The 288,358-nt window shown below is 39.4% G+C and overlaps 4 protein-coding genes, 1 non-coding gene and 1 pseudogene across 38 annotated transcripts, besides 5 other annotated features; all 6 read right to left on the bottom strand.

Moving 5' to 3' along the window:
* Positions 1 to 64,020: 64,020 nt before the first annotated feature.
* Positions 64,021 to 124,767, bottom strand: SLC9A4 (solute carrier family 9 member A4). 2 transcript variants are annotated; one of them, NM_001011552.4, is made up of 12 exons: positions 123,978 to 124,767; positions 118,691 to 119,154; positions 94,286 to 94,545; positions 92,522 to 92,739; positions 89,712 to 89,914; positions 89,060 to 89,146; positions 85,720 to 85,790; positions 83,742 to 83,903; positions 78,038 to 78,134; positions 72,838 to 72,969; positions 71,647 to 71,734; positions 64,021 to 65,663 (listed from the first exon to the last, which is right to left on the bottom strand). In NM_001011552.4, exons 1-12 carry the CDS (start codon positions 124,231 to 124,233, stop codon positions 65,305 to 65,307), a joined length of 2,397 nt encoding a protein of 798 aa, NP_001011552.2. In that variant the 5' UTR covers positions 124,234 to 124,767; the 3' UTR covers positions 64,021 to 65,304. The 2 variants fall into 2 exon arrangements, with proteins under 2 accessions (NP_001011552.2, XP_011509460.1); XM_011511158.2 differs by having other exon boundaries at positions 92,609 to 92,739.
* Positions 145,428 to 179,372, bottom strand: IL18RAP (interleukin 18 receptor accessory protein). Of its 13 annotated transcripts, XM_024453199.2 has the most exons (15): positions 179,344 to 179,372; positions 179,053 to 179,203; positions 178,196 to 178,432; positions 176,258 to 176,400; positions 175,446 to 175,554; positions 174,646 to 174,815; positions 173,858 to 174,182; positions 173,579 to 173,762; positions 160,631 to 160,781; positions 156,616 to 156,681; positions 154,670 to 154,793; positions 152,653 to 152,804; positions 150,786 to 150,923; positions 146,972 to 147,145; positions 145,428 to 146,227 (listed from the first exon to the last, which is right to left on the bottom strand). In XM_024453199.2, the coding sequence occupies exons 6-15, from the start codon at positions 174,713 to 174,715 to the stop codon at positions 145,812 to 145,814; spliced, it is 1,800 nt and encodes a 599-aa protein (XP_024308967.1). In that variant the 5' UTR covers positions 174,716 to 174,815; positions 175,446 to 175,554; positions 176,258 to 176,400; positions 178,196 to 178,432; positions 179,053 to 179,203; positions 179,344 to 179,372; the 3' UTR covers positions 145,428 to 145,811. The 13 variants fall into 13 exon arrangements, 12 of the variants coding, with proteins under 12 accessions (XP_024308967.1, XP_024308965.1, XP_024308966.1 ...); XM_024453197.2 differs by having other exon boundaries at positions 175,446 to 176,400; XM_024453198.2 differs by lacking the exon at positions 176,258 to 176,400.
* Positions 165,627 to 165,704, bottom strand: MIR4772 (microRNA 4772). The gene has a single exon (NR_039930.1). It is a non-coding gene; the product is annotated as a microRNA 4772 (primary transcript).
* SDR42E1P5 (short chain dehydrogenase/reductase family 42E, member 1 pseudogene 5) lies at positions 185,882 to 186,833 on the bottom strand (annotated as a pseudogene).
* On the bottom strand, positions 199,217 to 242,197 carry IL18R1 (interleukin 18 receptor 1). Of its 16 annotated transcripts, NM_001371421.1 has the most exons (13): positions 241,855 to 242,197; positions 241,593 to 241,710; positions 235,275 to 235,360; positions 229,925 to 230,168; positions 225,875 to 226,040; positions 224,000 to 224,056; positions 221,930 to 222,086; positions 216,311 to 216,373; positions 212,995 to 213,115; positions 210,993 to 211,132; positions 207,776 to 207,937; positions 203,366 to 203,524; positions 199,218 to 201,462 (listed from the first exon to the last, which is right to left on the bottom strand). In NM_001371421.1, the coding sequence occupies exons 6-13, from the start codon at positions 224,000 to 224,002 to the stop codon at positions 201,107 to 201,109; spliced, it is 1,161 nt and encodes a 386-aa protein (NP_001358350.1). In that variant the 5' UTR covers positions 224,003 to 224,056; positions 225,875 to 226,040; positions 229,925 to 230,168; positions 235,275 to 235,360; positions 241,593 to 241,710; positions 241,855 to 242,197; the 3' UTR covers positions 199,218 to 201,106. The 16 variants fall into 16 exon arrangements, 15 of the variants coding, with proteins under 15 accessions (XP_024308970.1, XP_047302123.1, NP_003846.1 ...); XM_024453202.2 differs by lacking the exon at positions 224,000 to 224,056 and having other exon boundaries at positions 199,217 to 201,462; XM_047446167.1 differs by lacking the exon at positions 224,000 to 224,056 and having other exon boundaries at positions 199,217 to 201,462; positions 207,776 to 207,934.
* Positions 210,675 to 210,814: an enhancer, noted in NCBI's record as "active region_16307". NCBI's record gives its function as "activates an Ori minimal core promoter by ATAC-STARR-seq in GM12878 lymphoblastoid cells {active_cell/tissue: GM12878}" and the evidence as "EXISTENCE:reporter gene assay evidence [ECO:0000049][PMID:35858748]".
* Positions 230,199 to 230,248: an enhancer, noted in NCBI's record as "active region_16306". NCBI's record gives its function as "activates an Ori minimal core promoter by ATAC-STARR-seq in GM12878 lymphoblastoid cells {active_cell/tissue: GM12878}" and the evidence as "EXISTENCE:reporter gene assay evidence [ECO:0000049][PMID:35858748]".
* Positions 241,927 to 242,428: an enhancer, noted in NCBI's record as "H3K4me1 hESC enhancer chr2:102972025-102972526 (GRCh37/hg19 assembly coordinates)". NCBI's record gives its function as "activates a minimal SCP1, AML or CMV promoter by ChIP-STARR-seq in naive H9 embryonic stem cells {active_cell/tissue: H9 hESC(naive)}" and the evidence as "EXISTENCE:reporter gene assay evidence [ECO:0000049][PMID:30033119]".
* Positions 242,143 to 242,202: a silencer, noted in NCBI's record as "silent region_11831". NCBI's record gives its function as "represses an Ori minimal core promoter by ATAC-STARR-seq in GM12878 lymphoblastoid cells {active_cell/tissue: GM12878}" and the evidence as "EXISTENCE:reporter gene assay evidence [ECO:0000049][PMID:35858748]".
* Positions 242,223 to 242,332: a silencer, noted in NCBI's record as "silent region_11830". NCBI's record gives its function as "represses an Ori minimal core promoter by ATAC-STARR-seq in GM12878 lymphoblastoid cells {active_cell/tissue: GM12878}" and the evidence as "EXISTENCE:reporter gene assay evidence [ECO:0000049][PMID:35858748]".
* On the bottom strand, positions 245,637 to 286,430 carry IL1RL1 (interleukin 1 receptor like 1). 6 transcript variants are annotated; one of them, XM_006712839.4, is made up of 11 exons: positions 260,656 to 260,736; positions 259,668 to 259,877; positions 258,946 to 259,156; positions 257,721 to 257,895; positions 257,165 to 257,327; positions 255,699 to 255,770; positions 254,816 to 254,957; positions 254,578 to 254,723; positions 249,902 to 250,048; positions 248,747 to 248,914; positions 245,637 to 246,457 (listed from the first exon to the last, which is right to left on the bottom strand). In XM_006712839.4, exons 2-11 carry the CDS (start codon positions 259,726 to 259,728, stop codon positions 246,072 to 246,074), a joined length of 1,671 nt encoding a protein of 556 aa, XP_006712902.1. In that variant the 5' UTR covers positions 259,729 to 259,877; positions 260,656 to 260,736; the 3' UTR covers positions 245,637 to 246,071. The 6 variants fall into 6 exon arrangements, 5 of the variants coding, with proteins under 5 accessions (XP_006712902.1, NP_057316.3, XP_011510453.1 ...); NM_016232.5 differs by lacking the exon at positions 260,656 to 260,736 and adding an exon at positions 286,370 to 286,430 and having other exon boundaries at positions 245,956 to 246,457; NR_104167.2 differs by lacking the exons at positions 245,637 to 246,457; positions 248,747 to 248,914; positions 249,902 to 250,048 and adding an exon at positions 256,636 to 256,805 and having other exon boundaries at positions 251,893 to 254,723.
* Positions 286,431 to 288,358: the final 1,928 nt, after the last annotated feature.

The following is a 288,358-nucleotide window of genomic DNA, read 5'->3' as shown; positions in this document are numbered from 1 at the left end:
GGCGCTCCCCTGACTAATGGCACAATAGCAGCACTCATGGGACTCCAGGTTTCCTTGAACTGGATGGCTCCTGCCTGGGCTCTATACCTGGCAGAACAGCAGACCATGGGGAGCGCCGTCTACTTACTCAGCATAGGTATTGGTATTTGGTACAGTCCAAATACAAATGAAGCAAATACTTTGCTTTTTGCTAGCTGGTTACTAAATTGAAATGAAAGTATTTTTACTTAGGCTCAAGTCTTTATTTTTTCTTTCTTTCTTTTTCTTTTTTGAGACAGAGTCTCACTCTGTCACCCAGGCTGGAGTGCAGTGGTGCAATCTCAGCTCACTGCAACCTCTGCCACTGGCATTCAAGCAATTCTCCTACCTCAACCTCCCAAGTAGCTGGGATTACAGGTGACTGCCACTGCGCCCAGCTAATTTTTGTATTTTTAGTAGAGATGGGGTTTCACCATCTTTGCCAGGCTGGTCTTGAACTCCTGACCTCGTGATCCACCTACCTACCTTGGCCTCCCAAGTGCTGGGATTACAGGCATGAGCCACTGCGCCTGGCCATCTTTATTTTTTCTAGTCTTGGAAGCCAGAGATCAACAAATGTTAGTTCTCATGACCCTGTCCTGTATTTGAAATCTTGAACACCATTTGTGTATTGTGTGTGTCCCTCCCAATGTATGTCATGGTGTAACATTTTTTGTTAAAAAATGTCCAGTCTTACTGAGAGCTGATATGACTGTTCTCTAGTTGCATTCACTCTAATGGTTCTTTTAAAATTTAGATTCACTTTGCTTATTACCATAGATGAATTCCTGGGAATTTGATAAACCAATTATCAGATCATCTTCATGCACTGGAAGGAGTCACTATTTAAAGGTTTTGCAATTTAGAGGAATATTATAATGAACTTCTATATAATCGTGGCAGCATTTGTGGTTGCAAGGAGAAGGAATGCATTGATTATCTTAAAGAGGAACTGAATGCATTGGAAAAGTATCCGGGGCTCAGAGCACACCAGCTTATTATGTTCCAAACTAGACCAGGGCCACAGAGCTCTAGAGCACTGTGCTGCAAGGACCACAGACAGCATCACACTGTAGCCTCCACACACTCATGTAGCAGCCATCACACACTTACACAGCAGCTGCCACTGCAGCAACTGTGACTCCAACTTGTGCCATCGCCCTTGGGTCACTCTTTAAAGAATCAGTGTCCACAAGAGGGTCATATTGTCCAAGGGTAAGCCACATTGCATCCACTGTCTTGCTGGACTCTACCTCCTACCCACTAACACACAATGCAGCCATCCTTGAAAGATGATCCCATAGCAGTGGGAAGTGTGAGAGGGAGCTGAGCAAGGGGGATGAATGCCAGGAGCTGAAAATTGACAAATATCAACTGCAACTGCATTCATAATTGATGAATTCCAAATTGATATAAGATGGAGAAGGCCAGGCATGGTGGCTCACACCTGTAATCCCAGCACTTTGGGAGGCTGAGGCAGAGAGATCACTTGAGGTTCGGAGTTCGAGACCAGCCTGGCCAACATGAACCCCGTCTCTACCAAAAATATAAAAAATTAGCCAGGTGTGGTGGAGCATGCCTGTCATCCCAGCTACTTGGGAGGCTGAGGCGAGAGACTCACTTGAACTGGGAGGAGGAGGTTGCAGTGAGCCGAGATCGTGCCACTGCACTCCAGCCTGAGCAACAAAGAGAAACACTATCTGGAGAAAAAAAAAAAAGATGGAGATATTGTTTCTTTTACCTATAAAACTGGAAAAATTTAAAACCTTCAGTTACTAACCATGTTGTTACTAAGGATGCTGGACAGCATTCTCTTATTCTGTGGCTAGACAGAAAATTGATCTAATGTATTTAGGGGGCAATTTGGCAATTTCTATTAAACGTAAAACTGGGGAATCTATTTGAGCCCAGGATTGACTTTCTAGGACTCCATGTACAGCTATACCAATACACATGTGCAAAATAGATTTTCAGGGATGAGCTGGGCTTCATCATTTATAAAACAAAAGGTGAGAAACAAAATAAGTGTGTTCATCAACAGGGACATTGTCAAGTAAGTTATGGCCAGGATTTATGTTCTGTGAGGAATGATCAAATATTTTGTTTTGTTTAGCAAATTCTATAAAATTCTTGAACATCAAATCAGGGAATAATTTTGACTTTGAATGTATAGGGAGTCAATTTTATTACAGATGCAAAATTTTGGGATTCAGATTTTTAAAACTGTCTTTAGAATACGTATTGAGTTGGATGTGAGGAAAGAGAAAATTAAGTCCTAAATCTTGATTTTGTATTTAAGTAACTACATTGAGAAAATGCAAAGTTTAACTGCTTCATACTAAAATTAACAGAATAAGTTATTAGATGATCTAAGTAGCTATATTTTTCTTCCTAATGTTAACAATTAACCATGATAGGAGCAATTCGTCTACAAAGGGGAAGGAAATTAAATGGCTTTGATAATACATTTTCTAAGTATCCACATGTAGTTTGAAAATGTTTTACTAAATAGTTTAGTTAGATAAACAGTCATCTAATATTAATGTCTAATATTAGATAATTAGATAATTAATATTAGTAAATATAAATAATATTAACTAATTATTAAATAGTTAAATCATTTACAAATATTCATGAGCTTTGAGATATTGATTATTATACAGCCAAGTCAAAAGCATTCAAAGTAAAAACGTAAAAATTTTTGCAGTGTCATTTTTGTCCTTTTTTAAATCAATAATTAATGCTTTAAAATGCATTTGGAATATCTTGCTAGGTTCTCATAATCCATTATATTGGTTAGAAGCTCTATTTTAAGATATTAACTATATATATAATTTAAGGTATTAAATTATGTCAGTGACCCATCATTTATATGGCACCAAAAAAACAAAAGTAAACAAGCTAAAACACTAGTGTTCCACAAATTGTTTGTAGGTAAGCAGTAATGACCTGACAAAATAGTCAATTTCCGTGCACTTTTAAATAGAACTTCCACCAGCCCTCAACTCTCCCAAAAGTGCTTTCTCATCAAGTGTTTTAATTTTTGAGTGTGGGTGAATTTTTTTTTACCCTAGGTACTTAAACTCACTAAGCTGTAGCTCTGATCTGGGCTGGTCCCTGCATGGTGTCGTATATGTTCAACAGGGATATATGTATGCACAGATGCAGGGATCTGCATTTTGATACGAAGCTTTCATCCTTGGTTGCAGATTTAGCAAATATAATTACAAGTGCCCACTGAAATTTGAATCGTAGATAAACCATGAATAATTGTTTACTGTAAGTATGTCTCCTTTGTTTGTCTGAAATTCAAATTTAACTGGGCTCCTCCTCAAGAGGAGCAGTTTCAGGAAAAGCCTCATGAAACTTCACATCATGATATTGTTAAGGACGTTGTTTATTGTACTGCATAGTTTCTCTTTTCACAAAGAACACAAGCATGTTTTTCTTTTTTCTGGTCTAATACCAGGAAGAGTTGGTTGTCTTCCGTGAAATTTATTTGTTTTTATCTTAGTGAAGGAGTTCTTGACCAGGCTACTCTGCAGTGTGGCTTTTAGTATATGTGGTCCTTACGTGTGTAAGCATGCACATAGGTACCATGGTTATGCATATTCTTAACCTCTTTACTGGCTGCATTTTATGGCCCCATCTTTGGTTTCCTTCCTTCTACTTTATTATTGTTATCTTCTTGGGTTTTGTATCATTTTTAGCACTCTTCAAAAGTTTTGGGGACAGGGTGTGTAAAGAAAAATAAACAGACTAAACCTGGAGTCTTATAAAAATAGTTGGATAATTTGATATGGAACTCTTTGTTTTGAATTCCATCTAACATGGACTGATGGCTAAAGGTTCATTTATTGCTATTTGGAGGCCTACAACACAGGCCCACCGTGAAAGTGGTCACAGGACCAAAGCCCCAAAGATGGCAATGAAGTGAGGATCCAGTGTGTTTTTATTCTTCATTCAGAGGAGATGATGGTTTAATGATTTAACTGGCATGTTATATACTCCTTTCTTTCTTACCACCTCTAAAATCATCATTGTTTTGTTCAGGTAACATTTGTATCAATAGGACATTTCTATTCAAATACATACCTCACCTGCTTTTTTTTTCTTTAAACTCTAAGTTATCAGTTGTATGCCGATAAGCAGTTTTCTACCTTCTGATTAGATGGGGAAGTAGGCTCACAGTCCATATGGGATGTTGTATATATAGTCCCATCTGAAGCTTGAGTTAATTAGGCAGAAAGTTAACTGATTCAGTCGGTGCAAAGGTCTCGAAACTGGAACACCCAGTTTAGTGATAGAGTCTCAAAGTTAACTCTTAGCTGGCTGGTCCCCTATATTATCAGTGCTTATTATTTGGTGGCAATATTCCTGTTTTTACTTCTTTCATAGGATCAAGTATTCTTGCACTTAATTTCTTAAGTAGTTATCAAAGTCTGCCTCTTTTATTGTCTCTTCCCCCGAAATTTTACACCAAGTACTAGGAGTATGAGAGGAGACAGGGAACTGGAGAGATAGGTACCAGCTCAATGGCTCCATGTATCAGTACGCAAACAATAAGTATGAATAAAAATAAAAAGCAAGAACAGTTTTTAAAAACCTACCCTAAAGCACCATGATTTTTTCTTTTAAAATGGAGTGCAGTTTTTTTAGATATCTTAATTAGAACACCTTGAGTAATTTATTAAAAAAAAATCAATTCACCTTGGCCAGGTACAGTGGCTCACACCTGTAACTCCAGCACTTTGGGAGGCCCAGGCAGGAGGATTGCTTGAGACCAGGAATTGAAGACCAGCCTGAGCAACATGGCAAAACTCAGGCTCTACAAAAAGTGAAAATCAATGCACGGTATGAAATATTTAAGTTTTTAATGATGACAAGCTAGTAAAATTATTTAAAAGAGCAAATTGAAGCTTGGGCCCCTGGCATATGACCATGGGGAGAAAGAATCATACAAGCTGTTAAGAAAAATGCTGAGCTGGCCTACTTGCTGGGAAGACCAATGGTGCTATTGCTCTCTCCATATGCTGTGAACACATTCGCATTTCATATCATTTTCTCTTCAGTTCTGAGACTGGGCACAGTTCGCATTTCAACCTCAACTTGACTGTCATTGAAATAACTCCTTTCTTTCAGGAGTTTCTCTCTGCACTTCCTGGTTTCATCAACAGAGGTCACTGTGGCACTACTACTACTAACAGCCTATCCAGCCAGCAAAACAATAAAGAAAAATTCATTCATTCAGTCAATAACCATTTACTGAATGTTATCAGACACTACTGCCAGGCATTGGGGATAAGAAAGTGTATAAAGGAGGCAGTCTAGGCATCAATGAAAAGGAGTATAAAACAAGGATAGAGTTAAACATGCTAAAACAATAAATACGGATCAGATTGTTGGCAAAAGTATCTAAATATCCTATTTAGATTTGGCATGCTGATATGCACAAATAGAATTTAGCAGCATTTATGTAAAGTATCAAGCATGAACTATTTTTCTCCCCTAAATCTGATTAACTTGCATCATTTGAATCTATTCTATATTTCTAGATATTTTGCAGGCATTTCTTCAAACAAACAAATAGACAAGAACATCCTCATGAATCTTTTCCTTTGAGAAATAAACTAATATGTGTTATCATTCATCTTTCATCATTGCAACTACCTGCAGCAGGTAGTAGTCAAACCCTATCCATTATCTTCCCCTAGAGCAGTGAGTGTTTCTCAACCTAGCTTAGGAGGTCTTTTACAAATCCCCATGCCTAGGCTTTATGCCAGGCCGATTACATCAGAGTCCTGAAGGAAGTGGGGGTACAGGTAGCCATCAATATCTTCTAAAGCTCCCACAAGAGTCCAATATGCAGCTAAGATACAGCGCCATTGCTCTAGCATGTCTTCAGCTGTGGTCATCAACTTAGGCTCCAAAACTGATATTTTATGAATGATTGGAAAGTGCCTGACAAATAAAAGGTCATTTTGCTCTTTAAAAAAATTGCATGGACTGAAAGCAGGGCTGCTACTGCAGTTGGATTTGAGGAAATGGTGTAGTTGCAGGAGCTTGTACCCTTTTGAAGGCTGCCAACAATTATCTGTGGGTCATGTGAAATGAGTTTTATGTCAACAGAGTTGAAGCTGTTTTCTCTGAGTGGTTAACTACTTTTGCCTGGTTAAATAAGCAAACAAAAGTGAAATAGGGAAAAGAGCAGAGTTTGATTAGCCTTGTGTTCACCTGAGATAAGTGGCCTCCCTTTCTCTTAGGTTTAGTCTAGAACAGAAACTACCTCTCCGGCCTCCCCGGCCCTGGATTGTAATTGATAGCAGGTGCTGATTGATACAGGGACATTAATATCCACCATATTCACTGGTTCTCATCACAACGAGTATAGGTCCATGATTTGAGTTTTACAACTTCCTTCTTAAATGAAATGGCTACTCTTTTAATTGACATGAGCTTTAAGCTAGGTAAACAGTAGCTGCATGATGAGAATTGGTATAATTTAAAATATTCTTATAAAAACTTAGTTTATTGAAATCTGGTGATTATTTTTAATGACCCAAAATTGCTAAATTAGTTGACTACATTATGGACAAAGTATATAAAAAAGATAATTTACCTAAAAGAAAATAAAAATGTATAAGCAAGATGAAAATTGTTCATTTATAGTGAAAGGTTGCAAATGAAAGCAAAAATAAATGTTATTTCCTCTACTAAATTATTTTAAAAAGTATATCATGGTGCCTAATATTGGGAAATATAAAAATGAAACTAGTAAATCTACCCATTGCTGAGAAGCACATAAACTGGCAGATAATGTTTGAAAAATAATTTGACAACAGTTATAAGAGCTTTAAAACATTCAAACTCTAAGTAATAGCAACCTAGCACTATTAATATAATACTCAGTGTTGTTAATATTAATATTATAGGCTATAAGAGGAAAACATATTTTAAAAAATTATAGGACAATTTGTAAGTCAAGAAAAATTCCAGAGTGTAATATCCTTTTTAAAAATTAAAATCAGAAAATAGAACAAGAACATAGATTTATTTGAATATACATTATTTTCCAAATACTTTTGAATTCAATTATTTGGAACATAATTGAATCTAAATGTCTCACAATACATTATGCAATTATATCTACATATAAGATATTATTCAGGTATGTTGAATATGCCAAAAATATTAGTTTAATAATTTAAAATTATCAGTGAAGCAACATAGAAAAGGTTTATGCCATACATGTGATCAAGAATGAGTCCATTCAAAGCTCAGGAATAAAATCATGAGTTCCTTAAGACCTCAGGAAAGATAAAAAAAAAAAAAGTCAAGCAACGTGCAATCTTTGCTATAATAGAGGTTTATCTAATTATTGTGTGACGTAAGGTGGAGAGACAATATTGGGTATTTAGTCAGCTTTTGAAGTGAAGGAGGAACCACCTGAAACAAAATTTGGGAGGACAATATCAGCAGGCAGATATTTGTGTACAGTTGGTTAACCAGCTATAGAAAGCAGACTAATCAAAGAGAGAAATATGTGTTTGCAGAAGGCATGCTGGGGAAGTGAAAATAAATTATTTTGTTGATAAAATTATACACTCTTATCCAGCAATTCATCCATTCGTTCAATCCATCAGTCAGGATCTACTCAGCAGCTACTTTGACTACACACTTCTGGGTGTGCAATTTAGTGGCGAATAAGATCCTGTCTCTGTACTCAAGGGGCTCAAAATCCAAAGCATAAGACAGAAAAGGAGTTAAGTGTTGAATTGACGAAAGTGCTATGCAGAGAATTCATATGGGGTGGTGATGCTCCCAAACATTCATTATTGGATTTCATGACAATAGTAACCTATGAAGTAGAAATTCTGTGTTGGGACCCTTTAAATTAGTTTGGTGAGGGAGTAACAATCATGACATCAACACCCAAACCAAAAATGCACTCCTGAAATAAATTTTCCAACAGAAGAATAAGGACTAGCAGGAGGAGGAAATCACAACTTTACCAAAGAAGCGGAAACCATAGTTTTTCACTCATCAGACTTTGTTCTCCTCCAATTTTTGTCCTTTAAGATTCTGCCTGGACTTTGAGATTTAGTATAAAATCCACCTTCCCTATTCAAGATAAGACATTTCATTTAATGAAGAAATATGTGCTTGGTACCTACTACGTGTTAAGCACACTGTTAGGGCCTGGGGACACAGACGATTCTTGCTCTCTGTCCTCAAAGAGCATTGACTGTAGAGGAGGTGGCCAAAAACTATGTGATCAAAGCTGATAGTCTTGTACTTCAAAACCAAATTGGGCAATCAAGGCCAGCTTCCTGAGAGAGGTGTGATTTGAGTAAGGTTTTGAGGCGTGAATAAGAGTTCAAAAGTTAAAAGAAAGGTGTGTGGAGTGGTAAAAAAAAATTCAAAAGGAAAAGCACAATGATAACAAAGATCTCATTATTCATTATGCTGTTATACTGGATGTCATGCATTTTACATACATTAATCAAATCTTAACATCGAATCTTAGCCTTATGAAGTAGGTGTGACTCCTGTCATCATCATATGTATTTTATAGTGAACTGAGGCACAAAACTGTTCAAAATGTGGCTCTGGAGGCTAATTTTTATCACTGGAAGCTAACAAGAATATTGACCTCTCCTGGTGTTGGGCTCCTCTCTCAAACTACAGCTCATTCTATTGGCTGTGCTGTGTTGTGTTATTTTCTGTTCATGGATGTATTTTATCTCTCAACTGTACTGGAAATTTCCAGAGAGCCCCACACTGTGCTTCTTCTATGATGCATGCTGCTTTACAGATGTGCTGAGGCTTTGTGTTACCAGCCACTTCAAGAGGAAAAGTCTGGTTTTAGCAAATCAGCAATTAAAAACCAAAAAAAAAACACAACCCTTTGCAAGACATAATCCTGGTCTCTTTCAAATGTTAGAGATGAGTCTGAATACATTTATTTTTTCTTAATTATTTCATCATGTGTGCAACATACATTAAAGTCTCAAGAATATTCTTAAAATCTTTTAGGTGATTTATTGCTAGTAATAAGTTGCCTATATTTAATCCATAATTTGTTGGGCAATGTATTGCTTTTATCTTCCCAAAACTATCTCTTCCAATCTGGAATAGGTCTTTTGAGTTTTTTAAGAAGAGAAGGCCAGGCTGGTTTTGCTCTTACCTACGTGTTTGCAATGTCTCTGGAGTGAGGTGCCAGCACTTCATGATCTCCACGGCACCACCTGGTTCTACTGGTCGGTCTCCGTGGTTTTACCTCTAGGGAATTTTCAACTTTCCAGATATACAGATTCTAACCTATTTATTCTACCTCCTATGAAACCTTCTATAACACTTTAATCATACCATTGCTTTTTTAGATGTGCCTTTTTTTGTGTGAAGTGTGATAATCAAATCCACATGACAGTTTCAGATGGATCATTTTCTTAAGGGTATAAAGCTTATTCTGGGAGCATTGAAGCCTCAGCAAGGGAGAATTTGTTTCCCATGTGATTAGCACCTGCCCAAAGGACATAAATCATAACCAGGGATTAAATTAGACACCAAGGAAACAAGCACAACAGGGCTTAGCTCCTCGGGGAGGAAGCAGGGCAGGCAAGGGGAGAAACAGAGGCTGGGTCACGCAGCGCAGGTCCGGCCCAGAAAAAGAGCCTTTACACTAGAATTGGTTACAGAGTGCTGCAGTCTAAATGAAACACTCTGGTTTACCCAAGATCAAACACTTGATGTAGTTCTCAAAAATGTAGATTCCTGGGCTCCAGCACAGATCAACTAGATCACTTGAAGGAGAAAGGCGGAAGGGTGTATAGACATCTGAGCTTTTAAATTCCCCAGGTGATCCTTTTTAATTTTTTTTAATTTTTATTTTTTGTGGTTACATAGTGTATATATTTGTGGGTTACATGAGATATTTTGATACAGATGTGCAATGTGTCATAATCATATCAAGGTTAATGGAGTAGCTATCACCTCCAGCACTTATCCTTTGTGTTACAAACAATCCAGCTATACTTATTTATTTATGTATTTATTTATGTATTTATTTTGAAACAGAATCTCATTCCGTCACCCGGGTTGGAGTGCAGTGGCATGATCTCGGCTCACTGTAGCCTCCACCTCCCAGGTTCAAGTGATACTGCTGCTTCAGCCTCCTGAATAGCTAGGATTACAGGCATGTGCCACTACACCCAGCTAATTTTTGCATTTCTAGTAGAGATGGGATTTCGCCACGTTGGCCAGGCTGGTCTCGAACTCCTGGACTCAAGTGAACCGCCTGCCTCGGCCTCCCAAAGTATTGGAATTACAGGCATGAGCCACTGCGCCCGGCCCTTTTTAGCTTTTTTAAATGTACAATTTAATTATTACTGATTAAAGTCACCCTGTTGTGCTATCAAATACTCGATCGTATTCTTTCCATTGTTTTTGTATCCATTAACCATCGCTACTTCCCCCTCTCCCTCACTATCCTTCCCAGACTCTGGTAACCATCATTCTACTCTCTCCCCAGGTGAGTGATTCTTCTACCCACAATGAAGGTTGAGAATCATTAAGATAAAATGTTAGTGTAACAAGTAAGTATTATTTTAAGTGTGATTACCCTTAATCCCGAGAAAATATTTCATATGTCCAAATGTCCAGAAAAAAACTTTTTAAATCTTTCTACTTGTCCAATTGCTTCAATTGAAAGCCTCGAAAAAAAAGCAATTTAAAATCATGTGGCAAATCTAAGATGGCATAATCTCATATTTCTTTCAACTTTGGTTAAAGATACATTCTAGACTGTTGAGAGAATGCTTTCTAGTGTTTAGTTTGGACTTAAAGTAACCACTCTGAGTTAGTTCAAGTTCAGCCAAAATACTAGTTTAGACCAATTTTTGTTTTAGTTTGAATTTGTATGCTAATCTGTGCATTTCCTTTTAGGAAGGCTGTCCTTAGTATGAGAGGGAAGTCCCTCTTTCCCCAAAAAACCCTTTTAAGCCACTTTCCTGCCTGAAATTCACTTTTCTCAAACTTGGCTCAGATGCTGGTGTTCTGAGACATCTAACATACCAAAATGGAACGTGCTTGTTCTGAATTTTCCTACGAACATATTTTGATAAGCGGAGGTTGGTGTTGAGGCCTGGAGGTGGGCAGGGGCAAGCAGAGGAACAACAGGCCAGATCCTTTCGATGACCTTGGCCACTTCGTTATTTCCGCAGGACCAGCTCTGATGTTTTACCACTGCATTTCCCCAAACGAAAGAGAATAGCCATTTGAAGATAATGGCTGGGCACTCCCAAAATCGTAGCTGCTGGAGCTAAAGAAATCACTCACTCAAAACCTAGCTGTTTGTCTAAAAGGAACAGAGGCAAAGTTGTTGCAATGTACCCAGATAATAGATCAAACCAGGGAAAAATGATTAGTCCATAAAAGGCTTTTGGCCCTGACTGTATTTGCTATAGAGAAAAGAAAGGAGTTCTATTTCAGCTACCCTGTACCTCCTTCCTGAGCTAATTAAGGGTCACTCCGGGATCTTCAGAGTTTTCTTTGGTGGCTTCAGAGGAGAAAGATAGGAGGTGGCTTTGAACAAACAGGAACCTCACCCAGAAAGTCAATCTCATATTTCAACCTCAGTTCTTTTGCCAGCTAAAGCACCCGCATAGAGCTGGGAGTGGTCCATTGTGCCAGGGAATTCACCCTTAGGGAAAGACAAAACCTCAACAAGCAAAGACTAACAAAAGAATCTCAGAAACAAGGAGTCACACTGGCTTTCAGGGAGAAACACGCTCTGACTCCTCATTCCTTATCATTGAAGATAATAAGACCAAACATCAGGAGCTGGATCCAAAGGTGGACGGGTACAGTGTGTACTTAGGGATAAAACTTGGCCTTCCCCAGTTGTAGCCAGGGGTCGTCTGTAGTCTCTTGAAAAGCTTCTGATGACTTCCGAAGCCTTCCCTGCCTCTCTCCTAGCTTCCCTGTCTCTCTCCAACCTCACAGTGCTCATCCATCTGGCAACTCTTTTCATGGTCTTTGGGTGTCACCTAGTGATTCTGTCCTGCCACCCCCAGGCCTGAAGGCATCTTCGAGGAGGTTTGAAAAAAAGCCAAATGGAAAGGCAAACAAGCAGAAAGCTTAGCAAAGAGATTAGTTCACATTAAATAATGTGTGTTTTGCAGGGCTGCCTTGTGCATGGGAAAGCATTGTGGAGGTTTACTTTGGTTTTTAAAAGTTAATCATAAATGTATTATTATTATTATCTAGCAAATTTTAACAATCACCTTTAAAAGGGCCTTTGGCTAATGTTCTATCTACTTTACAAACAGGAAAACTCCTCTTAACACCTCAAACCGATATTTTAAGGTTAATATACATACGTTTAGGTTAAAACCTCCATAATTAAAAAAAAAACTCTTAAAATTTTGATGAATCAAACTTATAATTATTCAGAAATTTGAATTATCTTAAGCTTTTCATTGATATTTTTAATTTTACTAAGATGTCTACTTAAAAATCATGAGTCTTTCAATTGCTTAAAAATATACTTCAAATTGGAATTATGAGGCCAATCTGTTGTTTCTATCAAGTTAAAATTTTGAGTTATACATATATATGTAAAGAATCATGCACAGATTTCTTATTTCAAAGATATTAATACCATACATTTGATTCTCTCAAATATTTTCTATATTTAGTTTTAAGTCTTTCTGCCATTGAAAGATATTTTCCCATTAAGTAAACAATTATTGCATTCTACACCACTTGATGATTATTGTCCTGTGCAGTTTTAGGGGACAGCTTCTCAACTTGGCAAGTGTCTTAATAACCAGAGATTTCAGGCAGGACATGACTGATGTTTGGTTTGAGTCAAATGGGCTATATCGCACCTATTTGTGTTGGCTAAGTCAATTACTCCAATACTCATAGGAGGTCATCAGGTAGTCCAATCTCAGAATTAATTATACAATGACTAATTACATGGGAAAGACCTCCAGAAGTTATACAATAACCCAGAGGGTTAATTAGATTTTGCATTCCTTTGGTTCTTAAGATACATTTTTTTTTTCCATTTAACTCTAAAGAACTGTGGATCTGATATAATCCTCTACTCTGTTTCAAATATGTCATCTCTCTCACTGATATTAAATTATATCTGCTTAAATGTTGACTCTCCTCTTATGGCTTTATCTGAGTACTGGATCGCAGTTTTCACAGTCCTTCTGCTAACATTACCATTACATTGAGAATATGCTGCAAGGCCACCTAGACAGCTATCTGGGCCTGATTCATCCGAACATACGTGGGCAATAAGCTAGAGAAGTCCGTTGCTATAAGCTGAGCAAGTTCTCCATGCTACTTCAACTGGTCATTTCAGCCCTCATTCTTCCCCTGATATCCTTGCCATTGTTATTTTCCACAAGCCTTGTTATTGCCAGAAATGAATGCAGGGGACCATGTTAATCCGGAGCTCAAGAAACAGAAGAGCCACTTGTGAGGCTTCCCAGGGAGGATTTGCCACATTCTGAAGGGCCTGGTATATAATGGCAAGTGTTCCTTGGGGACAAGAATTTGCTGCCTGTACAACTCTACAGAGAAGTAGAGTTTGGAAGATGCCCAACAATAAGGCAGAACTGGAAGGTAACATGAGTTCCAGGTGCTGGAACTATAAAATGAAAGTGAACACTATCAATCAACCAACCAACAAAAATCCTAGCAAAAAATAAATAAAAATAAAACACTGGACATAATAGGAAGTGTCATATTATTTAAAAAAAAAACAACACAATTCAACTGTTATGTACAGGAGGAAATGACCCATTTTGACTAGAAGAATTAGGGACCAGCTTCATGAAAGAGATAGAAAAGTTATAGTAAACTTTGAGGTATAAATTAAATTTAGGTTGCTATAGCTAAGGGAAAGGTCACAACTTGAGCTCTGTGATGACAGATATATCCCACTGTTATGCCTCCTGCTGTATAAAATGCATATATATATAAACAGCCCTTCAGTGATCTGTGGGGCAGTATCAGGCAGTTTAACATTTATGTGATTAAAGTCACAGAAGAACAAGAAGAGAAAAAAAAATGCAGAAGAATATTTGAAGGAATAGCTAAAATTTTTCTTCAATTTGGGTAAAAACATCGAGATACAAATCCAAGAATCTCAGTGAAACTCAAGCAGGATAAAACAACAAGAGAAAGATAAGTGAACACACCATAGTAAACTGCTGAAAATTAATGGTAAAGATAAATTCTTAAGAGGAGGCAGAAAAAAAGACATTAAGTAGAGAGGAAAGCGTAAAATTATGGCTGAATTCTCATCAGAAACAATGGCAATCAGAAAACAGTTGAATTATGTTTTCAAAGTGCTGAAAAAAAGATGGCCAATCAAAAATTCTATGTCCAGTGAATGTATGAATTAATAGCACAAAAGATAGGAGAAGGGGTAAAATGAATTATACTGTTAAAACATACTGGTGTGTGTGTGTATGTGTATGTGTGTTCTTGTAATATTATATCAAGTCGAATTCCAAATTATGTTGGATTAACATTCAAGTAGAATTGAAGTTAATTCAAGTAGACTAAGATAAGGATACATATCATGATTCTCAGTGTAATCCCTTAAAAATAGGGAAATCCAATACAGGAGATAATATGCAGTGCTCAAATGTGCTCAAAAGTATGCAGCCCTAAAGAAGGCAAAAAGGGAAAAACAAAACAACATATCCATGAGACCAATAAAACATACACTTAAACTCATCCATAATTACATTAACAGTATATCAACTATACCCTTCCATTAAAAGCCAGAGATAATCACACAGGGCAAAAAGGAAAGAACCAACTATATGATATTCATGATTAATTTAAATATAAAGACAGAGAAAGTTTAAAAGTACAAGGATAAGTAAAAAGATATATGATGTCATCAGTAAGCATAAGAAAATTGCTTTAGCTATATTAATGTCAGAGAAAGTAGACTTCACGACAAAGAACATTAATAGAGATAACAATGGATATTTTATAATGATAAAAGGGTCAGTTCTTCAAGAAAACATAATAATCTGAAACGTGTATGTATTTAATAACAGACCTACAAAATAAATGAATAAAATTGGCAGAAATAAATAGAAAAATCTCTAATCATAATTTAAAATGTTAACATCCTTCAGTAATTGATAGAACAAGAAGACAAAAAAGATATAAAAAATTTGAACAACAATATCCAACATGAACTAATTGATATTTATAGAAGGAAACACCCAATAAATGCAAAATATGCATTATTTTCAAGTGAACATGGACATTGCACCAAGATTGATCATCTGATAAACCATTAAAAGAGCCTCAATAAATTATAAAATATTGAAATATTTAGAGTATGTTCTATGAAGTTAACAAAATTAAATAGAAATTAATGACAAAATATCTAGAAAATCTCTAAATATTTCAAAATAAAGTAACACATTCCTTAAAAAGATATAGTTCAAAGGAAAAATAACAAAGAAAATAGACAACATTTTGAACTGCATGATAATGGAAAATTTGTGGGATGTGGGTAAAACAGTCCTTAGAGGAAAATTAAGCGCTTGTATTAGAAAAGAAGACTAAAAGGTCTAAACTTTCATCTTAAGTTCTCAAATAGAAGCACAACTTAACCTTAAATTAAGGAAGGAAATAGTGGGAATAAAAGAAGAAATGAACTAAAAGAGAAAACATTCCAACAATAGGCAAAGTCAACAAAGCAAAAATTGGTTTTTTGAAGAGATTAATACAATTGAGAAACCCTTAGCAAGATTAATCAAGAAAAGAAAATGAAAGTGGAAGTGACATCATCAATGTAGCAGAACAGGAACTCCTAACTTTTCTTCCACCCACAGATACACCAAATACAAATCTATTCATGAATCAGTTCCCTCCAAGAGGAAGTCATAGACCAATTCAGAGACTCCTACCCACTAGGCAATTGAGAAAACATCCATATCAAATAGGTAGGAAAAGCCAAGGAAAACTTGGGTATGGACCCCACCCAGGCACTGCAGCATATAATTGGAAAAGGAATCCCGGTGGGGAAGAGGGTCTAGACCTCACGTGTAGGACCCTAACCCTATCCCATGGGTTGACTCTTAATTCACTAATTAAATTACTGGAGCACAGATTAGACAAAAGTGTTGTCTCTTTAAACCATAAGAAAAAAGTGGTGGTTTTATACAGATGTACAAACATTTCCAGTGAGTTTCTCCCTCTGGGAGTATGCAGAGAAGGTGCTTAAAGAAACACAGCTCTCTGCTTCTTTCTCCAAGGGGCTTAGAGAACACTCATCCAGTGTTTTTTGTTTTTTTGTTTTTGGTTTTTTCAGGCATAACTCACTTTTTTTTTTTAATTATACTTTAAGTTCTGGGGTACATGTGCACAACGTGCAGGTTTGTTACATATGTATAAATGTGCCATGTTGGTGTGTTGCACCCATTAACTCATCATTTACATTAGGTCAGGACATAGGCATGGGCAAGGACTTCATGACTAAAACACTGAAAGCAATGGCAACAAAAGCCATAATTGATAAATGGGATCTAATTAAACTAAAGAGCTTCTGCATAGCAAAAGAAACTACCATCAGAGTGAACAGGCAACCTACAGAATGGGAGAACATTTTTTTCAATCTACTCATCTGACAAAGGGCTAATATCCAGAATCTACAAAGAACTTAAACAAATTTACAAGAAAAAAAACAACCCCATCAAAAAGTGGGCAAAGGATATGAACAGACACTTCTCAAAAGAAGACATTTATGAAGACAACAGACACATGAAAAAATGCTCATCATCACTGGCCATCAGAGAAACGCAAATCAAAACCGCAATGAGATACCACGCCACACCAGTTAGAATGGCCATCATTAAAAAGTCAGGAAACAACAGGTCCTGGAGAGGATGTGGAGAAATAGGAACGCTTTTACACTGTTGGTGGGACTGTAAACCATTTCAACCATTGTGAAAGACAGTGGGGTGATTCCCCAAGGATCTAGAACTAGAAATACCATTTGACCTGGCGATCCCATTACTGGGTATATACCCAAAGGATTATAAATCATACTACTATAAAGACACATGCACACGTATGTTTATTGCGGTGCTATTCACAATAGCAAAGACTTGGAACCAACCCAAATGTCCATCAATGACAGACTGGATTAAGAAAATGTGGCATATATACACCATGGAATACTATGCAGCCACAAAAAAGTATGAGTTCATGTCCTCTGTAGGGACATGGATGAAGCTGGAAATCATCATTTTCAGCAAACTATCGCAAGGACAGAAAACCAAACACCGCATGTTCTCACTCATAGGTGGGAATTGAACAATGAGAACACTTGGACACAGGGTGGGGAACATCACACACTGGGGCCTGTTGTGTGGTTGGGGGAGTGGGGAGGGATAGCATTAGGAGAAATACCAGTGTTTTAAAACTAGGCTACTAACTTGCATTGGAGGGTTAAAGAGACAGTTAATTATTAACCCACCAACAGTCTGGGAGGAGTTTGCACTCACACCATACACCCTAACTCTTACAATGCCTATCCAAAGGACTGAATCCTAAGTCTCCTAGCTCTAGGAGGAAAAGGGAGTGACATACACATTTTTCTGCACCTCCAAGGACTTCATCCCTCTGGAGCAGTGCAGAGAAAGGGCTTAAAAAATGCAACTACCTTTTTAACGCCAGAAGTTTAGGACACATATTAAGAGCCCCAGTATTTAAAGCTACCCGCCACCTCCCAAAGGACTCCATTTTAAATATAGTAGCTTTGGGAACAAAAGGGACTAGGCATATGTGAGCCTCCCTTGATCACTGAGCAAAGAGGTGGCCTTAAACAGTTGTCCAAACATTTCCAGGAACTACATCCCCTTGGAAAGGTGCCAAAAAGGGATAAGAACATGCAGCTCTCACTTTCTCTCCAAAAGGGGCTTGAGACACACACACCCCCAGTGGCTATTTGATAGCCTGGTTTCTAATTAACTTGCATGAGGGAGCTAATGGGTCAAAAAACAATAGCGCTTCATTAGCCAGAGCCAGGGCTTGGCACTTCATTAGACCCACCCAAGCTTGTCCGAGAGACAAATCCAGGGCTATCCATTCTTTCTGGAAAGAACTGGGTCATGCACCAAGCACCACAACTTTCATAACTACCACCTAAGGGACTCTCTTCTTAACCTAGCTCTGAAAGTCAAAGGGCTTTTGCAATCCTGAGTGACCCATGGCCGTAGAAAATAATCAGGCAGACACATAACAGGCCTGCAGCCAGCAGCTATTCCTCCAGAATCAGAAGGTGCAGCCTGAATATGAGTATAGGGATTTGCCAAGATCCTCTCTTCAGCTTAGTGCAGAGAGAGTGGAAGACAACACCTGCATGTAGCACCACGATGAAGATAGCAAGAACTAGAACATACCTCAAACACCCCAAACTTTCTAGCTACATCTAAGAAGCCAGGCTCCTATCACACTAATATTGGTGTACTGCCAAGACATGGCACATTCTAAGTTCCAGGGGCACCTTAAAATCCCTGGTAAGACAAATTAGTGAAAACCTTCTGCCACACAAGGCCAGTGTGGGAGAGCTATAGAGAAAGTTGTCTTACCTAATGTGCAGAAACCAGCATAGAGGGTAAAAGAAAATGGAGAAACAGGAAAATATATTCCAAATAAAGAACAAATACCCTGACTTGATCATTACACATTTTATGCATGTAAAAAAGTCACATGTACCCTCATAAATATATAACATTTTATATGTCAATTTAAAGGAAAGAACAAAATAAATCTGCAGAAACCCAAATGAAGTGAAGTTTTGTGATTTACCCACCAGTGAATTCAATATGATAGTCATCAACGTGCTCATAGAGGTCAAGACAGCAATACAAGAACCAGCTGAGAACTTCAACAAAGAGTTGGAAAGTATTTTAAAAAGTGCCAAATGTAAATCATAGATCTGAAGAATGCTAACACTGAATTGAAAAATCCGCTAGAGTAATTCAACAAGAGAATAGATCAGGCAGAGAAAAGGATCAGTGGACTTGACGACAGATCACTAGAAAGCATTCAATCTGAGAAGCAAAAAGAATTTTAAAAGTAAAGATAGCTTAAGAGACTTAAGGGACACTGTCAGCAGAACAACATATGCATTATTGGTACACTGAAGGAGGAGAAAAGAAAGAAAGGAGCAGAAAACACATTAAAAAAATAGCAGAAAGCTTTCTAAATTTGGAGAGGAAATTAGAAAGACATATCCAGGAAGTACAGGAGATACTAAACAGAATAAATCCAAAGACACTTAGAACATGATGCATCATAGTCAAATCGTCAAAAGTTAGAGACAAAGAGTGTTGAAAGCAGCAAGACAAAAGTGATTCATCCCAAATACAGGAACCCCCACATGACTATCAATGAACTTCTCGCAGAAAGCTTGCAAGTCAGAAGGGAGCAGAATGATATATTCAAAACCCTGAAAAAATTGCCAACCCAGAGTATTAAACTCACCAATTCTCTCTTTCAAAAATGCAGGAGTAATAAAGGCTTTCTCAGACAGAAAAAAAGCTGAGAGAATTTATCACCACTATATCTGCATTACAAAAAATGTTAAAAGTACTTTAAGCTGAAGGAAGAAGACACTGATTTGTATCATAAAAACATATGAAAGTATAAAATGCACTGGTAAAAGTAAGTACACTGTCAAATTCAAACAGTCTAATAGTGTAATGGCAGTGGATAAAACATATATATTTACAGTATAAAGGTGAAAGGCAAAACTATTAAAAACAATGAAAGCTACAATAATTTCCTAAGAGATCTTTATCATAAAAATATATAAAGTGTAACATCAAAAACAAAACATGGGAAGGGGAAGAGTAAAAGTGGAGAGTTTGTATATGTGATCAAAATTAAGCTATTATCAGCTTAAATTTACCTGTCATAAATATAAGATGTTTTTTAAGCCTAAGAGTAAACACAAAACAACAGCCTGTAACAGATACACAAAAGATGAAAAGAAAAAAATCATACCATTGTAGAAAGCCATAAAACCACAAGGAAGAAAGTAAGACAAGAAAGGAACAAAAAATCTACAAAACAAACAGAAAACAATTAACAAAATGGCAGCAGCAAGTTCTTACTTATCAATAACCTTAATTCTAAATGAATTTAATTCTCCAATTAAATGACATAGAGTGGGTGAATAGATTTAAACTACAACACCACCCAACTATATTCTGCCTACCGGAGACTCATCTTACCTATAAGGACACACACAGACTGAAAATAAAGGGATGGAAAAAGAAATTCCATCCAAATGGAAACCAAAAGAGAGCAAGAGTAACTATTTTTATATCAGATAAAATAGACTTTGAGTAAAAAAGAAAAACTATAAAAAAGAGGCAAAGAAGGTCATTTTATAATGACAGAGTCAATTTAGCAGAGGGATATACCAATTGTAAATACATATGCACTCAATATGAGGGCAACTAAATAAATAAAACAAATATTAATAGATCTAAAGAGAGAGATTGACAACAATAATATAGTAGTAGAAGACTTCAAATCTTGTTTTCCTCAATGGACAGATAGTCCAGACAGAAAAGCAACAAAGAAATGTTGAAGTTAAACTAGACTCTAGACCAAATTGGCCTGACATTTGCTGAACTTTTCATCCAACAGCTGCAGAATACATATTCTTCCCAACAGCACACAGAACATTCTCCAGGATTGACCCATATGTTAGGTCATAAAACAAATCTTGACAAATTTTTAAAAGTCAAAATTCTGTTAAATATTTTTTGTGATGACAATGGAATAAAACTAAAAATAAATAACAAGAGGAACTTTGAAAACTCTAAAAATGCACAGAAATAAAATAGCATGCTCCTTAGTGATCAATGGGTAAATGAAGAAATTAAGAAGCAAATTTTAAAATGTCTTGAAACAAATGAAAATGAAAACACAACATATCCAAACCTATGAGATAAAGCAACAGCATTACTAAGAAGGAATTTTATAGCAATAAATGCTTACATCAAAAAAGTGGAACAACTTCAGGCCAGGCACAGTGGCTCACACCTCTAATCCCAACAGTTTGGGGGACCAAGACAAGCAGATCATTTGAGGTCGGGAGTTTGAGACCAGCCTGGCCAACATGGTGAAACCCCCAATCTACTAAAAATAGAAAAATTGGCCAGGTGTGGTGATGTGCACCTGTAATCCCAGCTACTTGGGAGGCTGAGGCAGGAGAATCTCTTGAACCTGGGAGGCAGAGGTTGCAATGAGCTGAGATCGTACCACTGCACTCCAGCCTGGGCAACACAGTGAGATGTCGTCTCAAAAAAAAAGCAGGACAACTTCAAATAAACAATATAAAAATGGAGCTCAAGGCACTAGAAAAGCAGGAAAAAAAAAGAATAAAAATTAATTAATAGAAGGGAATAAAGATCAGAACAGAAACAAATGAAAATGAGACTAAAAAATAGAAAATATTAACAAAGGTTGGTTTTGACAAGATAGACAAAAATAAAAATACCATTAGCTAGGTTAAGAAAAAAAGGGAAAATAAAATAATAAAATCAGATTAAAATAAAATAAATTTAAATAATTAAAATAAAATTTAAATAATTAAAATAATTTTAATCAGATTAAAATAAAATAATTTATAAAAATAACAAAAACAAAAGTTGGTTTTTGATAAGATAAGCAAAAATAAAAATACCATTAACTAGATTAAGAAAATAAAGGGAAAATAAATAATTAAATCAGATTAAAATAAAATTTAAATAATTAAAATAATTTTAATCAGATTAAAATAAAACAACATATAAAATAAAATAATAAAATAAATACAATCAGAGATGAAAAAGGAAACATTACAACTGATTCCACAAAAATACAAAGGATCACGAGAGTCTATTATGAACAGCTATATGTCAACAAATCAGAAAACTTGGAAGAAATGGACAAGTTCTTGCATACATACAACCTACTAAGACTGAACCATGAAGAAATAGAAAACTTAAACAGATGAATAATGAGTAAGGTTATTGAATCAGTAATGAAATATTTCCCAACAAATAGAAGTCCAAGACTGGATGGCTTCACTGTTGAATTATACCAAACTTTTAAAGAAGAACTAATACTGATTCTTCTGTAATAATTTCAGACAATTAAAGAGGATTCTTTAAAACTCATTCTATGAGGCCAGTATACCCTGACACCAAAATTAGACAAAAACACAATAAAAAGAGAAAACTACAGACCAATATCCCTAATAAACATACATGCAAAAGTCCTCAACAAAATACTAGGAAACCAAATTCAATAGAACATCAGAAAGATTATATACCATGATTAAGTCGGATTTATCCCAGAGATGTAAGGATGGTTCAACAAATACAATTCAATAAACATGATACATCATATAAACAGAATTAAGGACAAAAACCATATAATCATCTTAATAAATGCAGAGAAAGCATTTGATAAAATTCAATATTCTTTCATGATAGAAACTCTCAACAAATTAAGTATCAAAGCAATATATCTCAAAACAATAATGGCCTTATATGACAAACCTACAGCTAACATGACAATATTTTCATACTGAATGGGAAAAAGTTGAAAAACTTTCCACTAATATCTAAAACAAGATAGGAATGCCCACTTTTACCACTTTTATTCAATGTCATCCTGGGAGTCTACTGCAAAATCTTATATGTAGCAAAACCTAATGACTCCACTAAAAAAACTTAGAACTGATAAATGAATTCAGTAAAGACACAGGATATAAAATCAACATGCAAAACCAGTGGCACTTCTCTATGCCAATAGCTAACAATCTGAAAAAGAAATCCCATTTATGATAGCTAAAAAATAATAAAATCCTGGAAATAAATTTTACCAAATAGGTTAAAGACCTCTACAATGAAAACTATAAAACACTTATAAAAATTATCAAAAAGAGCAAAAAATGCAAAGATATCCCATGTTCATGGATTAGAAGAATATTTTTATAATATCCATAGGGATCTACTGATTCAATGCAATTGTTATAAAAATACCAAAGACATTCTTCACAGAAACAGAGAAAAAAACCTTAAGATTTATATGGAACCACAAAAGACTCCAAATGACCAAAGCAATTTTGAGCAGAAAAGCAAAGTTGGAAATATCACTTTACCTGACTTCAAAATATACTACAAAGCTATAGTAACCAAAACCGCATAGTACTGGCATAAAAACATACACACAGACCAATGGAACAGAATAGATAACCCAGAAATAAATTCACATATTTATAGCCAACTGATTTCAACCAAGGCATCAGGAATGTAAAGTGGGGAAAGGACAGTCTCTTCAATAAATAGTGATGGGAAAACTGGATATACACATAAAGAAGAACAAAACTAGACCCATATCTCTCACCATATAAAAAAATCAATTCAAAATGGACTTAAGACTTAAATGTAAGGCTGAAACCTATGAAGCTTCTAGAAAAGAACATAGGAGAAATACTTCAGAATATTGATTTGGGCAAAGAATTTTTGGATAATACCTCAAAGGCATAGGAAATGAAAGCAAAAATAGGCAAACAGGATTATATCAAACTAAAAACCTTCTGCACAGCAAAGGAAAAAACAGAATGAAGAGACAATCTAAATGGGAGAAAATATTTTCAAATTATCCACCTAAAAGTGATTAACCTCCAGAATACATAAGAAACTCAAACAACCCAACAACAAAAAAGCAAAAAATTCTAATTAAAAATGGGCAAATAATCTGAATAGATACAAATGTCCAGTATGTATATGAAAAAATACTGAGCTTCACTAATTATCAGAGAAATGTGAATCAAAATCACATTGAGATATAAAAATAACAAATGCTGGCAATGATTTAGACAAAAAGGGACTCATACACTATTGGTGGGAATGTAAATTAGTACTGCCATTATGAAAAGAAATGATAAATGTTTGAGATGATGGATTTGCTACTGAACCTGACCTGATCCCTTTACGCCACACATATCAAAACATCCCTATGTATCCCATGAATATGTACAATTATTATTTGTCAGTTAAAAATAAAATTTAAAATACCTAAAAATAGAAATACCATGTAATTTAGCAATCCACTACTTGGAACATATCCAAAGGAAAGGAAATCAGTATGTCAAAGCAATATCTCCATTCTCATGTTTATTGCAACACTATTCACAATAGTCAAGATACAGAATCAACTTAAGTGTTCATCAATGGATAAACAGATAAAGAAAATGCGGTATAGGTACATAATAGAATACTATTTAGCCATAAAAAAGAAATCCTATTATTTGGGGCAACATAAATGAGCCTGGAAGACATTATGTTAAGTGAACCTAGGCACAGAAAGACAAATACTACCTGTTTTTACTCATATGTGGGAGCTAAAAATGTAAATCACATACAAGTAGAGAGTAAAATAATGGTTACCAGATACTGGGAAGTGTAGTGGGGAGGGGGAAATAAGGAGAGGTTGGTTAATGGGTACAAGATTACAGTTAGATAGGAGAAACAAGCTCAGTTTTCTATAGCACAGCAAGGTGACTGTGGTTAACCATAGTTGTTGTATATTTCAAAATAGTGAAAAGAGGTTTTTGAATGTTCTCAACACAAAGAAATGCTAAATGTTTGAGTTGATGGATATGCTAATTACCCTAATTTGATTATTACACATTGTATACAAATATCCATAAATATGTACAATTACTACATTTCAACTAAAATTGAAATGAAAGACGAAACACAATTATTACATACTAGAGATTGTAAAGGACATAAAAGTATAATAAGATGGTATTATGAACAGCCTCATGCCAATAAATTTGCCAACTTAGACAAAATAGAAAAAGGTATTGAAATACGCAAATCACTAAAAGTGATTTCAGAAGAAATAGTCAAATGGCTTAATATCTGCTAGAGAAATTGAGTTTATTGTTTAAAAACCTTACCACAAATAAACTATAAGTTTAGATGGTTTTACACACAAGTCCTATCAAATATTTAATGAGGAGATAACACCAAACCTATGTGAACTCTTTGAAAAGATACAGGGAAATACATCACATCTCATTTTATGAAGCCAGTATAAGCTTAGTATCAAAACATGTTAAGGGCATTACCAAGCAGAGATAATGGTAGACCAATATTATTCATGAACAAAGATACATCAATCTTCAACAAAAATATTAGCGATAGGATCCAGGAATATATTAAAAACTACTACATGATGATCAAGTTGGGTTTATCTCAGGAATGAAAGGGTAGTTCAACATTTTAAAATTAATAAAAAAGTTAATTTGTTTACTACATTAACAAAATAAAAAATAAAAATGATTTGATTACTGTATTAGATTCTGATAAAGCATTTGATGTAATATACAATCCATTAATGTAAAAATTCTTAAATTAGAAATAGAAGAGAACTTACTCTGATAACAGGTGTCTATTAATCCCCCTCCACAGTTAACTTAATGCTTACTGGTTAATTAATGATGAATTTTCGGGGGAGAGGGAGGAGCCAAGATGGCCGAATAGGAACAGCTCCGGTCTACAGCTCCCAGCGTGAGTGACGCAGAAGACAGGTGATTTCTGCATTTCCATCTGAGGTACCGGGTTCATCTCACTAGGGAGTGCCAGACAGTGGGCGCAGGCCAGTGTGTGTGCGCACCGTGCGCGAGCCGAAGCAGGGCGAGCATTGCCTCACCTGGGAAGCGCAAGGGGTCAGGGAGTTCCCTTTCCGAGTCAAAGAAAGGGGTGACGGACGCACCTGGAAAATCGGGTCACTCCCACCCGAATATTGCGCTTTTCAGACCGGCTTAAGAAACGGCGCACCACGAGACTATATCCCACACCTGGCTCAGAGGGTCCTACGCCCACGGAATCTCGCTGATTGCTAGCACAGCAGTCTGAGATCAAACTGCAAGGCGGCAACGAGGCTGGGGGAGGGGCGCCCGCCATTGCCCAGGCTTGCTTAGGTAAACAAAGCAGCCGGGAAGCTCGAACTGGGTGGAGCCCACCACAGCTCAAGGAGGCCTGCCTGCCTCTGTAGGCTCCACCTCTGGGGGCAGGGCACAGACAAACAAAAAGACAGCAGTAACCTCTGCAGACTTAAGTGTCCCTGTCTGACAGCTTTGAAGAGAGCAGTGGTTCTCCCAGCACGCAGCTGGAGATCTGAGAACGGGCAGACTGCCTCCTCAAGTGGGTCCCTGACCCCTGACCCCCGAGCAGCCTAACTGGGAGGCACCCCCCAGCAGGGGCACACTGACACCTCACACGGCAGGGTATTCCAACAGACCTGCAGCTGAGGGTCCTGTCTGTTAGAAGGAAAACTAACAACCAGAAAGGACATCTACACCAAAAACCCATCTGTACATCACCATCATCAAAGACCAAAAGTAGATAAAACCACAAAGATGGGGAAAAAACAGAACAGAAAAACTGGAAACTCTAAAACGCAGAGCGCCTCTCCTCCTCCAAAGGAACGCCGTTCCTCACCAGCAACAGAACAAAGCTGGATGGAGAATGATTTTGACGAGCTGAGAGAAGAAGGCTTCAGACGATCAAATTACTCTGAGCTACGGGAGGACATTCAAACCAAAGGCAAAGAAGTTGAAAACTTTGAAAAAAATTTAGAAGAATGTATAACTAGAATAACCAATACAGAGAAGTGCTTAAAGGAGCTGATGGAGCTGAAAACCAAGGCTCGAGAACTACGTGAAGAATGCAGAAGCCTCAGGAGCCGATGCGATCAACTGGAAGAAAGGGTATCAGCAATGGAAGATGAAATGAATGAAATGAAGCGAGAAGGGAAGTTTAGAGAAAAAAGAATAAAAAGAAATGAGCAAAGCCTCCAAGAAATATGGGACTATGTGAAAAGACCAAATCTACGTCTGATTGGTGTACCTGAAAGTGATGTGGAGAATGGAACCAAGTTGGAAAACACTCTGCAGGATATTATCCAGGAGAACTTCCCCAATCTAGCAAGGCAGACCAACGTTCAGATTCAGGAAATACAGAGAACTCCACAAAGATACTCCTCGAGAAGAGCAACTCCAAGACACATAATTGTCAGATTCACCAAAGTTGAAATGAAGGAAAAAATGTTAAGGGCAGCCAGAGAGAAAGGTCGGGTTACCCTCAAAGGAAAGCCCATCAGACTAACAGCGGATCTCTCGGCAGAAACCCTACAAGCCAGAAGAGAGTGGGGGCCAATATTCAACATTCTTAAAGAAAAGAATTTTCAACCCAGAATTTCATATCCAGCCAAACTAAGCTTCATAAGTGAAGGAGAAATAAAATACTTTATAGACAAGCAAATGCTGAGAGATTTTGTCACCACCAGGCCTGCCCTAAAAGAGCTCCTGAAGGAAGCCCTAAACATGGAAAGGAACAACCGGTACCAGCCGCTGCAAAATCATGCCAAAATGTAAAGACCATCGAGACTAGGAAGAAACTGCATCAACTAATGAGCAAAATCACCAGCTAACATCATAATGACAGGATCAAATTCACACATAACAATATTAACTTTAAATATAAATGGACTAAATTCTGCAATTAAAAGACACAGACTGGCAAGTTGGATAAAGAGTCAAGACCCATCAGTGTGCTGTATTCAGGAAACCCATCTCACGTGCAGAGACACACATAGGCTCAAAATAAAAGGATGGAGGAAGATCTACCAAGCCAATGGAAAACAAAAAAAGGCAGGGGTTGCAATCCTAGTCTCTGATAAAACAGACTTTAAACCAACAAAGATCAAAAGAGACAAAGAAGGCCATTACATAATGGTAAAGGGATCAATTCAACAAGAGGAGCTAACTATCCTAAATATTTATGCACCCAATACAGGAGCACTCAGATTCATAAAGCAAGTCCTGAGTGACCTACAAAGAGACTTAGACTCCCACACATTAATAATGGGAGACTTTAACACCCCACTGTCAACATTAGACAGATCAACGAGACAGAAAGTCAACAAGGATACCCAGGAATTGAACTCAGCTCTGCACCAAGCAGACCTAATAGACATCTACAGAACTCTCCACCCCAAATCAACAGAATATACATTTTTTTCAGCACCACACCACACCTATTCCAAAATTGACCACATAGTTGGAAGTAAAGCTCTCCTCAGCAAATGTAAAAGAACAGAAATTATAACAAACTATCTCTCAGACCACAGTGCAATCAAACTAGAACTCAGGATTAAGAATCTCACTCAAAGCCACTCAACTACATGGAAACTGAACAACCTGCTCCTGAATGACTACTGGGTACATAACGAAATGAAGGCAGAAATAAAGATGTTCTTTGAAACCAACGAGAACAAAGACACCACATACCAGAATCTCTGGGACGCATTCAAAGCAGTGTGTAGAGGGAAATTTATAGCACTAAATGCCTACAAGAGAAAGCAGGAAAGATCCAAAATTGACACCCTAACATCACAATTAAAAGAACTAGAAAAGCAAGAGCAAACACATTCAAAAGCTAACAGAAGGCAAGAAATAACTAAAATCAGAGCAGAACTGAAGGAAATAGAGACACAAAAAACCCTTCAAAAAATCAATGAATCCAGGAGCTGGTTTTTTGAAAGGATCAACAAAATTGATAGACCGCTAGCAAGACTAATAAAGAAAAAAAGAGAGAAGAATCAAATAGACACAATAAAAAATGATAAAGGGGATATCACCACCGATCCCACAGAAATACAAACTACCATCAGAGAATACTACAAACACCTCTACGCAAATAAACTAGAAAATCTAGAAGAAATGGATACATTCCTCGACACATACACTCTCCCAAGACTAAACCAGGAAGAAGTTGAATCTCTGAATAGACCAATAACAGGCTCTGAAATTGTGGCAATAATCAATAGTTTACCAACCAAAAAGAGTCCAGGACCAGATGGATTCACAGCCGAATTCTACCAGAGGTACAAGGAGGAACTGGTACCATTCCTTCTGAAACTATTCCAATCAATAGAAAAAGAGGGAATCCTCCCTAACTCATTTTATGAGGCCAGCATCATTCTGATACCAAAGCCGGGCAGAGACACAACCAAAAAAGAGAATTTTAGACCAATATCCTTGATGAACATTGATGCAAAAATCCTCAATAAAATACTGGCAAACCGAATCCAGCAGCACATCAAAAAGCTTATCCACCATGATCAAGTGGGCTTCATCCCTGGGATGCAAGGCTGGTTCAATATACGCAAATCAATAAATGTAATCCAGCATATAAACAGAGCCAAAGACAAAAACCACATGATTATCTCAATAGATGCAGAAAAAGCCTTTGACAAAATTCAACAACCCTTCATGCTAAAAACTCTCAATAAATTAGGTATTGATGGGACGTATTTCAAAATAATAAGAGCTATCTATGACAAACCCACAGCCAATATCATTCTGAATGGGCAAAAACTGGAAGCATTCCCTTTGAAAACTGGCACAAGACAGGGATGCCCTCTCTCACCGCTCCTATTCAACATAGTGTTGGAAGTTCTGGCCAGGGCAATCAGGCAGGAGAAGGAAATAAAGGGTATTCAATTAGGAAAAGAGGAAGTCAAATTGTCCCTGTTTGCAGACGACATGATTGTTTATCTAGAAAACCCCATCGTCTCAGCCCAAAATCTCCTTAAGCTGATAAGCAACTTCAGCAAAGTCTCAGGATACAAAATCAATGTACAAAAATCACAAGCATTCTTATACACCAACAACAGACAAACAGAGTGCCAAATCATGAGTGAACTCCCATTCACAATTGCTTCAAAGAGAATAAAATACCTAGGAATCCAACTTACAAGGGATGTGAAGGACCTCTTCAAGGAGAACTACAAACCACTGCTCAAGGAAATAAAAGAGGACACAAACAAATGGAAGAACATTCCATGCTCATGGGTAGGAAGAATCAATATCGTGAAAATGGCCATACTGCCCAAGGTAATTTACAGATTCAATGCCATCCCCATCAAGCTACCAATGGCTTTCTTCACAGAATTGGAAAAAACTACTTTAAAGTTCATATGGAACCAAAAAAGAGCCCGCATCGCCAAGTCAATCCTAAGCCAAAAGAACAAAGCTGGAGGCATCACACTACCTGACTTCAAACTATACTACAAGGCTACAGTAACCAAAACAGCATGGTACTGGTACCAAAACAGAGATATAGATCAATGGAACAGAACAGAGCTCTCAGAAATAATGCCACATATCTACAACTATCTGATCTTTGACAAACCTGAGAAAAACAAGCAATGGGGAAAGGATTCCCTATTTAATAAATGGTGCTGGGAAAACTGGCTAGCCATATGTAGAAAGCTGAAACTGGATCCCTTCCTTACACCTTATACAAAAATCAATTCAAGATGGATTAAAGATTTAAACGTTAGACCTAAAACCATAAAAACCCTAGAAGAAAACCTAGGCATTACCATTCAGGACATAGGCGTGGGCAAGGACTTCATGTCCAAAACACCAAAAGCAATGGCAACAAAAGCCAAAATTGACAAATGGGATCTAATTAAACTAAAGAGCTTCTGCACAGTGAAAGAAACTACCATCAGAGTGAACAGGCAACCTACAACATGGGAGAAAATTTTCGCATCCTACTCATCTGACAAAGGGCTAATATCCAGAATCTACAATGAACTCAAACAAATTTACAAGAAAAAAACAAACAACCCCATCAAAAAGTGGGCGAAGGACATGAACAGACACTTCTCAAAAGAAGACATTTATGCAGCCAAAAAACACATGAAGAAATGCTCATCATCACTGGCCATCAGAGAAATGCAGATCAAAACCACTATGAGATATCATCTCACACCAGTTAGAATGGCAATCATTAAAAAGTCAGGAAACAACAGGTGCTGGAGAGGATGTGGAGAAATAGGAACACTTTTACACTGTTGGTGGGACTGTAAACTAGTTCAACCATTGTGGAAGTCAGTGTGGCGATTCCTCAGGGATCTAGAACTAGGAATACCATTTGACCCAGCCATCCCATTACTGGGTATATACCCAAAGGACTATAAATCATGCTGCTATAAAGACACATGCACACGTATGTTTATTGCGGCACTATTCACAATAGCAAAGACTTGGAACCAACCCAAATGTCCAACAATGATAGACTGGATTAAGAAAATGTGGCACATATACACCATGGAATACTATGCAGCCATAAAAAATGATGAGTTCATGTCCTTTGTAGGGACATGGATGAAATTGGAAACCATCATTCTCAGTAAACTATCGCAAGAACAAAAAACCAAACACCGCATATTCTCACTCATAGGTGGGAATTGAACAATGAGATCACTTGGACACAGGAAGGGGAATATCACACTCTGGGGACTGTGGTGGGGTCGGGGGAGGGGGGAGGGATAGCATTGGGAGATATACCTAATGCTAGATGACACGTTAGTGGGTGCAGCGCACCAGCATGGCACATGTATACATATGTAACTAACCTGCACAATGTGCACATGTACCCTAAAACTTAGAGTATAATAAAAAAAAAAAATTAAAAAAAAAAAATGATGAATTTTCCCCCTCTCTACATCTTTTCAACGTTGTGTTAGAGATGCTAGTTAGTACAATAAAGCAGGAAAAAAGAATACAAACTACCAATATTGGAAAGATACAAAGTTATGTTTATTTGAAGATGATATGATTGTACACATAGAAAATGTTGATAGATCCACATAAAACATACTACATTTAATAAGTGAATTTAGCAAGGCCACAGGATACAAGGTTAATTTGAAATTTAATTGTAACTGCATATACCAGCAACAAATAATTGAAAAATAAAATCAAAATGCAGTAATTTAAAAGCACATAGCATAGCCTAAAAATATTAAAATGCTGAGTGATAAAGTTAGTGAAAGATGTACACAAAATCTACATTAAAGAATATAAGACATTAATTACTAAGTTAAATACCCCAATAATGGGGAAATATACTGTGTTCATTAATTGGAAGACTCATTGTTTGTAAGATGCAATTTCCCCCCACCAAAATGGGATTCACCACAGATTCACAACAATACTAATCAAGACTCTAGTGGATATTTTTTATGGAAACTACATGCTTATGTTGAAATTCATATGGAAATGCAAAAGGCCAGAGACAGTCATAATTATCTTTAAAAAAAAAAAAACAAGTTTGAGGACTTACATTTCTGGATATAAAGATTTGCTATAAAGATACAGAAATCAAGACCATGATATTGACAATAAGGATAGACAATAATTTAATGCAGCAGAAGAGAGGGTTTTGGTATAGACTCATATATATATAGTTAGTGGTTTTTGACATAGTCACCAAGAACTACCTACTCTATGTTGACTAGGTCAGTGTGGAATCTGTAAGGCTGGACTTAGAAATTCAAAGCTACTGAGCTGTGGCAGCCCCAGCCAAACTGAGGATACTGGACAATTGGAGGTGTGAAAATATATGTTACTGGCAAAGAATAATATCTTTACACGGTATGGATGGAGGGTAAGGAGCCAAGAAAATCCTGGGTTTTTAGAGTTGGTTGAACATAAGGCTCCTACCCACCTCCGTGGACCACATCTTTCATGGGAAGTGGTTCTATAATTCCCCTGGACACAAGAAATTACTTCCGTTCCACTTTAGATTGGAGAACACTTTTTTAAAAAATGACAGTGTACCAATGATCAGCATGATTAAAGGCTAAAGGAAGTTTGAAAAACGGTCATATTTTGTTTGGAAATAATTATAGCGAATAACATTTGTTGAGCAATTACTACAGACAAGCATGTCCTACATGCTTTTTAAGCACTATAAATTCCCCAGCAATGGTATGACCATCATTACCATTTTAGAGATGAGAAAACGAAGGTCATTTGCCCAATGTCGTAAAACTGATTAAGGTAAGAAAGATTGGATATAAAAACCCAGGTAGAGGCCGGGTGCAGTGGCTCACACCTGTAATCCCAGGACTTTGGGAGGCTGAGGCGGGTGGATCACCTGAGGTCGGGAGTTTGACACCGGACTGACCAACACGGAGCAACCCTGTCTGTACTAAAAATACAAAATTAGCCGGGCATGATGGCTCATGCCTGTTATCCCAGCTACTCGGGAGGCTGATGCAAGAGAATCGCTTGAACCCGGGAGGCAGAGGTTGCAGTGAGCAAAGATCACGCCATCGCACTCCAGCCTGGGCAACAAGAGTGAAACTCCGTCTCAAAAAAATAAAAATAAAAATAAAAAAATCCAGGTAGTCAGACTTCATAGCCCCACTCTTAAAGACTAGTCTATATTTTCCTCTCCAAAAGCAAACATTTTCACACCTCTTCTTGGCATTTATTTCTCCATGTTTGATCTTTGTGATTCTAGTTACATTTCCTTAAGATAAGCTCATGCAGCCTTATGGAGAGTATACATGTACTTGAGGAAGGGCTCACAAAATTCTGTTCAAATCTGCTCTGCTAATTTATACTTTACAGAGGGTGTATGTAATTGGACTATTTGCAATATAATGAGGTACAATCTCTCTAAACATCACATTAATATCATTAATATTAAACGCAATTCTCACTTTCTTTCCGTCCTCCTTTAACAAACACTTTCCCAGTTGTACTCAACCTTCATGCTTTCTTTGTTCCCACAGTCTGTGCAGAGATGGATTGCTACATTTTCTGAGTGTAATTTCTGAGTCATATTTATCTTTATCATTTCTCAGTTTCTTTGTCCTCTTTTGTATGATATATTGAAGTTTCAGAGAAACTCTTGCTCATGTCCTTATCTTACACCAAACTAGGCACTCTCTCAGAAAACATAAAAAACTCTTATATTTAGCCAACATTGATGGAGTGAGAACTTGAAATGTGTAACTCCTTTATCTAAGCATATTTAAGGTAAAATTGAAAATTATTTTGCTACATACCACATAATGCTAGCGTCTGCTATGTGTTATGTATAATACTAGCCTTTAAAGGAGCAAAGATGAGTAAGACTTGGTAATTACTCTCAAGCAGCTAATGATTTGGTGGCAGACTTGCTAATGGATGCTTGTATGTTCCATGGATTTAGAGAAATGCTAGAGAAGGAAACTCAGCCAGAGGAAAAAGGGCACTGACTGAGGCCCTGGAAGTGCAGGAACCATATCTCCATATATGATGGTTTAATGAATTGGTCATTTGTAAAAGCAATAAATAGCAGCGGAATGTCTACCATGTGGCAGACATTGTTTTAGGGTCTCTAAGTATAATTTTTAAAAAATCAGGACAATTTATGAAGCAGATACAATTATTACTGTCCCCATTTTATAGATAAGGAGACTGAAGCACGGAGAAGCAGAGTAACTTGCTCAGCATCACCCAGCAGGTAAAAGGTGAAACCATGCTTTAAATACAAACATTACAACGGCAGAATATGCATTTTTAACACCAAAATCACATGTCTCCACTAACTGGGTAGTCTCAGGCAAGTTATCAAAAGTCATGCAACAGTACTTATTTTACTTCAAAATAATGGCTACTTTTGATTGAGTGCTACCATATTTCAAGCACTTTTTTAGACCCTAGAGAAAACAATAGTAAACATTGTAACTGTTGGTGTGCAAAATGGTAAGCCACATGTCAAGAAGCTAACTAGATGCTGCTTTTTAATTTTGAATCCATTCAATATATATCTACTAAATATTTTTTATGGTTTAGAAAATGGCTAGGGTAGGGCAGGCAGAAATGGCTGTGAACATGATACTCCTAGTTCTCCTGAAGCTTACTTGTTAACAGAAAAATTAACAAATTATACATAGATAAATAAACAAATAGACTAAGGTTACCTATCATGGTACATTCTGCTTTTTTACAACTATCATCATATTGTAATTTTTTTAACATTGCAAAGATGTTATAGATCCCTTTTATAGATAGATATAGATAGATAGATAAACATATTTTGAAAATCCTTTTGACATTGGAGCAAATTCCCATGTGATATGGTTTTGCTGTGTCCCCACCCAACTCTCATCTTGAATTGTAGTTCCCATAATCCCCACATGTCCTGGGAGGGACCCAGTGGGAGGTAATTGAATCATGAGGTGGTTGCCTTCATGCTGTTCTCATGATAATGAGTGATTTCTCATGAGATCTGATGGTTTCGTAAGGGGCTTTCCCTACCCTTTGCTTATACTTCTTCTTGCTGCCACTAGGTGAAGAGGGACATGTTTACTTCCCCTTCCACCATGACTGTAAGTTTCCTGAGGCCTCCCTAGCCCTGAGGAACTGTGAGTCAAAAATTAAACCTCTTTTCTTTATAAATTACCCAGTCTCAGGTATGTCTTTATTAGCAGTGTGAAAACAGAGTAATACCCCATGCTGTTATATATACCTTACTATGTCATAGAGAGAACTCAATCTGTACCTCCTTCAGCAGTAATACAGGCGGACTTGATCTCCCCTCATCAGCTACACTAGCATGGGATTTGAGTTCAGAGAGTGCAAGGGGAGGAAGTTGGTTCTGTAGAATTTCTATCTGCTGGTAAGAGTGGTGGTTAGGTGCCTGTCTTTTGGGGGTTGTAAAGTCAAGGCAGTGATATAAAAGTGGCATCAGTGCTAACAGTGGTGATATTGTAGTAGAGTTCCTGGCATCTAGGGCCTGCTGTCTGTGATGGCAGCAGAAAGAACAGCAGTAGCGGTTTCTGTAACAGGCCATCTCTGCGGCAATTGCAGACATTTTTTCTGGACATTTAACCCCAAGCTCACATTTCTGCTTCTTTCCCAATGATACTATGAGCTACTGAATATCAAATAATAACTTCCCTATAAACTAGATAGTGAATTCTGTTGTTAGCACCTGAGATCCTTATGTTATTCAGTAATTGTTACCAGGGGTGGGTGCAAGGAGCAGGTCCTCATTGAAATAAGAAGGTGATATTGCCTATCTGGCCTGGTTGAAAACAGAAAAAAAAAAAAAAACAATTAGGATTGGAAGAGAGGATTCTGGTGGCCAGTTCATGTAATGCTGAAATAATTTCTTAAATTATCATCATAATATAGAATTAAGTGTCATTAGGGATAAGGTTTTGAAGGAGATAGTGTATGCTGCCTTAGGACAGTGGGAAGGGCATGAGGAACATAGCACTATGGTGGCTGCTCCTAATTGTGCTGACAGTGTCAAGAAAGACAAGTCCCAATACTTCAGATTTTTCTCCGAATGCAATATAGCCACAGAATCAGAGAAGTTTCTATGATTCTCCTAAGAGAATGTTTGGGAACTACAGACCTATAGAACTAATGTAGCTGAAAATCACACTCCTTGATCATATGAGTCGCTTAATTAAAATACAGGTTGAATTCCCAGCTCACAAAATCTCTTATGTGCGTCCATAGTCACTACCTAGGAAAGAATGAGATGCAGTGCATTTGAGTGGGTACATTAAGGAATATTTGAGTCACTCAAAGTACCCCAAATTTTAAAACTCCACTGACCCTCCCAGACAGAAGAAGCATTCCTTTGACCCTGCATGATGAATGCCTGCCTTATTGAAGACCTTAAATTGACCTCAGTAGGGAAGCTACTTTGCAGTGTAAAGTCACCCCTCTCACTACAGGTCCTTATCACATCCCGGCATGCCCCAGGACCAATTTCAGGAGGAAAAGATTTACTCTCTAAAATAACTGTAAGATATTCTCTAGTTTATATTGATCAAGCAAGGGAAGTATTTGTGGCAATGAATTAACAGGGCTCCAGAGCAGAGAGAAATAAATACAATTTTAGATCAAGATGACTTTGATACCAATGCACTTACCAGACATTTCAGATTTAATGTACATTTTTGGGTGGTAGGAAACACTCTATTTGCTTATTTTGTTGGCTGAAACCTGAACTCAGTGGTAGTCTATGCTAAATGAAGTACAGAGGCCAGAAACTCATTGGTAACATATAAGAGGATTCCAAAGACATGAAAAATGTAGTGAACGTATCTGCATTATGTTTTTCTCCATCATAGCTCTGTCCCTCAAAGAAGACTCTGACGTTCCTCTTTTCACCATGATAAGGGGAACACCAGCATCTGTGAAAATACTGTAATGTTTTTTTCCCATGGGCCATTGAGTGCATTTGGGAGATACCGCTATTGAGATGGGCTCCCAAATTTCAGTGGAAGATAGACTCTTGATATGGCAGAGACCAAGTAGCAGTATTCTGTTAACTATAGACAAGGTAGCTGTTGCCTCTGTGATCATCAAGTTGATTCGTGTGATTAGGAGAATGGTCTTATCTTCAGGGATCTTCAGCAGTCATTGATTGATCACCAGGTTTCCAGAACTGAAATAGCTAGGAAACTTAATAATATCCTTCTCAATCCCCTGAAACTCTGGGACTGTAGCCAGAGGTCTGACTTAAACCACCACAGTAGATTCATGACCATTCACCATTTCTCAGATTTAAGTCAGTTACAAACCCTGTGCCTCTTGAATAACGGGGACCCCAGGTCCTCTTGAGCATCTTATAATAACATTAAAATGACATGCAGTAAGCTTCCTACCCAATATTTCCCAGAGTTATTGCAGATATTTTACATATAATTGTGTCCAAGGAAAAGAAAAAAATCCAGGTGCTTGGGGAATATTGGACACTGGTTCAAGGTAACTTCATTTCTACAAATCTAACATTTCATTGTGGAGCGTGAGTCTAAATAGGGGTTTATAGATGAAGCAAAACAGGGAATTTGTGCCTACTTTTAACTATTGGTGACTCACTGAATCTATGAATCCATTTGTGGTTAATGTTTTAGATGTTGAATGTATAATCAAAACCTAGCAATTGGCTCCCTGACTCATCTAATGGGGACCATTATTTCATAAAGACCAAGTAGAACTCTCTGGAGCTTCTCTTACTAAACAAAATAGGAAGCCAAAGGTATTACCACATTCCTAGGGGAATCACACAAGTCGGTGCTACTTTCAGAGATTTCAGAGATGCAAGAAAGGTGATTTCTATGACCTCCCCACTTGACTGTCTGTTTAGGCTGTGCAGAAGACTTCTGGAGGTGGTGAGGGCTGCGGTCCCCCAGTAATACCCCCTTAGGACTGAGACACAGCTATCAGGAATGCTGCCTGCTAAAGGTTTGAGGCCTAGTCCCTCCTCAGAAATGCCCTTAGCTGAAGAGAGTGGCCTGGCCCAAAGTTAAGACCCTTCCCCAGGGCAGCCTACATCTAATGATGAGTCCTCATTAAGAGTTAAAGGCTTGACTTCTTTGCCTGAGTTCAGGTCATCTCTGAAGGGTCCCCACACCATCAGAGCTCCCTGGAGATTTGGCAACGACTTTTGTTGCCATTCTATCACAGTTAACTCTCTCCCTCTGCCCAATCCCCATCACTCACAGGTGTTCCTGGGCATGCTCCCTGTAAAAATCCCTGCAAACAATCTGCTGCTCAGAGTCTATTTCCCAAGGAACCAGACCCAAGTCAATTGGTGCCCACATTGGCCATAGGAATCAAATTCAAAATGAGATTTTGCAGCTAGGTCACCTACAAATTGGCCATGAGGACCCTATATCTGATGGTAGGTAGAATATATAGCCTGTGGTATGCTGTTATTGTGTAGTTATTAAATTTTCATATACTGGTCATATACTGGGATTGAATGCCAGCGGGAGGAGATACACATGCAGGTGAAATAACTAAGGTGTTTGAGAGGCTTGGGGAAGTACAAATTATATGGAAAACGGAATTGGATGGCTGCTGCTGAATACCATGAATGCACTAGGAAAAGGTAGTGAAATGCTGATGGTGATTAATTACCAGTTTAATCCTAGATGTGAAGCCAGAGGCCTCCTTGAAAGTACATAAAGAGACTCACATCCTGCAGCTGGAGAGCAGAGAAAACCAAAGACTGGCCCTAGAAGTTAATAACACAAGCGGCAGACTCCGCAAAGTTAGTAGAACAAGCAAAGACAAATTAATTATCTTACAGTTCTAGAAATCCAAAGTCTGAAATGGGTTTTACTGGGTCAAAATCAAGGTGCCAGCAGGGCTGCAATCCTTCTGGAGGCTCTAAGGGAGAGTCATTCCTTGCCTTTTCCAGCTTCTAGAGGTTATTTGTATTCCTTGGCTTATGGCTCCTTCCTCCATCTTCAAAGCCAGCAGAGTAGCATCTTCAAATCTCTCTCTGACTTTGACCCTCTGTGTGCATGTCTCAACTCTTTATGACTCACCCTCTTGCCCTGCTCTATAAGAACCCTTGTGATTGCACTGGGCCTGCTTGGTTAATCCAGGATAATCTCCCTATGTTAAGATATTTTACTTGATTACATTTACAAAGTTCTTTTTGCCATATAAAGTAACATATTCACAGGTTTTAGAGATTGGAATGTGGATTTTTTGTTCTGCTTTGTTTTTGAGACGGAGTCTTGCTCTGTTGCCAGGCTGGAGTGCAATGGTGCAATCTCAGCTCACTGCAACCTCCGCCTCCTGGGTGCAAGCGATTCTCCTTCCTCAGCCTCCTGAGTAGCTGAGATTACAGGCACCTGCCACCACACCTGGCTAATTTTTTGTATTTTTAGTACAGATGGAGTTTCATCATGTTGGCCAGGCTGGTCTAGAACTCCTGACCTCAAGTGATCCACCAGCCTTGGCCTCCCAATGCCCAGCCTGGAATGTGGACATTTTTTTAAAGGGCACTACTCTGTCCATTACACCACCTAAATAAACAACAATTCCTTGCCAGTTTTCCAAACTGGTCAGATTTCAGAACAAGAACCGACTGACTGAAGCAGAGGCCAGATCCCCAAAATCACAGATCCTATAACCGTAAAACAAGTATATATGGTATGATTACCTACTCCTTCCCTAAAAGGATCTATAGCTTTTTATTCAGGGAGCCATCAACTAGGAAAAGGCGAGTACCCAGACATTTCAGGGGCTGTTGGACACAGGGTTGACTTGACATTAATACCAGAGATCTAAAGGATCATCGTGAACCAACTGTTAAAGTGAAAGTAAGCAGGAACGAGGTCTAGCTGACTATGGGTTCATTTGCCACAAAGACCCACCCAATGGTCATTTTCCTGAACCCTAAATATATAATTGAAGTAGACTTATTTAGAGATTGACAGAGCCCCACATTTTTTTCTTGTCTCTTAGGGTAAGAGCTGGTAAAGATGACAAAGTCAAGTTGAAGCCTCTAACATGTCTCTTCTGTGGCCAAGATATTAAATTACATGACAGAGATTAGTTCCACCTTCAAAGACTTAGATAAAATAGTGGGTTCAATGCCAACAATATTCCCATTTAATTCACCAGTCTGGTTCCGCCTAGAAGCAGATGGATCCTACAGGCTGGTAGTGGACTATTGCAAATTAAAAGAAATAGTTGCTCCAATTGCAGCTGCTATCTATATGTGGTATTATCTTTGCTAGACCTGATAACATGGACGCAGGTATATCCTATGCTATGTTATGCAGCCATTCATCTGTTTAATGCATTTATTTTCATCCCTATCAAGACATAGAAACAAAAACAGTTCGCATTCTCACAGAACAGACAGTAATATGCATATTGGGTCTTTCCCCAGGGCTATATTAATGATCCATTTCTCTGAAGTTACCTAGTCCTTATAAAGTTTACACATCAGATCATAGCAATACCATAAGAAGTGACCTGAATGTACAAGGAGTATCAAGTGTTTTGGAGGCCTTAATAAGACACATGCACAGAAGGAGTTTGGAGATAAACAATACAAACATTTAGGGACCTGCCACATTAGTGAACTTTTCATGCCCCAAATATGAGGCCTACTGAGACCACTCCTTCTAAAATAAAGGTCAGAATGTTGTGTCTTGCACTTCTCATTGCTAAGAGGCAAGCACAAGTTCTGGTAGATTTCTTTGGGTTCTAGAGGTGGCATATTTCACACTTGGGAATATTTCTGTAGTTCACTTATCAAGTAACACAGAAGACTGTCAATTTAAAAAAAATTATAGATACACAATAGTTGTACATTTTTATGGGGCATGTGATATTTTGATATAGTCATATAATGTATAATGATCCATTTAGGCCAATCAGGCTATCTATCACCTCAAATATTTATCTTTTCTTTGTGTTGGGAACATTTTAGATTCACCCCTCTGGTTATTTTGAAATATACAATACATTCATGTTAACTATAGTCACCTTGCTATGCTACCAAACACTAGATCTTATTCCTTCTAGCTACCTGTAGTTTTTGCACCCGCTAACCGACTGGGACTCCTCAGAAAAGATCTCTGCAGCAGCTCCAGGCAATATTTCAAGTAGTCCCGCTACTTCAGCCATATAACAAACCCTATGTCATTCAAGATATTTGTAGTAGGAAAAGAAACTATAAGGAGTTTATGGCAAGCTTGTGTAGAAGACTCACAAAATCAATGTCTAAAATTCTGGAGTAAGGCCATGCCAAAAATAGCAAAAGATTACTTGTTTTAAAAACAGCTGTTGGCATGCTACTGGGATTCTATAGCATATGACATGGGACATCAAGTGATCATGCTTCCAAATTGCCTCTCATGATCTGAGTCTGTTAGACTTCCCCCTCATTGAGCCGTAAGTTTAGTCAGGCCAACCAACAAACAATAATATCAAATTTGTATTTCTGGGATCAGGCATGAGCAGGGCCAAAGAGCACAGGTGACCTGCACAACCAGGTGGCCTGGACCCTGTTCCACCAGGACCCTGCTCTACAGTCTAGGGGTGGAAAAGACTTCCCATCTTCACTAGCCCAAGGGTCTTTTGTTACTCCTTGTTGACATTCCTAACTTTGTCTTCATCTTTCTGAGTAGATTCTTCACTAAATAATTATTAATTATCATTACATAGGGTTGCATGGTTTTCTGACGGAACTCTGAAACTATGGGAAAGAATAAATTGCTTCAGATTTGTGACCTACAGAAACCTAACTGGTTAGGATAATCGTTATATTTTCATTGAATGGATCACATTTTCTCTAAGACATGTGTGTCTTGCTAAGGCATCAATATTTCTTGCTGTTCCCTGGTAACCTAAGCCTGTCAGCAAGTCATGGAATAGTATGTCCTATGGGATGATAAAATAAAGCCCTAGTAGTCAAATTTACAGAACAGAACTCAAGTGGATACAGCCTAAAACAAAATGGCAAAAGTGCAGTTGAGCCTTGAACAACATAGGTTTGAACTGTGTGTCTACTTAACATGTAATATTTTTTCAGTAAATATATTGGAAAACTTGTTGGAGATTTGCAAGGATTTTTAAAAACTTACAGATGAACTGCATAGCCTAGAAATGTTGAAAGAATAAGGCAAAGTTAGGTATGTGGTAAATTCATTAAATATAGATACTAGTCTATTTCATCATTTTCTACCATAAAATATACATGAATCTACTATAAAAAGTTAAAGTGTATCAAAACTTATGCATACAAACACAAACTATACATGGTGCCACTTGCAGTTTAGAGAAATGCAAACAAATGTAAAGATGCAGTATGAAATAATAACTGCATAAAATCAACTGTAGTACAAAATGCACTATTATAATAATTTCATAGTCACCTCCTGTTGCTATTACAGTGAGCTCAAATATTGCGAGTATCTGCTTAAAATGCAATGTGATGCTGATCATGTCCATGTGAGCAGTTCACTTCTCCAGTAAATTGGGTATCAGGTTCTCTCATGCTTCTCTTTTATTTTTCATTGTGTTTAGTGGGATATTGTAAACCTTTAATAACACCATGGGACCCATATGAAGTGCCACCAGTGATGCTGGAAGTCCTCCCACGAAGCAGAGAAAAGTCATGACATTACAAGAAAAAACTGAATTGCTTGATACCTAGCATGAATGGAGGTCTGCATCTGCGGTTGACCGTCATTTCAGGCAGATGGTTCATCTTGCAGACAAACGATGAGGTCAATAAATATAGTATAGAACTATAAATGTATTTTATTTTCCTTACAATCTTTAAACATTTTCTTTAACTTCCTTTATTGTAAGAATATATTGTGTAATACATACAACATGCAAAATATATGTTAATTGACTGTTAATGTTATAGGTAAGGCTTCCAGTCAACAGTAGGCCATTAGTGAAGATTTTGGAAGTCAAAAGTTATACACAGATTTTTTTACTCCACAGGGGTTTGGAGGATTCAGTGCCCCTGACCCCCACATTGTTCAAGAATTAATGGAATTAGTACGACCTCTTCTAAATTAAAAAAAGCTACTGTTGGTGTTCCCTGCTTATTGAAATAGAGGGAGAAACACATTTTCTAGTTCAATAGCTGCCTGCTAAGTGCCAGGAGTTATATTAATTTATTCTAGTAAATTTACCAAATCTGGAAAAAACTGGTCAGATTCTCCATGAAAAAAAATCTTTAATACAGAAATTTGTGTGCAGAAAGTTTATTTGAGAATGATGTTAGCAACACTTATGAAGCTCTAAGGGAAAGGATTTAGAGCAAAGAAAGAAGTTATGCTGTAATATACTGCAACATAGTCTCAACTCATTTCACAGAATATTCTGAATCAGAACCATTCAGAAATGCCTGAAATGAGGCAGGAAGAATGGCCCTTTTTGTCTTCCTATGGATAAGTTACCGGTTCTAGTCTGCTCCCATGAAGGAGGAGAAAACTTCGCAATGCAATTCCCTTCACCTGAGGGCAATCTCTGGGGAAGACTTAGCTGTTGACAGGCAATGCTTTTGGAAGCTGGGAGAGTGGATATCAAAATCCTGAAAGAGAACCTGGGTGGTTCACCACAGGGTCCAGTATAGTCCATCCTTTACACCACTTGACTCCACTTATTTTGTAAAAGTTGACACTATCTGGGAACAGCTCTGAAGGAAACATACAAGAGGAAGAATAATGGGACAAACTGTGGTCCTCACATCTGCAGCTGGTCTTGGGGATGCAATGAACCACACTCATTTCCCTCCTGTATTAAGCCTTCTAGATTCCTCTCATCATCATCCATCACTTCTGTTTATCTAGGTGGTTTTTCTGGTGGGTAGTTTAGACCCATATCCCTGAGGGCTTTGAGTCACTGCTCACTTTGCCCTTCAAAGGCTGTGGCTGCTGCTTGTGTTCATTTACCACAAAATTGGCTAAGAAAGTAGCAAGAGAAGTCCCACTGGATCATCTGGGGGACAGCCATATTCTTCCCTGTCTCCGTTGTGTAAGAACATCTTCACCATCAGTCAATTACCCCTACCCAGATGGTGAGTCCTTTTCTTATGTGCTGCTTTTCAACTTAACATAGTCCCAACTTTTCTACCTTTCTCTTGACCCTGGATGGATGACCATTATGGGCTGTATCAGTGAGGTCCTTGTCCTTTGGCTTCTGATTGTGTTCATCTTGTAGGAGGTAGACAGGAGCAAGAGGAAGATGAAATTTTCATATTTATTACCCCAGCTACCTGACTATTGGGCTGGGTAGTACTGTGGATAGAGATATGGAAGGCCACAGATCCTTTTGAACAGCCTTCTCCTGCAGCTCCTAGAGTCTCATACCCAGATTCATAATTTGGCCAGATCTAGCTATATTTTATCCTCCTTGATAGAATACTACTCTTAGAACCCACTCCTACACATAGTCTCCAGACACATCTCAATACAAATTAGCAGAGTTCTGAAACTATTTTAGTATAGGTTATTTTGTATGGAATCATGCCTTGAACCACTCACTCCAGCATGTGCTGGACCTGACTCTACGGTTTTAGAGGCATCCAGGGGAGATGAAGTAAGCCTGGCAGAGAATAATTTTCTTCTTGAGAAGCAGCTATCACAGTAAAGTTACTGAAATATTTGTATACAAAGAAAACCTTGTTCCTTCTAATGAGAAGAAAACAAGGACTACTTTTGGCAAGGAATGACCAGAAGCTCTGCAGTGTCAGAGTCTGCAGAATCATCTTTGTCTGCCTAGATATTGCCATCCCAGGTCTCAGGTTTTTACATTTGTCTTTTTCTGAGCATAAGTAACTTGGCAGGGTTGAGTGTCTAATTGGAGGTGCAACTCTACAACCATTATAATCAAGCCCAGGGCTTCATCATCATACTTGCCCAGGAGATTGGAGTCAATATATGCTGCATTTGGAGATGTTCCTCTGATATTTTTTACCTAGTTTTCCACAAGACTGCCAAATTTGAGTGAGGTGGAGAAAACTTCAATTAACTAAGGCCATAAGACAAGTGGCTTCTCTTCTTGGCCTTTATGTTACCACAGATTCACTGATGCTTAAAATATTGTAAAAGACCTGAAGCCTTTTGAAGCCTGTGTCAAGTGCCAGTAGAGAAGTCACAGTAGAAACCTCTAAGTGTTTGGCATTAAGCCATGGAAGTAATTTTTTCTTCTAGGTTTTCTTTTGACATGTAGCTGTGTTTCTTTGGAGACTGTCTGATTATGGAATATCAGGTGCCCCTGCTATCTGAGTTGCCCATTATAAACGGGGTGTTATCTGAACCATCAAGCCAAATGACACCCAGCTATCAAATAGAGGTGTCATGTAGACCAGGCACGGTGGCTCACGCCTGTAATCCCAGCACTTCTGGAGGCTGAGGCAGGTAAATCACAAGGTCAGGAGTTCAAGACCAGCCTGGCCAAGATGGTGAAACCCCATCTCTACTAAAAATACAAAAATTAGGCAGGCATGGCGGTGGGTCCATGTAATCCCAGCTATTTGGGAGGCTGAGGCAGAGAATTGCTTGGACCGGGGAGGTGGAGGTTGCAGTGAGCCAAGATTGTGCCACAGCACTCCAGCCTGGGCGACAGAGCGAGACTCCATCTCAAAAAAAAAAAAAGTGTCTCATATAGTGTATAAGTTTCCAATTACTGCTTACCAAATTACCACAAATATAGTGGCTTAGAACAACACTAATTTATTATCTCACATTTTCTGAAGTCAGAATCCTGGCATGACGTGGCTAGGTTCTCTACTCAGAGTGTCACGGGACTGATATCCTGGCATTAGATGGGTTGGGTTCTTGTCTGGAGGCCTTGGGGGAAAATTTCCTTCCAAGCACATTCTTTTTGGCAAAGTTCAGTACTTTGCATTTGCAGAACAGGGGTTTGTGTTTGTTAGCTGTCAGCCAGGGGCCATTCTCAGCTTCTAGATGCCACCATATTTCTTGCAACATGACCTCTATCTTCAAGCCAGCAATGAAGAATTCCTCTGTAGTTGAAGGCCTCTAATGCTTTATATCTCTCTTGCTTCCCTTTTGTGACCAGCCTGAGAAAATTTTCTGCTTTTAAGGGATCATGTGATTAGATAAGCCCCATCCAGATAATCTTCCCTTCTTAAAGTCAGCTGTGCCATAAAACATAACTTAGTCACAGAAGTAAAATCTGTCATACTCAGAGCCCCAGGGGTTATGCAGGGTGTGTATACCCACTGGAAATCTTAGGGGCTGTATTACTTTCCATTTGCTGCAGTAAAATACTACCACACAGTGGCTTGAAACAACACAAATTTATTCTGTTACAGTTCTTGAGATGAAAGTCTGAAATAAATCTTATTAAGCTAAAATTAAGGTGTTATCAGGGCTGGTTTATTCTAGAGGTTTCTAGGACTCTAGAGAAGTTTCCTCATTTCCAACTCGCACAGGTCTCTGGCATTCCATAGCTCATGGCCGTATCACTCCAGACTCTTCCTTCATCTCACCACCTTCTCTGCCTCCTGACCCTGCTGCCTCCCCTTATAAAGTCACCTGTGGTTACATATGGCCCACCTGGGTAATCCAGAAGAATCTCCACATCCATGGTCTTCAAGCTAATAATAACTGCAAGGCCTTTTTGCCAAATATATTCACTGGTTCCTTAAGATTATCATGTGGATGTATTTTGGGGGTCATAATTCAACCTACCTACCAGAGGAGCTATTTTAGAATTTTACTTACCACATATAGGATTGGGTTTGAAGAAGTCCTTTATTTAAAAGATGAAATGCATGAACATGTGACACACACTCCCAATATCTATTTCTTGCTCATTCTATGGATTGGACCTCATGAAAAGTTCCCTATGGCCAGTTGAGCCCACCTTACAAGTAGCTCTGCATGAGCTCTGGTATGTATGCTGGCATGATTGGGGAAAGAACTACTTCAACCTGACAATCACAAAGGGTGATGGCCCTGTATTTACAACAGAGGAAGGAAATTTTACCAATGGCTAGAACTGTGATTTACATGTCTGTTCCCCTATGTGTAGAAGGGGAGATTACTCAATGAATTCAGCTGCAAACATGGCTCACTACCCATTTTTTGTTGGTCAGATAGTTGAGGTCATGGAAGGAATAGGAGCATGGAAGACTGGAGACTTGGAAGATTAGTGACAAGCAGGTATAGAAAAAGGAATATAGGTGGATCTGGCAGACTGGGAGAACATTTGAATCTCATGTTAATAGTCGGCGAAAGTCTACCTCTACAGAAGCTCTTAGTAATATGATGCAGAAGAATTCAGGATATTAGTCATTCCTCTTTTTTGCCATTAGTTGGTGATTTCATGAGAAAAATGTCATGAAAGCAGGAACAGAAGCTATGTATAATCTCATTATGATAAATTTTTCTTCCTCAAAACTGACTTTTCCCCAGTGCTGGTGTTTAACTTTTTCAGGACATGATGTAACCAACTGGAAGAACCCAACTCCAGACTATCAGCCAGTTCATTACATTGAATCTCTTTTACTACAGAAGAAACAATGATTTTCTCTCACTAGAATAGGAACTTACTCTATTTCTCCATGTGGATCTGAGTTATTGCCAAGTGTCCTTTTATTTCAGCCTGAGAGACTCCTATTAACATTTCTTGTATGGCAGGTTTACTAATGATGAATTTTTCCAGTTTTGTTTATCTGAGAATGTCTTATTTTCTCCTTCATTTCTCAAGGATAATTTTGATGGCTATAGAATTCTTGCTTGATAGTGTTTCTTTTGGCGTTTTCTTTTTTTAGATGGTGTTTCGCTCTTGTTGCCCAGGCTGGAGTGCAATGGCACAATCTCGGGTCACTGCAACCTCCTGGGTTCAAGCGATTCCCCTGCCTCAGCCTCCTGAGTAGCTGGAATTACAGGCGTGCGCCACCACGCCAAGCTAATTTTGTATTTTTAGTAGAGATGGTGTTTCTCCATGTTGGTCAGGCTGGTCTCAAACTCCTGACCTCAGGTGATCCGCCTGCCTGGACCTCCCAAACTGCTGGGATTACAGGTGTAAGCCACCGCACCCAGCCTCTTTTGACACTTTAAATATGTCATCTTACTGCCTTCTGGACTCTGGTTTCTGATGGGAAATCATCTGTTAATCTTACCAAGGCTCCCATGTCTACAATGGGTCATTTTTTCCCTGTTGTTTCTAAGATTCTCAGTCTTTGTCTTTCAACAGTTTGACTCTGATGTGTCTAGGTGTGGATCTTTTTTAATTTGTCCAACTTTGAGTTATTTGAGCTTATTTAATATGTAGTTTAATGTTTTCACCAGAATTTGGAAGCTCTCAGCCATTATTTATTCATATTATTTTTCTCTCTCCTTTCCTCGGTTTCCCATTATGCATATATTGGTATGTGTCCCACAGGTGTCTGAGGGTTTGTTTATTTTTCTTCATCTTTTCTTACTGTTAAAGAGATTGGAAAACTCTGGTGACTTATCTGCATGTTTGTTGTTTCATCTGAAAGCTCAAATCTGCTGCTCACCCTCTCTAGTGCATTTTTTATTTCATTTATTATACTTTTCAGCTTCAGAATTTCTATTTTGTTCTTATTTTAAAATAACCTCTGTTGCTTTATTGACATTTTGTGTTCAATGGAATAACATAACCATACTTTATTTAATTCTTTAGGCTTAGTTTTCTTTACTTTTTGAGCATATTTCTAACAGCTGATTTAAAGTCTTTGTCTAATAAGACTTTAGACGAAGTCTTAGTAAGCATTGCTGCTGACATGCTGCTCACAAAGCATTGCTGCCCACAAAGAAACATATTTTATAGCAAAAGAAGTAATGCAATACACTGAAATGGACAGAATTCACTGATTTTACCATATACCCCACCACTCAGAAGTAAATAGTGGAATAGTTAACTGAAGGCTCAGTTATGAATGAAGCCAGCTGGGAGGAACTGCCTTGTGAGTTTGGATTACAGTCCTAACAGGATGTGATGTGTAGGCTGAACTAATCACTAATATGTGATTCCATGTTTATTGTAACCCAAATACATAGGTCCAGGAATAAAGGATAGAAGCAAAATTGGCTCTTGTCACTATCATAGCCAATGAAAATATTTTGCACTTACTATTAATATACTTTAAAATATTTTTTCTTTCTGATCTCATGGCTCTGGCTATTTTTGACTCGTTAATCTTTGTTCAAGTTCAATTTAAGGATGAAACTGGGTCGCATGAGAACCAGTGACATTGTTTGATAGGAATGATTACTTGTGGCTCTTTTGTATTATGGAAGAAGGATTGTACAGTATTGATGTTGAGTGGTTGGCAGAGGGAGGGTTGGCACCATTTTTCATTTTTATGGCAGCTCACTGTCCTTTGAATATTTCCATATTTGGGATATATGGTGATTATGGAGGTGCTGTGCTTAGATACCATTTTAAGAAAACTTGTTATGGGGAAAATGGATCATTGACTGCCTCCAGCTGCTATACCTTGGGATCTAGCTTGGTGTTCACACCAGGCCATACTTACTCTGAGCTGCTCTCAGCCAATGAGTGAGCACTGGAAGGCTATTTTAAACAGCCGCTGCTGTTCAATGATGAATTTATTTAAGTGGCATCTTAGGCTCAGGAATTTTCCCCAACACACACACACACACACACACACACACACACACACACACACCAGCTTGGTTTAAACTTTCTCAGAACTGTGCTGCTATCTGAGTTTATCCTGGCCCAAACCTTTCTTTCCTCTCTCCCTTCATAGGTGTGAGTCCTGCATTATGGTCTGAATTTTCTCCCTGTCTACACTCATTACCCATTTATCCTTCAGAATGTTTCTCCCAATAAATCTCATGCATGCCTAATTTCATCTGGGAATCTTCTCTTGGAGACCCTAGACTAGCATATGAAAATTCCAGGAGAGCTGTTTTCCCAATAAAATAGGCAAAACACAATTTTGACTACTAGAATGTGGGCATATAACCTAAGTTCCAACAAGCAGGCATAGCTGACTAAGACTGTTTCAGATGGGAGCAGTTTGGGCAAGAGACTCGTCAAGGTGATAATAGTAGCAGACTGTCTGGTTTTTTGAGTTTGCAAAATCAACTGTTTGAGTCAGAAGTGGCATGGTAAGTGGAATGGCAAGGAAGAGTAGTAATTGCAGCAAGGTCAATTTTCTTCCATTTTACGCTTGGTGACATCATAGTGGTAGCAGCAATGGCAATTTCTTCATCAAGTGTTAGTTCATTGCCTGGTTTTATACATTTTTCCTGAAAACTTAATTTCCAGTATAATTTGACAGTTCTCTCAAAAGCCTCCATAAACTCTTCAACATCTATTAGTAAATTCCTTTTTCTGATTAAACTAGAAAAATTGTATTTGTTATTTGCAATTAAGAGCCTTGGCTACTAAGACAGTATTCGTAATTTTCTCAACGAATGAGTTTAACGTAAGAAGTTCCTTTCCTGGTGGTAATTTTTACAAACATACTTTTCCATTCCAATAGGGATCACAAGTCAACAATTTTTGACATATACCCTGGCTTCAAGGATGGATCTTCAACTGTTTGACTACTATTGCTGTTTGATTCCTATTACATATTAAAATATTATACTATTGAAAATATTTTCACTTGATAACCTTGATGAGTTTACCATGAACTAATGTCAGTCAGTTTGTAGCCGTGTAGCCTCAGAAACCAGAGTTAGCATATTGAGAAAGAACAAATATCTTAGAAGCAGATGACTTATGAATTGATGACTTAAAACATAAGGTGTTAGTTTAAAATGAGGACTGTCATGGGCATCCAAATACACAACGTCTCCATGACAGTGGCTCATCTCCCTATGATAAGGTCCAATATGGTGGGTTATTGGTCAGTCCATTTCCTTTTTTATTCATCCTTATACTAAGGGTAACTTATGGAGTCCCAGTTTTATGGGGGGAAAGAACTGTTAACGCATGATGAATTGAGACTATAAGGCCATTAAAAATAAGTTAGATTCACCTGATTTGTCAAATATCTTCCAGATGACAGCTGCTTTCATTGCTCTTCTTACATCTCTGGATGTACACTTTTTGTTGTTGTTGTTGTTGTTGTTTTTTGAGATGGAGTCTCGCTCTGTCGCCCAGGCTGGAGTGCGGTGGCGCCATCTCGGCTCACTGCAAGCTCCGCCTCCCAGGTTCACGCCATTCTCCTGCCTCAGCCTCCCGAGTAGCTGGGACTACAGGTGCCCGCCACCACGCCCGGCTAATTTTTTATATTTTTAGTAGAGACGGAGTTTCACTGTGCTAGCCAGGACGGTCTCGATCTCATGACCTTGTGATCCGCCCACCTCGGCCTCCCAAAGTGCTGGGATTACAGGCGTGAACCACCGCGCCCGGCCTGGATGCACACTTTTATTTAGGTTGTGGCCCAAGTATTTTGCATTTTTTGATCAACAATGCTTTTTAGAAGCTTACAAAATGTGTAATTTCATAGTTTCAGTAATTTTCAATGGGAAAATACCTCAAATACCATATTTTCATAGTTAAGTATTAAATGCACCACGAATTGATTTTTATGTATAATGAAAGGTGGCAATCCAATTTTTTTCCCAATGGATAGCCAGTTGTCTCATCATTTCTTGATTAATCCCCAGAGATGTGCAGTCTATTCAATTATCAAAAAGTATGTTTCCATATATGTGTGAGTCTATTTATGGAGTCTTTTCTCTATGGTCTTTGTATCTATCCTTTCCCAATACTATGCTGTCTTAATTACTGTAGATTTATTAAAAGACTTGAGATCTGATTTAATTAGTCTCCCAAATCTTCTTCTTCTGAAGTGCCTTGTCTATTTTTGAGACTTTGCAATTTTACATAAATTTAAAACTTATCTTCACAAGTATCATATTAAACCTGTGGATATTTCTATTGAAATTTCATTAAATATGTAAGCCCACTTAGGGAAACTAATAGGTTATTTATACTAACTAGATATATTAATTAATATCTTTATTATATTGAGTCTTCATATCCATCTTCTGTCTTCAATTGAGTCTTCATTAATACCTTCCAAAAAAGTTGTATAATTTTCTCTAAAATGACTGGTATACCATTTCCTAGTGGAAAAAAGTTCAATAATACCAAGAAATGGTATAAATGTAAAAGAAGGACACTAATACCCTTTCCCTATATTACTTGGCATTATCTTCTGAATTTTACTATTCAGATACTCTATGATTCAGCAATTGTTTTTTTGGGAACTTTTCTTAGAGAACATTGGATTTTCAAAAATAGAATAGACAAATTCTAGTATATTCTCACAATGAAATTTTATGCAACGGTAAAATATGAAGCAACTCTAAAGCTAACTGCAACAATAGAGATGAATCTTAGAAACAGTATATACTGAACAAATGTCAGTTTCAAAATATTACATATGGCATAATGCCATTTTTCTAAAGTCTGAAAATGAACAAAATGGAACAATGTGTCCTATAGGAAGGAACACATCTATATAAAACCATAAACATAGAATAATAAATGTGAGATTTAGAGTGTTGGTGATGCATGAAAATGTGATATTTGAGGTATTTTCCCGTTGAAAATTACTTAAACTATGAAATTACACATGTTAACTTCTAAAAGAAAGAAAAATGAGATAGAGAAAGAACATATTCATTGACATAGGAATTGTTCTAGTCCTTCAACTAGGTTGTAGGCTCATGTGTGTTTATTTTAGTGTCTTGATCAGTAATATACACATGGTTCCATATATTATTCTTATGTATCAAATGTTATATACTACAAAAAGAACAATTTTTTATTACTTCAATCTTCAAAATTTTGTTAATTCTCTGGTCAATCTTAGTTAATCTTTATGAAATGTGCTAACAGATTTTTGTTTTAACTTGATCTTCAAAATATTATTATTATTTTTAGTGACAAATATTGCAATATTTACATATAAATTTATGTATTGTCTGAAAATTCACCTCAAAATAATTTGTTGAATGTGGTAGCAAGTATGGGTATGGCTGAAATTAAGATTGGCCATGAGTTAATATTTATTGAAGCTAGGGATGGATATAGAGGTACTCATTATCATCATCTTGTTACTTTTGTATAAGTCAAAATTTCCCATATTAGAAAGTGTTTCTTTAAACCCAACAACCACAAAAGAAATAATAACCATAGAAAAAACATAGATCAATTGAAGCTAAGTAATGCAGATGGGAGCTTTTGTGACCATGAGAGGACAACTGTACACAGGCAGGCAGATCACCAGCTCCATGTGCATTGACAGATCACCAGCCCCACATGCTCTTAGATCACCAGCTCCATGTATACTCATGCAGATAGCTGGATCTATGAGTACTCAGATAGGTCACCAGCCTACATGCTTTTGTTGAAACTTACAGGAAATAGCACCACCCCAGAAAATTCCACTTCTTCTGGCGAAGGGGATAAGCTTCATCCAGACTATTGCCTACTGTTGAATTTTGCATCTCATTCAAATGTTTTCTCCTGTGCATTCAGGCAGAACACCAAGCTAGTGGCATTGATTCCATTTAAGTGTCCATTGTGGGTTGCCTTATTATGTTATTTGTGTTTTGTCTTGAAAGATATAAAAGACAATCAGGACAACATTGATTAAGTTTTGTCAATACTGTCAACAATAGCTCCCTCTCACTAGGAACTGTGGGGCAAATTGTCCATGTCTATCTTCCTTTCCTATTCCACACCTAATCCCAACAGGGCCATGAGGTACACATAGAACTCTCATTCAAGGAAGATCTCAGAGTTCTGTGAGCAAGTTACACAAAGAAAATATTGTTAGTGCCTTCATTTCTCTCTCCCTCTGCCTCTCTCTCTTTCTCTTTCTCTCTTATACACACACACACAGTCACACACACACAGACGTCCTAGAGACATAGAGGGAAGGGCAGCAATTTTTTAAAAATTAGTGTTCAGTAGATTCCTTGCCTGGGGTTTTACATAAATTTTATTTTTTAACATCAGAGGTAACATTATTGTCACCATTTTATACATCAATAAAATAAATAAAGATGCAAAGAGCTATGGTAACTTGTCTAAGGTCCCATAGTCTAATGAGTTCTATTACCAATACATCAAAACAAACAATCTGAACAACAAAAAAGAAAAACTTTTCAGTTGATTTTAGACAGCTTTGCAAAAGCCGGGCATATCTTAGAAGCAAACATAAATACATAATACAATTCATGTGGTAAAAATGATATTTAAATAGACAACTTAAACGAACTGAATCCCACGGCATTTGTTGATACAGTTAGTAATAATTAAATGAAGGCCATTGATGATCTTATTCTTAAGAAATAGTTGGATCAGTATATTAAGTGGATTCCTTAAGGGTCAAATGTATTGAAAGCACAAAGGAGTCAAATTTGAATGAGATGCAAAATTGAGCACTAGGCAATAATCCAGATGAGGCTCACCCCTCTGCCAGAGGAACTGGCCCTTTCTGGGTGGTAGTATTTCCCCACAGTTTTTACAAAAGTAAAATTTAAGTTCACAACATTAAGGTATCAAAAGATTTCACTTTCTCTGATTTCTAGACTAACTTAAATCTGCTCCAAACACTGCCATTTTAGTCTTTCATTTTATATGAATTATTTTGTTGTCTTTCAGCCAATTATAACTCTGAAAATTATAGAAAACTGTTGGCATTGGAAGTAATTCTTGTTCATAGACATACAAATGGTTCTATCAGGTGGAGAGACAATTTTTGATTTCCCCTCCCATCATGCAAAAAGCTTGTTTTGCATCTATTTGTAAGTTAATTTTAGCATTCCCAATTGTCTATAAATGGTATTTTGAATTTGCCTTCAAACTGCTTGAAACATCATATTGGTTTTCTCAATTAATGAGTTGAATATAATCTTTGACAAGTGTTCATCTTCTATTTGAGAGTCATGATTTTATCTTTTTTAAAAAATATATTTTCACAGGATCTAGACAGTCTGACTCCATAGCCCACACGTGCCAAAGATTCTTTGCTTGACCAAACATTAGGCAGAGGCTGAACCTTCTCCAAGGCCCGTTTGTGTACTTCCTTATAAAATCTGTTTTAGAAAAGAACCCTTCTAAGTCAGTTTAGCAAGAAACACCACCCCCAGCCCCATCATGTCTGATTACCCTCAATATCTCATTGGGGTCTTTTCCTCCACCATCCCCCAGGTGATGACTGATTACCCTGGCCTGTCTTCAGCAAGAGTACTGTTAGGTTGGTTTGGCCAGAATCCCCCTTACCCCTGATGTTTCCTCTTAGTAATTTCCCATTCAATTACTCCCACTCTGCCAGTGCTGTAATCAGAGTGGACTCAATCTCTGTTTCTCACTGCAAAATCTCATTACAGTGGTCTCTATATCTATCTTGATTCTCCCAAATGAAGTCTTCCTTACTGTGCCTTAACAAGTGTAATTGAATAATTTTTTCTTTAACACACCTTTAACTACAAAACTATCTAAAACCATCAATATGGTAATACTAACATTTACTGTGCACTAAACTATGTGTCAAACACTCTGCTAATGCTTGGAAGGGTTAAGCAAATTGTCTGAGTAAGGTTTTACAAAACGGCAAAACAGCATTCAAATTCAGGTCTGTTTTACTCCTGTACTCCAGCTCTTAACCACTTGTATTTCCTCTTTAAGTTCTTTCATAGGCACAAAAATGTTTCTGGTTGCTCAAGACAGAAAGAGGGCTCCATACTCCAGAGTTTATAAACTCTTGACCTCATCCAAGTCTCACAACCACTTCATGAGTTAGATGGAGTAGATGTCGTTATCCCCAGTTCAGTGACATGGAACCGACTTCTTTGGTCAATATCACACAACTGCTAAGTAATAGAGCTAATACTCCACCCCACATCTGCTGATTCAGAAATATTGCCTTGTTGAAGGAAGAGGCTATAGGGTTGTCCCCAGACAGGTGAGGCTAATGCCTATTGGAAAGACATCTACTGCAAGGTAAACTACATTTACTGTAATCCTGGAGATAGTTCAGAAGTCTGGAAGAACTGACCCTGTAGTGCTAAACCAAGGTTTAACCATTGCTCTAAGGTATTTAGATCTTAGGACTAAACAGGACACATTAATGAAGCAACATTTTCCCAGAGCTTTCTTTATGTCTGGCATCCAAAGCATTTATAGTCTTATAGAGAACACTGGACAGGACTCTAAGCCTTGCAAATAATTTATCAAATGTAAAATTATCTTCCTGTGTATGGAAGTTTCCTGAGCCTCCCTTAAATACCAAAAAGGCTTAGTGTTGTGATTTAATCACGATAGTACCTTTTCTCCTCCAATAAATTCACCCTACTTCCTCAAGTCATTATGAAACTAAACCTCTTGTGAGGTACCCCAAAATGTCTTATTTTCTGTTCATTCTGCCTGGAAGAATTTAATTGCCAAATTCACCATAGATGTAGTTTACTTTTCAAATTTTCATTTTCATTCTTATAATATTTGTCCAAATGTTTTGTTTTGTTTTTTTTTTTACCAGAGAGCTGCCTGAAACTGCATGTGTTGTGGAGTGAAAGTGCAGACATTCCAGCTGTATTGTCTAAAATCAGAACTTGAAATTCAGCTCCAGGGATGTGGGTGGGGTAGGGCAAGCATTGTTTGCTAAACCCTGTGTTGGGCTGGTCTGTACTGCCCGGCTCTGTGTGACTTTCCATGGGCGTGTCCTTGGGTGAGGACCTGTCCTTTTGTCCTCTCCTTTTAAGAATATCCTTTTTTGGAGGACAAAACATTTATCCTCCTTTCTGACTGGTTGTTTTTTTAACTTCATTTAGAACTTTAGTGATATCCTCCCACCACCCGCCCTCCCCGAAACCTCATCTACACGACCCCTTTTAAAGATGGCACAGTTAGATAATAGAGCTGCCTCCTGAACCAGGTCCAGGACAAGCACAAACTCAAAACAAGGGCCGCCTTCACGGGTGAAAGAGTACACCAGTGAAACCCAGGGTCGGAGTTTCACTCACTCTTAGTTACCCAGAAAAATTGCTGTAAGAAAACAAAATAAATGAAACACTATGGGTCCTTCTTTCCTTTTAGACTGGCTCAGGGCCATGGTGCTAGGCGACCCCTTATTTTAAAAGTTTCTAACTGGCCCAATTTCTAGTATTTTCACTAGTTCAAAGATAAAATCCAATGAAAAAAAATATTGAATAAAAATAATTTAATTCAAGCATAACTCATAGCCTCACTTCACTATATTTGTCCAAAGACGCAGACTCCTGAATGAATGATTTGGTCACACCCTCTGTGAGCATGAATTAGCACTTCAGCATCAGGTAAAATGGAAAGGAACCTTGGAGCTGTGGCAGCAGCAGTCAAACAAGACCTAAATTTTACCTGGTTTGGTAAAGTAACCTTTAAAATTCAAATGATGGTGGCAAAAAGCATATTCTTTTTTTCAGTGTATTCTCTACAACAGTTATGAGGGTAACTACAGCTTAGTGGATAGAGTTAGTGACATTGGAGTCAGACTGCTCTAAATGATACTGCCATTTACTAGCTGTATGTCCTTTGTGATAACTTAACTGAGACTCAGTTTCCTCTTCTGTACAGTGGGGAGAAAAAACATAATAACTACTCTATAAGATTGCTATCAGAATTAAATTTTTAAAGTGTATATATAGAGTACTTAGTAAAATGAGCATATAGTATATGTTCAATTACTGACAAAGTACTTGCCAAGAATATAAGTTCTTTTGCAAATATTATATGAATGCTTCAATAGTTGAAGTCGGCCGGGCGCGGTGGCTCACGCCTGTAATCCCAGCACTTCGGGAGGCCGAGACGGGCGGATCACAAGATCAGGAGATCGAGACCATCCTGGCTAACACGGTGAAACCCCGTCTCTACTAAAAATACAAAAAATTAGCCGGGCATGGTGGCAGGCTCCTGTAGTCCCAGCTACTCGGCAGGCTGAGGCAGGAGAATGGCGTGAACCCGGGAGGCAGAGCTTGCAGTGAGCCAAGATCGCACCACCGCACTCCAGCCTGGGCGACAGAGCAAGACTCCGTCTCACAAAAAAAAAAAAAAAAAAGTTGAAGTCATTCTTCTTATCCCCTCCCATTTTCTTCAGTGGAAATGTTGGTTTATGTGTCCATTCTAAGTAAACAACATAGTTCATGTTTCAACGTTGCCAAGAACTGTGGATATTGTCTGGTCAGGGACTCATTTGGAAACCATGAAAAAGTTCTTTGGAAACAACATATAATTGAAATTCAAAAAGAAACTCAATTAAAATCAGACCAGAACATTTTATAAGTCCTCAAAAACAAAAACATAATGGCTCAAATTAGCAATCTTGCTTATCATCTAATTTTTACATCATTCATTAAGTTTATAAAAACAAATTTTCAAAACGACAACAGTTTCCACTGTATTTACATGTCCACTTTAAAGCAAAGTTCTTTTTTGGCAAGATGGAGCGTCTGTTTTTTCCTATTGGATCTTTCCCAAGCAAGAAAGAATTTTGTGCAGATCTGAGTCACTTATTAAATTCCCAATTCTGCTCAAGGAGGAAATTTAGGTCAGTGGTTATGAGCCAAGACAGACCTGGTGTCTAAGGTCTTCCTTAAAATTAGGGAGACCTTGGATCTGTTACTTAATCTCTCTAAACTCATTTCCCTTCATTTCAGATGTACTGAAACTAGTATGTAAAGCATTTTAATAGTGTCTGGCACATAGTAAGCACTCTAAAAATGTTGGCTATCACTTCTCTATTCAAGATTGATTTCTTAGAACACAGAGGATATACCTTGATTTTAGGACCACCTATTTCAATTTGAGATCTGTATTACTAAGGAAATAGTTTTGGTTCAGTCCACAACATGGTTTTTAGTTAATTTGTTGAATAAACCCCAACTTGAGGAAGACTAGGCAATGGAAATTGTGTTTCTAGCCTGCCACACTTACTTGGGTACCCCTGGCTTGGAAGCTCATTAGAGCCTCAGAAAGAAAAAGAATTTATTAAATCAATTATTGCGCACAGATGAAAGGGCACATCACTTGCTAATTACAGCAGTGGCTAGCACTGATGCAGGCATCTCTTTTATTCTCCTTAGCTTATGGCCCCATTAGCAATTAACGGTGACTGATGTCCTGAAAGGAAGTGTTCTGTCTGCCCTGCTGGGTTTTCTCAGGAGGAATTAGAAATGAGATACTTGACAGAGTTTAGCCAGAAAAATAAAATAAAAAAAATTTAAAACTACAAGAAACCACCTGTTTTATTTGTGGATAAAATATACTTGCAAAAACCTTAAACAGCCTCAACACACTCATTGACTTCATTTATTAAGAATATTTTACTTTGCCTAATTTTGGAACATTATGAAATGTACCAGAAACTATTTTGTTCCATACTAAAAGTGCTTAAACACTTATCTCTTTAGTTAATATTCACAAGTTAACAGAATCACTTTTTTGGAGGGAAGGTCTCTTATAGAAATGAAATTCCAAACTGAGGAATTAAACTCCATTGAGTTTTTTCTCAACAAAAGAGGTTTCCCTTTTCCTCATTGTGTGCCCATCACAGTATACAGAAGCAATGCCATGGTCATTCTGGGAGTGAATCAAGATTAGAACCATACACCAGGGTATCTATACGAAAAGCAAGCAAGCAAACAAATAAAAAAGCAATATTGCTGATATTTGAGGTAATGACCTAAAAAAAAACAATCAAGACGAAGTTGTGTTTTAGTTGAAAGATGTGACTCCATATTCAGGCCCCATCTTTGGTCTGCTCTTGACTGATGGATGCTGAGTAGAGATGTGTCCAGGTAGAGCTGGGATCAAGGTGGTGATGTTCTCTATTTCTGTCACGTCTTCTCCCTAGCTCCCTCAAATATCCTCTCTTCTGCCAATCTAGCTACCTTTCAGAAGTCTCAGTATCAATTATTTATACCTCTTCACATAATTAAAACAATCTATGTCCTCTTTCATAAGCACATGTACTTTAGCCTAATTATAGCTAATAGTGATCAAACTCTTCTATTAAAAAAAACTAAGCTTAGAATTTTACATGTATTATTTCATTTAATCCTCACAATCATTCTATGAGGTAGATAAAATTATTACCCTATTTTATCCATTGATAAATTTCAGCTTAAGTATGATAATTAACTTCCCCAAAGTCTCACAGCTACAAGCGGTCTGATTTCATAGCCTGGGCTTTGAAATAACTATATTACTGAAAATCTAAATGATCATAGTGGCAGGCTTCTTGACAGGTGAGGCCGTATTCACGGGGCTTCTCTGCAAGCTGAAATCAACATTCCAGGCTGAAGACTTGAATTCTGCCTTAGTAGTCACCTCTTATACAGGAAAAGTAATTTTATCATGAAATTTGGGTAGTAATTCCAGCTCTGCCTCCCATGACCCTTCAACTTTTTCAGAGAAGCACAGTAGAGAGCCTTTGTGAGAGAAAGAAAAGAATAAAGGAAACGAAATGTAGTAAAGTGTCCAGAATCTCATTCTTTACTTTGTCATAGCGGATTCCCTTATAGGCCAATGTTTCTGTTCTAGCAGGTAGGTTAAAGACAGGAGAGGTGCCCATGGCATCATGTCAGACTTGAGGAGGATGAATAAGAACACTTATCATATCCCAAACACCAGAAATGTGTGGACAATCTTTAAAGTGGAAGGCTACTATATAGGAAAAATAAAAGGAAATGATATTTTACTCAACTTCAGAAATTCACTGAAACCCAAGACCCTTCAGGCTAATAATACAACTAGGTTTTAGAAAGTTAAAGACAAACAAAACAAAACAAAAACTCTCAGAGGAAAATTAGGATTGTGTGTGTTGTGCATATTTTTTTTTAGATTGAAAATAAAAGGACAAATTCTTTGGGTCCATTGGCAGAGAATGTTTGACTGCTTAGTGTACCAGAAGCCAGGCTCAAAATAGGAAACTTAATGCAATTTAATTTCCTTTCAGAGGGAAGTAGGGAAGAAGCACCAGGTGTCCTTGACACTCAAGAGAATATCCCCTCTGCTGCACTACTGGATGCCTCCTGGAAAAACTCATCATGTGAAATTGATAATCAGAGCATTCCTGGGCTAGCTGCTGTACACTCAACCAATCTCCAAAGTGCACTGTCCTTCCAGAGAGTATGGAGGGAAGATCAGATCACACTGCATTTTCAGACAATAGTGGATGATGAAATACAGAGGCCATTTTGGCCGTGCGCTCTCCATGTCTGACAGAGCCAGCAGCATCACAGCATCAAGGGGGCCCTCAACTTGCCACAAGTTTTAGGAAGTAGCTTCAGGGCCTCTTTCCAGGCTTGAACAGCCATGTCTGTCTGTCTAGATGAACAAATGCCCTTGGGGAAAACAACTCCGTTATGACCTCTACCAACTAAAAGGTAAAGTTCTACTCTACTAAGTCATACCACGCCTCACCTTAATGGCACCAGCATCTCAGAGTAAAACAGGATAGTTTAGATAGAGTCCACTGATTCTTAGACCTTGCTGGCTGCTCCGGGAAGGGCCCTTTGCAATGGATTTCTGTTGTTGTATGGATAGAGTCCAGTAAGGGATGTGGGGACGCTTCAGGTCTGAAGAGTTCATTTTCTTAATGGCACTGGAAAGGTTAATTCTGATGACTTCTCTCCGCTGCTATATCTCCATCTATAGTTCAAGGATAATGGCCCACTGCCTTTCTTTCATGGGACACAGTTTTTTTCTGTTGTTGTTTGTTGCTTGTTTCTTTAAACAAAGAGAACAAAATCTGGCTGGGTGCAGTGGCTCACGCCTCTAATCCCAGTACTTTGGGAGGCCAAGGTAGGCGGATCACTTGAGGTCAGGAGTTGGAGACGAGCCGGGCCAATACGGTGAAACCCCGTCTCTACTAAAAATACCAAAATTAGCCGGGTGTGGTGGTATGCACCTGTAGTCCCAGCTACTTGGGAGGTTGAGGCAGGAGAATTGCTGGAACCTGGGAGGCAGGGGTTGCAGTGAGCAGAGATCATGCCACTGCACTCCGGCCTGGGTGACATAAAACAAACAAACAACAACAACAAAAACAAAACAAAGCAAACAAACAAAAAAAATGAGGACAAAACCAAAGATTCCTGAGTTTTATGTGTGCTTCTGTCCCTTTAGGCTGATTGCTGTTATTTGATAGTGCATAATTTTTATTAAAATCAAGATATTTAGACAATTTAGAAGCAGCTTTATATTTCAGGTTCGGAAGGAGAAAGACAAATGGGCTTCTTTGATGGCATTTCTACCACTGCAGCAGGAAAATGAGTTCAAGTCATTAAAAAAAAGATACATTCAGGAGAAAACACGTGTCTTTAGTCAGTAACTAGCACCCATGGGTTATACTAGAGGACAAGCAAGCATCCTTCAAGGAAAAACAAACTCTGAGTTGGCATCAGAGACCATCTCAAGATCTCATTTTTATCATCTACAAAATAAAAATGCCTGACAGCACCTTTTCTAATGTCCATTACAGCTCTAAAATGCTACTGTCAGTTTAACATTTACAATCTACCATGCGTGAGGCACTATGATAACCGATAACAGAAAAAGATGAAAAAAAGCCAAAAAATACAAAATAGGTAAAGGGGTGAGATAAAAAACACAACAGATAAATGGATAAAATTTAAAATGAACAAACTGTCCTCCCTGTCCTTCAGCCCACTGACCACCAGAACAGACCTATGTGTGCATGCATAGACATAATTCACAGATAAGGTACATAGCATACCCGAAGGGGTGTGGGGGCACCAAGGGAGAAGGTAAAGGCTGGTCTAGGGAGCAGGATGCCCTTGGTCATGGCCTTTAATGACATATAAGATTAAATCAGCTGAGGATGGTACAGATGCCAGTGATGGCAAAAGGGTATTTGGTTAGTTGCATATCGTAGGTTAGTTATTTGGCCCAATAAATGTTTGTTAACCTACTGGTGGCCAGAAGAAGAAAGGGAAGTTGGAAGAGAAGACAAAAAGCGAGGAAAGATAAAGTGATCTAGTAAAATTGAAGAGCTGGAATTTGAGATTCAAGGTCAAATTTGGGGAGATGGGGATGGAAAATGAAATCGAAAAATAGTTTTAATGATCACCATTCTAACTGGTGTGAGATGGTATCTCATTGTGGTTTTGATTTGCATTTCTCTGATGGCCAGTGATGATGAGCATTTTTTCATGTGTTTTTTGGCTGCATAAATGTCTTCTTTTGAGAAGTGTCTGTTCATGTCCTTCGTCCACTTGTTGATGGGGTTGTTTGTTTTTTTCTTGTAAATTTGTTTGAGTTCATTGTAGATTCTGGATATTAGCCCTTTGTCAGATGAGTAGGTTGCGAAAATTTTCTCCCATTTTGTAGGCTGCCTGTTCACTCTGATGGTAGTGTCTTTTGCTGTGCAGAAGCTCTTTAGTTTAATTAGATCCCATTTGTCAATTTTGTCTTTTATTGCCATTGCTTTTGATATTTTAGACATGAAGTCCTTGCCCATGCCTAAGTCCTGAATGGTAATGCCTAGGTTTTCTTCTAGGGTTTTTATGGTTTTAGGCAATCATTAAAAAGTCAGGAAACAACAGGTGCTGGAGAGGATGTGGAGAAACAGGAACACTTTTACACTGTTGGTGGGACTGTAAACTAGTTCAACCATTGTGGAAGTCAGTGTGGCGGTTCCTCAGGGATCTAGAACTAGAAATACCATTTGACCCAGCCATCCCATTACTAGGTATATACCCAAAGGACTATAAATCATGCTGCTATAAAGACACATGCACACGTATGTTTATTGCGGCATTATTCACAATAGCAAAGACTTGGAACCAACCCAAATGTCCAACAATGATAGACTGGATTAAGAAAATGTGGCACATATACACCATGGAATACCATGCAGCCATAAAAAATGATGAGTTCATGTCCTTTGTAGGGACATGGATGAAATTGGAAATCATCATTCTCAGTAAACTATCCCAAGAACAAAAAACCAAACACCGCATATTCTCACTCATAGGTGGGAATTGAACAATGAGATCACATGGACACAGGAAGGGGAACATCACACTCTGGGGACTGTTGTGGGGTGGGGGGAGGGGGGAGGGATAGCATTGGGAGATACACCTAATGCTAGATGACGAGTTAGCGGGTGCAGCACACCAGCATGGCACATGTATACATATGTAACTAACCTGCACAATGTGCACATGTACCCTAAAACTTAAAGTATAATAATAATAATAATAATAATAAAAGAAAAATAGTTTTATACCCTAGGGTAAAATGTCACACCCTACAAATGCACCCCTTATAAATACTTGTTGTTAACATCATTGCTATTAAACTCTGTTTATGGCTGTTTTGTTTCTAATATTCATTTTTAAAATAAATATTTCAATTATGAAATAGACCGTAAACCCATTGTTCACAGATTAATCCTATAGTATGCATCACATCTATCATTGCTACTGATTAAATAAAGCAAATTCATAACAAATTTTATCTCTGATAGAACATAATTATTGCATATTGAATATGAAATCAAAATCAAATTAGTTTCAGTTTGGAGGGAGGACAATCCGACTGTGAACTCACCATGCAACCTTGGACTACATGTCCTTGTCTGTAAACACAAGGGGCTGAGTCAGGTGACTTCAAAGTCTCTTCTAGTTCTATTTGATTATAAGTTGCATATGCATATCGGCAATGTGAATTACTGATTAATCACGCTTGTATTTCAATATATGGCTTGGATCCAATGCTTTTGATAGAAAGTTCTTAGGAATTCTTAGTGACTAATTCCTGGGGTGATCAACTTCTCTCACTCACAGGGAATTCATCTAAAGGTACCCCACAATAAGTACATGGCAGAGCCTGCAAGTTTGCTCCCAGTCCTTGGAAAAAATCTTCCTGCTGCTTATAGATCCATGTTTAATAGCTTCAACACAGCAAACTCAATAGCTCTCTTCTGAATTCCAGAAATCCTCCTTTCACAGTTATAGGAAGACAGACTCTTGAGAAACACCAAAACAATCTTGTGGACAATAACACTATTTTTTTTGGAGCAAAGGACTATGGGACCTGTGATGGTCCCTGCCGTGTCCATGGTCAGCTGTCCACCTCGACCGAACCTCAACCAAAGAGGCCTTGCCCTCACTCTCCCCTCCAGACTCACCCTCCTCATCCACTGCATGAAACAGAGGTTTGGGTCTTAAGGCCACCCTCCTTACTCCACCCAAGTACTCTTCTTGGCTTGTGTTTCTTTGATAACCAAAGCTGAATGCCTTCCTTCCTCTGTGTAGGCTCTTCATTGGTATTATTTCTTGTGCCTCTTGCTTCTGAAGTGACCCTATCCGAGAGCATGCGCTGAACGTGATGGATGGGGATCCTGGATCACTGCTGTCATCATCTAGGAAAACATCATGGCAAGAAGGGGAAAGAACAAGACTTAAGATCAGAGTTAAGACTTAATATCCACATGGCAGGAACTCAGAGTGAAGCAAAGCTCTTCCTGAGGTTTCAGCTCTACACTCAACTTTCTTATCAGCACAATTTTTCCTTCTCAAGGACACTGCCCCAAGCAGATGGGAGGACAGAAGCTATAAGTGCAGTGTCATAAATAAATAGAAATGCATGCAAAATGCTGTATCAAGCCAGTCTCCCCAGGTAAGTAAGGTAGTGTCTTTTTACAGAATCAGATCAGTTGGCCATAGACATAAACCATGGGACACAAAGATGCTTGGTCTTGTCCAAAGCCAATGCTACACACAGGTTATGTGGTGCAGCCATCTGAAAGTGGTTGCTTTTATCTTGGTTTGCTTTTTAATCAGTGGTTACCAGAAAGCATTACATCTGAGTTCCAATCTTTGATATAGAAAAAGTCAATCCTGGAGAAAGGGGGATAGAAGGGAGCCACAGCAGAGACCAGGGCGTGACCGGATGCCCTCCTTTCAGAGGACTAAGCAGGTGACAGACTGTGAATGGCACTTGATGGGAACTTCCCTTTCCTGATAATTTACTATATGCCTGTCACTGTGCTAATCCTTTTAAATATATCATGCCATTGAATCCTCATAGCGGCCCTTTCGGGTGAGTAAAGTTATGAATCTCACAGGTAAAGTGGCTGAGGTTTCACGAACTTAAGCAATACTCAATATCATAAGCTGGTGAATATGGGACCAGAGTTTGAGCAGAGCCTATCCAGCTTCAAATCCACTTCTTACCATCAGGTCTCCTTGCTGTCTCCTTGGTGTATCCACGTGTAAGAGGGAGGGCTACCTCATGAGAGGGGAGCCAGCAGCTGTCTATGCAATGTCCCCTCTTGGATTCTCTTCCAGACCCCTAACCGATGCCTGGGACATTGTCTTGTCCCCACTTCAATGTGCACACATCTTCAAAGGAATATTTCTCACATATATCATTTACTCTCACTTCTTCAAAGTCTTAGCCTTATAAATTTATTTTCCCTTTAAAAATTCTCCTAAGAATTTAGGTATTTTCTAGAAAAAATTAGCTGGGCGTGGTGGTGGGCACCTGTAGTCCCAGCTACTCGGGAGGCTGAGGCAGGAGAATGACGTGAACCTGGGAGGCAGAGCTTGCAGTGAGCCGAGATCACGCCACTGCACTCCAGATTTGGCGACAGAGCAAGACTCCGTCTCAAAAAAAAAAAAAAAAAAGAATTTAGGTATTTTATATTTAAATCTGAAAGCCATGTTCTTTCTCTCATTCTCCCTCCTAAAAAAACAAAACAAAAACTCCATATCTAGAATGAATATGCCCAAAGATTTACACTTGAAAAAATGTATTTAGAATGTGGGACACCTGAAAATCTTAAAATATCCTGTTCAATAATGTTTTTCTAAAATGTGACCAAATTATACTAAGAAGCTAACTTGGAAATTGGCCAAAGGAGACCAACTTCTTTCAATAAAGAAAACATTAATTAATATATCTATATATCTGTCCATTTTTTTTCCCTGACTCTCCTTTAACATGTTCTCTACAACAAGGCCTGGGACCAGTTCCTCTGGATCCTTGGTGCTTGAAGCACTAGCTAAGGAAACAATGGCCTGGAGGCTTCTGCCCCCAAACCCTGTTCTTTCACTCCAACCTTTCCTGTTGAGTGCTCCATCAGTGGACAGACCCTGGTCACTGTTTTGGTTTCCTGATCACCCTCTGGGTTATTTTACAGTGGACTCCAAGCTCTAGGAAGAGGCATGGGTATGTGACTTGCAAAGTTTCACTCGGCTGAGAGCTGCCCAAAATTGAAGGAATAAGTTGGCTGGAAAGCAGAAGGCAGAAAAAGGAAGAGTGAGGACTGTGTTTTGTCCTTTTCGCATAACTCTCCTCCACATGGGCACCCAGGTAGTGCAGTTCCAGGCAGAGCAGTGGATACTTTGGCAACAAAATCTGAGTATGTGTTCTTTTACCTCCCACCTGACCAAAAGCCTTAACTTCTGGACATGGGCACCCTGGCATGAAAGGAGAAATAAGGAAGGTGCTTCTGCTCAGCGCAGGGCGGGCCCCAACACACAGAGGATGAACTACCTGATGCAGGATACACTGTTCAGACACCCAGACTCGGAGTGCAACACTCCCCACCTCCACATTTTTTAAACTTGTGGTAAAATATACGTAACATAAAATTGACCATTTTAACCATTTTTTTCATCTAACTATAAATAAGTGTACAGTTCATTGCATGAAGTGCATTCACATTGTCGTGTTACCATTGCCACCATTCATCTCCAGAGCTTTTTCATCTGCCTTGATGCACATGGATTCTAAGCAGCCTCAGGTCATATAAGAGGTTTCCAGTCAAGACCTCTCTAGTTATAACACCAAGTGAGCCCTAAAGGCAAAAGAGCCCTGGAAAAGCATGTGAAGTCCCCCAAACCAGCATGGAGCTCCAAGACATCCAGAACAAGAAAAGTCCTGACCCTGGAGGGCAAGGGGAGAGCTAGGAAGGGAAGCATTCTCCAAGTTTCAGGTGGGTTAGCCAGGGACTGCTTGCCTGCAGAACATGACTCTCCACTGTCTCCCCTAGATCCCCTCCAGCCATTCTCCTGGTGCAGAAAGACTTTGGGTTTGGAGAGAAGGATTCCAATGATCAATTGTGCTTGATTACACATTGAGGACTATCTCAGCCTTATCCTGATCACTATTATAATCCTTTTTAAATGTATCATGGTTTATTATTTTTCATAAATCGTAACCACAGAAATGACAAATTATTCACAGTAGAGTTAATTCCAAGCAAGCCAGAAATGAGTCTGCATAAATAGGCATAAGTTTCCATGACAAATAAGAACAAGTATTTAAAATCCTGCAGACATATGACCCATAACATATTGCAGAGCACTGATTTCCCATCTTTAAAACTTATTAAAGAAAACTGCTAACATAAGTGCTATTTCATTACTTTTCCCTCAGATTTCTAGTTTAACCACTGTCTTTGTTCACCTGGATGAAACTTAGAACCAGTCGAGTATATTTGAAAGAAAAGAAATCATTGGGACTAACAGTTCATTCCAAGTCTGAAGTAATTCATGTAGAACTGACATGGTGAAGTGTTGTCTTTCTTTCCAAGAACATCTGTATTTACCCATGTCAAGGCTTCTTTAAGTCCCTAAGTAGTAATAGTAATAATGACTAATATTTCTTGCACATCTACTTGGTTCCAGACTCTGCTCTAGCAGCTTTATGTACCTGTTCATATGCGTATCCTGCATGTATGAGACTGGCTTCACATCAGGACAATACAATTGCATATGGAGGGAACCAATATCATCCTCTTTATAGACCGGAAATGACAGTGTGGAGAAGTAGAATTTTATTTTTCCTTCATATATATCCTGTCTATTTCTTCCTGGCATTTTATGGCTTTGACTGAAAGTGTGACTGAGATATCCTTTAGTGAGGACATCCATTAAAAGGTTAGGATCCTGTGACCTATTTATCAGTCTAGTGAATAATATATGTATGTTTCCAAATGTTAAACAACTCTCAAATTCTGGAATAAACCCCACTTTGCAAGGTGTATTGTACTTTAGTGTTTTGCTGTATTTTGTTTATAATGCTTATTTAAGATTTGTTCAAATGAATCTGCTCCGTGGTCATCTCCTGCTACCATAGGCATGCAGTATTGATGCTCATCTCTTAAGAAATAACTGTCGTCCAGGCATGGTGGCTCACACCTATAATCCTAGCATGTTAGGAGGCGAGGCAGGAGGATCCCTTGTGCCCGGGAGTTAGAGATCAGCCTGGGCAACATAGGGAGACCCTGTCCCTTTTTAAGATTTTTTTCTAAAAAAATTTAAATTAAAAAAAAAAAAGAAAGAACTGTGACACTTTCTTGTTTTCTCACTCAAATAACAAAAATAGTGCCAGGTTATTTGTACCAGGAAGATGGTTTAAAAAAATTAAACTATCGACCAGACTCGGTGGCTCACGCCTGTAATCCCAGCACTTTGGGAGGCTGAGTCAGGGGGATCACCTGAGGTCAGGAGTTCAAGACTAGCCTGGCCAACATGGTGAAACCCCGTCTCCACTGAAAATACAAAAATTGGCCGGGTGTGGTGGCACATGCCTGTAATTCCAGCTACTCGGGAGGCTGAGCCAGGAGAATCGCTTGAACTCAAGAGGCAGAGGTTACAGTGAGCCAAGATCGCTCCACTGCATTCCAGCCGGGGTGACAGAGAGAGACTCATCTCAAAAAAATAAAAAAATCGTTGGCAACATATAGGAGATAAAATGGATGATATCCTTGTTATATAGGGTTCTTCAAATTCATCTCAAGAAAATCAACAACCAAATAGAAAAAAACAAAACAAAAAACGAGCAAAGGCAGGAACAGAAAACTTCACCCCAAGAAATATCATTGTTTCCAAAATGTGAAAGATGTTCAACTTCACTAAAAATCAAAGAGATTCATATGAAAATTAAATCTGACATATAAATTTTATGCTACGATATCACAGATTACTCAAAAGTTTGACAACATCCCAGTGGTATTAGGAAAAGATCATTCTTACAGACTGTTGTTGTGAGGGCAAATTAGTGATATAATCTTTTGTGATGGTGTTTTGACAATATATGTAAAAATTTAAATCTATATGAATTTGACCTCAAAATTTTACTTCTAGGAAAATATACTAAGGGAGTAATTGCTTATTTGTTAAAATACCAATCACAAGTGGTCCAGAGCCCTTAATATGTATCATTGTTTATATTTATTAAAAGTTGATAATACCTTAAGTATTTATTAATTAGGAATTAGCTTAATAAGCTTTGGTACATGCATATAATTATTATTAACTCATTAAAAATGAGTATTAGATCCACATCTATTGACATGGAAACCTAGGTACAACATTTGTTCAGTGAACTAGGCAATTTATAAAGATTGCAAAACAATGACTATACTTTGCTTTTATGTATCATATGATGCAATGTTTTTGTGATTTTTTTGTGGAGGGAGGTGTCAGTATGGGTAGTGTGGGATCAGGCAGGTATAGGAAGAATTCTAGAAGGGTGCTCACCAAAACATTCTATGGTGATCATACCTTGGCATTAGGGTTGCAAATGCTTTTAACTTTTTTTATGCTTTTCTCTACTGAATGATTTTGACTTTGTATCAAGTATGTTTTTAAATCAGAAAAAAAGTTTCATTTTGAGGTAATTACATATACTCCTTAAAGGTTAAATACTAAAATCCTTTATGTTTAGTTTACGTGAATTTCCAACATGATTTTAACACTTAAAAATTAGGAAAATAAAAATAGATAACACGGCATATTACATATATTATGTCACCTTTTGCTAATAGCAAATCATTTTATACACATATAAAAATAGTAACTGCTTTTATTAGAATAATAAAGTTTCAATAATTCTAAGAATTCCACTTAATAATTAAATATTAAATGGAAAACATTTAATCAGTAAATCTGGTGAAATCATTTTAGTGAAATTAAACCAGCTTTGGAGAACTCTGCTCATATTTAAATAGTGGGTGAATATTAGAACTTCAATGAAACACTCCTTTCACATTTCTTCAAGATGAGATCAAATTATGACCCTTGGTCTCTATCTGGCCTACTTCCTCTTTGTGTATGGCATGTCAACTACAAATGGTTAGTACATTTTTAAGGGGCTGAAAAAAATTAAAAGAAGATAATATTTCATGAAAAGTAAAAATTATACGAAATTCAAATTTCAGTGTTCATAAACAAAGTTCCGAGTTTCAACTATAAAAGAAGTTGTTTTCTTCTTTTTCTTATCATGTAAGTAACCTACATAATGTTCTTAATGTTGCCTCTTGGCCCACACCCCCAGATATTTACCACCTGACTCTACAGAAAAGCAGCAGAGCAGCCAGGTGGGCAGCTTACCTGAGAACCCAGCAGCCCTTGTGTCTCTTCCTGCAGACTGAGGATTCCCGTAGGGGTAGGAGAGGTAGCGGATATTCTTGGTGCCAGCCTGTGGGTAGCAAGTAGAAAGAAAAAGCAGAATAAGCTGTCTCAATTAAGAGCTTCACATGGCAAATAAAGGGCCAGACACTGTGGCTCACGCCTGTAATCCCAGCACTTTGGGAGGCAGAAGAGGGCGGATCACCTGAGGTCAGGGGTTCAAGACCAGCCTGGCCAACATGGTGAAACCCCGTCTCTACTAAAAATACAAAAATTAGCAGGGCGTGGAGACGGGCACCTGTAATCCCAGCTACTCAGGAGGCTGAGGCAGGAGAATCGCATGAACCCGGGAGACAGAGGTTTCAGTGAGCTGAGATCGCGCCACTCACTGCACTCCAGTCTGGGTGACAGAGCGAGACTCTGTCTCAAAACTAATATAATAAAATAAGGGGAAGAACACAGACCTGTTCTGTGGCATCTTGTTTGGATTACTGGCTTTTAGTTTTTTTGTTTTGAGAAAGCAGAACACGCCAGTCTCCAACATGTATTTCCTTCCCCTCTCATGATAAAATAGACCATTAGCAACCTTTCAAAGTTACTCTCGTATCCCCACTGAGGTTAGGCTTGAGATTAAGGTCTGCTTCTCACCCAGCCTCCATTCAAATTGCCAGTAAGACTGGTTTGTTATGGCCTCCAATGGGAAGAGTGCAGGAACACAGTGGCTGATGTGAAGGTGACCCAGGAGTCTTGGTAACAACCAATCCCTTCCTATACCTTCTTGGGAGAGAAGTAAGCATCCTGGGATCAGAGGGTCTGGTCCAGACCCAGACCCCATGGTGACCAGGTACTGACCATGAGGACTGAAGGGCATGGTCAGTACCTGGTCACCATAAGGTCTGTGTCTGGACTCATAGCACACCAAGTGTGTGGCAGTCCCTGACCCACTGTGGAGGGAAGCACCCTATGGGCAGATGCCTTGGGGCCCTGAACCCAGAGAAAAAGGTTGCTCTGGTGTCCTGCACTCTTGCTTTAGTATCTCTCAGGTAACAAGGTGGGGTTTTGTTTGTTTAAGCATCGATGGTCATGCATGTGAGATCCTGTACAGGAACAGGCTCAGCAGATGACAAACACTTGCACACTGAAGGAATGTCCCAGTCCCCAGCCCCAATGTACCGGCTTTCCCCAGGGCAGGCTGTGACCTTTCCTCATGCTCTCCCTTAAGGTGTTCTGGCGGCGGATCAGAATCTCTTTAGCCTGCTTCTCACTTGTTTGGGGTTTGAGGTTGTATTTGTTGTAGGACAGGGTCTGCAGAGAAAATGGAATGTCAAATACGTAAGGACTCCTCCATACAACTTTCAGCCAAGGAAGCCATGGAAACATCAGGAACCTAAGACCAGGAGAACAGGTGAGCACCTTGGAGGTCAGCTAAGCATTTGCCTTGATTACGAATGAACAAGCCTCAGCGCCAAGAAGAAAAGTCTATGACCCCAGGTCACTGCTTTCAGGGCGGAGCTGTGGCTAGAGCCTCTGCCTTCTGCTCTAACCCTTACAGAGGTCTTTCTCTTAGTTACCCACAGACTTGGCCTGCCCCTTACATACACTTTCCTTTCCAGGTCATGTTTTTGATGCCAGGCCAGTGAATTTAATAAGAAAGGAAAATATCTAAACTACTTTGGGAATTTCCATAAGGCTCTTGGTTTTTAATTTTGCCAATTAAGGATACCTACACACGCAAGCACACAAACACACACACACACACACACACACACACAATTCCTATCACCATTATCATCAATTCAGGAAGAAAGTCTCTTAACCAAAGTCACAGGAAGAACATAATTTGAGATTTAAAAAAAACAGTCCTTCAAACTGAATCAATTTAGCTTTATGAGAATGTCTTCCTTGTCCTTTACCCCAGACCAGTGGAAACTTGTCATGGACCCTAGGCCAACATTAGTCAGTCCTCAGACAGATGTTTGCAAAATGCTTAACTGAAATTTCTTCTCCCTCCTGGTGCTCACTAAAGGTCCACCAGCAAATGCTCAGTTTGCCAGGGGTCAGTAGGTGACACACTGTATGCACTGATAAACCACAAAGTCCTGGAGGATGATAGGATTGGGACAGCAGGGGCTCTCCCTCCCAAGTGACGGATGCTGTAATAGGGATAGTCAGTTTCACTTCAATAGAGAAAATGTTCTATGTGCCAGGTGCTGTGGAAGGCACAGGATTACATAAGTGAGTAAATTAGAATTACAGTCTTCAAAAGGCTTACAGTTTCCTGGAGAAGTCAAATCAATAGGGATAAGATGCTATGCGTGCAGCTAAGTGATAAGATTCTGGGATCATCGGGGGTCATAGAGTACAGGCAAAAGGCACTTCATCCAGTCTTGGATGGGAAAGGTTCAGTGTACTGAGATGAGTCTTGAAAGATGAGTGAGTGTTATCCTGGGAATAAATTCCAGGAAGAGAAAACACATGAGCTAAGACATCAGCTGGTAACCACCTTAGAGGTGAGAGAACAGTCAGAGGATGTGCTGGAAAAGAGCCAGGAATGAGTCTGTTACCATAAAAGAATGGGGTGCTTCATTCAAAGTGTGTGAGAGGTGAGACTGGAGGGGCATGGAGGGGCTGCGGCCAGGCCACAGGCAGCCTGCCAAGGAGTAGAGGCTCCATTTTCCAGGTCATGTGCTTTTTAGGAGGGTGCACACACTCCAAAAAGTGCCACAAGATGCCCCACAGGGTGAGAAAGAAAATACTGATACTTCTATTTCTATTGATTTTTATCCAAACAAATACAAAACAGATTAAGCTCTATTAGTACTTAATGTATGAATTTATAATGGGCCCTCACTGAGTCCATACATGAGACGGTCAAGTCAACAAGGGATTGACAATGGCATCCTCATCGGTTTCATCGGCTTGCAGTTCATTGTTTGTGTTTCAGTATATGTGCATCCAGTTAAGTAGATTTATGGTTTCCATTAGCTATTAACTAAAGTAACCCTCACAAAATAGATAATTGTATAAAAATAGTGTTGTAAAGAAGGTGTAAACTGGACTGCCAAGGTGGCTCACACTGGTAATCCTAGCACTTCAGGAGGCCAAGACAAGTGGATCACTGAGCCCAGGAGTTTGAGACCAACCTGAGTAATATGACTAAACCCTATCTCTACAAAAAATACAAAAAAAAAAAAATGCTGGGTGTGGTGGTGTGAACCTGCGGTCCTAGCTACTCAGGAAGCTGAGGTGGGAGAGTCGCTTGAGTCTAGGAGGTCAAAGCCCCAGTGAGCCATGATCATGCCACCGCACTCTAGCCTGGGTGACAGAGTGAGACTGACAACTGTCTCCAAGGGAAAAGAAAAGAAGGCATAAACTGAAGGCCAAGGGAACAGTGAGGGAGGGGTAAATCCAACTTTCTCCTTCTCCCAATGGAAGCTCTTTATCATCCACTTTTGGCAAATTAACAGATCTGACAAGAATTTGCCCCAAGAAGTTGAATTTTGAAGACATTTTGAAATATGAATTCTTGTCTATCATTAGTAATGATACACCTCAACCTATGTGCATTTTATACATTGAAATATTAAAAAATGGTAACATGACACTGTCGTGAAAAATAACACAAGAATTAAGAATATAGAGACAAACTTTTACAATTGTTTATCAGTTTTAAAATCATGCAAAACTGAATTCAGTGTGTGTGTGTGTGTGCATGTTTGTATACATACAATGTATTGCTAGTAGGATTTCCTACACCTAGACTTGGGAGGAGGCTGCACTTTATAAGGAACACTTGGACATTTGGCTTCCATTTCACCTCCCATAACCTCCCATGACCCACGTGCTTCTCTATTTTGCCTATCTGCAGGGAGCATAGAAGGCTCTATGCATATAATGTCCATGCAAGTGTCTTCGCTCCTCTCCCTCCATTTCTGTGTTATAGTGGAGCTTGCATTTCCCACTGGACCTTGAGCCTTAAAGGAGAATGAACTTTGTCTTTTTCAGTGCAGTGTTCCTGATGCCCGGTGCATTCTAGATGTGTATTAACTATTTGCTAAAGGAAACTGAAATTGCTCTTTTCCTTTGAAAGTATGTAGAAATTCTGAGAGTGATCTGATTATCCAGGCTACTCGGGAATCACCCATCAATCTGTGACCTATCCTGGAGGTCTGGGCTGAAGCCAGTTTCTTCTCTTGTAAGATTAGTAACAGTGTTTCTCAATCTCCATCCCCACTGTGTTTCAGAGAGCTTCTTCTGTGGTTGTCCTACCGGGAACCTCCAGAGGTGAGTCCCTTAAGTTTTCCACCCATGAAGATTCTGTCCTGGGTGTACTGAGTCGAAGGACTTCAAACAGAATTGGCTGGAGTCCTCCTAGGAGCAACAGACCCAGCAGGGCCAGCTCAGTTTCGGATCAACTGTGCATTAGGGTCGCCCAGAGTCAAACTCTGCATTCATCCTGGTCCTGCTCTGAGGTAAATCCCGACGCCCAAGATGGCCTCTTTCAAGATGTGAACAATGAGAAATGCCCTGGCTACCAGGCCTGCATCTATCACCCAGGCTAGAGAGTGCAGGATGGCTAATGTACACCCTTTGTGACATTCCTCAAAAATGTAGATTGTCTGCTAGAAACAGAGTAAATGTATAATTGTCCTGAGTTGCATTTTCAGGTAGACTTTTCCTTCAAGAGATCAAGAGGACCATGGTGGAAGAGAGAATTCTTATGACCTTTGTAAAGCTGAGTAAGGAAAGGAAGACGGGAAGGGGTAGGACTGGTGAGTTTGACTTACGGAGTAAGCAAAGCAGAGTCAAAAAGCCACCTCATAGGCTTGTAACTGCCCTCTGTTTATCAATTGTGTTCTCCCCATTTGGCTCCCAAGGTCATCAGCAATAAACTTATTAAATGGAAAGAGGCCTTTGTGCTTTAATTCGAGGGCAATGAGGAAGGGAGGTGCTGTATGGCTTAGAAAGTAGAACACTGGAAAGCAGAATGAGTAGGATACTTACTAAAAAAGACCAAAGGATGCTATCTTGGAAACTGCATCCAAGGAAGAAAAGAAAGGATGAGCAGTTGACCTTATTTGAGACTGGATTAGAGTCCTAGGATCTCCATCTCCGTTTCTAGACCTTTCCCTAAACTTGGCCTTCATCCACATAGGGAAAAGGCTGAGTACCAGGTACCCTATGGGTTCTGGCTCTCACTAAGCTAGCCACATTTTTCAAACCAGGAAGTTGTTATCTATTATTTATCTAAGGCAGGATGTGATAGTCTTACTGAAACAGTTTCACTTGGAATGATTTGAAAGCCATGGAATTTACTCTAAGCGCACTACCATTAGTGCTGACCTGTATTCCTCCAGCTGGTGCAGAGCCTTTCACTGACACATTCCTCTTAATCATTGACCTTTGAGTTGAAACAGGAGACCAGAAAACAATCACTTTCATTGGATTATATAAGTCCAGAGTCATGAAAAGAGCACTGGGTGGGTGGGTAGAAAACCTGTGTTCTTAACCTGGATTTGTTTTGTAACCTTGAACAAGTCAGATAACCAACTCCACTGACCTCAGCATCTTCTCTTTGAAAATGGGGAGCTTTGCCTAGGTGATTTTGTTTTAGTTTCATTAAGACTATGATCAACGACACAGTCACAAAACCAAAGGCCCTCAAAATGAATTCATTTCCAATCACACCCAAGTATTAGGATTAAAATGGATGATCAAATCCTCAAACTTGAAAAAACTTGTCATTATATGACTTCGTTAGATGACTAATTAAATGGAATATTATTTAACTAAGTCAAAGTTTCAGAAAGATTCATCCAGTGTCCTCAGAAATCTTCTTAGTATGCACTTTGGACCAGGTCCCAAGGACTAGTAGAGATTTCATACCTAGTTCCAAAATTGAGAAATAAGATGTCTCCTTTTATTCAGGCATTTATTCATTATAAATTAGAGTTTCAATATTGTAACCTAAACTATCTCAACTTTCTCATCTTTACTATAGTCAATACAATTGGGACAACTGCACTGTGATCAGCATCCTGGTGCCATCTTTGTTCTGTGGTGTGGTGTGTGTGCTTCTCTACAGAGACCTGCTAGTTCTGGACAGCACCAGGCTGCAGGGCTAGGGCAGCCTGCCCCCTAGAGACGGTAACTAGATTTGCATTTCTTTTTATGTCACAGGTACCAATTTTGCAGCAGAAACATGACAATTAACTTTCTATTCTCCAAACTAAGCAGAGAGAAAATATTCAGCAAGTTACCACCTTACAGAGGGTGACGTGAACATCAGGAGACTTGAACATCAACAGACTCCCCCTTCAGAGACTGTTTTCAAGGACAGAAAATGGGGACAACACAGGTGGCTCATACACACCCTTTGCCGAACTTGGTACATGTTGGATGTCAGAATGTCCCTTATGGACTCCACATCTTCAGGGGAAAGTCTTTTGATTCCTTGTATCCTCTGGGCCCTGGAATCATTATTGGAGAAGAGACAAACATTATTCTTTCATTTGGCAAGAGGTGCCACAAAACTATCAGTGGGCCTTGCTCTGTACTGAGGGGAATCCTAAGTTCCAGAATCCTACATATAATTTTTCCTATTGTTCTAGTAAGTTGGTTTGATGTCAAAACACATGTCTTGACTTCAGGTTTTGAAAATACTGTTCCCTTGGCTATAGCTTATATATGGTAATTATTCCAACCCATTTTTTTAAAAAGGTCTAAAGTGGTAACAAGTTATTTTTTTCCTCCAAATCTGTTATAGACTGAAATGTTTGTACAACACAATAAAAATCAATTGTTAGAAAATGATACCATACCATGCAATCCAAATATTTTACCGTTAAATGCAACAGAAAAAAAATGATTCATTCAAAGACAAACTCTTTGCTAGTTTTGTACTTACCTATCTCATTGAGGACAGGTGACAAGCAATTCACAGATTAATACCATCTACACACCACATTTTGATTAGCATTTATCTAATAGAATATTAGTTTCATGAGTACATTTATATTGGAATTGTATCTGTAGGGATTTTATCTTTGGTTAAGAAATAATTGAAGAAACCAGAATCACATTTTACAAGGGCAATTAGACCATTTATACCATGAAAGCCAGCCCAGCTCTAAGATATTATACACTGTGACCCCTTCCCACCTCTGAAAGGGATTAAAAAACGGGTTATGCCTGTGCCCAGGTTAGTAGTCAATGCACAATTGTCCTCTGGGGATTATAAAGTCCTGACATTGCTGGGGGAAGAATGATCATGTGACAAATGTATTTGATTACAATCTAGTGGCAGTAATTTTAAAAAACTTTGTATTACATGAATAATATATATTCCATGTGGAACATAAGAACAAAAAGGAGAGAACTAAAAATAATTAACTCCCTTTTTAATACTATCACCTTCCTTAACATCTTGATATAAACCTTAATGGGTTTGTTTGTTTGTTTGTTTGTTTCTAGCCTCAGCTCTTTTGAATTTTGAACGCATAAGGGCACTGAAGCCTTTGATATCTGCTTGCATATGCTCTTAAGATAATTGGCCACAGACATGAGTATTTATTAGTTTTAATACAGGCCACCTTTTAAGTATTTTTCAAAACATTAGTAGCAATACAGCCATAAATAGTGAAGACATTTTAAAAGTAATGTACATTTGATAAAAGATATTAAAGGACTTGGATACTGAATATCACAGCAAGCCTGGATTTTGTTTAGCAATGCTATCTGTAGACTGACTAATGTCCTCTCTATAAACTGATCGAAATCAGTTTCCATATCGTAAAGCTGCAAATGCCACCTCTATTGATATACAGTTACCACCCTTGGTGATCTAAACATTATTATCAGGGCATTTAAACCTAACTGTTTAAATGTCCTTCACATAACATTTATTCTGATTTAGATATGCCCACACACTTCCACAATCTGAACACATTCCTTTAATGTGGTGAATGTGATGTACTGCTAAGCAGAAACAACAGCTAGTCAAATAGTTCCATTTATGTGTTCATTATGAAACAACCTAATAGGGAAAACCATTGATAAAGGAAATGGTAAAGTTACACTTGATATAGCAGTAGCTGTAACTTGGCACTCTTCCCAGTTTATAACTGACCACTTTGGGGGGGACGAACTTAGTTAAAATCCATTCAAGCTCTGGCTGGAATGGGTGCTCCAGGTATCCCAAAGGCATTTCCCTTCATGGAGCCACACTGAGAAGCCGCAGCTATGGAATTATATCAGCTATCATTCTACAGCTACAGAATTGATTCCCTTGGGCAAGGTGATACCTGGAGTTTTCTTCATGCCACTTCATTAGCAAAATCGTCCCTGAAATACTCACAGCACAAACACAGGAGATACAGCTTTAGAAAAACTGAATGAGTGATCATTTCTATATCAAGTCAACTTATAAACCAAAAGACTCTTGTCACTGGACCATTCATTCATTATCCATAAAGGAGATCTTCATCACCTTAAATAAAAGTTCTGCAATAATTTCAATCAAACTGGAAAAATCTGAACCTACGTATATTGAATATAACGTTCATCTTTCCCATAACTCTTCTTACTTATCTTTTATATTGATACATAGTAGTTGTACATAGTTTTGGGGTGTATGTGATAATTTGATACATTCATATAATTAAATTAGGGTAATTGGGATATCCATCACCTTACATTTTTGTCTTTTCTTTATGTTAGAAACATTCAAATCATTCTCTTCTAGCTATTTTGAAATGTACAATTAGTGTTAACTATAGTTACCCTACAGTCCTATCAACCACCAGAGCTTATTTCTTCTCTCCAAGTGTATATTTGTTCTCATCAATCAACCTCTCTTCAGTCTGCCCTCATTCTTTTTCTCTTTTGGTCAGTTGCTATAATAATGTAAAAAGAAGCTTCAATTCTACTATAACATCTAGTAGAATACACATATCATAGGATGAAGTTCCAAGATATCAAATATGACTTGGGAATTTATTTAGAAGAACACATCTTTTTTTAAGCAGCTAAGATGTGAAGTCTGTAGGAAAAGTGGGCTCAGAAGACAAGAAGACTTGCCTGCGGTGCACACAGTGGAACCCACCAGCAGCCCTGTGTGCAGCTGCTTAGCATGTTTTTACAGAGGTCACCAAGATGAACAACATTTGGAATGAGTGATGAGTGGCTGAGATGATGCTGCTCCTCAAAATACAGTGTTCCATTGTGGAAGTGAAAAATGGCATCAGAACCTGCATCCTAGTCTTCTGTGTGAGAATGTGGAAATGTGAATTTATACCTGTCAATGTGCAATCCATTAGAAAATTCTTAGACTACAATGAAGTTACTTTAGGCCTCTTTTGAAAAAATGACACATTAAAATTATCTGGGAGTTTTAAAATGCATTTTGAAGTTGCATGGTTGTTACGTTTGTTATGCCTATAAATATATAAATATTTTATATTTTAATATCACTTTAATTAAAAAATGTGTAAGGCTTCAACACTTTTAATCAGCTTGGGTCTCTATCTCTGATAATTTCTAACAGCTTACCACTCACTGGTGAGATGAGCTGCTTCATATTTGAGATAGTAATCAAAGTGCATATTCTACTTATTCACAGGATTGCTTTGAGTTTCAAATAAGATAATGTATGTAAAAGCAATGGGATTCCAAAAAATCAACATCATCCAAACTGTGCAAATAGACAACCATAGTGGCAGTGTTCTCCTGAAGGTCATAGAATTTGAAAATCTAAACCTTTTGTAGAACAATTGCTTGAACTTCTAAAGAAAAAAATACCTGTGCATTTTGTTGTTATCATCTCATACAGAATAATAAAAAGCGAGCTGAGTACACACTTCTTTTTCCTATTATTGTATGAAGGTTTGTTTGGTAAGAAATTAGCTGCTTTGATCTCAGGAGAGGAATTCCTTTTTGCTTGACGTCCTACAGATTTCTGATGAGATCAAATAAAGGCAATTTAAATACTAAATATGTATTAAATATCAACTTTAAAAAATCTCTCCCACCCCAGTTAACTAACTGCTTGGGGTGTACGAGGAAAAAAAAATTATCTCGTACCTATAAGGCTGTCTCACTAATCTTAAATTCATTTCTAAAGAAATAATTGACTTAACCGGCAGGCCCCCACTCCAAATAAAACTGGTTTAAAGATTGCCTTGAGATCAGAAATTAAGGCAAATGCTTATGACTGATGCAATGTAATACAAAAATTCAAAATATGCTTTGCCACCCGGCAGACTGATTCTCATTTAGATAAGCACCCATACCTTCCGAAACCAAGGGCTCACATAAGTGAAATGGTCTAAACTGCATTAATCAGCATTCATCCTTCAGTGAGCAGGTCAAAGGCAAGGAGCCCAGGTGAGGTGCACCTCTCATAGACTTGCGTAGCTCTCTATTCTTTATGATTATGTTTGTGTGGCCTTTTTTGTTAACGTCATGACCCTACCAGAGTATGGTGTCCATGAGGGCAAGGCCTGTGTCTGCTTCAAGGTGGCTGGCACATAGGAGGTGTCTTAACAGACAGGATTGGATCAAAGGTGTCAAATGCAAGGGGGTTGCAAAAAACTCAGTAACTAAGGTAAGTCAGATTTAAATGCAATATTTATAGATATAAAGGTCAATGCAAAAAATTACTGATGAATATAATATCAACATTTTAAATAATAGAGGATCGATATGCCTGATGTTTCCTTTGCCTGGGGCTCCACCATGATGCAGCAGAGCACTGCCAGTATATATCTGTCAACACTTTTCCATTTTAATATCAGAAGTTTCCTTAAAGCCATGTGATGAGCAGCATCAAAACAAACCGACAACCCCTCCACCACCCTCAAAGAAAAGTCACTAAGAAATAAGGCAGAAAGCTTTGTATTATACTGAGATATCCTCAGGGATTATCTCAGTATAATACAAAGCTTTCTGCCTTATTTCTTAGTGACTTTTAGTTAGGATTCTTCTCAGGCCATGTAAGAAATGCAAGGGTGTTTCTGATTTATTAGCAGGCAAGGGATGAAGGTGTTATCTCAGAAATAACACTCAGGCAATAGAGACAAATTTATTGCTACCTATTCTTAGCTCTTCTTCCAACTTCCTTTTTAAATGTGAAGACATAATTGAAGCATATGATCAAGTGTTTTTACCTGCTGAAGACAACAGGATGGAGGGGGCCCATGTTCCTTATCCTAAATATATGTTGTGATTAATTTTCCCAATAAATCAGTTGTTGGAGAAAAACTGGGCATCTTTGGGAAATTAATGAGTTCTTTTGACATTGAAGGGGCTCTCATTAAATGTCAGAGTTAAAACAGCTTTAAGAAGTATTTAGCCAGCTCTTGGGACAAGTGGCTACCAGAGGCTCTACCACGTTGCATAGAAAATCGTCTTGTAATGATGGGTTTATATTCCAGTATCACCCCTCCCTATGTCCTGCTTCCACAACTCCCTGTTCCCCAGGAATCCAGGCAACTCCCTGCTTCTACTCCAAGCTGGTCTCACATAGACTCAAGACAAATTTCACAATCTCATGTAGACCTTCGCCTTAGATGCAATTACAAACACAACTTTCTCTTTACATAGACCACCAATGACCACACCTCTTGCTCTCATCACTCCTTCCCAAATCCAAGTTATCATCTCAGAAAGTTAACTCATCTCTCATGTAAAAGAGGAAGAGAAATGGCTTATGGGAAGAAACATAATGGTAGGAAGGACAGAATCACATGCACGGGGGTCATGTCAAGAGGAAAATGAGACAGTCTTGTAAAATATGCTGCAATTCTACACATTCGCTTGCCCTTCCCTCCCAAAGAAAGATGTCATACAACTCTAAGGAAGCAACATTTGCTAGAAAGTAATTTTCAGAAACTAGGTAAAATATGTGAGCTTGGGCCAAGCCATAAAAATGCCAAGACTTAGATTACATATTTTAAAAATAATTTCTTCTTTATATTTCTGCCTCTTTACTCCTCGTATACCTTTAAATGAGGCAATGAGTCAGCGCCCCTTGGAATTCTGACAGTGAAAGTTTAGAACAAAGAACAGATATGACTCACTGATGGGGTATGGAGAAAGCTGTAGAGCTCAGTATCCCAGTCTCCACCATCTCGATGGCTTGCTTCATTTCCAGCTTCTTGTACAAAGAAACAATGCTTGATTTGGGTAGGTTCTTTCTGATGAGGATTTTCCGTAAGTATCTATGATCAAACTTCTTAAACCTAAAAATGAAAACCAACATTTTGGAAATCTTGAACGTCTGTATGTGTTACATTAAGTATGCATTTCTCTTGAAACAAACTACTTACTACTTAACTTTATTCTGAAGAAACATCAGGACAGTGCCTGGAATTCATAGCATTTGAACACATTTTTTAAAAAAATTCATAGCATTTATGCATTTTTTAAAATAAAAAAAAAGAATGGCCTACTGGCCTGAATACATTGAAAATCAGCTAAACAAAAGGAAGGGACAAGCTGCAATCAGGGCAAAAAGTGTGCATAAGTGAGGCGCGGGGGAGGCCCAGCCCAGCTCAGCTCCAATTGTAAGAGAAGAAATGAGGGGGCTGAAGCTTTTGAATAAGTGTTCCATTCTAATAGCGCATAACAGCGGCAGCTGCACTTACAGTAATACTGGCCTATTCAACCAGAACCCAATAAGTTTAAATGGCCCGGTAGTTACAGTAGTTTTGCCCCATTATGCTGCAGATCATTTTGAATCCTACCAATTAAGGGGAAGAAAAAAACCCTACGTATGTCCCAATAGCCTGAATGATGGAGATTCTGAATAGGCGAGACTGATGGCCGCTGACTATTGTAAGGAACCTCTGGCCAGCCCATTCGACTGAGCTGCGCTATGCATATGGTGCCTTCAGAGTCAGCCATTTGTTTGGAGTTGGAATTTTCAACACTTTCAATCATTTTACATTCAAAGAGTAGTTTGCCCGCCTGCTTTATTTTCCAGAGGGGCACATAGCTTTCCGGGCTGCTGGTTTATTATCTGGCAATTGGTTTCCTGGTCTGTGAGGTGCTAAGCCCCTCCAGGGTTAGGGGCTGGCTTCCTGAGCTTTGCTGTCCCAGCTCGGCTCAGACCAGGCCTCCTCTTATTCCAACTGGGTCGATCTTCTGTCTTCTAGTTTTCTGCCCTCATGAGAAGCCGCGGTTCCTGTGTATTCTCAGCCCACGGTAATCACCTCCCCAACCATAACACCCTCCCTGACTTTCTTCTCACTGAGCTCGCCTTGACCTTGCCCTGTTCAACTCCAGAGGCTGCCCTCATTCTTCCCATACTGGATGCTTTGTGTCTCCTGACGTGCTGGGTCCTCCCCTCTGCGCCCTCCACACCCTGACTCGCTCGTGCTTCGCTGCCAGCCTCTCTGACCACTTCTTCTCAATCTCCTTCCGCACTTTCTTTTCCTTGCCTGCGCCACGAGAGTGAGAGCTTCTCAGAGCCCCATCCTCAGTGAGCTTCCAGCTACTCACTGACAACTCTAGCCGCAACCTCCCTCCTGAACTGGAAACTAAGTCCAGTAAAACAATACATTCTGAAAGGTGAGATATGGTGAAGAAGAGGGATTTGGGCATTTTAAAAAAGAATTACTATATTTGAGAATCTTAAAGATCTTCCACCATGGCCTCCCCAACAATGGAGGAATCCCTTGCCAGGATTCCTAAGGAGGCACCAAGCTCCCTTTCTAAACTCCTTTTCTAAGCTGGCCATTCCGTGGTAGAGCTGATCTTATCATTGGGAACCTTGTCCTTGTTTTTAACTTAAATATTACTTTTCTAATTTCTACCCACTAGCTGTACCAGTTCTCTCTGAAACAACCTACACCAAGTCAACTGCGTCTTCCACCTGACAATTCTTCATTTTCCAGGCTTAGCATGCCCTGGAATTTCAACCACTTCCTGTAGGGGATGGCTCAGGAGCACTTTATCTTCTTGGTCTCCATTCCCTGAATTCTCTCTGATTTTATGCCCAGCTTCCAATGGAACCTTTAGAAGTTTGTCAGGGAGTGAAACCCTCAGCCTCCTTACTTGTCTCTCACTTGGTAGTGACTCCAGTGCCCACACACATCTTCGATTCCAGCCTTTAAGTGATCCATCAGCTGCCAAACAAACACAAGAAAATGATTGCTGGAGAAACGCGAACTCTGAAAGACACACAGGACAACTAAGACACTTTAAAAAACAAAGGAGCCTTTAATTTTCTGGAGCCTATCTGACTTTCTATCACTGTGTTCATGTAATAAAATATTTGGTGCCTTTCATAGTAATTTCATAGTAATTTCAACTTTGGTTTAAAGACTCTGTAGATAAGTTTCTTCATAATTCACATAATACGTAATGAAAACAGGGCACCTGGCATTTGCTTTGGATAATACTTTTCTAGAATGATCTAGGAAATTTCTCATTACTGAAATCACTCGGAGGATAATTAATAATAATAAAATATATCATATTTAAGATATTATTAAATAATTGTAATAACTTACTTTTAATTTCATTGCAGAAGAAAAGAACACACTGTTATCCAATCATATAATTTCTGAAAATATAATTCTGTTAATATTCTACTATAACATAGAATAACAAAGTATCTCTCATTTTAATATGCTCGTTTGATCTGAGTAATTACATATGACCACTTAAGCAAATTATATTGCATTTGTTTTAACCCAAATTGTTTATGGAAATTTAGGAAAAAGTGCAATCTTCAAAATAATTATGAAATTAGTCTCCAAATATTTTAAATTTGAAATTATTGAAGTCTATACTGGCTTCTGAATTTTGTTTTGAAAAATAGTTTGAAATATTAAATTAATTATTAAATAATTAATTCACTACCTTCTACCAAAAATTATAACTTTTTTGAGGAAAAGAAAAATAAATGAGAGAAGAGTGAAATATCCAAGTTCCATGGACTTAGGTGGATTATGCAATATGTCGAAATAATAAATCATAGGAGATAAAGATAGATGTTAAGTTGTTACATGTTTTAAAACAGTCACTACTTATCCTTATCTGTTAATTATTTTCAAATGGCCTTGAAAATTTTTCATTAGGATTTCCTGGAATTTAAATAACCAAATTTCCTAGGTCACTTTGACCATGAACTTTAGGGTAGATTTTGGAAGACTTCATCATTCATCAGTTTCTCTAGTATTAAAATGGTGAATTCTCAGGGATAGAGGAAACCTAAAATTTTTCAAGTTCAACTATCTCCTCAAAGCTTGAATCTCATGTGCAGCAACTATGCCACATGTTCCCAATCACTGGTTAGACACATCCACTTCAGCTTCGGGTGTGCCAATCAGGAAATGATTGTCAGAATGCTCTTTCATTAACTGAGTTGAAGTCTCCACCTATAACCCTTCAGACATTAGTTCTCATTTCTATTCCTTGGAGCTGTACACAGTGGTATCCCTTCAATGTTGTGCTGAACTTGAACAAACAAATAGAAACCATGCCCAGTGTCATATTCATCTTTGCCTGACTGGGATGTTTTCACTAAAATCTGCCACTCGGCCATGTTTGCAAAAGAAGTAATACCCTTTGCCCCTCCTATATTCAAAAAGGGCAGAGGACCCCATATTTCATTGGAACGGTGATTTTAGAAACAAACAGGACAATTTTGAATGTTAGTCACTGTGATAGTATTTTGAGGTATCAATTTAGACAGGCAAGTCCCCGGTTATTCAATCAAACAGTACTCTAGATGTTGCTGTAAATGTATTTTATAGATCTGATTAAAGTCCATAATCAGTTGTCTTAAGGGAGATGACCCCAGATAATCTGGGTGGGACTGATTCAGTTGAAATGTCTTAAGAACAGGCCTGAGGCTTCCCTGATGAAGAAAAAATCCTACTTGTAGACAGCAGCTTTGGCTCATGCCTGAGGGTTCCAGCCTGCTCTTCTGGATGGCCTGTCCCCTGGATTTTGGGCTTTCCTAGCCAGCCCTAACACTAGTGAAAAACAATTCCTTACAACAAATCTCTTCCTATATCTATATCTATATCTATATCTATATCTATATCTGTATCTGTATCTGTATCTGTATCTGTATCTGTATCTGTATCCGTATCCGTATCTGTATCTATATCTATATCTATCTATATCTATATCCATCCATCCTACTGGCTCTGCTTCTCTGTTGAACCCTGATGGAAACATCACCAGCTTGGACAAAAAAGGAGGACAAAATGAAAGAAAGATGTCGGACCCTCACAATTCTATAAGCAAGAAATAGACTGATAAAATTACTCAGCTGCAAATTTATGCTACCTTTATAAAAAAAAAAAAAGGAAGTATGATTCAGAGGGTGAAATTGAGAACCCAGAGGGTGGAACAAAGAGTTGCAAGAGATTAGGGGATTCCCAGCCCTTGGAACCAAATAGAGCTTGCCCAGGAAACATTGAAGTTTGCTTAGTATCGATGACTCCTTTTTTTCTTCCATTATCTCCATAGTTTTTTGAAAGGCAACAGTTACAACTGTTATTCAATGAGTGTCCTACCATATATTTTAAGAGCAGATAACTTGTTTCCTGAGTTTTGCAAATTCATAGATGAAGAGAAACTGAGCCTCAGAATAGATTATACCCAGAGCCTCACTGAGCCCTGCTCTAGATGATGGAGATATTGAGATTTGGGATTTTTGAACTGATAAGATTCAGATGATATTTTGGATTTTGAATTGATGATGCAGTGTATTGAGACTTTTGGGGTATTGGGATAGAAGGAAGATATTTTGCATGTGGAACAGATATGAATCTTTGGGAGACAGACGGCAGACTGTGGTAGGGAGAACAATGACCTTGCAAAGATATCCATGTCTTAATCCCCAGAACTTGTGAATATGGTAGTTTAGTTTAAAGGAGGATTAAGTGGCAGATGGACTTAAGGTTGCTAATCAGCTGACCTTAAGCTGGAGACAGTCTCCTGAACTATCCACGTGGCTGCAGTGGGATCATAAAGCTCCTTCAGTGTGGAAGAGGGAGGCAGAAGGATCATTGTTGGAGGGATGCAGCCTTTGCAGGCTCTGAAGATGGAAGGGGCCATGGGCCAAGGAACACAGGCAGCCTCTGGAAGCTGTGGGAGGTGAGGAAACAGATTCTCCCCAGGGCCTCCAGAAAGGAGCGCAGCCCTGCAACAACTGGATTTTGAACTTCCGACCTCCAGAACTATAAGACAATAGATCTGCATTGTTTTAAGCACTAAGTTTGTGGCAATTTCCTACAGCAGCCATAGGAAACTTATACAGTCACTCTTGGCAGAGTGGGGAAGGAAAGAGGAAGTCTAGTGACACGTGCACATGTCTCATGGTGACAAAGGGGAAATGTCTTGTTAATTTATTAATTGTGACTATGAGATAACTTACACGAATATGAAGCTCTTCATTGATGGATTCTTTTTTATTGGTTTTTTTAACATCCAGGTACCTGACCAGAGGGCCAACTGTGATTCCCTAGATCAGAAATAACAAAACAAAGGGTTTTGTTGTAATGAAGACTGTCACTAGAGAGAGCAAATTTATTAACAAAACTATTAGAATGTCCAATCTATATGTTTTTGTACTAGCTATTACAGAGTAAATGCTGCAATGTTCATTTCAGTTTTCCATTCCTTTAAGTACTGCAATAAAAATAGATATCATGCCTGTATGTTAATATAGGAATTTGGTTTCACCCATTAAAATAATCTTTCATTAGTTCATTAAGAGCTAACTCCAACTAAAACAAAAACTTGTGCTACGTAGTACTAATTGGAATCTCATTTTCAGAAATATGGAGTGACTATTAGTCACCTGTTACTCAGGAATCTTTTGATAAATATGCTGTATTGATTAAAAGGCAATACATTTTAGAAGTTAAAGGATGGTCACAAACATGATCTAGAAATCTCCGGAAATTTAGTTTGGGTATTGAGCACAGATCTGAAAATCAGATAAAATGCCTTTATTTGTATTTTACTAATTTACTACATTGTCCTGAAATAACCTATTTATTTAAATATAAGGGAAATCTACTTACCTGAATAAATACAGTAAAGTATATAACTACTAGAGTAGCAGTGACAAACATTTTCTTCCTAGGAAAAAGAGACAGAGGAAGCAAAAATGCAAGTGAAAAACTTCCAGCTCCTCGAACACCACTGTAGAAAATGATGCACTGGTCCTTGATGGAGAAGGGGAAAGTCCGAAACTGGTTACTGATATAGAAGAGAGCAAATACGCCTAGAAAGGGGGAAACGTGTATTAGAGCAGAGGATCATGAACGAGCAGAGATACAGAGCTAGTGAACTGAGGTTGTGTGCGCGTGCCCTGCAAACAATGCAGCCTAATTCCATCATACACCCATGATTGTCTATCCCAGGTAGAGTATCTTTTATGGCTTCTCACTTTGATAGTTGTGAGACAGTAGCACTTCAAGTGGGAATCTTCGCTACAGTTTATTGGCATGTGTTGTGTGTATGTGCCTGCATTTATGTGTTTAAATTAATAAAATCTTGATTTTGTTAATGTAAGGTATATATTTTCTAATCTATATTCATAATTTTTGTCCCACCTTTCAAAACTAGTCAAAGCAAGGATATTGTTGAGTGGGTGGGGGGATAAATGCATTCTTATCATCTCATATTCTCATTGGGTATCCAAAGGAGGTCTGTAATTTAAAAATGAGAGGGGTCCTCTTAGAGACCGTGGTCTCTACAATCAAATCCCTTACTGTTGGCTTGTCCCTCTTGAGGTTCAATGCAAGCAAAGAAGGAAGTTGGCAAGGGTTGGGGGGTGAGTGGGCGCTTCTTACTCTCAGTGAGCTTCTCAAACAGAAGGTTTAGGGTGGAAGAGCTTGCTTGAAACATAGAGGAGTTTTCTACCACATTGGTTTTCATCCCCAAGCGGCTCACATAACCTAGGTACCACCAATGCAGTGGTGCCTGCTAGGAAAGGTCCTCACTAAAGCTCTGATGAATCAAAGAAGAGTTTCACTTCGTAGAATAAAACTCTCCACATCCTCATGTGCGTCTCGTCACACAGACTTGCCAGCAAGCATTCTTTGATAATAGGCACATGGATAGTGCAAAAGATAAGTGAATTTACTTTTTAAAATATTGTTGTGTTTGTCCTGGTTCCTCTCCATGCCAGTCATGTGACCTTGAGCGAGGTTCTTAACCATTTCCTGTCCTCAGACTCCTCATCTGCTTGATGGGGTAGCCATAGCTTTTCTCTCAGAATGTGAATGTAAGGGTTAAATAAATTTAACATCCATAAATAACATAAGATGCAGCCTTTTATGTAGCAAGCCTTCGCGAGTGTGAACTACTATTAGTTGTGATGAGTCAGGGTGGGAAGAGAACAGGCTATGAGCGGGAGAACCGGATTCCAACACCTGGCTCTGTCAATTGCTGTGATGTGGCCAATTTTGTCACTGTTTTGGTGGTTTTTCCATCAGTTTCCTCAACTGTAAGAGTATGGGGTTGAGCTGGATCATGAAGGATTAACAATGTTGAGGTTCCTGCAATATAAATCCTCTCCTAGGTAGTTTCTTTTCTTTTTGGCTCGGCTAAAGCTCTGTAATTTTACTTCTCTTGGCATTAGCTCTACTCCCCTGTAGATTCCCAGAGTCCCAGAGTATTAGAACTGAAAGGGAACTAAGAAATTTGTTCAAATCCATCATTCTGTGGTTGAGGGAGACGATTTTGAGTAGTTACATGTCTGTCCAAGATCAAACAGCTAGTTTGTAATAAGGCCGGTGATAATGATTTAAGATAATAAACTTGTATCACAGCTTCCTCTATTCTCCCCCAAGGAGCCCAACAAACATATATATTCAGAGTTACTTATAGATATTTTAATATTTCTGTATTCCTGTTAATCTCCTCTAGAGCCTAAAACCCATCCTAAATGAATTTGGAATTAATATGTTCAAGATAGGTTATCAGCCATTTCACCTAATTTCTCTTTGAGTAATTGGCTTGAAAATATTGGTCAAAGTCATTTAACATAACGCTTCAAATATTAGTCAAGTCACTTAAAAATAGATTTGCTTTTAATCAAAAGGCAACACATATATTGTAGTTCAGTGCTTAATGTTCTTTTCTAGCTCCTGAAACATAAATGTACAAGATAAATCATCAGCCACTAGTTCTCATTTTAAAAGATTAGTTACATTTTACAGGTGTGATGCCAGTTACACTCTAAAGTTGTTCTTACTAATTAATACGAAGCTCTTTTAAAAATATTCACTTTCTGATTTGTTTGTTTGCTATACATCACACATTCATGCACTCAACCCTCAAATGAAACCACCTATACTATTTAGGGGGATGTTTTCTATCAGTATTTGTCTTCCATAGAATACAATTTGTGAGATCTCACTTATCCTATAGTGAAAGTGTAAATAAATGCCCACAGTTTATAATCCATATCTGATTTAAGGTGCAAGAGGATACAAATCTGCAAAGAAGTGAAGAGCAAGGGATATGTTGGTCTTAGGAACCAAAAACATTGGTGCAACTCCAAATAAAAAGTAACAAACATGTATTTTTCCATTGACTGAATTATATTTAAATAGGTAGATGTGAAACTTCTTTCTTCAATTAAAAAAAAGTACTCCTTGCCCCAGCCTTGCTTCAATGCAGAACCTTATCAACCACTAATTACTTTGAGCTGACTGAGGGAACAAACAGAAAAGATTCCTGCTCACGACCAGGTTCCTAGTCTACCCTAACCGGTAAAACCAGTTAGCATCTACTCAGTCCTCCAGTTTTAACATTGCGGAAGGGAATAAGAGAACTGAAAATGCAGCAGGACCGGAGACTCTGGAGCCCTGCCGTCTCTTACTGATGGCTCTCCAGATTTGGCAGAAGGCCAGGGTGAAGCAGATGAAGGCCCAGTTCCACTCGTGATTCTTGCCCACAGTGGACACACCCATGAAGATGAAGATCAAGGTCTCGCTGACGCTGCTCAGCATCTTCATGAAGTACTTGATGGTCGTGTATGATGTCTGGGACACGTTTTCTTCCACGTACTTTTTCATTGTTACTGCGCAGGCTGTGATTCTATAAAAGGAGCAGAGTCTCAGAGAAAATCCATGAGGTTTTCCCCCTCCACAAAACGCCCTCCCCACAGGCAATGCCACAGATGCATGAAGCCCGTGTTGATGCAGGAATATCTCCCTTATTCCCTTCTGTGGCTGCAGATTTTCCGCAGATTTTCTTTCTCCCTCTTTTCCCTCCCTAAGAGATCTTTACAAGGTAAAGGTGAATGTGGTGGGAAGGTGGGCGTGGCACGGTGAAATAAAAGGACACGTAATTCGCATGGGCACACCCAATGCAGAATGCTTCCCTCTTGCCCTCTTCATGAAGAGTTTGTCAGTCCCAACTCACACTCTCTGCGTTACTCTGCCTTAAACCAAAATAACAGAATAATTCTTCAAGGTTCTCATTTCCTCCAATCCAACCATAAATGATCAAAACTTCTAAGACAATGCAAGGTTCTTTTTTATTGGCTTTATTTCAAATATTTCTGTTCTAGAGCCATTAAGCAAGTATGGGAAAGAGAAAGAAACTTGCCTTGTCTTAGAAGTTTTGATCATTTTCCAGGTGGGAAAGTGACAGATGCCTAGAGTTTACACTATCACATTTAATTGAAAGAGGTATTTCTCTACAATAAAATTAAATGTATCTGCCTGAATAGCTGGAAAGAAAGATAATGCCGTACAGAAAACAACATCATCAGATATAATAAGCCAAGCTGAGAAGCCTCATTCAAAGATAAACATCTCAAGGATACAAGGACATAAGGATAAGCATTTCAAAAATATTTTCATTAGAGCAAGGAAATGTAGATTTCTAGTCTTATCCCATCTGTCTAGTTTCATCACACACTGAAGAGCCATGGCTGTGTGATGTGGTTTGAGGGGCACAGCAGAAGGCAGAGCCCAGGAATGTCAGTCCCTCGTGCATGCCTCTCTTCAACTTTAAAATTAACTTTTCCACTTTGGGAGGCCAAGGCGGGCAGATCACGAGGTCAGGAGATCGAGACCATCTTGGCTAACATGGTGAAACCCCGTCGCCACTAAAAATACAAAAAATTAGCCGGGCGTGGTGGCCAGTACCTGTAGTCCCAGCTACTCAGGAGGCTGAGGCAGGAGAATGGAGTGAACCCGGGAGGCGGAGCTTGCAGTGAGCCGAGATCGTGCCACTGCACTCCAGCCTGGGCGACAGAGCGAGACTCTGTCTCAAAACAAACAAACAAAAAAACACTTTTCAAGGAAAAAAACACACTACTGAGATGAGAACTTAACCTTGAAGTTTCCCCAGATTTTCTCTGTACCAGCTTTCCTGAGCCTTCTAAATTGACGTGATAATTGCTATGCTTTCCTCCTCAGGCAAATCACAAGAAGATGAAGGCAGGCATTGGAGAGAACGTTGGTTTGACAAAGAACCCGAATCAGGTTTCATAAAAGTTTAGAAGATCCTAAATCTGCAACATGTTGGAGGGTTAGCGTCATTGGTTATGTCTTTCCCAGATGCCTGGCTCATGTGATGTGGTTCTAAACTTTCTTTCTATTACTATGTGACTTGATCCTTGGTTTGTACTCACGCCAGGATGCCGGAGAGATAGAGGGTTTCAGCAGCTAAGTAAGACAAATAGCTGAACATGAAGACGATGAGTGGCTCAATTGCAGAGATATTCTGAGTGAAACGTGTGATAAATGCAGAAATAAATCCAAAAACGATGCCAAACAATACCCCTCCAAGCCCCACAACGATGAATCGGGCACATCCAGCCAAAATGTCGACAGTTTCTATGTCTTCAAATTTATGCATCTTTGTAAAGGCAATTAACATATTGTATAAGACCTAGGCAAAAAAGAGAGTAAACAAATATGAATTATGAATAGAAACTAGGAACACTTTGCATGCACATTCTCAGCTTTGTGTCTAGTTAAGTAATACACAAAAATAAATTACACAACAAAAAATACTAAGATGACTGCCTTTTAACTGTATTCCCAATAATTTAGATGTACACAGTTTCACTGAATAAAAAGTGTAATACTCACAACTTCCAATCACTGAGCACCTACTACGTGCCTGTCTCTTTGCAAAGCTTTCAGTGGCAGTTAATTTATTGCCTCTAGACTCCAAATGAACCCTTCCATTTGTGTTCTATAATAGACAATGGAATTCCTTTAAGCAATTTTTCCTTAAAGTGAGCACCTAGTTAAGCTCTGTCCGTAGAGGGCCTAGAAAGGACATTCAGGTGCAGGCAGAAGGGCCTTCCTGCAGTTTTTCTGGGGCCTGTGGGGAGAGTCAGCCACGTGGGTGTGAGGAACTCCAGCGGATCCTGCCTGAGCCACAGGCTCTGAAAGTGATCCCTCTGCAACCCTGCGGCTTTGGCCTGGTGATAACCTGTCTGCAAAAAGCCCCAGCATGACCCACGTGCCACATGTCTGTGGCCCAGGGCTCCACCCGAGCAGCCCACGCTCTGAGAGCCTTCTCCCCGTCCTCCCATGCAGCCTGCTCCTCTGAAGATTCTCTGCCATCTCCCAAGTGCAGGCTCCCACTGCAGCCCTGGCACAGGGATTGCTGACTGATGTCTGGCCCTGCCTGCCTTCCGGAGGGTGGTCGATTGTTTGCCCACCAACTCCAGACCAACTCCAGTCTGGATAAAGCAGCCAACTTCTCTGCTACCCAGTGGCCAGTCCACACCTTCTCCAGTAAAAGGTGAACCCCTCCCAAGCGTGTCCTTCCTTGGGGGCCCTCCCTCAGCCCTAGGGTACATAGAGAGTTTCCTTATATCTTATAGTTATGCCTTTATTATAGTTAATACATTTTATAATGCATTCACATTTTTTATTTAACCTATCATGTGGTGTATCTTACCTGATTGCACCTAGACCGTTATACCCTCCATACACATCATTTCATCGAATCCCCCAAACGATTCTAGCCTATGTGACACACACTCTGAATTTTCATGTTATTTCCCTATTTATTTCAACATTTATTTTGAAGCTGCAGGGATCTACTTATCACTATTTTATGCCACTCCATAGCCCAGAACTATGATCTAGGTCCTGAAAAGCAGCAGCAGGTGTACAGGTAATGAGACATAGAGAAGAGCTGAACGAAGATCTCTGCAGAAAATGAAGACCTTTGGGAATATCAGCCCCTGAAGAGTCCTGCGAAATCACAGTACTTGCCTCTTAGCATCTATCTACACCAGGAAAAATGCAAAAAATCAGAGCAGAGGACGGAAGCTAAAACTCAAGGAAATCGTGGCCGTGATGGTATTCTGCGTGCTGCAGAAGCATAGATGGACTGTGTGGACCTTCTAGAACTGATGATGCCCCCTCACCTTCACAGTTGGCTCTCATTGCCCCTCTGGCTGTGGCCCCTCATGCTGCACCCTGCCAGGCTCACCCACGCCTTCTGCTTGACTCTGATCTCTCCAAGATGGGAATCATCTTCCTTATGGAGACACTTAGTGTCTCCACTGAGTGACAATCAGTATCACCACTGATCTTGGGTGTGGTCTGACAGCCCTTGGGTTCTGGGTTTGGCTTCATCCTCAGGACTCACCAGAACCACACACTGCTTTGTGTGCACACCAACCCCTTGCTGTGGTCTGCAGCCTGCAGGAAGCCATTCCTCCCCCAGCCCCTTTCCTAGCTAGTTCTGGCCCCTCCAGGTCCTCTGTAAGCCCGACCTCTGCTGATTCCCTATAACATCACCTCCATTATAAAAGATTGTTGTTTTTGGCTGGGCGTGGTGGCTCATGCCTGTAATCCCAGCACTTTGGGAGGCCGAGGTGGGTGGGTCACCTAAGGTCAGAAGTTCGAGACCAGCCTTGCCAACGTGGTGAAACCCCATCTCTACTAAAAATTCAAAAAATTAGGCTCATGCCTGTAATCCTAGCACTTTTGGAGGCCGAGGTGGGCAGATTGCCTGAGCTCAGGAGTTCGAGACCAGCCAGGGCAACGTGGTGAAACCGTATCTCTACTAAAATACAAAATTTAGCCAGCCATGGTGGCATGTGCTTGTAGTCCCAGCTACTTAGGAGACTGAGGCAGGAGAATTGCTCGAACCCGGGAAGTGGAGGTTGCAGTAAGCTGAGACCACACCAGTGTACTCCAGCCTGGGTGCCAGAGCGAGACTCCATCTCTTGAAAAAAAAAAATTAGCCAGGCATGGTGGCGCATGCCTGTAATCCCAGCTACTCGGGAGACTGAGGCAGGAGAATCACTTGAACCCGAGAGGCGAGGTTGCCGTGAGCTGAGATTGCACCATTGCACTCCAACCTGGGTGACAAGAGCGAAACTCTATCTTACTAAAAAAAAAAAAAAAGATTGTTGCTTTTCCACAGAGAGGTTGGCAGTAAATGATTGCTCATGTGCAAAGTTGTCCCTAAGCTGCTGTCCTGTTTTGTTCATAATCATGAACAGTCAGAGTGCATTGATGACAAAGGCCTTCTCCTTGCTCTCCCTTCTAAAGAATGCCTCACGTTTGTTTGAGGGAGGCTGTCCTCTAGGGACAGATACAAGCAAAAGCAGCAGGAGGTTATGGGATGGACATATTTATGCTGCAGTCACCATGTAACTGTACACTTTTTGTTACTCCCTTATGTGCAGATATCAAACATCATACAGAGTGGCCCTGGGCTTGGGAATGTGAGCTGGCAGTGAGGGGCATGGCTTGAAGTAGCTCAGGTGTCATCAGTCCTCATCTAGGAAGTTTCATTGACAATACACTTTGTTGACGGGGGAGGCCACACGAGGAGGTTGCACAGTGGCCCTCTGCTAATGAGTTTTTTGTCCACAAGCACCTCTACAATAAGGCTCTGTCACCTTGACTCCTATATGACTCTCCTAGGGATGCTGTGACAAAGTACCACAAGCTAGGTGGCTCAAATTAACAAAAATGTATCCTCTCACTGTTGTGGAGACTAAGAGTCTGGACTCGAGATGTCGGCAGTGCTACGCGCCCCCTGAAGGCGTTAGGGGAGGGCCCTTCCTTGCCTCTTATGAGCTTCTTCTGGTGACTGCCGGCAGTCCTCACCGTTCCTAGGTTTGTGAGTGCATCACTCCAGTCCCTGCCTGCGTCTTCACCTGGTCTTCTCTGTGTGTCTCCTCTGTGTCATATCACCTTCTTATAAGGACATCAGGCATTGGATTAGGGCCCACCATAGTCCAGTGCGAGCTCGCCTTCAATAAGGATAACTGTAAAGACACTGTTTCCAGTTACGATCCTATCCTGCAGTTCCAGGTGAGCATGGATTTTTGAGGGGACACTATTCCAGCCAGTACAGCTTTTATAAACAAAATGACCATACTGTGAAATTAACTTGTGTTACAGACTAGAAGTTTTCGTTATAAATCTCTCAGAGCACAAATAATTTTATTTTGAATTTTACAAGGTCTTAAACTCTGGCTTATTCCCCAAATGGTTCAATCATGTTTCTTAAGAGAGCCTAGGATGCAGGTTTTGAGTGTATAAATTAGTGCTCACTGTTCAATGTAATAAGTAACCAGTAGCCAATAAGCATGTTTAGATAAGGGAATGTGGGCAGAAGGTTATAATAGGCTTGCCTTCTTCCCTCAAAGATAAGTTTCTAGTGTATTTTCTGGGAGGAGAGGAAGCTGGGGAAGATGAAGAAGAATCAGAAAGCTTGGTGCCAATGGGTCCAAGCAAGTACACACACAACATACAGACACATGCAATAGACACACACAACAGACACACAAGCAACAGACACATGCAACAGACACACAGACACACACACATACCATGAACATTGTGAATTTCTCGTATTAGGAAAAGAATTACTTAAAAAGAGAAAGACTTGCAGAGATCTTAAACTGAATTTGGTTAAGAATATACATGAAAAAGTGTAGAAATTGTCCAGAAACAAAAGAGCAAAGGGAAACCCCCACAAAAGTCCCACAATCCCTCCTAGAGAAAACTACTACAGATATGTATTTTCTAATTCTATCTATCTATCTATCTATCTATCCATCTATATATCATCTATCCATCTGCTGTCTATCATCCATCTCTCTATCTGGGGCCATCAGAGCCCCTCAGATCTCTAACTGCAGGGATGCCCATCTGCCATTCTCAGCTAAGGCCTGAGCTTGGCAGGGACACTGAGATAGGCCCCTTCCTGGAAGGCAAAGGACTCCTTGGATACGTGTTTCAGCCTGTGGGTTCCTGATGAGCTTAATAAACTCTCTAAGAAGTGCAGCAAAGACAGTCCCATCCAGCTTCTGTCCTTCCCTCTCTCCTTCCCCTGGAATCACTCTGCACTGCGACCTGAGGGCTCTCCCATCCCCCTGGGCTTCTTCCCCATTTTCCCTCACAGGAGTTTCTTTAGTAAAACTCTTGTACATTTAATGCACTCTGAGTGTCTGATCCATGAAGGACCTGGACAACATCTATTGGTCTGTTTGTGTATCAATCACACTTTACAAAACTGCTAAAATCCTGGTCTATTTTATTTAAACAAACTGAAGCCATGCTTTAAGAAAACCTGGGCTGAGTATTTGAAAAAAAATGTGACATATGATTTTGAATGAATCCAAAAGAATCTCAGTGGTTGTGTCTTGACTCGGTGAGTTTGTTTGTCCAATTTCACTTTCTGCCACATATGGGTCTTAGAAGGCCTGAGTATTGCACTGTTGGAGTTGAGCTCACACTGAAAGGAGTGAAGCCACAGTGAGGAGTCACACACTCCCCACAATCCCAGAAAAGGAAAGTCTGAATGAGGTTAAGTGGAACCTGTTTATTTGACTCTCAAATCCAAAGGAAACTCAGAGAATATGACCGAGACTCAAAGATTTGAATATTGTTGCCACAAACTAAAACTCTTTCACATAGCTTGTTAGATTATTAGTAGCTACCCAGACTGTCCCAATGGCCTGGGAAAGTCAACTGGGCCAGCCTTGTCTCTGGACACCAGTGTGCCCTGCCAGGAAGATGCCATGGCAGTTTCAGAAGCTAAAGTAGTACATATAATTAAGAAGACTGCATTTACAATCACAATCCTTACTACTGCACGAAAAACAGTTCTTACCTTTCAAATTACCAGGCTCTGGGTAACATTATAGTTGCAAAAGATTTTCTTTGGGTTCATTTCAAGTCACAATAATGTGTGTGTGTCTTTTATACACTGAAGGGAAAAGCTCAGCCAATGCTAAATCTCAAACATGTCCACAGCCCCATGGAGAACAAGGTTAGATTTTTCCTCTTCACTCATTGTCTCAGCAAACGGTCCTTTTTGTTACCTTTAACAGATTTTCCAAGCCTTCCAACATTATAATAATTATGATCCTTTAGCTGATGCCACTGTAAAAGTTTGCAAAGCCCTTTTAACACACAGAGACTCACACAATGACTAAAAACATTAGTCCTTCGACCAGGGCTCAGCAGAGATGAAGAGTCAATTCCAAATGTGCTGACATTTTTTTTCTTGTTAACTTTATTGAGGAAAGACTTACATATGGTAAACTGCATCTAAAATGAATGAATTCTGGGCATTGTAGATACTCATAAAGCCATCGCCATAGTCAAGATATAGAAAAATCCCAAGAACCCTGAAAGGTTCCTCATTCATTTGAAGTCCATCCTTCTCTCCGACCCTGGCCCCAGGAAATCTCTAATTTATTATTGTCACAATAGATTAATTTGCATTTTATACAGTTTGAATAATAAATTATGAACTCCTTTTTTCGGGCTTATTTAACTCAGCATGATGTTTTTGAGTTGCCCAAGTTGTTGCAGGTGTTAGTGGTCCCTTCCTTTTTATACCTGAGTAGTATTCCACTATCTGGTTATGGCATATTTTCTTCATTTATTTACCTGTTTACCTGTTAATGAATATTTGTCCACTCCCAACTCCCCAGTTTTTGGCTGTTTGAATGTTGCTGCTGTGAACATTCATGTACAAGCCTTTTTTGTAGACCTATGTTGTCATTTCTCTTGCGTATATACCTAGGAGTACAATGGCTAGGTAGTATGGTAGACACGTGAAAGTTTTAAGAAACTGCCAAATTGTTTTTCAAAGTCATCATGTCAGGCCAGGCACGGTGGCTCATGCCTGTAGTCCCAGCACTTTGGGAGGCCGAGGCAGATGCATCACTTGAGGCCAGGAGTTCAAGATCAGCCTGGCTTACATGGTGAAACCCTGTCTCTACTAAAAATACAAAAATTAGCTGGGTGTGATGGCATGTGCCTGTAATTCCAGCTACTCAGGAGGCTGAGACATGACAATCCCTTGAATCTGGGAGATGGAGATTGCAGTGAGCAGGTGAGCAGAGATATGCCACTGCACTCCAGCCTGGGCAACACAGTGAGACTCTCTCTCAAAAATAGATTAAAAACAAAACAAAGTCATCATATCATTTTACACACCCACCTGTGGAGACTGAAGCAACCTCATCTTGGATGCTAATCCACCATGATGATTTCTGATTAATCCCAGTTCTGGGAATGCCTCTAAGATTTCTGTTTTATCTACTGTTCTTTTTGTAAAAGCACATACTATAAATTGTGCCCTTGATTTACAGTAAGTGAAGTAAGTACAGTAAGCCCAAACAACTTTGCCCATAAATTCTGCCCATAGACAGATTTATACAACATTCTTGCCTTTCCCTACAATTGTCCTACACATTCCTTCTCTATGGTATATAAGCCCTGGGTCTGGGAGCTAATGGCATAGTGCTCCACCATATTGTCTCATCACTGCTAAAGACAAAAGCATAGCTTCTGTTCCTAAGTCTCTGCTAAATGTTTATTTCTAAAAAACTAGGTATATCCCTCCCTTTTTTCTGCCTCTCAGCTTCCTTGGACTTTCAGTGTAGATTTGGACAAACCCTATCTACTGCAGAACACCACCAGAAATGTATGAGATTCCCAGTTGCTCCATATCCTTGTCAGCACTTGATATTGTCAGTTTTTTAAATTCTAGTCATTTGAATGGATGGGTGGCATTTCACTGTGATTTAATTTGCATTTCCCTGATTACTATGTTGCGCATATTTTCATGTGCTTACTGACCATGAGTATATCATCTTTTATGGTGTATCTGTTCAAATCTTTTTCTTATTTTCAATTGAGCTGTTTATACCCTTATTGAGAACTAAAATTATTTAAAATTATTTCCATATTCTCTATGTCTTTTGTGAAATGCATGTATAGTGAAGGTTTTCTTTCATATGTAGCTTGCTTTTTTGACTGTGCATTTTGAAGAGCATTTTTTTTCTTTTGATAAAATCCAATTCATTGCTTTTTCTTTTTTGTGTGTGTTTTGATTTGTGCTTTTCCTGTCTTTTGACTACTCCAAGGTCAAAAAGTCTTTGTTTCTATAGTCATAAAGATTTTACTTCCATGTTTTCTTCCAGGAGATTTATAATTATACCTTTTCCATTTCATCTATGATACATGTTGTGTTAATTTTTAAATATGGCTTGAGGTTAGGGGTGATTTTCATGTTTTCCACATGGATACCAGAGTTTTTCAGTACCATTTGTTGAACAGACTTTGCCTTCCATTGAATTGCCTTAGTTCTTTTGCCAAAAATTAATTGGCCATGTATATGTAAGTCTATTTCTAAACTCTCCAGTCTCTTTCATAGTCTATATCTCTATTCTTTAATTAATATTGTCATTTGTGTAGAATTATTATAATTATCGTGGCATTATAGTAAGTCATCAAATAAGTCTTTCAGCTTTGTTCTTTAGTTTTAGACATTGCTTCATGTAATCTAGGTCATTCACATTTCCAAACAGATTTTTAGAATCAGCTTTGTCAGTTTCTACTAAAATGTTTTCTGGGATTTTGATGGGCTCTTATTGAATCTATAGATCAAATAGGAGAAAACTGATTCCTTAAAAATGTTTACTCTTCCATTAATGAATATGACATTATTTAGGTCTTCTAATTCCTGCCAGCAATGTTCTATAATATTCAATGAAAGGATCTAGCATATCTTTGTTAAATTCACTTCGAAGTATTTCTGTTTTGGGAGTACTTTTTAATGTTATTTAAAAGATATCTAAAATGTTATTTTCTTTCTTGAACCATGAAACATCTAGAAGTTTGTTTTTTAATTTCCAAATATTAAGACTTTCCTAGATATTTTAAATATATTTTTAATTCTGTTGTGTAAAAAAAATATACTCTGTATGGTAACAAGTCTTCTAAAGTTATTGAGGCTTCTTTAGTTGTCAAATGTATGGCCATTTTTATTAAGCATACCATAAGCCCTTGAAAATAATGTTGAGTTTGCGGTAGTTGGGCCTAATATTCTATGAATAGGAATTAGGGCAAGGTGGTTGATAATATTCAGATTCTCCATGCCTTGCTAATATTTTACTTAATTTTAGTATCATTTCCTAAGAGAAAGGTATTAGAATCTCCTACTAAAATTATAGAATTGTCATTTTCTGCCTTTCAATTTGTCAATTTTTAATTCATGTATTTTGTTGCACTAATATTAGGTGGATATACATGTACAATTTTTAGGTATTCTTGATTAGTCAGCTTTTTTATCATTATGATAGATCCTTCTTTATCTTTGTAATACTTTCTATCTTTATGTCTTTTAACTGATATTAACGTAGCCAAATCAACATTCTTATGCTTATTGTTTGCTTGGTTTATCTTTTTGCATCCATTTACTTTCACCTTATTTATGCCTTTATAATTAAATTGCATTTCTTATAAATAGAATATATTTGAGCCCCGCTTTATAATCAGTTCTGTTAATCTCTGACTTTTAATTGGAGCGTTTAGTCCATTAACAGTTAATGTAATATTGTTATGGTTAGTTTTAGATCTACCATATTACTATATATTTTTTTATTTTCCCTTCCTTCACTCCTGGTTTATTGTCTCTTCCTGCATTCATTTTTATTTATTGAATACTTGTTAGAATTCTATTTTAATTTTATCTATTGACCAGATTTTTTGCATCATGTTTAGTGGTGCTCTACAGTAACATCCTTAACTTTTTACAGTATACTTTTGGCTAACATTATACCAGTTCATATAAAATAAAGAAACCTTATAGCCATGTCAGTTCATTAAATGTACTGATTTTTAACTGTCCTTAAGAACCAAAGTAAGAAGGCTCTTTGTAGTCATAATATTAAATCTTATGGATTCATATGACACTGATAGCTGAGGCCATAATCATAATTAATTGCCTTTCTTTGTGACCACCAACCCTCCTAGTCATGATAGTTATGGTCCCCACCATGCACATGGATCCCTGTAAGGGTAAATTCTATGACATAGCATCTGAGGAAGGGTTTAGTCTTGTTTGACTACATTACTTTTAACAGGGGACTTTCTACTCAGGGGTGAGAGTAGACAGACCCTCAAGAAGTCTGTCTATAGACTGGGGTCTGGGAAGTAGTCTGAGGTGAAACACTCTGCCCAGCTTGCAGTTATGGTAACTGTTTTTTCTGTCACAAACATAATTGATTTGGAATAGATGACTAGATAAATACAATGAGATAGATTAAGGGACAATGAGGGACCATGAACAACTATGAGTTGTGGGACAGAAAAACTGAAAAATAGAAACTAAGAGTAGGGAAAGGATAATTGAGTGGATGATATGGAAGCTAACTGGAGTGGTGATATGGTTTGGCTGTGTCCCCACCCAAATCTCTTCTTGAATTGTAGTTCCCATAATCCCTATGTGTTAGGGGAGTGACATGGTGGGAGGTAATTGAATCATGGGGATGGTTACCTCCATGCTGTCTTCATGATAGTGAGTGAGTTCTCACAAGATCTGATGGTTTTATAAAGGGCAGTTTCCCTGTACATGCTCTCTTGCCTGCCACCATGTAAGACGTGACTTTGTTCCTCCTTTGCCTTCTGCCATAATTGTGAGGCCTCCCCAGTCATGTGGAACTGTGAGTCAATTAAACCTCTTTCCCTTTATAAATTACCCAGTCTTGGGTATTTCTTCATAGTAGCATGAAAATGGACTAATGCAGTAAATTGGTACAGGTAGAGTGGGGTACTACTATAAGGATACCCAAAAATGTGAAAGTGACTTTGGAACTGGGTAACAGGCAGAATTTGGAACAATTTGAAGGGCTCAGAAGAAGACAAGAAAGATTGGAACTTCCAAGAGACTTGGAAGGCTCAGAAGACAGGAAGGTGTGTGAAAGTTTGAAACTTCCTAAAGACTTGTTGAATGGCTTTGGCCAAAATGCTGATAGTGATATGGACAACAAAGTCCAGTCTGAGGTGGTCTCAGATGGAGATGAACAACTTATTGGGAACTGGAATAAAGGTAATTCTCTTTATGTTTTAACAAAGAGACTGGCAGCATTTTGCCCCTGCTTTAGAAATCTGTGGAACTTTGAACTTGAGAGAGATGATTTACAGTACCTGGCAGAAGAAATTTCTAATAGGCAAAGTATCCAAGAGGAAGCAGAGCATACAAGTTTGGAAAATTTGCAGCCTGACTATGAGCTAAAAAAGAAAAAAAACATTTTCTGGGGAGAAATTCAAGCCTGCAGCAGAAATTTGCACAAGTAATGAGGAGCTGAATGTTAATCACCAAGACAATAGGGAAAATGTCTCCAGGGTCTCCAGGACATATCAGAGACCTTCACAGCAGTCCCTCCCATCACATGGCTGGAGGCCTAGGAGGGAAAAAAATGGTTTCCTGGACTGAGGCCAGGGCCCCCCTGCTCTATGCAGCCTTAGGACATGGTACGGTGTGTCTCAGCTGCTTCAGCTCCAGCTGTGGCTAAAAGGGGCCAAAATACTGCTCAGGTCATTGCTTCAGAGGGTGTAAGCTCCAAGCTTTGGCAGCTTACACATGGTGTTGGGCCTGTGGGTGCACAGAAGTCAAGAATTGAGGTTTGGGAACCTCTGCCTAGATTTCATAGAATGTATGGTAATGCCTGGATGTCCAGGCTGAAGTTTTCTGCAGGGGCAGGGCCCTTATGGAGAACTTCAGCTAGGACAGTGCAGAAGGAAAATGTGGAGTTGGAGCCCCCACACAGACTCCCCATTTGGGTGCTGCCTAGTGGGGCTGTGAGAAGAAGGCCACAGGCCTCCAGACCCCAGAATGGCAGATCCACTGACAGCTTGTACCTTGAAAAGCCACAGACCCTCAACACCAGCCCATGAAAGCAGCTGGGGTGGTGGGGGAGGTGGGGGCTGTACCCTGCAAAGCCACAGGGGCAGAGCTGCCCAAGACCATGGGAACCTACTTGCATTAGCATGACCTGGATGTGAGACATGGAATCAAAGGAGATCATTTTGGAGCTTTAAGATTTGACTGCCCTTCTGGATTTTGGACTTGCATGGGGCCTGTAGCCCCTTCATTTTGGTCAATTTCTCCCATTTGGAAGAGGTGTATTTACCCAGTGCCTTTACCCCCACTGTATCTAGGAAGGAACTAACTTGCTTTTGATTTTACAGGGTCATAGGTGGGAGGGACTTGCCTTGTCTGAGATGAGACTTTGGACTGTGGACTTCTGAGTTAATGCTGAAATGAGTTAAGACTTTGGGGAACTATTGGGAAGGCATGATTGGTTTTGAAATGTGAGGACATGAGATTTGGGAGGGGACAGCGGTAAAACAATATGATTTGGCTGTGTTCCCACCCAAATCTCATCTTGAATTGTAGCTCGCATAATCCCTACTTGTCATGGGAGGGACCCAGTGGGAGGTAATTGAATCATAGGGTGGGTTTTTCTCATGCTGTTCTCGTGATAATGAATAAGTCTCATGAGATCTGGTGGTTTTATAAATGGCAGTTCCCCTGTACATGCTCTCTTGCCTGCTACCATGTAAAACGTGGCTTTGCTCCTCCTTCGCCTTCCACCATGATTGTGAAGCCTCCCCAACTATGTGGTGCTTGAGTCCATGAAACCTCTTTTTCTTTATAAATTACCCAGTCTCGGGTATTTCTTCATTAACAGTAAAAAAAAAAAAAAAAAAAAAAAAAAAAAAAAAAAGCATTAGTACAAATGGGAAGAGAAATAAAAAAATTCAGTTGAAAAAGCAGCAGAGTGTGAGCAAGCGACCAAATGCATCCCTGATGAGGCTCCGAAATGACAATGTAATAGCTATTAGTACTGCTTATCCAATATTTCTTTCCCTTCTAGGAATCTTGTAGGATTGCACTTCTAGTCTCTTTGAGGTTGGTTGTCACCATGTGATTATGCCTGGCCAACTTTTGAGTTTGAGAGTTTTTGTTTGTTTTTTTCTCAAGAAAGAATTACAAGAGAGAGTTTCAAATAGAAGAGATATATGTCATTTCCAGAATGGGGCATTTGCTTGCTGAGGTGAGACCCTCCAGAAATCTCTCTTTCCTCCAGCACAGTGACCAGCAATGTTCAATATGGTAACTGCTCTATAAGCTAAAGACCTTGAGTAAACATTATGAAGGGAGAGACCTGTTGGCTAGCAAAAGGCAAGTAGTACAAGTAAGAAATAAACCTTTGTTGTTTTTGGCTATTTAGGTTTGGAGAGATGCTTATTACACAGCATAATCAAGTTCATCCTGATGGTAAAAGATCTATGAACTTTTGCTTCTGAAATTCCTAAAAGCAGCTTGGTTCTAGATGAACCTTTGTGACACCTCATCATAAAGCACTTATTATTCCTGGGTTCCTGAGGGGTCAGCTACGGGTTGAATCATGCCCCCCTCTCCAAATTTATATGTTGGGGTTTAACTGCCAGTACCTGATAATGTGACTGCATATAGAGACAGCATCTTTCAAGAGGTCATTAAGTTAAAATGAGATCATAAGGGTGGGGCCTTAATCCAATATGATTGGTGTCCTTATAAGAAAATGAAGAGATACTAGGGAGGGTCACACAGAAGAAAGGCCACATAAGGACAAAGCAAGAAGGTAGCTGCCTGCAAGGCAAGGAATGAGGCCTCAACAGAAACCAACCCTGCCCACATCTTGTTCTTGGACTTCCAACCTCCATAATGTGAAAGAATAAAAGTCTTTCATATTTCAGAGATTGTTTCAGCCCCCCAATCTCTGCTATTTTATTACAACAGCCCTAGAGGGCTAATACAGAGGGCTATGTCTTCCTCATCGCCTTGCATATCTTTACAATTAATCTTCACTGCTTGAGCTTGCCATAACTCAGTTTCTTAAAACAAAAAGCCTAACTAATTACTGACCCTTTATTTGTTTTACTGTCAAGTTAAAAAAAAAAAACGTTGGAAGTTAAGAGTCACAACATAATACAATAAGAATGATCTTTCCTGCATGCCAAATAATGGAAAAATGCAAAGAATATCATAAAGACCTGTAGTAAACAACCTGACTCAAAAAATTAAATGATGAACCCAGTTCATTTTCTAGCTTGTATTAAGGAGCTCTGGCATAGTAAACTCTGTCATGGGCAGTTTATTGGCAACCACCTTCTCTGACTTTCCAACCACAAAAGGAAACCAACTAAGAAGACCAGCAATTACCTAGCAAGCTTGCATAACAATGTGAAAAGCAGAAGAGAGGAAGCTCTTTCACCTCACTCCTAAATGAGGGGAAAAAAAGACCTGAAGCCCAGGATAGGGAAGTTAAACAAGGTGTTCATCCATGTTCATGGGGTTGAGATCTCTGGACATTTATCCTTTCTAAGTTCAGCGAACAGAGGCCAAGCTGGTGAACTGAATGGATGGCAGAACACGTAATGAGGAGGAGAAAAAAGTATGTGTATCAATAAATCCTGTTTATTGACCTAGGGTGCAGCAATGACATTTCTTTAAGGAATTCTTTTTCAATTTAAAAAGTTTGAAACTCTTCTGAACTTGAAGAAAGATGGAGGATTGCCATAGTTCATAGCTGCAATTATCACCTACTTGCCAATGACTTCCAAACATGCATCTTGTTTGAGCTCTGGCCCAGGCTCTAGATTTTCATTTCTATAACTACCGAACAATTTCTTTCAATTGCCTGTAGGTTTCTAAGACTCAACAATTAAAAACCAACCTAATACTATCATCCACCTCCACCAACACCTGTTCCTCACCCATGGTGCCATCCAAGAACCCACCTGAGTCTACCACCCCTCAGTCTATGCAAATCCCTCTCCTCCTTCACTCCCCACATCAATTTGGAGCAAATGACTTTAGGACTATCTTTCACCATCTAGTGTCAGTTCACCTGCATGATACAAAAGGTAGTTTAAAAGCCACTTAACCTCAAAACTCTTTTAACCATAAAAGCAAGCATCAGTTGTAACTGATAGATTTAAACTCACTAAAGACTAGCTCTGTAATTTGCTTTTTCTGAGAGGGAGATTGCTCTGGCATAGTGGAACAAGCAGTGTCTGACCCTAAGTAGTAGCTCAGTAATATTTTTTGATGAATGAATGGATGGATGGATGGAGGATTAGAACTCAGGGGACCTCTGGCTCCACCAGACACGACTGAACTTAATTGTTAACATAAAGGAATTAGATTTCAGGCCTGGCGCAGTGGCTCACGCCTGTAATTCCAGCACTTTGGGAGGCTGATGTGGGTGGATCACAAGGTCAGGAGATCGAGACCATCCTGGCTAGCACGGTGAAACCCTGTCTCTACTAAAAATACAAAAATTAGCCGGGCGTGGTGGTGGGCACCTTTAGTCCCAGCTACTCGGGAGGCTGAGGCAGGAGAATGTCGCGAACCTGGGAGGCAGAGCTTACAGTGAGCTGAGATCGCGCCACTGCACTCCAGCCTGGGCAACAGAGCGAGACTCCGTCTCAAAAAAAAAAAAAAAAAAGGAATTAGATTTCATGGTCTCTCAGCTTTCTCAGTGGTATTAGCCTATTACTCACCAACAATCAAAGCTGGTCCTGTGGGGTAAGGAGGAAAGTATGGATGACCTCAGCCTGGAGTCAGGGTCAATGGCTTCCTCCCTCACCCATCGCCTGGATCTAGTGCTCCCATCCAGGCCTGTGTAACAGGTTCTGCTGGATGTCATCCATTTATGCAACCATGGAGGAAGCTATAAGGAAACTATTTGTCAGCCAGCACCTCCCAAACAGCCAACTCATGGGGTTTTTCACGTGACACCGGGCATGTTTTTTTTCCCACTGCAGCCCAACACACCCACAGACCCTTAAGGATGCATGAACGGGTGTTGTTGGGGGTGGGACAGCTGTTGAAAACCACAGGACTAGGAAAGTCCCCAGGCTGTGCTTGAAGCTCTACGCTTTTCTCTCAAGTCAGGAATTTCTATTAATGTATTATGCAACTTCCTAGGAATTCTCTGTGGCTAGAAAGGATTCTAATAAAATACAGAACAAGCAGGTCCATGGTTAAAAGGAATAATCTACAAACAAAAAGAAATAAGTCATGTGTTCATAGCTGTGGCTCCTCAAAGGCAGGAGATGAAGCTTGTTTGCTTCTGCATCCCAGGCACTCAGCAAGGCTGGCGGGAGAGAACTTCTCCCATGCGCTTTTCTGCCCTCTTTCTGATTACTCCCTAAAAAGCTAAAGCGACATTGCTTTTCTCCCTGTTTCTCTTCCAAATCCATTTCCATAGCTGCTCAACCCCATCTCCTGACAAAGAAAAGACAACTTGATAACGAGAGGCTTTTTCTTTTTTCTTGTGCATGTGACCTGAAGTGAGTTCTAATTACTCCTAGGTAGCTCACAGTGTAGTCTAGTTGAAAGCCAATTTGTACAATTCAAACTTCAACCATTCTGTTTATTTAGCCAGAAGAAAATGAACCAAACAGGTGTTTGATGAATCAAATGGGAGGCATTGCAATGAAATAATACAGTGCCCCTCCAGCCCTGTCCTGCTCTAGCATGCCTCCCAAGGATTAGCCCACACCCCTCAGGCTGCTCCTTAAAGGGCAAGTCTGTGGCTTAGACTCCACAAGTGCAGGAAGTAAAGGGGTTGTCTGTTGTGGAAGGTTAGGAGTCAGATTTGGTGAACCTCTGCCCCCTGCAACACTCTCCTTCATTTACTGGGACCTGCACTGATCTGCTCCTCACTTCTCCCAGGTCCTCCCACCTCCCCAGCCAAGTCCAAGCTCTTCATCACAAGCTATAGTGGTTGCTGCATCTCTCTCTCTGTTTCTCTCTCTCTTGGTTTACTTCTCCCTCTGCCTGTGACACACACACACACACACACACACACACCAGCTGTGAGCTGAGAAGTTCACCGTGAAAACCTCCAAATATTTTGGCTGAAAGTGCATGTCTGAAGGCAAATGCCTGAATCCTTTGGGACCCATGTCTGGGCTGGATGGGCACCAGACTCCTGCCCTCCCCAACAGAAGGTCAGAAGCAGCCCCAGGGGAGAGCCTCACAGATAAAGCACTTGCTGAGACTTTGCAGGGTTGTGGAGTTCACTCCCTAGGCACCCAAAGCCAACCAATCAAGGCTGCATGGCCCTTTCTGCCTGAAGGTTAGGCGTAATCTCCATTTCTATGCCTGACAGACACCCGGCAGATGGCAGATGGTTGTTCTTGTGTGGACCTATCTCTGGCACACAGGAAGGGCAAGAAGACATTTGTGTATCACCTGCCCTGTGCCAGGCATCCGAAGTCTCATTTCACAACATCCTCACAATCACCCTTTGAAGTCAGATTAATCATTCTCATCTTACATATGTGGAAACTGAGGCACAAAAGGATTGGGTCCCAAGATCGTGCAACTTGTAGGTCCACGCCCCCCATACACAGTGAGATCCCTGTATTCTTGGCCAGAGGAAACTGTCTCTTGGTAAAGCTATCTCCTCTTGGCTCCCATCCTTGGAATCAGAATAAAATGAAAGAAAATATAAAGAAGACAAGGAAAAGATGCCTACTCTCCCCTCAAGATGCTGTTCAAGTGCACATACAGCTCTTCTTTAGGAAAAGCTGAGACTGCAACGTTCAGATAGACAGACACGAAGATGTGGCATCATTAGGGTGTCAGGAGAGCTCTGTGGCTCAGACGTACTCATGCAGGTGGACTTGGATGAATAACACCAAACACAGGGGCTCACTCTGTGCCACGTGCTATTTTGAATGCATTACGTGTATCAATCCATTTTAACCCTCCATCAACCATATCTCCATATTACAGAAAGGAAACTGAGGCCCAGAGAGGGTAAGTGATTCACCTGAAGTCACTCAGCTTGCAAGGAGTGGAGGCAGGACCTGCAATGAAGCATATGGCTTCCCATCCATGTTCTTGGCTATGCTTTACTACTTTTTGAATAAGAAGTAATAGAGTAAGGGTCCCTTTTGAGGCAGGAAAATATAAAGCAGGAGGAATCATGAAGGAAAATTTGCCCTCAAATGAATAGGCTGGATACATGGTTCACCCTCATGTGCCCTGTGTCCAGGACAGTGGGGGTGCAGGACACGTGCATGACAAGGTGTGGGGAAAGAGAGATAGGACCCTGGGACTCTTCCCTCTGCCCATGCCTGCCCCTGATTTTATCCCACCCTTAGCGTTTAGGTTCAGGAAGCAACTCTGAAGTTTGGCGGTGACAGTTAATTTGAGGAAAATCACCCCAGTTTGCTCCCTCTTGGGGGCTTGAGGAAAGAGGGCTTCAGTCACTGGAAACAGAGACCTGGGCAGCAGGCCAGCCCCAGGGCCAACATGGCCCCTGCCCACCTCTTCTAGTCCCCACTGCTTGCCGCCTCATCATTATTCACTCTTCCTGCTGCATTCGTTCTTCCACTAGAGCCCTTGACTCAGCCCCCTCCGCAATGCTCCATTCTAGATGCTGAGTCCTGTGACTGCAGGAGGGAATGGCATGGAGAGAAATTAAGAGAGCCAACAGGCAACTAGCCAGCAAAGTTATGTTGCTACAGGGACAGACAGATGAGAAGAGAAGACGGCAAAGGAATTCTAGCATGAGGGATCAGGAGATATAGAATCTAATGCTGGCAGCAAGAATCCACAATAAATAGAGGGCAAATTGCAAACTGCATGAAAGGTCAATGGTCTCTGATAGAAACTGTTGCCACTGATTGCCTCACCCAAAGGGAATTGCTGGCTGGGCAAAGCAGTGAGTATGACTTTTCACTCTGTCTCTGGGATACTGAGCTGCATAGAATAAACTCTAGTGAATGAATAGATAAATGACTTCTATGAGAATCTGTGTCTTTATAACAAAAATAACAGTGAAGAAACTTAGGCACATGGCGATCTGCTAAGTCACCCAAGAGGCCTGAAGGACCGAGAAGGGTCAGTACAGAGATGTGGACCTAGACAGTCTGGGTCCAGGGGGTCTCTGTCCTTAACCACTGTGTACTATCACCACCTCATTAAGGTGCCATGAGGCTTAAATAAGGAAAATGGCATGAAGCACCCATCAAGGTGAATGGCCCAGTGCTCAGAACATTTAGCTCCACTTCCCCTCCCACTATCCTCCTAGAGAATGGCATCCAGAGCCAGGAAGATGTCACCAGAGGAGGGAGCAAGAGTAGGAGGGGAGAGAGGGATGAGGAAAAGGGGAAGTACCGGGTGGCAGTCAAGAGCAGAGACACCCTGGAGTCAGGCTGCTTGGGTTCCAGCTTCAACCCTGGCCTGTCTGGGCCTTTGACCTCTCTGATGAGGTAGAGGAGATAAGGAGCTAGGGGTGATAGAAAGCTTGGTGGCCTCACTTTGTTGCTTATCCAGCAAGCTGATCCAAGAAAACGAAGGCAGATTATAAATCTAAGAACAATCCGCCCTCCCATCTGTGAGGTGGTGCCATATTTAAAATCAGCTGCTTGTTCAGAATGAGCCGACCACTAAACAGTGTCCGGGAGCTGCTTCAATACAAAGTCATGGCCAGCATTCATTGAGTGCTTACTCCAGGTTGGGCATTCACTCTGCTAAGAGCTGAATATAAATTTTCCAGTGAGCCTATGAGCTGAAGAATGTCATTATCCCAATTTTACAGCAAGAGGAGGCACAACAGGATCAGAATGTTGCCTCAAGCCATAGTGTTTTGCAGAAAGAACACTGGCTTCACTCACTGGACTTAAGTCCAGTCTCCTCATCGGTAGCATGTGGGTTCTCTCTTGTCACTCCCAGTTGCATGAGTGGAAAATTCAAAAGGTAAGGAAAAAAGGAAAAAGTTTGGGAGGAGGGAGAGCTGTGCACACCCATGTCTGCTCTGTCATTGTTCAGGCAGTGTGTCCTTGTGCAGTTTATTTTAACCTCCTTTGCCTTATTGTCTTCATTCATGAAGTAAGGGCACTTGGTCATGCCTCTTAGTAAAAGCAAAGGGTTTAATAAAACACTAATAAATGCAAAAGTGACATAGTAGATGCACCTGTCTTCCTGCTGTGATTTTGGCCATGAGATTTAACTAGGGATATTGTTTATGCAATTTTAGAAACATTCTTTTTTTAAAATAAAAAATTGTATATATTTAAGCTGTACAACATGATGTTTATATATGCTAATATGTTAATATATAAATATATATGAGATATTTTTCTATATATTATATATGTATATATGTGCATGTGTGTGTATATTGTGTGTGTGTATATATATATATATATATATATATATATATATATATATATATGCTGTACATGGTGAGATAGTTACTAAGGTCAAGCTAATTTTTGTATCCATCTTCTCACGTTGTAACCATTTGTGTATAGTGGCGGGTGAGGACACTAAAGCTATCTGGGTTTTGTCTCCCTCCTTTTGCCTACCATTAAGCGTATGTGTGTTCTGGTGATTAGTGTCATAACCTAAAATATTCAGCAAGAGGGAGAAAAAAGTGGGACAAGAGATCTGGAGAATCAGATTCATCAATATTTCGACTGTTGGGAGCAACCCCTTCTCTTTGGTGGGAAGGCAGCTCTTTCGTGGATGAAGATCTGCAGCATTGTCGCATGTAACCCACAATCACAGGCCACCTTCTGGATGACTCAGCCTCCTTGCCGAAAAGGCATGCTTGTGACTGCTGCCCCCAAGAAGGCTCCTTCCTCAATGAAAGGGTGAGGTCAAGGCCCTTAGCTCAAAATACAACTGGACGGCAGCAAGTACCCGTTCCTTTTCAGCTGTGTTCTAAATATGGCCCTGGGGCTTCTCTGGTTTCACTTAGGGACCCAGCAGTGCCAGTGCACACTTAATACTCACTGTGCTGTGGGTGACCACAGAGTGGCCCAAGATTGAAGTGTGGACAACCCCACGGAGCCAACGCAACAGCAGCTCTACCCAGCAGAGGTCACAGCAGTGTCCTCAGCAGATACTCCGGTAGCTTGAAAATTATGATTTTATCCTGAAATGATCATTCTTATAAATGTCTCCCCCAAAGCAATTAAACTTTGGGGAAGTCAAACACATGTTGCTAACAAACAAACCCCAACCAGAAACCAAGCCAGAGTTGGCTCTCCATGTGAAATCTAGAGACAACTCAGGAGGAAGTCAGATTCTCAAGCTCGAGGAAGGAGTCAAATGCTTTCCTTGGTAATTGATAAAGACTCTGCCTTGGCAAGAACTTTTGTAGATTATATCTGAGTTTTTGATGAATAAAGAATATGCTGTGAAAATTAAAGAGATGGCATTTATCCAGTAGTATCTTGACCTCTGTAATAATTTATGAAGGAGAGGTTGAATAATTGCTTCAGAATGGATTTCCAAGGGGTGTCCCTGGTCTTGTCACAGATAAACACCCTCCAGGACATTGTCAGTAGTGCGGGTGAGAGTAACCAAATAACCTCCAAAAAACTTGGATCTGAGTGAAAGAAGGTTATCTCTGGGAGATGAACTAGGAAATGGACACATCATGGGTCAGAGGGGCTACCTTAAGAGATGGAATGGATTCCCAGACAACGACACTTACTCATTTGTAACAAAACTGAAAGTATGACAGTATTTATAGAAGGAATGGGTTGGGGAAAGGGGATCTCAGAGACTAGTCCAGTGTCGTCTGGGGAGATGGATAAGGTCCTTGTTCTAGGCGTATCATCATTTTATATCAACATATATCAGTTTCTCTCAACCTAAAGGCAATAAATCCATAGTTCTCAAACTTCAGCGGTCATCTGAGGTTTTAATAACACAGGTTTCTAGGTTCAACTCCCAGACAGTCTGGGTCAGAGGGTATGAAATGGGACTGGACATCCGAAGACTCATCAGTCCCACCAGTGTGATGCAGAAACACTTGGCCTGAGGACCAGACTCTGAGAAATGAAATCTCTGAATCCTATGACAGTCTGGAGTCCAGACTCCCCGGGCAGCTTCCTGACAATGTGGCTTTTTGTGAAGCTTGCCCGCAAGGGTAGAATGCACCAGCCTGATGATTCTAGTGCCTTGCCTCAAAAGTTAGGGATTCTCGCTATGAATAAATGATTTGACGTCCGGCTTCATGTATGGGCCTCCTTCGCTTAGGAAATCCATGGGTATGGCACAGATTATTTTTCAAAGGGGGACTTTTCCTCTCTGTACTATTGTTGCATAAAGTTTAAAAAAAAAAAGATCTTGCTTGCCAAATGAATTAGTAAATTGTAAATGGGAAAAAAATTAAAAACAGAATGTTTGCATGTCTTTTGGTTAGACACAATCTCTGGAAGCAAAATATGAAACCCAGGAGCAAAAAAAGAGTCATTAGCAGGTTTCACTATATAAAAATTTAGAACTTTTATAGGGTAAAATATACCATAATCTAAAAAAATTTAAATAATAGAATGGAAGAAAATATTTGGTCTTTATGGGACATTGAAAAGTTTAAAGGTAAGATAATTTAATGAATTCCTATAAATCTTTTTTTTAAGCAAGTGAAGAAAAATGAGCAAGACGCAACATTTGCATATAAAAATTGGGATATGACATACTTATACTAAAAAAAATTATTCATTGTTTATCTGAAATTTAAATTTAACTTGGTGTCCAGTATTTTTTTAAGTTTGTCAACCCAGAAAGGACATCAGCTTTCAATGTACAGCATGTGACAGAGTCATGATTTGCAGTTGCTGAAAAGTTGCTTACTATTATAATGCAAATTAAAACAAACATGAGAAATCCTTTTTGCTCATGGCATTAGAAAACATTAAGGAAACAATGTCCCTTGTCAAAGATATAAGAAAATATGGGTGCAATACACTAAGGAAGTATAAGCTGATAAAGGCTTTCTGGAAAATCTTGACGACTGTGTTCCAGGGCCTGAAATTAAGGTTTGATATTATGTAATGCCACGATATTTGGCAAAATTATGAGGACCTCAACTGGTCTACATGCAAGTTTCCCTCCCCACGCCGATCCCTGGATAAGGTGCCCCAGCCAAACCACCCTCCTTATCAAGGGTACCAGGCACAGTTCCTGCTTCTTCCTGAGTAGAAGGTCTTAGGTCCCTGCCAACCTGCAAAATTATTCCAACAACTCAATCATCTCCTCCTGTGAGAACCAGGGAGCACCTCACCCTCTTGTTACCACAAAGCCTGCCTCCCACAGCTCCTGGTTGTTCATTCCGTTCCCAAGCGCAGCCTCTGTGTGGTCCTGCGGGGCATGTGGCATCCTCCTCCCCTTGGCAAGTACAGGTGACTGATAAACTGTTGTCAGTCTCATCTGCCCAGTGTTGGGTGTCTGTGTTTGGCCATCTATAACCTTAGAGTGAGAATCTCTCATTTACCAAGGAGGCAGATAGGAGCTGATTAAAACAGCAGCACATTTTAAATTGTTAAATGTACATACTGTTTAAACTGGAAATTTCACTTCTAAGAAAACATCATGTAAAAATACGAATGCAAAGAGAGAGGCATGCAGAAAAAAAGAATATTCAATATGCATTTCAACATTGCTTGTAAGAATGAAACATTGGAAACAACCTGAATGACGCATTCATCAGGAAACTGCTAAATAAGTTACTGTAAACTTAATTTATGCAATACTATGCAATAGCTGAAAACACATAGAAAGAGGGCCAGACACGGTTGCAGTGAGCCGAGGCTGCATCATTGCACTCCAGCCTGGGCAACAAGAGTGAAACTCTGTCTCAAAAAAAAGAAAAAAAAAAACAAGACACGGAAAGACTTGTTATATCTAAGCAATACATAAAATACACCCACTTTATATTAAAAAATACAGATCACACACACATAGATGATAAAAGATTTGCAAAAATGTTGTATATGCATATAAAAAATACAGGAGGGAAAAGGTCAAGCTGATAAAAGTGGTTGCCTCTTTCATAGAGGAGGAGGTGAGGGCAAGCAGAAGTTTTTGTGTTTCATGCTATATAGTTTTGTACTGTTTGATTCTTACAGTGAAAATGTATTCTAGTATTACTTATGTGCTGTGATAGAAATTTAAAAATAAGAAAAGTATATGAAAGTATGTATAAAAGTCTTCTTGTCTAACAACTGCTGAAGGTTTTTAGTAATTAATGAAATTGAGCAACGGGACTGGCTAGTTCTCAATATTCCAGCACCCCCAGCCTACAGACATCCCCTGAGCCTTAATGCTGGGTGTTGCTCAAGCCTGTATGTTCTTCTCAGTTTCCCACCAGAAAGGCTCATAAGCAAAAACGCCTCATTCACTTTTTTCCATACAAGTCCTGCAACTAAGTGATACAAAAACTAACACATTTTCACAAATCTGTTGTCATCTCTTCCCTGACCCTTATCTTTTATTTCACCTAATCTAATGTGGTATGTTAAAAACAAAACAAAAATGCATATAAAGGGAATAAGAGTGAGGTCTGATGATGGAGAGGAAATAAAAACATCAGTTTCTGCTTTAGCTGTCGTGAAACCCCAGAAGGGCCATTAGCAACAGTTTCTGTTTGCTAAGTGAAAAAGTACATTTAACTCAAGAATGATACGTTCTCTCTCCTTTTCCACTCTTTAACGAAACTAGTTGGTTTGTGAATGACAAGCAGTGTGAGTGAACCGTTATGTAGGCAGTGCAGATCCCAAGGAAATTCACCAGAACTCGGACCACACCGCATGGGCTGAAGCTCATCCCTGTCCTGCTGCGCTGAGCCACACTGGAGCCGTCTCCACAGCCTCCGGTCCCCAGCCCCACCCCGAACCCTCATCTCCCCCGGAAGCCGGGCGGGCACATGACATCTCACCACAGTAATGCCATCATTGAGCAGGGCCTCCCCAAAGATCATCATGTAGAGCTGCTCGTTCACGCGCGCTTCCTCAAACACGGCTAGCACGGCCACTGGGTCCACGGCGGAGATCAGGCTGCCGAACAGCAGGTTCTGCAGCAGGTTGACGTCGCCCAGGCCAAAGGCCTTCACCTGGCAGATGAGGTAGAGGGAGAGGCCAATGCCCAAGGCGTTGATCAGGGCCCCCAATACTGCCCACCACAGGATGGAGCCGATGTTCTCAAAGAAGGGCCGGGTGGGCATGAAGTAGCCGCCCTCCAGAACGATGGGTGGCAGGAGATACAGGAAGTAGATGCTGGAGTCCATGACCGGAGGCGATTTGTGGTCGGTGCCGAAGATGATGCCGCCCACCAGCGCCCCCACCAGGATGAGGAGGCAGCTTTCTGGCATGAGGCCTGGCAGCCTGTGGTAGAGGTGGAAGCCTGCAGAACAGCGAAGAGCAGTTAGGTGCTTGCAAACGAAACGGTCTGGGTGTACCTGAGGTCTTTTAAAGTCAAGCAGACAGGACCGTGGACAAGCTGACTGGCATCTCAGCCTCAGCGTCCCATCTGTAGCAGGAACTGGTAGTGTCATGAGGGTCGCCAATAAGATCAGTAGGTAACATGCCCAGCTCGGCGCAGGTCACAGAATCATTCACAGCCAGCTGCCCCCTCCCCCATCCTCCTTCCTGCTTTCCTATCTTACAGGGACCTGCGAGGGTGCATGAGGGAAAAGGAGAAACGAGGGTGAAACTTTTGCACTCGTGCAAGCCCAGCTTTCAAGTTCATGCAGAATCTATCATAGTCACCAAAACCTCAGCTTGTTCCAAACTTACCTGACCTCATTCCCCTCTTCACCAAACACATACACAAAAATTAAAAGTCCTTTATTTTGTCTCCTGTGTTTAACCAATGACATTGCTATCTGGTCAGCCACTGAAGAGGGAAATCAGGTCGCATTCTCATGAGTGACCCTTCATGCATTCAGCTCTGTATTTATTTCTTATGTCATGACTCTCACTCACTACACCTAAAATCTATCCCCTCCTCTCCATTTCTTTGGCCACTGCCTTTATTTAGGATTTCCCCATTTCTCATCTTAATGATTGCATTGTCTTCTTGACCTCCAGTCTCACCACACTCTACTGCCAGATGATTTTTCTACACCATGGGTCTCTGATTGTCTCAATTCCCACCTAAGATTCTGAAGGCACACAAAGCATCTTCTGGATTGTAAACCAAGGGTATTAGTTGTGCAAAGACGATGTTAAGTACCGCCAGGTGGAAGACCAAAGAGATAGACAACTGCAATTCCCACTATTGATAAGGTTTTGGAAACAAGACATGAACAAAGAAGAAGATGACATGTAAGTATATAATGAAGGGTATATTGAACATATCAACAAACATGGTGAGAGTTCAGAGCTCAGGAGACCACCACAGGGCTCTCTCCAAGTCTGTCTCCCACACACTCTGCACTATCTTTATGTAGCCTGCATTCAGCCAAAGGACCTTGTCACTCTGAAGGCCTATTACTTGTCTTCTCATTCCGTTGTCACTGCTTGGATTGTCCTTTTCCTTGGTCCCTTTAAGTCCTGCTCATCCTTTGAGGCTTAGCTTTCCCTAGCTCCTTCCTGAGTTCATATCTTCCTCTGAATTACTAATAATAAAACATTTTATCTCACTCCGTCTAATAACAATAATCCCTGTCTACTATGTTTTGTGCATGATTCATGTCTCCTACTAATGTGGAAACTCCCCAGACTCAGGCAGAATGATTTACATCTTCATATGTCCCCAAATGCTTAGCACAGTATCTTGTCCACAACAGCTGGCTTATTTGCTGAGTGTATAAATGAATGAACAGTTAAATGTTTATCAGAGAAGCTTTTTCATGACAAGAGATTGAACAGATTGTTGGAGAATGATGAGGATTTGCATATTTGGGTGACAGAATGGGAGAAATTTTAGGTGGGGAGAACATCAAGAGTGAAATAAGAGAGGAAGAAATGGCCCAGCCAGATATCTTTGACATTCATTGAGGGGATCCACCTGGCTGGAGCAACCTTTGAACTGGGAAAAGTGTCAGGAGAGGACTTGGAAAATGATTTTGAAACAAATAATGGAAGACCTTGAATTCAAACCTAAGGAAGGCGGTGGACTTCCAGCCATAGGCCATGGGGAGCCAGCAAATATCTCCTTGGGAATTGTTAGATTCACCCATCCATAGATGATATGAGCTTCCCTGACCATGGCTTTGAACTTCTCCATTCACTATAAGCAAGAAAGTTAACACAACAGGGTATAATTATCACCAAGGAATACCATCCCCACTTTCATTTGGCTTCAGGGTTGGTGTAAGCACCTCTTCTGGAGCACTGAACTCATCATTTTCTAATCACTGCTTATTTCTGCATTTCCTCTTCCTCCTCTTTATTTTACTTATTTCTTCTTCTCCTCCTATTTCTCCTCCTCCTTCTTCATCTTCTCTTTGTCCAACTCCTGCTGCTCCTTCTTACTCTCTTCCTCCTCCTTCTTCCTTTTTCCTCCTCCTCCTTCTCCTTATCCATCTCCTCCTTCTTCTCTTTCTCCTTACCGTTTTCCTTCTCCTCCTTCTTCAGTTAGTGCTTATTTTAACCAAACTTAACTTTTTTCAATATGTAAAGGAGGTGGAAGAGCCCATAGTGTGATTTTCTCAGGCCCTGTGGCTCCCCAGTTTGGCCCTGCTTCCAGGAATCCAGTTTCCTGAAATGGTTCCAACATTCACCTGCCTTAAGCCAAGTTGCTCTCTACACAGTTGTAGCAGGAAGAGGCCACACACCTATAAGTAGGGCCTTGTAAAGGGAAATGCTACATGCCTTTCACATTTTAAAACTTCTCCCTTTCATGATGGACAATAGAGTCAATCATTTAAAATTTACAGTTTCAGGCCTTAGAGCTTAAATGGACACAAATATTAAAAGTCCTGTCTGAAAGTCAAAGAACGCCCTACAATTATGTTCTTCCCAAAGATTCAAGAAACATTCATCTGTGATGTTCTAAGATGTGGAACTGAAGTAGAAGATAAACCACAAAGTCTGAGGTGGCTTTGTATTATCTTTGTTATACATTATCTTTGTTTTATAAGTGCATATAGTTGGGTGTTTTAAAAAGGATTGGGGGAGAGTTTTGATGTTTTTCTGTCAGAGTATCTATGGGCAATAAGTACTAAGTTAACCTATCTTCCCCGTTAGACCAAGTCCCTTGAGGTCAGGGACCATGGTCATTTCCACATATTTCATGGGTTCTCAGAAAATGTACCTTGATGGAATGAGGAATAAAAGAATGAATCATAATAATGATTATTAATTTTATTCTGATTCATGTTTTATAACATAATCTTTAAAAACTCATATGCATTTCTTAAGTGCTGAAATTATAAATCATCATCATCATTATTATTTTGGCCCTAGTAAACAAGCCCTTATACATAAAACTACCAGCCCAGTAATTGGCACATAGTATATATTCAATAAATATGGCCTTTTTATCTCCTCACTCCTCATGTCCATATGGAATATAAAAATAATCTAAATTCTTGAAGACTAGTAAATATGAAATTGTACTCGAATAAGCGTGTTCTGATATCCTACTCTTTTTTTCTAAAGTATGTTAAATTACATCATGAAAATCAAGAACATTTAAACCAACAGTTCTATGAATAATCGTATTTTCACAGTGTTCTTCGCTCCTAGACAGAATGAATCTGGGTGCATACAATGCCTCTACAAAACAAGCTAGGTTTTACACAAATATAAAACCAAGACAAAATGCAGCCTTTCTGCGTTTAGATGTTTACTGATAAACAGAGCAACTAGCTAGTCAGTGACAGGACGAGTTTCCTGGTACTCAGATTGACTTGAGCCATTTCTGTGAAGAGGAAGCCAGGTTGTGGAATGGGGAGCAGGGAACACAGAATCTCTAGCATATTGTTTTAAAAGGAAAACTCAAGTACCAAGTAAGATCACCTTGAACACAATCAGTGTCTATATGATTTCACAAAAGATGTTAGACTGTTCTGAACTGAGAATGTTATCCATTTGGAAAGCCATTTTTACTTGTATACCTCTTAAAAATATAGTAAGATCCTTTGTGTAACTTATTCACTAAGCAAATTGCACAAGACTTCTTCAAACTAACATTCCTATTTAATATTCACACTTTACTAGCTCAAAATGAATAGCAACTATAAAGGAGAGTCTAAAGGGGACACCTATACCAGTGTCCCCACACCCACAGGGAGGGAGCTAAGTGAATAGCCAGAGCACACAGAAGGTAACTGCCAGACCTCAAGGCTCAACCCACATTACACACCCATCCTAGAGAAAACATACACATATAAATAAATGAGAATTAAAATGTTTCATTGATTCTATCTCAATAAGGCAATCTACATACTCAAATAGCATAAAGTTTATAGCTGAGGCAAAGGAGGCATTGTGCTTAGCATTTGAGATAATTATATTAATTTTCCACTTTAGAATAAGCTGGTTTTAAAGAGATAAGGAGGAGCAGTTAGGGATTAAACAGTCACAGAGTATAGCCACCTCTTTGGTTTTTGACACAAAGATCCCTTGATTGGAATTTAATCTATTAACTTGGATTCACTTTATTTCACAAAGGAAATTAGAGGTGCCTCACTGGCCCCACTTGGTAGGTATAAACTAATATTTTACTGACAGATATAATCTTATATGCCCCGACATCCCATCACTGAGTAATACAAGTTGCCTATGGTTTTCTTGTTTTTTGCTTTCTGTCAATTTGCAAGAAGCACACGCTACTTTTAAAGAATAAACAATGGGGTGATTGATGAAGCCCACAATTACACAGCCAAGAATATTTTACAGAAGAAACATTATGTGTTTCCTGAAATTTCCACCTTGCATCATGCCCAGGTCTACGTGCTTTATTCTCTATATTTTTAAAGCATAGAATTTGAGAGTTTTGCATGTCAACAATGTCACATGGTTGTCACCCTGAAATGAGAAGAAACCAACACAGCCCAGTACCCAGAAGTATGCTCTCAAATTTCAAAGAGCAATCTCAAAGTATTAAATAGCTTAGTAAAATGCAGTTATGACTTTCCCTTGACTGAAGGGAAGAGAATTTTTAATGTAATAGCAGTAACAGTTAAAATCCTCTTAGCCCGTTATCTATAAGGCATTTTCACATTCACTATCTTATGTAAAAAGATAACTCACCAAACCAGGTGTTTAAGGACTTACCTATTTTTGCAAGGGATGCTAGAAGTATCCAGAGAGTGACCTCATAAGGAATTTGCACATAGTCATAATCCAGTTCAAAAACAGATATCCCTTCCTCTGGCTCTGAGCTGGCAGCAGCAAACCAAGCGTTAGATGCATACTGAGCAGTGGAATTTGCAGATTCATTCAAATCAGAAGATGCTTCAGAACACTCAAGAGCCACTAGCAGTAGCAAACAATTCCAAGGACTGTAAGTCACGAACATCTGCAGAGCCATTCCTGTGGGCTTCTCCTACCTACACCCCTGTGTGGATGTGTGCCACACATCTGAAGTCGGGGAGGCTTCTAGAGAGTGACTGCATCCACCTGGGTCAAAAGTAATATAGGTACAGTCTGTGGGTCCTCCCAAGAAGATTCCGAGTGTGTTATTGAGCTCTGTATGTAGACACTTTCTAATCTGGTTTAAATCGTTTGTGTTCAGGCAACTCAGCTTCCAACTCAAATGCAGTTATTCAATAGACTTGTTAAAGTCCATGGAGCTACCTGGAGGACCTCCATCCAATCATGGCTTGAGCAATTTATGAAAGAAATAAAAATCTCTTCACTTAAAGGCATTTCCTCATTTCACTGCATACTGGCTTTGTCTTGTGGGTGAAAATTTAAAAGGATACTGTAGTGCTCATTCCACAGATCACTGGAGTCCTTCTAATGAGGAAAGGAAACCTTCCCTGTCTATCAGATCCCAAGAAGGAGCTACCTGATCTGCGCTTGTTCCTTCTCTCCTCCCCCTGTCCTCTCATTTGTTTTGAATGACCACGGCTTCAGGTAGCTCTGGAACTACACTTAATTATTTGCTTTGATTTGACTTTTGTAATGAAATCCTTTCTCTGAGGGTTCTCTGGAGGTCACACTGCTGACACCTAGTGGGCACCTGCAATACAACACCCTTGACACTTTCAGTTATGAACGTTAAGGTGACCATGAAATTATCTAAACCAGGACACTTTGGGGAATGAATAATAATGATAATTATGCAAAGCTATAGGCACAAACCAGAATTGTCCAGCAAACTGTCTTATATGGTCTCTATACATGAGGAAGAAGGAGGATAAGAAGGAGGTGGTAACAACAAGGATGGTAGCAAACACTGAAACTTTTGCATGTTACCAGACTCCATGAGCAGTCATTCATAGAAGGAATGAAGTTCCAGATCTCTATGAACTTTACACTATAATTTTTAAAAAACAGGAAGCCAAAGAACAAGTTCCATAAATACACCTAAATACCTGGATTTGTAAAACTCCATGGCACATCCAGATTTTCCATTTAAAAAACATTTGTTGTTGTTAAAAAGAAGCAGCATCATAGAATGTTGATGAAAGAATTTTGAGATAATTTTTATGAGCCTACTTCTCGCTCTTCTACTTGTTGCCAGGTGACCTTGGTGAAGTTAATTACCTTTCAGAAATTCCTTATCTGAAACAGAGAGGAAAATATCTGCCTCATTGAGTAGCTAGGAACATTAAATGAGATAAAGCAAGTAAAGAATTTGGCATGTAGTTGGCACTTAAATGTTAGTTTTTATTTTAAATTACATTTCTTATACTTTTAGGATAAGATACAACACTTTTGCAATGATTACTGATACTCAGTAAAAAATGAGAATAATACATCATCCATATACTACCCCAACATCTCTTTTACATCAAACTGCAAGATGCTTTGTGTTTTGTTTTTTCTTAGTTCATATTAGTGAGTGCAGGGGATTTCCCCCCAGCCAACACACACACACACACACACACACACACACACACACACACACACACACTCAGCTAACATCACTGGGAAATTGAGAAAGGAATGGTTGAGAAGGGCTAACACCTAGATGCAAATTCATAGTGAGGCAATAGAATTAAAAGTTCACATATGAATATTTTTTCTTTTTCCTTCAGTTTGACTCCAGAATAGATTAGATTCAGTCACTGAAATGAGACTATCAGGTGGACTACAAGAAGGGTACACATATTGAGTCGATTATTTTTTCTCAAAGAATATATGAATATCCTTTAATAGAAAGCTGCTTTATAATAGGTGTTTTATTTTTATTTGCATTTTATTGTACTTTTCTTTCTAAAAAGAAATGAGGGAGCAAGTCTCACATAGTGCCTTGTGGAAAGACCAAAATGAAGAATCAAAAGACTTATGTACTCAGACATTAGTTATCTGATTGGCTTTGGAAAATTACCTGTTTGAGCCTTATAGTTTGAGCCTTTATAGTTTTCTCATCTATAAAATAAAGATGCTGTCCATACCTGGTAACCCTTTCCTGCTCTAAAATTCCAAATTTTGTGAGTATATGGCAACCCGTTTAGCCTTATGATCACCTGATGGCTGATAGTCCAGTCCCTCTCAGAGTAAAAATGCCAATCTTGGGAGGATGGTAAGAGAACAACTTGAGCTCTGCAACAGTCTACTAACTTGTGGTCCAGGTTAAGATGTAGCAGCCCACTTCATCAACCATCGGCATCACTTCCACTCATGCAGTACTTTCTTACAGATGTCAGAACATTCTTTCTAAAATGATTTCTTAGTATAAGGTCCCCAGAAAGTGTATGTGAGACAAAGCTTCCATGAGAAGTGCAAACTAAGGGCAGCAAAAGTGAGGGGAAAGGGGGAAGAAAGGAGAAGCTCTTCTAGAATGACAGCATAAGAAGCACCATAGATTTCCTAGTGAAACAACTATAACTGGTGAGATCATTAAAAATCAAAAACAACCATCCAGTCTCTGGAAATTGTCCTAAGAGCAGACAGAAATTGAAAAAAATCTTCTAAATATTGGTAAGACCTGAAGGCACGGCCTGTTTTCTCTACCCACCCCTCAGCTCAATGTGAGAAAAACTCTATTCTGGATGAATGTAGCCACGAGGATGGGGCTGCCTCTAATCCCAGATCCCAGTTTATGACTACAGTTTCTACCCAGAAAAGTCAGGTTGTCAGCATACGTAACCAAACTCTGCCCTACCCCAATCCTAGCAATATGTTGAACAGACTCTATTGCAGGCAAATGTAACTGAATCTACCCCAGAAACAGCAAATTAGGAATACTGGACCCCGATAACTCTCAACTTACTCATAAGACTGAGTTTTCACAACACTGGAAATAAACCAAGATGACCAGTGGCTACTACCCCAGTCCAGCATCCCACTCACACACCAGGGGTATCACTCCAAGAGAAGTAGGTTACTATCTCTATCCCCATCTCCAGAGTAGTGGAACAGAGTTTCTGCCAAGGAGAGGAGACAGGCTATAGAACAGAGAACTCTATAACTAACTCTAAGTATGCTAACTTTATTTGGAACAAAATATAGAGATGTTCAAGCCTAAGGGCACTGTCAAAAACAATGAAGATTTAGGTTGTGAGCAAGGAAGAAAAGCTAGTAGCTCCATGATTGCAATAAGTTAAAGAGTAGACCAACTAGAAGTTTAACAGAAGAACCAGAAAAAGAGATGGCTGAAAAGAGCTCTCCTGAGGCTATAACATGTCTCAGAGACTGGTCTCAAAGATTACCCTGCAAAGGAGCCTGACTTTAATTGGATCGGACTGTGGAGTAATTTATAACCCAAGGCATTGTTGAAAACAATAGGCCATTTCAGCCAGCAGTTACTGGAGGCTAACAGTTGAGTGTGATGTCAATAGATACAACAGACCAGCTAGAAGCTTAATATATCAGTGAAAGAAAGTCAGAGAAGCCTGCTAAAACCATTGTTATTCTGGGGGAAGGGAGAAAGGGCTTAGGGGTATTATAACCATGCCCCAGGCTTCACTGGCTGAGGATCAGTATAAAAAGCTGCACAGGGAAATAGACTTTGCTGATATAGTCCAGCCAAGTCACTAAACAAACAGCAAACAATTAAGCAACAACAAGCCCTGGAGTTGGGGGAGGGGGAGAAAGCAGCATCAAGAATTGCTACAAGAAATCATCTAAAATATCCAGTTTTTAGGCAGAAAAAAATTATGGACTACATACTGTCTACAGAAGTCACATTTTAGTTTCAAAGATACCAGTAGGTTGAAAGTAAAAAAAAAAAAAATGAGAAAAGATATATTACACAAACACTATGCTAAGAGAACTTGAGTGGCTTTACACTGACGAAATATGCTTTAAAATAACAAATGTTACTAGAGATAAAGAGGGACATTTAAGAAAAAGAAAAGTGTCAATCTATCAAGAAGATGTAACAATTCAAACTTATTTATACAAAGTGGGATTTATCTCAGGAAGGCAAGGTTGGTTTAATATTTAAAAATTATTTCATATAACATACATGTCAATAGAATTAAGGCAAAACCACATGACCATTTCAACAGACTGAGAAAAGCATTTGACAAAATCAACAACCTTTTATTTTAAAAACACTCTACAGGTCAGGAATGGAAGGAAACTTCTTCAACATGATAATACACAGCCAACATCATACTTAAAGGGAAAAGACTAAATACATTTCCCTGAAAGAACAGGAACAAGACAAAGAGATACACTCTTGCCACTTCCATTCAATATTCTACTAGAGCTGCTTTTAGTCAGGGCATTTAGACAATGAAAAGAAACAAAAGGCATTCAGATTGGAAGGAAAAAAAGTCAAACTATTTCCACTTGCATGATCTTTTAAATAGATTACTCTAAAATATTTAAACAGAATATCCTGAATAATTGACTAAAAAACTATTAGATATAATAAATGAGTTTAACAAGCTTGTAGGATATGAGATCAATATGCAAAAACAAATTGTGTTTTATAGTGACAATGAATAAAACAAAATGGAATTAAGAAAATAATGCCATTTATAATAGCATCAAAAAATGCAATTCTTAGGAATAAGTTTATCAAAAAAGTGTCACACTTGTATTCTAAAAAAAATTGTTTAAAGAAGATCTAAATAAATGGAAATATGATCCAAATAATAATTATCAGTTAACTTAATTTCTCAGAAAAGATCCATTCACAGGTGCACCAGAGTATCGCAGGGTGCTGTGCGCTTTCCTGTTTATACTTGTGATGGTGAAGGGAAAATATAAACAGTTTTCATTTGCAAAGCAGAGAGTTAAAAGAATCATCCTGGAATTTTAGGTCCGCAGCAAGCTATTGGATACCTGACAGTTTTGATCTAATTATTCAGATAACTATATTGGTTGTAGAAACTTGACCTTCTCTGACCTGCCTTCCTGACCCCTTTTTGGTGCCAGTCCCAAGAATCCCTGTGGTTCTTGTCATCTGTTCATAGAAACCCGCTCACACATAGAGCCCAGTGGCAGGAAAGGAATGGCCAGACATCCTCTCCCCAGTGGGTGCCTTATAATTTAGATTGCTATATCCTGTCTTCCCTCATGGGACTAATTGAGGGTGGTACACATGGCAAGAGAATCTCCCATCCATCCCCCAGGGTTTCAGCTGTGCATAGCCAGAAGAGGAGCTTAGGGAACATTCTTCTCTTTTTACCCTCAGTTTTCTAGAGGCAACTTCTGTTTTAGAGAAGCTCCAAAGGAAAAAAAAAAAAAAAAGGCAGAACTGACACCATATTTTACACATGATGAATTAGAAAGTCACCTCTCTCCAGGAATAGTTTTCAACAAAATAATCAGCACACCTCTTCTTCCTTCCCATAACGTGTGCTCATTGTTGACTTTACCAGAAAGTATTTGTGTAGCACTCTGAGACTAAAGTATCTGTTGCTTGCCCCTGAATTCTTGATACTTTGTCAGGGCTCAAATTTATATTCTTTTTTAGGAAGAAGAATGAAAAAGAGTAGTGATAGAGAATTGGTCAATGCTGTCCAGAAAGATGATTTGCCTTCCAAGACCACAGCTAGCAATTAAACTGGATGGCCTGGATCAAGTTCTGGTATATCATACCCCTAAATTGAAAGCCTACATCTTAAGCTGGAGAGAAGTCAAAAGCTATGACCCTGCTTTCAGGACAGAAAGCTGAGCTCTGTCTCTGCTCCCCAAAGTCAAACTTCCACTGCTCAGAGTGAAACAGAGGGGATGGGTAAAGGCAAAATCAAGTCCAGGAGACCCCCCCTATATGGAAGGAGAGGGTAAATACCACAGTGTAGTCTGGGTGGATGGGGTGGGCATGAATGTAAGCTTTGAAATAAGACAGATCTTCACACCAGAGTTAATGTCAGATTCTTACAGTTCTACTGTGATAGCTTCCCTAAGGGAATACAAACTTTGCAAGGGGGAAAAATTTGAAGCTATGTGAACTTGGGCAAGTCTTAAACCTCTTTCAGTCTCAGTTACTTTATCCACGATGATGATGGTGATGATGATGATGATGCCTATTCTAAAGATGTTTGAGGATTAGGTGACATGACAAATAACAGAAAGAAAAATGCTTAATACAGAATTGATACCAGATTAGTATTAGATTCATTTTATTTCAAAGTGATTATAAACTCCACATAGGTAGAAGTCTAATATCCTTCAGTATCCTATAATACTTCCTAATAAGTTACTTGTCCACAAAACATCCTAAATTTATTGGATGGTGGAAATAAGACAGACAGGTGGTTAAAAATGAAACGTGTCATTTTTCTCTATTTACCCACATTGTCACCAGTCACCACTGTTTAGACAATAAGTCACAGGGCTAGTTGAACCCAGTCTAAAATGGCTGAGCTAGCAATTGTATCTTCCCTAATCTTTCCTCTTTGTTCCAAGGGCTGATCCCCTCCCACTTCCACCCCACTCAACCCATAACCCATCACCAACAACACCTACATTAGGAACGCCTAGTAGGTCTGTTTTCCCTCTTTTCTTTCTTTCCTCAACTAAATTCCTATTCCCTTAGGGGGGACCATGACACTGGATTTCGAGGAACACTGATTCTCATTAAGGTAGGTGGATAACGTGTTCTGACATTGGGAAGAGGCTGCTTTTGTTAGCAGAAGGATTGCTGATAGATATTCAGGCAGTTTAGATAAATGGACATTGCAAACATAAGCCAATGAGATGTGGGCAATACCGTGGACCAGAGGAGACTGCAGTTTTCTCCTTTACTCAGGCTTCGAGTACGTGCATGAGTGTGGAGGAAGCCAGCTGAACTTTATTCACAATTAGTCTTCAAAGAACCAACTCATATACCAGTGACCAGTGCCACCTCCCATTTTCTATAATTCAGTGCAGGTAAATCTATTCCTCCTTCAAGGCTTCTGCCTGCTTCATATCATCTCCAGCATCACATACCCAGGTAAGCTTGGGAACTGTATTAATTTTCTCAGGCTGTCATAACAAGTTATCACAGACTGGGTGGCTTAAACAACAAAAACTTATTTTCTCATGAACAAAAACTTATTTTCTCATGATTCTGGAGGTGGGAAGTCCAAGATCAAGGTGGTAGCTGATTAGGTTTCTGGTGAGGCCTCTCTTCCTGACTTGTAGATGGTTGCCTTCTTGCTAAGTCCTCATGTGGCCTTTTTTCTGTGCAAGCTAGTGTGAGAAAGAAAGAATCTCTGGTGTTTCTTCCTGCAAGGACAATAATCATATGGGTCCAGGGTACTACCCCTGTTACCTCATTAACTTTACCTCCTAAAGACCCTATCACCAAAATCAGACACACTGGAGGTTAGGGGGTAGGGCTTCAAATGTGCATTTTAGGGGGACACAATTCAGTCCATAGAAGAAAACTTTAGGAGAGCTTTCCACTGCCTGGCTCTGGCTTCCTGTGATGAAACTAGTTGTGACCTGTAAAAGAATTTGTTCTCTTTGTTGTCTCGATTGGCAGAACCTGAGTTTTCTTCAGTACTCTATTAAAACAGAAAAGTATGCCAGTATCCCTGGTACAGGACACTTCCATAGCTAGCTTTTTACTTCTGAAATCTGTCCTTTGTTACAAGACAGAGTTTATGTCCCCTAACAATATAGTACTTATGATTATCAGCCTTTAGCAAAGGGAGGGTTTTTGTTAAAGCACTAGAGAGACTCTCCAAAGATCCATCTGTATTAAATCATTGAAATGAACTGCTTATCCCAGAATGCTCTGCTGCAGAACAGATCCTGTAGCTACCAGCTGAGTGGCCACTGAAGCAGAGGCCAGGAAGCATTTTTATACCTAACCAATCTGCCAAGGGTGCCTCAGAAGGAGAGAGCAAGATTCTAAACCTCCACATTTAGTTTCCCCCAATGCTTTAAGTTGAGGCGAAGATAAATATCTCCACCTCGGTAACATGGGCTAGCAATACCACGCTGTCCCCAGATACTTCCCTGCCAGTCTGAGCTTCCATAACTGATAAGACATCCTTCCCTTTGCTTGAATACTTCACTTCTCCATCACCTTCATGACACATAGATGAAAGCATGCTCCTGAACAAAAAAAATAAAAACAAAAACAAACAAATTCTAACATTGATAAGAAACAATTAGCGCACAGTGGGCAAAGAAGGCCTGGGAAACACATGTGTGGTTCCAGAAATTTATGAGGCTAGAAGCAGGGGGTGGGTAATAGGCTCTTGTCAACCAGTAGGCAGGACCTATCCATGGGGTATTTGCCCAGTGCTCAGATGTAAAGGAAGCTGAAAGCCTCTTGGGTCAGGTGGGAGTGGTGGCTCATGCCTGTAATCTAAGCACTTTGGGAGGCCAAAGTGAGAGGATCCCTCAAGCCCAGGAGTTTGATACCAGTGCTAGTAACATAGGAAGATTTCATCTCTACAAAAATTAATAATAATAATTTTAAAAAGCAGGGCATGGTGGTATATACCTGTAGTCCCAGCTAGTCCCAGCTCCTCTGAGAGGGGATTGGGGGAATTGCTTGAGCCCAGGAGGTTGGGGCTACAGTGAGCCATGGTTGAGCTGCTGCACTCCAACCTGGACAACAGAGTGAGACTTTGTCTTAAAAAAAAAAAAAGTCTTTTACAGTGAGGTCATGTTTTGATAATTGAACCAGCATGGGTGGGATTATGCCATTTTGTAGGCAAATGAATTTGTGCACATGGTTCTTGGTCCAAAGTCATTACTGGAACTACTCAGGTAAGAGGGTTTCTAATCAGAATCAGGATGTTTTCTGTGTGAGAAACAAAGATGGGCTTCTGAGGCATAGGACAGCAGGGGCAGGGGCAAAATTTAGGGGCCCAGACATTGGTTCTGCCTCCTCCAGACTCAAGGGTGTGGCCTAACCAGTGCTCAGTTTTGTTCAAGAACCAAGAGCACCCAGGGTTTGTAAGCCCCTCATACAAAAGTCACAGACTGTTCACAATTTTATGTGAAATAGTGATAGAAGCCCTGAGGATCAAGACTGGTAGGGTACCCAGGATGAGGCTATTTTGGCACCTTTGATAGGAATCTCACAGCATGGAGAAAGTGATGGATCTGTAGGAGATCAAATGACCAAGAACATCTTTGCAAGCTATACTGCATGTGCTCCTCCCACAGCAGCCAGCCCTATTCTACTGAGTTTAGTGTCTGTGTATGTTGTTGGATGAGGACCAGTGATGTTGGATGGGTACATGTGATTGTAATTGATCATACCAATTAAACCCACTTGCCATAAGGTACCCACACTTGCACACTCACAGTGAATCCCATTTTACTGAGAAATATGCTAAATGATGGGACTGCAGTGTATTCTGTTCCCTTTGAGAAATGTCTATATTGTACCTACCTGGCAAAAGGGAAGAGACATTTAGTTAATTTTAAGAGAGAAAATCAGAAAGACTTGGAAAAGCGTTGAAGGTGGCCTGCCGCAGTGGCTCACACCTGTAATCCCAGCCCTTTGGGAGCTGAGGCGGGTGGATCATGAGGTCAGGAGTTCGAGACCAGCCTGACCAACATGGTGAAACGCCGTCTCTACTAAAAATACAAAAATTAACTGGGCATGGTGGTACGCATCTGTAATCCCAGCTACTCCAGAGGCTGAGGCAGGAGAATCACTTGAACCCGAGAGGCAGAGGGTTGCAGCGAGCCGAGATCGCACCACTGCACTTCAGCCTGGGCGACGGAGTGAGACTCTGTCTCAAAAAAAAAAAAAAGAAAGAAAGAAAGAAAAAAAACTGTTGGTAAGAGCGCCTACTGGAATAAGTTGTCAATACCTGTTGTGCAAGTCTAGGAGTGGGGTGCGAAGGATTCTTCATTAGGATCTTCACTTGTGTGGTGGTACACAAAGAGCTCAGTTCAGTTGAGCAATGATTGCCTGAACTGCCTTGTCACAGGCACATAGTGCAGAATCAAAAGGCAAGAAGTAGGAATTATGCGGGGAAATGAGACAGAACAACATAGAGGGAAATCAGGATGCTGTCCACCAAAAGAGAACTGTTTCAGTGTGAATTTCTTAACTCTGAAAACCATGACAGTTTCAGATGAGAAAACCCTCAGAACACTCTGAGACGTTAAGAAAGAGAACAAAAAAGACTCAACTTTTTTTGTCAGTTAGGACACTTTAAACTCCGCAACAATAATAAATCATCTAGAAACTTCAGTGGCTGAACATAGGTAGTTTACTTTGTACCCACATTATAGTTTCAATGTGGATAAGGAACACCTTTATCATGTGGGCATGCCAGCTCAAGCATGTAGCCTCCAAGGTCACAATGGGCAAGACAGAGTGTGCAAAAGTTATATCTGCATTGCCTCAGTCTAGAAATCACCCTATCACATCCACTCTACTTCTAGAAAATATTAGTCACGTGTCCCAAACCAACTACAAAGAAGGCTGGGAAAAGTGGCTGTGTGTTCAGAAAAACAAAATGATTTTGGTGAACACGTAACATTTTCTCTGTCACATCGCTGCAGTTAGCTCTAGTTAAAGTACAATTGCGTACATGATCATCCATCCGTAACTGAGTGGTTGATTTGTAAATAGCTTCTTATGAGATCTGATCAGTTGAAGCAAATGCGACCTTAAAAAATGTAGTGAGGCAATGGTGGGAGAAGAGCAACGCCATTTTCTGCAGATATCTTAGTAAATTCAGCCTGTTCAATTATCCAGTTACAGATGTGGGGCTTATGAAAAACTCCTAGACGTGAAATGAACCAGAATACAAAGGTAAGAAAAGCCAGTAAGTGATATTTAACTGTGCCAAGTTCTGGTCAGAGACTTTCCTGTATATAGTTGGCTTTTTAAAGGGCACAGAAACTTACCTGGGGGTGGTACAATCAGAGGTTAAATGGGGCGTTTTTCAGTTGACCTTGAATTTTGGCAAAGGTAACAAATTTAAGGACTTAGAGTGGCAAGTGCACTCTCAGTTCAAACAGAGATGTTAGACAAAACCCCTGCAGGACTTGCTAAGGGTAGCCAAACTGGTCCAGCACTCGCATCCCCAGAGACCTATGTAAAAGACCCTACAGCCCCCCAATTAGAGAGCTCCAAGGTCACAACTCATAGATGCGAGGCTTTCTGCCAGCGGGGAAGACTGACATTTCACCCCTGCTAAAGCTGTACAGAGCTGAGTTCTCATCCCCACAGAATCTATGTAATTGGAATGTAGACAAGTAAAAAAAGTCTTGAAAGAGTTTATAATCTTTTCTTTGGGTTTCAAAAATCAGACTGGTGCCTGATCCTCGGCAGGATATCATTGACAATGGCAGATCAGCTGGAACAAATGCAGTTGGAGAGCAAGGAAAGAGAGGGAAGCCTGGGAGCAATGGTGGGGAAAGTGGGCATCCAATTCCCCATGAACCAGGTGAATGCTGTGCAGAATAACCAGGTTAGAGTCACATTGGAAGAATGGACCATTAGGGGCTTTACTGCATGGGGCAGAAGACGAGGTGGAGACAGAGAAGGTATCACCTTCATCAGGTGCACCAGGAGCAGTGGACATCTTGGTAGGGTTAGGGAGAATGGGTTTACATTTTTATTTTTAAATTAACATACAATAAAATTAGCTTGTTTGATTTACAGTTGTGTGCATTTAAATACGGATGTAAATTCACATAATCACCAAGACAATCAGGTTACATGCTCTTTCTTTGAGACCCGCCCTCCTCCATCCCTAACTCCTGGAAACCAATAATCTGTTCTGTCACTGTTTTGACTTTTTGAAAATGTCATAGAAATGGAATCATGTAACCTTTAGAGATAAGCTTTTTCTACCCAGCATACTGCATTGAGATTTATCCAAGCTGGTGCATGTCTCAGTGGTGAATTCCTTTGTATTGCTGAGAAGTATTTCATGGTTTGCTTGTACAACTATTTGTTAATTAATTCACCCTATACCAGTTATCAATTTATCACCAGTTATCAATGTATTACCTCACAGCTCTGAATTCACCATTCAGTACCTGCTGTGTGTAATGGATTGAATTTTTGAAGCATTCATCCTATACAGTGAGCATAGTATTCACCTCTTTGGTACAGGGAGTTGGACAAGCATTACAGGAGGGTCCGTCTGGTTCCAGCTGCTGTGTTCTGTTTTTTTTTCTCACTTGTGCTGCACCATCAGGCAGCAGTGTGTGTGTGTAGACATCTGTTGGTGCTCTGCACTAGCTATATCCAGAGGAAGCCGTTGCTCAGTGACCTCGCAGTACTAGCTTAGGCCAGGTGACCACCTCCCAATATCTTCCTGATGTGGACACTGTGCACTCCAGGCCGCATGCCCACAGTGGCATTCTGAATGCCCTGTGTACCCGCATATCAACTACAGCTCGCCTGCATCCTAAAGCAGTCATGGCCTGGCCATGCTGCATGTCTGCCCACCAGCCATGGCTTGACTGCACCTGACAGGTTTGCTTCCAGCTTTCCCAGCAACTGTGAACTAGCTCTGACCCAGGCACGTAAGAGACCTTCCTTGCCATTCAGTGGGCTACACCACACTGCTTCTAGTGATGTCTGAACCCCAGTCTTGGGGAGGGGACCACTTGCAACTTTGTCTTTCTACTATCTCTCAGCCCTGAGATACTCTTTGGAGTTCTATTCATGTCCTTATAATCAGTCTCTCATCACAGCCAAATAATCATTTATATCATAATATCCCTTTTTAAATTACTACATGATTTCTGTCTTTTGATTGGACTTTAGCTGACACATACTGGTTGAAAGTCCTTGAGTTTTTCTAGGTATTAGTTATTATGAGTAGAGCCACAATAAACATTTGTGTATTGGATTTTGTGTGAACGTAAGTTTTTATTTCTCTGGGGTAAATATCTACAAGTAGGATGTTTTGGGCATCTAGTAAGGAAGTCACATTATAAGGACTTGTTAAATTGTTTTGTAGGGTGGCTGCACTATTTTGCACTCTCACCAGTAGTATATGAGAGTTCTAGTTTCTCTACATCATCACCATTTCGTGTTGTTAGGTTTCTTTTCTTTTTCTCTATGTGCCCCATGGTGTGTGTGTGTGTGTGTTTTCTCCTTGTGGCTTTAATTTCCATTTTCCCAGTGGATGGTGCTGTTGCACATCTTTTTATGTGCCTGTTTGCCATCTGTCTGTCCTCTTTAGCAAAATGTCTATTCAAGTTTTTGCTCCTTTTTTAATTGGTAGCTACTTGTTATTATTGAGTTTAGAGAAATCTTTATAAACTCTCAGCACAAGTCCTTTATTGGACTTGTGATTTTGAAATAATTTTTGTCAATTTAAAGCTTGTTTTTTTTTTTCATCCTTTTAGCAGTGGTTTTCTCGGAAAAAGTGGTTTTAACTTTGTTAAACTCCAACTTTTTTTTTCTCTACGGATCATGCTTTTGGTGTTACATCTAAGAACTCTTTTTCTAATCCTAGGTCATGTTTTCTTCTAACAGTTTTATAGATTTAGGCTTTACATTGAGATCTATGGCCTATTACAAGTTAATTTTGTATAAGCTGTGAGCTTCATCTTATTGCATATGTATGTCCAATTGATGCAAAACCATTTGTTTAAAACTCTATTCTTTATTGAATTGCCTTTGAAAATTTGTCAAAATCAATAGGCCATATTTGTGTGGATGTATTTCTAGACTTTCTACTCAGTTCCATTGATCTATTGCTTTGTTAATATCACACCATTTTGGTTGCTGTAACTTTTTATTGATTCATAAAATCGTCTAGCATGACTCCTCCAACTTTATTTTCTTTTCCAAATAGCTTTGGTTTTTCTAGTTTATTCGCTTTCCCACATATATTTTAGAATTAGTTTGCCTATAATCTACAAAAAATTCTGCTGGAATATCAGTTGGAATTGCGTTAAACCTCTTAATCAATGTAAAGGGGATTGTTGATTTGACAATATGTTGAATCTTTGTATCACCAAACATGCTATGCTTCTCTCTTTATTTAATTGTTCTTTAATTTTGCTCATAAGTATTTCATAGTTTTTAGCTTATGGAACATCCACACATTCTGTTCATTTATACATGAATCTCCCTCCCTCCCTCCCTCCCTCTCTTTCTTTCTTTCTTTCTTTCTTTCTTTCTTTCTTTCTTTCTCTCTTTCTTTCTTTCTTTCTTTCTCTTTCTTCCTTTCTCTTTCCTTCCTTTCTTTCTTTTTTCTCTCTTTCTTTCTCTCTTATTTCTTTCTCTTTCTTCCTTTCCTTCCCTATCCTTCCTTCTTTCCTTCCTTTCCTCTTTCTTTTTTGACCTATTATAAATGGTAATGTCTGTAACATCTGGTTTTCAATTGTTTCTTAATAGAGATAGAAATACATTTGATTTTTACGTTGTTAATCATGTATCCTAAGAACTTGCTAAACTCACTTATCAGTTCTAGGAATATTTTTATAGCTTTCTTGGATATTCTACATAGAAAATTACTTTTTAGAAAAAAAGGAGAGATTGTTTCTTTCTTTCCAAACTGCATGCATGTTATTTCTTTTCCTCGTCTTATTGCACTGGTGAAAACTTTCATACAAGGTTGTATAGTATTCTGCGAGTAAGTATCCTTGCCTTGCTTCCCATCTTATAGAGAAAACATACATACAGTCTTTCACCATTTAGTATGATTTTTTCATCTATAGTTTGTTTGTTGTTGTTTTTAGAGCCCCTTATCATGATGAGAAAATTCCCTTCTATGCCTAGTTTGCTGAGAGGTTTTATGACGAGACGATGGTGAATTTTGTCAAATATATTTTTGGAATTGGTTCATATGATCATGTCTTTGTTCTTCCTTACACTGTTAATATAAAGAATTACACTGAAATATTTTAAAATATGAAGCCTGCCCTGAATACCCATGATAAGCTCCACTTGGTTGTGATGCATTATTCTATTTATATATTACTAGGTTCAATTTGCTAATATTTTCTTGAGTATTTTTGTGTCAATGTTCATGAAGAATGTTGGTCTATAGTTGTCTTATAATTTTTTTTGTTTGGTTTTGGTATTAGAAAAATTCTGGACTCATAATAATTTGCATAACTTAGGAAATGTTCCTTCTTCTGTTTTCTGAAAAAAATTGTGTAGGATTCACATTTTTTTTTTCCTTTAAATGTTTGATAGAATTAGGCAGTGAAACCATCGGGGTCTGAAGATTTTATTTTTGGAAATTTAATAATAGGAATTAATTTTTTTAACAGTTATGACCAATTAGGTTATTTATTTAATATTGGATAAGTATTTTTAGCTTGTGGTTTTTGAGCATTTATCCATTTCATTTAGGTTGTCAAATATGTATTTATACAGTATCCATAACATTTCCTTATTCGTTTAAGATGTGCAGGATCTGTATTGATATCTCTTATCTCACTACTAATACTGGTAATTTGTGTCTTCCTTCTTCTTCTTTTTTTTTTGGTCAGTCTTGCTAGGAGTTTTTCAGTTTTATTGATGCTCTCGAAGAACCAGGTTCCTGTACTATTGATTTTCTTTATTGTTTTATGTTATTCAATGGCAGTGGTTTCTGCTCTCAAATTTATTATTTTTTTTTGGCTTCCTAAGGTGGAAGTTTAGATTATTAATTTATATATTTTCCTCTTTTAACATAAGTATTTAATATTATATACTTGCCCTTAAGCATGGCTTTAGTCTCATCTTGCAAATTTTGATATGTTGCATTTTCATTTCCATTCATTTGAAAATATCATTTCATTTGCTTTGAGACTTCCATTTTTATCCATAGATTATTGAGAAATGTGTCACTTAATTTCCAAATGTTTTGAGATTTTTCCCACCATCTTTCTCTTAATAATCTCTAGTCTGAATTCATTATAAATCCATTATAAATACAGAATATAACTTTGTACAATTTCAATTTCTAAATTCTTGTTATTGTTTGTTTTACAATCTAGGATACGGTATATCTTAGCACATGGTCGGTGTGTACATCAAAAGATTGTGTATTCTGCAATCATTGGGTGGAACATTCTATAAATGTCAAGTAGATCTAGAAAACAACAATTAAGTAGTGTTGTTCTATATTCTTCTTCTTTTTTTTTCTGAGACGGAGTCTCACTCTGTCACCCAGGCTGGAGTGCAATGGCACGATCCGGCTCACTGCAACCTCTGCTTCCTGGGTTCAGGAGATTCTCCTGCCTCAGCCTCCTGAGTAGCTGGGATTACAAGCACGCGCCACCATGCCTGGCTAATTTTTTGTATTTTTAGTAGAGACGGGGTTTCACCGTGCTGGGCAGGCTGATCTCAAGCTCCTGACCTCGTGATCCGCCCAACTCGGCCTCCCAAAGTGCTGGGATTACAGGCATGAGCCACCACGCGCAGCCTATATTCTTGATAAATTTCTGTTTACCATTTTATCAATACTTGAGAATAATATTCAAGTCTCCAACTACAGTCGTGGATTTGTCTATTTCTTCTTTTAGTTCTGTCAGTTTTGCTTCATGTATTTTGAAGCACTGCTGTTAGGTGCATACACATTTAATTAAGACTGTTATGTCCTGTTGGTAAATTTGTCCTTTTATCATAATGTAATATCTGTTTTTCTCTCTGGTAATTTTCTTTGCTCCAAAGTCTCCTTTAGCTGATGTATTATAGGTACTCCAGGGCCTGACATGGTGGCTCATACCTACAATCCCAGCACTTAGGGAGGCAAAGGCAGGCAGATCACTTGAGCTCAGGAGTTCAAGACCAGCCTGGGCAAGATGGTGAAACTCCATCTCTACAAAAAAAATGTGAAAAAAATTAGCCGGATGTGGTGGCACACATCTGTGGTCCCAGTTACTTGGGGGGCTGAGATGAAAAGATTGCTTGAGCCTGTGAGGTCGAGGCTGCAGTGAGCCATGATACACCACTGTGCTCCAGCCTGGGTGACGGAGGGAGACCCTGTCCCCAAAAAATGTGCATAAATATATATTTATTTATTTAGAAACAAGTAATATATAAATATATTTTTCATATACTATGTATAATATATAATAAATAGTAATTTACATTAACATGTTCATCATATAAAATATATAATATATTTATTAATATATTATTCATTTCTAAAGAATATATAAATAAATAATATATATATAGGCACTCTAGCTTTCTTTTAATTAATGTTCATGTAATTATATCTTATTAACCTACCTACACCATTATACTCAAAGCATTTTTATTGTAAGGGGGTTAAATTTCTTGTTCAGATAAGCTTGCAAAAGACAATGTGCTGAGAATGCAGGACAATGATCAAGATTTCACTAATTTTAAAGACAGCAAATTAGCTGAATCTGGTTCTGATCAAGTCAAATCTGATAAAAGGCTTACTGAAGATGGTTTTAAATAAATTTATAAAAGTTTATTCTAATAATCTCTGTCTTTTAATTATTGTGTTTAGACATTTTACACTTAATGTAATTATTATGATGTTTGGATTTATGTCTACCATTTTGTTATTTGATTTCTATTTATCTTAGTTTTTGTTCCTCTGTTTTTCTCTTCCCTTCTTTTGGATTATTTAAACATTTTGATTATTCCATCAAAACATTTTTATTGTGGAAAGAATGCTCAACATGGGGCCTATCCTCTTAATCAATTTTATGTGTACAATACATTATTGTTGACTATAGGCATAATGTTGTACATTATGTGCTTTTCCATTTCACGTATCTGATATTTTATGCCTATTTATCAATCACTTCCTATTTTCCCCAGCCTCCAGCCACCATTTTAGTCTTTGATTTTATGCATTTGACTATTTTAGATACCTCACATAAATGAAATTATGCAGTATTTGTCTTTCCGTGTCCAGCTTATTTCACATAGCATTCTTCCTCAAGGTCTGTCCATACTGAGACCTATTGCAGAAATTCCTTCTTTTTACAGGCTGAATAGTATTTCTATGTCCATCATGTTTTAACAATATTTGATGTTTTGTTTGTTTGTGTTAACGGTTACTCAATGGAATAAAATATTACACACAACTTTCACATTCTACTTAGAATCAATAGTGTGCCACTTCAAGTGGGAAATAGACACCTTACCGTCATCTGGGCCCCTTACCTGCCCTCCTTTATGTTGCATTACATCTACCTATATTGAAAATCCTACCAGAAAATGTCATAATTTTGCTTTTAACAAATTACAGCCTGGATGTTTTAAACATTATGTTATACGATTCTAGATCTTGTTGAAATCTTATGTATTATGTTATTTCTGCTTCAACAGGCAATTAGCCCAGTGGGATTAAGGCTCCAAACTAAGCCTGTGGTTTCAATTTCAGTTTTGTTTCACTGCCTTTCAGTTCTATTTGGACCTACTTCATATTTATACCTTTCAGCAGCCAGTCTGGAACTCAGAAAGTGATCTCTCCTATAGCTCAGTTCTGAAAGTTTATGGTATTCCCTTTAGGATCAGATTCATACATGCACAGCTTGGGAATGGGTCCAAAGGTTTATAAACAATTTTATGGATTCAGTTTCCTGAGCTCCTTTCTGCCTGTACTCTCCTCCTCTGTGCAGTTCTCTGGCCAAAGCATTGAGGCTTTATTTACTTCACTCTGCAGTGCACTTCCTACAACTGCTTACATCCACCTCACGAAAAGGTAAGAGGATAAAGAAAGAATAAAACATCAACAGAGGCTTGCCACACCCTACTGGGACTACAGGTCCTCATATCAAGGTGGACAATTCCCTTTCCTGGAGATTTAGGCTCTCGAGGGCCGCTAATACCACTGCTTTTGGTGGTGTCACTGGTGCTACCACAGGATTGCTTAGAGAGTGGGCAATGAAAGAAAATGAAAGGGAAAATATGGAAGGGCTAGGAAACTCTTTCTCAGTCTTCAAGCCAGAACTAGAGTGCTTCTTCTGAAGCTCTTTCTGTTATCACTGATGTCTACTTCTGGGTTTCAGACTGTACTGAGTCTAAGTCAGAAGAGACTGGAGACAAATTATGAGACTTTGAATTATTGTCTTCCCCAATCCGTCTGCTTCTATTTACTTTTCAGAATACTCAAATTGATTTTTGATGCATTTTTATCCAGACTTTATGGCTGCACTAGGAGGAAGAGACAGGATGGTGTTGTTCACTCCATCTTACCTAGAATTTTAACCTAGAAATGATATAGATGTTAAATGTAGGTATTAAAACCCGAAAAGGACCAGGAAAGCTATGAGAACTGCTCGGGCTATCATAGAAGGGTCAGTAAGGAGTTCTCTATGATGAGTGTTAGAGGTAGAGTGACCATCATCCAAGGTAGGACACTTTTTCAGAGTGAAAGAGAGTACTATAATAATTATACTTGGACAATAGGTGCAACCAGGAACTAGAACATATGGACACCTCAGAAGATGTGACAGGGAAATAATACTCTTTTCTAATTATATTCCACTGAGTCCAATTGTTCTATTGCAATCAGTCTCCTATACATAGAAAATTTGTTTTGGTTGTCTGCTTTGTTGTGGTTAATTGACATATAAGAAATATAAATAGCCCCCTGTCCCGAATGCTACCTTGTTATGTTCAGTGTACCTAGCAGCCTGGAAAGAGTGTATTCTGTAAATATTACAGCTGGCTATTTCTCCTTTTGTGTATGTGCTAACCTGAAGCTCTATTTGATTTTCCACGAAGCTAAGGTCAAAACGCTGGACATCTGAATAGCTTGGTTCTAGCATTATCTATCTTAGGATAAACTGAACAAAGTGGCCAAAAGAAGTCTGAGTCTTAAATCTCAGAGAGTGGCGGGCAGGAAGGCCAGGGATCCTGGCCATCACCAAAGCACAATGGCACAGTGACAATATGGGCTCCTCTTCACTGAGACCCTGCAATGATCCTTCCCACAAGAAACTTCCTCCAAGAATAATTTATACCCTTTAACTCATTGTTAACTTTATCACTGAAATTTCCAACAAGGATGTTGCTTGGTGCCAAAGCCACAGTGGTTTTTATGATGTGGGTGCCTCTGTGAATAAAGAGCAGAAGAGTGTTTCACGCAGGCCCCAAGACGACAATGACTTTTAGCCACTCTGAACTTGGATCACATCCAGACTGGTGGGTGTGACACACTGCATGTGAATGAGTCCAGACATTGCTTTTATTTATTGCTCAGATGATAAATCATTTTATTCCTTCAGAAAAGACAGAGTATAAGAGCTTGATGTTTATACGTGAGTGGAACACTATTTTAACTGCAGGTTAAACTCTGGTAAAGGAAACACACTTATGAGGAGGAAATTGGCCTCGTCTATCAGAAACAGTTTCATGGCCCTGCAGCCCATCACCTTATTACTTAGGAGAACTTAAAGGGAGACGCCCAGATCGGAAGCCCATAGGATCGCCAGCCTCAGCAGAAGGTTCAGGCTACAGCTCTGTTCACATTCCATTCTTGCTGCTGTTTAACCAGTGTATATCCTTATTCCCCAGACTCTTAGCTGCACTGCTGACTCTGGCCAGTGTCTCTCTGCTTTGTATGTCACTGCAAGTGCATTCCTTGTCTCTTCATTGGCCTGATCATTTTGGTCCAGTTGGTCTGTACTTCCAGGGGCCCAGGGTAAGGATTTACACTTTTATACCTAACACAAAGATCTCTGGCCGACATCACAAGGAGGAGCTGAAATTAACTCTACTCTTCTTTCCAAGCCCATATCCTGGCACAGACTGCATCTCCCCCCGCCCCCAAAAAAAGGGATTCTTCTTCTAGTTCATCCACCCAGTGTGGGCACTTCGCATGAGGACACAGTAGAAACCAACCCTAGCCCTGTCTATTCTGGGTCCCGTTAGTCTTTACCTTTTATGCTCACTTTCTGTGCTCCAGAGTTGTTGGCTGACCATGGAGTAAGAATTGTCTTCTTTACAGAAATTCTTCGGGCAGAGTTTCAATCACTTGTTTCTAAGGCCAGCCATGGTGGCTCACGCCTATAATTCCAGCACTTTGGGAGGCCGAGGTGGGCCGATCTCCTGAGGTCAGGAGTTCGAGACCAGCCTGGTCAACATGGTGAAACCCCGTCTCTACTAAAAATACAAAAATTAGCTGGGCATGGTAGTGCATGCTGTAATCCCAGTTAGAAGGGAGGCTGAGGCCGGAGAATTGCTTGAACCCAGGGGGCGGAGGTTGCAGTGAGCCAAGAACATGCATTCCAGCCTGGGCGGCAGAATGAGACTCTGTCTCAAAAAAAGAAAAAAAAGAAAAAAATCACTCATTTCTAATAAAATAATATTTATTTGATTGCAAGTATACATAAAGTCATATGTACAATACATGGTAGACATGACAGTTCCCTAGCCATAAGGCAGAAGTAGCTGTATTTTCTGATTCTGCTCGGACCACTGGGAAATCTTAGGGGTGTTGTGTACTGAAAGTACCCAAGGTCTAGAGAATTCACTCGCCGTCAGTCCAGTCCAGGAAATCAAAGGCTCTAAACCACAGTCTCAATCCCACTCCATTGTCCATCAAGCTTGCTTGGTGCTGGCAGGAGACTCTTTGAATTTCCTATCAGCCTGAACACACACACACAGAGCTGTGAGTTCTGTCCAGCAACATCTCTATCCCAGGGACTGGACTGGAGGGGGCTCCAGGGCTCATTTCACCATTCCTTAGGCTGGGAGCTCCTCCCAGTGGTTTCTGTTCTACTGAGTCCTTTCCACTGAAAAATCCTAGAGGTAATTCTGAGCTGGTTCCACGTGAATCCCTGAGAGTTTTTCACAGGCATGTGGTAGCGCATTTTGGCCCAGAACCTAGAATTGGGAGGAACTGATTTTAAGCCTCTCCAAGTAACTGTGGGCAAAACCCTGAGAGCTTTTTTCACGAGATGAGGTAGAGACTCTGGCTCTTGGAAGTAACAGAACTTAATTAAAATGAGTTTCAGTGTTTGATCATCCAAGGCAAGATTCACTGCTGCTTGTAGTTCAAAGATACTGGGTCCATTGACATAGTTGGGGCTCAAGATAAATATTCCTCTTCTGCTTCTCTTAATAATGCTCACAATGTCTTCTGCATACACTGGAAATAAAACATTTGATTATTTGCAATGGATATTGTTAAACCTTGAGTCAGAGAGGTCCTTGCAATGGATTCTCTTACATAAGGAGGAAGGGAGACATGTTTACTCTACCACTTACACTGTATCAGCTCTATTGCCAGTTGGAGATACGCTCCAGTGTCTAGTGACCCTCACCTTTACATTCCCTGCTTTGTGTCCAGTCTCCCCAAATTGGCAATTCCTCTAGGAATAAAGCTGACTGGAACTAGGTAAGCTGGGATAATGGGAGCCATGGAACATCCCAGGCTCCTTGGTGGGGGTATCTGAGGAGGAGGAGGCCAGCAGGACAGGCTGAGATCTGGACTTCTCAGGGTGTCCAGGGCGTGGCCCAGGCCTGAGAAGCCTGCTTGACCCAGTGCTGAGTGAGCTTTGTGGAAGGCAGAGTCCCAGAAATCAGAGGGGCCACTAAATTGGGGTGAGCGAGTAGTTCACTTCGCAGCCTTCAGCTGCGAAGCCAGGAGAGGTATCTTTGTCCTAGAAGGACTGCCTAGGGCCCCATGTGATTGTCTTCTTCTGCAGATGGATTTGTTTGATAATGGAACACATCTCTGGAACATATAGTTTCTGTGTTGTTGCCCAAGATGTTCTAACCTCATGTAATCTCCCAGATCTATATTCCAAAACAAAGAATGACAAAAAAGACTTGGGGATTGCATTGAACTGCCCTTTTTGCACTGCAGTTTTTCTTGACATGTTGGACTTACCTCCTCCTGGAGCCACATCTCTTTCAAGCAAACACAGGCTATATCCATATTTGTTTTCTAAAACATCAGGAAATAGGCTCAGGGCCAAGTGTTCTTCACTCAGAGATGAAGTGGCCTCACTTGGAAAAGAGCTCCATTTTGCATAGGATACGAAAGCATCAAAATCCTTTTTATCTGAAGAATAGGAAAATTTATAAAAACATAAGTCATTTACTCTTTTTTTTACTGTTATGGTACACATACATATGCTTGAATCATATGGTAAATGAATAAGAAATAATATTTGGGATCCTGACTAAATTGATTTTAAAAATTCATTTCAAAATCATACCACTGAGCGGTATTGATTTTTCACCCCAAATCGAATTCTAATTTATGAAGCAGTCTTGCATTTTTACTGATTTTAGGTCAAATGGCTGAGGCATTCTTTGATTAAGTCACATGAACTCAGGAGTTTCTCTGAGCCTTCTTTGCACCTGCAGTGTTTCTGTCTCATTAGTCACACATCAAGCAGGAGTCTGCCCCATCCAACATGATGATATCCAGTAAGCAAAGTACTGCTAACACCCAGCACATCGTATCCAAGGAGAAAAAGTACTTGCTCGGAGAGTTGATGGCCCATATGCTGATATGTGAATCCCCATATGTAAAATAAAGACAATCATAACTCCTGGGCAGGCTGTTTTAAGGGTTTCATGAGATAATGTATATGAACTTCTTGGTGCCTGGCTCATAGGAGGTGCAAGATAAATGTCCATTCCCCTCTATTCTAGATGGAAAACTATATGTATATAACTTGTTATAGGATATTTTCATATGCATACTTCATAAATGCATATGATTACTGAGACTAAGGAACTCACTGGAAGAAGTAGAAAATCCCAACACTTAACTCACAGGCTTCGGAATGGGATACATCAGATTTGTATTCCAGCAATTTCCACAATCCCTGTCAAAGTATTGTTACAAAACGGTAAACAGTAGCCCTGATTGCTGATGCTATTTAGTAGTACACCATGTTCAAGGTGAACCTAAAATGATGCCTCGGTGGATGGAAGTACCAGGTACCAAAAGGGAAGCTCCCAGAGTCAACAGAGGAGGATATAAAAGAGCTGAGGTTGGGAAACTAACCTATGAAGCACCTCATTGCTCATGTAGGAAGGATGAGACTTGTGGGGCATGGCTGGCAGGTAGGTGCTGTGCTGTTTAAATGTGTAACACACCACAGTTGCCTCTATTCCTTCCACATCATGTGAAATCCCAGCAAACTAAAATTTTTCTATAACCTGGAAACTACATTTATTTAGTCATAAAATTAGAGAGTGGAGTATTAGATGATCTCTGAGGTCCTCCAGAATTCTAACATTCTACATCTCTAAAATTTTGGTTACTTAGCATTAACTTCAAAGCAGTCATTTTGCTAAAAAATGTTAGGTTGGCCAACAGAGGGCACTGCATCCCCGTGCTTGAAAACTGGATTCTGCCTCCAGATCTGATCACTAAAAACATTGTCTTTGCAAAATAGAAAAAGAAAGGACACAAGTAAATGTTTCCCCATTGACTGACTCTTCTAAGCCAGCTCCAGAATCTTAAGGTAAATAGCATTTTATGACCTTGATTACATAATTTGCTTCATTCAAAAAAGTTATTAAAATAAATCTTAAAAACATTTCTCTTAAGGATTTCTAGTATGTATTCTCTATAGTAAGTTTAAAGAAAGATGTGACTGATGCATTTCTTTCTTCCTTTTTTTTGAAAAGGAGTCTTGCTCTGTCACCCAGGCTGGAGTGCAGTGGCATGATCTCGGCTCACTGCAACCTCCACCTCCCAGGTTCAAGTGATTCTCCTGCCTCAGCCTCCTGAGTAGCTGGGATTACAGGTGCCTGCCACCAAGCCTGGCTACATTTTGTATTTTTAGTAAGGATGGGGTTGCACCGTGTTGGCCAGGCTGATCTCAAATCCAGACTTCAAGTGATCCGCCCACCTGGACCTCCCAAAGTGCTGGGATTACACATGTGAGCCACTGCTCCCGGTCACTTTTTTTTTTTTTTTTTTTTTTTTGAGATAGGGTATCGCTCTGCCATCCAGGCTGGAGTGCAGTGATGTAATCATGGCTCACTGCAGCCTTGACCTCCGGGGCTCAGGTGATTCTCCCACCTCAGCCTCCTAAGTAGCTGGAACTACAGGTGGGTACCACCACGCCCAGCTAACATTAAAAAATTTCTTGTAGAGGCAGGTTTCACCATGTTGCCCAGGCTGGTCTTGAACTCCTGAGCTCAAGCATTCCTCCCACTTTGGCCTCCCAAAGTGCTGGGATTACAGGTGTGAGCCACCACACCCAGCCTCCCATGCCGGTCTTTATTCACCCTTTCTTCCCCCAGGGATCTGACAACTCCTCACTGAATTCCTAGTTTGGGAACGCACTGGAATTTGGAGGGGCCTCTCAGTAAGGTAAATAATTATCCGTGAAATCCTGCAAAAGGGGATTCTGCTTTTTCCAAGCAACAGAGTCATTTACTAAAACTGCAAACCTTCTAACCTTGGAGATTTCCAGGACTAGAAAAAAACAGAAGCAAGACTTCTATTCCACAGAAGCAAACATCAATGAACATGATTATCTTGCCTCAAATATTGACAGGCACTTCATTAATAGTAATAGCACTTGCATTTTACAGGACTTCTCACTTTTGGGGGCATTCCCACCGTCTTAAAAGCCTCATTTTACAGATGAGGCTAACTGAGGTAACAGCTAATGAAACCTCTTAAGCCAGACAACCTGTGCCCAAATCCCAAGCTCTAATGCCTTCCAGTAGTTCAATTGTAGGCACATGACTTCCTGTCTCTCTACCTGGCTGGTAGGATTGCTGTGACCATTAAAGTAGCTAACACACATGGCAGGCATACACTCTAGTCCTCAAGAAACAGCCATAGTCTGGCACATGCTGAGCTATTTACCGTGTACTGGGCACCATTCTAAATACTTAATGTGGCTGGGCACGGTGGCTCACGGCTGTAATCCCAGCACTTTGGGAGGCCGAGGCGGACGGATCACTTGAGGTCAGGAGTTCGAGACCAGCCTGGCCAACATGGTGAAACCCAGCAGTCTCTACTAAAAACACAAACAATAGCTGGACATGGTAGCGCATGCCTGTAATCCCAGCTACTCAGGAGGCTGAGGTAGGAGAATTGCTTGAACCTGGGAGGCGGAGATTGAAGTAAGCTGAGATGGTGCCACCGCACTCCAGCCTGGGAGACAGAGCAAGACTCCATCTCAAAATAAATAAATAAATAAATACATACATACATACATACATAAATGAATGAATACTAAATGTGTCTTAAGAATACATCAGTGAGCCCTCACAGCATCCTTTGCAATTGGTGCTATGACAATCCTGTTTTATAGATGAGGAAACAAAGGCACAGAGATATTCACTCATTTGCCCTATTGCTTTAGGTTGGTTATAGAGGGATTATTTTTAAGTCCAACATGTTTCACAATAGCATTGCCTACAAGATTCCTGGCAACTGGAATGAAAAAAATAATTGTTTCTCCAGCCTTCCTCAGTGTAAGGTCACTAGACCTGGAGGAAGGCCTCAAAACCTCAGGGGCATGACTTTATCCAGTGGGGACATTTCTTTCTTCAGCTCCTCCTTTATGCTCTGCCCTGGCTGGCAGGGGACATTTGAAGTTCTTTTCTAAGGTAACTCTGAGGAAACAAAGCCAAGGGGTAGTGATGGTATTTTCTGTTGTCCTGCTCCAAGTCAATTCCCAGAGGAAAAGTCAGAGGGCTGCATGTGGAGGTAAACTTACCCCCAAGCGTCTGATCCTTGCTCTGGTAGGTCCGGTACAGCAGCACTATTTCAATCCAGTGCCTGTAGAGGAGGGCACTCGCCGCCAGCACGGCCACCAGGGTCCCGATGGTGCCAAGCAGGATGTACAGGAGCACCACTGTGGAGACAGGGCCAGTATGAAGAGACATAGAGGCAGCGGGATTGGACCAAGACCATGTTCAGGCCGGCGCTATGGCCCACCCAGCACCTTTTCCAGCTCTATTATTTTATCAAAATCATTGCCACTAGCAGCAGTTTTTGTGAATCTGGAAACCTCTCAAATCACACCATGGAATACTACTTAGCCATAAAAAGGAACAAAATAATGGCATGTGCAGCAACCTGGATGGAGTTGGAGACCATTATTCATTATACTTTTTTTTTTTTTTTTTGGAGACGGAGTCTGTATGTCGCCCAGGCTGGAGTGCAGTGGCGCGCAGCTCACTGCAAGCTCCGCCTCCCGGGTTCACGCCATTCTCCTGCCTCAGCCTCCCAAGTAACTGGGACTACAGGCGCCCGCCACCACGCCCGGCTAATTTTTTTTGTATTTTTAGTGGAGACGGGGCTTCACCTTGTTAGCCAGGATGGTGGATACCATTATTCTAAGTGAAGTAACTCAGGAATGAAAAACAAAACATTGTGTGTTTTCACTTATAAATGGGAGCTAAGCTATGAGGACGCAAAGGCATAAGAATAATACAACGGACTTTAGAGACTGAGGGAGAAGGGTGGGAGGGGAGTGAGGGATAAAAGACGACACAACGGGTGTAGTGTACACTGCTCGGGTGACGGGTATGCCAAAATCTCAAAAATCTAAAGATTTTCAGATTGAAGAACTTATCCATGTAACCAAAAACCACCTGTACCCCCAAAACCTATTAAAATAAAATTTTAAAAAATCACATTTTGAGACCTGTCTTACAATAAACACTAGAGACCCCAGGGGAATGGGCAGTTCCTGATCAGGGTGGCCTGGGAAACTTATCATATTCCTTTTATTTTTTCCCCTCGTAAACGTCCACACAATCCATTTACATCTCTCTCATTGCATATTGTAAATTATTTTCCTGTATTATCATTCCTACTGCAGCCTAAATTTCCTGAGACCAGGAGTCCCATCTGGCTTACCTGACACGAGGGATCTCCTGCATACTCCCATGGGGGAAAACCCCCTTCACAGAGCGTTTACTACAGGCCAGAACACACTTTGTCTTGTTGAAGCCTCAGAAACATTCAAACCTGCTTATAACTATAGTTATCTATTAATTAAAGGAATGAATGATATCAATTTCATCTCTGGGCATCTTTTCAAAGAAATTTAAACGCTTTTCCTTACCTAGAATTTCTACTCCAGCTTTTTTTTTTTTAATATATCCGTGATATACACACACCATTTTGAACAATGAACAAGATTACTCCTTCTCTCTTCCATTCTCCACTCATCAGAACATGAATCCATCATGTCCTTTGGATTTGAAAGCCAGGAAAGAAAAATTGGAAAGGAGGCTAGGTCTTAGCACAATGCCTGCCATTCTGGGCATACCCCATAGCTATTGTAGAATGAATGCGTGAATGAATGAGTGCATGAATGAGTTGCTTTTCCAACATGGCCTCCCAAACGCAGACTATTACTTAAGAGAACTAGCTCTAAACCAGTAATATGCAGTTTACTAGTTGTGTGGCTTTGGTCAAGGTATTAAATGGGTTGACACCAGGAAAGTGCTTAAAACAATGTCTGTCACCTAGAAAATGTAATCGCTGTCATCATTATTACTATTCTTTAGGAAAACTCCTCCCCTCTCAAGTGAAAGCAGTTTCATGCCTCCTGGGCAACCTTCTGGGCTTACCTCCTCTCTTTTCTTTCAGTTGGACGGACTGGGTTGTGTTTCCAATGGAGTTCTGGACAAAGCAAACAAACTTCCTGCGAAGATCACGCTGAGTGACTTTTTCCAAGATGATATTACGCTCAATGATTTCATCCTTTAAAGTGGATTTAATACTGAGAAAGGAGAAAAAATACCACTCCATTCAGTAACATACATTGACACCCATTTGCAGCATTTGGAACACGTATAAGCAGCCAACAGTTTGGCTTTTAGAGAACTGTGAGATCAATAGTATAAGATACCACGAGAATGTAAGATGGTCAAAAAGGGCTCATTCTTGATTCAATTATTGACTCTTCTAAGCATTCACGCTAAGACATTATTTATTTGTGAGACTCATCTGACCTTCCTTACTCTTAAGAATTCCCCTTGAGAATAGATAATAACAATACCTTAAGAAAAATATTTAAAATGACCAACTCCTACTGAAGGTTTACTATGTATCAGTCCCTCTTCTGTGCACAAAATATGGACTCTAATGTCCTCCATTCCTCACCTCCCAGGAACCCTAGAGTATAATAGGATCATAATGGCCTTGGCCAGTGACAAGGACAAGGCAAAGAAGGTGGGTGAGTAGCCCCAGACCACACTGCAGGGAATGGGCAGCTTGATTCCTGGGCTTGTGCCACGCTGCTCCACCCAGGAAGTTGGGAGTCTTGGCATTTATTCACAATTTGAGTTCTCTGAAGTTACCAATCTACAATCCATCTTTGTGTTAAGAAATCTTGTGTATGTGAATGATGTTTTAGGCTGTGTTGCTCTGAGACCACGATGCCAGCTCCTATTCACTGAGTGCTTCCTACCTGTCACACATTGTGATAGGCATAACACCTCTGCTGTAACCACGCCTCCCAGTGAGCTTGCAAAGTGCAGGCTATTATCCATAGATTATCAATGGGTGATGGAGGCTCACCGGGGCTAAGGGTCATGTTGACATCAGATAGAAAATGGGTTTAAACCCAAGGGTGGGTGATGTCAAAACATACCCTCTTGACTACACTCTCCTACTGTGAACTCTAATGCAATATCAGCTTAAGATGGGCCCCAATGACCTTCCTGATCTTAGAAATTCTTGCTAAATTTTATTGTTGTGACCAAAATCTGTTCTGTACTTTTTTGTAATGATGTATACTTTTCAAAATGATATTGCATTTTCTTATTGATATCTGTTAAGTATCAGAAGAAGGTACTTAATGCATAGACTCTTACTCTGGGTCACATCTTCGAAAAATCAGGGAATGCATCCTTTGGAGACACATCTGATTGGACATCACTGGATCCAGGCCCTTTGATCCTTCTGGGGACTGGAGATCAACTTTTTTTGTGATTGGATAGCTCCAAATATCTAGGGTTTTCTACTGGCCAAAATATCTCACCAGTAAATTCAAACCACTGATCCGGGTTCTGTGCTCCAGAGAGCAACAAACCAAGTCAAATTTCTCAAACAATGTAATAGCTCCCAAGGATTTCAAGACAGAGAGCCCTCCTCTGAGCCTCTTTTTCGGGGTTAAGTTGCTTCAGGTATTCCTCACTTCACATATTTTTTGTCAGACTTATTATTATGATGCCATTTCCCCTGGAGGTTTTCTAGACTGTTCATTACCCCACACATCTGGATCCCTGTACCCCCACACTCTCTGAACGGGTGGCACCGGTGAAAAGCAGAGTGAGGGTAAGCAGCATTTCCTCCCATTTCTTGGACATATTACTTATCTCCAAGCAGTCTGGGTCAGTACAACTGTCTGCTCAATAGCTTGACTTTGAGAGCAGCCACGTCAAACTGTTCCTACAAATTGAGGTTTAAAACAACTTAAATATTTCATTCAACGGCCGTTTGCACTTTGCATTTTTGTGCTTTTATTTTCACCACTAGTCGGTGCTGGTGGCTACACCATCAACTGTATACTTTAGGCATTTCTAAAGGTAGAAGTATCTCTTCTGAATTGCAGAGAACAGAATCCGTGAGTTTTTTTCTTACCTTTTCGCCTCAGGTACTGAGACTTCCCACTCTAGGTCAGAATCTTTGATGTACCATTTTATGACAGGGTTAAAGACCCTTTCAAAGCCAAATCGTGCTTTGCAGCTAATAGTTAAAGGCTTTCCTGAAAATGAAGAGGCCAGAGAAAACAAGAAGGAAGCTGGTGAGAATACTTTGTCCTACATCTGGGAGGAAGACGTCGCCAGAAGCTGTCTCCTGATGCAATCAGGTTTGCAGGTAGAATATGTGTGCCAGAAATAATGAAACGTCTACACAGCTCTCATTCAGAAATGCATAAAACCAGGTACATTTTTTCTAATGGGCAATCCTTCTATCTCAACCATATGACTATATGTTCTTAAAATGAAGATGAGCATGATTATATCACTAAGGGTCCTTATGTGGATTGAGGGAGACACTAAGAAAACTAAGAAAATGAGGAGTTTCTGAGATCAGCCCGGTCTTCTGCACTACTGTTGAAGTACAAGGTGTGTCCATAAAGAAAATTTTACTATCCAATATTTGTTTATTAAGTAAAAATCATAAAGTTATTGTAGCACGTGGTTTAAATAAAAAAATTATTTCGATATTAAGCAATTTTTCTGAACAATTCACTATGGATGGGCATGCATATTATGAGACTAACTTTTTTCTACCCATTTTTTTCCATGAGGAATATTCACATATGCTCTGCCTCAAATCTAATATTTAACCATGAAATGACTAGGAGCTCCATTTGAATACTCATCTTTGCACCTTAACGTTTTTCCACTGGTAATACCTTATAATTCACTAATACATATGTAACTTGACTATATGAATTAATCTAATTTTTTCCTCCTTCTTTCCTCCTTCCTTCCATTCCTGTGACGTTGAGCACATAGTTAGTGCTATTTCTAGAGTCAGAACACACCACTCCTGCCATCTAGTGATCTTATATCATAACATGTATTTTTATGTTTCTTTCTAAAATAATAAATGTTTTAGTAGCATTTTAGAAAGTATAATAATAATAAAAAAATTTATATTATTAAAAGAAAAACAGCATTTTATTTTTAATACAGCAATTCTTATTTGTCTGTGTAGAAAGACATAGATATTATTGAAGTTGACAAAATAAAAGGAGACCCACAGGGAAGTCAATTTCTCCTCAACCCCAAAGAAGACACTACTTTGGAATACAAATTGTTTGGGCAGGGGTTGTAGAATTCTACTACAGTTCTCTTAAATGCCAGATTAAATGTCATATTCATAAGAGTTAATGTTACTCAGGTTGGCGAATTTGTAGTCATAACTGATAGACCTAACCAACATGTACGAAACCACCTGTTCCTGGGGAAGTTAAGGAAGAATAAAATCTATTGATCAGGTTTCATGCTCCAGCCACTTAACATACATTGTCCCATTATTTCTCAGTATAATTTTTTTTTTTCTTTGAGATGGAATCTTGCTCTGCCACCCAGGATGGAGTGCAATGGCTCGATCTCGGCTCACTGTAACCTCCGCCTCCCAGGTTCAGGTGATTCTCCTGCCTTGTCATCCTGAGTAGCTGGGATTACAGGCACCCACACCCACGCCCGGCTAATTTTTGTAGTTTTAGTAGAGATGGGGTTTCACCATGTTGGCCAGGCTGGTCTCAAACTCCTGACCTCAAGTGATCTACCCACCTCAGCCTCCCAAAGTGCTGGGATTACAGGCATAAGCCACCATGCCCGGCCTGCAATATAATCTTTTAGGGTCAGTTTTATGATAGCTATTTGCGGATTTAAGTACTGAGGCTTAAAGGATGAAGTAACTGTGCAAAGTCACAAAACTAGTCAATGGCTGAGTTAAGATTCACACCCAATTCTGTTTGACTGGAAATCCCAATGCTGTTTTCCTTCTATCACACTTAGACCTGCTCCCAGCAGCACGATGTCATTCAAAGGCGATGAGGCCCAGCTTACCAAGTTCTACTTCCAGTGTGTCCTCGACAGGATCCAGAATATCTGGTTTGAGTTTAGTGTCTCCCACTGAAAGATGAAAACAAAGATTACTATTTGCATTGGAAAGTCTGAAGGCCTGCTTGATGAAGATTTAGGTGCACAGCCACACTTTGATCTAAATGTCTTGGAGCTCTGTCTTCACATTTTACTAATTACCTGTAAGTTAGGAATTCCGGTTTCCATGTAAAAAGCTTGCCCCCTAAAATGACTGCCACATCAGGTTGTGGGTGCTGGTAAAACATTAGTTGTTAATTGATCCATATCTGCTTGTGTGCATTCTCTTTCACACTAATCCTGCCCCTTGCAGACCTGAGCTCCTATCCCTGTCTTTTCCCACAAGATTTCTTTGTGGTGCCATCTGGCTGAGTAATTGAACTGAAAGGAGAATCCACCCAAGAAACTGTGCAAGTCAAGCATATCCGAGTCCACCCCTCCATCCTTAAACTCATGGTTTATTTCAAAATAAAGAAGAGTCCAGTCCTTAATTAACAATTTTATCCATCAACTTCTTGCCACAAATATGCCTCCACTGTCAAATATGCCTCCACTGTCAAACTTCCTCCTGAAGGTGTGTCTTTTTCTGGATAAAGAAAAATCCAGGGTCTTTGCTGTTGACATCACCTACTTTTACTTCTCAGAGACCTCCTTCTCCCCTTTGCACCATCTCAGTCCTGTATTTTTAACTTGTCTCTCTCTCCCTCTCTCTCTCTCGCTTTCTCTGGGCTTCTTCTCATCAACATTTATTCATGCTCAGTCTCATCATCCTAAAAAAGAGAAAACACACCCTGCCTTATATCCCAGCCTCACTTATTCTCCTTCCTTCCCAGCCAAATTCTTGAAAGGCAGTTCTATGTGCTAATTCCCTCCATCCTTTCACCTCCTATGGAACCTGATTTCCGCCGCCATCTGTCCACTAAAACTGCTTAACCAAATTCACCAGTGCCACCTATGCACCTAAATCCATTGGGCATAATCACATTTTTCGTCTACTTTACCTCTTAGCAGCATTGGACACTGTTGGCCATGCTCTCTTTGAAACCCTCTCTTCTTTTGGTTCCATGTTCCCGTACTCTACTGCTTACTTTCAACCGCTATATTCACTTCTCTGTGCCTGTCCCTTCCTCTGTGTCTCTTTTAACTATTAGTCCTCTCCTAGTGTTCTTTCACTCCTCCTGATACCCCTGGGTAGTAAGTTTACTCTCTAGGCCTCTTCCCTATGAAAGGTCTTGGTGCCTGAGGTTATGTCTTTCCTACATCATCAATTTCACTTCGTTTGTTTCTCTTCTCACCACCCTTCCACTGATATTCACTTGCTGATGTATGTTCCCATCCTCTTTGAGGATTGTCTTCCTCTTCTCCACCTCTTCAAGCATTTCCGGGTTTGGCTCTAGCCCCTTCTGTCTCTATGCCCACTTCCTAGGTGATCTCATTCAGCTCTTTGGCTTCAGATATTATGTAAAAATCGATCATCTTCACATTCACATCTCCAGCCCTAACTTCTCCAGACTGGCTTGTCCAAATACCTACTTGTCGTCATGACTTGGATGACTAAAAGTCCTTTTAAGCCTAATACTTAATCTCCTCTTCAAATGCTCTTTCCCTTCAGCTTTTTCAGTCTCCTTAAATGGTACCACCATTCACTAACTTATCCAGGGCAGAAAACAAAAAACATCCTTGATTCTTCTCTTTCTCCTACCTTTTATGTAAAAACCATTATCATGCTCTGTTGACCTACAAGTCCAGCTACTTCTCATCACCTCTGCTAGGTCTATTTACAGCACAAGCAGAGGCATGGTTTAACCATGAGTCAAGCTTGCTGCTCCACGACTGTGCCTGCTCTCATCCTCTGTACTGTTGTGCTCTGTCAGCACATTCCCTCCTTGACCAGCTCAAAGGCTGGCTTGTATCCATGGCTCCTGCTTTCCCTCTTCCTTGCTCCCGAACACCAAATCCTTTAAATGTACCTCTTAAACATTTCCAAAGTCATCCACTTCTCTCCATTCCCTCTACCACTCCCTAGTTCAGATCCCTATCAGCAACTGCCTGCTTGACCACAGAACTTCCTAACTCTTCTCCCTGCCTCCATTCCTGCTCTTACAAACCCACTTCCGACCCAGCAAACAAGGTGATCTATCTTGAATACAAATTCAGTCACGACATTCTCCCACTTAAAATCCTCAATGCCTCCCCATTGTTCCTTCATAAATTTTAACACGTATTAGATAATTAGGTAATTAGATAATTTTAACACGTATTAGAAGAGTGTGATGTCAGTCCTACTCCCAGATGCTCTTCTTCATCTCCTGGACATCAGCTCTGCTGCTTCCTCAGTCTGGAATGGAAGCTCCCCACCCTTACTGAGCTGGTGTGTCCTCATCCATCAGCTCTCACTTGGAGCGGGCTTCCCCAGGTTGGGTCTGGTGGGCCTCCATGTGCCCATAGTGCTCCTTTCTCTTGCTGCACTGTATTATGACAGCCTGCTTCACCTTTGTCTTCTTCTCAAAATGGAAAGTTCTTGGAGGCCAGATAAAGCATCCGGGCACTCATTCTTGTAGCCTTAGCTCCAAGCCTGACACATATTACATGTTCAGTAAATATTTGTGTGGAAATGAATAAATATGAGAATGAATGATTAAATGAGGAAGACAGGGATGACAACAGAGAGGGCTTGACTGAAATAGATGCAACAGATGTTGCAAGGTGTCCCTTGGGTGACAGAAAAGCAGATTATGCCATTGAGAATTTGAGGGGCTGAGTGATGGCTGAGTTAAAGAACAATTACACATCACTTGGAGGGGAAAAGTGGTGCGAGTGGGGTATTTACATTCTAACTTCTCTTTCAAGAAGCAATCTAATAATATAAAATGAAATCTTATCTATATAACATGTAATCTAAATTAATATAAAATAATTCTGAAGTGCTAGAGGGTGCAAGGGGCAGGAGAGTTTCACTTGGTCTTGGGGTGCTCTGTGTGGTTTGTATCTTGTAATAAGAAAAGATTAATATCTTAACTAACAGCTACGTCAACCACTCTGTTGCTCTTTGATATAAAGCATGAGTGACTGGCTGTCTTATGTTTTCACTTCTTAGACCACATTTAAATTAATTCTATCACATAGTTGATTCAAGCTGATGCTTGCAGATCTGGTAAGAACGACCCAAGGGAAAGGTTAGGACAAAAACAGACAAGTTGCGGAAGAAAGCCAATGAACCAAAAAACATATAGCAAAATGTTCAACCTCATATTAGTCAGGGAAGTATACTATGGAGCAGAAAAGAAACAAATAAAAACAAAGCTCCACTTAACACCAGTCATAAAGTCTGATAACACCAAGTATTATTTGGGAACAAAGGGCATTTACTGCTAATGGGGCTGTAAATTGGCAAACCAATAATTTAATAAAATACCAAGTGTTTATGACACAAACATATTTCATAACTCAAAACAATATTCTATTTTGTTAATAGATGCATACATATGTAGAAAAAGCATAAAAACATAAATGGAAATGATATAAATGACAAGATGTTACTATACTGTGGGAGCAAAGGCCTGGAAGAGAATGGGGTCATAGACCTCAAGTTGTCTTTGCAATATTTTGTTACTTTAAAGAAAAAAAATTATGATTTGAAGCATGTGGGAAAATGGTAACATAGTTAAAACTGGTGATAGGTACCTGGATGTCACAATATTTCTGTGTGTGAAATGTTTCATACATTTTTTAAATTTATTACAAAAGCAAATCAGGGACATATTCATGGACAACCCAACTTGTGAGAATTTGAAACTGTTTCAGAACTTAGCCTTCCCTGGGGGATGGCAACTTTGATGTTTGCCCACATGAAAGGTTTTACATGATTACAAGTATATGACTATCCTTTTCTTTCCCTAAGAGGAAAAACTTACTAAGCCAAAAGAAGATAATTTTAATTTGCTGCTCAGATCTCAAATCTTGAGATAAAAATCTCACTTACCAATGGTTCTCACTTGAACAACAGCTCTGACTGTCCACGAACTCACAGTATCCGACTGAGTGTAATCACATACATATGTGCCCTGGTGATAGTCATAAACTTCATCCACTACGATTCGGTTGCTCCTTTCCACAGAGAGGAGTTTTCCATTCTAATCCAAAAGATATTTTAAGCAGATAAATTTGCCACAGAAAAACTTTATGAAATACATACCTAAAGAAAAATCTTACAAATTTGAACAGGGAGGAAGAAGGTCAATCTGAGATAAGGGTATCTCACAAGCTATGAAGACATTGTGTTCAAAAACTGTACTTGTAGATTTGAAACAAGAGGCATTTTCCAATACAATTGCATTATGTGTAGAGATGAGAGAGTCAAACCTCCAAACCTGATCAGCCCCTAAACAGCTATTTAACAAAGGACTTCCCAGAGCATGCATGACTTGGAGCCCTGAGAGTATTCTGGAAGACCTGTAGTGTTCTAAGGGCTGAAACTGAAATGAATTTTTTAATGTGTGTGTGTATACATACATATATATATATACACACACACACACATATATATACATACACACACATATATATAACATATATTGTATATATTTACGTATATAAACAGATACATACTTATAAATAAAAACTTATATAAACAGAGGTTCTGGAACGTGAGTGGCTTTTTTTTCTCTCTCTGACAAAGCTGGTAAGTGAGAGCACTGAGAATCAACCTCATTTTTTTCTGGTTCTGAGTTTTATTTTCTGATTGAGGAATTTCCCTTCCACTTTGCCTGCCTACTAGTAGAAGCTGGGATTCCCCCACGCCACATCCCTCGTGTGTTTCCTGTGGTCCAAGAAGGAATTTCCAGCAGGCTGGAAAGGAGACTAAGGGTGGGGGCAGAGTGGCCAGAGAAGTGCAGCTGTGGGCAGGAAGCAAAACAAGGCAAAGAGGTAGTGGTATACAAGGCTAAATATATACCAGATGATCTCAAGAATCAGGAACTTTTCAAAAGGAAGTTTTAAAACATAGGGGGAAATTCAAAGATAAAACTTCAGAGGACGCAGTGATAACATATAAAGATCAGAATTCAGGGGAGAGGCGTGTCATAAATCGCATGAGAACGTAATGGTGGGAGGACACAGAGCCGTAACTAAGACCTCACCTAAGCCAAGGGGGAGGATGGGGAATAATGTATCTTTTTTACCCATAAATAGGTAAGTGAGGCTTAGTATGTATCATTAAGACTTTATGAAATGGAACTTAGAGGAAATATCAAAGAAAAGAAATTAGGGAGAAGCAATTTATGCCAAGGATGATGGGAAACCCATTCTAATAATACAATTACAGTTAATCCTCATAGGACAAAGAGAGGCTAATGCAGCTGCACAGGGAACTCTTGGTTTTGCTCATATGTGAAGCAGTCATGAGCAGAATATGGAAACAGGAACATCCGCCACTGTGAATCTGAATGAATAATGTCCGTAAGTCTTCAAAAGAGTGGAGGCATGCAAAAAAAAAAAAAAAATGAAGACACTGCAAAGGACTTTTAAAGGTATATGTGAAGCAGGGAGAAGAACAGTTATTCTTACTACTAGGGGCAGGTATTATAATATTATACTGCAGTATTATCGATTTCTTATACTACCAGTCAGTACAGCTACTGAGCATCACGCACACTGTGTTATTCTATGGGAATGGTACTTCCTGGATTTGGACAACACACTGGAGCTCCTAGCTGGACTTCCACTACCCAGTCTGGGAGGACTCCAAAGACCTGCATTTCTTTCACTCTCCTCCCTGGCCTATTCTCCCTGGTGCATTTCAGGTTTTCATATCCATTTTAATGTTCCTTATCATAGACTCATTGTGTCCAGGTCTGTATTCATCACAGCTTTCCTGCTCCTAATTGAATTTACTACTACTATCTCATATATGTTGAGCCAGAAAAACACCAAATATGCTACTCATCTATTTTACACACACTCCCAGTCAAAGCTTTTAATCTTTCATTTTATTACATGAAAATATCACTAGCATCTGCCACCTTCTTTCTGTTTCCACTTCTTTCTGTCCTGTCCTGGATCAGGACTCACACTCATAAAGTTCAAACACATCAGCAAGGTCCCCATAACCATCATGAGAACCACACAACCTTTATTTCCATTCTAGTCCTAATTAAACCACTTAAGAACTCTCAGCTCCCACCACAGTGAGCCACTCAGTGTGACCATACACTGAACATACCCTTTGCTTTTCTGTTTCTGTTGTCTATGTTGCTCTTTCCCGTTAAGTGTAGTTGCAGTCTCTTGCCCCAGTTATCAACTAACAACATTCTATTGATAGATTTTTTTTTTACTAATATTTATCTTTTAATGGGAATGGAGTATATTATGGAAATTATTGATAATGGGCTAGATGTCAATTTCTAGTGAAAGTCTTGAATTAATTATTTAACAGATGGTTTATGAACCCTTAGAAAAGGAAGTGATGGTTAATATCAGCCAGCTTGCATTTGCTAACAACAATCATATCAAGGCAATCTCATTGTTGCCCACAACTGAATAGACTGGAGGTTCACAGGAGTATGGCAGACACAGAGTATCTTCACTATTGTGAGTCACTTGAAAAATATTCTCATGATCTCTCTGTTAAACCAAAGGTACATTGTGAGCTGAATGATCAGATATAGGGCATTCGAGTGCCCTTTTAGTTAATTAAGCAACACCCTTGCGTTGTGGATGAATGGATCATATGTAACTAGAAGGATCAAACTGGAGTTAACAGCAGAGCACTCTGTCCCTGGTGTTAGCCTCGCCCGTAGTTTTAGCAGGGGCTTGAGGGAGAACATACCATGTTGATCTCATCTACATGCCTCACAAACCTGCGTGTGATGGCTAATATGTTGGCATTCAAAATCAGAATTCCAACCTCTTGACATGTAGAATGAACTAAAAACAACAAATTATTTAACAGAAATAAATATAAAATCATGAACATAAGTTACAAATTCTACTCTACAAACAAAAATAGAGAGAACTTGCTTGATTTCAGTTTTTGTGGAAAGACTTGCCTGCCAACTCAGAATAAATCAACCATATAATGAGGCTGTCCCAAAGCTAAAACAATAGTGGGGCTGTGGCAATATTCTGTTCTGAACAAGTAAGGAAATTCTTCCTCTGTTTCAGTGCTGGTTAGACAGCATACAGATGATTGTTTTGAACAGGTGTTAGAAAGCTGTCCAGATCTTCAGAGTTCTGAAATGTTCATAGTGAGAATAATCAAATGGGCCAATGTTTCAACCCTAGAAACAGTTTTGAGAAATATAATCTAAATTATCTTCTTCCTATTTGGAAACACATTAAATTAACTTATTCTCTATTTAGAAACACATTAATCTTTGAATCTAGCCAGTCTCACCATGCTTACCAGTTATCCACAGCACTAGGCCCACAGGATGCCAACAGGTGCCAGTTACAAGAACTAGGAAATGAGAAGTATCAGGTATAGGTACAAAACTTCTTTGGGGTCGGCATGATGGCTCACACCTGTAATCCCAGCACTTTGAGAGGCCGAGGCAGGTGGATCACCTGAGGTCAGGAGTTGGAGACCAGCCTGGCCAACATGGTGAAACCCCATCTCTGCTAAAAATACAAAAATTAGCTGGGTGTGGTGGCGCACACCTGTAATCCCAGCTACTTGGGAGGCTGAGGCATGAGAATAGCTTGAACCTGGGAGGTGGAGGTTGCAGTGAGCCAAGTCTCTAGCTCAGTGCACTGAGCTAGATGCGCTCTAGCCTAGGCGACAAAGAGAGAGATTCCATCTCAAAAAACAAACAAACTTCTTTGTGGTTGGCATGATGGCTCACACCTGTAATCCCAGCACTTTGGAAGGCCAAGGCAGGAGGATTGGTTGAAACCATGAATTTGAAACCAGCCTGAGCAACATAGTGAAACCCCTTCTCTACAAAAAATTTTTAAAATTAGCTGGGTGCAGTGGTATGTGCCTGTAGTCCCAACTACTTGAGATGCTAAGGCTGGAGGATCACTTGGGCCCAGAAGTTCAAGACTGCAGGGAGCTGTGATTACACCACTGTACTCCAACCTAGGTGGCAGAATAAGATCCTATCTCTAAAACAAACAAACAAAAACCTTCCATGCAACATAGGGCTTAAAATCAACCCAGCAGCCATGTCAGAAGTGTGGCAAGAGAATGTGGCATGAGTGAGATTGTCTTAAACCACCAATGGAAATGTTATTCAAGGTGCAAGTCCTACTAACAGGAGGTCACAGCAATGTCGTCAAAACTCATATCTCGGTGCCCTAGGCCAGTACAGGAGAGACTTTCCTACTACCCTTGATTATAATTTTGACTTGTGTCAAGGATTTGCTTAGCTGAAGATCATAAAATGCCGTTACATTACATGTAACTATTATTTATTTAAGATGAAGTTTGTTTATGCCAAGGCTATTTTTTCATTACATTTTTAGAAATTAGAAAAATATATAGAAAAAGTTAGTAGCATAAATAATAAATAACTCACTTTAATTCTGACTTTTTCAGTCATTAAATATTTTAATTAATAATCTCCAAGCATGGTGACCCAGCCAGGCTCCAGCACCTTCCTGCAGCCTTCCCCAGGCCAGGAGGCAAAGGCAGGTCAGCAGTTATCTGCAGAAGGAGCAGCTGGCCCCACCCAGGTCCAGAAGGTGCGTGGCAACCCAATCAAGCCTCAATGCCCTGCCTAAGGCTATCCCTGGCCCAGGGGTAAGATCAAGCCCACACACATCTTTGTAGCCTAGTTTCTCCCCCTGCCCATCCCAAATTGCTGAGCAGCAATCCCAGATAACTAACTTTGCCTCAGGGCCTAGCCTGTTGTCCTGCCCAACTACACATTCTAACAACAGTATTTCTCGGCCAGATGTAGGGCATTTGGGTGCCCTTTTAGTTAATTAAGCAATTCCTTCATGTTGTGGGTGAATGGAAGACACAAGGGTATTGCTCTGTGACTGCCTCTGATCAGGCAAAGTTGCAGGCTATTTGGGAAGACAGTCTGCAATTTTGCCTGATCAGAGGCAATCACAGAGCTCAGCCAGCGACTCAACCTGACCATAGAGTTCAGAAAGTGGTCTCACTGGAACGCAAAGCACAGCAAGCAATTCCACTTGACCTCAGTGCACAGAAAACAGCCAAGCCCACCTAGAGAACTCAACACCAAAGTCTGCTTATCTGGGATTGCTACCAACTAGCCCACCTGGAATCCCAGGCTAGACTACATAGTGAAGGTCTGCTACCACCAAAGATCACCTACAAAGACCAAAAGAGGTGGCTGTTTCCTCAACTGCATAGGCACCAATGCAAGGAACAATGATTATGAAAAATCAAGGAAATATGTCACCATCAAAAGAAACTAAGAAAGCTATCATAATGAAATAGGAAGAAGTAAAGATCTAAGAAATAACTGACAAAACTTCAGAATAATCCTCTTAAAGTAGTTTAGGAAACTACAAGAAAATATGTATAAAAATAAAATAAATTTTAAAAACAATTTTCAAAACAAAATGAAAAGTTTAATAATAGAGAAATAGAAAAAAAAGTTTTAAATAGAAATCCTTCTCCCTGAAGTGTGGGTATTTGAAAAATAAAGAAATCCTACAGATAAAGAATATAATACCTGAACTATAATATCAACAGCAGATTTGATTAAGCAGAAGAAAGCATCCGTGATGTCAGAGATGACATTTGAAATTATCTAGTCAGAGGAGCAAAAAGAAAAAAGAATGAAAAGGCTTATGGAAATTATGGGACACCTTCAAGATTCACATATTAGGAATTTTGGAAGATGGAAGAAAAAAGAAGTCAGAAAGCATATTTAAGGGAATATCAGCTGAATATTTCCTAAATCTAGGGAAAGATGACATTCATGCATAGGAAACTCAGAAGTTGCCAATCAAATTCAACCCAAAAGGGGTTTACCAAGATACATCATAATCAAATTGTCAAAAATTCAAAGACAAAGAAAGAATATTGAAAGTAGCAAGAGATGAGAAACATATCATGTTCAAGAAAGTCCCAATATTGCTATCAGTGGATTTCTCAGCAGAAACGATATAGGCCAGGAGAGAGTGGGATGATATATTCAGTGTTGAAGGAAAAAAACCCAAACAAACTGCCAACCAAGCAAAGCTGTCCTTCAGAAATGAGAGGGAAATTAAACTTTCCCAGACAAACAAAAGCTAAGGGAGTTCATCACCACTTGGTCTACTTTTAAGAATTGCTAAAAGGAATTATTTAAACTGAAATGAATGCCTGCTAATTAATAACAAAAAATATGAAAGTAAAAAATTCAATGGTAATAGTTAATACATAGTCATATTCATAATTCATTAATAATGTAAGGGTGGTATATAAAGCAATTTATCATTACTATGAAGGTTAATAGACAAAACTAATAAAAACAATCCTAGCTGTAATTAATCATTAAGAAACAGAAACTACAACAAATGTAAAATTTGACATCAAACCCATAAAAGGTAGCGGGGAGGAAATGAAAGTGTACTTGTTGTATATAAAGTTAAGTTGTTATTAGCTTAACTAGCCTGTTATGAAGTGTTTTATGGAAGCCTCATAGTAACCACAAAACAAAAACGTGTAGTAGTGGCACAAAATATGAATATAAAAGATTCAAAGCATAGCACCAAAGAAAGCCATCAAGACACAAAGGAAGATACTAACAGAGAAATAAGTAACAAAAAACCTACAAAACACACAGAAAATAAGTTACAAAATGGCAACAGCCTGTGCTTATCTACCAATAATCACCTTGAATGTAAATGGATTAATCAAACCATTTACAATATGTCTCCAATCAAAAGACATTTAAAAATTCAGCTATATGCTGCCTTCAAGAGATTTACTAATAAGGACACATATAGACTAGAAGGGAAAAAACGGACAAAGATATTCCATACAAACCAAAACCAAGAGAGAGCAGGGATAGCTCTACTTATATCAGACAAAATAGACTTTCAGTAAAAAAACTATAAAAAGAAACAAGAAAGATCATTGTATAATGATAAAGAGTCCATTCACTAAGAGGATATAACAATTGTAGATACATAGGCACCCAACATTAGAGCGCTTAAATATATAACGCATTTATTAAATGAAGAAAGAGATAGACTGCAATACAATAATAGTAAGAAACTCAATACCTTAATTTCAACTATGGACAGCTCATTTAAACAGAAAATAAACTTCAAAAATTGGCCTTGAATTACGCTTTTGACCAAATGGACCTAACAGACATATACAGAACATTCTATCCAACAGCAGCAGAATACACATCCTTCTCAAGTACACATAGAACATTTTCCAGGAAGGATACGTTCAGCTACAAGATAAGTCTTAACAACTTTAAGAAAATTGAAATCATATCAAGTGTATTTTGGGCTACAAAGGCATAAAGGTAGAAATCTAAAAACAGAAAATATCTTGGAAAATATGCACATATGCAGAAATGAAACAAAGTGCTCCTAAACAACCAATGGGATAAAGAAGAAATAAAAAGGAAGTTAAAAAATAAATTGAGACAAACAAGTTAAAACACAGTGTACTAAAACATGTGGGATGCAGCGAAAGCAGTCCTGAGGGAAATTTATAGCAATGAATGTCTGCATTGAAACACAGGAAAGATTTCAAATAAGCAATCTAATGATACACAGAAAGATGTTAGAAAAAGGGTAATAAATGAAGCCCAAAGTTTGCAGAAGAAAGGAAGTAACAAAGATAAAAGCAGAAATAAATGAAACAGAGATTAGAAAAACAATAGGAAAAAATGAATAAAACTAAGAGTTGGTTTACTGAAAAAACTAAAAACAAAATTAACAAACTCTTAGCTAGACTAAGAAAAAAGAGAACACTCAAATAGATAAAATCAGAAATGAAAGAGTAGACATTACAACCAATACCACAAAAATACAAAGGATTATAAGAAACTACTACGAACAATTATATGCCAATAAAATGAATAACCTAAAAGAAACAGATATATTCCTAGACACATACAACCTACCAAGATTGGATCATAAAGAAACAGAAAATCTAAACAGACCAATAATGAATAAGGAGACTGAATCAGTAATAAAACTTCCAAGCTAATTTTATGAATCAAGCATCACTCTGATACCAAAGCCAGAAAAGGCCAGTACAAGAAAATTGTAGGCCAGTATCTGAAAAATACAGATGCAAAAATCCACAACAAAATATTAGCAAACCAAATTCAACCATACATTAAAAGAATCATTCACCATGGTCAAGTGGGATTTATCCCTGGGATGCAAGGATGTTTCAATATACATGAATCAATAAATATGATAGACTACATTAATAAAATGAAAGATAAAAACTGTATGATGATCTCAATCGATGCAGAAATATCATTTGACAAAATCTAACACCCTTCATGATAAAAACCCTCAACCAATTAAGTATAGAGGGACTGTACCTCAATACAATAAAGGCCATATATGACAAACCCATAGCTATACTCAACTGTGAAAAGTTGAAATCTTTTCCTCTAAGAACAGATTAACAAAACAAGAATGTGCACTCTTACTACCTCGTTTCATCATAGCACTGGAAGTCCTAGCCAGAGCAATTAGGCAAGAGAAACAAATAAAAAGCATTTTAGTAGAAAAACAAGTAAAATTGCCTTTATTTGTTGGTGACATGATCTCATTTATAGAAAACTCTAAAGACTCCACTAAAAAACTGTTAGAAGTGATAAATGAATTCAGTAAAATTGCAGGATGTAAAATCAACGTATAAAAATTAGCAGTGTTTCCCTGTACTGAAAATGAACTGTCTGCAGAAAAGGAAATTAAGTAAACAAGCCCACTTACCATAGGAACTAACATAGTAAAATAGTTGGGTATAAATTTAACCAAGAAGGTAAAGGACCTATATACTGAAAATTATAAAAAAAAAAAAACTAACAAAAGGAATGGAAGAAAACACAAATAAATATGAAAGTATTCTGTGTCCATGGATTGGAAGAATTAATATTGAGAAAATGTCCTTACTACTCAAAGTGATCTACACATTCAATGCAAACCCTATCAAAATGTCGTTGTTTTTTACAGAAATACAAAAAACTACCCTTAAATTCATATGGAACCACAAAAGACCCCAAATAACCAAAACAATCTTGAGCAAAAAGAACAAAGCTAGATGGTTCATACTCCGTGATTTCAAAATATATTGTTAAGCCATTTAAATCAAAACAGCATGGTACTGGCATAAAAACAGACACATGAACAAATGGAATATGACAGAAAGCCCAGAAAGAAACCCACACATTTATGGTCAATAAATTAAAAAAAAAAAAAAAGATGCCAAGAACACACAATGGGGAAAGGATTATCTCTCCAATAAATGGTGTTAGGAAAACCGGCTATCTACAGGGAGAAGAATGAAATTGTATCTCATAGCACATACAACCCATCAATTCAAAATGGGTTAAAGAATGAAATAGAAGACCTAAAGTTGTAAAACTTCTAAAAGAAAACATAGAGGGAAAGCTCTACAGCACTGTTATGGGCAAATATTCTTTTGAATATGACCCTGAAAGCACAGGCAACAAAAACAAAAATAGAAAAATGATATAGCATAAAACTAAAAAGCTTCTGTGTAGCAAAGGAAACAACCCACCAAATGGGGAAAATATTTACAAGCTATATATCTGATAAGGAGTTAATGTGAAGAATATATAAGGAACTCAAACACTGCATTAGCAAGAAAACAAATAGCCCATTTTAAAAATAGGCAAGAGACCTGAAAAGATATTTCTCAAAAGAAAGGATGCAAATGGCCAACAACTATATGAAAAAATGCTGAGTATCACTAATCATCATAGAAATACAAATTGAAACCACAATGACATATCACCTCACACTTGTTAGAGCGGCTTTTATCAAAAAAATTAATCTGTTGTACATTGTTGGTAGAAATGTAAATTAGTACAGCCATTAAGAGAAACTCTATGAAGTCTCATCAGAAAAACTAAAAATAGAGCTACCATATGATTCAGCAATCCCACTTTTGGGTACATATCCAAAGAGATTGAAATCAGTATGGCAAAGGGTTAACTACGCTCCTATGCTTACTGCAGCACTATTCACAATAGCCAAGATATGGAATCAACCTTAGTGTCCATCAACAGAGGAATGGACAAAGAAAATGTGGTACATGTATGCAACGAAATACTATTCAGCCTTTACAAAAGGAAATTCAATCATGTGGGAGAACACGAATAAACTTGGAAGCTATGCTAAGTGAAATAAGCCGGGCACAGAAAGACAAATGCTGCAAGAGCTCACTCATATATAGAACCTTAAAAAGTTGAACTCATAGAAGTAGAGAATAGAATGATGATTATGGAGGCTTGATTGGTGGGGAGAAGAGGGTGAATGGGGAGATACTGGTCAAAGAGTACAAAGTTTCAGATAGATGGGAGGAGTTAAGTTTTCAGGCATATTTCACAGCAAGATAACTATAGCCAATAATATTGTATTGCACATTTCAAAATAACTAAGAGAGTAAGTTTCAAATGTCTGTCCACAAAAAAAGTAAGCAAGGTGATGGATGTGTTAATTAGCTTGAGTTAATCACTCCACATTGTATACATATATCAAAACATCACATCAATACTTTTTTTTGCATGTGGTATGAGATACAATTTCATTCTTCTCCCTGTAGATAACCAGTTTTCCTAACACCACTTATTGGAGAGGTAATCCTTTCCCCATTGTGAGTTCTTGGCATCTTTTTTTAAAATCTATTGACCATTAAATGTATTGTATATATTTAATCTATTGTAAATGTATACAATTATGATTTGTTAATTAAAAATAATTTTAAAATAAAGAAGTTGAAAAAAATTTAAACAATCTGCAAGCCTGTTCTTAATTCGCCAATTAAAAATATTGTGGAATGCTCCAGAGACTCCAAGCCCAGGGATTTATTTCAGTTGTATACTCTGTATATCTGGTGGGTGTATCCCTGGTCAGCAGTTTTATTTGAATTCAGTAAAGCCATGTTTTCATTCTCTCAGCCAGTGCCAGCTTCACCTATTCAGAGATGGGTCGTAGGTATGACTTACCCACCACCTGAGAACCTGGGGGTTAGCATGAAGGAAAAAGGCATTAGGTGTTTTTTCCTGCCTAATGCCATCACTTTTAGTGATGTACTACTGCCATAAGGTCTGTGATTTCCAGGTTACTATGTGCCTTTATATGCATGTGTATGTGTGAGTGCACACACACATATGTGTAATTCACAAAACCAGGACCTGTCCAAATCTGTATCAGAGGTACAATTTTCATAACAGCCATTGTTCACCTATTCTTAAGGTGGCTGCCTGTTCACCATTAAACACATGTTGACGTTTGCAGTCAAAGCCCCAGGGAAGTGAAACAAAGCTTCCTTTTGTGAATGTCATACAGTTTTAGGGTTTAGTTTATAAAAGCAATATTTGCAGAAAGCTGGCTACTATTATGCAACTTGTGCTCACCTGAAAAGTAAAAATTCATAGCTTTCACTTCAGGTGTATGATCATTGAAAAGCCAAACACATTTTCATCTGAAATAACGGGGACAAGACTGCTTTACAGGCCTGAGAACAGCCCACCAAGACAACAAGACAGCTGCCATCCTGGATGACGGATACTTTGAACCAAAGGAAGTTTTGTTCTTGAGAGAGAACTGAAAATAATGAACAAAACTATTGGCTCTTCTTACTAACCTCATTTTAAAGGTTATGAAATGAATGTTTCTGAAATTAGGGTTTTATTGAGACCAGCATTCTTTCAGTGTCATATAAAAACACAAATTTGAGACCATACCCCATGCCGTTCGTCCACCCTGTATATTTATTTCTGTAAAGGATGTGATAACATCTGTCTTCCTATTAGCCTGGAGTCTCAGGAATCAAGTAGGGAAATGTTTCCTCTTACCATGGTAACTGTATCCCCAGGAGACTCTCATTCTTAAAATTTGGGGTGCATTAAACCATTAGATAACTCATCTTTCTGATTTTAATCAGTAGCAATTTAGAATGATATTTTTATATTAACAAACACATATATTATGAGGTTGAATACAAAATTCTGCATAACTTTGAAGACAAAGTATTGAACTTCAAATAGTTATTGCAATTGTAGGAAGTGATTTAGATTCTATTCCTGGATTCCACCACCCAAGAATCAACTGACAGGGGGCTCTTTTGGAGGAGATGGTTAGGCAGCATTTCATCATCTGCTAGCACTTGGAAACACTATCAAACACGATGGAAACATGAAGTGCTTTTGTTATGGGAGTTCACGTACATGTGGTTCATAGCTAAAAGTCATTGTGAAACTTGCTCTTGTTCCCTTTTTCTATTTGCACTGTACTCCTTTCCACCATCTCACCTGTGCAAGACATCTGTCACTCAGGCCCACCTTGGATTCGTCCTAACTGTCCTCCAAGAGCTGTCTTTTGGGAATGTATTTCAGGCTCCTGTAACTTTCACAAACCCTTCAAGACTTATGTGTTGAGTCCTCCCTTCCCCTTTGCAATGCCTGTTGCTTTCCTAAGACAGTGAAAATGAGTGAACCTATCTTCCTACATTAGCAGATGTTAGTAGGTTTATGTCTAACCTCATGTGTAATATACTTGAATTTTAGAAGTTTCTCTGGTGTTGATCAAAAGGATGCCTCTAATAATTAGAATATCAAGCTCTGTGGCTTCCCAGGGAACATGATTATTTTAGAAAGTCAGATCTCCTGCAGAGGCACAGGGCCAGTTTTTGAGAAGCTGTATACCTCAGATTCTCAAACACGCTTTTCCATGAAAAGCCCATGAAGAAGATACCATAAAAACAATGCTCTTATATTAATTTTAGAGAATTCACTCTTACCTTGTACCAGGTTACCGCTGGACTTTGTGCATCACTTTGGCAGCTGAGACTGGGGCAAGAAATAGAGCCAGTGCTCCCAAGAAGTAGGTCTTGCTTATGTGATGCGGAATACTCACAGGATGCATTTGTCTGGGGCTTAACTTCTAAAATCATCTTGACACAACAGGCTACATCATAGGGGCTCCTAGGAAATTAACAAGATCCTGTGAACATAGATATTTTGTCTAGATAATAGAGGATTTGGAAATGTTTTCAGATAGAAATGTATTTGGATCATACTTAATCATCTTGGGTCTACAAATATATGACCCAGAATTATTCACCCCTGGGGTCAAAAAGTGAAGGGTACATTTGTCCTGAATGATGTGAGGATAGCTTTTCCTAATGTCCTCTAATGGATCTCCATTCGAAGGTTGTTGGTACCATTGGACATCAGATAGGTCGTTACTACCCATGAAGGGCAGGTGCTCAGGGACTTGTTTTGGTGAGAGTCGATTTCTGTGGCAGAAATGTGATTTCTGTGGCTCTGGTAAATCACAAAATAAGACAAATTCCTCTTCACTCCTTGTAGAATATGTCCAAAGGAGTTTTTTTGTGGAACAACCTGAAAATCATAATAAACAAAGCACATGGAAACACATTAGAAAATGGAATTCTAGCTTATATTTACATCTAGTACTTGATTTAACAAGAGATCTAGCTTCCTTGTGTGTCTTTCTTCTTCACTGTCTATTTTGTAGGGGAAAGGAAGTGCCTGTTCTAATTCCCTCCCAGTGGACTCCAGCATACCAGCAGCAGCCCTGGTTTCCTGGAAAAGATGGTAGAACTCTGGCTCATCCCTCGTCAGCTGATCTCACTGAACACTCAACTACAGTAACAGGGTACCTCGACAATGCTTGGTATCAGCTGAAAGCTGTTCACCCTAATAATTCTCCTCTCAGTCCCCTTTTAATAGTAGGATGGAAAGGTTTGTATTAATATATCACACTGCTGATATATCAGGTTATCCATCACTTTACACTTGACCACAGACTCACAGTGCTAACATGAAAAGTGAAAACCCCTACCTGAAATATTAAATCCTTTAATTCGCTCTCCTGCAACAAGCCAAAGAAATATCCAGCCCAAACAGAGCATTGTTCTCCCGTGTTCCTGTCATCACTCCAATAACTTCATTCCTTTGCCAGAGTAGAGTGTTTTGAGATTCAGAACTCTGCCCTGAGTATCCCCTTCATTTCTGTAAATCAAGAAATGGGAAATGAAGAAGTCAGAACCAGTGAACAAAGTGCATCTCACACAGGAAGCTTTGAAAGGGCAGGTCCTACCCAAACCGGCCTTCACTTGCCTATAACTTACGTGAGTATTTCCAATGGTGTGTAGCAACCTTTTCACTTGTGTCATTTCTTACAAATCATCTCAAGCTCCCAATATCCCTAGGCTCTATGCAGTGTGTTCTTTTAATGCCATTTTTCCCCTCATTAATCTTTTTTCTTTGATGTGCTCACCTAGCATGTGTATTTCCATGAGTAATTTGAAAAGAGTTATGTTTAACTTTTCCTGAAAAAATGACCCAAGTTGAATAAAACTGTCAGATTTTTCACGGTTAGGAAAGCTAGAGATATAGCTCCTATTTATAAAATTTGAGAATGTTTGCATATACTAGTCTATTCTATTAGAGAATAGAGGCCACCTACCTCTCCCTGCCCCACATGCAAGAGGGAAAATTGTCACTGGATGGCACCACTATCAACTCTCAAATATGAAAGGGGGAGCAGGTCCCCTCCAGAGAATCAGATCTGGGCTGTGTCCAAAGGACTTGAGTCCCCTCTCTTGATAAGGCAGTCATGGGACCTTTCAAACCACTTACTTGAAATATCTTGGGGATCCAGCTGGAGCATTCCCAGGGCAGAGGGGTGGGGAGGCATATGGCTCAGAGCAGGGTCTCAGTTTCAGCAGCTGGAGGGAGCCTGGGGCATCTGTAACAAGCCTGGATTGTTTCTGTTGCCCCATAAGGGAGGGCAGATGAACTTCCCTGAGGAACCTCAACCTTTAAAAGTAGGCCAGGGCTAATGGAAAATAAAGAATGACAAACCTAAAAGGAATGCAAGGAGCAGAGCAGAGAGACCACCTTGGCAATCCAGACAGAGAAAGCTTGGAGGAGAGACTAGACATCAGTTTCAGAAGCTGCAGAGGAGTTGGGCATGAGAAGGACTGAAAAGTGTCCACCAAAGAGTCTTGGTTTGGCCACCAAAAGCTCAGCATGTGCAGCTGGGGTGAGATAACGGAGAGCTTCAGGGTGGAGAGAGAGGAGTAGAGGGAATGTGGGAAGCGGGGAAGAACCACGCCTGCTAGAGTCTGCATGATGCAGGAAGACAGGAGGAAGTGTTTGCTCATTTCTGGAGATGAGAGGGCCTTGGGTAGGATTCCACTGCGAGGGGAATGCGTCAGCAGGTCAGTGAGGACAAATACAAGTGAGAGTGAGGAGAGGGTGCATGGACTGCTTTCTCCCAGGAAGCCAGAAGAAGTGGGGTCCCTGATACCATGGGGAGATTAATCTTGGACAAGAGGCAGGTAGAACCATGCAGGTGAAAAGGAAAGTCTGCCCAGACCACTTTGTCCAGGTGGAGCCAGAAAGTACAGGAAAGTACAGGATGCTACCACCTGGCTGCTGATGCTGACCTGGCTGTCTGCTGAGAGCAAGGCGTGTTCATGGAAGAAAGAAAGGGGGTTCTGTGCAATGCGCCTTGCAGAATGCCACGGATAGGTGTTAAGGTCACTGCATTATCCCCATTGCTGACAACTGACAGCTCTTCTTACAAGGACTGCAACCAAGGAACAAGGCAGGATCAGCAATGGCCTTTAAAGATGTGGTCTCCCCACTTGCCTTTCCCTTGTCCACAAAGTCTCCGAAAGAACAGTCCTCCAACTCCACCACCAGACACATCTTCCTAAGCAGCAAGCCTGGGCATTTCATTTCCATGCCCAAAACGTCACCGGCTCCCACCACCCATGTGATGAAGCACAGATTCCAGAGCACCATGGACAAAATGCTGTAGCGTTTGGCTCTCTCATGTCTTCCCTGATTTCTTCCTCAGAGAGTCGTTCCCTGACCACCTGGATAAAGAAGCGCCCTCTCCCTTCTTGCCATCAACCATCTCTCTTGCTACTCATTTTAAATGACTTTTGTCTTAGCACATATTATTGTCTGAAAATATCTTACTCCTAAAACTTCTCCCCAACTAGAATATAAGTTCCATCCCAGCAGGAACTGAGTTTGTCTTTCTGAGTCCTGCAGCCTCTCTGCAGGAATAGTGCCTAGCTGATAACAGGAGCTCAGTAATGACTTGTTCAGGATTTAACCATGCTGCAGTAGATCAGTTGTTCCTTACACCTTGTCCTCCCACTAGATTGGGAGCTCCTGAAGAGCAGATATCCCATTTCAGAAATCATATATCCTGATCCTAGGAGAGTGCCAAATGAACAATTAGTAATAAATTCTGTGTTCTGAAAAAATGATAAACACTTCCAGAGCCATCAGAACAAACACATAGCAATCTATTATGGTGATTCACATACTGTGTGGCTCCAATTAAGTCACTTAGGCTCTTTTTGGACCTCAGCTTTCTTACCTGCAAAATAAAATGTCTGGACTGTATCAGTAGTTCCTCCACCTTAGAATGAGGGAATCAGAATTTCTGATGTTTAAGTCGGGATATTTGTAATTTTTAAAAAAGCTCCCTGACTTGTAAATCATAAGATCAGATGGTTGCTAAGATCCTCCCAGCTCTACCATCCCGCAATTTATGTCTAAATGTCCAAGCCTATAGCAAATTAGTTACCACGATGCCCAGCAGTCTCCAGCACTCAGGAATGTCCGCCAACCTTGAGATGACAGATACTGCCTACTGATGCACCCACCCACCAACTGGCCTCAGACCTCCAGCTGCCTGGGGCTGATTGCAGGCTGCAGCTATCACTCTGGGACAGTGTTTCTCAAATCATCTTGATTATAAGAATCACCCGAAACCCTTATTACAAATGCAGATTTTTGGGCTTCCTGAGGACTTATTAAATCAGATTCTCAAGGAGAAGAACAATGGAACCTACATTATAAACAAGTGTCAGAGCCACCACGCTCATCTGGGAGACACTTTTGGGAAACCCTGCTCAGGGATAAGCATAGAGCTTGGGGAGGTGGGTTAGTGCTGAGTTACAGTAGCTGTTGCCAGCATTGTAGGCAACTGACCAACATGAGCCCAAGACCATTCTGGAAGTCTCATTTATGTGGGACAACACACCCACACTGTGTGGCTTGCTTGTTAATATCTACCTTTTGAAGGCCATCTAATGTCTAAGTGATGTCTTCCATGCTGCCGTCACTAAAATGCTTCACCGAATCGGAAGGAGCCACCAAAATGCAGAGTACATCATTTATTGAGCACTGGGCAACTTAAGCCAAAGCAAGCTTCAGACTCTGCTTATGGGAATAAAATAATGTGGCACTCATTTACTTTCTGTAAAGTGAAGCGGGGTGCTGTCTTTCTCATATTACAGATGGACAACCAAGGCTCACATTGCTTGGAATGGCAGTGCCCATTCTCAATGATAATCACATACCTGGTAAGTATTAGAAGGGGGATTCATATCCAGGTGTAGAGGGTCTCAAAGCTTCTGATTTCCCCATCACCATATGTTGTCCTTCACAGAAGGAATTGAGAGCCCAACAGCGCTGGGAGAATCTACAGAATCGCTTCTTTATCAATTTTCCAGATGCGTTTTTTGAGAATCACATATGTTTTTTCAGAGGATGAAGATTTCCCTTTCAGTTGGTCAAGGCTACACCTTCAGCTGTCTCTGGCAGAAATAATGAACTAAACTTTACCCACAAAACTTTTTGGTGAGAAACGGGGGAGAGAGAGGAAAGTGCTGGAGAAAGCAGTGTCAACAGGGATCTGAGACCCAGGGAGAGAAATGTCACCATCAAAGGCAGACTTAAACTACTTTACACAGAGAACACCTGCAGACAGAGATTTGGTCTCGTGTAATAGTGACAGTATTTAATTTAACTAATATCATTATGATTCTCAGATGCTCCATGGTGGCTTTAGACCCCATTGTCTAGGGATAACAGAAAATGAAGCTGTAGTACCTGCCATCAAAGATGTTACAGTTAAGTTTAAATGGGCATTCAAATTTGGCAAATATCTTGAATCTCTCTGCTCTTAGCCCTTCCTGTAAAATGCTCAAAGCACTTTAAACGGGTTTATTTTATAACCATCAGTTTTTTTAAGTGAAGACTCCGTATATATGGAGATGTAAATTTTGTTAGTAAATAACCCATTTTGTTATTCTAAAATATTTCTTGAAAAGTAATTGTATTAGCAACTCATTTTTTAAATTATTTAAGCTATTCTCCCAACTTATGTTTTCTGGTTAGGAAATCTAGTGAAAAAAAAGAAGTACTGCTCTCTTACCTTTATTTCCTGCTCTTAAGACATAAAAAAAAGAGGAAGGAACTTCAAGTCCTTATTTCAGTAACTGCCAGCTTTTGTATCTGAACGAAAATATGTGAAAATATCCATTTTCAAAGGGTTCTACTATATTTCTTCCTATCCAGAGAGATACCTGGAGAAGACACAATAGCCACGTTACACCAGCTCAAAAATAAAGGATTATAACTGGAGGAAAAAGGAAAACCTTATTTTGTAAATGACCATGGACATTGTGAAATGGATGGTCATACAGAGGAAAATCAAATAAACTACCTCTTTCAGTAGGAAGTGCTCTGAAGAAGAAGCATCTCAAACTCTTCTCTGACCAACCTCCTTGATGAGATAAAGTTTGTGGTTGGGTTTAGTTGAAAGAGTGAGTAAGCTGGTTTCCTTTACAGGAATTTCCTGTAAAGAATATTAACTTTCAACTCAATTTCTCAACTGTGGGTTTTGGTTTTCTTCTTGTAAAACTAATCTCTAAAAGTGTGACCTTTGAGATAAACACTAAAGCCTATTTTGTGATTAACTTTCTAATTTTGAAAAAGAAAAATTATGTCTCCAACACCAATTTTATAAAGCAATAATTTATTAATACATAAAGGAAAATACATTTAAAGTCTAAAGTTACTTGAGTTTTTATGTTCCTATTGAGAGATAGTCTCAGAATATAACATATAATTGAAAACTCCATTGTTCCTTTGATAGAGCAACTGAAACCATTTAATACTTCAAAAACTCTGAGACCACAATAGTTGTAATGAGTTTTGTCTAGAAACCATCTTGGTGAAGTCTAGATAACATCCTCCGTCAAGAGTCTAGTATTCTAATAAAGGTAAAGCTGGCACAGCTGAGCACATCAAAGCTCCAGGCTGCTTCTACACATATGTAGAGAATAACATGAAATACAAATGAAAACTAAATTTACTTTGGTATGAAAGCAAAATAAGTGTTTACCTGAGGTGAGGGTAGGAGGATACAAGAAGAATTAGTAACTGCAGACAGGAAGGAGCCCCAAAAATGTATCCACCACTGGTCATGAGTCTACCTAGGATTCCAAGAGGATGTGAGGGTTTGTTCCAAGCCTATTCCAACAGTGGTAACAAGGAGCAGTGAAACAGACACTCCAGGCATGTGATGCTTCAGGTTTACAATGTCATGTGGCAACAGGCCCAGTAGTAAGAACAAGGGCAGGAGACCCGGGAAGTTTTGGAGAAATGAGGTTGAATGAATGAAAAAGGCTAATAATAAGGTGTTGTTTTTGGTAAGTGTTCAATAACCATTGAATGGAACTATATTCAAGTGAATTGGGGTGTGGAAGCTGTCCTTGTGAAGTTTCAGAGATCTTGATGCAGACCTCAAAACTGAATCTAAAGTTATTGTATAAGCCATGCTTGCATTGCTATAAAGAAATATCCGAGACCAGGTAATTTCTAAGAAAAGTGGTTTAATTGGCTCATGGTTCTGCAGGCCACACAGAAAGCAGAGCGGCATCTTTTCCTGGGGAAGCCTTAGGAAGCTTCCAATCATGGCAGAAGGCAAAAGGGGAGCAGTCACATCACATGGTGAAAGCAGGTGTGAGAAACGGGTGGATGCAACACACTTTTAAACTACCAGATCTCACTCGCTATCGTGTGGACAACACCAAAGGGATGGTGCCAAACCATCATGAGAAACCTGACCCCATGGTCAGATCACCTCCCACCACGCCCCACCTCCAACACTGGAAATTACAATTTAACGTGAGATTTGTGCAGGAACTAATATACAAACTATTTCAGCTATTTAGTTGCCTCCTAAAGTGAATTTGATCACTTTAATAGAGTTTGAACAGGGCTTACAGGAGATGGAAAGTCTTGCTGTAGACATTGTGGAGCTAGTCTCTAAAAATGGCTGCCATCAATTCTTCCACCAACTCCTCACCTTTTCCCATTTACTTCCATGTGCATTTTGTTTCTCACATCAAGAGATAAAATGTGTTTTCTCTGTCCTTGAATCTAGCCTGGCTTTATGGTTCACTTTTGATGAAAAGAACACAGTGGAAGTGACACTGTTGCCAGTTGCAGACCAGTTTTTAAAAGATCTTCAGCTTCCGATTCCTCTTTTGGGAGCCAGACACCAGGTAACAAGCCCAAATATCCTGAGATCACCTTACTGTAAAGAAGCCTAAGCTAGGCAGATTGTGAGAACAGGAGAGAAAGAGATGCTAGGCCAGGCCCCAGCTGTTCTAACCCACCCGGCTTCAAGCCTGTGAGTGAATACCTACAGCAGATGTGACATGGAGAAGAACAACAGCTCAGCTGAGCCCAACCCAGATTGCAGCATTGTGAAAAATAATACGTTGTTAAGTTTAAGTCACTATGTTAGGTTTAAGTCAATAAATTTTGGGGTAGTTTGTTAGACAGCAATAGATGATGGAAAAATATATTACCATGTTACCATTGGCCAAATGAGTTCTATTTCACTTGAGATAAATTCCTGGATGAAATGGAAATGAGTCCACTTGGTGAATTTATGTTTCAAATTATGTTGTGCATACCTATTATTTTCTCAGAAATATGGTTCAAGGAGAAATAAAACACTTTTTTGACTTCCAACTATTCATATTTTTGAGAGAGAAATAATTATAGTGTATAGTCATGAATTTAATCCAAGAAACATATACTATCCATCTTCTACCTGCAAGATCTTTTGCTGGTCGACCTAAAAACAAGCTGTGTCATAATTAATATAAGTAAAGACTTTATTTGGGCAGAGCTTGAGGATCACATTGTGGGACCATAGATTCAAGTTGTTCTGAATATATTCTCTGACCAGCAGCAGTTACAAGTAGATTTTTAAAGGAAAATAAGAGGCAGTTTCTAAGTTGTTTAGCAAGAATTACATTAAAATAAGACAAGCTATTGATTGGCTATCCATGTTGTCTGTCTCATGATGTTCGAGAACCTGAAGATAATGAATGAGGTAGCTAGTCAGAAACAAAATGACTTTAAACAATTGCCCTAGGCATGAGTACAGTGGGGGGGTGAGAGGTGGGGAGCATGACTGAAGTCACGTACTCATATCTCTCTGGGCCTAATAAATTTTGCATACCTCAGATAGCTCACACTACTCTGAGCTATTTTTCTTCTCTCTTTTCTCCCCACTTAGATCAAAAATCTTCCCATGGAAGCACTGATGATCAAACTCTGCTTAGGTTAGAATAGGCATCCTTCATCCCTTGGCATCCCAAGGAAGGCCCATTCCTAGATAGATCCCAGTCAAGTGATTTATATAACTTCCATTGCTTGTTGAATTATCTCTAGTTTTTGAAGTTTTATGCTTTTGTTTGTCTTGGAAGAAGTACAGCAATGAGAGATACGTGGTGAAACCTATTTCACTGGGGATTCAATCCAAATTTTAGGAAAATAATAAAAACTCAAAAACAATTAATGGTCAGGGCTGCGATCTAATAACAGGTATGCTATAATCTTCCTTGGAAACATAATTTTACTCTCTCCAGTTTCCCATTTCTACCAAAGATAAATCTTACTAGGATCAATTTACTTGTAAAATAAGATATAGTATTATACTTGGTCTGATTATTTGCATAAAGTGCAATAAGAATCATGATTAGACCTATAGGCTGTTTTAAGTTGGCTTTGCTGGAACTTTCACAGGGCATTTTGGATTACACTTTTAAAAGCCTCGAGGTTAGGAAGCCAAGCCAAGAATTTGCCACCAGGATGTACCTGTGATACCTGTACAAATTGGGTAAATTCCTCTCTTCTTGAGGTTCCAACATGTCTTGAGGACCCTAGAGCTGTCAGAAAATGGTATTCTTTACTTACTGCAAAATTAGAAACCTTAAAAAGGAACCATGTACATAAGTTACTATGCCATCCTTTTCAAGAGGCTTTTGATTGGTTCTATAAAGTCAATTTCAATTCTTCAAAGCAGTCTGGTTATATCTGAAAATATGCCATTCCAGTCAAAGCCTTGGTAAAATAATCAGTGTCTCCAATTGTGTCCTGTTACAGAAAACAGATTCTTATTAAACTTATGCAAATAACTACATTGCCAATAAAATAAAAATGCTCACATATAGTTTCCAAATTTTGGAGAAATCAGGTGGAGAGAAAGGCAAATGCTTCAATTTTACTCACAAAGATCTATTTTACCCAATGGCTATAATCTACAAATAGCTGAAAAGAATTTTTTTCATGACTCTGGCAAACAAAATATAAAAAGAATCAGCAATGCTTCAAACAAAACATCTTAAAAATCATTTCAGTCCTCTATCACTTCAGTCCCATGTCATTAACTTTTCTTGTGCTTGAGGTTGGGCTAGCAATCTTCGTGAATGCATCAGTTTATTAGAGTTCTGAGTGTTTTTACACAGTCCAATCATATAATATCTAAAGTAATCAGAAACCTGTATTCAAGAGTACTTGTCAAGGTACACTTTCAAGAATCTCCTTGGAGAAAAAGCAAATTTTGGACTATAGCTGATTATAAACCGTTTTTTGAGAAGAATCAAAGTAAGACAACAAATGTCTGTGGATGACAAAGGACTTAGTACTCTAAGTCTTTAGCCATGGCTAAAGATGCATGTGACAAGGAAATTTGGTTATTTCTGTGGCAGACAACATTTTAAAATAACAATCATAATTATATCTGACAATGTATATAAAGACATATCAGAATTTTACAAATTTCACATGATTTTGGAGCACATATTAATAATATATCCACACCAATGATGCAGGATTTTTGCTCCTTAGCTCAGCTAGGTCTAGGTTTTTGTCTCATAACGAGGAAGAAATATGCACTCAGACATCAAAGAGTGAGTGGAGTAGAATTTATTAAGTGAAAGGAAGGCTCTCAGCAGACAGGGACCCTGAAAAGCAGGTTTCCGGCTGCCCCCTTCACAGTTGAATACCAGGGCATAAGGTGTGAATTCCTGGTAGCTCCACCCCGTCCTTCCAATGAACATGCGGGCACTTAGACTGACTTGCTCCATATTGATTTATTTTCCTTACTGCACATGTTTTAAGGGATGGGATTTTCCACTGTAGGCATGTTTAGGTAAGCCTCCTGTGCAAGTTCCCTTATCTGCACAAAACAACTGATGTAAGTGCTTGTGGGGTGGGTCGCCGGTTCTCTGGGGACCCTTCTCTTACTGTCTGCCTAAGGCAAGCTGGCTAACTCCTTTCATTACCCCCTCCAGGAGGAGACCCCAACTGCTATTAGAGAAAGTGGATAATGACTGTTCTTAACTGCTTCCTGCTGACAGGGTGTGCTGTTTTGGGAAAGCTGAATTAGGGCTCCTCCTAAGTATGGTTTAAGGGTCCCTGGAAGAATAGCATATTCATGCATGGATTCATTTGCATCATCATTTGAAGTTTAATGGCCTCTAAATGAGAATAAACAATTTGGGTTATTAGCAGACATATATAAAAATGAAACAAGGGGGGAAGGACAGCTCAAAAATCCCAAGGCTGCCAATATGCCCAGATAACTGATGGCTACAGCTATGCCTGCTAAGATTTGGATGCATGGTGCTTTGCTTTGGTTAGCTCCCTTGGTCTTATTTTCCCAAAAAAAAAAGAACCCTCTGGGTTCACCTGGCAGGATTTGCAAGATAATTGCTCAGAATTAAAACATTGATCCAGATTTTTACTTTACCCATCCCTTTTGTTTCTTCTGATCTGTAGCCAGAGATCACTGGTTGTTTCACAGGAATAAGCAAGGTTAGTCTAAAATGTAGGCAAAATCTTAAAAACAATTGATGAGATTAGAATTTAATGACAAGCATATATGTTTTGAAACATAATTTTTCTCTCTCCAGTCCTCATTTTTATCAAAAACAAATCACGATAGGACTGAGTTGTTTGCAAAATAGATTTTAGTCTTATACTTGGCCTGATTATTTGCATAAAGTGCAGCAAGAATAATTATTTTTCACATAGGCTTTTAAATTGGCTTTGAGGGAATTCTGTTCCACAAGAAATCTCAGATAAGACCTTTTAAAGCCCAGCCTAGCCGTGGGTTTGTACCCTCAAACACCTATGAGTTTTGTGAATTTCTCTCTTCTTTAAGTCCCAAAAACATAGGGCCCGTTAGAAAATGACATTCTTTAGTCATCACAGGTTAGGAATCCTGTGCAGGGATGGTGTAGACAAGGAATGAGGCCAGTTTTCCTAGGGGGCTTTTATTGGCTCTTCAAGTCAAGCCAGATTCCTTAAGTGGAAGCATATCCTTCCAGTCAAAGCCTTGGTAAACAACCAGTTTCTCCAATTGTGTCCTGTTGCAAAAGAAAATGGACTTTTATTACACTGATGCAAATAACTGTATTGCCGCAAGGTAAGAATACTTACAAATAGTTTCCAAATTCAGGAGAAGCCAGGCAGAGAGAGAAACAAATACGCTCCAAATTTTGTTCAGAAGAGTATAGCTTACTCAATTATTAAAGACTGTAGATAACTCAAAATAAGTTTCCTTGCCTCTGGAAAACAAGGATCAGCAACGTTTTAAGCCAAAAGTTAAAAAGATTACTTCAGTTTTCTATTAGCTCAGTCTATTCCATTAACTCTTGTTCTGCTTGATATTCATGAACATTTCAGCTCTTCATGAATCCTGTACATTTCCCTCTATTCCAATATTATAATCTCCAAAGTTCTCAGAAACCTGCATTTTAGAGCACCTGTCAAAGTTCTATAGCTGATTACAAACCATCTTTTGAAAAGAATCAAAGCAAGACAACAATTGTCTATGAATGACAAAATGTCCAGTGTAGTTACAGTCAAGAACATGATTGACAAATAAATTTGGTTATCTCTTTCTTGGCTTTCCCTAAGCTAAAATAATGGGTGACACCAGTTTTGTAACCTTCAGTGTGGGTGAGGAGGGGCTGGAAGTTGTAGAGTCAACCCAAAATGAAGCGAGCCATCTGTTTTAGGAAAGCAAAGCAGTAGACCATGGTCAACGGCTGGTGGGTGGATGGGAGCATGTAATCCAGATCCTCAACCAGAGGCCAGAAGAACTCAAAATTGTTCACTGGTCAGCCATCTGAGACAAAGTAGGGCTGTCCAGAGGCAATATGTCCCTTGTCAGCTCTCAGGGCCTCTGAGGCCAGAATGTGAGCCTGCACCAAGTTATCCACATGGACAGACTCAACCAGGCTTCTAGGATCTCCACAGACAAACTTGAACGTGTCTTTCTCAATATAGCTGACTATTCTGGGAAGGTGTCTTTGTTCTCCAGGCCCATAGATGCCAGCCGGCCTCAGAGAACAGGTTCTTAAGACACCATCACCTCTGTCCAGGGGTGTGCTCTTCGCCTCCAGCACCTTCTTCTCTGGCACCCCCCTCCTCTGGCAAACCTGGAGGATGTTGTCTGTACTCCCAATGCTGACCTCTTTGATCAGGTTTTGATTTAGTTGCTCCTTCCCTGACAAACCATAAGAGGCAATATGGAACACACATGTGACATCTGTGTCAAGGCTTTCTCTATGTCAGAGAGGTGGCGGATGTCTCCATGTACAAACTTGATTCCTTCTGGAATGGTTTGAGCAGGACTGCTGATGTCAAATAGAATTACGTGGACTCCCTTTTGGTTCAGAGCATGGCCCAGGTGGAAACCAAAATAGCCACCTCCTCCTGTAATGAGGAAAGTTTCCTTTGGAGATCTTTGGGGGTCCATATGTGGCAGTCAAAAGACAACTGGACAGCAGCAGGAAGAAGGGCGTGGCCTTCAGACTGAAGAAGGCCGGCTGGCCCAGGCCTTGGGAGCCACCTGCTGCCTCTACTTGGGCACTGGAGCCCTCAGACTGGCCTCTGGTAAGTTATTTTAATTATGTTCTATTCACAGATAAGGTCTTACTCTTTCCAGCATAGTTAAAGGGGTGGGCAATTCCATATGTCCACAAGCCTTCCCAAATTGTAAAGTATACAAATCAAATGGTTCTCAAAAGCTAAAAAAGTAGTTTATAACCTTAAAACATTTAGCAAACCTAGTATCTGACCCACATAATTTAGACCATATATTTACATATGAAGACATTTGCACTTTACCAATTATCTTTAAAACTGTTTTTATGTTTCAAAGATTAAAGTCACATGAACTAAAAGGCATTACAGCTTTTATTTCTCCTTGAAAAATATTTGATCTAAGTGTTTATTTTTCTTTAGGTCAATGAATTAGAGCTGTTTTATATAACCATCACACACATAACACATATGATTACACAGACAGACAGAAGAAGATCCAGTAGTTGTAAGATTTTTCATTTGGAGCCGAGCACAGTGGCTCATGCCTGTAATCCCAGCACTTTGGGAGGCCAAGGTGGGCAGATCACTTGAGGTCAGAAGTTCGAGACCAGCCTGGCCAACATGGTGAAACCCCATCTCTACTAAAAATACAAAAATTAGCTGGGTGTTTTGGTGTGCACCTGTAATCCCAGCTACTCGGGGGGCTGAGACAGGAGAATCGCTTGAACCCGGGAGGCAGAGGTTGCAGTGAGCAGAGACTGCAGCATTGCACTCTAGCCTGGGTGACAGAGCAAGATGCTGTTTCAAAAACAAAAAAAGATTTTTTCATTTGCCTATCTCCTAATTGGGTCATTGGCCTCAGGGTGGAGTCCTTCAAGAAGCAGGGCTAGGAAAGCATGCAGTTTTCAGGGCCCAAGAAACAGGCATAGCTGGAAAACAAAAACAGATTTTGGGAGGGACCTATCTGTTTTTAATTTCGGGGTTCCATAAGGAAAACAGAGCTTTCTTCCCAAAATGGGGTCTCTAGCACCTTCTCTGTTTTTCCCAAGGAGTCCCATGCTCTCACAAGTTATCTTAGGGCCTCTCATGCGTGCACCGAGAATGGCAAGACTAAATGGAAAAAAATAATTCAGTTGACTGAGAAAAAGCCTTTTTCCAGAAAAACAAGATCCAAGGAAAAAAAAAAGGCCTTTTAAATATACCAATACCTTGGATATCCACTTTTAATTAAGCTGAGCACTCTTTAAGAAAGTCTTTTTAAGTCCCCTGTTAACCGACTTTAGCCAGGCCACGCGGCCAATATTTCTGGCTTTTGAACTTTATGGAAAGTAACCTCACAGATGAAACCAACAAGCCTCAACTAAGGTTATGACTTAACTGTGAGTGTATGAGGTATTTTCAAAGTAGTGGTAAGCAGTTTTTACAAAATCTGGAATCTTTAAAGGTGACTCTGAGAAAGGAAGATTTAAGAAAGGAAGCTAGAAGTTGTTCACAGAGGGGAAGAAAATCAGCAAATGGTAAAAGTCACACGATATTAACCAGAAAGTACTCATTCCCTAAGCCAGAATTGAACCCAGGCTGCCGTTATAAAATGGCAGAGACCAAAACAAAGTATTGCCACATGGTTACAATGTCAAACTCCCAAGAACATAAAACAAGATGGAGACCCGAAGCTGGTTGCTGACCATTTGCCTGGCTGGCTTGAACAGTAGGCTTATGGGGTCCTAGGCCCATATTCTATCCTAAGGTACTCCTCTTCATGCAGAACCATATAGAAAGTCACGCCAAGCACACCAGATTGGTTACAGCTTAAGACTGGCCTCATAAATTCTTTTTTCCATTAATCCAAACTTCACAGAGGATATAAACAGTGATTTTATCATCCATTCAATCATTTGTACAGGGAGAGGGAAGCCAGAAATCCGACTGGTAAAAACTTTTATCCTTTTGCCGGCATGTCAGACTTCTGGGTTCCCTTCCCCTGAGCTCGGTTTTAAGCCAAGCAGCTTAAGGTTTGGGGTAATTAAGTTTTCCCTGTTTGGGGGGTGCACCCAAGGGGAGTGTCCTGTGGTATGGGGACACAATTACCCATCTGTGAAGAGAGGACAGAGGAGGCAAAAGGGGAAAGAAGGCTTTTTCTTTTTTCCTCAAAGGAATCCCAGTGATTCAGGAGGCATTTGAGAGAAACACACGCTGAAGATGATTGGTTACCCATCTAGAAAGAAGGGAAAAAGGCATCCTTAGTTTCTTTATCTTCCCAGCAAATACCTGGGGTATGTGAGGGAGAGAAAGAAGCATCCCCTTTTCTTTCTTCCATCCTTATATTCCCAAGTCCTAGTGACCTCAGCAGGGTGCAACCCGTGGGTGCCAATGCAGCTTTTCACCCATGTTAACAGGGGGCCTGGGAGTGGGAACTGTCCGCATTTACCTACGCGCTGCCTTTCCCCTGCTGTCGGTAACCTTTGAGTTCCCTAGATCTTGTCTATGCCATGGATGCGAGCCTGACCTCCAACCATAAAGCGGGAAGGCCTAATTGGCTTGAATTAGTCATGCTTGGGGGCAGGAAGATGCCACCAGGCATGGGTGGAGAGAGGCCATGACTTTAGTCTCATACTTATGTCTCTCTGGGCCTGATAAACTTTGCATACCTCACATGGCTCATGCTGCTCTGAACTCTTTTTCTTTTCTCACTGGGAACTGTCATCTTACAGATGAATATGAGATGATTTTTGTCCTTCAAGGGTTAACAGTTGAGTTGAGGGAGCAGAATCTCTAAAGGTCACTTCTTATACTGTAATGCTAGACAAAGATACACAGCAGAACACAGGAGAGGAGCTCTTAGCCAACCTGAGGACTGAAGGATGGCTTCTCGAGATAATTCACTGAATTTTCATTAATTTTTTTTAAACCTTACGTGTAGATGGTGAAGGCGATGAGCTCTAATATTTTCACGCTCTTCTCTAGACTTTCAATCATCTGTCCCCCACAACCTGCTGCTTGAGTCTCCCCTCAGGACATAGTTTCTCTAGCAGCTCACTTACATGGTGGTTGTTTTCCCTCCCAGACTCCAGGTACCATTGGTTTCCAGCCACTGTACCTCCCTCCTCCCTAAGAACCCCCAGCTTCAAATATCATGTCCTTGGGCTATCCCACCCAGTATCCCTACTTGTTGCAGTCATCCACAAAGCCCTGGGACACTCTGCTTTATTCCCTGAAGAGTTTAGTTCTGGGCTTACTCTTACTCTTCAGAACTCTTCCTGCTTTGATTCTTGGTATTAGCATTGATATAGATGATCCGTTTAACGTCCCCGTCTCTCAGTTCTTTGACTTCCTCTCCTCTAAAGCTCTTGTATTCCATCCTTACTTCACTATTTATTCCTGTAATCATAACCTAGACTTGTCATTGCTAATAATTGCTATGCCTCTATATTCCCAATTGAAAGCAACCCACTCCCTTGGCAATTACCTCCTGTCACCCAACTTACTTTCCAAAATATTCAAATTCCAGCACTCATTTAGTAACAAAAGAAATTTACACTGATCCTATCAAATTTTCAATGATCCCCTTCTTGCATTTTCCAAATTAAATTCTATTATTATTCATTATCAGTCCTTGAATAGTACAAAAAATTATTTGTATTCATTTAGTTAAATTTCTTTATATCTTTCATTAATATTTTTTTAAATTCTCCACTAGAAATGTATTTCTAGTGGAAAATTAATGCATTCTCACATTAATGCATTTTCAATGCATTCAACACATTAGGAAATCTCCTTCCTAAAGACCATCTACCTAGAACTTGCTCTTCTGCTTAAATATGGCAAATGCACAATTTCCAGCATTGGATTTCCATTTATCATCAGTCTGGAGATCTGGAGATGCCTTCCACCATTTTCCTTAGCTGGATTCCATTTCCCTGAAGCCCAAAGTACTATATGTTCCCTTTATGGAGGACCGCTTCTTCCAGGAGATCTCAGACAAAGGGACATGGCAGGAAATATCTTGAGGCCTTACTTGTCTGAAAATATCTATTTTACCCTCATATTTGAATAATTGTTTGACTCAGTAGAGAAATTTAGGCAATACATAATATTTTCTTCCAAAATGTTAAGGCAGTTCTGTCTCCATTTTGCTGAGTAATTAATTGGTGGGCTCTTTCAATCTGGAGCTTCATATCATTCTATTTTGAGATGCTTTCTTATTTCCAAAAATGTTATTAGACTAATTTGCAAATTCTTCTATTTTTTCTCTATTTTCATTTATTTAGCTCCTTGTTTTACATTCTGGGTAACACTTCATTATCCTCCAACCCTGATATTGTCTTTTCCACTTTAGCTAATTCATTTCTAATTTCCAACTCATCTTTATTATGCTCTGATGTAATATCTTTTCTTGTCTCTCTGAAAATATTAAAGTTTGTTCTTTAAATATGTTTTTCCTTTGGCTTATCTCTGTTATCTCCAAGTTCCATTTTGTTATTTGTTAATCATGGCCTTTCATAGTAAAGGATTTTCTTAAATATGTAAGGATTTTTCACTGTCTACTAATATTTAATAATGGGATGCTATGGCAAAGGTTTTGCACACATACACACAACTACAGACAAATCTTACTTAGAAGTATATATACAAAGTTCTAAATAAAATATTAGCACATAAAATACATATTTTTAAAATTCATTAGGATTGCATAACTGCAAAGTTGGTTTGATATTATGAAAACATTAACATTCTCTATGGAATATGAATGGTCTATATGGTCTAAAACTATATGGTCACCTCCAAAGTTGCAGAAAAGGTTTTGAACAAAAATAAACACACACTTATGTTTAAAAAAAACACTAAACATGTTGTTTAGTTTCCATGTGTTTGTAAAGTTTTTGAAAATTCTCTTGTATTGATTTCTAATTGTATACCATTGTGCTCAGAAAAGATATTTGATATGATTTTAATCTTCTTAAATTTTTTAAGACTTGTTTTGTGGCCTAATATAAATATATGTTCTATCCTAGAGAATGTCCCATGTTGAGAAGAATCTATATTATGCAGCTGTTGAATGGAATGTTCTGGAAATGTCTGTTACATCTATTTAGTCAGATTAACTAAGAAAAAAAGTAGAGAAAACTAGAATAAATAAAATCAGAGACAAAAAAGGAAATGCTATAACCGATACCATAGAAATACAAAGGATTGTAAGAGGCTATTGTGAACAATTATATGCCAACAAATTGGATAAACTAGAAAAAATGGATACATTTCTGGACACATATAACCTACCATGAAGAAACAGAAAACCTGAAGAATCAATAACAAGTAATAATATTAAATCAGTAAAAAGTCTCCCATCAAAGAAAAGCCCAGGAGCTGATAGCTTCATTACTAAATTCTATGAAACATTTAAAGAATAACTAACACCAATTCTACTAAAACTATTATTTAAAAATTGAAGAGAAGGGAATACATTCAAACGCATTCTACAAGGCAAGCATTACGATGATACCAAAATCAGACAAGGACACAATGAAAAAAGAAAACTACAGGCCAATATTCCTGATATATATAAATGCAAAATCCCTCAACAAAATACTAGCAATCTGAGTTCAACAGCACATTAAAAAGTTTTTTCACCATTATCAAGTGGGATTTAATCCAGGAATGTGAGGATGTTTCAACATATGGAAATCAATAAACATGATGTATCACATTAACAGAATGAAGGACAAAAACTGTATGATCATTCCAATAGATGCCAAAAAAGCATTTGACAAAATTCAACATTCCTTCATGGTAAAGCTCTCAACAAATTGGGAACAGAAGGTGTAGGTGTGACAATACAATAAAAGCCATATATAAAACCCACATCAATGCAATAAAAGCCATATATAAAAACCCACAACTAATATCATACTGGATGGGAAAAAATTGAAAAATTTTTCTCTAAGATCTGGAATAAGATAAGGATGCCCACTTTCACCACTTCTATTCAATATAGTACTGTAAGTCCTAGCCAGTGTAAACAAGCAAGAGAAATAAGTAAAAGGCATCAAAATTGGAAAGAAAGAAATGAAATTATCCCTGTTTATTAGACAGCATGATAATATGTATAGAAAACGCCAAAGAATTCACTAAAAAATGGTGAGAACTAATAAATTCAGTAGAGTTGCAGGATATGAAATCAACATACAAAAATCCATAACATTTTTATACCCCAATAGCAAACTGTCTGATAAAGGAATCAAGAAAACGATCCCATTTACAATAGCTACGAAAGAAATAAAATACTTAGTAATGATTTAACCAAGGAGGCAAAAAATCTCCACACTTAAAACTATAAAACATTGATTTAAAAAATTGAAGACCACACAAATTATTGCAAAGGTATTCCATGTTCATGGATTAGAATTAATACTGTTAAAGTGGAGAAAATATCTGGATAGCTATGTCTCAAAAGATAACATACAAATGGTCAACAGGTATATGAAAAAAATGTTCAATATCACTAATTATTAGGAAAATGCAGGTCAAAACTACAAAGAGATAAAAACTCACCTCAATTAAAATGGCAATTATCAAAAAGATAAAAAAATAACAAATGCTGGTACAAACAGGGAGAAAGGGAAACTCTTATATACTGTTGGTAGGAATGTAAATTAGTACAGCCATTATGGAAAATAGTATTAAGATTCCTTAAATAATTAAAAAACAGAACTACCATATAATTCAGAAATCCCACTGCTGAGTATATATCCCCCCAACAAAATGAAATCAGTATGTTAAAGAGATATCTGCACTCTCATGTTTATTGCAACACTATTTGCAATAGCCAAGATATGGAATCAACCTAAGTGTCTATCAGTGAATGAATGCATAAAGGAAATGGAGTATGTATACACAATAAAATACTATTTATCCAATTAACAAAAAGAAATCCTGTCATTTGCCACATGTATAAACCTGGAGGACATTATGTTAAGTGAAATAAGCCAGGCACCGAAAGATAAATACTGCATTATCTCACTCATACATGGAATCTAAAGAAGTTGAACACATAGAAGTAGAGAGTTAGGATAGTGGTTACCAGAGGCTAGGAAGCAGAAGGATAGGGAGAAATTGGCCTATAGGTACAAAAGTACAGTTAGGAGGGGTAAATTTTGGTGTTTCATTGCACATAGGGTGCCTATGGTTAACAAGATGGTATTATAGATTTAAAAATAGCTAGAACAGAGGGTTTTAAATGTCCTGATCACAAAGACAATAAATGTATGAAGTGATGGATATGCTAAATACCCTGATTTCAGTTTTAATAATGTACACATGTATCAAAACATACAGTGTACCCCACAAATATGTACAATCATTATGTGTCAATTTAAAACACATTGACCAATGGAACAGAATAGATGGTCCAGAACTAGGTCTAATAGGATATGGAAATTGAATAGACATTAAATGGGCATCTTATGTTAGTGGGTAAAAAAATGAACTTTTTAAGAAGTGGTGTTGTGATAAATACACAGACATATGAAAACAATGCAATGGATCCATTTCTCAGACTAAACACCATAGTAAATTCCAAATGGATTGAAGATTTAAAGTGAAAAATGAGTCCATATCTGTATTGAAAGAATGGATTAATTCTTTTAAAATCTAAAAGCAAAGAAAAAAAACTGGAAAACAATTGCAATTTACATCACAAAGTCTTAATATGTCTACCATGTAAAAACCTTCCCACAATGATAATGAAAGAGATCAAAATCTCTGTAGAGAAATGGGCCAAAGCTAAGGCACAAGCACTCCAAGACATTGATGATAAGAATACAAAATGTTACAACCCCTATGAAGATGAATTAGGCAATATGGAGCAAAATTACATATGTATTACCCTCTGACCCAGCAATCCTATGTCTAATATCCCAAAAATATTCTAAGGAAAAAGCATGAAATATGCATGCATAAGACTTCTTTGTAACATAAATTCTAAGAGCAGAAGACTGGAAATATTTGGGACTGATTGAATAAACTATAGTACAGCCACACAATGGTATACCATGTATCTGTATAAAAAAAGTATTTATCAGAAATAGTTCCATGTACAATTATGGAGTGATCTCTAGAATATATTATCAAGTGGTAAAATCAAGGGGAGAAATTGTATATAATATCTACTATTTATCTCTACTATTTATCTGTGAGAGGTGACAAGAAATAAATATGCATGAATATTTACTTATATAAAAATATAGAAGGATAAACCAACATCATTTTGAAAAATGTTTTGCCCTATTATAAAACAAAATAAAATTTTAAAAATCAATTCCTAAAAATCAGAACAAAACAAATAAATATGTTTAACTGACAAAACCACAATAAGAGGAATAATTTCAAATAACTTTAGAATACAATGATGACTCTATATTCTAGTGAAATATTCTCAAGGGATAAAATAGTACAAAAATGTTTTCAACTATTTTTAGGAAACAAAATATTAAAGGATGTGTTGGTATTATAATTCTTCTGCAATATATGCCTTTTGGATATATGTACATTGAGGGATAAAGCAAATTAACAATTATGTTGATGCCACTGGGAACTGGAATTTTCTGCGTGGCAGTGATTCCAATGTAAAGTTGATGAGGCTAAGTAAAACCTGCGGTCCTAAATTTAAATTGGATTTTCAGTATTAATTTATAATTCATTTTATGGATGTATATGTATTTCCTTATTATATCTACTCAGAAAGCCTAGAAACATTGATGAACTCAGTTAAGAGTGTGCAACTGTTAGACCCAAATTGTGGTCTCCGAAAACAATTTCTCACTGAAAGGAACCATGGCTCCTTAGAGAAATGGCTTTGTCCGGGACTAAGAAAAGAACAAGCCTGGAACACCTTCCCATATCAGAAAATCACAACAACAAAATTAGGAAATGATCAAAAATACTACAGTGGAGTCAAAAGAACTTAGGAATCCACCTGAAGATGGCCCAAAATAGACAATTTTAGTGTTAGAAAATGATTGTTAATTTTGTTAAATGTTGGCAATCGTGATTTTGAAGATAAGCATCTATTTACTGGAGATGCATGCGGAAGTATTCAAGAGTAATGTCATCATGATGCAACAAACCTACAACAAAAACATCCAGTATGAAAAAAAGACAGGAATAAATTAAATATGGGAAAATGTTAACAATCTTTGAGTCTGGATTGTAGATATATGAATATTTGTTGCATATTTCCTTCTACTTCTCCATATGTTTCAAATGTTTCATAATAAACATTTTAAAATGTAAAGTTAAAGCAGCCAAGTGCTCTCTTTTTCTCTCTTTGCTTAATATGAACTTGAATTCCCTCTTGGCCATACTTTTTCTAAGTTTCACAATTTGAATGTAATAATATGATAACACTGAAAATCAAGAGAAACAACTTGAAAAGTCAGTAACTGGTTTGCAACTCACTGCAGAAAACAAATGTAACTTTAACATCACAACTTCCTTTTGATTTTTAAAAAAATCAACTTGGTTATCACCATTACTCATCAGCCTTAGCTCAAGTGACTTTGGTAATTTCAAAAACACATGACTAAAGAATGAAAATGTAAGGGTATTGGCTATTTTGTGCCTTGGTTTGTGAGTTTCTAAAGATGAATTTTAAAAGTGGTTTGATTCAAGAAAATCATTATAGAAAGTGTGTGATCTGCTTACATGCTTACTTCCAAGAGGACAGCTCTCATATAAATGCTTAATTTCATGTATATTTGTTAAAAAATGCAAGCCAGTTATGGATCATATCTTAGTAACACCTTCATTCATCTTTTAATTTCATTCTGTACACAGTGCACATGATCACTGAGTAGAAATAAACAATGTAACAGAATCTTGAAAGTTTTAAAGCTAATTCTTTTACTACACATATTTCTAAAAAGCCATTCATTCATTCATTCATTTTCACAGGCCGTTTGAGATAATTATTCTAAAGTCAGTTTCGTTATAGAGGGCATTGTTTCTAAGGCATGTTTTGGAGTTTATATTTGTCCATATTAAGTCTGGTTATAAGTGGTATAAAACCCAATATAAGTGGCCTTAGTCTGTTTCTTTCCAAGGTCACCCTATGACCAAGATGGTTTCTCGTCAGGCCCACGTGCAAGTAACCAGAGCCAAATGTTCTTCTGGAGAAAAAACTCTAGGCCTAAGGCATTGACTTACTGACCTCTGTGCTCTGCTATTGTCTCATCTCTCATCTTAATAGTGTTCACTTGGAGAACATCTAAAGCAAAAGGCTTAGATCAGAAGGTGGCGCCTGCAGTGCCATTTCTACCAATGTTTGAATGGCAGTGCCCCGCCTCACCTCCTGTTAAGACTGCCACTCAAAGCTGCTGCTCCTGGCAGTCTCAGTTAGGTGCACAATTGGCCTTCTCAATCAACAATTCCATATTAGATGGCTCTCAGTCAACTTAGACTTCAGCCTATCTGTTTCTGGAGCTGGCAGCTGCAGCAAGAGCTTCCTGGTTGCACAGATTTCTTTCTGGTTGTGGCAAGATCAACAGCTCTATTTGGCAGCCTAGGTTTTTCATATGACTTTGGAAGACATCCCTGGAAGAGGAGCCTAGAGTCCGTTTCTTCATCTCTCCAAATAATTCTGTAATGATTTCTGTTTAAACTGGCTAGAAAGAATTATATTCATTGTATCTAAACCATGACCTCCTCGGAAGTATTCTGTTCTGTTAAATAAAATGTTATGTGAGTCCTCAACATACAATATGGATAAAAGCAGTGTGGCTCTAGTTGTGGTATGTGGAGGGGGTGGGAGCAGTGAGGTGAAAGGGAAGATCCAGGAGCCCAGCTCCCATGTTCTCCAATTTTCCATTCCACCATCCAGGATGGTCCCTGAGTCACCTCTGAGGAACCCCAAGACTCCCAAGCCACTATTTGAAAGTCAGTTAACATGTTCACTATTAATTATTAAACACACACATCAAATTGTAGCAATCACGTAAATGAGGTATGGTGTTCTCCCGGTGTGTCTGTGCACCCGCGAGTTATATGCCAGAAGGAGATAAAAATTTTCAAAAGTCTCACACAGAAATCTGGGTGTTGGTCTTAAGCTCCCAGCCTGGACTGTGATCACTATCAGCATGGCACGCAGGTGGGGCTGGAGGGCCCTGTGTCCTGCCCATGAGTTTCCTGTTAGGTCTGTGGCTTGGTCACTCTTTGAAGATCCTTGCATTGCTTAAGGTCACACTGCTCAGAGCAGCTTCTGCTCAGATGGCTTCTGCTAACCCTGGGTCCCCTCCCTCACAGCTGAACTTCAGACCAAGGTGACAGGTTAATTCCTCTGAGTATTTACAGCTATGATTCAACTTGGTTTGGGGCACTGATTTTGCTAATGTCCTCTCTTTGGACAACTGTCTCCTTTCTGCTCCTCGCTGAGAGCCCCAGCAAACCCAACTGGCGAGTCATTTGCCTCAACACAGGCCGGGGGCTCCTAGCAGATGCCGGAGGTTCTAACTCTCTGTATCTCAGCAGAGGCCACAGTGGGCGGATGTGCTCCATCAATTGTGCTCTTTCACCCTGCACTGAACTTGAATGCCTATTTGTTTTTAATGGCTTATAAGGAATCCTGAGCATCCCTCTCACTCTCTTTTCCTCCTCAGAGCCAGTCCTAGACAGCCCGCTTCCCCTCCGCAGGCCCCTGCCCTAGGCCCTCTTAGCCTAAATTGTCGGCCCCAGAAAAGTGCCTGCAGCCTCCAAGATGCTCATCTCCAAGAGGAGGCCGTACGCCATCCTGTGCCAACCTGGTCAGACCGCTCGTGTGCAACTGTGACCAAGTCCCTGGACTTACCATGCCTCAAGTTCCTGGGTTTGGAATACGTGGGGCCTAAGGCTTCTCACTGCTTTGAGAAGATATAGCTCTAATGAGTAAATGCTTCTAGGACATGACAGACATGTAAGAGGTGTTTCTTCACGTGCCCTAGAAAGGTAGTTGTGCTGATTCTCTAAAATAGACTTCACAGTTTAAGGGCATCTGAACCATGGAAAAGAAAGCTGTTTTATACCTGAAAAGTTATTTGTTGGTCCTGGTTGGGGAATGTTTAAACCAGAATTTTAAAATATGCCCATTAATTAACTGACATATGAAGACTTACCATGTATAAGTCCCTGTGTTTAGTATTGAGTGGCTTGTGAGAAACAGAAGAGAATTAGTTTGCTCCTGGATGGAAGGTGTGAAACAAGAAGGTAGGTGCAAGGCAATTTGACATTTAAAAAGAGAGAGGTGCATGAATTCATTTTGAATGGCCCATATTCTATTAAAACAGGTAGGAGTCTATGTTAAGAACGAGGAATTGGAATCTTAAAGTAAGTGAAAAAGACGTCATGATATTTCAAAAATAAAGGCATTAGACTAATGGTTCATTAATGTATTTCAACGTGTTTTATGCATTTTAAAACACACATCTAATGTATACATTTAAGACATTTAACTTGAAATGCATTTAATGCAAAATATATTTCAAGTATTTTAAAGCAAGTATAATAAAAGAGAAAAGCAAAATCATTCTATGTATTAGAGACTATGCAATAGCAATGAAATCTATTTTGATTATATATGTTCACTAACATGTTTTCACACATAAAATATGAGCTATTAATTAAATTATTTTACTCTTTTTAGTCATCCAGTTGGTACACAAAATTGTAAGCACTACAAACATTAAATCACATTCTTACACTGACAATCTCACTCTTTTTTGGTTTTCAGTAATATCTACTACACCCATTTGAAACAATCTCTGCTTTAAACTTTTGTAGAACATTCATGTTGCTCCCACATGTTCTAACCAGCCTTCCGAACTGACGGTTTCACAGTCACTTGGTGATTTTCTTGAATAGCTATTATTTTTGAGATCATCAAGAAGGCTCCCAGTGCTGGGCTCCCTTTGGGGGGTAAGACATGTGTCTTCCAACGTCAAAAGAGGCAGATGCACAATGGAGAGATATCTTTCGCCCTCTGGATATGCTTCTCCAGTATGCTTCTCTACATGTGCAAACCTCCTCAAATCAAAACTGCCTTCCTCCCTAGATCTGCTTCCCTTCCCTGCTCTGTAGCTTCCATTAGTCCACTGCTAAATAATTGATCTAAGTAATCATTAATAATGATAATAAAAATAGTCATGGCAACACTGACGGAGTGCTGAGTCTGTGTCAGGAACCACTGTAAGTACTTTATTATATTTATTCATTTAGTTACCCCTGGGAGGTAGGTGCAATTATTATAAATTCTAATTTCACAGATGAGGAAACTGAAGCACCAAGAGGTTGGATAAGGTTCCAGAGGCCACAGAAGTAAGTAGCAAACTCAGGACTGGAGCTCAGGATGGGCTGCACAGCCCATCTCTTAACTGCCACACCATGCTGCCTTATGCCAAGGGCATTTTTAATATGTAATTTTTAAAAAACAAGCAAGTAACTATCAGTTTTTTGCTATTCAATGGCTAATACAACCTGGCAAACATTTTGATATAAACATTCACACAAAATCAACAAATGTTTCAGAGCATCCAAAGTGAAAGGCCCAGATAATTAACTCAATTAGAATTTGTGTCTCTTGTGAAAGATAAAGAGCTATTCTGGGGTCCTTTTAAGAAGTTCCCATAAATAGATCCACATAAGCAGGCTCTGCGTTGCAGGGCCTTACCGAGCTTTCAAGAACCGTTGGCTGCAACTGTGGCCAGGATACATTAAATGCATCCTGAGGCTGAGGCCCTGCAGCCTCTGAAGGCGGCCCTGCCAGCCCCTCCTCCCACATCCTATGCACAACCAGATCCATGGTGTTAGGGAGTGAAAGCAGCATTTCAGTTACTCAGTCACCCACTGGTCCCTAGAAAATGCCTCTTCAGACACTTAAAATCCCCTCATTCGAATTAAGCACTGGCATTAAAACTCTTAAAGATGCGCCCTTTTTGTAGGGCATCGGTTATTTTGCATCACGTCCAGCTTCACACTTGCTGAATATGGGATTGAGTATGAGCAGCTGCATCCAGTTATGAAAGAGGGAGAAAAAGAATAGCTCCATTTCTTTTGAATTCCAGGTCTTCTGGGAGCACGTGACCACAGCCCACAGCGCAATCTTTAGTCTCATTCCCGCCAACCTAATGACAAGTTTCATCTTCAAATTGTGAGCAGGATTTTGACAAAGTTAATTATTTCGAGTCACAGCCTTTGTTATGAACAGGTTCATATGCTCAGTCCCCAGAATATCTTGAGTTCTTTTTGGCGTTCACTGTTTCTGAAGATTAAGACTCGGAAAGAACAGGCAAGACTTCCGGTTCGTCTCTACCTGGCTTGACTGTTTTTGCAGGCATTAAGTAAAGAAGGTTCTTCCAGAACCTTGAGTTATAAGAAAGAGATTTATCGGCCTTCCACTTCAGAACTCTGTGAGATTTCAAAAGCTTTAGTGATTGGGGCAAGAATGTGAAGTCAGTAACAGGTGTAAATTCAATTAAGATTATTTTAATTTTTCTTTCCACCAATGCTTCATGGAGTCCACTTTCAAGTTCATACCTGACCTCATTAGACATATAACTTTTACTTAGGACAATGATTAGTCTTCGGCTTTTCTCTATCAGTGAGTGGATTTCATCAACAACAGCTGAAAATGCAAGATAACCCCTATTAATTTAAGATAACTGAAAGGGGGAACATGAGATAAAAGTCATTTTGCACAGTCTTATTTTATATTAACTCCTAACCTCACTAATAAGTTTTTCTTTAAGACAAACCATTTGTTCTTAATTTTATATGCTTATTAAAAAATCTCTAGGTAACAATAATAATGAACACCTACTTAGCACTTATTATGTACCATACCTTATTTTAAATGTTTTTTGTATATTAACTCATTTAATCATCATAATACGCTACAGAGAAGATACTGTTATCACCTCCATTTAACAAACAAGGAAGCCGGAGCACAGAGTGGTTAAGTAACCTGCCCAGAGTCACACAGCTAGTAAATGGCAGAATCAGAATCTAAACCCAAGTGGAATACATTTTTCTAACTATTATACTATCCTGCTTCTCCTCAAGCAGAAAAGAGCATGCTAAAATCAGAATTTAAAGATTAAAAGACAAAAAGGCACAACAAAACAAAACCATCCATTATTTTAGACCAGGGGTTGGCAAACTTTTTCTGCAAAGGGCCAGATAGTAAATATGTTAGGCTTTGCAGGTCACACTGTCTTTGTCACAACTACTCAGTTCTGTTGTTGTAGCTCAGATGCAGACGCAGGCGACAGGTAAACCAATGTGCGTGGCTGTGTTTCAATAAGGGTTGCAGGTGTGATGGAACCCGTGGCTGGTAAACTGCCAACCCCTGTTCTAGACCTCTCACTGTTCTCAAATAGAGGTTTAACCAAACCTAATTACAGCTGAATATTCAAACATTATTTTTATTTATGAATTAAGAATAAATCTGTTTTCAAGAAAGGCCCCTAGAAAATAACGGAAATATAGTAAAATTGATGTATGGCCCAGAATAAATGCTTCCTAAGTAACAATATGCCTTCTTAGATGCAAAGAACTGCTATCCAAAAATACTACAATGTATGCATCTGATAATCTGGCATATTTTTTTGACAAGTTGTTTATTACTAAACAGTAGTGTAAGTTAGCAATATTTTCCTTTCTACTTTGTAATATGGGGGGGAATGTAACTATTTCTTTCTCACTGTTATATCTTTGATGCCCAGTTCACAACTTGGCACAGGAATAGTATCCAATAAATATTAGATTAATACATGAATGATGGTAATAATCAAACATTTGTTTTTTTTTTTTAAGCATCAGTATCCAGAATAATTTGACACCAGATTTTAAATGTTTGTTCTAAAGACTTCAGAGAAAATCTAAAAATGTTACTCATTAAAAAGAAAAATTTAACAGTAATTTGCTTTAATATAGGCACTATGGCCATTTGTATTCCTATATTAATAAAAAAAACATTGAATTTCATAGCTATGATCTGATGGGGATCACCGCTTTCCTGTTATTTTTCCCTTTTCAATTTTCCTATTTTCTACTTAAATTTCGTCACCAATATCAACACAATAAAAACCCATGCATTTTCTAGTAATAATTAACCCGTGTTTATTTCTAGTAAGAGTTACTAGTGAGGATTAACTAGTCCACACATCACATGTTAAATTAGGAACTGCTGCTGTGGTACAGATATTCTCACCGTGGGTCATTTCTAAATAAAGGCTTCATGATAACGCCAGCTCTGGGCCCGGTTCTGAAAAGGAAATGCCCTCTCCCTTTCCCCAAAGTTTCAGAGAACCGTGAAGCACAAAGAACAGAGCCCAAGAGAAGAGACTATTGGAAGCTCATTAGTTTGTTTTCTCACTATCGATTGTTGACTTACGTGGTTATTTCTTGCTTAAAGGACCTTATTCATTTGTTTTTAAGGAAAATGGGATAGCTCTCTGGGGGCTAGCTCATTCATTTTTTAAAAAGAAACTATCTTGAATATTTTTCTATCTGGCATTCCCTCTTACCTCCTCCAGGCACTACATCCCTTTCAAATATGCATAACTTATACCCAAAATGTTTCTCCAACACCCTGGGCAAAATCTCCACAGCAAAGGTGTGCTCCTCTCCATTTTCAGGTCGGCATTCTTTTAGGTAAGACACAAAAGCATCATATGTTTTTCCATCTAGGAGGTAAGATTGGCTCTTTTAATTCATGTGTAAATAAAATTTTATTTAAGTACAAACTTAAGTGAATGTCGTAAGTAATGAGTATAGAATCATTGAAAAAACAAATTATATATAAAGTTGTTTATATTTAAACCTCCCATGCTAACCAAGCAACCAATTAGCCAATGTGTTTTTAAGCATCTACTTTAAGATCCCACTGCTTGACACCACAGAAGAATACAGAGATATATGAGCCATAGATCTGGGCACTAAAGGAACTTAAGTCTTTAAGTTCCTTAGAAGGCCAAGAGCCCAAAGGTGTCCTCATTCCAGGAGTGGAAAGAAAATCTCACCCTGGTTTACTCATATCATTTAATTCTACCACCATCACAATTTCTATGCTCAGAAAGACCCCCAAGAAGGTGAAAATGTCTCCTAAATAACAAAGACCATGCTCCTAATTGGGTAATTAAAACATGATACCACTCTCTCTTCTAGCTTCATCCAATCTATTTTTAAAAGCAAAGCAGATGCATGCAACAACTTGGAAAAAGTTACAGACAACACATTAGCAGAAGAAAAATAGCATAACAAAAAAAGAATAACAAAACTCACAGACAAAATAACCTGGCCAGAGAATAAAGAGTGATCCCGATGGACATGCTTTCTGAAAGGAGGAAATTTTGAGTCAGGTCCTAAAAAATGCAATGGATGCTAATTGGGATCTGTAGAGAAAGAAGGAAAGTAGTGGGGAATGGTCTACCTTTATCCCATGACAATTGTTTTGATGGCAGATGATGGCAGATGGGTAAGATTTATGCATGGCATATTGTTGGGATTAATGAATTTGCTACTGAGTTTGAGGCTACATATAACTGCAACCCCTATTAAAATCTAATAGGATAAAACCATTCTAGATCTATGTCTCTTATGGTGCCACATCATTTATGCTTAACAGCCCAGCCTGGCATCCTCCATAGCACTCATGGTCACCAAACAACACTTTCTGCTTCTGGCAAAATCTTCTTCAGTTCTACTTACAGCATTCTGTTCAGCAATTTGGGTTAGAACCTATTGTTGATTTAAAGCAATTGCTTTGCAGAATTGCATGCATTGAAAGATGAAAAATGTTGGTAAAAATTTCAGGCTTACATAAATATCAAAGGTATGAAATGTTGGTAAAAATAAAACCAGTTATCAATCAGTAAGTAGGTTCCCCCTCAAACTTTTCTTAAACTGCTATCAAATATAACTATCTACTAGTTAAGTAAGAGCTAGTGCTTCCACTAGGGTTGTCACTGTGTCAGTGACAAAACAGGCATCAACATGTAAGACAATTAAATGAGCACACTTTTTTAAAGGGCATAATTTTCTTATGATGTAATGGATTGCAACAAACTGGGAAGACGATTTCATCAAATATGGGTTTATATTACATACAATATAGCTTTGCTCTTACCTATGAAAAATTAGCTTTTCAACTATTAATTGCTTTCAAATTCCTTATTTTAAGCAATTCTTTTAATATAAATATGCTAATTTTATTACAATATATTTTAAATTCAGGTTTTAAAAGGTTTAGGGGACTTGAGAATTGACAGAGTAAAGTATTCAAAAAAAGGAATTTGAAAACTAATGGTAATGTTTTTATTCTCTATATTCAAACATAAAGGAAAATTATAAAGGAAATTATAATTCAAGTGGATATTTGGGACTTCAAGGAGTAAGTTAAACAAATGTTCCTCAAACTATGCTTGGTGAATGACCATGTTTTAATTTAAATTTGCCTTTTTTTGTTGTTGTTTATTGATTAGTTTCATTTCCAATCCTTCAGAAACCAATACTGAACACTTTCTTAGATATTGCAGCAGTATTAAATTGTGATAAAAGTTTTTATCTTCATACTTATATCTCCATTTCTGTCCTTTTCGTGGACTGCATTTGTTCATGGACCATAATTTAATGGAAGTGATTTAGAGCATGTCTCTAAATGTCTCTGCACTGCCATATTGACAGTTAAGAAGTGTGAATTGAAAAAATTACCGCAAATCATGTCAAACACAACTGGAGAAGGAAAAAAGAAATCTTAGCTCCAGAAAGTCAGAAAGAGAGGAGCTAGTCAATGTTTATTTGAAGACAAACACTGGCCTATGCAAACAGAGACCATTCAGAAAATATCAAATACAGATTTCCCCGTTTGTTACAGCATCATCTCTCCCCATAGCAAACTCGCACATGCACATGCAGGCTCAAAGCTAAATTCACTAACCTTGCTAATTTTATGTTGTTCAATTTAAAGTTCTAAATGTGAAAACTAAACCTATAAAAATCTCAGAGGAACTAATATAATTTTTGTATAACTTGAGGTTAAGAAGGCTGTTTTGCTTATGATCCCAAATCCAGAAACCATAAAAGATACATTTGAGTATGTTTTTCAAAAAATCTTTTATATAGCACACCACTACAAGCAAAGTCAAAAGACAAATTACAGCCTGGGAATATTTGCATTTCATATTATAGATAATAAGCTAACCTCCCTAAAATATAAATAGCTCCTAGAAATAAATACGCAAAATAAAGCCATTGCCCCATGGAACAATAGGCAAAAGATATGAATGGGTGTGTTGAGAAAGGAAATACAGCTGAGCCTTATGCAAATGAAAAGTTGCTGGTTCTCTTGCATAGTAAGGGAAATGCAAATTAAAATGTCACTTAAATACAACTTTTCACCTATCAGATTGGCACAACTCCAAATGGTTGTGGGTAAGGTTATGGGAAAAAATTTGCTGTCATCTTTTGAAGGCAGTAGGGAGGGTGAATTGACAGTATCTAGCAAAATAATGGCTGTGTCTCCTTCTTGTATTCTAGAAACTCCATTTTGGAGAATTTTTCTTTCAGACCTACTGCATACATATGAAACGATGAATGTATAAAGCTGTCCATTGCAGCATTTTTATAATAACAAAAGATTGGAAACAAGCCAAATGTCCATCAAAAGGAGACTAAATAAACAGTGGTAGCTCTGCACAAATAAAATACTGTGCGGCCCTAAAAAATGATGGACTGCTTTATAAAGTAACATGCAAGTGTGTCTAAGGTATAAGAGAGCAAAGTTGAAAAGAGTGCGCATATTAAGCCAGGATTTGTTCTTTTTAAAAGGAGGTGTGTAATAAGAATCTGTATTGATATTTGGTCAGATGTGCTATCAATGAGGGGTGGGAATCATAGATCCAGGACCAGGCTGGAAGGGGGGCTACTGAAGTATAATTTCATAGACATTTTGGGTTTTGAACTCTGTGAAGGTTTTTTTCCTGCAAACACATACATGCAAAACAAAATCAAGTGCAATGAATTAGACTGACTTCCTTTAAATTAGTAATTATCTGGAAACTTGAGGACTTCTGGTCACCTTTAAGTATAAGGAAACTGAGGCATAGAGCCAGCGGGTCGACATAGTAGCAGATAAAAACTGGCAGGTCTAGGAGACATGATTCCAGATCATTTGGCTTCCAGCTCGGGGTTCTTTTTCTCTCTCTTTTTTTTTTTTTTTTGAGACGGAGTCTTGCTTTGTCGCCCAGGCTGGAGCGCAGCGGCGCGATCCCGACTCACTGCAAGCTCCGCCTCCCGAGTTCACACGCCATTCTCCTGCCTCAGCCTCCCGAGTAGCTGGGACTACAGGCGCCTACCACCACGCCCGGCTAATTTTTTGTATTTTTAGTAGAGACAGGGTTTCACTCTGTTAGCCAGGATGGTCTCGATCTCCTGACCTCGTGATCTGCCCGTCTCGGACTCTCAAAGTGCTGGGATTACAGGCGTGAGCCACCGCGCCCGGCCAGCTGGGGGTTCTTACACGTCCATTATGTAAGCCTCCTTTGCCAGGTTGAAATAATGAGCGATAGGACAATTCAATCTAACTTAAAGCAACTTTATTGAGTGTATGTACTATAAAGATACCTAAGTGATGCATGCACAAAGACACCCAGATATACAGTTCCTGGGCCCGAGCATCTCCCAGGGCATTTAGGAAGCTATGACATACATACACGAGACAATCAGAACAATTTTGGGCAACACATAAGTAAGCACAAGAAAAGAAGACATAGACAACATTCATAATGGATGGTACAGGCAGAACAATATTTCCCATAGAAAACCTCTCCCACAGATTAATTCTACAATATCATCACAATAAGATGAAGATTAATGCCTATTTATCTGATTTCTTAATGAGAACATAAGGTAAGAAATTCCAGCATTATATGTGTTACCTGTTAATGTTTCATCTCTTCTCGTTAAATGTCTATAAAATAGAACCAAGTCAACTCTATAAATGACACACACAGTCACTAGGCACACTACTGCCACCAAGATCAAAACAGCTATGATCATTCCTCTTGTGAAGACGTGGCCTGGGATATCAGCCATGTCTGCTAGAAAAGAAAGGGAAAAAGGAAAAGAAAATAATCAAGAAATCTTACCAGTGTTGTCCATCATCACGTGCTTGTCCATTTTTACTGCTAACACTAATGCAGTAGTTGCCAACCCACGTGCTGACACATTCCACTGAGTGACTCCACATTCCTGCCTTTAGTCTGGAGTAGTGATATTTCTACTCAGATTTTTAAAGAATAAAAATGTGTACACGGATATTTAGAGAACTGAAGTGAAAACATTACACAGTAATGTATTCTATCCGTACCCGTGGAAATCAGATTTCTGGGGTGAAGAGATACTAGGCTGAAACACATAGGGACTCACAGAAATATTAGCAAGTGGGTTGAGGTGCATAGTTTTGAGAGAAGAGAGAGAGCACTGGATTGACATTTGTCTGGGTTTGCAGCTGGGCTCCATCAATTATTTTGTATTGTAGGAAAAATCGTGAATGCCCTTAAACCTTGGTACCTTCATCTGTAAAATGAAGATACTAACTGCTTCACTTACAAGGCTGCTCCTTTGGGGAAGATTAAATGAAATATTACACAAAAAGTAGTTAATACAGCACACAGCTCTTGGAATTTTAGCAAATTCTTTGTATAAAAGTATCATTTGGAAAAAAATACATTTTCTAGATTGATTCCGTTTATGTTTATTATGGACAATCTGAGATAATACAGAGGAATAAAAAGAATAAAGTAATTTTTAACAACAAATCACAATGTGGTGAAGGCTGTGTTAACATGATAGAATATTTCCTTCTGGGTTTTCTTTTTGTCTCTTAAACTTTTTAGTTAACTGAGATTATATGGTAATCACTCATTATTTCTGAATATTATATTATGAGCATTTCAGTAGGTCATTAAAATTATAATTCATAATATCCTAATATTTAGATTGATTGCAATTTTTAGTAAGTAGACATAAAGTTGCAGTACATTTTATATGTATAAGTGTATACATGTATAATATTTATATAAATGTGTAACCTTGTATGTATATGCATATACATTTGCAAATATGTGTATATATACATGCATATATGTATATACATATACAAAAAGGCATATACATTTATCCATATTTCTAATTCTTTCTTAAAATAGATTGTAATGGTGGGGGCATCTCTAGGTCAATGAGCATAAACGTGCTTAAAACTTTTGCCATCTTGGTGCAATTTTTAAAAATTATCTTTCCATATCTTTCTACTATCTTTAGGATTCAGGCAAGCAGCTAATGTTGTTTAATAGTGAACTCTGAGCAGACTCAGGGTCTGGGGCTCCTGTACCTTGGAAAGGACTGCATAGTCATAACTGTGTCACACATTTGCAAAAACACGCACGCACACATTGGCACGGGGTGATGGTGGGTTGTGAGCCCCAATTTCTAAACCTACATTTGTGAGAGCAGCAGCAGGAGAATTGACTGGCCAGAAGCGTCTAGGGCAGGAATAGGACAGTCCTGCCCTGTTCTAAGAAAGGAGAGGTGATCCGGTGGTGAGCAGGCCCCAGGAAAGCCTGGCCAGGTGATGGTCCAACAAAGATTTGAGCCCCACTCCCTCACAAGTGAGTGGACCACAGCACAGGCAATCACACAGGGGTGGAAGACCACAGGCGACAAGCCCTGCAGAAGGTAAGAACACAGATTCCAGATTTAATCGGGTCTGAGTTTCAATACCTTCACCTGCCGTGTGACCCTGGGCAAGTTTCTTCACCTCTATAAAGCTTGTCGTTAAGACTGGATGAGATCATGGCAGGAACTTCACCCAGATCCTGTCATGTAATTAACATGTATGGGATGTGAGCTGTTGTTATGAGTGCATATGGTAGAGAGGCGGCTCTAAAACATGTGTGCTGGGGGAGCTGCCCCTGGGCACCAGGATAGCCCAGCTGGAGGGGGTTTCCAGCCTTTGTGCTCTTCCTGTCCCACTCCTTCCGTTTCTCACAAAGCCAAGGCCCAGTCTGTGTGTGTGGCTGTCTCTGCATGTTTGTGTGTGTCTGTGTGTATCTCTCCCTTACTCTGTCTCTCTGTCTGTTTCACTCTCATCTCTCTGTATTTGCATCCCTTCATGTCTCTGCCTCTCTATCTCCCTCTTTCTCTGTTCCTCTGTCTCTGTGTCTCTCCCTGTCTCTCTCATTTCTCTGTCTCTCTGTGTCTCTGTCTCTCTTTCTCTTTCTCTTTCTGTCTTCATCTCTCTAGAGTTGTCTGTTTGTCTCTGTCCCTCCATCTCATGTATCTCTCTTTCTCCTCTCTCTGTGTCTGTCTCTCTCCGTCTCCATCTGTCTCTGGGTGTGTTAGTCTCTGTCTCTCTCCCTTTCTCTCTCTCTTGCAGATCTTGACCTTTCTCTACATATCCAGGGAGTTGATGGTGGAGCCTGGGAATGAACAGTGAATGAGTAGTGACAACTGGAAATCACAGCTTTCTGGCTCCAGTCACAGCCATTTCTGAGCAGCTACTGGGCTGAAGGCCCTGGGCTGTGCTACTTTGGTGGAGGAAAGGGATGGCGACCCTGGGGCCCTCCATCAGGTGAGCACTGAAAAACTTTAAGAGCCCACAGATCAGGGCTATCAATGGCCTGCTTGCCAAGTTCAGGAGGCAATGAATGAATGAGCACACACAAGGACCCTGAGCCTGGTACCCTGCTGAGGCAGGCTGGAGCAGCAGTCACACCAAGTTTGCACTGGCCTCACCCCACGCAGATCTGCAAACTCCCCTCTGGCTGCTCTGGGTGCAGTGCTGGGTGCAGGGGTTGTCCTGATGGCCTCCCCATGAGCCTCACTCTCAGCATCTGTATCTCCAAGCCTCAGGCCCCCCGATTTCCACATGGGATGGAATATGACTGTGAGAGCAGGTGAATGAGTTCTGTTTTCATTCTCTGCTTGGCATCATGAGACAGAGGGGCCCCACTGAATGCCTGTGACATGAGGTGACTGATTTCCCCTCTCAGGAGCTGGGTTCTGGTGTGGAAAATGAGAAAGTGGCCATCTTTGAAATGTCTCTCAGTAGCAATGAGCTAAGTTTCAAAACTTCCAAAAATAAATCTTTCTCACCTTTTCTCACCAAGATGAAGCTTTTGGTGTCTGTGCCTCCCGTGCTGGCCACAGTGCAATTATATAAAACATTTAGATTGCTTTCACCAATATTTTCAATTCTCAATACTTTTGAAGCATGCCATTTGCCTTCTGGAGTCCTGTAAGAGGGCAAAATAATTTAGCAGTAGGCTCTGTTCGTTACCCTTGAGAGGGGAATTCACATGTTTAAAATGCTTGAAGGCAGCTGTGATGTTGCCTGCATTATTTCTTCCCTTTCTGGCCAGTACTCTTAAAGCATGGACTACAATAAACGTCCCCTCCTCCGTGGAGCATCAGAACTGACAGAAACAGCCCTCCTGAGGCCATTTGGGAATGGTGCTGTCAATTACCTGAAGTTTAAATGGCTGGAAGATCATGATGCTAAGTTGAAAATATAAGAAAATATTCTCTCTCAATTATTTTTCTCTACTTCTCTCTTCCTAACAACTTGGGGTTCTTTCCACAGAGTGGTTCCCACTAATTATGACAAGGCTGTAAGTTGTTTAGCATAGATGCAGATTCGTATTACATTTGTCCATGGAATCCAACAAACTGGTTTAATGTGTTCAGCATTAAAAAACATAACACTGTTCTCAAGCACCCCGAGGCACATGAGAAGTGCCAGTTAAGTTGTTCCATGAGTGTCAGAAAATGACTTGAGAAAGCCACTGGCAGCACGTTCTTTTTCTCTTCCTTAAAGGATTCAAGTTGTCCTGTGGTTGATGCCAGGTAAACACTTATGACATCCACTTCCCCCACCAATGACAGGCTCTGATAGCTACACCAGTCAACACAGCCAGACATGGGCCCCATGTGCCCACATTCCTAGCAACAGGGATATCTAGGACCCGGGACACAGAGCCCCACTGTAGCCTCCAACTGCCTCAAGTACATTTTGGAATGTAATTCTTTTCCTAAGTCACCCATCCAGAAATAACAACCATCTAAAACCAATGAAATCCAGAAGTAAAACACAGGAGGCCATTGAGAGGACAAAACAGATGATATCAAAGGTGTGTGCACCCAACTATAAAGAAAGACCTCTCTGCTTTTGTAGCTTAAGCTGCATTTCTAAGAAATTCACTGTGGTTTTCTACCCCTCTAAAAATTAGAAAGAGATTATCCAAAGGGAGAAATACAAAACTCAAATGGAGGCCAGTGGCTGAGGATGAGATATGATGGCAGGAGATCCACAAATTTCAAATGAATTCAACATGTAGTGGGCATGAACCACATGCCTGCTCCCGGGCAAGAAGCCAGACTTTGTGGTGTAAAGAGCTTGTAGACAAGTGTCAGCAAGAATGTAGAGCTGCAAGCATGGTAACAAAGAAGGTACCAAAAAATGTGTAAAAAGCAGAAGAAAAAACTCAACAAGTGCAGCAAAGGTGGTAGACAACTTAGGCTCAGCACTCACTAGACCCTGAGTAGTGTATCAGTATAATAATGAATACTTACAGTATGACCCAAAGTCATTCAGAAAAGCTTAGGTGACTATATGTTTAGACTGATTCTTTTTATAAGTTTGACCATTCCTTAATGGAAGAATATAGGCTTATTTAACTATCAATATGCATGCCATTTGGAGCCTTTTTGGCCCATTAGAAAAATAAACAACTTAACAAATTTTTCAAAATAAAAAAAAGCTTGGCCTAGGCAACTGCCCTTTTCTAAGAAGCTAAGTAAAATCCCCATCCCCATCGGATCCTGACTGACCAAGTGCTACTTTATAAGGTGATGCTAAATACCCTCAATGGCCTTCTCATGGACCTTCTTTTCCAGCTTAGATCTTGGCAATACATTTCTGCATAATGCGTCCACCTAGGGTATGGCCACTATAATTATAAAATATGTCCATTATAATTATAATTTAAACTAGCCCAAAATACACATCAGCCACCCAGTGTTTTTAATATGATGTTATATATAATATATATGATTGTTATATGGTATATATCATGACATATATATTACACATACATACATAATTCTCATTTCTTTCTCTTCATGTATATTAGGATCCGATCCATTTTCTTCCCCGAACATCCAATAAATTACATCCTCTTCATTCAGCAAAGCAGAGCAGTTGAGCCTTACGTTTTTTCCTGGTAAAAGTTGGCAACTAAAGTTCTGATTTTTGAAACTCAGGTTTCTTAAAAGTTTCAAAACAATATAATCAATGTATGTTAACCTAAAGCAAAACGTGGTGCTCCATCCCAGAAAGAGAATAAATATGCCTTGCTTTAAATAAAACAAAATATATAAAGCAGAAGAAATAGGTAGCAATTACAAGTCATCATCAAAACATGATTTGGCTTCTTTTTAAACATTTATTTTTTAATCAACTATTAAAACTTAGAGTGATCAGTGTACTTTCTTTTCGTAGCATCAGGACAATACTCTCACTGAGACTTCTAGATAAACCAAATGGATAAATCACAAAAAAATTAAATTAAGCAAACATTAAAGACATCAAAGTACAGAGAAAATAAAGAGAAATTTTTGAACTACAAGCGTACTTAAGAAGGATCCTTTCTAGGGTGAGCTAAGATAGGTGGCCATTTCATTCCATGGAAGAATTTGCTTTGGTTTGTAATTAACAGAAAGAGTCTCATAGAAACAAGAAAATCCAGTGAAGCTCTCGGCAGCTGCACAGGCTTGCAGAATTACTGCTAAGCGCTCGGACAGCGTAAAAGGATGTAAAGGCTGTATGATATCACTTGCAGTCTCATGGTAATCAGGAGAGCAAGTCTCATTAGAGAAGAGGCCTGCATCAAACACATGACTGCAGCACCCCCTCCCTCACCAGCTATCAGAGATGAAGACAGATTGGAGTGAACATACCTACATCCCAGCCACCCCAACTCAATTCTGAGTCAACTGAGATACTCAACTCTCAGGCTACCTACTTGTAAGAAAAAATAACACAAACTGTATTCACTTTAATTGTTTGATACATAAAGATCAACAACAATAAAAAGTTAAGAGACATACAAAGACACAGAAAATGTGCACCATAATCAATAGAAAAGACAGCTAATAGAAGCAGACCTACAGATGCTGAATTTAGCAGATTAAAAACTGTAACTGTTTGAAAGAAAATAGAGGAAAAGATAAACAAGTGGATGGAAATATGGTCATTTTCAACAAAGTGTAATTTATTTTAAAAAGAATAAATTGAATATTTGTATATCATGCATATATGATATAGCAACTGTAACAGTAATTTTAAATATACAGATGGACTAAACACCATACTGACCATATTTCAAAAAAGACCCAAATACATGCAGTTTATGAGAGACACTTATGTATAGAACAAAAAAAAATGTTAGTAGTAAAGGGATGTTTAAAAAAAGACAAATATGCCAATTCCAAGCAAAAGAAAACTTGTGTGATTATTTCATATGACAGAGCTACACATTGAGAGAGGAAGTGTTATGATAGATAAAGAGAGATATTTCATAATGATAAAAGTGTTAATTCAACGAGCATAAATCCGTGTATGCATATAAGATAGCTCCAAACTATGTAAGACAAAAATTGACAGAACTAAAGGAGATAGAGACACATTGACCATAATAGCTGGAGATATTCACATCTCTTTCAGCAACACATGGAACAAGCAGATAAAAGATTAGTCAGGATATAAATTTTTTGAACAACACCATTAATGAACTTAACCAAATAGACATTTAAAGAATAATAAAACAAAAACCTATAGAATATACCTTTGTTTCAAATGCACTTGGAACATTCAGCAAGATATACCATACTGTGGGCCTTAAGTAAGTCACTACAAATTCCAAAAGGTTGAAATGACACTGTGTATAATCTTGGACTATAATGAATCTAAACTGGACATGAATAAGAGACAAGAACTAGAAAGTTCACCAAATATTTGGAAATTAAGAAATACCAATTTTTTTTGTTGGAAAAAGAAATCATAAGGGAAATTTTAAGTAATGGTTTAAACTGAATAGAATGAAAATATGAGAAACAGCTAAAGTAGTGTTTACAGGGAAACTTGGAGTTTGAAGGTATATACTACCAGAGGATAATTAAAATTAATTATCTAACTCTTCAGGTCAACAAACTAGAACAAAAGATACAAGTTAAGCCCCACTGAGTAGAAGAAAAAAATAAGAAAGACAAAGACAGAAATAAATAAAAATATAAAGCAGGTAAACCTCATGTACAAATGGCATAGGACCCAGCTGCACTGGGCCCATGTGGTCATATAAACCACTGTGACCCCAACTGTGGTTATAAGGTGGGGACTTTGGAAGCAAAGTCCCCAAACAGAGACTTGCCACTTTTTAGTGATTTAACTTTAGACAAGTTACTTAGCCTTTTTGCACTTCAATTATTTAATTCATAAAATGAGAATACATGCCTCAGTGTTGCTTGGAGGATTTAATTCAACAATATATTTCAATGACCTAGCATGATACCTGGCTTAGCATATTTAGCATATGTGAATTTCTTCCTTTCTTTCTTTCCTTTCTCTTTTGAAAGAAATTACTCAATTGGACATGTTGATTCATAAGACTTATCTAGACAAACTCCAAATATACAATCAATTCAGTCAATTGATTCAAAGTGAATCAATTAATCAAACATTCACACCACAAAATTAGTTTGACTCATCTCTCCAGAGTGCTCTCACGGAATTTTTAAATTTATTATTGTTATTATTATTATTATTTTTGAGATAGAGTCTTGCTCCGTTGCCCAGGCTGGAGTGCAGTGGTGTGATTTCAGCTCATTACAACCTTGCCTCCTGGGTTCAAGAGATTCTCCTGCCTCAGTCTCCTGAGTAGCTGGGACTACAGGTGCATGCCACCATGCCTGGCTAATTTTTGTATTTTTAGTAGAGATGGGGTTTCACCGTGCTGGTCAGGTTGGTCTCAAACTCCTGACCTCAAGTGATTCACCTGCCTCGGCCTCCCAAAGTGCTGGGATTACAGGCGTGAGCCACCATGCCCGGCCTAAATTTTCATATTTAGAAATGACCATAGAGAGAGTTAAAGACAAGCCACACACAGCACAACAAAAACCTTAGTCTACAGACCACAGGCAGTTCCACTGTCTCTTGAACTTTAAAATGTTGCCACTTTTAAGTCAGGTTAAAAGTGGCAACATTCAAAAAATGGCACTCTTTTCTTAGTTTTGTAATGTTATTCAGTAAATATGAAATGTGTATCCAGTGTCATTCAATAATGAATCATATTTACGCTTGGAAGGCTCTATTATGTCCCCTACTTATAAATGCAGAATATATGTATATTGAAATATACCTAATTCCACTGCAACATGGTTAAGCTTTGGTCCAAGAAGAACCGGAACTATATTACTGCGATCTAGAAGTGACAAAAGAAAAGACAAATGTATTAGTGTTGCCTTGAGCTTCTTTATGACAAGCATCTATGATAATATGCTCATTTCATGTAACAAAGATTCCAATAGTTACTGGTTTACGTTCACTTGAGTCCTATTTGCATTAACTAAAGGTCACAGATGTTGAAAGCACCTTGTATCTGGTTTTCTCTCACTCAGATCTGCAGCTTCTGCTCAATTCAACTAAAAGGCAGAGGAAGATGCCCATCCACTGCAGCCTGACTCTCAGATGATCAAACGTGCAAGAGTCAAACCATGCAAAATCACTGGGAAGAGCCTTTCTGCCCTGTCTCGATTCTCTCCATCTGTCCTCCTCAGCTGGCCAGTGATGGATTTACAGGTTGCAGGGCCAAGACAGGTTGAGAAAAGCAAATCCCTCACTCTATGTGCCCACCGTTCCCTTGCAGGATGCTGAGAGCAGTGTCCCTTCAATATTGTGCCCCAGGAACCTCACCTTGGCCCTGGCCCTGCTGTTAAGTTCATGCCTGTAGGCCAAGTTCTACTTCTGCTCCTGAGTGGCTTCTGACCCCGACTGGAAGTACTGCACATAAATTCTGCCCCCTCAGTCCCCATCTGGTGATGCTTGGGAAGTAAGTCATCACCCAACAGGCTCTTGCTTAAGGCAGCTGGCAACTGCAAACCCTAAGAGCAGCTGCGGTCATAGATTTGAACTGGTGCATAGTCAAGTTATTGTTAGCCCTGATATCCTCATTGGTAACTTTCCTCATGACCAGGACTGTTCCCTGCTAGTAGCCCCACTGCTTTGGAGGCATTCCCAAGCAATGTCCAGAACATCCCTTCTGGGACTTGCAGGTGCTCAGCAAGCAGAATGCCTGGTTGAGTGGAGTACAGTGAGACTCAGGAGTGCTCCTGCAGCTCCCACACCTCCCTGAGCCCTCTCAGAAAGTGCAGTGCCAGAGTGAGCAGTTGAGAATGCAGTGGGCAGATATGTGAGCAAGAACAGGAGAATGAAACCAGCACAGTGGACTCCGGAGTTCAGAGTCAGGTCTGGGTTATCCTGGGATTTGGAGTCTCTGGGCAAGCCTGGAATGTTGGCAAACAGGCAGGAGGAGCTGAGATGTATCCAGGGAAAGAACTAACTCTCAGGTCTGACAGTAAGAAGCAACACCGGCTTGAATTCAAAGACAAAGGGCAGGAGGCAATTTCGGTGTGAGGGGGAAAACTGCTACTGACTACCTTTCTCTGGATCCATTTTTTCCCCCAGAAACTTACATGGGAGACTTGAGAAGGGGCAGTGTGAAGTACATCTTCAGCAAAGGATGCTGTCTACTAACACTCAAATTATATCATTGGAAATCCAGATCAGCCCTGAGTTTGCACAACTGGTGTAAAGTGAAGGGTGCAGTCCCATGTAGGTCATGGAAGGAAGACAACATCTTAGTGCATGCCCTTGACATGGCCAGCCTACCTAGGAGGCTATCAGAGTCAAAATGGCATAGAGGTTGTCAGCAGTAGGAGGAGACGCCACCCGATCAGCCAGAGCATAAGACCAGGAAAGTGGCAGATGCCCAGTAGGAATTCAGGTGACTGTGATTCACGAGCACAAGCTGAAGGCAATGGAACTCCTGGGCTCCAAAAACAGTCCCAAAGTATGGTGTTTTGGCAGGCTGAGTACTTTAAACTCAACGACATTGGAAGGCCTCAAAGCAGCCTCAAAAAGCAAGATCTCTCTGACCCTCCTGCTTCATGCCTCCATTCTCCCCAAAGCAAGTCACAGAAACCAGACTCCCTCTTCCCAAAGGCAGATCATAAAAACTAGAATCCTTTTCCCCAAAGTAAGCCATAGAACCTAGAAGCATGACTCTAACCTTCTCCTGCCTTTCTGTCTAGGAGTTGGCTATAAATTCTTTGGCCTTCTTTGGTCTGACAGTAAGTCTTAAGACCCTCTGCCCTCTACCCAGGAAAAGGAAATATAACAGAGAGGCCAAGAAGAATCTGGACAGGTCTTGCTGGGTTTCCCCACTCAGTCCATTAGCATTAGGTCATACCCTTTTGTCCAGTCACATTTCTACATGGCTGTCCATGCTTCTAGAACCTAAGCATTTAAAAAGAAAAAAACGGGTTTCCCTGAGTCTTAGGGTATTCATTTCTTTCCTTTTTTTTTTTTTTTTTTTTTTGAGACCGAGTCTTGCTCTGTCACCTGGGCTGGAGTGCAATGGCACAACCTCGGCTCACTGCAACCTCCATCTCCTGGGTTCAAGCAATTCTCCCTGCCTCAGTCTCCCAAGTAGCTGGGATTACAGGTGCCCACCACCAAGCCCAGCTAATTTTTCTGTTTTTAGTAGAGATGGGGTTTTGCCATGTTGGCCAGGCCTGTCCCGAACTCCTGGCCTCAGGTGATCCATCCGCCTCGGCCTCCCAAAGTGCTAGGATTACCAGCATGAGCCACCACACCCGGCCCCAGGGTCTTCATTTCTGAAGGCTCCCATGTCACATAAAACTTGCTTGCCCCTTGTTAATCTGTCTTTTGTTATGGGAACATTGCCATGACCCTTAGGATGGGGAGGAGAGGTATCACACCTTTCCACCACTACAGCAGTCACTATGTAGCAGCTGAGAGATCTCCATCTGTGAAGGCAAGGGGACTGTAATAAAGACACAACATGGAGAAGGCACGAGCTCAGAACCTCTCTGTCCTCAACACAGGTCAGAACACCTCCTGGCTGTCTTCCCCAACTCCAAGCTCTAATTTCTGTAGACTCGTGGCAAACTTTGCCAAATCCAAAGAAAAATAGCCAGGATGGTGAAGTGTCTAGACTTCTTGTTGTATGTGGCATCAAAGGAGTTGTTTCTGTCTCAGTGATGCACACAACAGGCATGTAATGAGCACCTTTATGTGCCAAGTGCCAATTGTAGGTATCCAAGATGCAAAGATGAGGAACAGAAGTCAGTGCAAACCTTTCCAGAAACCTTTCAAGTTATTGACAGAGACACACATGTATTGCAATTCTGACAGCAATCAGAAATACAAACAAGAGGCCATGGGGGCATGAAGGAGGAGCGACATTTGAGTGGAGTCCTGAGAGACTCAGTTGACATTCTCCAAGAAGACAAGAAAAATAAGATGGACAATTATGGGAGAAGAATAGCTTGTGCTGCAGGTGAGGTTTGGGAACCTAGCAGTGGGAGATGGTCATTACAGCAGAACTCTTACTGTCCCTAGAGCCATCCTAGAGCTGTACACACACTCACTCAGTCATTGTCAGCCAACCCTACGAGGGATGAACCATTACTGTCCCATTTCATGATGAGGAATCTGAGGCAGAGAGGAACTAAGGAAATTAACTCACCCAAGGCCACAGTCTCACAGAGCTGTTGTGAGGATTATATGACATGATTCAACTCCAGTACTTGGCACTATCCCTGGCCCATAACAAGCACCCTTTTAATAATGGATATTCCTACAGCTTCATCAAAGAAGGAAGGAAAGAGCTGCTGATGGGCAGAAAGCAAAGATGGTGGGAAAGAGGGTGTAGGTTCTGAAAGTATCAAAGTAACAGAGATTTATATGAGATTAAAAATAGATGTAGGAAAGTAAAGTTGGAGAGTTTAGGGTAGATGATTATACACAGAATTTAAGTTTTTGAGTTTAAAATTCAGTTATGGGTTTCCCAGGTTCTGGGCTGTGGCAGGCAGAATAATAGACCCTGAAGTTTCCCACATCCTACTCCTGAGTTCCTGTGAATACGATATGTTACATGGCAAAAGGAACCTCTAGGTGTGATTAAATTAAGGATCTTGAGATAGGGGGATCACCCTGGATTATCTAGGTGGGCACAATGCTGTCTCAAGGTCCTCATCAGAGGGAGACAGAAAGGTCAGAGTCAAAAAGGAGATGAGGTGAGGGAAGCAAATGTGTTTGGCTCTGAAATGAAGTGGCACAAGCCAAGAAATGCAAGTGGTCTCTAGAAGCTGGAGAAAGCAAAGGCAAAGAAACACATTTTCCAGCCTGGTGCAGTGGCTTATGCCTGTAATCCCAGTACTTTGGGAGACCAAGGCAGGGGGATCACGAGGTCAGGAGATCGAGACCATCCTGGCTAACACGGTGAAACCCCGTCTCTACTAAAAAAAATATAAAAATTAGCCGGGAGTGGTGGCGGGTGCCTGTAGTCCCAGCTACTCGGGAGGCTGAGGCAGGAGAATGGTGTGAACCCAGGAGGCGGAGCTTGCAGTGAGCCCCAAGGCTGCGCCACTGCACTGCAGCCTAGGCAACAGAGCAAGACTCCATCTCAAAAATATAAAATAAATAAAAAAATAAAAGAAACGCATTTTCCCCTACAGCCTCCAGAAGTAAAGCAATTCTGGCAAAACCTTGATTTTACCGAAGACACTAAACTTGGGATAATTTGTTACTGTGGCAACATGTGGGTGTATATAGCTATATGGTTGTAGTGAAGAAGAAAGATGTTGCTAAAGCAAAGGCTGTAGCAAATGTGAGCCCACAGATTTTGTTGAACAAGCCACCCACACAAGTGTTACAGTTTCCAGTTTCTCAGGATGATGGGGAAAAAAATCCAGACTGGATAAGCAACCTGTCTTCAAATCACGAAAGGAGCTGTCATTTTAAGAAGGAGCCAGATTTAATCTGTGAAATTCTTGAAGGCAAATCAAAATCAGTGGTTGGAAGCTACGAGAAGGGATATTTGGACTCAATGGAAAAAAAAGACTTCAACAATCAGATATTAAAATCTGGACTACACTGCTGTGTGATTTGGTCATTTCCTTGATAGTTCCCAAGAAGGGACTGGATGATCAATCATTGGCTGTGCCTTATGATGAATATCTTCACTGGGTGAGGTTTAATTAAATACCTTTAATGTCCCAGGATTCTGTTCCTCCATCACACACAGCCTGGGTCCATCATCCCTCCCCTCCCACCAGCACATCAGTGTTCCTTACACTCTCCCAGTGGAGATCCCTTCCCCCAGCAGGTCACTGTTTCATGAGGCTCCCCCTCCAAGACCCAGGTCAAATGGAGCCTCCTGCATCTGTCCTTCCTCCAACCTCCCCCTGCACTCTTGCAGCCTCACAGATGATGCTGTTTCATACACCTTTATGTAGCTTATTGCCTCTCCTGATTAGAATCAAATCCCTTGAGAATAGTACAGTGCTCACTTCATCTCATACTTCCTTGCTTCCCTGCCTCCTTGTGCTAAGTACAGTTTATTGAGTATAGATATCTTCACTAAATACTTGTAAAGTGAAAATGTAAATTCAACAACAAAAGATTCCACAATTTACTCAAATTTCATATATAAGAGAGAGCTGACTCATGTGAGGTTTATTCATACAGATTTTCATTTCCTGCCAAAAAGAAAGGTTTATTTAGCCAAGTAGAGGAGCACCAGAATGAAGATTTTGACCATCATATTTGAACTAGTGGTGTGGTCACAACCCCAACTAAGTGGACTCTCAATTCCTACACAGTTTTGAAGAATGAAAAAATTCCATTTTACTAAAATACGTCTGTTTCTTCCCAATTCTAAGATTTCCCTTACCTTCCACTATTGTTATATTGAAGGTTTTGGTGATATTAAATAGTTTTCCATTATGATGAAGGAAATGCACGCAGGAGTAATACCCCTGATCTTCAAACTCGGCGTTCTTCTTTATCGTTGGGTTTTTATTGTTCTCCAGTAGTAGCTTTTTACAGTTCTGTTTTTAATAAAACAAGTTAAAATACTTTAAGTAAAAGCCAAATTGATATTACAGTGATCCAAATTTTTGAGTTAAAGATCTTTAGAGAAAAAGGAAAAAAGAATGGAAAGTAGCAATTCCTGGACATATGTCCCAGTTACTTGGTACTACTTTTACTGAAACAATTAAATGCGATCCCATTGCTGTTGGCATGATTATCATTATTAATATATGCTGGGAAGTAGAGCATGGGGCAATATGAGCACTGTAGCTGCTTTCATCAATATTCTTTCATCTCTCTCTTTTACACACATGCAGAGAGAGAGAAACAGCGAGAGACAGAGAGAGAGAGAGAACACTACTTCAAAAACCCTTGCTTGAGTCACAACTCTATTTCATACATGTTCAGTCCAATTTTGTGTATTCTGGACTATGCATCCAAGGGGTGGATAGTGGGATGGGTGGAGAATTACTCAGAGAATGAGTAGCTAGCAGACCACCCACACCTTTGACACCCTCCATCAGAAGCCAGCGAGCTGATTAGAAATGCATCAGCAATATTCAAATCCATAGGTACACTCAAACATCTCTCTCTCTCTCACACACATTTCCATACATGTCACAGGAATTAATACTAATTGTAATAAAGCCACTTTCTTCAATCCAGCACATCTGACACCCAGAGGTAGGTCCCAGAGCCATGCAGGGACCACATGGGATGTCTGGGGGCTGAATGGCCATCCTTGACCATTGGACACTGTTTCTGCAAACACCAAGCAAGGAGAACCTACTGCCCACAGACTTCTCCCTCAGAGCTGGCAGCCACTGGGGCTAGACCCATTGTGCATAGAATGTGCCCGTGAAGCACCCACATGTGTACCTCACGTCAGTAAATTATTTATGTATAAGTCAAAATTTTATAAAGCCAAACTAATTTTTTCAAGCTATAGAAAAGATCAGAGACTCTTCATTTTCCTTTCCAATCAATTATCTACTGAATTAGCCTCCTTGCTCTCGGGTGAAGTCATGATCAGTCAACAGGCTTAGAATACTTAGCCCTGTGGTCAATTGTTTAGCTAAATATCCTTGGTGCACCAATGCTCATAATTTAAATAGCTGCACTTTGGAATTTCATTTTTTTTTTTTTGAGACGGAGTATCGCTCTCTCCCCTAGGCTGGAGTGCAGTGGCCCAGTCTCGGCTCGCTGCAACCTCTGCCTCCCGGGTTCAAGTGATTCTCCTTCCTCAGCCTCCCGAGCAGTTGGGACTACAGGCATGTGCCACCACACCCAGCTAATTTTTTGTATTTTTAGTAGAGACGGGGTTTCATCATATTAGCCAGCATGGTCTCGATCACCTGACCTAATAATCCGCCCACCTCAGCCTCACAAAGTGCTGGGATTACAGGTGTGAGCCACTGCACCCGAACGGAATTTCTTAAAACTCAGCACACCAAGCCTCACTAATTTACATATACTGTAACACATTTGTACATTGATGGGAAATAGAATAAAGTCAACTCAGGACTGATTCGAGTGTTTAGAAAACATTTCAGATAAGAGCTGTCTTTGGAAATCACAAGTAAACAGTGTTCAAGCATAAGGCACAAACAAAAATTTCAAGGATATTATCATCACTCGCTTCAGATTTCCCAAGTTCTGTTCAGACCACTCTCTTATAGGTCTTTAAAGTTTCCACGACAGAGTCATATTATTCAGATTTGTTATTCCATATAAACTACATCAGCTGTCCCCAACCGTTTTGACACAGAGACTGATTTCATGAATGACAACTTTTCCATGGACCAGGGTGGGCAGGGGTTGAGCGGGGAATGGTTGGTTTGGGGATGATTCAGGCGCATTACATTTATTGTGCACTTTATTTCTATTGTTATTACACTGTAATATATAATGAGATAATTATACAACTCACCATAATGTAGAATCAGTGGAGCCCTGAGCTTGTTTTCCTGCAAATAGGTGGTCCTATCTGGGGGTGATGGGAGACAGTGACAGATCATCAGGCATTAGATTCTCATAAGGAGCATGCAACATAGATTCCTCGCATGCACAGTTCACAATAGGGTTCTTACTCCTGTGAGAGTCTAATGCAGCTGCGGATCTCACAGGAGGTGGTAATGTTAGTGAGGGGGAGTGGCATGGGGATTGGGGACCCCTGAACTACACAATTTGTGTTGCGTATGTGTGTGGATGGGAGTGCGTATGTTTTTTATGCATACACACACTACACTCACACACGCTATGTATGTGTATATATAATTCCTATAGCGTGGTCTAAAAGAGCTTTTTTTTTTATTATACTTTAAGTTCTGGGGTATATGTGGAGAATGTGCAGGTTTGTTACATAGGTATACACGTGCCATGGTGGTTTGCTGAACCCATCAATTTGTCATCTACATTAGGTATTTCTCCTAATGCTATACATCCCCTACCCTCCCACCCCACACAACAGGCCCCGGTGTGTGATGTTCCCCTCCCTGTGTCCATGTGTTCTCATTGTTCACCTCCCACTTATGAGTGAGAACATGCAGTGTTTGGTTTTCTATTCCTGTGTTAGTTTTCTGAGAATGATGGTTTCCAGCTTCATCCATGTCCCTACAAAAGACATGAACTCATGCTTTTTTATGGCTGTATAGTATTCCATGGTGTATAAGAGCTTTTAAAATTCAACAGGTAAAAGGTATACCAACTGAAGAAAACAGAAAAAAATAAACAGGCAACCCACAAAATTGCCTGATTGCAGTAAGATGCAATAAATATATACAAAAGTTTAATTTATTACTAAGAAAAGTGAAAAAACCACTAGGAGTTTTAGAAATTTTTCATATCAAATTTTAAACATTCTGGGACCATTATTTCCCTGTGTTGTGGAGGTGACAAAAAATTGGGATTCTTTTTTCAAGTGTGGGGTAAAATTGGCAGAGCTCCCTGGAGACAAGTTTGATAGTGTGAGGAAAAAGACATAAAAACATGCTCACAGCCTCTGATCCAGTAATTCTACATTTAGGGATTTGGTTGAAGGACAAATCATATAAACACCCAAGGATTTGTGGAAATGGTATTCATTTTAGCCTTTAAATAATAGTGAAAAATAGGCAATTCACAAATGTCCAATAACAATGGGATTAGTTAGACGAAACAAGGGGGTTAGTTAGATGAAACCAGGCACATAAAAACTGAAAGCCCATGTTTAGAAGATCATTTAAAGATGTGAAGGGATAGTCACAACGTAATTCTTAGAGGAAAAAACATAAAAAAATAAAATATACCACTTTTAAAAAGCAGATGCTTCACAGAAAAAAAAAGTCTGTGATGGATTTATGAGTGATTTTTGCTTTCTTCATTTTTCAGTTTTAAAGTTAAAATATTATAAAAGCATTACCATTTCCAATTTTATAAAATGAACTAATATATTCAGAAAAACATATACAATTGAGTTTTACATGTTAAGTACATGTGACAGGAGAAAATGGAAATCCTTAAACTAGCATTCCTAAAAACTAACTTATCGAAAGAGAAGGAAAATGAAGGAAGAGTGTGGGAGAAGAAACTGTGATCATTTATTGAACACCAAATCCAGGGAAACTACTGTGGAACATATTTTAATACTATGTATCAGCTCTTGACAACAAGCCAGTGAGGATACTTGGCTCAAACAGGGCAAGTGAGCCATGTGGGATCAGGCAGCTTATTTGTTATGAGACCAGAATGGTAGCTCTCAGCCCCTCATTTGGGAATTTTATCTTTTCCATCAAGTCTTAAAGTTAAAATATTATAAAAGCATTACCTTATACAATGATGTGCTGTTGACCAGTGTTTGATAGTAACTGTTTTCACAGGTTATCTGAAAAAATTTTTTAACTTCCACAATTTTACTAGTTACTTGTCTTTCAGTGAAACAGCTGTGTTTATTTCTTCTGATGACATTTAATTTCCATTTCTGAGTATAATTTCTATGGAATAAAAGTGTAAAGGTATTTTATAATGCTACAGAAACTTTGCAAATATCACCCATCTTCCCTTTAGTAACCAGTTACAATATTTTTCCTTTATTTTTATTAAAGAGATTGATTCATTGATGTGCAAACCCTGCTCTGCCTCCGCTTGATTCAGAAGAGCAAGAACTTTAAAAACTGTCATGGGAGCAGGGGGTAATAAATGAAAACCTAAGCAGTCTACACACAGAGACACACACATGCACACGCACACACGCACATATCCTACTGCAGACAATATATTATGGATGTCAGAAAAGCAAATCTTTACAATGTCAGTGATCTTCACTGATGGATAAGTTCAGAGAGTCTTGGCCCAGGATGGGAGGGTGGCTTTGGTTTCAAAAGGTCTATAAACTCCTGATGTTGTTTTCTAAATGTGTGTATATATATATTAGGTTTTGTTTCTCAAGGCAACTTCTTCCAATCCCCTTCTTTTACTGTTGAATAAACCAAAGTCTGGAGTTGCTGCCCTCAGTGTAATTGAATTAGCTCTTTAAATGCCTTACTGACCAAAAGTGAGTGTGAATAGATTTTATAGTTGTTGTTACTCCTGATCAGAAATTAGTGATCAGGACTATCACTAGGCCAGGTGCAGTGGCTCACACCTGTAATCCCAGCACTTTGGGAGGCCAAGGCAGGTGGATCACCTGAGGTCAGGAGTTTGAGACCAGCCTGGCCAATGTGGTGAAACTCCGTCTCTACTAAAACTACAAAAATTAGCTGGGTACGGTAATCCCAGCTACTCGGGAAGCTGAGGCAGGAGGCGGAGGTTGCAGTGAGTGGAGATCGCGCCATTGCACTCCAGCCTGGGTAACAAGAGCGAAATTCCATCTCAAAAAAACAACAACAACAACAACAAAAAAAGGTGATCTGGAATTGGAAAACAATACAGTATTTTTTAAATGAAGATTTTAAAGAGAAAATGTTTCAAATTTCATGTTTGCTTCCACTGCACCTGTGATGTATAGATTTATTTGCTAAATACAGCAGATGCGTGTTTTTAAGTTATCCTCTATGCCTGACACATTTGTGCCCACCTTAGGCTCTTCCAGTTCCCCTTTAGGTCTACAATAGGATAGAAGGAAGAAAAGACTAACACTTACTGAGTTCCAGGTATTAGACTATGTACATGCAAGGGAGATGACTATTTTCCTTAGGCTCAGATGAGAATGCTAAATCTCAGACAGGTTAAACAACTCACTCAGGCCACACACTTGCTACAAGATGGGGCCAGGATACAAATGCACATCTATTTGGCCCCAGAGGCCAGAAGTGCTCTGCACAATTCTACACTTTCACAATCCAATGAATCTGGCCCCTTCACCTTGGGCATGAATTTATAAAAGATTGGCCGTGACTGGAGAATGTGGCAGGCTGTTGTCACAGTTATAGGCAGTGGGTCCATGGCCATGGGACATGATAGAGCTACCTGGCTCTTGAAATGGATTCAGGATCCCATTGGCAGCACCTTCTTCTCAAGTGTGTTTTCGTAATGTCTCCCCAACTTTGACCTCAATGAATTGGAGAGATAGAGATTTCTGGATCTCTATGACTTGTTGCTTAAAAGGAATAGGGTACATGAATATCCCCATTTTTTCAGACTACATTGTTCTCTACCTCTGTAATCCTCAATTCCTAACACTCAACAAATGCTAGAGGACTGATGACACTCCATGTGCAGGACACTGCTCTGGGAACACTGAAACAATCAACAACACACTGCACCTGCCATCCAGGAGCTCCAAGGCTAGGGTTAACACTGAGGCCAACTGACCCAAAGCTGTGACCACACTTTCCTGCTGCAGGCCCAGCCCATCCTGGTTATGAAAACCACTCATTTTTGTCCACAGACACCAGGGGATAAACACCAGCCCCCACTTCTGAGGCTGCTCACCAAGCTGAACTTGCTGCCTGTCAGCCTAGGATTGGTTTATTAGATTTCTGTGTGTACATTTCCCTCTACCTTCATTTCTTCATCTCTATCATTGAAAACTATCCCTTTTGTATCCCCTTCCTTCTTAGTTGATTTCGTTCTTAAAATTTGGTGGGATAAAGTGATTTTCACTGCAGGATTAAATTATCAGTCCTCAGTGGCATTTGATTATTAGCAATGTACTCCTAAAAATTAAAGAATTACTGTTCTAACGGGAAATTTTCAGGTGTAAAGTCTGTTCACTGATAGATCCCACATCAAACTGCAAAGGGTTACACACCTAAGTTAGAACACATATGTGTATACACACACATCTGCAGTAAATACTGCTTACTAATTATGCTATATTTGAATATGTCTGTATCTTCTATGCTCCTGGGTGTCTAAAACAACCTGCTTCCATGTAGAATCCCATTTATTTTCAAGGCCATTGTCAAAGCTGCTTCTCTCCTCAACACTTTACTCTCATAGTGATCAGTCTCCAATATCCACTCTGGGACACCTCATTTTTCTTAGCATCTCCTATCTGCTACCCTGTCTCTCCACACCTCTCTCTGACATCCTGCCTCAATCTCTTGCTTCCATTGTTGCTTCCTAAGCCAGGCTGTATTCTCTACTACCCGTATCAGAAAGATGGCCAATGCCATTTGCTTCTGTTATCTCCAAGTGATGATCATAGATGCCTGGCTGTTCCTCTCAACGTGCTCTCTCAGGCCTGTCCAGAATACTTTATTCCTTTAAATTGTGCCTTCATTCAATCAGGAGTTGGAAGTTTGTGGTGGGGGGGGCGGTGTTTGTTGTTCTTTTTCCTTTACCCCATTTGTGAGTATTCATTCTTCCTTAGCTTGTTATGAAAAATCCCAGTTGTGACCCATTTCTGTAATTATCACTCTTAAAAGGTCATCTAAAGATGTACTGATTTTTATCAAAAGAGTTATTTAATTTTTTTCTGATGCCTGGGAGTTCCTATGTATAAAAACAAACAAAAATGACCTGATTTGGTGCAAAACTACAGAAGTGCTACCAAGGTTTCACAGTGGTAGCTCACTCTGCTCTCAACAGCATGGTTGATAATGATCAGGACTCACTCTAGAAGTGCTTCTAAAAGAAATCTGCTACATATGAAATCTACACACCATCACCTTCAGCTGGCCCTGAGCTATTTCTTACAGGTCAGTCTCAAGTCTCTATAAAACTACCTACATATGTAGGTAGGTACATCTAAAAAGAAACATGTTCGGTAAGTGTGGGTGATGCTTTCAGTTGGCTGTGCTCATTTCATGGAAGTTATGCAACCCAATTTCGAGTATTCTGGCACAATCTAGGGCCACCTCATGAGTAAAATGCAAAGCCCTTCCGTGTTGCCCTCTCTCACTGCCGCCAGCTGTGGGTTGCGATTGGCTGCCAGACACACACTTCCTCCACTAGCACTGCCACCTGGCTCCCAGTGAGCCCCTGCAGACTGGACTAGGGTGTTTCTGCATCAACCCCATCCCTGCTCCCCACCAGGGATGCCACCCAGGAAGCTGACACTGCCCCATTCGCAACACATTAATATTATCGTGAAGTCCGAGCTGCTGATTTCATTTGACTGGGGGCATGTAGACAACAGGAGCAGCTGAATTTTAAAACTGACTTTCATGCAATCGTCACTTGTCATTGGTAAGGATCCCCTAAAAGGAAATCCTATCAAAGTAATCTCCTTTCATTAAGGTCACTAAGAAAATAAGCAGAGAGAGATAAACTTATTCTGTTCCATAACAAAGAATGTATTTCATGTCATAGGAAGAGTAGGAAAGAAAAGGATGTGGTGATTATCTGACCTTTCAGATTACTGCATATTTGAGTTGCTGAACAAAGGACAAGAGGGCTGTGAAATACATTTTGAAAAGAAAGGGTTACTCACTTCATTTGGAAAAAGTAAGATCCTGTGTCATTCAACTCAACTGGCCAAAACTCCAAAACACAATCATGCAAAGCAATTCTCGAGGAACTCCTTGGGTTCAGCTCCACATGTTCCTGTGATCCACTGCTTTTGTACCAGCTTTTGGTGGTTGTTTCAATCTCATGTGCAAGTGAACACGAGCAATGTTTCAGATAGAAAGGTTCCCCTTCAACCACAGTAATGTGGGGACGTGAAGTACAAGATTCTTCAAAAGATTAGTAAAGTAAAATAAATAAAAACAAAAACCAAAATGACAAGGTAACTTTTTTTGGTCTCCTAATGCATTAGGTGAAGAAGCAAGGTTAGCAAGAAAGTCCTGAGAAATCTCGGTGTCAATTTCCTGTGGGTTCTTTATTTTTGCGTCAATCTTTCCAACACTAGAAAGGATAAGGCACTTTCAGAACATAGATGAAAACACAACTTCTGACAGTTTCTCCCCAACAGGAAGGTATCAGAACTTAACCAACCATAGCTAGAAGACTGATAATTGTGTCACCTCTTAGAAGAAAATATTACACATTACAACTTCTTCATAGGGAAAGCCACAGAAGTCACGGTGCTGCCATACCTACCTCAAAATATACCCTGCTGAGGAGTCTCAGTAGAAAAGAAAACAAGAAATCTAGCAACCTTGGCGTTCTTCCTCTGCACCATCAGAAATCTCACTCACCTTGCATTCACCCTGCCTATCTAACATTCCCTGGTAAGTGTGGGGATGGTTAAAAGTGTGCCTATGTAACTTACAGTGTGTGTACATTTATTATTACTGTAGGTCACCATGTGGATAATCAAGAATTCATTAATATAATATCAATCCAAATTTGCATATCTGTCACTTTCCCTCTTTCTCAATTGACCCAGATTCTCTGGCTTTGGAAATATATCTGACCATCATCTACCCAGGATAGGTGCTCGTTCCCCTCTTTCGGCACTTGTGGTACTTCAAGTTCAGCATTAATGGGTCTTTCTCATAATCTACCCTCCAGTGACTCTCGGGTGCACTTTTACCACATTTTGAGAATGAGAGTATTTAAACTGAACGAAACATTTCCCTTAGGACATGGACAGAATGCCTTCTCTATAGTCAGGGTTTGTTTCTCAAAGCAGCAGTCTGGTTTTAACTCAAAATTGTTAACCACAACATAAAGAGGAAGTGATGTGATAGAAGTATTCTGATATGGTTTGGCTGTGTCCCCATCCAAACCTCATCTTGAATTTAATCATGGGGGCAGTCACCCTCATGCTGTTCTCATGATAGTGAGTGAGTTCTCATGAGATCTGATGGTTTTGTAAGGGGCTTTTCCCCCTTTTGTAAGTTTCCTGAGGCCTCCCCAGCCCTGCAGAACTGAGTCCATTAAATCTTTCTCCTTTATATATTACCTGGTCTCAGGTATGCCTTTATTAGCAGTGTGAGAATGGACTAATAAAGTAAATTGGTACCAGAAGTGGGGTGCTACTGTAAAGATACACAAAATGTGGAAGTGACTTTGGAACTGCATACAGGCAGAGGTTGGAACAGTTTGGAGGGCAGTTTGGAACAGTTGGAACAGTTTGAAGAAGATAAGAAAATATGGAAAAGTTTGGAACTTCCTAAAGACTTGTTAAATGGCTTTAACCAAAATGCTGATAATGTTATGGACAATAAAGTCCAGGCTGAGGTGGTCTCAGATGGAGATGAGGAACTTTTGGGGAGCTGGAGCAAAAGTGAATCTTGTTATGTTTAGCAAAGAGATTAGTTGCATTTTGCCCTTGTCCTAGAGATCTATGGAACTTTGAACTTGAGAGACGATTATCTGGAAGAAGAAATTTCTAAAGAGCAAATCATTCAAGAGGTGACAGAGCATAAGAGTTTGGAAAATTCACAGCTTGAGAATGTGGTAGGAGAGAAAAATCCATGTTCGTGGGAATGGGGGGCATGGAATTAAAGCTGGTTGCAGAAATTTGCATAAGAAATGAGGACTCAAATGTTAATTGCCAAGACAAGGGGAAAAATGCCTCTAGGGTATGTCAGAGATCTTCATGAGAGACCCTCCCATCACAGGCCCAGAGGCCTAAGAGGAAAAAATGATTTCCTGGGATGGGCCCAGGGTCCCTTTCTGTGTGCAGCCTAGGGATTTGGTGCCCTGCATCCTACCCCTCCAGCCATTGCTAAAACAGGCCAAGATACCAGGTCAGGCTGTGGCTTCAGAGGGTGCAAGCCCCAAACCTTGGCAGCTTCCACATGGTGTTGAGGCTGCAGGTGCACAAAAGTCAAGAATTGAGGTTTGGGAACCTACGCCTAGGTTTCAGAGGATGTATGGAAATGCTGGATGTCCAGGCAAAAGTTTGCTGCAGGGGTGGAACCCTCATGTAGAATCTTTGCTAGGGTAGTGTGGAAGGGAAATGTGGTGTTGGGGCTCCCATACAGAGTCCCCACTGGAGTACAGCTAGTGGAGTTAAGAGAAGAAAGCCACCATCCTCCAGGCCCCAGGATGATAGATTCACTGACAGCTTGCACCATGCACTTGAAAAAGCCCAGAAACTCAACACCAGCCCATGAAAGAAACCAGGAAGAAAGATGTACCCTGCAAAGCCACAGGAGCATAGCTGCCCAAGGCCATGGGATCCTACCTCTTGCAGCAGCGTGACCTGGATATGAGACATGGAGTTGAAGGAGACTATTTTGGAACTTTAAGGTTTAATGACTGCCCTATTAAATTTAGAACTTGCATGGGGCCAGTAGCCCCTTTGTTTTAGTCAATTTCTCCCATTTGGAAGGGGTGTATTTACTCAATGCCTGTACTCCCATTGTATCTAGGAAGTAACTAAATTGCTCTTGAATTTACTGACTCATAGGAAGGGACCTTCCTTGTCTCAGATGAGACTTTGGACTTGGATTTTAGAGTTAATGCTGGAATGAGTGAAGACTTTGGGGGACTGTTAGAAGGGCATGATTGTGTTTTGAAATGTGAGAGCATGAGATTTGGGAGAGGCCAGGGGTGGAATGATATGATTTGGCTATACCCCAACCCAAATCATCTTGAATTGTAGTTCCCATAAGCCCCATGTGTCATAGGAGGGACCTGGTGGAAGGTAATTTAATCATGGGGGTGATTACCCTCATGCTGTGCTCCTGATAGTGAGTGAGTTCTCATAAGATCTGATGTTTTTATAAGGGGCTTTTCCCCTTTTTGCTCAGCCTTCTCCTTGATGCCACCATGTGAAGAAGGATATGTTTTCTTCCCCTTCCACTATGATTGTAAGCTTCCTGAGGCCTCCCCAGCCATACAGAACTGTGAATCAATAAAGTCTCTTTCCTTTATAAATTACCCAGTCTCAAGTATGCCTTTATTAGCAGCATGAGAATGGACTAATACACATTCTTTGAAAACATGGATGTCGAATCTACCACAAAACACAAGAGTTAAGGAGCACCAACTTCATGTTTTCTGGTTGCAATACAATCTCTATTTTATACTAATACTTCAACATAGAAGGTGTGATACATGTGTATATGTGGGTGTCAGCTTCAATTGACATGCAAAACCCTGGTGAGTCATTAACAGTTCATTTATTTTCCTGTTTTAGAGTTAATATAATAAAATGCATAGGCTATACAATATGTGCTCCTTTATGTCTGGGTTATTTTGACATGATTGTTATAAATGCATTCATGCTGTAGCAGTGATGTGTTCTTTTCTCATTGTAATGTAGTATCTAATCGTGTTACCATTTCGCAATTTATCCATTTTATAAAAGGATGCATGTTGGGGATTTGGTTTATTAAACAAATGTCTGTTGGATATTGGCTTATTTCTAGGTTTTCAGGTTTTCGCTTGTCTTAAAAAGCTTCTATAAACACATATGACTGTGTTTGGATGGACATGTGCTCTCTGGAAGTATTACCATTTGAAGAAACTTAATGTGAATTACACACTCTCCAGAGGTGGGAGGTTGATAATTGAAAGTCCACACCACCCCCCTCCTCAGGCAGCTAGAAGCTTTGGATATCTAATCATGGTTTACCATTAGAGGCTTTGTTGATTACCATAATGCTTGTTGGAAATGGTCCTTGATGGGATAAATAAGTGGAATTCAAGGTTTGTGGAGTTCCAAGTGCCAAAATAGGCACTCCTATTGTTCCATAAACACAGTATAAGAACCCAGCAGTGCCAACAACCAATGCCCTTTGGAATAAAGTCTGTGTTTGAAACTGTCTTGAGTTTGGACAATCATAGCATTTTGTCATTTAAACTCAACTAGGTTCAGTGAATCCTACATGTAGAACATTGTCATGTCTCCCTAGAGTGAAACATTCATGAAAAGTGCTCTTCAGGGCAGGCAGCTGGGAGCTTGGCAACTTTGCACAACTGGCTGCATGGCTGTTTCTGTGCCTGAAACATGCTCTCATTATAATGAGGAGTAAGGCTATTAGTGTATGTCCACAGGACATGGAACTCATGACACATTTTCCTGTACCTTGCTTTTCCACTCACTTGTTTGACAGATCATTACATATAAAAAAATGAAGATCTACCTCATTCTTTTATCATCTGGGTAGGGTTCCATTGCAGGGATCTCAATAATAAATGGATTCACGTAAGTAAATATACCCTGAGATTGGACCTGTGTTATTTGAAAGTACCAAAAGCTTAATTCAGCTATCTCTTCAGCAGTAATTATCAAAGTAGGGAAATGAGCCCATGTGTTTCCCTCTCCTAGATAATAGATCAAGGCAAATTAATATTTGTGCTCCCACTTTCTCCCCCAAAGCCTAAGGAATGCCTTGCTATTCAATCATGGAACGCTAAAGAATGAAGTCTCAGAATCCTTCTCAAATAAAAAAAAAAAACTCTAGGCAATCACTGCTAATAAATTAAAATTGGCATTTGACATCTACTATGAAGCCTACTTGAGCTCCTTGGTCTAGCCAGTCTCTTTTTTGTATATTCTGTCTCACTCTAATTTTTTTAAGCTGTCTAATATATTTGTCGTTTACTTTTCTCATTATTACCTAAATAATGAGATGAATCTTTGCCTCCCTCTCAGGAAGGAGAAAGTGTGTTTCAAACTTCCTAAAACCCAATAATAAAGATGGCTGCCACCTCCTCAGTTTCAAATAACATGAAATAAATTTTCACCTCAGACAAATGTAATTTATTTCAAGATGCAAGTTTTTCACTCTGCTCTCACTACATGAACTCAGACTGCAGAATCTTTTCTTTTCTGAATAAATTCAGCATCTTCAGTAGCCACCACATAAAAAAAAAAACTTTGACATTCTTCCTCAATTACTCATGAAATATGTTTGAGAGTATGTATAATCACTTACCTGCAGTGCTTACAGATATAAGCACCCAAAGGGTCAAGGGTAATTCTCTACAATTCATGGTTTGGATTCTGCTTCAAATGGCTTCTCTGGAAAACAGAATAAAACAGATTCAGCCAAAGCTTTCAAACAAAAGTGTGCCTATCTTATGAAGGTTTAAAAATCTTCTGGCACACAGATTTTTAAAAAAACAACCTAGAAGATTTTTATAATCCTTAATATAGTAACCAATTCTCAGAACTTTCAGCCATATAAAATTAATAAAATTTCAAGGCAATGAAGTTTTTCTTCTGGAAGAAATCCCTAATAATTTATTTCTCTGATACAACAGAGTCTGAAGAATTTCAGGCCTGGTCTACTAAATCCTGCTTCCAAGGCCAAAGTTCAGAACAATAGTACTGCTACAAATATTACCATTCTATGAATAAACAATCTGTGACATGCTGAGCTATGTATGGCAGTTCTGCCCATGTAACAGAGTGTGTGTGTGTGTTTTCACATCAAAACATTCCTGAATTGTAATGAGATCTTCATTTAGGGTTGAATTTTTAAAACTCCATCTTCCTCCTTCAGAACGTAGGTTTCATAATTCTTTCATAATTCTAGGCACTAAGTCTATTTTGCTCTTCACTGTATCACTAAAATCCAGCACGATGCCTAGCACATGGCCAGCACTCACTAACATGTGTCACTGAGGCATAGGTGTGTATGCATGTGTTCGCGTGTGTCTGTGGCTGCCCATATGAGTTTACTTTAGGGAAATGGAGAGATGAAGTGACAGTCTCCTACACTCCAGACCCCTCCTTTACATTGACTGTGTCCCAGTGGAACTAAGATCTGCATTGAACTTTGATCCTACTGCAACCTAGCATTCGGAGTTCTGATTACAACTTTGAGCCCAGTGGAGGAAGGATCCCCCACAGTGGAGACCATTCAGAGTCTAAATACTGCATAAACAACACCATATCCCTTGTTTACCATCCTGAGTGCAGGGAGCACAGCCTGATGGCAGAGTCTGGTTTCAGAAACACACAAACCTGGGCTGCCACTCCAGTTTGAGTCCTGACAAGCTGTGCAAAACTTGAGCAAGTCTTAGAGCCTATTTGGTCATTACCAAAATGGAGATGATAAGAAGGCCTGTTTCTGGAATTATTGAGTGATTAAACCATCTAAGGCTTATGGAGACTTCCTGAGTGCATGGCAGCTTCTCAGCTCAGAATAATGCCCCTCTCACCAACAACTACTCATCTTCCATCCTAAAAACAGAGTTGTCAATGCCTGAATCCAGGATAAAGCTTAATGGCTAAGCTGCCAAACCATTCACATACATCCTTATGGAAAAATCACCAAATATTTGGTGGAATTTCCAAGAGATAATAATCAATAATGTAAAGGCCAAAGAAACAAGTATGAATGGAAAGTACCAACTGTGCATAATCAAATTAGACTGGGTCTATGGTTTGAAACCTCCCCCACTACCTCCACACACATTTTATTATTAACTCTGCCTATTCTTTTATCTTGGATAGAATAAAAAATGTTATTTCCTTTATGTCACTCTGATTAAGACTGATGTAACCTTATAAAAAGCACCACTTTAAAAAAAATATTCAATATCTACCAAGAGACAAAGTTATCAGGAGATGGCTCAGCAAACTGACAAGTTAACTCTGAGTTTCAATATGAAACATATTAAGATCTCAGTATACAAAAATTAGCTGGTATTTGCACACCATTCTGCAAATGTGGATGTGTGTATGTAAAATTTTTAATGTACTTAAGTTTTATGTGTGAATTTAACAGATTAAGGTTATATTAAATAATGAATTCATTTCCAGAAAAAGAGATATTCTGATAAATGTAACAGATACTCTAGCAAGTATTAATAAAATAGGCATAGAAGAATATAAATATTAAATGTCTCACATGTAAGAATTTTAAGGGTTTTTAATTGTTATGTTTAACATCAATATTTTTGCTTTTCCGTAACTCTTAAGTTTCTTTCTTTTTAAAGTTTTTCTGATTTCCAAAGCAATTTACACTCAATGTAGGAGATTTACAAAATGAAGACTGAAAGAAGAAAATAATCTCAACATGTATAATATTTTAACATGTTTTCTTGTACTTTTTATAAATGTTGTCACATAATTAAGATGTTTGGCCGGGCACAGTGGCTCATGCCTGTAATCCCAGCACTTTGGGAGGCCGAGATGGGCGGATCATGAGGTCAGGAGACTGAGACCATCCTGACTAACATGGTGAAACCCCGTCTCTACTAAAAATACAAAAAATTAGCCAGGCACGTTGGCAGGCACCTGTAGTCCCAGCTACTAAGGAGGATGAGGCAGGAGAATGGTGTGAATCCGGGAGGCGGAGCTTGCAGTGAGCCGAGATCTCATCACTGCACTCCAGCCTAGGTGACAGAGCAAGACTCCTTCTCAAAAAATAAAAGATGTTTAAAAGATTGCATATCCTGCATTTCCACCTAATATTACATAATGAGCATTTTTCCTGTGTCACAAAACTCTTTGTTAAAACCATTCTAATTGCCACCTAATATTACTTCATGTGGATATATTATCATTTACCAGATGTATTATGAGATAATCACATGACCATCTTCACAGGTAAGCCAGGATGGCTCAGTTTTTTTGCAGGATGGGCTCAGGTGGCAGCCTGGGTGGATTTGAATCTCCATTCTACCTTCAACCAGCTAACCGACTGTGGGCAACTGACTTGCCTGTTCTGTGCCTCAATTTTCTTATCTATAGAAGGGGATAATAATACCATCTCCTGGAACTGATGTGAAAGTTAAATGAGTTACTATTGCAAGTGTCTGGTGAATGGTAATACCGCTTAAATGTTAGCTATTATTATTTGTCTACATTTCTTATTATTTCCTGGATGTTACTCGATGGCAGTACAGTGATTGAGTTGAAGACTACATTGAAACCTGACAGATGCATGCTGACAAACTGCATTCCAGAAGTGTTGCAATATTCATATTCTCTCACTCAATAGCACAAGACAGCATCTATCGACCACACCCAGAAGCACACTGAGCAGCTTTACTTTTAAAATGTAATTAGACAGCCAAAATGGAAAAATGGTATCTCATTGTTTTCTGAATTTGCATTTCTTTGGGTATAAATGAGGCAAATATTAATCACTTATTATCAGCCATTTTATTTTCATGTTTATGAACCATCTCTTTATGTCTTTTGTCCAGTTCTCAGATGTTTGTCTAACTTGTTGTTTACTTTCTCTCTTTTGTTATGCTAATATATGACAAATTTTATATTGATGTAGTCAAACCGATCATTCTTTTGCTTTGAGATGTTTTCATTGCTTTTAAGTGTAGAATATCCTTTCCTGTTGGTGGTCAAATAGATGCTTACATAGTTTCTTCATTTTTATGGCTCAGTATTGTTTTGTTTTGTTTTTATATTTAACTTTTTTCATCCACCAACAATTAATTTTCTTGATTGACATGAAGATAGGGAGTAACTAAACTTACTTTCCTCAAATACCTACTAATTACTTCTCTATTGTTAATTAAATAATCCTGTATTTCCCCTACGGTTTGCTGACACTAGCTTATAATGTACAGGTCCTCCCTGAGCACTCTACTGCAAGTCTAGCACAGCATGCTTTTCCAAATGCAAACATGCACATGCACACACACGCACACACACACACATGCTCACACACACCAATGTTCCTCTACCCTCCCATGTTTAGTTTTTCTATTCATAGCACTTATCACTAACTGTCATATTTTCACTTTATGTCTGCTTGTTTCTTTGTTATTTGCTGAATTATTGAATGAATTACATCCATAAAATATACATAATTTTGAATCTAGGTGATCATCTGATCCATTGGCACATCTGCACAATCTACTTTTGAAATGCTTTTTAACGCATGATATCTTGGAAAGTATGTTTTAGCAACTAATGTGAAGTCTAGGCCACCAGCTCTCACCCAAGTTTGGAAAAAAATAATGATGCCCGGGCTCCACCCAGTGGTCTGGAGGACAGACTGGGCATCTTGAGTCCTCAGAACTCCGCAGGTGACTCTAACATACAGTCAGGAAGAGAGCCGCCGACGTAGGGCACTTATTTGTATTCTCAGGAAAGTACATTTAATACATCTTAAATGCATATATTTGGTGTGTCTAAGACATATTAAATATTTGTGCATGTACATATGTACGTACGTGTGTGTACACACACATAACGAATAGTCACAAACTTACCTAATCACCCAAAGGCATGAAGTTTTCTCTAAATGAAAAAAAAAAGTTTCCTTCAAAAATTGGGTGACCTAGGCTTAAGGTCAGTTCCAAGCTGACCACTCTGTCTCCCAAGGCAGCACAGTAAAAAGCCCTTCCAGAGGGTCCAAACAGTCACCTGAACCCCTGGCTCTGCCCAGTTGCCCTTGTTTATGGGTCCCACCCTGAGAAACTGACCTTTCTCTAAAAGTAATTCACAGAAACACATAATGTACAGGGAAAGAGCCATTTCAAAGCTCTTTCTAATGAGGAACCTGAGATTTGAGGAAGTGAAATGGCCAGCCTCAGATTACAGCTATTCACAAGGACACACATGAATCAATGTAGATGCCTCAATATAAATCACTCATTAGCAACACATACAATCGAGCAACTCCTGAGACAAAATGCCTGGATGAAAATCATAACACCAGTTTTTTTTTAATATAATTTTTCTTCTACAGTGTTCCATGCATAGTCGTTTTACTCAGCCTGTGAGATGATAAAACAACCAAATGCAAAGAGGAGAAAATGATCTTGGGGCATAACATACACACACACACACACGCTTAAACTCTAACAAACAAAATAATTTGTGTGGAATCTGGCTTCTCATCTGTAAGGCCAAGAAAATCAATGCCACCTCATAGTCCTTGTCACACAAGTGTCTGTTGTTAGCCTTATGCTTCCCCCCAAATCTGCCTATGCCTGTGCTACCTGGGCCACCCTCCCCACTTATCCCAGATGCCAGGTCCCTAGAGTCCTTTCAACTTGGCTCAGTATTTGCCTTCTCAAGGAAGCTCTCCAACTGCAACAGCCCCAAATGGCACATGCCTATGTCCAAGCCCGTCTCCATCACTCTGCAGGTGTTTCCATCACTCCTGGACTAGCTCCCACTCTCTGGTGAGGTCCCTGAAGGCAGGGACCCTGCCTTTTCTTTTTTTTCTTTTTTTTTTTTGAGATAGAGTCTCACTCTGTCGCCCAGGCTGGAGTGCAGTGGCACAATCTCTGCTCACTGCAACCTCTGCCTCCCAGGTTCAAGGGATTCTCCTGCCTCAGCCTCCCGAGTAGCTGGGATTACAGATGCATGCCACCATGCCTGGCTAATTTTCTGTATTTTTAGTAGAGACGGGGTTTCACCATGTTAGCCAGGATGGTCTCGATCTCCTGACCTCATGATCCGCCCACCTCAGCCTCCCAAGTGCTGGGATTTAGACCCTGCCTTTTCAATCCACATTCCTAGGCCTTAGCCTTAGTTCTCAGCCTTTGGATGTATATTTGTGCAGGGAGAGGGAAAACACTGTCCCCAGAACCTGCACAAACCCAATTCCCCAAATTTACCCCTCCTAGCCCATCCAAGGCCCTGAGGTTGAGAGGTGTGCTCCCAATAGCAGCACTGTGTATGACACAAAATCAGTATTTGCAAAGGGTCTTGAGAATGAAGCAAGGGAAGTCAGTGAAATGAATACAATAATCTTGGATCTCTGTATCTGGCTGCAATTGACACCTCATTAATTTGTCTGATAACTGCGATGCAAGGTGCTGGGCATTTTAACTTCCCAAGGCTGGGCAGAAAAAAGACAAAGGCTCTGGAATCAGAAAAACTGTAGGTGTGGATCTGGGATCTACTACTTAGTAGCTGGATACTCTTGGGTAAATGACGGAATTCCTCCTCCCTTTTATTAAAGCATAATAATAGTTCCTATTTCATGTGGCCCTTAGGAGGATTAAGTGAAAATAAGATATCTAAAAATTTTCTACAGTGTCAGGCACACAGTAAGCACTTAAAAAATGACAACTATTGTTATCATTTATTTCAGTCGTTCTCACCTCTCCAGAAAATAATTGGGGATGTCTTAATTTCTAAAACTATACTTTCAGAGAAAGACAGGATGCTGTCTCATCAATTATTCACACGTATTCACACACACACTATCTCTCTCTCTCTCTTAATTGATCTTGTTTTGAGAATCCCTCCCCGGATGGTGGTCTTCCCTTCCTCTGGGGGGTGGGGAGGGGATGCGGGTGGCAGCGGAGCCCACCCTTACCTTCAGAGAGGCGTCCCCGAGGCTGGGGCGGGGGCGGCAGCTCCTCCTTCACGCCAGGTCGCGACTGCGGAGGCCAAGTTCAGAAAGTAGGTGAGAAGCAGCGATCTCCGCCTCCTGACTACCGTGGAAAGTGAAAGAGAGGTGTGATTAAAGAGATAAGGCACCCAGAGAGGGCTACAAAAAAAAAAAAAAAGAAGAAGAAGGAAAAAAAGTAGGAACAGAAAGAAGAATGTCAGGCGTCTGGCAGCTCCTGGCTGCTAACCCCGGCCGGTGGAGGCTGCAGGTGGGCACTGCCCGCGGTCGGGCGAAGCTCCGGGTCCGGGAGTGTAGCGGTCTGGGGCGCTCTCAGTCTGGGGCGCTCCCTGGCGTAGAATCCTCCCTGACTCGGAGGTCCCGGTCTGGGGACCCTCCGGTCCGGGTGCTCCTCGCAGCCGTGCTCCAGGACCGGCTCCTCCACCCAGACGCCCCGCGTGGAGTTACCGGAGCTACTGGATCGCGGGGTCCAAAGGTTGCTGCTGGAAAACCCAGCGCCTTGCCCTTTTCCCGCGGACGGCGTGGGCCCCAGGCGTCTGGCGCTTCCTGCCCAGCCGCGCGGCGCGGGTCCCGGGAAAACCCGGGCTGTAGCCGGGTGACCTGCGGGGCCGGAAGGGGGCGCGCCCGGGCCGCTCGCAAGCACCCTGCAGGCCGCGGTTCACAGCAGAGGATGCCAGGAGGGAGGACCGCTGGCCGCAGCGGCCGCCCGGCTCTTCAGAGGAAGAGGAGGGGAGGGCTGAGGGTGGAAGAGGGGTCCCCGGGGGATGCCGAAGGTGAGAGGGGCTCCGCGTCTCAAGTACACAAATGCGCCCCAGGCTTTTTGCTTTCCCAGAAGGATGGGAGTTCACTATAGGGAAGTAATAGAGAGGGGTGCAATTGTTGAAGTTTTAATTTTTTTTAAGGAGGCCAAAGGGGAATGTGTGTTTCTAGATTTTTATTTTGTGGCAGAACTGTTATTTAACCAAAGGAAAAGGGAAACCCATAGCCGACAGGCAAAATGTTCAATTGGACAATGATTTTAATTCTTTTTACCCAATTTAGATAATTCACCACATAATAAATAAAAATATGTAATTATCTCAATAAATGCAAATAAAAGCATCTGGCAAAATTCAACACCCTTTCTGAATTAATAACGATCAGAAAACCGAGAGTAGAAATGATCTTTCTTAATCTGATAAAGAACATCTATAAGAAACCTACAGGTGACCTCATAATAGTGAAACATTTTACTTTTTCCTAAGATTAGTAATGAGATAAGGATTTTGGCTCCCACCTGGGACAACTGCTTTGCAACAAGTGAAGAAATAAAAATAAAATTAGAAAGCATAAAGATTGAGAAGAAAGAATTAAAACTACTGGTTTTAACAGAGAGCATAATTATATGTAGACCAACTTTTGAAATCTACAAAAAAAAAAACTACTGGAAATATTAAGTTTATCAAGATCATGGAATATAAAAATCAATAGCAATTCTATATATTAGAGATGGAAACTTGAAAAGTGAAGTTTGTTAAAAATGCCATTTACCATAGCATTTAAAAATCAAAATACCAAAGTATAAATTCATTGGATAATATATGAGATATCTCCTGTGAAAACTACAAAATATTGCTAACAGAGATGAAACATCTAAGTAATAAAGGGATATACCACGTTTACGGATTGGAAGACTTAAGACATCTATTCTCCACACTGTATATTTTTAGACTCTATATATTACAGAATCTATATATTTAATACAATTCAATCCAAATCCCAGGAAAATTTTTCAAAGAAATTAAGAAGCTGTTTCTAAAATTCATATGAAAATGCAAATAATCTAGGATTGTCCGGACAGAGACGGAGTTTTGCTCTTCTTGCCCAGGCTGGAGTGAGTGCAATGACGCGATCTCGGCTCACTGCAACCTCCGCCTCCCGGGTTCAAGCGATTCTCCTGCCTCAGCCGCCCGAGTAGCTGGGATTACAGGCATGCACTATCACGCCTGGCTACTTTTGTATTTTTAGTAGAGACAGGGTTTCTCCGTGTTGGTCAGGCTGGTTTTGAACTCTCGACCTCAGGTGATCCACCCATTTCAGCCTCCCAAAGTGTTGAAATTACAGGGGTGAGCCACCTGCCCGGCCTGTCTGGGCAATCTTGACAAAGATGAACAAAGTTGAGAGACTTATACTGACTTGAGGATTTATAATAAGGCAATAGTAATTATGGCAATGTGATATTCACAGAAACATACAAACATACAAAATAGAAAGTAGACTAATAGATCCACACATATCTAGTCAATTGATTTTTTTAACAAAGCACCATGTCAATTCAGTGGGGAAAAAACAGTCTTTCACAAACATTGCTGGAACAGCTGGGTACCTCTACAGAAGAAGCAGCAGCAGAAAAAAGAACTTTGTCCTTGCCTTGTTCTATATACAAGTATCAATTCACAATAGACCATGGACCTAAACATAAAAGCTAGAACCGTAAATATTTCATAAAAATACAGAGAAGACCCTTGAACAGGCAAAAAATAAATAAATAAATCATGCTCTTGGACAGGCAAAAAAAAAAAATTCTTAGCTAGGACACAAAAAAAAATAGCCATTTGGGACACATTGATTAATTGGACATCACCAAAATTAAAAATGTCTACTAAACAAAGACATCACTTAAAAATGAATAGATAACCCTGGAAATATTCTCACTTTACATCTATCTGGCAAAGAACTTGCATCCACAATACATAAATAATTCCTACACATCAACAATATAAAAAGAAATACAATTTAAATAAGGCAAAATATTTTGCCTTCACTAAAAAATATATACGAATGGCCAATGAAAACATGAAAAGGGCTCATCATCATGAGTCGGGGAACTTCAAGTTAAGACCATGGTGATCTTCATCTAACACCTGTGAAAATTGTTAAAATATAAAGAAACTTGACAACACCAATTATTGGTGAGGCAATGAAGCAGCAGAGCTCTCATACACAACTGGTGGGAATGTAAAGTAGTACAATTAGTTTGCGAAACAATGTATAAGTTTCTCTGAAAGTTAAATATGCACCTACCCTATGACCACTCTTAAGTGTCAAAATAAAATCATAAGTCCACAAGTATGTTCATAGGAGACTCTGTCTCAAATACATATATATAATATTATATATATAAAATATTCTATATAAAATATATATTATATTATATATAATATTCTATATAAAATATATATTATATTATATATAATATTCTATATAAAATATATGTTATATTATTTATATAGAATACTATATATTATATATAATATTATATTATATTATATATTATAATTATAATAATTATATAATGATTTATATAATAATTATATATAAATATATAATTTATATTTATATAATTTATATAATAATTATATATAAATATATATAATATATAAATTATATTATATATCATATTGTATATAAAATATATAATATTATATATAATATTATATATAAATTTTATATATATAATATATATTATATATAATATTATATATAATATATATTATATATAATATATTTATATATATTATGTATAAGATATATTATATATTAATTATATATAATTAATAATTATGTATAAAATATATATTATATATTAATTATATATAATTGATAATTATGTATAAGATATATTATATATTAATTATATATAATTAATAATTATGTATAAAATATATATTATATATTAATTATATAATTAATAATTATATATAAAATATATATTATATTATATATAAAAATATTATATATAAAATATTATATATTAAATAATATTATTTTTATATGTTATATATTATACATTATTAGATATTCTATATTATATTTTATATAATTATATATAATTATATACACATTTTATATAGAAAATATTATATATAATATTATATATAATATTTTATATATAAAATTATATATAAAATATTATATATAATATTATATATAAAATATTATATATATATATAGAAAATAAAGAAAATCTGGCATGTTGGGAACAAGATTTACAACTGACATTCTGCCTGAGGGAATCAGAATGTTCTTCAAGTGACGTGAAAATCTACTCTCGAATGATTAGTTTGCTATTCAGATTATTGACAAGAATGAGGAGAAACAAAGCAAGACAGAGAGAGAGGAAAAAAGAGTAGTGAAAACATCCCACACCACAGTGAAGACAGGCAAGCAAAAGGGAAAAGGGAAGAAAATGGTGGCTGGAGGATGGTGGAGGATTGAGGAGAAAAATTTCTGGCCATTTTGCATCCACCCAGAAGCAGGGAAATGGAAGGAAAGTTACCAGATGAAACCTGAGGCCTGAATCCCTTTAATATTCCTGCTCCTCACACTTCAGTGCAGGGGCATAAGCCAGCTAGGAGAAGTCAGGAAAGCTTCAAACTCAGATGCCTTTGCACATCACAGCAGGCACTATTGCTTCTGGGCAGCCAAGGGAGTCAAACTAGAGGCCTTTCTGGGAATTTTGCTTGGCACAGGCATTTGGTACCTCACGTGCTTCCAGAATTTAGAATTCAGGGACCTTTTATTGGCAATGTGGTCCTCCCTCCACTTGATGGTCCCCTGTACTTTCATAAGATGCTGGAGGGAGTCCTGAAGCGCCTCAGCCTGCAGCATGTCCAGCTCGCTCAGAGCCTCCATCTCAATAAGTATCACCTTGGCGTCGTTCTGGATGAGGGCACAGTGCAGGGCAACCTCCTGCTCGTAGGCAAACTCCTTATTGTGAGTGATCTGAGGGGTCAGGATGAAAATGTGCCGCCTGCTCTTTCGTATGTTGGTTTCCACTGCAGTGACTACATCTAGTCATACAAGAAATAGATCAGATTTCTTATCAGTCTAATGCTTTAAACATAAACATCCTGAACATTTAAAAGTCTTATTGTTATAATCTGGTGTGAGATTCTCTGACATCAAGTCACTTACTCAGAGAAGTGGAAGTATGTGTGGATAGAGAACCCGTTTTGTTCTTTGTGTTCCTTTCATTTGTGAGAATATCAGCCCCAATGTCCTCTTTTTATTTCCCAGGTAGCTTAGTCTTAACTAAAACAGAGTCCTTCCAAGTAAATGGGAATGTAAAGATATTTAGTCTATTGTTGCATTAGAGACTTAGAATTCTGGTTCATTCTTCTTAGAATACATATTATCTTCTTAGAATATTTGCTTATATGTTTTTCAATGGCTTAAAATTTTAACTCACATATTAAAAATCACAAACTCAGGAAGCTTTGCCCCTCAAAATTGTCCAAAGTCTCTAGGAAAGTAAGTCCTGACTTTACTTCACCCCCATTAATCTCTGTTGTAGAAACTGATTTGATCCAAACTAGAAAAATCTCAAGGGACAATAGATCCCCTTTCCCATTTGGCATTTATACAGCGTAGACACCATGGTGATTCCAATTAGCTCTGGGTGGACTCAGAAAGAACATGAAATACCCAGTCCTCACTGCAACAGGAGAAAGCACAACCGTGAATAAAACAATCCAAGATATTCTCACAGACGGGTGTCTGAGGGATTGCAGATGCATGAGGCAGGCCAGCTGAGAAGAGGTGCTCCCAGAAGGAGAAGCACAGCTGCTCCAGAAGCCCCACGTGGAGAGGCAGGTACATGACCACCCTCTGACCTCCTGCCAGTGCCTCCCATTGGCCAAACCCAGCCTGGAGCAGAGGACAAGGGTGCAATGGATTCCATGATGATCAGCCACCCAGGGCCACTGGATGGAATGGTGGTGCAGAGAGGATTTTGATGGGGCAAATGCAAGGTAAGTTGCATGAGACTATAGACAGTACCTTAGTCAGTCATGAACTTTCCTAAGTGAAGAGTGAAGTTTGGTGTTGTTGGGTTTCATTTATTTTGGTTGAGGAAAGGTCAGAGGACATGCATTGACAGAGGGAAGTAGAAAACCATTCCAGATTAGTATGTTGTCACACATTGAAGGCAGCACAAGCTTGAGTGTGAGAGAGCTAGCATCTGGGTTTGGCTGAGGAGAAGTGTAACTAGAACTTAGGTGGATAGACTGAAAAAGAAGAGGTGAAGAGCTTGTGGCCAGATGTGGCACATTGTTGAGCTCACAAACAACAGGAGTCCCTGCAGGTTCTTGAGTACATTTGTAATATGAAAAGAGTGTTTGAGAGCATTACTCATTACTTCTACCTGCATGGGTGGCCAGTGGGAAAATGGGGGAAGAAGAGAGCCTTGAGAGAAGAAATGCATTAGATTCTCCTAAATTGTATCTTTCACAAGTCTCTTGAGCCGTTATTGAGGCTATTAGCATTCCCAGATATTCCAGGGTAAACCAAAGTCACCTGTTGTTCATACCTTTACATCTATAGGCATGTGAATTCCTCTTCTTAGTAAAATGAGTTTAAAATGTAAAACTGAACATTTACTTTATTATGCTTAGGCCCTTGATAGCTGAGCCCCAGTTATATTCCAAACCCTTCCTGGTCTGTGAGAAATTAGAGAAGAGTTCACAAGGAGGGTCCACAGGTACTGGACATAAATGTATGAAGGGAAGGGAAAAATAACTACTGCAAACACAGGAGTTGTGATAAAACTGTCAAAAGTATATAAAATTGGGTAGGAATATTAAGGAACAGAAGCTATAGTTCTTTTTGTTCTGGTGAGAATATAAATTTGCAAATGTTTCACCAACATAAAGAAAGTCATGAAGACTCTCTGAGTACTTTTAAGGTATTTCAGCTAGTGCCTATGGCTACCAGAACAAAACTCATCAATTTTTAAGTCCTCTTTCAAATCTTATGGACAGAATTAAGAAGTGGCAGAGTTATCCTGGTGGGGGACCAAGGGAATAAAGTAGGGATGATGGTTTGCTAAGTCCTTGAAGCAAAGGACTTCTAACTCTGAATTCACACCACCAACATTACTGTGAAGATCTCATCACCAGGACAATGATGGGAGAGGGGCGATTGAAGGATAAGTGTCTGCTTCTGGATAAATATTTAAAGTTCTGGTCTTAAGGCCTGTGGTAGTAAATGCAATTCATTATCCAATGCAGGGATAAGGCCACCTAGTTCACAGCCTTTAATAAGCATGAATTTCTGTCCCTAATGTATGTCAATAGCTTTACCTTCTCCAGGTAGCATATCTCTCCCATAAATGCATAAGGTATAGCCACATTTATTTTCAAGAACATCAGGCAGAATCTGGTGAACAAAGTGCTCTACACGACTGGCCCCATCTGTACTGGATTTGTAGTTCCGTGGGTAGACAACATAAGCATCATAGAGCTTTCCATCTGAAAATGAAAACAAGAAGTACAACTTCTTACTTGATTCTAAAAATTCTCACTGGACTCTTTGAAGACATTCCTCTCCAAGTTTTATGGCTGTTGGTGAATGTATGTCATCCTCCAAAATATTCTAGACTCAAGAGATGTTGACGTCAAACCACTGCCACAAAACACTATCAGGAAATAACAGTCTTCATCCCAAAGTGTTTCTCCTTTTTACTGTCACAGACTAAATAACAAAAAAGTGGACAAGAACCTGTCCATCTCATCAATTTTGATTAATAATCTATGACTAAGGGGGCCTTCTGTGCTGAATAGACTTTGGTTTCATCTTTGGTTTCCCCATACTCCCCTGGGGAAGTGAAAAAATTTAAAGCTAATAGTAGCAAGGGCATAGAATTTTTTAAGGGATCTGAATTTTCCACAGATCAAACAATGAGCTCCTACTTCAGTCAACTGTTTGAAAAATGCAACATGTATCTGCCTCCAAATGTAAGCATGAAGTTTGCATCTAGCAGGCAGAACTGACTCCTTTCATGCACATGCTTGTGTGCCTGGGTTAGACTTTACAGATCAGGGTTTCAGGTAGAACACACATGCATTCCGATGGACCTTTCTAACCTGCTCACATCTGGAAAACAGGAACAATTTTGCTACTGTGTTTAACTTCATAATGTCTTACCGATACATTATGAAATTTACACCTTTCTGGGCTTGGGGCAGATTCTGTTATTGGGAACTCAGTAGGAATAGCAATCCTATCGGGGAAGAAAAGTGAGCTGTTGAGATGGATCTCAGGACCGTGAGGATTTACATAGCAGGATGGAAAATGGCCTTTAAGAAAATCCAAAAACACAACTCACTGATAACAGATTAGCAAGCAAAATGGAATCTGGGCTTAGCAGCCTAGCTACTGAAAGATTAATAGACAGGTAACCAACAGTTATTATGGGACTTTTTCTTTGGGAGAAAAACTTGGTATTTGCCACTTACCATTCCTAGTCTTGTAAGGTTTAGCTATGTCTCTCCAGAGCAGAGTGGCCTCAATCCAGAACATTTTTAGGATGATAACCAGGACATTGATTAGCATTAAAAATACACTACATACTGCAATTATGCAGTAGATGCTATGATGATCAACTATTCAAAAGAAAGAAAAAGATTATTATTACTACTGAAACAAGATATAATAAACTGATACATGGATGTTGGCTTCCCTTGGGAGTACAAGAATTTCACATAAGATATACCCACTGGGAATTTTCATGGCTGCTTTAAGTACCAGGACAGTCACATTTATTGAGCCTCTACAACACATCAGGCTAAGCATTATAGGGCATTCTCAAAGGCAAAAGAGGCAGAGAGACACTTGTCAACTTAACTAAGATGGGAGGCAAAAGCATGATTTTTGCTGGCAGAGGAGTTTAGAAGGAGAGCTTGCTCCATGCAGGACTGGGAAAGGGAGCCTTCCTGGAGGAGGAGGAGGCCTCTGAAAGATGAGTAGGATTCAGGGAGATGCAAAAAAGGAAATGCCCACCTGGGCAGAGAGAATACCATAAGCCTAAGTGCAGAGAGGAAGTGTGTTTTCTGAGGAAATGGAATAACCCAGTTTGGGGAATTGGTGGAAGATATGATTAGAAAGTTTGGTCAGGGCCAGGTTCTGTCCAGACTTGAAACCCCAACTAAGGCAGATTGCCTTATTCTGAAGGTCACAGGAGCACTGGAGACTTGAGTGGTTTTCCCAAGAGATTAATCTGATGGTAGCAGAAAGTTTGTTTCTGTGGAAAGAAACTATGGGCACTCAGAGAAGAATGGAGTGTGGTACTTGGGTTGCAAGATGCAGAGGGTTGTAACTCATGCAATAATGAGAAAGGAACGGACAAGGTGCTGTCAGGGCATTAAGGAGAAGGCATCAACGGGTCTGAGACACTTGTTGCCTCTAAGGGCTTAGCAGTGTGGGAGGTAGGAGAAGAAGCAAGAGTCACCTAAGTGGCTAAAGCGTCTTTGATAAAGAATTCAAAAGTCAAATTACTAAGTTCTAGGTCCTACTCATAGCCCATACTTCTCTCATGGTGAACATTACTCAACCAACCCAGAAATTTTTCCTAGTACTCCTTGCTTCACAAAATGTAGATGCAACATGCATATGCACTGATGAATGTGAGAAGAATCTCAAATGAGATTTGCTGATACGGTTCTTTTCCGTCTTAAGTCTCCATGCATGGGCTCCCAGTTTTAAGGTAGAAAAATCACTGGCCCATATTCACGAATTCCTCCACAACCTCTAATAGTTTATCAGTTCTCTCAATGACCAGCAGTATGGAATCAAGAATTATCAAGGTGATGTGACACAAAATTGGGGGGAAAAAGTGAAAATTGACAAAGAGCTTACTGTCATCAGGTTAAATAATGAAAACTCCGTAAGTAAATCATTTCAACAGGATTCCTTTCCAGGTCACTCTCTCTCTAAAATCCCCAGCTGGATGCACAGAGGAATGTGTACTTCCTGTGGGGATTGCTGGGAAGTAACCATGCCATTGGCTGGACGCTTCCAAGTAGAGGAAAGAAGTTGATCCAAGACATCAGAGGAAGTCTTCGTAAGTGTGAATTATTTTATAAAAGTATAAGTAATTCAGGTATGTGATGACAAAACATTACTTTCTGTATACACATATAGCTAGGAAAATGCTGGCTGTGTTTGAATCCTTGCTCCATAACTGTAGTATTTCGCAAGTTATTCAACTTTCTTTGTCTTTTACTTTGAAGTATTGAGAAAATAAATGAGAAAGTTAAATGTAAAATAAGCAGATGAGTCCTTGTACATAGGAAATAATGAATAAATGTGTATTATTATTATGAGCATCAAATATGTATTTAGTAATAGTTAATAAAATGGAGACATAGGCCTTTCAAGTTTTTGTTCTCTTAAATTCAAGAAATGCTATAATTTCAGAAATAAAAAAGAATTCATCATGACAACTCAATAGCAGTAGTAATAATTTGTGTTTAATTTATACAGTTGCTGAAACAGAGTGTAACCATGTTGATTTAAAGAAAAACAGGTGAAATACAAATAAGCTAGAAGGAGCAAAATCATTAAACACCTGTAACACGAAGATAATTCAAACACATAGGTAACCAGGGACATTGATCAATGATAACGTAGCAAAGCAGGAGTACACAAGGGCAGTGTGAGTGGGCAGGCTGGATGGATGGCTGCAGGGTCTACTGGGCCCACCACCACCCCAAGCATGGCCCTCACATAGCACCTTGATGGGGTCCACAGCCTTCCTGGGGTGCCACACTTATCACTGGCAGACACCAGAGACCCACAGAACACTACGGCACTTATAGCCATCTACATGAGTTATGATTCTGTTTATTTTATGAAAAACTTACAAATCAGGGGTTAAAGTCAAAATTAAAACAAGAAAAACCCCACATAGCACTTCAGGCAGAGACCTGCCACGATTACACCATATTGGGGGCCCGCTGTCCCCACACCCCTATCCTTTCTCCTCCTGTTGTGCCTCTCTCTGTGTATCTGGATGAATCCTAACCATACCACACACATGGGTGGGAACTCAGGGTTTAACACTCTTTGGCTATTTGACAGGCACATTAAACAATTTCTACATGATTGTACAGCCCCTGAGGAGTGATGAGTGTAAAAATATATTTCTCTCTTTCCTTCCTTTTATACGGGATACAATGCTTCATATAGCAAACAGGATGTCTTTGCCTGGATATGTGAAGAACAAGTGAGGAAACTGGCAAGTGCTCAGGAGTGAAATGCTTGGAAAGCTGTTTTCCAAGACAACATTGCATTCAGAGACACACCAAGGGAGTGGGGAGAAGGATCAGTCCACCTCTGTGGGAAGAGCACTTCATCTCTGATGTTTCACATTGTCTGGGCATAGTGATGATAAAAAGCACAATGACTTGTAGACAGCTTTATCACTGTTTTGAAAACTCTGTAGAAAACATATCCCCTTCTTGCCTGCACCCAGGAAGGATCACTCTCTCCACCCTGCTTTGGCTATTTGTGATGCCACCAATTATTTATATATAAAAAAGAATGTTACATTTTTAAAAGATTATATAGTGTCTGAAATTAACCCAATAAAGATTCATCAGTTTCATGTTGTCCTTTTATTGTGTCAAATTATAATGATATCATTAAAATCCTGCTAGATTCAGAAAAAACTGTAGGGAAGCAATAAACAATTTGACTTTCCAAATGATGAGGAAAGTTATTGAATTTACCAAACATAAATATAAAAATAGTATTTTGTTGTATAATTAAGACTTATAGCTAGAGAAGTAGAAATGTACACAAAAAAAACATTTGGTATCAATAATTTGGTTGTGCATTCATTTATTCAGTCAACAAATATTTAGCTGAGCACTGGCTAGCTGCCAGGTATTGCACTAAGGACCCAAAGATGGAAGAGATGATGTCCCTGCCCTCATGGAGCTTGCAGTCGTGTTGAGCAGACTGTCAAACAGATTTAGGTAAGGCAATGTGACCAGTGCTATGATACAAACAGGATGCTACAAGAGTACTTGGAAAGTGTGTATACTGCAAACTGAGGGCCAAGAAAGGCTCCCTGGAATACGTGGTACCTGAATTACATGGTGAATAACAGATGCAATAAAGAAATGGGCTGAGCTACCAGACTTCCCGTGTGTTCCATGTACCTTAAATACTTTACAAAGTTTAACAATGATAATGTGTGTGGTATGGTTTGGGTCTGTGTTCCTGCCCAAATCTCATGCTGAATGGTAATCCCCAGTATTCGAGGTGGAGCCTGGTGGGAGGTGATTGGATCATGGGGGTGAGTTCATCATGAATGGTTTAGCACCATCTCTTTGATGCTGTCCTTGCAATAGTGAGTGACTTCTCATGAGATCTGGCTGTTTCAGTGTGGCACCTCTCTCTCGCTCCTGCTTTTACTGTGTGAAGTGCCTGCCTTTGCTTTGCCTTCTGCCATGAGTAAAGCTCCTGAGGTGTCCCCAGAAGCAGATGCCGCCATGCTTCCCATACAGCCTGCAGAACTGTGAGCCAATTAAACCTCTTTTCATATAAATCACCCAGTCTCAGGTATTTCTTTATATCAATGCAAGAATGGCCTAACAAATGTCTTATTATAAAGTAGCACCTAGGATTTTCTCACTGAAATGGCAGTAGTTTGATACTTCCCCTTTTTGTTCACTTTACCACCCTCGCTAACAAAATGAGTGTTCATTATGACCAGAAAAAGGTATAGAACGGACCATGCTTACAACATGTAATGCAAGTTATAAAAGAGCACAAAAGAACACGTTCAGTTTACGGTTGTTGGTGCATTTCCTTTCACATACAGTGACACAGAGGGAGTTCATAAAGTTAGAAAACAAGGATGACCAAAGAAGCAGCTGAGTGTTCTAGACAAACCAACGATAGGAGGGAGTGGGGGAGGACGAACAATTTAAGCAGCAGAGAAGCTCCCAGCAAACAGGAACAGTCTACAAAGATCAGACAGCAAACAACATCCCGAAGAAGAGAAGCACATTTTATGGCACAGGCCATTCCCATTGTCTTGATGGATCTCTTGGAACCACACTCCATTCTGCTTACACTTGCTAGAGAAAGTTCAGGTGATCAAAGTCTCAGAAACACTCCTTACTTGGATTTTTCCTACTTAGTCTTACGGTGTGCCTTCTCAAGCCATGCAAATTCAGGGCCAGACAGTCGTACTGCAGCAATAAATCCTCTTCCTTCACGTCAGCTATTCTTAAAACCATGTCTAGACAAGCCAGCCCATTGCTGAAACTAAGAAAGCAACCTGTTACTTTTAATGCCTACTTTGCAGGTGCAAACCATGTGCAAGGGGAAGAGGATGGTTCTCTTCAATATAAAAATACCTTTGATTTTGCCCTTCCTCTTGTTGAATTCTTGGTTCACCAAAGTCTGTAATTTTTGTTCCATTAAGCTGCCACAGGACGGCAGCCAAGAACTGAGTGCCTTTTCCAAAACAAGCAGAGCAAGTTAGGTTTGCGTTTTTTCCTAGAGGGGAGTAAGGACATTCACCAATAAAATTAACTTCTGCGACTGGCATTTTATCCCATTTAATGTAAAAAAAAAACCTTACTGAACACTTAGTATGCACCCCACCAGGACCTCCCTCCCTCATCTCTAGCACCTTCCTCTTTCTATGTCCTCTCTTGCCTCCTCCCTGCTTCCATTACCTTCATTCACCCAGCTGGGTTTGAAGCTCAGCTCCCACTATATTCTCATCTGCATGGGAAACTAACAAGGCCAATGATTCTGCCTTCACCAACCCCACATTACAAAGGATTTCTAGTAAAAGGATTGCCCTCTACTAGAAATTAGAGTTTCTTTCCAACTGCCCTCTTCCACATCTTTCTACAGAACTCTCTTCATCTCTCCATAAGCTACTTTGAAGATAAACATGTTTTACCGGATCTGGCTACCATTGCCCAGAATGAACACCCTGCAGGTCTCCATCCCAAGCTCTGGGATAGAGATGAAGATGAAATTAGATGCATACATGAAAGCATCATGAATTACAAAGTACAATAAACAAATGTAAACACTGCAATTGCTGTGTCCCTGTTCCCAATATTAGCAAATGCTTGGGGCAGGTGCTTTCAGGGATGTCACCTCACTTACTCCTCAAGGTTCCTTATGCTAATTGCCTGACCCCTGCTAAGGGAATTCAGAACAGGGGTCATATGGAAGGATTTTTCCAGGCAATATTTACAGCATTCTGATAAATTTTCTTACCAATTTCCACTTCCTTTATTTCATTTTGTGCAGGGGCTCCGATTACTGGAAACAGAGAAAAGCCTTGCTCATCTTAAAGACAAAAAGAAATATAAATATTAGGAGAGCATTGAATGCTAGTCAATATAAAGCTTGTATTTTCATGTTTCTATTCTATTTCATAGCAATGTTTTTCAAGTTCTTCTGACAATAACCCATAATGACAAACACACACACACACACACACACACACACACACACACACACACGAAACAGAAAGGCACTTAAATAAAACTTTCTTTTATTACCTATGATGCTCTTTAATATCATTATTCTCTGATATCACTTAAACAAATGCAGATCCAACCCATAAAACTAATTACATGACCTAGTAGTTGTTAGAAAACTACTCTTCTACAGAATAAGAATAAGACTACAGAGAAGATTTCAAAAGACCCATGAAAATAATAAATGGATGAGTCCACAGATTTGCTCGCAGTTCTCCACTAGGGTGGCCCATCCTCAGTGAAATCTTCCCCGTACGGAATTCTGACTCCTGTGACCACTAAGGCTGAAAGACGGGCAGTGCTTATGGAGCACTGCTGCAATCCTCCATCCCTTCATGCTCATTTATTTAATGACAGTGTGATTAAGGACCACTGTAAGGGTTGATATTAAACAGAAAGAGGCACTGATAGGAATGTGGTCTGGTGATGCTTATTTTACAGCGGTGGAGTATTGAAAAACTCCAAAAATTTGTCTCCAATATTGCTTTGCCCTGAAAAAACTGTCATACGTAAAGGGGCTATTACATCTACGTCTGTAGATCGACTTGTGCTAAGGAGACCCCAATCCTTTGTAGATTGATAAGCTATGATTGTGAAATCTTTCCCTTAAATAAGCTTTTATAAAATTTAAAATAACTTGGAAAACACATTTTTAGAATGAAGTGACTTACTCAAGGCCATTGATGATGTTGAAAGTATTGCAAACAAAGATTAAAAACCACTCGACAACATTTATGTACACCATAGTATACCATCACAAAGCCTCTCATTAGACTTTGAATCCAATGAGTATTACTAAAGATTAAGCTCTTTTTTAATTTGCAGAAACTCTGACACCAAACTAGAAAAAAAAAAAAAAAGCTGGTTTTGCTCTCCAAATAGTTGTATTGCCATTCAAAAAAAGTAAGTTAAGTTAGCATTCAGATTGCTTTATCTTTGGAAAATTAAGTCACAAAAAAAGAATAAAGAACAGATGTGGCTTTGAATTAGTAATGTAATTTCCCCCTGAAATTTCTTAAATCTTGATAGTGTGTTCAGAAAACCTCTTTGCGTCATAGTTCAGAATGTATAAGATAAGATGGAGCAGGAGGAAGTAAAGGGAGGAGGGAGAAGTGCAAGAAACCCAACCAGAAGGGCACCGCTGTTCCCACTTCGACTTCTTTCACGTAGTATTCTATCTCATTAATGTCAGTAGCTTACCCTTGACCGTGAAGGACCTGGTCGCCGTCACACTATAATTGGCTCCATTTTCATTGTGTATAAATTTACAGGTGTAATCACCTGCGTCCTCAGTCATCACATTATCAATGACCAAAAATGACTTGTGCGCCCTGTACCTTGATCCTTGAAGAGCCTGACAATTCTGAAATAAGAAATTCCATTTCCTTCTCAGTAATTCTTCACTTTTATTTATTTATCTGTTGACAGAATGTTTGTTGCCTAGGCTGGAGTGAGTGGTGCAATCTGGGCTCGCTGTAACCTCTGCCTTCTAGGTTCAAGTGATTTTCATACCTCAGCCTCCCAAGCTGCTGGGATTACAGGTGTGTGCCACCACACCCAGCTGATTTTTATATTTTTAGTAGAGATGGGGTTTCCTCATGTTGGCCAGGCTGGTCTCAAACTCCTGGCCTCAAGTGATCTGCCTGCCTTGGCCTCCCAAAGTGCTAGGATTACAGGCATGAGCCACTGTGCCCGGCCACTTGTGTCTATTTTAATTGTGTAATTTTCATCTATTTCCTTCCAAATTTCTTCTTACCTTAAACCACTCAAGAGGTGCTGTCCAGTTGTAGAGGTCAATGGTAGGACAATAAATTTTGGAATTTTTTTCTGATCCAGATACTGTTGAATACATCAAATAATCTGGAACATTGCAATCTGATTGTTTTTTATATATGGTGACATTCGCATATCCAGTCCTATTGAATGTGGGACTGTTAAAATAAGTCAGACAATTAAAAGAGTCACTTAGCATTGTGAAATAACTTAATCTAAATTCAGCCTTTACTTAATATTGCTTTTCTTCTTAAAAACCATCAATATACATAATGGTTATTTTATTATTTAAAAATAAACATTAAAATCTAGAGTTTAAATACTTTTTTGTTACACTTGAGCTAAAAACATAGCCCCCATAGTAGCCCTAACAATGACTTCTTCACCATTTATTCATACACTACATCTGCTGTAATGCTGTAATCCCAGTGTAATAAAGATAATTACTATTTATTCAGAGTTTACTCTGTACCAGTGATGATGATGAGCACTTTTCACACATTACCTTAGTTTATTTTCACAATAATGCTTTGAGATGAAATATATTATTACATTATATGCATTTTACAGAGAAGGAAACTGAAGGGCAGAGAAGTAACTTGCTGGCATCGCACAGTTAACTAGTGGCAGAGCATGAATTTGACACTTGTCTAGTCTCAGACCTAGGCCCTTAACTAATACATCCTGCTTTTTGATTTAATTCATTTGACATTTTGTGTGTGCCAAATACAGCCACAAAATCAAAACATTTAACAATTTGTGAACAAAAGTAATTAATTTTTAGGCACACAATCTCATCAGCCTTCTGTGGCTTAACTTGAAGGTTAGAAGCCCCTTTTCACCTACTAGAGGCCCCCTGAGATGGAAAACATCCAGATTACTATTTTCTGTGCTAGTTTGTTCTTAATTCCAGCCAAAAGTAAGCAATTGCTCTCAGTTATCTTGGTCACTAGGAAAGCTAGGTTTTTCTCTAAGTCAGCTACAAATCAATCCCTGCAACTGTAAATCCAAATAGCTCAGAATGAGCTAGACCTCAACCTGATAGTATTCCTAGAAGTTTATCCAAATCACTTTTATTCAAATCATTTTATAAATTTAACTGTTCCAGAAAGGACTAGGGAAGGAATGAAAGCAAGGGCAGCTCAGGCAATCAACCACTGAAGAAAGGGGAGCAGGGTGAAAGAAGATGGGAGCCTTCTGCATAATACCTTCTGACAATACAGGTATAAATACCAGAATCAGCAACTGCAGCTGGTAGAAACTTCAGAAGTTGGCCTGAGGCAAACACACGATTTCTTTCCTGAGTGGGAATACTTTTGTTTGTTTGTGAGTAATACCAATCCACGGTGTAACTAGGTTTTCCTTGTCTAGGACATCTTACAATTAAAGCCTCATTTTCCAGGCCCCATGATTGTTTACCTGCAAATAAAAGATATAAAGACAATCCTGAAATGATCAAATGAAAAGATCATAATTCTTATACTCTCAATATTTTCTTCTAGGATTAAATTTAGAAGCCGGTCATATACTGTGATACCTTGGGAAAGAATAAGTAACTGTTAAGATCTCTTATGAAATGTTAATGAATTAATTTGGAGCTAAATCCCCCACAGTTATCCAATGGAAAAGCAGCCTTATCTATCTAAACAAACTGTGTGTCAGTCAATAAACATCCACAACACTTCCCATGTGCAGGCACCACATTAAATTCTGCTGCATTTGAATATGCAAAGCCAAACTGATGATATATTCATTACAAAGAATTTCTTCTGATAGATTTGTAATGAAAAATGATTGTACAAAAGCAATATATTTTTCAGTTTACAATTCAACTGGAACAACTGGAAGCAAACTGCTTAAAACAAGGTAAATGTTCTTGAAATTATTTAATTTATAAAAATTTAAATTATACTTAGAAGGCAATACTTACTAAACTTTGCTGCTGTGGAATACATGAGAATTGTGAGAATTGCTAAGATCCAAAACCCCATTCTGTTTATCAATCAAGAGCAAGTATTGGTAACTCGTTGTTGAGATTACTCCAGATGAGTCACTGGCATACGACAGTGAAGGTCACCACACATGAGGCAGTTGGTGATACTCTTCAAGACTGAGTTGGGAAGAGTAGCCTATATCTCAACTGAAAAATAAGTTAGACAAAACCATAAACAGAATTTTTATCAGCCATGATTTTTACTTTCTCAGCACCACCCAGGAGAATGAATCAGTCAACACATATTTATTAAGTGCAAAGAGATGTAACAGCAGGTTTCAGATATGCAAGCATTGCACTTATTCCTATGGAAGTTTTGGGTCATATAGCTTTCACAATGATCATGCTATTTCACAGTTATCATGCTACTTCGCAGTTATATTTCACCAGTCTCATGAGAATGTCCTGAAAGAAACTAAATTAAGAAGGAAAGAATATGAGTTTCTATTTTTGAAAAAAAAACCATAAAATTCAGTAGACTTTAGAAAATAAAATGTATCATGTGAAACCACAGACATCCACACAGGCTGGTAGCAGCATGCTCACAAAAATAACTCACAAACAGACACATGTGCAAGTAGTCATCACAAAGCAACTAAGGAGTAGCAAAATCAGAACTAGACTAAAGCATTAGCCAAGTAATTGTCCTATTCTCAACCCCAAACCCTCAAACTTTTGTTCCTGACTCAGCTTGTTCCCAGGAGTCACCAAAGGCTTTCTAAGAGTAGTTGAAGGTCTATGAATAATAATAAATACATTAATTTTTTCTTTCAGAAAAATAATCATTTACTTTCTTACTTCTTTTCTTAAAATATAAGGGGAAGAATAGAACCAACATAGAAATTTACTAACATAAAGATAAACACAATCATGAATTATGAAGACTTTTCTTATTACAAATTTTAGATAAGTAATTGATGCTTACCCAAACTGAAAGACAGAGGGGATGAACTTGGAGTCAGTGACGGAGCTAAGAATAGTTTCCAGTCTTTGTAGGTCCCTCCTCATAGACTACTCACTCTCTTCTATTTTAAAGGGGAGACACTCCTCCCATCCTGAAATTTGATTTGTGGCCAAATCTATGACTTGTTCAAAAATGCTGGTGCATCATGTACTAAGAATTCTTGATGTTGACAAATAAATATTTAAACATAAAAACAACATTGAGTAATCCCTTGAGAGGAAATAATTGAATCATTTCCTCCTATTTTAGAATCAACTTCTCAGGCTGATTAATAACTAATGCTTATTGCCTGTACCCCGATATTGGGACACTTTCAGTTCTAAATGGTCTTGACATCGGGGACCTGGAGGCTGCCTTTCCAGATATTCCTTGACTCCTCATTTGGCAGACACCACTCAGGAAAGCTCCGCCAGCCTTGGCAGCATTGGTGCCAGGAGTTTCAAAAGCAAAGGTGGGGGAGAGGAAATGCGAAGTAAGCAGCACTTTCTGGAACTTAGAAATTCTCTGTCTAGGTTCCAGAATGTGACTCCACCCCATCCCAAAACAGATTTCAGCTCCTTGGATTTAAGTCCCAGTAGGCCTCTCTGCCTGGATGAAGAAAAAAAAAAAGGAGCTTTTCTAGAGTGCATAGAGTGCAGAGAAAGAGAAGGAGAGTGTGACTAAGAAGCTTCCCTCAAGGGGAGTGACAAAGAAAACCATAACCCTGAACTCTAGGGCTCCAGGTAAAACAAACTTGAAAAGCAAAATTTGATTTTAGCTATGCATAGTTGCGATGACCCTATCATGAGTAAACTCAACCTACGTTTATAAGTCATCACATCTCAGAAGGATTCAGGAACTAATTCCAGACCCATATAATAATATAATGATAATAGCTAACTTTTCTTTAGAATGTCCTCTATGCCAGACACAGTCTAAGTGATTTACATGTATTAATTCCTTCATTCTCACACTCACCCAATGTGGCAGGCGCTATTATTATGATGCCCATTTTACAGACAAGGACACTGAGGCACAGAGAGATTAAGCAACTTGCCCATGTCACTTCACATTAAGGGGTGAAGTCAGAATTTGAACTCAAGAAGGCTGGCTCTGAAGACTAGACTAATCACAGAATCCAACTGCCACTGCTTGTGGAAGGTTCAGAAAGGAGTAGCTGCAAAAGGGAGAGTTATCAGTACGTTTTTTGAGCCAGCGTCTTTGCTCCCCATGGGGGCTGGGACTACTCTTGAATCTCTTATCTGTCAGGGGTTTAGTCAGCCTTTCAGCCTGTGGAGTGGCTCTGAGAGGAAGAGATACACAGTCCTTTGACCGCGGGGAGATTGACCATGAGATGTTCGCCGTAAATTAGAGGAATTAGGTCTGCACATTATTATTCTTGACCTACTTGTGGAAGTCCGTTTTATCAGGATATTATTGCAGTTTGGGTGTGAGATCACAGCCAGGAGCCAGCGAGTCTGCAATGCTGCCTGCGATTCCCCAAGTGCTGAATAGGTTTGTTCAATAAAATAACACAAACTCGGAATTCTTTTACATTTGGTATCCCAAAACATCTTTTTAAAACATGTATTAAGTTGGAGCATTCATTCTTAAACTAGGCCACGTAAGCATTAGTTTCTCAGTTTAAAAAATAAAGCTTCCATCAATTTTAACATCATAATGATGAAATTCTGCAGGAGTATTTATTAAAGTTGAACTCTTCCTATAAAATAATTCAGTTGTTCATTTGACAATTAAGACCTTTCATTCAAAGTACAATACTCTGTGGTACTTATCATTAACATCACTCAAATTTTATAGTTACAAATAAAAACCCAAGGATAAGACTGTTTAAGTAATTTGACAAAGTTCACCCAGTTGTGGCTGGGGTTGAAACCAGACTTGCTGAACTTCAAAGTCAAGCTTTTCTCCCCCCAATGTCAACTAAAAAAAGAGAACATTCTCTATACCAGAGATTAGGCTGGTAAAGCTTTTCTTTTTATAATTTGGACTGGGTTATTAAAATAAGCTAGTCTATAATTTCTTCTTTGAAAAGAACTAAATTATTTTGGCTTCTCACTATTCAGGCACCATTCAACATAACAGAGAGTAGTTTATAGCAACTTAAGACAAACTGCAAAAAGGCAAGGGCTTCTAATACATGAATAAAGCAAGGCATTTTAAGCACCCATAAATTTCTGCCAACTTAATCAGAAATCTTCCAGTGTCCGCTTGTTTCTCTGGCAAACACCCACTTTTTTAAGACTTCTCATAACTACTCTCCCTTTTCAGATTAATCTCATAGAATCTAAGCTCATTGAACCAGCTTTTTCTTAATTTTGTTACAGTTTTGAAATCCTGTATGTGCCTATTTATAATCTACTTCACTTACATAACCATTAAAAAAACAAAAAACAAAAGAACAAACAAAACCTTATGTTTTGAGGGCAACAACTAACTGCTGGCATATGGAATGTGACACTCAAATACTTCCGAACTTAGAAGGTATCTTTCAAGACTTCTTCATTTGACTTAGCAGATATCACACTGAAATGTAAAATGTAAATGTCCTAACACACTCCAGAGCTGGCCATGTGTGGCCTGCTCTTACTGTAAACCAGTGTCAAAAGACAGGGAACTTGGTTACATTAATCTTATATGAATTTCAGTGAGTCAGGCTCTCATTCAGTGACTCTCACAATAAGCTGGGGATGGATGTTTTTTTTCCCCTCATTTCACTAGAGGACATCTGGGTATCATTTTTATTCTGTTTTTTTATTTTTTTTTATTGATGAAAATGTTTTCAGGACCTGCAGTGGATGGGGCAGAACAAGCATGCCCCTAGACGGCCTAGCCTGGGCCTCTGGAGAATATGCTGGGCCCCCCAGCTCCATTAGCTGTGTAGCTGTGGGCAAAGTGCTTGTCTCTGGGATCCTTCTTGCCCATACTCCAAACTCTAGGCCCACTCAAGCCTCCACTCCTTCCCTCCAAACTCCTTCTTGCTTCACCCAATCCTCCCCTCCAAAAACCAGAAGACCCGTCTGAATGGCTATTATCAAAAACTCAAAAAACAGCAGATGTTGGCATGGATATGGAGAAAAGGGAATGCTTATACATTGTTGCTGGGAATGTCAATTAGTTCAATCTCTAAGGAAAACAGTATGAAGATTTCTCAATGAACCAAAAGTAAAACTACCATTCAACCCAGAAATCTCACTACTTTTCTAAGGAAAAGAAATTAGTGTATAAAAAAGACACCTCTCCACCTCTACTAGTATGTTCACTGCAGCACGGTTCACAATAGGAAAGTCATGGAACCAACTCAAGTGTCCATCAACGGTTGACTAGATAAAGAAAATGTTGTACCTATGCACCACGGATTACTATTCAGCCATAAAAAGAATGAGATTATGTCCTTTGCTACATGGATGGAGCTGGAGACCATTATCTTAAGTGAACCAGTTAAGAAACAGAAAACCAAATACCACATGTTCTTACTCATATGTGGGAGCTAAACCATGGGTACTCATGGACATAAAGATGGAAATAATAGACACTGGGGACTCCAAAAGTAGGGAGGGTAGGGGGTGATGAATGAAAAATTACCTACTGGGTACAATATTCACAATTTGGGTAAGACCAGTCCCCACCAGTAATGCAATATACCTTTGTAACAAACAAGTACATGTACCTTAGAATCTAAAATTTAAAAAAACAAACAAACAAAAACAGAAGAAACCATCATATATTCAAGGAACAAGTGGAATTCACAAAAGCTTCATGTCTCCAGAACAGAACTTCTGATCTCCTCCAGCCTCCTTGCCTCCCTTGCCCCAAAGAAAATTCAGCATCTCCCATTGTCTTCTAATTGTAATGATGACAACTCCATGCTGAATGTTGGCTCAGACCAAGACTCCATTTATTATTGACTCTTCTCTTCCTCACATATTGAACATGCAATCCATCAGGACAACTTATGGTTTCATCTTCAAAGGACATCCTACCTGCAATTGCATCTCTCCATTCTCAATGCCACCATCCTTGTCCAAGCCACCATGGTCTCTCACTTGGATTTTAATAACTGCTTCTAAATTGCTATCCCTGCTTCCACTTGTACCCTCTTAAGTATATTCCTAAAACAGACACTCTGGAGATTCTGTTAGAACCTAGGTCAAATCAAGGGGGCCTCCAAAGTCTTCCACCTCACCCAGAGGAAAAGCCAACGTCTTTACAGAAGCTGGGAGGTACCACACGATGGAACACCACCAATCACCTCTCTGACCCCTCCCCTCCAACCCCGTATCCTCATTGCTGTTCCTTGAAGGCACTAGGCAGACATTGTTCCTTCTGCCTGGACAGCTTCTTCCTGTTACCCACCTCCTCCAAGAGCTAACTTACCTCCTCCAAGTGAGCACTCAAACTGTACATTCTCTGTGAGACTTAGCCTAACTACTCAATTTTCTGTTCTTTTTTTGCTTCTGATTTTTAAAAATTGCGCTGAAATTTACATAACATAAAATTAACTATTTCGAAGTGCACAATTTAGTGACATTTGGTACATTCACAATGTGGTACAACCACTAACTCTATCTAGTTTCAAAACATTTTCACCATCCCCGAGTATAACCCCATACCCATTAACATGAAGTCCCCATTCTTCCTCTTCCACCACAAACCCATAGCCACCACCAATCTGCTTTCTGATTCTATGGGTTTATCTATTCTGAATATTTCCTATAAATGGAGTCACACAATAAGTGCCCTTTGTGACTGCCTTATTTCACTTAGCATAATCTTTCCAAGTTTTGTTCATATTGTAGCATGGGTCTGTACTTTATTGTTTCTAATGACTGAATAATATTCCACTGTGTGTGCCTACCACACTTTGTTTATCCATTCATCCCTTAATGGGCATCTGGGTTGCTTCTAGCTATTGACTATTTTGAATAATGCTGCTATCGGTGTCCAAGTATTTGTTTGAGTTCCTGACCAATCAATTTTGAATTGCAATGTCTCCTCTCCCAATCCCCATCTCCTTAACCTGCTCCAATCTTTTTCTAAGGCATTCATCACTTCTAACATTCTACTTATGCATCATGTTTATTATTTTCTGTTTTATCCATTGGAATATGACCTCCAGAAGGCAATATTATTTTTGTGAGTTTTGTCTATTGATATAGCTCATGTGCCTGGAAGAGCACCAAGTAGGTGCTCAGAAATGTTTACTTATTATCATTATTATTATTATTTCTGAGGCAAGGTCTCACTCTTTCACCCAGGATGGAGTGCAGTGGTGTGATCATGGCTCACTGCAGTCTCCACCTCCCAGGCTCAGGTGATCCTCCCACCTCAGCCTCCAGAATAGCTGGGACTACATGCACACATCACCATGCCCAGCTAATTTTTGTATTTTTCGTAGAGATGGGGTTTCACCATATTGCCAAAGCTGGTCTCAAACATCTGGGCTCAAGAGATCCACCAACCTTGACCTCCCAAAGTGCTGGGATTACAGGCTTGAGTCACCATGCCCAGCCTCAGAAATATTTATTGAATGAACCAGTACAGATGACCAAGGGATGGAATTTGGGATTCAAAAAATAAAGCTTTTATATATGGATCTAAACAGGAGCAGTCTGTCTTTCACCATGCTCTTACATCTCTACCCCGAATATCTGTCTTATTTCTTTTATCTTATCGGAAGATGAGACCTGAGTCACCCTTGGGAGGTCCCATGGGAACTCCTGGGCCGAGAACAGATGGAGCATAGAGAGCCAGAAGAAGCTCTGTGGACTGCAGACACTCAGGAAAAAGAAATGGGCTGGTGGCCATGTGAAAAACAGCCAGCAGTCTTAACAGTTTGCACATGTGAAATGACTAAATCATCATTAAGATCCCTTCAAGACTAATATTTTAGACCATTGTGTAATTTCTCACATACTAATTCCACAGACTTTATTGCTGTGGTCTGCATTTGTCGTCCTTTATTTAGTTCATGTACATCTTTTGTCCTGAGGTCAGTGTAACTTATTCTCCCAGCAGCAGAATCTGCTTCTAAAGCTTCTATGGAAATCTAAAGTCTGCATGGCAAATTAAAGTCCTGGGAATACCCAAGACATGGTTAAAGAAAAAGAACAAAGTCAGAGAACTTACACAACCTGACCTTAAGACTTAATATAAAAGCTACCATAGTGAAAACAGTGTGGTATGGGCATAAAGACAGACATGTTGATCAAAGAAGAGAGAGTCCAGAAGTAGACTCAAAAATATATAGTAAATTGATGTTTGATTAAAGTGCCAACATAAGTTTATTGTGAAAAACACTGCCTTCGACACATAATGATAGAAAAATTGACTCTCTATGTGAAAAAGCTCTACCTCATATTATACAGAAAAATGAAATAAAAATGGATTGTATTACATAACAGAACATCTTAAACCTGAAGTAGGAACATATTTTTTAAATGGATACAAAAATCACTAATCATGAAAGAAAAATAAATCATAGCTGGGACTTTATTAAAATTAGAAACTTTTCTTCTTCAAAGACATCATTAGAATTTGAATAGACTAAGCCACAGTCCAGACAAAATACTCATAATTTGCATATCAGATGAAAGACTTGTATCTATACTTCATAAATAACTCTTACAAGTTCATATGAAAAAGATAAAATAGCCCAATTTTTAAAATGAGGAAAAGACTTGTACTGATATTTCACAAAAGAAAATATATCAATGTTCAATAAGCACAGGACAAAGTGCACAAAGTTACTAGTTATTAGATAAATGTAAACAATTAAAATCACAATGAGATTCTACTTCTTCTTTTTATTATACTTTAAGTTTTAGGGTACATGTGCACAACGTGCAGGTTTTTTACATATGTATACATGTGCCATGTTTGTGTATTGCACCCATTAACTTGTCATTTAGGATTAGGTATATCTCCTAATGCTATGCCTCCCCCCTCCCCCCACCCCACAACAGGCCGTGGTGTGTGATGTTCCCCTTCCTGTGTCCATGTGTTCTCATTGTCCAATTCCCATCTATGAGTGAGAACATGTGGTGTTCGGTTTTTTGTCCTTGCGATAGTTTGCTGAGAATGATGGTTTCCAGTTTCATCCATGTCCCTACAAAGGACATGAACTCATCATCTTTTTATGGCTGCATAGTATTCCATGGTGTACATGTACCACATTTTCTTAATCCAGTCTATCATTGTTGGACATTTGGCTTGGTTCCAAGTCTTTGCTATTGTGAATAGTGCCGCTATAAACATATATATGCATGTGTCTTTATAGCAGCATGATTTATAATCCTTTGGGTATATACCCAGTAATGGGATGGCTGAGTCAAATGGTAATTCTAGTTCTAGATCCCTGAGGAATCGCCACACTGACTTCCACAATGGTTGAACTAGTTTACAGTCCCACCAACGGTGTAAAAGTGTTCCTATTTCTCCACATCCTCTCCAGCACCTGTTGTTTCCTGGCTTTTTAATAATCACCATTCTAACTGGTGTGAGATGGTATCTCATTGTGGTTTTGATTTGCATTTCTCTGATGGCCAGTGATGATGAGCAATTTTTCACGTGTCTTTTGGCTGCATAAATGTCTTATTTTGAGAAGTGTCTGTTCATATCCTTTGCCCACTTTTTGATGGGGTTGTTTGTTTTTTTCTTGTAAATTTGTTTGAGTTAATTGTAGATTCTGGATATTAGCCTTTGTCAGATAAGTAGATTGCAAAAATTTTCTCCCATTCTGTAAGTTGCCTGTTCACTCTGATGGTAGTTTCTTTCACTGTGCAGAAGCTCTTTAGTTTAATTAGATCCCATTTGTCAACTTTGTCTTTTGTTGCCATTGCTTTTGGTGTTTTAGACATGAAGTCCTTGCCCATGCCTATGTCCTGAATGGTATTGCCTAGGTTTTCTTCTAGGGTTTTTATGGTTTTAGGTCTAAAATTTCAGTCTTTAATCCATCTTGAATTAATTTTTGTATAAGGTGTAAGGAAGGGATCCAGTTTCAGCTTTCTACATATGGCTAGCCAGATATCCCAGCACCCTTTGTTAAATAGGGAATCCTTTCCCCATTTCTTGTTTTTGTCAGGTTTGTCAAAGATCAGATACTTGTAGACATGCAGCATTATTTCTGAGGGCTCTGTTCTGTTCCATTGATCTATATCTCTGTTTTGGTACAAGTACCATGCTGTTTTGGTTACTGTAGCCTTGTAGTATAGTTTGAAGTCAGGTAGCGTGATGCCTCCAGCTTTGTTCTTTTGACTTAGGATTGACTTGGCAATGTGGGCTCTTTTTTGGTTCTGTGTGAACTTTAAAGTAGTTTTTTCCAATTCTGTGAAGAAAGTCATTGGTAGCTTGATGGGGATGGCATTGAATCTATAAATTAACTTGGGCAGTATGGCCATTTTCATGATATTGAGTCTTCCTACCTATGAGCATGGAATGTTCTTCCATTTGTTTGTATCCTCCTTTATTTCATTGAGCAGTGGTTTGCAGTTCTCCTTGAAGAGGTCCTTCACATCCCTTGTAAGTTGGATTCCTAGGTATTTCATTCTCTTGAAGCAATTGTGAATGGGAGTTCACTCATGATTTGGCTGTTTGTCTGTTATTGGTGTATAAGAATGCTTGCGATTTTTGCACGTTGATTTTTTATCCTGAGACTTTGCTGAAGTTGCCTATCAGCTTAAGGAGATGATGGGGTTTTCTAGATATACAATCATGTCATCTGCAAACAGGGACAATTTGACTTCCTCTTTTCCTAATTGAATACCCTTTATTTCCTTCTCCTGCCTGATTGCCCTGGCCAGAACTTCCAACAGTATGTTGAATAGGAGTGGTGAGAGAGGGCATCCCTGTCTCATGCCAGTTTTCAAAGGGAATGCTTCCAGTTTTTGCCCATTCAGTATGATATTGGCTGTGGGTTTGTCATAGATAGCTCTTATTATTTTGAGATACGTCCCATCAATACCTAATTTATTGAGAGTTTTTAGCATGAAGGGTTGTTGAATTTTGTCAAAGGCCTTTTCTGCATCTATTGAGATAATCATGTGGTTTTTGTCATTGGTTCTGTTTATATGCTGGATTATGTTTATCGATTTGTGTATGTTGAACCAGCCTTGCATCCCAGAGATGAAGCCCACTTGATCATGGTGGATAAGCTTTTTGATGTGCTGCTGGATTTGGTTTGCCAGTATTTTATTGAGGATTTTTGCATCAATGTTCATCAGGGATATTGGTCTAAAATTCTCTTTTTTTGTTGTGTCTCTGCCAGGCTTTGGTATCAGGATGATGCTGGCCTCATAAAATGCGTTAGGGAGGATTCCCTCTTTTTCTATTGATTGGAATAGTTTCAGAAGGAATGGTAACAGCTCCTCCTTGTACCTCTGGTAGAATTCGGCTGTGAATCCATCTGGTCCTGGACTTTTTTTGGTTGGTAAGCTATTAATTATTGCCTCAATTTCAGAGCCTGTTATTGGTCTATTCAGAGATTCAAGTTCTTCCTGGTTTAGTCTTGGGAGAGTGTATGTGAACAGGAATTTATCCATTTCTTGTAGATTTTCTAGTTTATTTGCATAGAGGTGTTTATAGTATTCTCTGATGGTAGTTTGTATTTCTGTGGGATCGGTGGTGATATCGCCTTTGTCATTTTTTATTGCGTCTATTTGATTCTTCTCCCTTTTCTTCTTTATTAGTCTTGCTAGCGGTCTATCAATTTTGTTGATCTTTTCAAAAAACCAGCTCCTGTATTCATTGATTTTTTGAAGGGTTTTTTGTGTCTCTATTTCCTCCAGTTCTGCTCTGATCTTAGTTATTTCTTGCCTTCTGCTAACTTTTGAATGTGTTTGCTCTTGCTTCTCTAGTTCTTTTAATTGTGATGTTAGTGTGTCAATTTTAGATCTTTCCTGCTTTCTCTTGTGGGCTTTTAGTGCTATAAATTTCCCTGTACACACTGCTTTAAATATGTCCCAGAGATTCTGGTATGTTGTGTCTTTGTTCTCGTTGGTTTCAAAGAACATCTTTATTTCTGCCTTCATTTCGTTATGTACCCAGTAGTCATTCAGGAGCAGGTTGTTCAGTTTCCATGTAGTTGAGCGGTTTTGAGTAAGTTTCTTAATCCTGAGTTCTAGTTTGATTGCACTGTGGTCTAAGAGAGAGTTTGTTATAATTTCTGTTCTTTTACATTTGCTGAGGAGTGCTTTATTTCCAACTATGTGGTCAATTTTGGAATAGGTGTGGTGTGGTGCTGAAAAAAATGTATATTCTGTTGATTTTGGGTGGAGAGTTCTGTAGATGTCTATTAGGTCTGCTTGGTGCAGAGCTGAGTTCAACTCCTGGATATCCTTGTTAACTTTCTGTCTCGTTGATCTGTCTAATGTTTCCAGTGGGGTGTTAAAGTCTCCCATTATTATTGTGTGGGAGTCTAAGTCTCTTTGTAGATCTCTAAGGACTTGCTTTATGAATCTGGGTGCTCCTGTATTGGGTGCATATATATTTAGGATAGTTAGCTCTTCTTGTTGAATTGATCCCTTTACCATTATTTAATGGCCTTCTGTGTCTCTTTTGATCTTTGTTGGTTTAAAGTCTGTTTTATCAGAGACTAGGATTGCAACCCCTGCCTTTTTTTTGTTTTCCATTTGCTTGGTAGATCTTCCGCCATCCCTTTATTTTGAGTCTATGTGTGTCCCGGCATGTGAGATGGGTTTCCTGAATATAACACACTGATGGGTCTTGACTCTTTATCCAATTTGCCAGTCTGTGTCTTTTAATTGGAGCACTTAGCCCATTTACATTTAAGGTTAATATTGTTATGTGTGAATTTGATCCTATCATTATGATGTTTGCTATTTATTTTGCTCGTTAGTTGATGCATTTTCTTCCTAGCCTTGATGGTCTTTACAATTTGGCATGTTTTTGCAGTGGCTGGTACCGGTTGTTCCTTTCCATGTTTAGTGCTTCCTTCAGGAGCTCTTGTAGGGCAGGCCTGGTGGTGACAAAATCTCTCAGCATTTGCTTGTCTGTAAAGTATTTTATTTCTCCTTCACTTATGAAGCTTAGTTTGGCTAGATATGAAATTCTGGGTTGAAAATTCTTTTCTTTAAGAATGTTGAATATTGGCCCCCACTCTCTTCTGGCTTGTAGAGTTTCTGCCAAGAGATCAGCTTTTAGTCTGATGGGCTTCCCCTTGTGGGTAACCCGACCTTTCTCTCTGGCTGCCCTTAACATTTTTGCCTTCATTTCAACTTTGGTGAATCTGACAATTATGTGTCTTGGAGTTGCTCTTCTCAAGGAGTATCTTTGTGGTGTTCTCTGTATTTCCTGAATTTGAATGTTGGCCTGCCTTGCTAGATTGGGGAAGTTCTCCTGGATAATACCCTGCAGAGTGTTTTCCAACTTGGTTCCATTCTACCTGTCACTTTCAGGTATACCAATCAGATGTAGATTTGGTCTTTTCACATAGTCCCATATTTCTTGGAGACTTTGTTCGTTTCCTTTTATTCTACTTTCTCTAAACTTCTCTTCTCACTTCGTTTCATTCATTTGATCTTCCGTCACTGATACCCTTTCTTCCAGTTGATCAAATCGGCTACTGAGGCTTGCGCATTCATCACGTAGTTCTCGTGCCATGGTTTTCAGCTCCATCAGGTCCTTTAAGGACTTCTCTGCATTGGTTATTCTAGTTAGCCATTCATCTAATTTTTTTTCAAGGTTTTTAACTTCTTTGCCATGGGTTCGAACTTCCTCCTTTAGCTCGGTGTAGTTTGATCATCTGAAGCCTTCTTCTCTCAACTCGTCAAAGTCATTCTCCATCCAGCTTTGTTCCATTGCTGGTGAGGAGCTGTGTTCCTCTGGAGGAGGAGGGGTGCTCTGATTTTTAGAGTTTCCAGTTTTTCTGCTCTGTTTTTTCCCCATCTTTGTGGTTTTATCTACCTTTGGTCTTTGATGATGATGACATACAGATGGGGTTTTGGTGTGGATGTCGTTTCTGTTTGTTAGTTTTCCTTCTAACTGTCAGGACCCTCAGCTGCAGATCTGTTGGAGTTTGCTGGAGTTCCACTCCAGACCCTGTTTGCCTGGGTATCAGCAGCAGAGGCTGCAGAACAGCGGATATTGGTGAACAGCAAATGTTGCTGCCTGATCGTTCCTCTGGAAGTTTTGTCTCAGAGGAGTACCCAGCTGTGTGAGGTGTCAGACTGCCCCCTACTGGGGGGTGCCTCCCAGTTAGGCTACTCGGGGGTCAGGGACCTACTTGAGGAGGCAGTCTGTCCGTTCTCAGATCTCCAGCTGCGTGCTGGGAGAACCACTACTCTCTTCAAAGCTGTCAGACAGGTTCATTTAAGTCTGCAGAGGTTTCTGCTGCCTTTTGTTTAGCTATGCCCTGCCCCCAGAGGTGCAGTCTACAGAGGCAGGCAGGCCTCCTTGAGCTGCAGTGGGCTCTACCCAGTTCGAGCTTCCCGGCTGCTTTGTTTACCCACTCAAGCCTCAGCAATGGTGGGCACGCCTCCCACAGCCTCGCTGCCAACTTGCAGTTTGATCTCAGACTGCTCTGCTAGCAACGAGCGAGGCTCCACGGGTGTAGGACCCTCCAAGCCAGGTGCAGGATATAATCTCCTGGTGTGCCATTTGCTAAGACCATTGGAAAAGCACAGTATTAGGGTGGGAGTGACCCGATTTTCCAGGTGCCATCTGTCACCCCTTTCTTTGACTAGGAAAGGGAATTCCCTGACCCCTTGCACTTCCTGGGTGAAGCGATGCCTCGCCCTGCTTTGGCTCACGCTCAGTGCTCTGCACCCACTGTCCTGCACCCACTATCCGACACGCCCCAGTGAGATGAACCCAGTACCTCAGTTGGAAATGCAGAAATCACCTGTCTTCTGTGTCGCTCACGCTGGGAGCTGTAGACTGTAGCTGTTCCTATTTGGCCATCTTGGCTCCACAATATCGAGATTCTATTTCATAGCTAATAAAAAAGACTGACAATACCAAATTTTGGCAAGGATGTGGCACACCTAGAACTCTCATGCATCATTGATGGAGTGTAACATGATACAGTGAACATAGTTTGGCAGTTTCTGATTATGTGCTTGTGTTACACTCCAGAAATTCTCTTCCTGGGGATTTACCTAAGAGAAATAAAAACTTATGCACACAAAAAGACTTGTACACAAATGTTCATACCAGTTCAATTCATATAGCCAAATACTGGAAACAAGACCAATGACCGTCAGCACATATATGGCTAAACTATTCTATATTCATACAATGGAACACTACTCAGCAAAAAAAAAAAAAAGAACTACTGATGAATCTTAGAAACATACTGAATGAAAGAAGCCAGTTTTAAAAGAATGCATATTATATCGTCCCATTTATATAATGTTCCCAAACTGCAAGGCCAGTGAGTGGGTACCTAGAATGGAAGATGAAGGGTAGCAATTACTTATAAAGGAGTATGAGAGAGATTTGTGGAATATGTCAATTGAGATGATGGTTTCAGAGGTGGTATGCATGGATATTTGTACCCTCCTCACCTCATGTTGAAATTTGATCCCCAATATTGAAGGTGGGGCTTAAGGGGGAGCATTTGGGTCATGGGGGTGGATCCCTCATGAATAGATTAATTCCCTCCTTCAATCCCCTCCCTTGGTGGTGAGTTCTCACTCTATTACTTCCCATGGGAGCTGGCTGTTAAAAAGAACTTAGCACTCCCCCACCCCTTGCTTCTTCTCTCCCATGTGATCTCTGCACAAGCCACCTCCCCTTAACCTTCCACCAGGATTGGAAGCAGCCTGAGGCCCTCACCAGATGCAGTTGCCCAGTCTTGAACTTTGCAGCCATTAAAATCATGAGCCAAATAAACTTTTTCTTAATAAATTACCCAGCCTCAGGTATTATTTTATAGCAATACAAAACAAAGCCAATGGAGTATACATGTATCAAAACTTATTGAACTTTACACTTAAAAATGTGTGTATTTTAGTGTATATAAATTATATACACCATATATATATACACACACACACACACACACACTATATATATATATATATATATATATAAAACCTAACAAAAAGTTAAAGAACATCTACTGTATGGCTCAATAACTCCCCCCTTACCCAAGAGAATTAACAAACATATCCACAAAACACTTGTAAAAGAATGTTCATAAATGCCATACTCATAATACCAAAAATTAAACATAATCCAAATGTCTATCAACAGGAGAATGGATCCTTTTTTTAATGTAAACTACTCAGCAATGAAAAGGAAGGAAATACTGATATAACCATAGGATGACTGTCAAAAACATCATGTTATGTAACTCTGAGTTCATTTCCAAACAAAAAAATAATAAAGCCTTGCTCCTGAAAAATTATGCTAAGCAAAAGAAACTAAACACAGAAGACTACATATTACATATCATACCTATAGGAAGCCCAACAATAGGCAAATTATAATCTATCATGCTGGAAACTAGAGAGTATGTGGAAATTTGATTGGAAAGGTGTGAGGGCAACTCTCTGGGAAGAAGAAATGCTTTCTGTGCTGTTGGGATGGTGATATGGATGATGATACATGGGGGATATGATTGCTGAATCTCATTCAACTGAATATGTAAGATTGATGCTTTTAATTGAATATTAGTTGTTTCTCAACAAGTAAAGTAAAAGAAAAGAGTAGAAAATCATATTCTCTCATTATGTAATAAGAAGAGAACTGTATTGAAGTCGGGAGACCCAGATTCATTTCTGGGATCTGTCACAACACGATAAATGTCCACTGGAGGCCTTGCCAATATTTTATCATCAAGCTCCTCATAATAAGCCAGCTGTAGAGGAAATGGTTCCTTTTCAAAAATTATTCATAGAACAAGTTGTCCTGTGAATAATTCTGGTTTCGATCATTTTTCCCTCAAAACTTTTAGATAAGTTTCCGCTCTGAATTTATTTCCATTTTTCCATATAAGATTAAGGGCAATGGGACAGGCAACACAAAAGCATGAAGGATGGCCAGAAGGACAGCACTGTGGAATGTGAGCAGCAGAAGGCCTGAAGAGCAAAGACTGAGGTTTCCCAAAGAAGAAGGAATTCTGCCTCAAGACTGCAACACAGAAACCCCGCCTGAAATTCCGACTGGCTGCCTTATGGAATTCAGAGTCAAGACTACAACACCAACTCTTATCTGAATTTCCAGTCTGCCAGCCTGCCTTGTAGCTTTTAGACTGCCAGGCCCCACAATCTCATGAGTCAGTTCCTTAAAATAGATAGAGAGAGTATAGATAGATTAGGTAGATACATAGATACATAGATAGATAATCTCCTATTAGCTCTGTCTCTCTGGAGAATTCTAAGACAGCACATATCAATGACAAGACTAATCAGACTAGAGTTGTTTGACTTCGGACTGTTTTAAATGTAACTATAGCGAACCGCACAATAATGTTTTTACCTTGACCACTTAAGAATGATTTAATTTTCCTCTTAATCTCCATCATCTCAAATTTGCTATGTATTGCTGATATCTCTGTGAAACAGTTTCACTTGTGTTTTCTACAATTTCCTTTGCTTGGAAGATGCAAAGAGGGGTGGATTTATGATTCCTTGGTGATTTTGGTAAGTTTGAGAGAGAGATTGGGTCATCCACCACCACTGTGCTTCCTCCAGTAAATTCATGTTTGCAGCCTTAAATGTAGATGCATCTAGTAATTACTCGGACCATAAAATATCAGGAGGGTCGGGGGCAGTGGCTATTGACTCATCAGTGGTAAGGATGTCAGTGTTCTAACATCTAACATGGCCGCACATACCAACACTGCATCAACTGGGCTTAGAAAAGCAAATACTGAACCCAGAAAACCAGTTGTTCTGCATCAACTGAGCTTAGAAAAGCAAAATACTGAACCCAGACAACCAGTGAGGGTTATTCTTTCATGCCAATCACTGTTTCAGATGCTGGGGATACAGCAATGCACCACACAGAGCAAAGGGAAACAAAAATCTCCTGCCCTTGTGGAATTCATGTCCTACAGGAGGACAATAAGTAACATAAAGAAATAAAAAAAAGTTACAAAAGATCTTAGAGTGTGATCCACTTAAGGAGAAAAATACAGCAGGAGGAGAGCAATTTCAGGCCAGATGTCCTGGGAAGGCCAACTAGGAAGGAGACATTTAATAAACAGCCCAGGTCGAAAGGGCAGGCAGCATGAAAGTCCAGCCATGGAGGCAAGCCTGGTGTGTCCGAGGGCCAGTAGGGAAGCCACATGGCCAACAGGGCATGAGGAACTCCAGAGCAGTGAGAGCTGGTTGGAGAGGGGTAGAGACTAGATTGCGAGTGAGTCACCCTGAGCACCTTGGCTTTTATTAAGTGTGATGAAGACCACTGGAGTGTTTCAAGCTAAGGAGTGACATGACCTCAAACTTGACGTAGGTATTAAACACTCTGAATGTGAAAACACTCTTAAGAATGGCAAGGGATGAGGTATCCAGGTGAGACAGAGACGGTGGCTATGACCAGGGCGGGGAAGTGCAGGTGGTGAGACATGATTGGGATGCAGATAGATTTTGAGGGTAGAACTAGTAGGACTTCTTGATGGACAGGATATGAGAGCAGTCAAGAGAGGTTTGGGGCCCTGAGTAACTGGTCAAATAGGGTTGCTAGTTACTGAATTAGGAAATGGCAGGTGGTATAGGTTTTAGAGTAGGATTACACTAGTTTTGGCCATATTCAGCTTGACACCTCATTAGACATAAAACTGGAGATGTGAACCCATCAGTAGGATGAATATCTGCTTCTGAAATTCAGGAGACATATTGGGCTAGAGATACAAATTTGGGATATGTCACTGTATAGATGAAATTAAACCCATGAGACCAGGTAAGATCTTCAAAAGAGTGGAAGTAGCTAGGCCATGAGGGCACAATAGAGCAACTTCTGATTTTCACTGTAAAACATCCCAGAGAATAAGTGTTCATCCTTCCCTGAAGGATGAATTTGGATCTCTGCATACAACACTGCAGAGGTGGTGAGCATCTGGCATGAAGTGACCCTGAGTTCTGACCCAGGCCAGCTGCACTGACCTCACCACCTTAAAGACGACACTGGAGTAAACACAAACCAAAGCTGTGCGATAAGGCATTGTATAGGCACCAAACAGTTTTTTGCTTTTTTCCCCACCATGGGGTAAAAGAAAATAATGCAGGACAAAACCTAACCCACTGACATTAAGACATTTTTGTTTTGAAAGACTTCTTATAGTTTATTAAAAGGTAACAGAAAGAGAATAAAGAAAAGTTTTTAAAATAACAAAGCAAAAGAAAGGGCTGGGAGTGATGGTTCACACCAGTAATCCCAGCACTTTGGGAGGCTGAGGTGGGAGGACTGCTGGAGCCCAGGAGTTCAACACTAGCCTGGGCAACATAGTAAGTCCCCATCTCTACAAAAAATTTAAAAATTAGTCTGCCATGATGGCACATGCCCATGGTCCCAGCTTCTTGGGAGGCTGAGGCAAGAGGATCGCTTGAGCCTGGGAGGTCAAGGCTGCAATGAGCCATGATCATGTCACTGCACTACAGCCTGGATGACAGAATGACATCTTGTGTCACAAAAAAAAGAAAAGAGGGCGAGAGATACAAAAGATACTGAGAATATGCCCCAAAATTCTATAAGGGCAGAAATCCTGCCTTATAGCCTGCTGGATCACTATAGGCACCTAGTGTACTAGCTTACACTGAGTTGGTGGTTAATAAATATTTGGTAATTGTTTGAAAAACACAGCCCATAAATCCACACCTACATGTACATTTTATCCCCTCATCAAATGTATTTAAGTGTGAAGGCTAATATTTACCTTCATTTTGTTGCACCTCCCTTTCTTTTCTGTTTCTCTTCTGTGACTGCACTGTATAATAATTGTTCTCATTGACAATATTTGTATCTAAAAAAATTGTTCCATCAAAGCATAGTTGTTAAGAGAAAGAGTTGAATCCTAGCTAGCAGAGGCAGTTTGGTAACAATCACTAGCAAAGGGGAGGGAGATATATTTGTGATTATATAGCATTTGTGTTTTCAAAATGTGTTCTATGGACAGTCACTTCAGGATATTTTAATTGACTCCTCAGTTAAAAAAAAAAGTGTAAGAAATGTACAGCCAAACACATTGCAATAAGTTCTATTCCCAAAGGACCTTTGAAACCTTTTAATAAGCAGATATTTCTAACCACCAGGAAGATATAGCCTGCTGAGTTTTCCGAGCTGATTTACTTATTTTTAAATTCTTTTATGTTAGAATCCCTTCTTTCTTTGTTTTCCTTGTTTGTTTGGTTTGTTTGTTTTGCAATAATATTATGGAATTTGAATCCACTTTGGAAACATTGCATTACTTGTTTCTTTAAATTTCAATTTTGTTAATAATTAGTTTAAATTATGATGTCTTTATGCTGTTATCAATATCGTCAATTACCACCATGTTGCTTAGGAATCCTCAGTCCTGCGTCTTCCCCTTACCTTGAGCTATAAGCAGCCTCTGTCAAAGTGGAACAATTTCTCCAACATCTTTCTTCAGGACCCACAGGCTACTGCTTCACATCTCCTCTTCTCTCCACCACCTCAAGTTTCAGTCCTTGAAGCACTTTTCTTCTCTGTCCACACTCACTCCCCACATGATGTCATCCAGTTAACTGGTTTGAAACACCATCTCTATACTGATTACACTCTTGCAGTTACACCTGCCGTCCACACTTTTCCCCTGAACTTCAGGTTCTCATGTCCACCTGCTGACTCAATGCCTTCACTTGTCTATATTCCAGACATCACAAAAATAACCTGTCAAGAATGAATCCCTGTTCTTCTCCCAAAATCTGCTCTTCCAACCATCATTCTCATCTTGGTTGATGGCAACTTCATCTTTTTTCAGCTGCACATATCAAAATCCTTGGAGGTATCCTTATACCTCTCTTTCTCCAGCACATCAATCTCAAGCCACCAATAAGTCCCAGTGAACCTACTTTCCAAATACAGCCAGAACTCAGCCATGTGACCACTTCTCATGGCCATCTTTGCTGATCCAAGCCACCACCATCTCTTGCCTGAATTATTGCACTAGTCTTTGCACTGATCCTTCCCTTGTCCCCTATAATTGATTTTCAAAGCAGAAGCTAGAGTGATCCTTTCAAATTACTCCTCTCTTCAAACCTCTGCTTTACCCAACAAAAGCCAAATTGCTTGCAATGAACAAGAAGACCCCCTGGGGGTCTGTCACCTCTCACCTCTCTGATTTACATCCTGCTACACCCCCAATCTTAACTACACAACACGTGCACTTTTGTCCTTCCTGTTGCTTGGCCTCCCGAGCCTGCTCCCACCTCAGGGTGTTGCAGCAACTGTTTACCCTCTCTTGCATTTTCTTCCTCCAGGTGTCTGTGTGACTCACTCCCTCACTTTCTCAATGAGGTCTGCCACTTTCTTAATGAGGTCTATCCTCTCCCACCCTTTGACCAACTAACCCTGTGCTCCCAATCTTCCTAACTCTGCTTGATTTTTTTCCTCCATGGCATTTATAACTTGCAACACACTGAATGGTCTATGGTTGAGTTTATATGAGGATCAACTTTCTCTCCAAATGTGTGTTTACTGAAATCAAATCTTTTTTTATTTTTATAAGAGATATGAGAAAATTTTTATAAATTAAAAATCTATGAAGTAATTGACATATTGAGTTTGTTCTCACGTGAAAAAAATATCACAAATTGTACTTACTCATCAACTACCACTTTGTAAAGCTATACATGGGAGAAAGTCTAATAAGGAACACAGAACATTAATCAGGTTTGTTGTATTAAAGGAGTGAGTTTATGAATTACATTTTTTATTATTCTTAAACTATCTGTAACAGTGTAATATTGTTAGGGTAATTACAGTGCATTTTAAAAAGTATTTTGCTGAAACTTTTTTTTTTGAGACAGAGTCCGGCTCTGTCACCCAGGCTGGAGTGCGGTGGCGCCATCTGGGCTTACTGCAAGCTCCACCTCCTGGGTTCACGCCATTCTCCTGCCTCAGCCTCCCGAGTAGCTGGGACTACAGGCGCCCACCACCACGCCCAGTTAATTTTTTGTATTTTTACTAGAGATGGGGTTTCACCGTGTTAGCCAGGATGGTCTCGATCTCCTGACCTCATGATCCACCTGCCTCGGCCTCCCAAAGTGCTGGAATTACAGGCGTGAGCCACCATGCTGGGCTGAAACATTTTAATTTTAAAGAAATTGCTCTGATTTTAAAATATTGCCCTTATAAGCAGCTGAGTATACATGAAAACATCATTCAATGGAAAATAACAGAAGACATGTAAATAATACAAGTGCTGAGCGAGTTGTACAATTTCAGAATGCTTTGAATCTATCAAATTTCTAAGTTGATCCATCATTGTACAGGAAGTTTGACACTCAATCAGAGCCAGCCTTGCCAATTACAAGAACTCTTCTTTGGAATTTTGGTTTCTAAGGGTCACACTTTTTGGAATATAATATTTTGTCTCTTAAATAGTCTGTATCTACTACTAATAAATAGTAGCTGGGTATCCATATCATGTAACAGAAGGGAAATGAAATTGTACAATTTTTTTAGGTAATTCTAGGTAATTTTTACATAATTTTAGATAAATCTCCAGGTAATTCTGAAATACTTTTGGTTGAAAATGGGCTGTATTGGATGGTTTGATTGCTTTCTTTTTTATAAAAATTAAACTCCCAGCTATCTTCCAAGCTGCTGCAAGATGAAATGCTCCTTTCTTTATCTACCTTGTTCTCCCCTTCTCTGAAGAAGGAAATTCTACCATAGGGCCCAGGAACTTGAGCAACTGTGTTACTTATTTTAGATCCTTTGTCATTCTAGATTTCCTCAGGTTCACCAAGAGAATATCTATGCCCACCAGATTACATAAAAAGTATGAGATGAGGTTCGGGAAATAAGATAAAGATTTATAAACTGGAATTCAGAATGTGGTTTATGGAAAGATTTAAGGTAAATTAGCATATCTCAGCTCAGGGACAGACAAGTCTTAGCAGGACTCCTCCTATCAAAGAAATCTTATTTCCATTTTCTTCCCATTTTTCTGTGCTCAAGACATGATTAACTAACTGCAGAGACATGCCAAAGACAATCAAATCCTTTTTTATGTGAATATCAGATTTAAGAATGCTTTCGTCATAAGGGTGGAACTAGAAATCAGAGGTGAGTGAATTAGTCCTGGATCTGACCCAGCGACCAGAGGCACAAACCATCACTGGCAGACTGAGATAAGGGGAGGATGAAAGTGGCAGCAAACAGCCTGAAGACAAAGAAAATGGAAAAACCTAAAGGATCCATGTTTACATTAGACCTCTAATTTCCTGAAAATACTCCCTTAATGAAAGCAGGAACCAAACCCACTTTAAGTAATTCATTTGGTTGCTATGATTGAGGAATGTGTTAGTTTCAAAAGTCTTAATGTAGATTATATTTTGAAAAGGTTATTCACTTTGCATAGGGGCTAGTTTTCTAGATAATTCCTCTAAAGGGTGATTTTTCTGGTGTCTTGAGAGTTGGTGTGTACGTTCGTGATCTGGCACAGACTAGTCAGGGTGCACAAAGCAGCTCAGATTTCCAGAAACCACTACTTAAGAAAAAAAGGTGAAATGAAAAGAAAATAATTTTGCACATTACAACCCCAAATCAGACAAGGTTTTGCTCAAGAAGAGAAAAATGATGAGGGAATTCCTCACTAAAGTCTCGGTCTTTACCCATAAGCTCACTGTTCCTAAAGAGTCATGAAATCCAAGAAAACTTGTCCTGAACATGGGCATCAAGAGACTCTGATTTTCTTTATAGTTTGAGATCTCTGCTCAGATGGTAAATCAAAGACATTCAAGTATAGTGTGAGGTTCTTTCAGCCAAGATTGCAGCAAAAGGTACATGATATTTTCTGATCATAATGCCCCAGAGTGAAGAGGAATTAGAGAAATGCTGACTGGTCCTGTGGGTAGACAGGGAGAGTGGGGATTTGGGAGGATGACCTGCAACCCCAGGGGGATCCACATCATCCCACTCCTTTTCCCCACGGCATACACCCTCATCCAGGAAGCCTCAGTTGGGTGGCAGTGGGGCTGAGAGGGCAGAGGCCCCATTACTCAATGACTCGGCCCTCAGACACTCCATCACACTTTGACTGCAAGGCTCCTGAGAGACAGGCATAGGATGTGCGGAATCCTAATTAGGGAAAAAAAAGTCAGACTAGCAGTACCAAGGGAAAGCAAAGACAGAAAGCAGATAAACTGTAAGTTTGCCTTTCTTCATGGCCCAGGACACACAGCTCTTCTGAGCAAATAACTCAGAATCTTCCAGCACCCAACTATCACCAGACACCTGCAAGTTAGCTCACTACAACCTTGGCATTATCAGTACTGCATATAGCCCCCTGGAGCCCAGGAACTATCCTATAAATATCCAGCAAGCCTTTGTTTCTTTGCAGTCAGCTCCTCTCTGGCTGTGCTGCCCATTGCAACCTTGTAATGTATTTTCATACTTTCTCTAATAAATCTGCCTTTCTTTATCTACAACTGTCTTAGTAAATTCTTTTACCCCTGTACCACCAGACCAGATAGTTGTCACTCACCTATGACAGGGAAGCCTTTGTTCCAATCATAGAATGGGCTCAAAATTGGCCACTGATATCCACACTAAAGTCATGTTTAACTAAGTTGTCACAAGACAAAAGTGGTCTTAGATAGGATCTGCAGTTGTTGAAATTCAAGACTACCCACCCAACTGATAAGTTATCAAGTCTTCTTTAAATCTCAGTTACATCTTGGTGGACACTATCTTTATTCTGTGTTTTTTCATTAGGATAGCATCCCTTTCTACCCAGGGCTCAGACACACCCAACTCCAGAGCCAATCCCACAGACTCAGCCCAGCCACACATATGTCCATGTTTAGTCTTGCTGTAGGGGGCCTGGGGCCCTCACAAGCATTGGTTGGAAGTACAAGATTGGAGTCAGCAAGGACTTGGTTTCATCCCTACTTCACAGCACTATCATCATAAGAATGGCAGGATGTGGTGTGTGGAAAGTGCTTGTCTCAGGGTCTGGCACATAGCAGTCTTAGTAAGTGTCGACTGCTGCTGCTGCTGCTATGTTATTCCAAGCGTGCTAAGGACAAATACATCCCAGACAAGTTGAAGCCATCCTACCCTTGGCCCACAAATATTTTAAAGATGTCTCTGTCATCACCCCATTTCTCCATTCTCCTCTGTGTCTGAGCCAAGGCCTCAGCCCCTATTCAGAATCCAGACGCCCTGCCTAACTAGCCCTTTCCTTTCTCTTTCTTGGAACTGGACTCTTGGTTGCTGTTAGATTTTTGTTCTAGAACCAGAGGGATCTTTTCCACCAACCTGTAGTAGGACCCTACTGCACATGCACGCGCATGCAAGTGCACGCACACACACACACTCGTGCACACACACATGCATGCTCCCACAATGTTGGCATCGCCACTGTTGTAAGACTCCTGCATTGTATCCTCCCAACCAGACTGCATTTGCCCTTGGACATGGATGTCAGCCTGGCTCAAAGTCATCACCCAAATCCTTGCGGGGCTCTCCCTTGCAGTTGTCTGCCTCTGCACTCCCAGAAAACCAGGAAGTATGGAGGAGTGGGCAGAGAAATATAAACCCTTGTGATTATAGGACAAATATTTTAAAGGACATAGAGGAAGAATTCTCCTAGAGGAAAAACAGGTATCCGAAAACTGAAGACACCCCAGATACACTTGAGCTATGCGGCCACATCTCCAAACACAGAGGCACCCAAGTAGAAAAGTAACTTGGAATCAATCTCCTCACCTAAACAACGCATTCAAGAACAGAGAGAATCCCAGATCCTGCTGGGGATCCCGTAACATTCAAGTCAGCAGTCACAGCAGCATATCTACAGGGCGCAGAGATAAAAGTTCCCAGAGTGTGGAACAAAAAAAATAAGGACAATGATGAGGTCTGACATCATTAAGTGTTGACTGCTGGCTGAGTAATGCACTAAACACTTACACCCATTTAACCTTCAGAAACCACCCTCTAAACATGATATTATTACTAATATGCTGGTCACCTCTTTGTAAGCAAGAAACTCAAGATTTAAAGACATAGATGAGTTGCTTAAGGTCATGCAACAAGTAAGTGTAAGAGCAGGGATTAAATGCAGATCTGCATTAGTCCAGAGCTTTCTGTCTCCAAACCTCTGCATGGAATAGCCAAAATTAGATGATTATGTCCACAATGGTATTCAGGAACAATGGCATGTGAATAGTTTGGCCTCAGGATCTAGTAGGAGAACTGTTATAGCCAGACAGAAACATGCCTCCGATTTCCTTATGCCTGGAAGAAATTAAAGGAAAAACTGACATTCAGTGGATAAAGCTTTGGGGGCCAGTTCTGCTATGTTTACCTCTGCACCCTCTGTTGAAGTAGCCTTCAGAGAGAAGAAGAATGGAGCCACCAAGCAGAGGATCAAAGCAGGCACCCGCAACAAACTTGAACTTACATCAGTCATTCACTCCCCACCCCTCCAGAAACAATGGCCCTCACTCAAGAGGGCCTTCTCATATCCTCATATCCACCCCTCTCATGTCCGTTCTCTATTTTCTTCTTGCAGATGGGTATGACCCTGCTTCCTCACCCCTTTTGGCCAGCAGCTTCTTGCTTCATTTGTTTTGTTTTTTTCCTTCATCTCCATCTGAGTAGATTACACTGCTGGATTTTGTGGATTTCAGAAAGAATAACTCCAGAATATGAGCACTCTGTGTGTATACTATAAAGCTCCCATCCTTTCTTACCCTCAACCAGGTCTTTTCCAACACGTTGGACCAAAGTCCCATATTACACAAACAAGATTTCAAGGGATTTCATCAATCTGTACCATGATTTTCCCATTGGTAATACTACTTTTCTCACAAGCAAAATTGATAACAATGATTATTATTGTTATAATGTTATATATATTACATTATATATTATATTATAGGCCCTTCATTTGCATAAGGCACCAAAACACAATTAAACTCCTTTAAATTTAATTCAGCTAAAGTTTTTCTTTTAACAGAAGATTGTTTGGAAAGCTAAGTCTTCCCTCTGTCATTGAGTGAATGTTTTCCTCAATATAAATATAATATTATATATATTATATTTAATATATAATAATGTTATAACATTATAACAATAATGTTATATATATTATATATATAATATTTAATATATAATATATATTATATATAATATATATAAATATATTATATATAATATATATTATATATAATATTATATATAATATATATTATATATAATATTATATATAATATATATTATATAATAAAATATATAACATATATGATATATTATATATTATATTATATAATATATATTATATAATTATATTATATATTACAATTATATAATATATATTATATAATTGTATTATATATAATATATAATTGTTATAATGTTATAACAATTATATATTATATATATTATATATTATTATAACATATAATGTTATAATAATATAACAATGAATATTATTGTTATAATGACCTAAATTCGTATGTGAAAATTTTGTTCCCTTTGAGATAAAAGTATTTTTGAAAAATACCCCAAAGCCACTTACCCTCATTGGGTTGTACTTGAGTTCTTTCTTCCTCAACTTTCTGCCCACAGTTTCACAACTCAGAAAGCCAATTTCTCTTACAGCTTTATAGCTTTACTAAATACAACAGCCAGCCTCTCTTTAAAAACCTCCCATTTTCTTTATCAGTTAAGAGACAGGAACCAGGTTACTGATAAGCTGAACCCGATGATCACACTGTTAACAAATGTTAACTGCAGTTTTCACCACATTCTCCCTATTTGAAAGATCTTTAATGAAGTTCTATTTCCAATTTTTACCTTATCTCTATAGATAGTTACATTTTGTCTTAACTATATTTTGCCTTCTTCATGAGTGACTTTCTCAGCAAAACCTCCCTAACACCATGTAGGTGGCAGGTCACTCATTTCCCTTAACGCGAGTTGGTAGTTGTAACTTCCCTATAGTCACATTTCTAGAACAAGAGTACCCATTTCTGCAGCAAGTTGCTTATTTGGTGTTTCTTTCTTTTTTTTTTTTTTTTTTTTTTGAGGCAAAGCCTCACTGTGTCACCCAGGCTGGAGTGCAGTGGCACAATATCAGCTCACTCTGCAGCAAGTTTTGTAACTGATGCCTCGTTGGCAATGTTTTTGAAAACTTTGACACATCTCGTGTGCTTAAGTGTACACCAGGCTCTGTGTGCAGTAATTTGGTATGTGCTATCCCACGCAATCCTCAGAAGCTGACAGGAGCTTCAGAGAGGAGAATTACCTTACCCAAGGTAGCAGCCAGTACAAGGGAAATCCAGGATCCAAAGTGTCTATACCTGGGCTTTTTCCACATGCCCGAGATGGCCTATCTCAGGTGGTTGTAATAGAGATTTATGGACATGTGCTGCAATTATTAGAATTCTGGATAAACTAACCTTAATTATCTATGCAATTTCTAAAAATATTGGTGACTTTCAAATAATCAGGATGTGCCATCTGCCAGAGTCTTCCCTAATATAATAGAGCATGAGATTTAGGGAGAGCACAGCCTAGTTTTCCTCTTCCCAGCTGCTTGACTTTGGGCAAATTCTCTAACCTCTCTCTCGTGTGAAGGGTATTGTTGTCAATATTAAATCAGTAACCTATGGAGGATGCTATCCATATTGATGAAATACTAGTGATTTTCTGCTCTATCATATACCCATCCTATCACACCCAGCACAATTGTGTTTAAAATAAAAACAAACCTTCTGGCAGGGCATGGTAGCTCACGCCTGTAATCCCAACATCCTGGCCAACATGGTGAAACCCCGTCTCTACTAAAATACAAAAATTTGCTGCGTGTGATGGTGCACACCTCTAATCCAAGCTACTCAGGAGGCTGAGGCACGAGAATTGCTTGAACCCGGGAGTCAAAGGTTGCAGTGAGCCAAGACTGCACCACGGTGCTCCAGCCTTGGTGACACAGCGAAACTCTGTCTCAAAAACAAACAAACAAACAAAAAAACCCTTCAAAATGTATTTGAAAAGATGGAATGATTCATAATATGTACCATATCTAGACACCATGTTTATGTCAAGAGACTAACAAAACCTGGGTAGCACCTGACCTTCAATCTTTAACATCACTGACGCTCGTTTTGGTTTGGGTGCAGAGCTAAGATGTCTTCTCTGTGTGAATACAACCTCACCTCCCCCACCCCCACCTCAACACACAGACAAATGAACAGCTGTGTGTACTCTCCTTTTTTTGTGGATTTGTGTCAAGACGCTCGTCCCACCAAGTGAGCTAGATCACCTCTTCTCCTTACCTAGAGTCACCATACATAAAAGATGAAAATCTACATCGAGGAGATAATGGTAGACTCATTTGCGTACTACGCAGTCTTTAGGTGGACTATGACTTCATAAGATCATCAATCATTTATTCTCCACTGCTAGAGAACCACAGAAAATATGCCTAAGTAATACACAAAACAATACTTATCAATGTCCCCAATATTGTGTCAGGCACTGTGAGAGGTGCAAGAGAAGATGAGAC

The sequence above is a fragment of the Homo sapiens genome, chromosome 2 (genome assembly GCF_000001405.40).
Source record: "Homo sapiens chromosome 2, GRCh38.p14 Primary Assembly".
NCBI classification, from domain to species: domain Eukaryota; kingdom Metazoa; phylum Chordata; class Mammalia; order Primates; family Hominidae; genus Homo; species Homo sapiens.
Note: the sequence above shows the minus strand (reverse complement) of the source record. Positions and strands in the feature narration are given on the sequence as shown.

What these genes read in the sequence shown, in the direction of transcription:
- SLC9A4 (NM_001011552.4), bottom strand. Translation starts at nt 124,233, where the DNA reads ATGGCTCTGCAGATGTTCGTGACTTACAGTCCTTGGAATTGTTTGCTA. An exon ending in TCAATGATGGCATTACTGTG is followed by an intron (nt 94,546 to 118,690) that starts GTGAGATGTCAT and finishes TTTTTTGCCTAG; the next exon opens with GTCTTATACAATATGTTAAT. An exon ending in ACTTTACTGTATTTATTCAG is followed by an intron (nt 89,147 to 89,711) that starts GTAAGTAGATTT and finishes TTTCTGATCTAG; the next exon opens with GGAATCACAGTTGGCCCTCT.
- IL18RAP (XM_024453197.2), bottom strand. Translation starts at nt 174,715, where the DNA reads ATGCTCTGTTTGGGCTGGATATTTCTTTGGCTTGTTGCAGGAGAGCGA. An exon ending in TAAAGGATTTAATATTTCAG is followed by an intron (nt 174,183 to 174,645) that starts GTAGGGGTTTTC and finishes TATGATTTTCAG; the next exon opens with GTTGTTCCACAAAAAAACTC. An exon ending in AGATGTGGCTCCAGGAGGAG is followed by an intron (nt 146,228 to 146,971) that starts GTAAGTCCAACA and finishes TTTTATTTCCAG; the next exon opens with TGTATGCAGAAGACATTGTG.
- IL18R1 (NM_003855.5), bottom strand. Translation starts at nt 235,332, where the DNA reads ATGAATTGTAGAGAATTACCCTTGACCCTTTGGGTGCTTATATCTGTA. An exon ending in CCATGTTGCAGTGGAATTAG is followed by an intron (nt 213,116 to 216,310) that starts GTATATTTCAAT and finishes AACTTTTACCAG; the next exon opens with GAAAAAACGTAAGGCTCAAC. An exon ending in GGATGTAGTGCCTGGAGGAG is followed by an intron (nt 201,463 to 203,365) that starts GTAAGAGGGAAT and finishes TTGCATTTTCAG; the next exon opens with CTGTTGTTGATGAAATCCAC.
- IL1RL1 (NM_016232.5), bottom strand. Translation starts at nt 259,728, where the DNA reads ATGGGGTTTTGGATCTTAGCAATTCTCACAATTCTCATGTATTCCACA. An exon ending in CACCTCTTGAGTGGTTTAAG is followed by an intron (nt 257,328 to 257,720) that starts GTAAGAAGAAAT and finishes TTCTTATTTCAG; the next exon opens with AATTGTCAGGCTCTTCAAGG. An exon ending in AGATATGCTACCTGGAGAAG is followed by an intron (nt 246,458 to 248,746) that starts GTAAAGCTATTG and finishes TTGTATGACTAG; the next exon opens with ATGTAGTCACTGCAGTGGAA.